This window comes from Octopus sinensis, linkage group LG10, assembly GCF_006345805.1.
Source record: "Octopus sinensis linkage group LG10, ASM634580v1, whole genome shotgun sequence".
Taxonomy (NCBI): domain Eukaryota; kingdom Metazoa; phylum Mollusca; class Cephalopoda; order Octopoda; family Octopodidae; genus Octopus; species Octopus sinensis.
The window spans coordinates 6,044,133-6,332,490 of record NC_043006.1 but is presented as its reverse complement, the minus strand read 5'-3'; the positions used below and the strand labels follow the sequence as shown (position 1 = coordinate 6,332,490).

General features: G+C 38.3%; 10 protein-coding genes, 3 long non-coding RNA genes and 1 other non-coding gene across 17 annotated transcripts; 10 read left to right on the top strand and 4 right to left on the bottom strand.

Moving 5' to 3' along the window:
* The first annotated feature begins 491 nt into the window (after positions 1–491).
* LOC115216799 (histone H3.3A) lies at positions 492–1,283 on the top strand. Its single transcript, XM_029786379.2, has one exon. It carries the CDS (start codon positions 513–515, stop codon positions 921–923), a length of 411 nt encoding a protein of 136 aa, XP_029642239.1. The 5' UTR covers positions 492–512; the 3' UTR covers positions 924–1,283.
* A 2,827-nt stretch (positions 1,284–4,110) lies between these two features.
* On the bottom strand, positions 4,111–5,018 carry LOC115216449 (histone H3.3A). Its single transcript, XM_029785791.2, has one exon. The coding sequence runs from the start codon at positions 4,995–4,997 to the stop codon at positions 4,587–4,589; it is 411 nt and encodes a 136-aa protein (XP_029641651.1). The 5' UTR covers positions 4,998–5,018; the 3' UTR covers positions 4,111–4,586.
* Positions 5,019–13,353: 8,335 nt separating this feature from the next.
* LOC115216443 (GATOR complex protein WDR24) lies at positions 13,354–49,708 on the top strand. Its single transcript, XM_029785782.2, has 18 exons — positions 13,354–13,579; positions 16,436–16,540; positions 18,903–19,019; positions 22,148–22,225; positions 22,872–22,978; positions 23,224–23,349; positions 24,405–24,536; positions 26,646–26,844; positions 27,596–27,820; positions 29,915–30,027; positions 32,247–32,363; positions 35,961–36,084; positions 39,496–39,573; positions 40,880–41,046; positions 43,803–44,060; positions 45,238–45,340; positions 47,606–47,798; positions 49,276–49,708. Exons 1-18 carry the CDS (start codon positions 13,531–13,533, stop codon positions 49,409–49,411), a joined length of 2,427 nt encoding a protein of 808 aa, XP_029641642.1. The 5' UTR covers positions 13,354–13,530; the 3' UTR covers positions 49,412–49,708.
* An 8,318-nt stretch (positions 49,709–58,026) lies between these two features.
* On the top strand, positions 58,027–81,031 carry LOC115216666 (cytochrome c). Its single transcript, XM_029786167.2, has 3 exons — positions 58,027–58,181; positions 78,178–78,359; positions 80,651–81,031. Exons 2-3 carry the CDS (start codon positions 78,179–78,181, stop codon positions 80,797–80,799), a joined length of 330 nt encoding a protein of 109 aa, XP_029642027.1. The 5' UTR covers positions 58,027–58,181; position 78,178; the 3' UTR covers positions 80,800–81,031.
* Positions 81,032–97,633: 16,602 nt separating this feature from the next.
* Positions 97,634–97,741, top strand: LOC115216852. The gene has a single exon (XR_003882112.1). It is a non-coding gene; the product is annotated as a U6 spliceosomal RNA (small nuclear RNA).
* Positions 97,742–102,335: 4,594 nt separating this feature from the next.
* LOC115216643 (cytochrome c) lies at positions 102,336–130,144 on the top strand. Of its 3 annotated transcripts, none has more exons than XM_036506273.1 (5): positions 102,336–102,581; positions 108,128–108,182; positions 113,470–113,524; positions 114,557–114,687; positions 121,934–122,187. In XM_036506273.1, exons 2-5 carry the CDS (start codon positions 108,134–108,136, stop codon positions 122,080–122,082), a joined length of 384 nt encoding a protein of 127 aa, XP_036362166.1. In that variant the 5' UTR covers positions 102,336–102,581; positions 108,128–108,133; the 3' UTR covers positions 122,083–122,187. The 3 variants fall into 3 exon arrangements, with proteins under 3 accessions (XP_036362166.1, XP_029641992.1, XP_036362165.1); XM_029786132.2 differs by lacking the exon at positions 121,934–122,187 and adding an exon at positions 129,693–130,144 and having other exon boundaries at positions 102,356–102,581; XM_036506272.1 differs by lacking the exons at positions 102,336–102,581; positions 121,934–122,187 and adding exons at positions 105,722–105,783; positions 129,693–130,144.
* Positions 130,145–134,295: 4,151 nt separating this feature from the next.
* LOC115216742 (CCR4-NOT transcription complex subunit 9) lies at positions 134,296–158,203 on the bottom strand. 2 transcript variants are annotated; one of them, XM_029786293.2, is made up of 9 exons: positions 158,051–158,203; positions 151,533–151,663; positions 148,805–148,925; positions 145,865–145,952; positions 144,665–144,771; positions 142,660–142,755; positions 140,261–140,359; positions 135,805–135,896; positions 134,296–134,623 (listed from the first exon to the last, which is right to left on the bottom strand). In XM_029786293.2, the coding sequence occupies exons 1-9, from the start codon at positions 158,072–158,074 to the stop codon at positions 134,455–134,457; spliced, it is 927 nt and encodes a 308-aa protein (XP_029642153.1). In that variant the 5' UTR covers positions 158,075–158,203; the 3' UTR covers positions 134,296–134,454. The 2 variants fall into 2 exon arrangements, with proteins under 2 accessions (XP_029642153.1, XP_029642152.1); XM_029786292.2 differs by lacking the exon at positions 158,051–158,203 and adding an exon at positions 157,642–157,829.
* Positions 158,204–160,643: 2,440 nt separating this feature from the next.
* LOC115216494 (autophagy-related protein 9A) lies at positions 160,644–215,244 on the top strand. Its single transcript, XM_029785916.2, has 21 exons — positions 160,644–161,187; positions 177,072–177,188; positions 178,525–178,633; positions 187,765–187,899; positions 189,142–189,277; positions 192,033–192,135; positions 193,594–193,693; positions 195,101–195,150; positions 196,430–196,511; positions 197,051–197,150; positions 198,539–198,579; positions 200,736–200,798; positions 201,860–201,934; positions 203,664–203,773; positions 205,997–206,037; positions 207,297–207,431; positions 209,086–209,265; positions 210,690–210,776; positions 211,263–211,329; positions 213,246–213,364; positions 213,734–215,244. The coding sequence occupies exons 2-21, from the start codon at positions 177,083–177,085 to the stop codon at positions 214,436–214,438; spliced, it is 2,544 nt and encodes an 847-aa protein (XP_029641776.1). The 5' UTR covers positions 160,644–161,187; positions 177,072–177,082; the 3' UTR covers positions 214,439–215,244.
* A 10,992-nt stretch (positions 215,245–226,236) lies between these two features.
* On the top strand, positions 226,237–229,104 carry LOC118765022. Its single transcript, XR_005000863.1, has 2 exons — positions 226,237–227,922; positions 228,156–229,104. It is a non-coding gene; the product is annotated as an uncharacterized LOC118765022 (long non-coding RNA).
* A 6,691-nt stretch (positions 229,105–235,795) lies between these two features.
* LOC115216629 (GTP-binding protein 10) lies at positions 235,796–250,619 on the bottom strand. The gene is made up of 9 exons (XM_029786113.2): positions 250,466–250,619; positions 248,100–248,299; positions 246,060–246,151; positions 244,006–244,150; positions 241,719–241,792; positions 240,752–240,804; positions 238,511–238,696; positions 238,284–238,407; positions 235,796–236,072 (listed from the first exon to the last, which is right to left on the bottom strand). The coding sequence occupies exons 1-9, from the start codon at positions 250,517–250,519 to the stop codon at positions 235,816–235,818; spliced, it is 1,185 nt and encodes a 394-aa protein (XP_029641973.1). The 5' UTR covers positions 250,520–250,619; the 3' UTR covers positions 235,796–235,815.
* LOC118765023 lies at positions 243,148–243,568 on the top strand. Its single transcript, XR_005000864.1, has 2 exons — positions 243,148–243,273; positions 243,497–243,568. It is a non-coding gene; the product is annotated as an uncharacterized LOC118765023 (long non-coding RNA).
* Positions 250,595–269,853, top strand: LOC115216630 (pre-mRNA-splicing factor ISY1 homolog). Its single transcript, XM_029786114.2, has 11 exons — positions 250,595–250,733; positions 253,298–253,320; positions 255,273–255,324; positions 257,416–257,524; positions 259,011–259,123; positions 259,769–259,830; positions 260,453–260,508; positions 262,223–262,345; positions 263,810–263,934; positions 266,331–266,420; positions 269,155–269,853. Exons 1-11 carry the CDS (start codon positions 250,731–250,733, stop codon positions 269,260–269,262), a joined length of 864 nt encoding a protein of 287 aa, XP_029641974.1. The 5' UTR covers positions 250,595–250,730; the 3' UTR covers positions 269,263–269,853.
* A 3,672-nt stretch (positions 269,854–273,525) lies between these two features.
* Positions 273,526–274,476, bottom strand: LOC115216558 (6-phosphogluconolactonase-like). The gene has a single exon (XM_029786022.2). It carries the CDS (start codon positions 274,465–274,467, stop codon positions 273,709–273,711), a length of 759 nt encoding a protein of 252 aa, XP_029641882.2. The 5' UTR covers positions 274,468–274,476; the 3' UTR covers positions 273,526–273,708.
* A 10,743-nt stretch (positions 274,477–285,219) lies between these two features.
* Positions 285,220–286,716, top strand: LOC118764947. Its single transcript, XR_005000787.1, has 3 exons — positions 285,220–285,355; positions 286,154–286,157; positions 286,670–286,716. It is a non-coding gene; the product is annotated as an uncharacterized LOC118764947 (long non-coding RNA).
* Positions 286,717–288,358: the final 1,642 nt, after the last annotated feature.

The window sequence follows — 288,358 nt, the reverse complement described above, 5'->3', positions numbered from 1 at the left end:
GAATAAGTAGAGCTTTATTTTGTTTCGTTGAAACAAATTTGAAGTCGTGTCAAGAACCAATAACGAAGTCAATGTAGACGGCTGTGAAAAGTTAGGAACAGAAATTAAAAAGTTGCTTTTTGATGGCGACAAAAGGAAAAGCTATGGGACTTGATTCCTATATTTCTTATAAGATTTGCTGAAAACGTCTGCAGAATAGCTGTTCATTTTACGAACTGATGGTTAATAAATGATAGTTCTCGTATTAAAATTGTGTTAATAAGCATAATTAGTGAAGGGATTGGAAATAATTTGGAGATAGCTAAATTTATTTATTAAAAATAGTTAGATCTGCGCACTTTGTTTTAATTATCAAAAACAATCAACGAGAAAGCAGCGTTTTGATTGGACAGAGAGAAATCTGATTATCCAATTGAAATGTGAAGACAGGTGCGCGCGAAACTGGAAAAATATAAATTCAGTAGTTCAGCTTCGGCGCCCATCAGATTCATTTTAATTGTGATTGTTTTATCATGGCTCGTACCAAGCAAACCGCTCGTAAATCTACCGGAGGAAAAGCTCCTCGTAAGCAACTTGCTACTAAAGCTGCCCGTAAGAGTGCCCCCTCCACCGGTGGTGTGAAAAAACCACATCGTTACAGACCAGGAACAGTAGCTCTGCGTGAAATCCGTCGTTACCAAAAATCCACCGAACTCCTCATCCGAAAACTGCCTTTCCAGCGTCTTGTTCGTGAAATTGCTCAGGATTTTAAAACCGATTTGCGATTCCAGAGTGCTGCCATTGGAGCTTTACAGGAAGCTAGCGAAGCCTACTTGGTTGGTCTTTTCGAAGATACTAACCTTTGTGCTATCCATGCTAAACGTGTTACCATCATGCCAAAAGATATCCAGTTGGCCCGTCGAATCCGTGGTGAAAGAGCATAAATTCTCTTGAATTTTACAAACGGTCCTTTTAAGGGCCAATCACAAAGTAACGGAAGTCTCTTCATCATCTCATGTATACTCTATTTTTTTTTTTAGGTTGTGATCTAAAAACCAGTCTAAGAAAAATGGTCATCAATTTTATTACTATGAAAATTTAAACGTGACTTGAATACGTATTGTCACACGAAACTTCACGTTTACAAATAATATATTAGTTCGTTGAAGTTAATTTCTATGGGTACTTTCAAGAAGTACAGGCTAACTTGTTATTAAATTTCTGGGAAAAAAACGTTTAATAAAGGTAACTGTATCGAAGAATAATGTGAACTATACGAACATGATATGGCCAAAATAAAATATTCTGACGCTTGTATTTGAAATAAACTGATTGCAGACGAGTATAGTCTTTTGTATTTCAATTGCTTTCAGCATCGAGAGTAAAAAGGCCAAAAAAAAGGAAATCAATGTCCAGTTTTATTTTCACTTTATTTTGAATAAACGAAGCTGTTACATGTGCTCATGGTTGTCGATTAAGTATTTTACAAGCCAGAACGTAGTTCCCTGTTGAAAGGATAAGTAATGGGGTACTAATATCAAGTAATGGAGGGACTAATGCCGTATCCCTAAGTTTTAGATGTCGGAGATTACGAATATGCAAAAAGAAAAAAAAAAACATTTAAAATTTAAAACTTTCGAAATTTTCTTCGTTATGCTTTGGATGATGAAGATTCCGAATATGCGAGAGACCATTTTCAAAATCCTAAATTGAATAAGCATATAAATGTGTATAAGAGATGTCTTCCTGGGAAACCCCGTCTTATATTAAGGACTGCCACATTTAGTTGACAAATTCTTTTCAGTTCAATATTTTTGTATTTAATTTCGATTTGCATACGTTCGTCAATTCGCTACGATCTCTTTTAAAGTAAATCATCATCGTTTAACGTCCGTTTTCCATGCTAGCATGGGTTGGACGGTTCGACCGGGGTATGGAAAGCCAGAAGGCTGCACCAGGCTCCAAACAAATTTTAATGGGGTCGGGATGAAATTAAATTTTTTTCTTTCTTCATATTCGTAATCGCCGACATCTAAAATGTAGGAATCCGGAAGATTTTCAAAAAAAGAAAATGCATTTTTCATGGAGAGGTGCGAAACTGCATTACCCTCGTAATGAAATAGTTCAACTACTGTTTTTTTGAAAATAAATTTTACAGGACTCCGGAATGTCCCCATTTACTTATATGCAAAGATTAAAAAAATAAATCACTACTGTGCAAATGACAACCTCATCAATGCCGAACACATAAATTCGAAGTACATTTCGTCATTTCAGGTTTTCCATTTTAATTTTTACTTTTCTCGAAACTCATACTAGGAAGCTGGAGGTTAGTGCTTGCTGCTGGGGAAGTTTGATCAGTTTAAATATTCTAACATGGGCTAAAGTAAAGAATACGTACACCCGGTGTTAGAGATTTTGTTACGCCGAAAACAGTGTACGTATTGTATGTACTTCTGCCCTAACGTTCATTATGGTTAACTAAAAACAATACAGTCAATGATAACGGCGAAACAAGATTTACAAATTTAGGTGAAGCAGTAAAGATAAAGGAAAATTCGGCAGAGTTTACACATGATCCGTCGATTTTTTAATAATCCTATCGTGGAATAGTATAATTCTAGGGTACTATTAGCGAACAGCTAGTCGTAAGTAGTCGATCCTACGACTTGTAAATAATTTTTTGAACTGAGTAAATAAATTATTTTTTAAAACAATGTATATATTTTTTTTTACACAAATACTGGGACCACTGTTTGCTTGGAATACCTCTAATTCTAGGCAGTAAATGGAAAACCCTAGCAAAATTAAAATCCAGCAAGTGTTTCCACGTACTCGCATTTCTCTAGATGTCCTTTGGTAAAAAGTAGGCTAACAGTTAGAAGCTTTCTTAGCTTCTTCATAAGAAAATCGGATACAGTGTTGTATAGCCAGTCAGTTTTCTAAGACTTTAAGATGAGCTGCTATTTTTAGTCGGTCTGGTGACCAGTTAATAGCTCCCCTTCTCCAGTTGGTTTGTGCTATAATTTTAAGAGACTGGCTTCCTTTTCAAAATCTATGCTGACAAGCAACGATTTCTGATTTCAAAAGTCGAACATGGATGGCTGAAGCTTAAATGCTCAATTAGCTTCAAATTAATTGGTGGTGTCACGTGATACACCAGTTATTCTTTCCAAACTATAAAACACCTTTCTACGAAATTAATTTCTCGCTAAAGACGGGCGGAGTTTCCTAAAAAAAGCACACATGCAGGCAATCCTTAACGAAATTGCTTCTGAGGGGGAAAAAAAATCTCTTCTCTCCATTATATCGACTATATTAAAAAAAAAAAAAGGAAATGAAAGCCCAGAATAGGCGGCAAAATGCATTTTACGGATTCTTTTTATCCAACATTTTATCGCTCGTTCAAATTTAAGGTTACCTTACATAAGGTATAAAGTATGTGGATTCTACGAAGGATTAGATATTTAGTCCTAAATTAGATAACGTCCTGTCTAATAATTATCTAAACTGCATCTTAACCGTTTACAATAAGAAACGTGTAGAAATTTTATTGTATAAAAAAAAAAATCCTGTAGTACTAAAACCAAGCTACGTGAACTGATTTTTTTTTTTTTTTTTTTTTCAAAGGGGTAAAAGTAAGTTACAAAAGCATCATTGAAATAATTAGATTTCCTATCTTCGAGGTAATGACCAAAACTTAACCTTGCTAACACTGGGTGGTTCGTGAAGTTGAGAAACTTAACATTACACTAGCAAAATGTTTACAAAAAAAAATTCATGCCCCTGCATGGCCACAGCTCGTGAGCTGAAACTAGATGAAATGAAATGATGTTTGAAAATATGTAATTTTTAAAAAAAAATGGACGTTGGAACCTTTAATCTTTGAGTAAATTTTTCAAATGATTATGTAGCAACCGGTTTTGAGAAAGCAAACTTTTGATCAAAAGGTACTCCAGCCACCATGTGAGGTTAATTCAATAGAGAATCGATCGTTCCTGACATCTCAAACACCTACATATAAATTTCATTAGACCTTAACTGTCCGACTATTCATTCTAGAATTTTAAAAACCTAGCACTACTTGAATGCAGAGGTCCCCACTCATCTACGTAACCAGATAGCCCAAATACTAACCCGAACGTGTGCACAGTAAAAATATCATTAAGTAGATGCATCGGGACCTCTTATTTAAGTAGTGCCGAAAACTTCGTTTTGTTTTAATAATGAAGGTCTTTGAATGCACAGCTAAGACGACTCCTTAAACTTTTGTCATACTTGACCAATGTTGGTATTTGGCTGATTCAGAAAAATAGATTTCATTAATATATAATTGGCAAGAAAACAATCCAAAATAAATTCCACCGAACCCTTTTTTTTGGTAAATGTGTTGTCTGGTTTAAAAAAAAATAAATGTTCGTTGCACTTCACTTAGTTTCTCGTAAAATGGATAAAAATTTCATATTCCAGCTAAGAGAAAAAAATTTCAAGATGGTTTATTTGCGTTTAAACTTAAAAAGGGTACACATCATATAAGAGATGATGAAGAGACTTCCGTTACTTTGTGATTGGCCCTTAAAAGGACCGTTTGTAAAATTCAAGAGAATTTATGCTCTTTCACCACGGATTCGACGGGCCAACTGGATATCTTTTGGCATGATGGTAACACGTTTAGCATGGATAGCACAAAGGTTAGTATCTTCGAAAAGACCAACCAAGTAGGCTTCGCTAGCTTCCTGTAAAGCTCCAATGGCAGCACTCTGGAATCGCAAATCGGTTTTAAAATCCTGAGCAATTTCACGAACAAGACGCTGGAAAGGCAGTTTTCGGATGAGGAGTTCGGTGGATTTTTGGTAACGACGGATTTCACGCAGAGCTACTGTTCCTGGTCTGTAACGATGTGGTTTTTTCACACCACCGGTGGAGGGGGCACTCTTACGGGCAGCTTTAGTAGCAAGTTGCTTACGAGGAGCTTTTCCTCCGGTAGATTTACGAGCGGTTTGCTTGGTACGAGCCATGATAAAACAATCACAATTAAAATGAATCTGATTGGCGCCGAAGCTGAACTACTGAATTTATATTTTTCCAGTTTCGCGCGCACCTGTCTTCACATTTCAATTGGATAATCAGATTTCTCTCTGTCCAATCAAAACGCTGCTTTCTCGTTGATTGTTTTTGATAATTAAAACAAAGTGCGCAGATCTAACTATTTTTAATAAATAAATTTAGCTATCTCCAAATTATTTCCAATCCCTTCACTAATTATGCTTATTAACACAATTTTTTTTCTGTTACGAAAATTATAAACAGTATTAAATCAAATGAAGAAATATTTTGTTGGGAACTGATTCGCTACCCCCAACATCTCAAACTAGTTATTAAAACATATTTCCGTCGTTAAAGTTTTCACTTGATTTCTACAACTTTTAATAAAAATTTTTCTTTGATTCTACATAGATTTTACAAGTTTCTTTTCTTTCCCCCGATTTTATGCCTAATTCCCAATATAAGAATTACTGGCAAAACTTGGTACTTCTCTTAAAAACAGATTTTAAGTTTATCAGAAATATTTGCTGTGGTATTTTCGTATGAGCTGGTTAAAATAAAGAAGGGACGATAGACGTCTTTTGATATCGTCTGTATTATAATGGCTCAGTAGTAGAGTTGCTTATATTTTTACATGAAGATTGTTGACAATATATTTATTAAATTGGGATCTTTTCGGTTTGAACGGCAGTTTTTTCTAGCGGTGTCATATGAAATTGTCACCCGTAATTATGACCCTAGTATCGATCTATTGCATTTCAATCTGTTCTAGGGTTAGGGGTGGGGGGAAGGATATCTTTTTTTTTCTTCACAAATGTAAATAAACCTAATCTGTTTCTTAAACGGGGGACATATTCATACGGCACAGAATGTTTTCACCTCAAGAGACGTCACTGATTGGTTGAAATTGAAGAAAAAAACAACAAATATCTTACAAACTATAGAACTTTCTCAATAAAGCCAAGAGAAAAAGATGTTTTATAAACACATTCTACCAGTATACGAAGTTTAAAAGTGTGTAGTTATGTGGAAATTATTTTAAAAATCTGCCGTTCAAACCAAAAAGATCCTTAAATTACTATTGATTGGGTGAAATTTTCAAATTTACTGTCCAAAATATGTAATAAGATTAGTTCACGTGGTAAACTGGAAGCAAAGTGGGGAACAAATTAACTTAGTTAATCGCTAGACTAGTATTTAATATAGTATATTGGTCTTATTTCAACTTCCCTTTCAGAAATCATAGTGGTTTTTCAACTGGTCTTTTTTTTTTTTTTTTTCAAAGTCTGAACAAATAAATTCAAGATGAAAGAGGTGTAACCAAAACACGAATGAACAAATCGATCCAAGATTAAAACTGACATTTCAACATTTCCTCCAAGTCTGAATCTTCCATTCTGCAGGACATCCAAATGATCCACAATACTCTCCGGTAACTCATCACTTTGACATCCTTAACCACTTGGTGTCTGCCACTCTTAAGATCATATTTCTTACCCATACTTTGCTACTGTCAGAACCAGTGAGATTTTAGAACTTTCAGCTTGATGCTTTTGCTGGGGGTACAGTCTCTCCCTACTGTATTAAGTGACTTCTTCCCTGGTTGCAGTCCACTATTTTGGTAAACAATGGAGCCCAGATGCACAAACTTGTCAAATGTGACTCTCTTACCTACCTCACCTCACCAACATCAAATGGTCAGCCACTCTGATTCTCAGGTGGTTGCCACCATGATCTTGGTCTTTTTAGTGCTAATCTCTGTGTGTTTATCTATCTATCTGTAATTATATGTGTGTTTGTGTGTGCACAAAAGAATCCTAATAATTCAACTGATTGAACTTTTAAACAGTCTTTTTTTTCTTTGTGCCCTTTCTTGCAGAAAATTATCTTCATTAATTAATTTTCAACGACTACACCAACATGTTGAAATAGCAGAACTGTTAGAATGCTGAAAAAAAATACCTATTTCTTTATTACCCCCCAAGGGGCTAAACACAGAGAGGACAAACAAGGACAGACAAACGGATTAAGTTGATTATATTGACCCCAGTCCGTAACTGGTACTTATTTAATCGACCCCGAAAGGATGAAAGGCAAAGTCGACCTCAGTGGAATTTCAACTCAGAAGGTAACGGCAGACGAAATACTGCTAAGCATTTTGCCTGGTGTGCTAACATTTCTGCCAGCTTGCCGCCTTATGCTGAAAAAGAATACCTTGTAGGATTTGTTACTATACTTAACATTTTGAATCTAAGTCCCAGAGAGGTTAACTTTTCCTTTCATCCTTTTGCAGGCAATAAAATAAAGCACCAATCAGGTACTAGGATCAATGATACTGGCTCATCTTATTCTCATAAAGCTGCTGGCCTTGTGCCGAAATTAGAAACAATAGTTGTCGATGTTAAGGCAGTGAGCTGGCAAAATCATTACCATGCCAGGCATAATTCTTAGCATGTGCTGAACTTATTCAGTGTTTTCCATGGTGGTGGCAGTTGCTGGACATCCAAAATTTGAGTCATTTCCAAGACTGTCTCTTCCACTCTTAAATTCAACTGCTCATCATTTTGGCACTGTTGATAAAGCTGTAGCATCATCCTCTAATGTAGTAACCATATCAGCATCAATGTTCTTGGGAACTAAACCCTTTTTCTGCAAGTACTTCACATCAAGATTCCAAGTTTTGTCCATTTTGAAGAGAAGTTGCTTCTCAAGTCTTCTTTGAGCAGTCTAATGTACGGTTAACTGATAAAAATCAATGCACAGTTGAAATTAATGCATGCAAGATTTCACAGCTCAAGCATCACTCCTTCATAGTCAGCCTATGAACTTTTCAGCCCACCCTTCATACAATTTTGCTTGTTTGTTTCATTTTCCAACACTAAACTCATACATTTTTGATGAAAAATATGAATTAATCACTGACAGAACACATAATTCAAAATGAGAAATGAACTTGGTATCCTAATTCACCAAATCTAGTTTTCTAGTGGAGGCCTGCCGTAATAGTGTGTAATATCTATCTTTCACTGTCACAGTTTTCACACCTTATTTTGTTGCTGTCCTGCTCTATTGCTGATTGATAACATTATATTTGATCTTTGTTTTAATTCCTTATTAGTTTATATCTGTTTTATTCATTAACAACTTAGGTATTTCATGAGATTAGTAATGATTTATAATACCATTAAATATTTTAATTCCCAACAAGTTCACACATGTTTCATTATTGATTTTCTACTTAAATGCATGGTTACAATTCTGTAAAAAAATGGGGAGTGATATTGCATTACAGCAATGTCTTTCTTGGGGATACTTGCAGAATAAGTGGAATCAAGTAGGGTTTGTCAGGTTAGTGGAATTGGATGGCTGACTGGGCTCAATGTAAACTTACCTTTTACCAGACAAAATGCTTAGCGGTATTTTGCCTGCCGTTACATTCTGAGTTCAAATTCTGCTGAGGTCGACTTTGCCTTTCATCCTTTCTGGGTGTCGATAAATTAAGTACCAGTTACGCACTGGGGTCGATGTAATCGACTTGATCCGTTTGTCTGTCCTTGTTTGTTCCCTCTGTGTTTAGCCCCTTGTGGGTAGTAAAGAAATAGGTATTTTGCCTGCCGCTACATTCTTAGTACAAATTCCGCCAAGGTCGACTTTGTCTTTCATCCTTTCGTGGTCGATTAAATAAGTACCAGTTATGCACTGGGTTCAATGTAATCGACTTAATCCGTTTGTCTGTCCTTGTTTGTCCCCTCTGTGTTTAGCCCCTTGTGGGTAGTAAAGAAATAGGTATTTCGTCTGCCGCTACATTCTGAGTTCAAATTCCGCCGAGGTCGACTTTGCCTTTCATCCTTTCTGGGTGTCGATAAATTAAGTACCAGTTGTGCACTGGGGTCAATGTAATTGACTTAATCCGTTTGTCTGTCCTTGTTTGTCCCCTTTGTGTTTAGCCCCTTGTGGGTAGTAAAGAAATAGGTATGAAAGTACAATATACAATGTCTAAACCAGCAGAGTATGCATCTGGTATCTTTTATCTTGGGACATAGTCTTCAAGGATTTTGTCAAACAAATTGCCCCCAGTACTAATTTTTAAGTCTGGTACTTATCCTTTTATTGTCTTTTGCTGAAGCGCCAAATTGCAAGAATGTAAATAAACAAATACTCGTTGTCAAGTGGTGAGAAGGACAAACACAAACACAAAGACACACACACATCATTTAACATCAGTCTTCCTTTCCTGGAATGGGTTGGGGCAGTTTGACAGGAGCAAGTAGACCAGAGGATTCTGGTAATCTCCACTGCCTGCTTCGATATGGTTTTACAACTGGACGCCTTCCTTAACGCCAACCACTTTACTGAGTGGACTGGGTGTTTTTTACCTAGTACTAGTACTGATGAGATTACCAAGTAACGTGCAAGACAAAAATCTCTCAGCTGAGGTGGGAGATCATCATCATTGTTCGACCATGGTCGAGACAATGGAATTTACTATGTTACGCCAGACTTCACGGTCCATCATAGCATTACAGAGGTCCTGTTGCTGGATGCCTGTATCCCTGGAGATTACATCAGGGTAGGAGAGTGTGCGCCCTCTTGTATCATGAGCAGATGGTTTCCAGGGGAGAAGAGTAGAAATTACCTCGTTTTCAGCTCTACAACAATGTCCAGCAAACTGGACTCTCCTACCTTTCACAAGAGATGATACAGGTGGTAATTTCCCATACATTTGTACTTTGGTTGGAAGATGCTTCCACAAGAGATTTTGAGGTGGGAGAAGTGGTATTGAGGGAGGTGGTTTTGTGCCAGATGAGGAGAGGTTAGAGTATGACAGAGGGACATATATTTATATATATAAAAAGATTCGAGCCAGTACCGCCTGACTGGCTCCCATGCTGGTGGCATGTAAAAAGCACCCACTACACTCTTGGAGTGGTTGGTGTTAGGAAGGGCATCCAGCTGTAGAAACTCTGCCAAATCAAGATTGGAGCCTGGTGCAGCCATCTGGTTCGCCAGCCCTCAGTCAAATCGTCCAACCCATGCTAGCATGGAAAGCAGACGTTAAACAATGATGATGATGATATGTATATGATAGACTTCCATCAACCAAATTCACTTACATTGTCAAACTAGGCTGTAGTAGAAGACACTTGCTGTGCAGTGGGACTGAACCCAAAATCACATGTTTGCAAAGCAAGTTTCTTAACCACCCAACCACACCTGCACCTATAACCGCACAGCTATGCCTTGTCTGTTTAAAGAATAAGTAAGGTAACAAGTCAAAAAGGAGCATCTATCTGATCATTTGACCTTTGAGAAATTGCAGCCAGATTGCCATCAGATCGCACCCTACCATCATAAAAAACAAACAGGATGGTCATGATTGGAACACCTAGGTCTGTTCAATCAGGACTGATGTGAGATAAACAACAACACAAGTAAGGTCGTATTTCCATGTTCAAAGTTAACAATAGATAATTCTGAGACGAGGGAAAAAATTATCTGAGTTTTAGTTTTATTCTGACCTCTCCATTGCATCCTTCAAAACTTCCATGCTTCCTGAGATTCACCAACACTACACCTGATTTTCTCCCCTCCGTACACACGCAAGCATCTATCTGACTCATACACTATTCACTTTCCAGACATTTGTACATTATTGCATATACTTTATATGCACTTTTGACAAGTTGTGGCGCACCTGAGCACTGTATACAATAATTTCAATGTAAGTACCTTGAGAGAAAAGTTGAACCTAAGAAGCATCAGTTGTTGTGTGCAAGAGAGACGTTTGCACTGGTATGGTCATGTGATGAGAATGGCTGAAGATAGTTGTGTGCGAAAGTGCCACACCCTGGCAGTTGAGGGGACCTGTGGAAGAGGTAGACTCAGGAAAACCTGGGTCGAGGTGGTGAAGCACGACCTTCGAACTTTAGGTCTCACCAAGGAAATGACCAGAGACCGAGACCTTTGGAAGTATGCTGTGCGTGAGAAAACCCGGCAAGACCAGTGAGAACGGTCAAAATCAAAATCAAACCAAATCAATACATATATCAGAAAGCAGAACCAAATTGAGGTCCATCCGTTCGTGGTCGTTTGTCAGCCCTGTCTGGCCCCCGTGTCGGTGGCACGTAAAAGCACCATCCGTTCGTGTTCATTGCCAGCCTCGCCTGGCCCCTGTGCCGGTGACACGTAAAAGCACCATCCGTTCGTGGCCGTTTGCCAACCCTGTCTGGCCCCCGTGTCGGTGGCACGTAAAAGCACCATCTGTTTCGTGTCCGTTGCCAGCCTCGCCTGGCCCCCGTGCCGGTGACACGTAAAAGCACCATCCGTTCGTGGCCGTTTGCCAGCTCTGTCTGGCACCTGTGCGGGTGGCACGTAAAAAGCACCCACTACACTCACGGAGTGGTTGGCGTTAGGAAGGGCATCCAGCCGTAGAAACACTGCCAGATCTGACTGGGCCTGATGAAGCCTTCCAGCTTCACAGACCCTAGTTGAACCGTCCAACCCATGCTAGCATGGAGAACGGATGCTAAATGATGATGATGATGATGATGATGATTAATGTAACTTTTACAGTACTTACCAAAGTACCAATGTCAGAATCATTAACCCTTTAGCATTTAATCCGGCCATATCCGGCTCAAATATTCTACCTGTTTTATGTTAAAACTGTCTGGATCCAACCTCTCACACCTACCCTACAATGTCATTTTAAAAATATACAAACACACCGTTTAAATTTTGAAGTGGCAAAATAATATGTGATTAATTCAAAACAGTATGAATAAATAAGCAATAAATCTGAATGCTAAAGGGTTAAATGCCTATACAAAGTTGTACTTTTATTGGTATAGACAAATAGAATTGTTTAGGGCATAGTTTGTTTTCAGAACAATTTACGGATTGCAGAAGACTGACCTAGGAGTACTGGGTTTCCTTCTGAAGTTAGTTTCTTGCTAAACTTATTATGGTAAAGATGGAGTATGATTACTGACAATTATAGATGTGGTGATCGAAAATTCTAATTTGACAAAATGTGGAGTTATATTTGAGGGCTAAGAAGTATTCAACTGAAGTTTTCTGGACGGAGAATGTTTATTTGTGAATGAATAAATCCTGTTGAAAAACAAAATATTTAATGTGGTAATGTGTTCTAAATGGAAGATCAATCACCTGTGATTGTTTTTTTCCATTTTCAGAATTGCAGCAAAAGAATATTTTGTAAATTTACTACCAAAAGAGATAATCTTGCTTACAAAAGAAGTGGTATATTTACTAGCATGGATGCTGTTTAAAGAGTTAACTTAAGAAGATGTCAAATTGAAACAAAATTAAAAAGGGTGTAATTCTTGAAACTAAATGTTTCCCATATATTCAAGAGTTCAACCTTTGTTCTCATAAACAAGCTATAAGAACATTTCCAAATAATCTTCTCAATAATTTCTTTCTTCTTTGCTATTTTTTGTGTATATCTGCATTTCAAAAATAAATATTTCAGAAATTTCTGCGTATAAAACGTATATAATGATTGACATATATTTAGGAGTTCACGTCCCCCTTAATTTTATTCATCAATTCTGTGCACGTTACTCGGGTCTTAATTTATAAAATTAAATATAATACAATTGCAAAACAATTTTCATTTCGGCAATCTTTCGTCTCTAGTAGACCTTTCCGTCGATTTCCGTAAAAAATTTTTTTTTTTACATATGGGCTTGCGGGAACTTTTGAAGTAATGAGAGCGAAAGAGACTAAGAGAAAACCATTTTATGACGAGGGAAGTTCTTTTGAAGTTACCGTGCATGGAAAGCATTGATGTACATGTGTGTGTGTTTGATGGGGTGTGGGAGACAGACAGTATGTTGTGTAAGTGAAGTGCTTCTGTTAGTGTGTGTGAAGAGACAGAGTAATGTGTGAAAGAAAGAGATAACTGAAATTTTTTACTCGGTGTATGTGTATATGTATGTATATTACTTCAAAAGTTCCCGCAAGCCCATATGTAAAAAAAAAATAAATTTTTTTACGGAAATCGACGGAAAGGTCTAATAGAGACGAAATATCGCCTTAATTTCATATAATTTTTTAAATAAACAGGGCGGGGTGTAACTATATCGTAAACAACACAATTAAGGTCGTATTTCCATATTCAAAGTTAACAAAAGATAATTATGAGACAAAGGAAAAAAATGGTCTGAGTTTTAGTTTTATTCCGACCTTCCCAGAGGTTGCTGTGGTGCACCTGAGCACTGTATACAATAATTTCATTATTAATTATTAAATTTCATCTCCTTTTCCCCGGACCAAATCGTATCCCGGTATTTTTATCGAAGGGGGAAATAAATAACGTCACACCGGTAAAAGGTCACATGTGTAAAGCAATTCTTGTTTTCGTTTAGAATCGAAAAAAAGGAAGAATTTTTGTTTCTCTTTTGCGAATCTCTGCCACAAAAGAAAGCAACCAAAAGGAAATATCCTTAACCTTCACGAAAGAACATTTGTTCCGGGTGGATGGATTTGGAGACTGTTGGCAGCTTTCGAAAGATGGAGACAGAGAAAGGTGAAACTTGTTTAACCATTTAACCTTTTGCTGTTTACCAGAATCTCTTCTAAAAGACTTCAGCCAAGCATCGACAGTTTGTCATTCTCTATTCTTTGGGGGTTTCTACTCCTCACCTAAATGTCTAACGATGCCTGGCTTCAAAGGGGTGTTTCCCTATTTCCATGTTCCTACCTGAAGCTTTCTCTTATCTTATATTATTCATTTAGGCTTTCCTCTGAGAAAGGAAGAATATAATGATTCAACATCACTTATACTCAAGTGTTATCATTATATCTTTAACCCTAACTGCAGTTATAACGTCATATATAGACATATACGCATGTATATACCATGTATGTTGAAGATTTTAATCGTGTCCTTTAAACCGCTATAATAATAATGAAATTATTGTATACAGTGTTCAGGTGCACCACAACTTGTCAGAAAGTGCATATAAAGTACATGCAGTAATGTAGAAATGTCTGGAAAGTGAACAATGTATGAGTCAGATACATGCTTGTGTGTGTATGGAGGGGAGAAAATCAGGTGTAGTGTTGGCGAATCTCAGGAAGCATGGAAGTTTTGAAGGAATCCAGTGCTCCGACAACTAACAACTGATGCCGGCAGTTTGTTCCACGCTTCAGCAACTCTTAGCGTGAAAAAATGTTTCCAAAACTCATGGGAGCTGCGCTGTTTTCTGACTTTGTAAACATGTCCATGGGTGTTGGACAGATGGAGTTTGAAAAGGTGCTCAGTGTTATTGTTTGTAAGATGGTTAATAATTTTGTGGGTGTCTGCCAAGTCAGCTGCCAGACGTCGGAGTTTCAATGTGTCCATGCCCAGGGAAGTAAGGCGTTCAGAATATGGCAAATGCCTGATGGAGGGTATTCTCTTGGTTGCACATCGCTGAACGGCTTCCAGACAATATCCTGGGCAAGATAGGGGCTCCAGACTGGTGATGCAAATTCCAGGTGAGGTTACACCATAGCTATATAAAGCTGCAGATAGATAGCCGGAGAGCGGCTCACAAAGGATTTGGTGAGTGATGCCAAGACACCCTCAGCCTTCTTGACAATTTATTTAGGCTTTTCTCTGAGAAAGGAAGAATATAATGATTCAACCTCACTTATACTCAAGTGTTATCATTATATCTAAAACCCTAACTGCAGTTATAACGTCATATATAGACATATACGCATGTACATACCATGTATGTTGAATATTTGAATCGTGTCCTTTGAACCGCTATAAGAAACATAAATCAAAGATTACAGAAATGCATATTTATCTATACTCAGTTGAAAAATTAACGTGAAGAGAAACATTTCTTTTTAATTGTTTTTATTATATAAATATAACATTTTATATTTATTTACAATAAGAAAGATACTTTAGTCGTGAAGAAAAACGACTTTAAATTCCTTGGCTAATTTCTTCTTTCTAATACGTTAACCAACAAATCAAAATAGATTTGTGATTAACTTGGACATGGCACAAACATTTACCGATGGGCTCCAAAAGATGAAACAATAGAAAAAAGACGAAAATGATGTTTCTTCGTCATTTTGCCAATTCGCGCCACATTTCAAAATGGCTAAAATGGCTATTGCTACATATTATCCATTATAGTAATATTTGTCTGTTGAAATCCGTTTTAAGGCGGTCAATAGTTTAATTAAAGATGTGTCTATACATGTGTATATATATATATATATATAATATATATATATACATGTGTATACATTACACACATATATATATGTATACACATGTATATATATATATATATATACACACATGTGTATACATTACACACATATATATATGTATACACATGTATGTATATATATATATACACATGTGTATACATTACACACATATATATATATATATGTATACACATATATATATATATATATATATATATATATATATATACATACATACATGTATAGACAGACACATCTTTAATTAAACTATTGACCGCCTTAAAACGGATTTCAACAGACAAATATATTTATTGTATGTGTGTATAAGTAGTTATATACTTATATTATCCATTATAATGGATAATATAAGTATATAACTACTTATACACACATACAATAAATATAGACACACACACACATTAGTCAGACATATACACACACTGCAAGAATATATTTATTTATAAAGTTCAAACAGAACATGGAATGAAATGTATTTATTTATAAACTTTAAACTGAACTTCAATTGTTTTATAAACCTAACAGCGTGGTGGTACGTAAATTAACGAAGGTATAAACCTGACGACGGAAATACACGAAGTTGACTACTTTCACTTCTGACAACTAAAAGCATGACAGTGCCTTTTTTTTTTCGTTATGTTATTAAGCTTTCAACAGCTCAAAATATTTTTATATTGCTAGAAAGTGCAGCTAAAATTTTCTTTCCTAAAGTTTCTTCTTCAGCGTTCTTCTTGTTTCAACTTTTAAATATTTGTTAATAATTCAACTATCAAGTTGCAGATAAAGAATTTTCTTAGTATAAAAATTCCAATTCAACTTCTTTAAAATTTAAAATGTTGCTGATCCATTCGTGTAATTCACATATTTGGTGTGATATTTCTACAGGTTTTTCGAGACCATTTGTGCCTGAAAAGCATAGAAAAAATGTTTTTTCTAGCTTACATAATTTATCTCATTCAGGTATAGAAGCTTCATTAAAGTTGATATCAAGTCGTTTTGTTTGGCCTGGTATGAATAAAGATATTCGTTCATGGGTCAAGTCATGTATGCAGTGTCAAAAATCAAAAGTACAGTGTCTTACAAAATGATATTCAAAGAAACAAATCTAATGTTAATGGAATGTGTAATTTTAATCTTTTTATTTCAGTGAGAGAGCATTCTGCCATATCCATCCAACATTGTGTTCAAGAACAAATTAATGCCATAGCCCTTAATAAAGATGCTAATCAGGTTGTTATTGCAGGACGTCAAGGTAGGAAAAATTCTTTCATTTCTATTTGGAGGATGATATTCTCATTGTATTACAAATATTTCACATGTTTTTCAATTAAGCTCACACTTCAGCTTTTGTACAGTGGAATGGCGTGATCGTTACCAGCATCGCCTTACTGGCACCTGCGCCGGTGGCATGTGTAAAAGATTCGAGCGAGGTCGTTGCCAGTACCGCCTGACAGGCCCCTGTGCCGGTGACAAGTAAAAGCACCCACTACACTCTCAGAGTGGTTGGCATTAGGAAGGGCATCCAGCTGTAGAAACTCTGCCAGATCAAAATTGAAGCCTGGTGCAGCCATCTGGTTCGCCGGTCCTCAGTCAAGATCGTCCAACCCATGCTAGCATGGAAAGCAGACATTAAACGATGATGATGATGAATACTATTAAATAAGAATTGGTTTGTTGGTTATAGGTGAAGGCATGTCTATATGGTTAAGAATTTCATTCCCCACACATAGCTTAATCCCACAGTACAGCATCTTGGGCAAGTATCTTCTGTAATTTTGGGCTGATCAAAGCCTTGAGAGTGGATTTCATAGATGAAAACTGAAAGAAATCTGTCCTGATCGATCAGTCATCACTATTATCCTTTTAGCATCTGCTTGTTCATGCTTACATGGGTCAGATAGAATGTGTTGGGGCAGATTTTTTTGCAACTAGATGTCCTTCCAATCACCAACTCTTACCTGTTTCAAAATAAGTTAATATTTCCCAATGGTTGGGCATGTTTTCATGGAATATTGTAAATGGAGGACAGCACTTGTATGACAGTGACACTCATTTCACAACTGTTACACAATGGGAAGACAAGGACGGACACACACGCGCGCGCGCGACAAGCTTCTTTCAGATTTTGTCTACTGTCCACCTGCACAGCTTTGGTTGATCCTGAAGAAGACATTTGCCCAAAATACTATACAATAGACTGAACTTGAAATCACGGAGTTTGTAAACAAATTTCTTAACCACACTGAAGATAGCTTTTGTGTGCCACAGATGCACAGGGGCAATAAACACTAGAGATGCTCAGAAAATGGATTCCATCACATGCCAGGGGGAGAAACTAGAAGTAGTTGATAGCTTCTGCTACCTTGGTGACCAAGTCTGTAGTTGGGGTGGATGCTCAGAGAGCATTGCCATGAGAATAGCCTGGGCAAAGTTCAGAAAGCTCCTGCCTCTACTGATGACAAAGGGTCTCTCGCTCAGAGTGAAAGGTAGATTGTACAATGCATGAGTGCAAACTGCCATGCTTCATGGCAGTGAAACATAGGCTGGGACTGCAGAGGATATGCATAGGCTCGAAAGAAAGGAAGCTAGCATGATCTGCTGGATGTGTAATGTCAGTGTGCACACACAGCAGTGTAAGCACTCTGAGAGAAATGTTGGACATAAGAAGCATCAGATGTGGCATGCAAGAGAGATAACTGCGCTGGTATGGTCATGTGCTGCATATGGATGAGGAGAGCTGTGTGAAGAAGTGTCACTCCCTAACAGTGGAAGGAACCTGTGAAAGAGGGGGACCCAGGAAGACATGGGTTGAGGTGGTGAAGCATGACTTTCGAACGTTGGGCCTCACCGAGGCAATGACGAAAGACCGAGACCTCTGGAGATATGCTGTGATTAAGAAGACCCGGTAAGTAAAGTGAGATCACAGCCGTAGTCTATACCAGTGTTGCATAACCAGCCCATTTAAAAACTACCTTTGAATTGTCGGGTGGCACGATGTGCTTGAGGAGACCTACTGACTCTAGTAAAATCAAAATCAAAAATCAAATCACAATCAAATGAAAATTCTAGTTGTGGCCGATGCCAGTGCTGCCTGACTGGCTCCCATACTAGTGGAAAGCAATAAGCACCATTCATGCGTTGGTTGTTGCCAGTGCCACCTGATTGGTTCCCTGTGCCGGTGACATGTAAAAAGCACCATCCAAACGTGGTTGATGTCCTCCACCACCCCAACTGGCTCCTGTGCCGGTAGCACATAAAAAGCATCATCCAAACATGACCGATGCCAGTGCCACCTACTGGCTCCTGTGCCAGTGGCACATAAAAAGCACCCACTACCCTCTTGGCATGGTTGGCGTTAGGAAGGGCGTCCAGCTGTAGAAACATTGCCAGATCAGATTGAAGCCTGGTGAGGCCTTCTAGCTTGCTAGTCCCCAGTCAAACAATCCAACCCATGCCAACATAGAAAATGGACGTTAAACGATGATGATGACTGACTTGATTAAGAAAATCTTTTATTGAAAACTTTCATTTCATAAAGAAGTTAATTTACTTATAGTTTCTGTCTTTTAATGTCTATTCATTTTATTTTGTAATTTTTTTTCTTTAAATTGAAGTATTCAAAATATTTTCAATTGGAGAAGAGAATTTTGAAGAAAAGGCCAACTTTCGAGTTGGTAAGAACATCACCTTAAACTACAGTGCTGCAGACGTTACCTGGAATCATAATGAAGGCAAGTATTTTGCAACTGTTTTGCTCAGAAACTTCAAATATTGCTAAAACACAATCAGTCAGTGACAACTAATATTGATTACTGGAAAAAATCATGTAATTTACGTACTTTTTTCGCAAAAATAAAAACAAACTTTAGGGGATGCGTAATTTACACGAGTGGATTGTTTTCAGAATTTTTTTAGAATTTAAAAATTTTTGTTGACAAAAGACGTACAAAATGTAAACATTTGTACCGGAAGTTGATTCATTTAATGGGCTTAAATATAAGGAAGTTGACTGCTATTTATGTTGGACGATATAATGCATGCTTTTTTTGTATAAATTTACTAAAACCATTAAATGGTTAACTACTTTTTGAAGTCTGACATATATGCTGGTAATCACGGTCTGGGCCATATTTTACATATTTTACTTGGTTGAGTAAAGTGTCATCCAAGCTGGTGTTTATTGGCAATTAAACTTAATTTGCAACCCCTGTGTGTACTTATCAGCTTTGTTTTTGTTGATAATTCTTAACTTTTCCTGTGTACGCACGTCTGTGAGTATATGTGAGAGAGAAAGGGAAGCACACATGGATATATGCATATATATGTAAATATGAAAATGGAACAAAACGGCAATAGAAAGCATTAAAACATTTGGACAGATAGGTGATACAAAAGTGGGCAAGAGAAACTACAATTAGGACAGGTAAAAATAAATGGGTCATTCTCGGCTTTCTTTCATCAGTCAAGTCCCAGAAGTCGACCATTTCGGGCAGTTACACATGAGATGGTTCGATCTGGTTGCCCCCCCCCCTCCCAAAGTCTAAGCTAAGAGCATTACACCTCTTTGTAAGAAAGCTAGTGAATGTATATGGCAAAAAAACAAAAAAAAAACCGAAGAACTTGGTACACAATTACGAATACAAACAACAAGAAATATAGACACGTGTATGTGTGTGTATATATAATGTTAAAAAATGTAAAAAGGCAAACAATGCAAATAGATTTTAAAAAGTAAGTTACCTGGTAATCTTTGGTCTTATATGTATCCAATATTTCGGGACATCAAGCTCTTTCTTCAGGGTTAAAAAGGAACTGTCCTTGGTTAGATGTTTTTTGTCAGAGATAAAATAATTCAATGATTATATTTGAATTTTCAAGCGTTTCTCTTCTTAGTTTTTGTTAGTGACGTCAATTATTAACTTATCGCTCCACAAATCAATTTTCATCACCTCTTTTCTAATGTGTAACAAATGTTCCTCTGTGTATGTCATGTTATGTATTGCATGCCTAGCTCCAATCTATTATTTATTTGTGGGTTTAATTTATAGATAATCAAAGCTTCCTTAATTCTTAAGCCTCCAAGATTTCTATCATTGGCTTCAATAGTAACTTTAATTTGTTTGTTGGTATTTTTACATTTATCAATGTGTTTATCAATGCGCGTGTCAAGGTGTTCTTTAATGTGAGATGCAAAGTTTGAGTTGTGCTGCCTATATAAAACGCCTTACATTTGTTGCATTCTATTCGATATACTACATTTGTCCACTTGCACATAACTATTGTGAATAGGACAGTTAATGAGCATTGATTGTAATATACCAAATAGAATGCAACAAATGTATGGCGTTTTATATAGGCAACACAACACGAACTTTGCATACTCGTTTATCATTGTTCTGGATTTACAAGTGCAGAGTTGTAGCATTCTTTATTTTCTTATATCTCTTAAAGTTATTTCTCTTGAACAGTTTAATTCTTACATTTATACACAGCCTTTGAATTGAAATGGTTGGATTATTTGATCAACATCCAAATACCTTCACCTTTCCTTCTTGAAATTTAGTCTTGAAGGCCTTCTCCATTATTACAAATTTAAGCAAGGCAATGGGTTGGCAGAATTGTCAGCATGCTGGGGAAAATTCTTAGCTGCATTTCGTTCATCCTTACATTCTGTCTTTAAATGTCACCCGAGGTCAACTATGCCTTTTGTTCCTCTTGAGGTTGATAAAATAAGCACCAGTTGAACACTGGTGTTGATATAATCGACTTACTCCCCTCCTCTGAGCTTGCTCGCCTTATACCAAAATTTGAAACCATTATTACAGATTTAAGCAGTATGTTGTATTCAAAGAACACCAATGTTTCTTGGATTCAGATTTTTGTTCATGGCCGATGCCGGTGGCACGTAAAAAGCACCATCCGAATCGTGGCCAATGCCAGTGCTGCCTCGACTGGCTTCCGTGCCGGTGGCACGTAAAATGCACCAATCTGACCGTAGCCAATGCTAGCCTCGCCTGGCACGTAAAAAGCACCCATTACACTCACGGAGTGGTTGGCATTAGGAAGGGCATCCAGCTGTAGAAACACTGCCAGATAAGACTAGAGCCTGGTGCAGCCTTCTGGCTTCCCAGATCCCTGTTGTACCGTCCAACCCATGCTAGCATGGAAAGCGGACGCTAAACGATGATGATGATGATGATGATTTCCCTTTGTGGATGTTCAAATTGAAATTTCATTGAAAATATTGGATTAGAACTCAAACAATTCTTTGTATGTTTGCAGCTTTTCTCAGTGTAACACAAGCAAGTCAAAAGCAAGTAACTATGCAATTGTTTTAAAGTATAATTTTTGCAATCATAGCTCCCCTCCTACACCAATAAACCAGTTCTGTTCTGGCCTTTTGTTTCTTATTTTAACCTCTAAAAACAAAGTGTTTCAAATATTTTTACAAAATGAAACAAATTCAGTTGAAATCCTACAACTATAAAGGAATTAAAACAGCTGCAATTTTTGATTATGTATGCTTCTAATTAATAGAAACTAACAGAAAATAGTTGAACTGTATAAGAATATTCTTAAGGCGGCGAGCTGACAGAAACGTTAGCACGCCGAGCGAAATGCGTAGCCATATCTCGTCTACTGTTACATTCTGAGTTCAAATTCCGCCGAGGTCGACTTTGCCTTTCATCCTCTCAGGGTCTATTAAATAAGTACCAGTTGCACACTGGGGTCGATATAATCGATTTAATCGTTTGTCCTTGTTTAGCCCCCTTGTGGGTAGTAAAGAAATAAATATTAGGTTTTTCCCAGTCTGTTTCTTGGTAATACAAGAATTGATCAATATATTCTCTTTTCTCAGAAAACAAGATAGCTTCCGCGGCAACCAATAGTTCTGTTGTAGTTTGGGATTTACAGAAATCCTCCCGTTCTAAGCTCTGTAAGTGTTGACTTTTTCCTTATTTTCTTATCTTACTTTCTTACAAAAGTTAATAATCTTAAGACTAAAGCATCACTAAAAATATTTCATGCAGTAAAAATCAGTTGGAAACAACATCAATCAGCTTTTTATCTCTTTATAATTAATTAATCTATATATATAAAGCTGAAGTTGTCCATGTATGGCAGGTTTGGTAGCCTTCAACTAACACTATCTCCCCCAAGTACACTTGCGGCGCAAGTTGACCAAAATTGAGAGTATGATAGAAGAAGGCTTGCTCTTCATTCCGTAAAAGAAAAAATTAAAATCGGACCATGTTAACACCAAAAATTATTTACATCACAAAAGTGCTTTTTTTCTATGAAAATCCTTATTTTTTGTGATTTTTTTTGACTGCTGTGTCGCCATTTTTCGGTGTATTTCAACCAGAAAAATGTTCACTTAAAGAGAATGACAAGCTATATAATGCAAAGTTTTTACTTTTCAAAAATTCTAATTCTAAAGTGTCGAAATGAACCTGGGCAACGCCAGGCGATACTGCTAGTAACAAATAAATTTCTATATATTCTTTTAATAAAATACATTAATATTTTCAAAAGAGTTTTATGTTGTATACATTCACCACGATTAATCGTTCTCCTTACAGATCATGTTTATATGTCACACAAGAGAACTGTTCACAGAGTTACTTTTCATAACAAAGAACCTTCCCTTCTCCTCAGTGGTTCTCAAGATGGAGATATGAAAATATTCGTAAGGCCATTACCGCTTCTTCACCTGTTTATCCGAATCATTTCACACACCATTGAAAATGCATGTAATATGATAATTGATTATAAAATTACATCCATGTAAATTCAATAATTTTCTATAATTATTTTAGAGGCCTTCTCCATGCAATAATCATTTCAGAACCTTTTTCCTTCATTCAACTGAATTTCATCTCTGATTATATATTTCTGCTTTATCTATACCAAGGATTTTTATTATCTTTATAGGACATCAGACGGAAAGATGTGAGCACAACATTTTCAGCCAAAGAAAGTGTTCGTGATGTTCAGTTTTGTCCACAGAGTTCGGGATATTTCCGCTTTGCTGCCGGATTGGAAAATGGCATTGTTCAGGTCATTAAAAGTTTTGTTTTTTTTTCTTACACTTTGCTTTGATTCTTGATTATTGCAAACAGTTGAGAAATTTACTTTTCCAATAGAATAGGTTACTAACTAGTCTATTATAGTCCATGGAAATCATGCTTGAAGCAGACATTAAGCACAACACTCCCACCCACCACTCATCAGATTCTCTCAAACCATTCACTCTGTACCAGCATAGAAAATAGATGCTAAATGATGATGATGGCAGCAGTGGCAATAATAACAATATTGTATTTTTAAAATGAGTTATTTATACTGAGAGCGGCCATCTGGCCTCCGTGCCAGTGGCACGTAAAAGGGCACCATTCGAGCGTGATCGTTACCAACGTCGCCTTACTGGCACCTGTGCCGGTGACATGTGTAAAAAGATTCAAGCGAGGTCGTCGCCAGTACCACTTGACTGGCCCCTGTGCCGGTGGCATGTAAAAAAGCACCCACTACACTCTCAGAGTGGTTGGCGTTAGGAAGGGCATCCAGCTGTAGAAACTCTGCCAGATCAAGATTGAAGCCTGGTGCAGCCATCTGGTTCACCAGCCCTCTGTCAAAATCGTCCAACCCATGCTAGCATGGAAAGCGGACGTTAAACGATGATGATGATTTGTTTGCTGACTGTTTTCCCTTATCTTAGATGTCTGTCGTCTCACATTGACAGCATTTCATTCAATTGTCTGCAATTATCTTCAGTTGACATTCTTGTCTATTTCTAAACTTGACTAAATTTTGATCTTTAATTCCTGACCACTGGATCTGTTGCTCAACATTTTTGTTACCAACCTCACTGAGACCACCCTCTTGTCCTTTGATACAAATTTCTTGTTTTGAAGTGAACTTTTGTTAAAAGTGTCCATCAAAAGATTATGTTAATTTATGTTCCAAACTGCAGCCTAATTGTGACAAAGTTGTCTTGCTAAATTCTCCATTATTTTCAAACTTAAATGAAGCAAAGACAATGTATTTCAGTATTTCAGCAGAAATTTGGTAACGGAAGCATTACAGTTTTTCTTTTTTTTCTTTCAAACAAATAGGAATGGGATATTCGACGTCCAGATCGTCCTGATAGAGAGATAACAGCTCATACAGGACCAGTGTTCACACTGGACTGGAACCCTATGGACAAAAACTGGCTTGCCACCGGTGGAAGAGATAGAGCTATAAAAGTAAGTAATGTTGTCTGATATTGTATGCTTTAAATGTTGGTTTTTCATCCTGTCAAAGGGTGGAGGAACTTGTATGAGTCAACTTTCAGCAGTGTGTATAAAGAGGGATTAACCTCAATGCTGAAAAATCCCAGAGTCAGTCATAGTGAAGTTATGGGGAGCAGTATGGAGGGTATGAAGTTGGGAATATTGATCTTCAGATTTTCATTTGACGAGTCAAGTACATCAACATCAAAAAATCAAATGGGAATTGTAGTTGTGATCCCTGTACCGGTGGCACGTAAAAAGCACCATCCGAACGTGGCCGATGCCAGCGCTGCCTTGACTGGCTTCCGTGCCGGTGGCACGTAAAAAGCACCAACTGATCGTGGCCGTTGCCAGCCTCCCCTGGCACCTGTGCCGGTGGCACGTAAAAAGCACCCACTACACTCAGTGGTTGGAGTTAGGAAGGGCATCCAGCTCTAGAAACACTGCCAGATCAGACTGGAGCCTGGTGCAGCCTCCTGGCTTTCCAGACCTCGGTTGAACTGTCCAATCCATGCTAGCATGGAAAACGGACGTTAAACAATGATGATGATGATATGATCTTCATTTGGTGAAACTACAAGACAGTGTGGACAGAAGACCCTCTTCAGTTAACATTCAATGCAATTAGTGAATTATTTCCAGTTGATGGAACTGGTGGTTCATTAAGTCACTTCAACTACTTGAAAATTAATATGGAGTTCTGGCACTTCATAGTTAGTTTTTCATCTTGTCAAAGGGTGGGGGAACCTGTACAAGTTAATGGCCTTTCAGTAGTGTGTATAAAGAGGAGTTAACCTCACTGATGAAAATTCCCGGAGCCAGAGTCATGGTGAGCAGCATGGCAATTTGAAGTTGGACATATTGATCTTCAGTTGAAGACCCAATTCAAGGTAAATAAGAACTTGTAAGTAAATGTTAGTTGGTTCAGTATTCAGGTCGACTTTTCTCTGCCTTGCTTTCATGTATCAAATATTGCATTTATTTTTCACTTTCTGAGCAGATTATTTATTGACCTGAAAAACCCCACCACTTAAAATCTCAGAGTACTTCTGGTTAACTTCTTCAGTGATGTTTTCTCTTGTAGCAAGATAATTAGATATTCTACCTGCATGCATTTACCTGGTGCTGTATGTCAGCACCAGGTAAATATATGTTATTCAAGTAACATCACTGCATCACAAAAGAAATTGTATTGAAGGCCTTGCAATGAGAGAGATTCTACACTGTTGTCATCCCTTGTATATCTCTATATATAAATGGCAAAATGTGTGTGTGTGTGTCCTTTATACAAATCCACAATTTTTCAGTTAGAGGGCTCGCACTTTCTATGGTCATTCAAAACCATCTAAGGGTGGTCATGCACATCTTTACATTTCCACAGTCACCCTGCAAAACCATTAAAATATCAATAGAAGTGACTTTTCTATCCAAAACCCAATCTAAATGCCCGAAACTTGATACGCCAATTGAATGCCAGCTGGCTGTATGTGATTGGTTGGAGATTTGGACAGTAGTTGCATGTATGTGCGCACGCACACAGCTGTATATGCATGCACTAGCACTATGATCTGGCAACGCCGGGTCATAGTGCTAGTAGTGTTTTAAAAGTCTACCTCTCAATTGTATTAAAAGTCACCAAGACTCAGTCTCATTTATGTTACTTCAGTACACATAGTCCGTTGTTTTGTACAGTGGCAATATGAACCATTGTTATTCCTTATCTTGAGAGCAACCTGGAGCCAAATATTTATGACATAAAGTTAGAATTGTTACTCTATAGAGAAAATATCTATTATAGAGAGAACATCTGAACCCATTTGCAGAATATATTAGACAGTAAGTATTGTTGTGAACATCTTTAAACATTTCATTATATAATTGTAGTTGAAAAAATTAGAGCAGATAGCTCAAAGATAAAAGTTGTGGCTATGAATGTGGTGTTGAGATGTATTGGAGTTGCAGATATCCATGCAACCTTTTTGATGATAAGGAAAGAACATCTTTCAATAAAAGTTTTTAAATTTGTTTTATGAGATGTTTTTTGTCTGATATATATATTTATGTGTTTGTTTTCCAAATCAGGTGTGGGATATGCCTACAAAGAAACTCGTTCACGTTGTACATACCATGGCCTCAGTAGCTAGGTGTAAGTGGCGACCTGACTACAAATATCTTATAGCTAGCAGTTCCCTCCTTGTGGATTTTGCTGTCAATATTTGGGACATTCGTCGACCGTACATTCCCCTGGCTGCCTTTAACAGACACAAAGATGTGGCTTCTGGTATGTAGATCAATACATTTTCACTATTATTTTCATTTCATTTTTTATAAATAATGTATTTATAAATGAAATTATTGTATACACTGCTCAGGTGCGCCACAACTTGTCAAAAGTGCATATAAAGCATATGCAGTAATGTACAAATGTCTGGAAAGCGAACAGTGTATGAGTCAGATACATGCTTGTGTGTGTGTATGGAGGGGAGAAAATCAGGTGTAGTAGTGTTGGCGAATCTCAGGAAGCATGGAAGTTTTGAAGGATGCAGTGCTCCAACACCTAACAACTGATGCCGGCAGTTTGTTCCATACTTCAGCAACACTTAACTTGAAAAAATGTTTCCGAAAGTCATGGGAGCTGACTTTGTAAACATGTCCACGGGTGTTAGACAGGTGGAGTTTGAAAAGGTGCTCAGAGTTATTGTTGCTAAGATGGTTAATAATTTTATGGGTGTCCGCCAAGTCAGCTGTCAGACGTCGGAGTTCCAGTGTATCCATGCCCAGGGAAGTAAGGTGTTCAGAATATGGCAAATGCCTGATGGAGGGTATTCTCTTGGTGTATGTGTTTCTAATAAAGAAATTTAAGAACAGTGTAATTTTAAAGTTATATCTTAAGAATAGATTTTAAAAAAAACAACACTTTCAGACATTTTGTATAAAAACTGTGTATAAAAATACAGTTGCTCACAAATGTATTTTTTTTTAATAGTTTTATTATGAATATTGAACTTACTCTTGTCGTCATTTGATTTCAGGTATTCAGTGGAGAAACAGTCCCAACATCCTCCTCAGCTGTGGTCGTGATGGCTATTTGTGCCAAAATATTTTTAAAGAGGCTCAACGCCCACTTGAACACATTAATCGTGTTGGAGTGAACATAAGTAAAAACGGTGATGTAGCTCAGGCTGTGTGTGAACATTTGTTGAAACCATATCGAGATCAAATGTCGGAAATACACGAACCTACCAATCAGTTCTACTGTAAGTATTCTATTAGTTCTTTTTAAAGTTTCCTGAGATAGGTGTCTCCAGTTTTGTTTAGTCGAAAACGAGTAATTATCAAACTGACGTAGAGCAGAGATCATCATCGTTTAACGTCCGCTTTCCAATGCTAGCATGGGCTGGACGATTTTGACTGAGGGCTGGCGAACCAGACGGCTGCACCAGGCTCCAGTCTTGATCTGGCAGAGTTTCTACAGCTGGATGCCCTTCCTAATGCCAACCACTCCGAGAGTGTAGTAGGTGCTTTTACATGCCACCGGCACAGGGGCCAGTCAGGCGGTACTGGCAATGACCTCGCTCGAATCTTTTTACACATGCCACCGGCACAGGTGCCAGTAAGGCGACGCTGGTAACGATCACGCTCGAATGGTGCCTTTTATGTGCCACTGGCACGGAAATCCATTGTAACAAACCATAAAATCAGTTTTGTAGATAAGAGTCTAACAGCCATATTAAGTTATTGATAGTGTTTTTATCAATCCACAATGAATTATAGCTAATTAGTTATCACTGCTGAAATTGTTTATTAGTTAATGATTCTTATAAAAAGAGAATCCTAACACCAACCACTTTGCAGACTGGAGTCGGTGCTTTTTACGTGGCACTAAGCACAGGCAAGGTTAGTTGTACCAACACTGGCAGGGTCACCAAGTAACTCACAAGACAAGGAATTATGAGAGGGGCAGGGGCATTTGAGGAGGGGAACTCATGTAAGAATGAAGGGTTAGAGGGTGATAAAGTGCACACCTGTTTCTCTCCCCTTTCTCTTGGCTGGGTAACCATATACCTCCTCTATAACAAGACACCTGTTTCTACATCTCTGTCTCTCGGTCACACTCTAATATCTTTCATCATCTGACCCAAGATCACCTCCTCTATTGCCCTGTCCCCTCTCAAAATTCCTTGTCTTGCAGGTTGTGCTGGTGCTATGTAAAAGGCATCCAGTTCACACTGTGAAATGGTTGGCATTTGGAAGGGCATCCAGCTATAAAAACTATGCCAAAACTGACCTCACCTGTGCTGGTGCCATGTAAAAGCACTCAGTGTGTGTGGAGGTACATGGCCTAGTGGTTAGAGCAGCAGACTCGTGGTCGAGGGATCGTGGGTTTGAATCCCAGACCGGGCAATGTGTGTGTTTATGAGCAAAACACCTAAGCTCAACGCAACTCCGGCAGAAGGTAATGGCGAAACTTCTGCTGACTCTTTCGCCACAACTTTCTCTCAATCTTTCCTCCTGCAACTTGCAGCTCACATGTGATGGACCGGCGTCCTGTCCAGGTGGGGAACCTATACATCACGGAGACCGGGAAGCCGGCCCTTATGAGCCAGGCATGGCTCAAGAAGGAACAAACGAAAGCACTCGGTCCACTCTACAGGGTGGTGTTAGGAAGGCCATCCAGCCATAAAAACGCTACCAAAGCGGGCACAGCAGCCTGGCATAGTCTTCTATCTGGCTGGCTCCTGTCAAAACGTCCAACCCATGCCAGCATGGAAGACAGACGTTAGATGATGATGAGGATGATGATACATATCAGGCGCAGGAGTGGCTGTGTGGTAAGTAGTTTGATTACCAACCACATGTTTCCGGGTTCAGTCCCACTGCGTGGCATCTTGGGCAAGTGTCTTCTGCTATAGCCCCGGGCAGACCAATGTCTTGTGAGTGGATTTGGTAGGCGGAAACTGAAAGCCTGTCGTATATATATATATATATATATATATATATATATATATATATTATATGTGTGTGTGTTTGTGTGTCTGTGTTTGTCCCCCTAGCATTGCTTGACAACCGATGCTGGTGTGTTCATGTCCCCGTCACTTAGCAGTTCGGCAAAAGAGACCGATAGAATAAGTACTGGGCTTACAAAGAATAAGTCCCGGGGTCGATTTGCTCGACTAAAGGCGGTGCTCCAGCATGGCCGCAGTCAAATGACTGAAACAAGTAAAAGAGTATATATAATATATTTATGGAAGCTCCGCTATAATGATGATGCACTCAACCATCTCAGTTTTTCAGATGAAATTGTTGCTGTTATTTCAATATTTAATGTAGGTATTTTTACTTTGTTTCAGTTGATGAAGCTTCTACCTCTTCGCCAAGTTCTGTCTGCCAAATTCTACAGACTGTTGAGCCTTACATGTGGGCCAAGAGCAACCTTTATTTATTTCTATCCGATTCTTCCCCAGTAAGTACTCTGACCATGTTTGCTCATTTCTGACACAATTACAAAGCTGTTGCTTTGTTGAAGTGCAGGTGTGGGCCGTGTGATTGGGAAACTAGCTGCCAACCACATGGTTTTGGGTTCAGTCCCACTGCATAGCACTTGTGCAAGTGTCTTCTACTATAGCCCTGCATTGACCAAAGCCATGTAAGTGGAATTGGTAGATGGAAACTGAAAGAAGCCTGTCATAATATATATATATAGATCCAGCATGGCCACAGCTTGTGAGCTGAAACTAGATAAAATATTAAAAATATATATATTAATATATATATACATATATATATATATATATGTACACACACACACACACATATATATTTCGTTTTGGGATTTGGCTTCCAAGATTCTTTATATTTTAAGGAAAAAAAAGAAAAAAGTGGAAATTTTACCGGTGAGTGTGTTATATTATAAGGCACAAAAAGAAAACGACTCTCCCCAGACACAACAGAATATATATATAGTATTCAATATGCAAAAAAGGGTGAAATATAATTAATTTAATAAAATTAATAAATTTCACCTAGTAGTTTTATCGGTATGGAGAAGACCATATTTGGTAAGGATTATATTAATTATAATAAAGGGTTAATTGCAACAAGTTGCTCAAAACCACATGCCGAAAATATTAGAAATAGCAGCCAAATTGATCACTATTTCTCCTACTAATAAAAAAGTCTCCACAAACAAACAGAATTTGTAACCTGTATATGGTAAAAAGAAAGAAAATAACGAAATCCCAGCCTATGGATTAATTATAGGCAAATCGTTTCTGGATTAGAACCAAAGGCTCATTTCCTTGTCAATATAATATTTTCTATAAGTCTAGAAATTTGGCTGCTATTTCTAATATTTTCGGCATGTGGTTTTGAGCAACTTGTTGCAATTAACCCTTTATTATAATTAATATATATATAGAAGTATGTGTGTGTATGTATGTGTGTACCCTTGTCATGTCAGTATGTGATGGTTGTGCATGAGCATCACCATCCTACAAGTGTCTCAACATGGGGGAAATATCATCTTGCTTGGAAGCAAGTAAGAAAATCTGCCTCAATAAATTCCATCCGACCCATGCAAGCTTGGAAAAGTGGATGTTAAAATGATAATGGCCACAACTATTATTATTGGTTTTATAAAAGAATTAAGGCAGTGAGCTGGCAGAACTGTTAGCACACTGGACAAAATGCCACTAAGCATTCTGAGTTCAAATTCTACCAGGGTCAGTTTTGTCTTTCATCTCTTTGGGGTCAGTTAAATAAGTTTTAGTTGAACACTTGGGTTGATGTAATCAATTTGTCCCCTCCCTGAAATTGCTGGCCTTGTGCCAAAATTTGAAACCATTGTTAAGGCAGGGAGCTGACACAATTTTAGCTCAGTCAAAATACCTAGTGACATTTCTTCCAAATCTTCCTGAATTCAAATTACCTCTGCTTTTCAACCTTTCAGGGTCAGTAAAATAAGACCCCATTTGAGCATTGGGGTTGATGTAATCAATTAGCCCCAAATTTCAGGGCTTCTACCTATAGCAGAAAGAATTATTATTCTTTATGATTGACTAGTTTTTGGTTTATTTCTATTATTTACTAAATTAAGTCCAGCTGAACATTGTATACAATAAGCTTATTATTAGTGTTATTATCTCACCTTTTCTCATTTTCATATTATCTCTTACTCTTTTACTTGTTTCAGTCATTTGACTGCGGCCATGCTGGAGCACCGCCTTTAGTCGAGCAAATCGACCCCAGGACTTATTCTTTGGAAGCCCAGTACTTATTCTATCGGCCTCTTTTGCCGAACCGCTAAGTGACAGGGACGTAAACACACCAGCATCGGTTGTCAAGCAATGCTAGGGGGACAAACACAGACACACATACATACATATATATATATATATACATATATACGACAGGCTTCTTTCAGTTTCCGTCTACCAAATCCACTCACAAGGCATTGGTTGGCCCGAGGCTATAGCAGAAGACACTTGCCCAAGATGCCATGCAGTGGGACTGAACCCGGAACCATGTGGTTGGTAAGCAAGCTACTTACCACACAGCCACTCCGTCTTACCATTCCCAGTTAATGAACAAAATTGAGCATTAACTCTCTGCCTTTCTTGTAATTATGTAATTATACTTTAACTCATTAATATTACTAATTAAGTGTACCCATATTCTTTTCAGGATCTTTCTATGGACTGGTTTATTAATACTGCTAATATGTACAAACTTAATGGTAAATCTTTTGAAGAAATCTGTGACCATAATGCTTCCGTTGCTCAAAGACTAAATAGAAAACAGGTAAATATCTTATTTCTAATTTTGATAAGAGTATTTTGTAGTTGTTGGTTGGTGAGAGTTGTTCCATATCATTCTTTATATTATTTCTATGAAATTGCTAACCCTGTCTCTGTATGTACACTATACACAGAAAACAAATAATCTTTATCCATTCTCGTGCCATGTGTACATCATCATCGTTTAACGTCCATTTTCCATGCTAGCATGGGTTCGACGACTTTGACTGAGGGCTGGCAAACCAGGTGGCTGCACCAGACTCCAATCTTGATATGGCAGAGTTTCTACAGCTGGATGCCCTTCCTAACGCCAACCACTCCGAGAGTGTTGTGGGTGCTTTTTACATGCCACGGCATGGGGGCCAGTCAGGCAGTACTGGCAATGACCTCGCTCGGATCTTTTTACACATGCCACCGGCACAGGTGCCAGTAAGGCGACATTGGTAACAATCACACTCGAATGATGCCCTTTTACGTGCCACAGCACGGAAGCTAGTTGGCTTCTCTGGCAACAATCACGCTTGGATGGTGCCCTTGGCACCCTACTAGCACAGGCACAAGTGCCAGTAAGGTAACGCTGGTAACGATCACACTCGAATGGTGCCCTTTTATGTACCACTGGCATGGAAGCCACTTAGCCGCTCTGTCAAACGATCACACTCATATGGTGCTCTTTGCATAGATAATCAGTACCTTAGCTTAGATCATGTTCGTAAAAGATCATCCCTGCCCTTATTTATAGCATGTGCCTAAATCATGTTGATGTCTTCTGTGTGTGTGTGTGTGTGTGTTTGTTTCGCTCCCATTTTTCCTAACAAGCATGGATTAGACAAATAATAGGCATTTTTTACAGCTGGATGCTTGCCCTTCCTGAAGCTAATTACTACCTGTTTTTCAAATAAAGAATCTCTTGTTCCTCATGGTTTTGAAGGCATCAAGTAAGCCAATGTTTTATTGGCAGAAGTGACAAGAGCAACACTTGAGTGTCAGAACATTTGCAAAAGCAACTGCTGATGTACACAAACACACACAATGTGCTTCTTTTCAGTTTCCATCTTCCAAATCCACTCACAAGGCTTTGATCTGCCTGAGGGGTGGGCCTCTAGCAGAAGTCACCTATCTATATCATACCCATATATATAAATGTGTGGGGAGAGTTCACAAAAAACACAAAAGACGAAGACAGGTGGTGTACAAAACAAACAGATGTATTAGTATAACACTCAGGAATAGGAAAAGTCTTTTACGTTTCGAGCCTACGCTCTTCTACAGAAAGGGACACAGAAAAAAACAAGGAGAGAAAAAAAATGTGTGTAGTGGCTAACGATCTATCATGGCAATATATGTATATATAGTGGGTTTGTGCCAGGGAAAAGTACTACTGATGCTATATTCCTGGTAAGGCAGCTGCAGGAGAAATACCTAGCCAAAGATAAGCCCCTGTACCTGGTTTTTGTTGACATGGAGAAAGCCTTCGACAGGGTCCCCCGATCCCTTATCTGGTGGGCAATGAGAAAACTAGGGATAGATGAATGGTTAGTGAGAGCTGTGCGGGCCATGTATAGGGAAGCCGCTAGTAGGGTGAGGGTTGGAAATGAGTACAGTGAAGAATTCCGGGTAGAGGTAGGGGTCCACCAGGGCTCAGTACTCAGCCCCCTCCTATTTATCATAGTCCTCCAGGCAATAACGGAGGAATTCAAGACAGGATGCCCTTGGGAGCTCCTCTATGCTGATGACCTTGCTCTAATTGCTGAGTCGCTATCAGAACTGGAGGAGAAGTTTCAGGTGTGGAAACAAGGATTAGAATCGAAGGGCCTCAGAGTCAATCTAGCTAAAACCAAAGTCGTAATCAGTAGGAAGGTAGACAAATCACAAACACCTTCAGGTAGATGGCCCTGCTCGATCTGTAGAAAAGGTGTAGGTAGAAACTCTATAAGATGCACCAAGTGTAAGCTATGGACACATAAGAGATGCAGCAATGTCAAAGGAAGGCTAACTAGGAAGATGGTTTTTGTATGTGGCAGATGCTCAGGAACAATAAACACTGAAAATGCTCTGAGACCAACTTCCGTCACTTTCCAGGGAGAAAAACTAGAAATAGTTGATAGTTTCCGTTACCTAGGTGACCAAGTCAGCAGCGGGGGTGGGTGTGCTGAAAGTGTAACTGCTAGAGTAAGAATAGCTTGGGCAAAGTTCAGAGAGCTCTTACCTCTGCTGGTGACAAAAGGCCTCTCGCACAGAGTGAAAGGCAGACTGTATGATGCGTGTGTACGAACAGCCATGCTACATGGCAGTGAAACATGGGCTGTGACTGCTGAGGATATGCGTAAGCTCGCTAGAAATGAAGCCAGTATGCTCCGATGGATGTGTAATGCTGGTACTCACACTCGGCAGAGTGTAAGTACCTTGAGAGAAAAGCTGGACCTAAGAAGCATCAGTTGTGGTGTGCAAGAGAGACGTTTGCGCTGGTATGGTCATGTGGCGAGAATGGATGAAGATAGTTGTGTGAAAAAGTGCCACACCCTAGCGGTTGAGGGAACCTGTGGAAGAGGCAGACCCAGGAAAACCTGGGACGAGGTGGTGAAGCACGACCTTCGAACTTTAGGTCTCACTGAGGAAATGACTAGAGACCGAGACCTCTGGAAGTGTGCTGTGCGCGAGAAGACCCGGCAGGACAAGTGAGTCCACAACCCGTGGCCTTCTACATGGGATGGAGCCAGCCTACGTATGCATACCTTCCCTTCTTGGGACACAAAACTCTACTTGTGAAGACGTGTTGAGGCAAGTGAGGATCAGAATCGAAATCGATCAATGGAAATTGCGGATGTGCTACCAGTGCCGGTGGCATGTCGAAACTCTTCTTGTGAAGACCCATTGAGGCAAGTGAGGATCAGAATCGAAATCGATCAATGGAAATCGATCAATGGAAATTGCAGATGTGTTACCAGTGCCGGTGGCATGTAAGAGAACTTTCCGTTTCGCGACCGTTGCCAGCACCGCCCCGTTTCGTGTCCGTTGCCAGCCTCGCCTGGCCCTCGTGCCGGTGGCACATAAAAAGCACCATCCGTTCGTGGCCGTTTGCCAGCTCTGTCTGGCACCAGTGCGGGTGGCACGTAAAAAGCACCCACTACACTCACGGAGTGGTTGGCGTTAGGAAGGGCATCCAGCCGTAGAAACACTGCCAGATTTGACTGGGCCTGATGAAGCCTTCTGGCTTCACAGACCCCAGTAGAACCGTCCAACCCATGCTGGCATGGAAAACGGACGCTAAATGATGATGATGATGATGATGTGTGTGTGTATGTATATATATATATATGGGGAGAGTTTACAAAAAAAAAACAAAGACGAAGACGGTTGTTGTAGAAAACAAACAGATGTATTAGTATAAAGCTCAGGAATAGAAAAAGTCTTTTACGTTTCGAGCCTACGCTCTTCTACAGAAAGGGACACAGAAAAAAACAAGGAGAGAAAAAAATGTGTGTAGTGGTGACACATATAAATGTGTGAGATGTCGATATTTCTGTGCTATATTAATATTCGTCTACTTGTAAATTATAAAGGTGCTAATAGTGATATTGAGTTATTTGGTCTTCTGCAGGTGTACCTTACTTGGATGATTTTAAAGACATTGTATTCCTGTACTTCTCCAAGTAACCTGACTCCACCATACCACTCCGGTCCAGGATATTCTGCCCTTAGTGATAAACCTGATATGGAGAAGAGTAAGTACTCATTAAATTCTTCCTAAATCTTCCTGAATTCAAATTACCTTTACCTTTCATCATTTCAGGGTCAGTAAAATAAGACCCCATTTGAGCATTGGGGTTGATGTAATCAATTAGCCCCAAATTTCAGGGCTTTTTACATTGTCTTTCATCACTATCATATTCGCTTTTCTATGCTTGCATGGGTTAGGTGGGTCTTTTCCAACATAGCATGCCAGCATTTGTCTTCTCTTTTGTCGGATTCAGCCTCCTAACATCAGCCATCACTATTCCTGCATCCATCCTGTTTGGTCTTTCTCTCCCCCAGTTTCCTTCATCATTGAGCTCCTGGTACCTTTTTTTTTTATCATCCATACACATCATTTATCCACACCAACAGTCATCTCTCACATCCTACCTTTGACCCCTCAGACACCCACTTTCTCTCTCTCAGCTCATTTATTTTATATAACATTTTATCCATGCACCCTAACATTACACATCCAGCAGCACATTGCTTGCTTCATTTATCTCCAGCCTTTGAACATCCTCAACATTCAGGACCCACATCTCATTGCCAGGCAGCATCACAGGTCATCCAAAAGCATCATACAATCTATCCTTCGCTGGTAACTTTCAGCTGTCCTCTCATATAGATTTGAAGTTTGAGGGCCTTCGTTAATCAGGTCTCCAAATATTGGAATTTTCTATATATAAACTAGGAAAAAAGGAGTATAAATATTTTCTAAGAAACTATGAAAATATACTGTCTCTAAAAGTGACAAACTAATACCATTCATTTGAAAAAGAACTTCCTACTTCATTGTTATATATTTATCATATATGTTATGTACATTTTCTTTCTCCCCCCCTCTCTCTCTCTCTCTATATATATATATATATATGTTGGCAAATGGAATAAGTATAAAAATGAACATTGTCAATTTAATTTTAAAAATTCCATATGTGGCTGAAGAGTGCTCTACATTTTAAAACTGATGTAATACTTACATTGTTTAATGAAATGAAGTAGCATGAAACGATTGTACTACACTACCTTTGGATATCCTTCTTGCTTATTTTAATTATAATCACCCCATTTGATTTATATGGATAATACCATACCAAATTCTGGTGCCTTTAACTTAAGTACCATATTCATCTGAATCGAAATTTTTGCTGAACTATCATCATCATCGTTTAACGTCCGTTTTCTGCGCTAGCACGGGTTGGACAGTTCGACCAGGAGCTGCACCAGGCTCCAGTCTGATCTAGCACTGTTTCTACAGCTGGATGCCCTTCCTAACGCCAACCACTCCACGAGTGTAGTGGGTGCTTTTTACGTGCCACCGGTACAGGTGCCAGGGGAATCTGGCATCGGCCACGATCAGTTGGTGCTTTTAACGTGCCACCGGCACGGAGCCAGTCAAGGCGGTGCTGGCATCGGCCACGTTCAGATGGTGCTTTTTATGTGTCACTGGCACAGAAGCCAGTCGAGGCGGTGCTGGTATCGGCCACGTTCGGAAGGGGCTTTTTATGTGCCACCAGCACAGGTATCACAACTACTATTTCCATTGATATTTATTTCAATGTTCATGTTCTTGCAGTCACAGCATATCTCCAGAGATCTCGGTCCTTCGTCATTGCCTCTGTGAAGCCCAACGCTTTGAGGTCATGCTTGACTACCTCATCCCATGTCTTCCTGGGTCTACCTCTCCCCCTGATACCTTCAACTGTTTGGGAGCGGCACTTCTTCACACATCTCTCCTCATCCATCAGCAGTACATGACCATACCATCGCAAGCGTTGCTCTTGCACACCACATCTGATGCTTCTTATGTCCAGCATTTCTCTCAGGGTGCTTACCCTCTGTCGTGTGCGCACACTGACATTACACATCCAGCGAATCATGCTAGCTTCATTTCTTTCAAGTCTACGCATGTCCTCTGCAGTCACAGCCTATGTTTCACTACCGTGAAGCATGGTGGTTCACCCGCATGCATCATACAATCTACTTTTCACTCTGAGCGAGAGACCCTTTGTCGCCAGTAGGGGTAGGAGCTTTCTAAACTTTGCCCAGGCTATTCGTATTCTAGTGGTGACACTCTCTGAGCATCCACCTCCACTACTAACTTGGTCACCTAGGTAGCAGAAACTATCAACTACTTCTAGTTTCTCCCCCTGGAGTGTGATGGAATCTGTTTTCTGAGTATCTGTGGTGTCTATTGTCCCTGTGCATCTGCCGCACATGAAAACTATCTTATCAGTTAATTTCCCTTTGATGTTGCTGCACCTCTTATGCGTCCATAGCTTATACTGGGTGCATCTTATGGAGTTTCTACCTACACCTTTCCTACAGATCGAGCAGGGCCACCTGCCCGAGGGTGTGTGTGCCGAGTTCGCCTTTCTGCTTACTATAACTTTGGTCTTTGCTACATTTACTCTAAGGCCCTTTGATTCTAACCCTTGCTTCCACACCCGAAATTTTTTTTTCTAGTTCCGGTAGTGATTCTGCTATGAGAGCCAGGTCATCAGCATGGAGGAGCTCCCAGGGAACATATATGATTGATTGATTGATTCTAGTTTCAGCTCATGAGCTGTGGCCATGCTGGGGCACCGCCATTTCATCATTATTTAGCGTCCGCTTTCCATGCTAGCATGGGTGAAGCCAGAAGGCTGCATCAGGTCCAGTCTGATCTGGCAGTGTTTCTACGGCTGGATGCCCTTCCTAACGCCAACCACTCCGAGAGTGTAGTGGGTGCTTTTTACGTGCCACCCGCACAGGTGCCAGATGGAGCTGGCAAACGGCCACAAACGGATGGTGCTTTTACATGCCACCGGCACGGGGGCCAGGCGAGGCTGGCAACAGACACGAATGGATGGTGCTTTTACGTGCCACCGGCACGGAGGCCAGTCGGGGCGGCGCTGGCAATGGCCACGATCGGATCATATATAATATATATATCTTTGACCTTTTTATTTTTCTCCTTAGTTGTTTTGGTCTCCCTCCAGCTTTTCTTAATTGACTATTTCTGATGTATAGTGTGTGTGTGTGTGTGTAAGCATGAAGAATTTTATGGCAAATGACTAAATTAATCATGAATTTTCCCTGAAGTTTTTAAAGTTTCTCACTATTTCAAATGCGTACCTCATGCCTGGCTCATTAAGCCACAGTTTCCTACTTTGTTATTGATATTAAATTTGCATTCTTAGACTAGTTTACATCATTTCACTTACCTTAGTTTAAAAAATAGATACTTCATTACATTTTGTGCACAGTAGTCTTTAAAGAAAGATTAAATACTCTTGATAATTGAACCTGTCTGAAAAGTGTTCTCAGTTTGCAAGAATTAGACAGAAAGTTTTGGTTAAAATGCACACGTACTCCCCTCCCCTCTCATTCTGATGTCTGTCTTTTATATTTTACAGTTGGGAAAATTGCTGATGCAACTCCTGAGAAAAGTTGCGAAGTGGAAAAAGATAATCCACTGGGAGAGAACACCTCAGGTACGTTGTTTATTTTTTATGAAGATGGCTTCGTATTGTGATGAATTATTCTGCATGCAGCATCAAGGTATGCAAGATCACATTAAGGACACGGTCTCTAACAAACGTGGTTGGGTTGCCGACGACGTGGTTGAGAATCAATAGTCATGGCTCAACCATGCACTGCTCTGTGTAAACAGCGTGTGACCATTGTGAGCACAACTCAGCTCCCAAACGAATGCAGTTCTGCATGCAGTATTCAGGCACTCAAGGTCACATTAAGGACACGATCTCTAACATGGTTAGGTCTTAGACACCATAATTTAGTAGGTTAAAGTACATGTGATATTTTGGTTTGTAATCAATAGATACTCTTTTACTTGTTTCAGTCATTTGACTGTGGCCATGCTGGAGCACCGCCTTTAATCGAGCAACTCGACACCGGGACTTATTCTTTTGTAAGCCCAGTACTTATTCTATCGGCCTCTTTTGTCGAACCGCTAAATAACGGGGACATAAACACACCAGCATCGGTCGTCAAGCAATGCTAGGGGGACAAACACAGACACAAACACACACATGCATATATATATATATATACATATATACGACGGGCTTCTTTCAGTTTCCGTCTACCAAATCCACTCACAAGGCGTTGGTTGGCCCGAGGCTATAGTAGAAGACACTTGCCCAAGGTGCCACGCAGTGGGACTGAACCCAGAACCATGTGGTTCGTAAACAAGCTACTTACCACACAGCCACTCCTACACCTAGATGAAGAATATTTGTATGAGCTTTGTCTATGCTTAGAAGAAAGACTTTGATACTGAAGCTAAAAGAAAATAGTTGAAAAGTTGCTCAGGATTTAACATATTTTAGCATACTTTCCATAATGAACATTGTGCATTTCAAATGGTTTTTATTCCAACAAATCGCTACCTATGGTACAACGAGAACAGGCTATTATTGCTACCACGTATACACTACCTGTTTGAAGTCTACATTGGTTCATCCATTTAATACAACCTACTTATATCATTTCAGTTGTTGTTTTTTCCAGTTTGAACAGAAGCAATGCATGGACCATGCAGGCAGTTGTATGTACCCCAGAAAAGGGAGTTTTCTGCCTGCAGGGGCCCCATTACACATTATATGACAAATTTTAAGAGTCTAAAACCATCTCTGGAACAAAAGTAGTGTATGTTCCCAGTTTAGAGAAAATCAGTTGCAAACTTGAGAAGTTCTGTGGGTTTACACAAACTCTCACACACACACACACACACATATCCTCAGTTTTATTTATAGAGATTATTTTGTTTTTCTACAGGATGCAGTGAAGAAGAATCTGACCCAGAAAATGAAGTTCAAGAAAAAAATTTAGCAAACATTGCCACTGGTTTAGCCAGTCAGACAGGAGACTTTTTCTTTGGTGAAGGGGACACAGATTTCTCTTATGACCTCGAAGATGCTGACAGTGTACTTCATGATAAACATGTTTGTATCAACTTTGATGGCATTTTCAGTAAAACTTTTGTTCTAACAAAAGCTTCTGTTTTATAAGATTTCTTTTACCTTTACTTTGCACTCTTTAAATATAAATCACTCCTTTCATTACTCTTCTTTTTCTTTAACCTTTTAGCATTTAAACCGGCCATATCCAGCCAAAAGTATTCTACCTGTTTTATGTTCAAACTAGTCAGATCTGGTCTCTCACACCAGCCCTACAATATCGTTTTAAAAATTAACAGCGACCTCATCAAAATCTCATAGCTACAAGATAATGCACGATTAGTTCAAAACAATCATCATCATCATCATCGTCGTTTAACGTCCGTTCTCCATGCTAGCATGGGTTGGACGGTTCGACCGGGGTCTGGGAAGCCAGAAGGCTGCACCAGGCTCCAGTCTAATTTGGCAATGTTTCTACAGCTGGATGCCCTTCCTAACGCCAACCACTCCGTGAGTGTAGTGGGTGCTTTTTACGTGCCACCTGCACAGGTGCCAGGCGGGGCTGGCAACAAAGCATTAATTTTGGCAGAATAATGCGAACACTAAAGGGTTGATGCTTTGTTTGGTTTTCATTTGGGGAGATATTTTCAACTTCATAGAAAACATCTTTGTCAAGATCATGGTGTCTTTAGTTTCTTTCATCATAGAAAGGAGTTTGGTCTGACAGTTATAGATTTAATAATTTTAACTTATGGGTACAGTAAATAACTGAAAAATATATTTGTTAGCCTCCTTTTCTGAGTACAGATCCTCTCATGGGTTAAGCTTGCTGTAAGGTGTTCCTTAATTGCTTTTATATCCTGATGTTGGATATATAACGAAGCAGGGGAAAGAAATATTTACATGACGCGATTACTATTAAACGAGACTCAACTCTCTCAATCAATGGCTCGTAATGGACTGCTTACTCCAATTACTCACAGTATTTTATAGCAATGGGTCAGTCCACTTTTAGTCACTTGGGTGCGGAGGATGGAATCCATCCACAACAATTACTACAATTACTCTATACTTACATTTACTACATCACACTTAATATATGCACAGGCTGTTAGGAGTGCTCAACATGCCAGAAATGGCAGCCAAATCTTCCTTGAAGTTAACCCTTCTATCTTAAAAAAACAGAAGGATACTTTGAATATGATGCATAAAAATGGCAGAACAGACACTGCTGAATGGCATTGGTCATAGGTCTACTCAGTCAAAGCTAACCTGGGGTTAAATAACAACACTACACTGCATCAAATGCACCCTTACTATTACTACTACGCTACTACATTGAATGCTTCTTTGGAGAAGTCAACCCCTCAACCAGAAATTAGTGTTAAAATATCCTGTACAAATTCAGTTTGATCAACTTTCAAACACAACAACAACATCAGTAGTTCAGCCACATAATCTATATATATAAAACTGTAGTTGTGTGAGTGTCTGTCCCCTTCGATTTAGATTCCTAACTACTCCCACATTTTGCGGTGCAGTTTAACCAAATTCGGGTATCTTATAGTCGTGATTAATATCGAGCCCGTCTGGCTATTAGCGCGTGTCTACGATGAGTCTACGATTTTAAAAATAATTTAACATCATTTTTTATTCCATTTTAATGCATAATTTTTTGTGTGTCGATGGCGGCGGAGTTGGCGTCCATGGTCACACCTGCACCTGTGTTGCTTCTCCCCCTTCTTCCCTCCCTCGTGAAGCTGTGGGGAAGGGAGTGTAAGGAAATCAACGTCGTAAAGCGTTGTCAAGGAGACCAGCGTTCTTTTAGAACAACGACTTCATGGCTTGAAGACACCAAAACAAAAATGGCTAAGAAAGCCCGAATTGTCATCTATAAGGGAAGTAACTCTCTAAAAATGCTTATATAGTTATTTCCCTTACAAACCCGAGCAACGCCAGGCGATACTGCTAGTATAATATAGAAATATCTAAATAAAAGGTCATAAGTAAACTGTATGGAGAGCACATCTTATCGTGTCTTATACTTATGAGTGGTTTCCTTCAGTTCATTTGCTTTCAGATCAATCATCATCATCGTTTAACGTCTGCTTTCCATGCTAGCATGGGTTGGACGGTTTGACTGAGGGCTGGTGAACCAGATGGCTGCACCAGGCTCCAGTCTTGATCTGGCAGTTTCTACAGCTAGATGCCCTTCCTAACACCAACCACTCCAAGAGTGTAGTGGGTGCTTATTACGTGCCACCGGCACGGGGGGCCAGTCAGGCGGTACTGGCAAGGACCTCGCTCGAATCTTTTTACACATGCTAACGGCACAGGTGCTGGTAACGAGCCCACTCGAATGGTGCCTCCTACATGCCACCGGCACGGAAGCCAGTTAGCCGCTCTGGCAACGACAGCTGCAAGATAAAGATGATGATTACGAATGATTTTAAAAGAATATTTTATGTGTCTTAGTTGTTAAAGATTCATCAAAAGAATTTGAATTAACCCTTTTGTTACTATATTTATTTTGAGATGCTCTGTGTTTCTTTCAATTATTTTAAATATAACAAAGAATTTAGTAAAATAACTTAGTTATCATTAAACAAGTGTTAGTAACATAAATTGCGACTCAGGTTTGGTGGGAGATTTTAATGCAAAACTTATGCAAACAAGACATTTGTACTACAAAGCCAGAGCTGGTTTTGGCCGGGTTGGTAACATAAGGGTTAAGACATTAGTTAGACATTTTAAAGTTCATCTTCCTTACATCCAGTATTTTTTTTTTCTTTTTCCAACAGGATTGGTCTCTTCCAGCAGAAGCCTTCCAACCTCGTCATGAGCTTGAGTTTAGCAACGCGCCACCAGTGCCTCCACCCCACTATTCACCCGCAAACGACAGTGATGGCAATTCATTTCAAGCCACAAGTTATAACCATAAAGAGACAATCAGTAATGGCGCCGCAGTGAACGATCTCTACATCAACGTGAAACTCCCCATTATACCACAGTGGGACTGTAGCTCCCTGGTTAAGGATATGCTTGTTGCTTATGCTGAAGTAAGTCAGTAACCATAATACTTTATAGCTTATATACAGTTACTTTCTTTTACTCTCTTTTACTTGTTTCAGTCATTTGACTGCGGCCATGCTGGAGCACCACCTTTAGTTGAGCAAATCGTCCCCAGGACTTATTCTTTGTAAGCCTAGTACTTATTCTATCGTTCTCTTTTGCTGAACTGCTAAGTTACAGGGACGTAAATACACCAGCATCGGTTGTCAAGCGATGTTGGTGGGACAAACACAGACACACAAACAAAAAAATCGTGTTTTTTTTACGTGTCACCTACACACTGGCACAAGTGCCAGTAAGGCGACGCTGGTGAGGATCCTGCTCAACTGGTGCTTTTTACATGCCACCAGCACGAACACCAGTCAGCTGCTCTGGCAACGATCACGCTCAGATGGTGCTCTTACCATTCCACTAGCACAGATGCCAGTCATCGAATTTGATTTCGATTCCGATTTCACTTGCCTCAACAGGTCTTCGCAAGCAGTGTCCAATGAAGGGAAGGTACTCATAAGTGGGCTGGTTACACCCCTAGCTTAGGCTACAAATAGAGGTTCTTTTGATTGGTAATATGCACTCTCAGTCCCAAAATGAATTGAGAATAAATTTTTAGAATGATTTTATCAAACATCAAGGTCTTCTTTAGCTCTCTTACATGACTGTTGTTTCTTGTATGCCACCTCATCAAGTGTAATGATTTAACCCTTTAGTGTTTAAACCAGCTATATCCGGCCCAAATATTCTACACATTTTATGCTCAAACTGGCCAGAACATGCATCTCACACCTACCCTGCAATGTCATTCTAAAAATAAGCAGTTACATCTTTCCTATCTTTAAACTACAAAATAATATCAGATAAATTTTTTTAAATGGGAATAAATAAGGATTATTTTTGACAAATTAATATGAACGCTAAAGGGTTAAGGTGCTAAAATGCTGATTGTATGTTCAAACTTTACTACAGCTGTAATGCTACTTGGTTGACAAACAATTTCCAAACTCTATATTTAAGTTGTTACAAAGTTGTTGAGTTGTAATAAGAAGTGATGTGTAAATGCAAGGCTTTGTTAAAACATTTTTATTCATTCTAGGACAGAAAATATAGAAATTTGTTTCTTAAAGTTAACAGTTGTATAAAACATTGCTATAATATCTCTTATTCAAGGAAGACATTCAGTCAACCGTTTCTATGTTGATTGTCCTGGGGGATCGCATCCAGTCAGAAATTGATCTGGAAGTGCGGACAAGTTGGTTCCTAGCCTATATTGGTATGTAAAGTTTCTTTTAATGTTGTTTTGCATGGGTTACTTTAAAAAGTTTTTTTCTGTTCAGCATAAATACATTGTCAATGAAAATATTATTTGTTTGTGATTAACTCTGATTAGCTCTATTTTAATCAGTTGATTATCTATCACTATCATCACTATCTATCACATTCACTATCATCATTACCATTATCCCTATATATATATATATAAATGGCAAAATGTCTGTCTGTGTGTGTGTGTATCCTTTATACAAACCCACAAATTTTCAGTTAGAGGGCTCACACTTTCTATGGTCATTCAAAACCGTCCAAGGGTGGTCGTGCACATCTTTCCATTTCCCCAGTCACCCCGCAAAGCCATTAAAAAATCAATAGAAGTGACTTTTTTGTGAATTTTCTATCCAAAACCCAATCAAAATGCCCGAAACTTGATACGCCAATTGAATGCCAGCTAGTTTTATGTCATTGGTCGGAGATTTGGAGAGTACTCGTATGTATGTGCGCACGCATGCAGCTATATATGCATGCACTAGCACTATGACCTGGCAACGCCGGGTCATAGTGCTAGTTCCTTTTATTTGTATTTCTATGCAAGTATAAGTTAGGTGAATCTCGTATCCTTTCATCACTTGTCATTCTCCCATTATCTTGGTACACGCACACACCAGTAATAAATATTAACCAATTCGATTGCTGTGTATGTCTTACAATATGGGCTGGGTGCATTTTATGTTGTCACTGGCTCTAAAGAGGTTGTCTACAACATAACCAAAGAAATTCCTTACCCTCTGTTATTTTTTTACTCAGAATTATTTCCCCCACAAGCTGTGGCTTGCAATCTCGTGTGCAGCATCTATGTCTTCTTCACACATTACGTTTTTGTCTTGGTTTCCATGGTTAGATGCTTTTCCTGTTGCCAACCACTCTATCACATGAACTGATGGCATTTTGTGCCGTTAATACCAGACAGGTTGTCAGGAGAAAGATCAAAGTGTCCTTTCTATAATAATAATAATAATAATGAATAATAATGAAATTATTGTATACAGTGTTCAGGTGCACCACAACTTGTCAAAAGTGTGTATAAAACATATGCAGTAATGTACAAATGTCTGGGAAGTGAACAGTGTATGAGTCAGATACCTGCTTGCTTGTGTGTATGGAGGGGAGAAAATCAAGTGTAGTGTTGGCGAATCTCAGGAAGCATGGAAGTTTTGAAGGATGCAGTGATCTGACAACTACCTGTACCAGTTCTTAATTGGAGTCACTGCCCTTCTAAACAGGTAACCCACAATGCAGCTTGTAAAGCTTACCTTCATCATACATCCCATTTTTGTCATGGTTTCTGTGGTTGGATGCCTTTTCTATGATCAACCACTTCTCAATATGGACTTGGCCTATTTTGAGAAGTACCAAAATAAGTTACACATCTTTTTAAACTATTAATGTTTTTTTTATCTCGAAAAAGGTTTATAAAAGCAATATTTTATGCTGCTATCAACATTCATGTTTTGATGTTCAATAAATAAAGCTTACTTATTAAACTACTACATGTGTTTAAATTTATCTTGAAGTTCAATGTCCCCCTCATTGCAAAAATGTTTTCAATTTGGCCCCTTTTATTTATATATATAATTTCTGTTGTTGCTGTTTGCTCATTTCAAAAAAATCAACACCAAATATCGTATGCAGTTGATCATTTCAACTTTATAGAACTCTCTACTATCCTTGTGTTTCACCCTCCAGCTCTTTGATATTTCTATACCACCACAAATTTTGAACCTTAGAAGCACAGTTGTCGGCCCTGATTCTTTTGAGTACTGCAAAGGGCAGTGGCCTCTATCCAATCATTAAATCATTTTAAAAGAATTTCTTTGTGGTATACTTTAAAGTCTATAAATTCTATATAAATTAAATGTTTACATTTAAAACAGAGTTCAAATATATGTGCAGTGCATGTACTTGAATTAAGAACAATCTTAAAACAATACAAAGATTTGAGTGTGAGGAAACAGCTTCTCTCGAAGACACCAACTATAGGGATCATTACTTCAAAGGGTCAATAAAAAGTCATTTATTCATATCTGTCAGATTTGCACGTTTGCTACGTTTAAAAAAGTAAAAGTTTATTCCTTTCAACCTTATAGTTCATTGTTAACCATCATCATCATCATCGTCGTCGTTTAACGTCCACTTAAAGATAAAACACAATCTAAATATATTAATTCTTTATATATCTTGAATGAAATTTTGCTTTGTTTTTCAGAATTATTAGGACAATTCAAACAATGGTCAGTTATTGCTGATGTGATTAAACTTAGTAAAATCCCTGAAGTTTCCATGTTAAACCAACAGTCTTCAAATATCCTCACCATGTGTCACAGATGTAACAAAACACTGACCAACTGCAGTTGGTTTTGTAGCAAATGTCGAACAATTGTTGGTGTGTGTGGTGTGTGGTGAGTATTTTATGCTTTGTTAATTCCCATGTCCATCGCTTTCCGTTTTTTTGTTTGTTTTTTTTTTCAAGATAGGTGTAGGAGTGTCTGTGGTAAGTAGCTTGCTTACGAACCGCATTGTTCCGGGTTCAGTCCCACTGCGTGGCACCTTGGGCGAGTGTCTTCTACTATAGCTTCAGGCCGACCAAAGCCCTGTGAGTGGATTTGGTTGACGGAAACTGAAAGAAGCCTGTTGTATATATGTATATGTATATAAGTGTGTTTGTGTGTCTGTTTGTCCCTCCAACATTGCTTGACAACAGAATTTGAATTCCAAATGTCAGGGCATGCTGCAAACTATTTTATAAGTTTAGTGCTTGATTGTTACTACTGCTAACTTAGTGGACGCACATGGCCTAGTGGTTAGAGCAGCGGACTCGCGGTCGAGGGATTAAGGGTTCGATTCTCAGACTGGGCAATGTGTGTGTGTTTATGAGCGAAACACCTAAGCTCCACACAACTCCGGCAGAAGGCAATGGTGAACTTTTGCTGATTCTTTTGCCACAACTTTCTCTCACTCTTTCCTCCTGCATCTTGCAGCTCACCTGCGATGGACCGGCGTCCCGTCCAGGTGGGGAACCTATACGCCAAGGAAACCGGGAGACCGGCCCTTATGAGCCAGGCATGGCTCGAGAAGGAACAAGCAACAACTGCTAACTTACTACTAAAAGTATTGCTCTTTATTGGTTTTGTGGTGAGTGACCATGTCTGTGATTAGTTTAAATTTCCAGTGAGAGCTATTTTGTTTCGTGTAAACTTCGTTAGATAAGTATGAATATTACAATTCCTATTCTGATGTAAGTAGCCGTATAGCTTCTCTAAAACAAGAATCCTATTTTTTTCTGGCCCCACTTCTTTCATACTCTAAGCCCTCTTCTCCTTGTACAAAGCCACCTCCTTCTCCCTTTCTATTGTAGCCCCCACTCAGTTGAAGGGAATCTTAGTCTTGAAAGCTGTACCTGATATGCTCTGTAAAGGGGTTAGAATTAAGGGATCTTTTCACTTTGACCGGCAGATTTAAAAAATAATTTTTTGTAACTAAACACTTTTAAACCCCGTATACTGGTAGAATGTGTCACATAAAACATGTTTTTCTCTTGGCGTTAAAGTGAAAAGATCCGAATTAAGAAAGGCATTCAAGTGCAGAAACCATTCCAAAGCAAACACTGTGGCATAATACGGTTCTTGGATCTGTTGTATCCTATTCAACCATCAAACTTAAGTGACAACAATAATGTTGATAGTGATGGCAGCAGTGGTGATGCTGGTGGCTCTCCTCCTTCTGCCTTCCTCAAAAGTTAATACTGGTAACCCATTTCTGAATTTTTCTGATGAAAATGTACAAGTAATTCATTTTATTTACTAAACTTGCATAAGATGAGTAATAAACAGAATAAATATTTCATCATTCATGATATTTCTTTCTCTTTTTTTTTAGCTATCAACCTGTCAAACGACTTTATGTTTGGTGCCAGGGCTGCTCCCATGGTGGCCACCTCCAACACATCATGGAGTGGTTTCAAAAGAATAAACAATGTCCCCGAGGCTGTGGACATTATTGTGAATATTCTTGAACTTTAAAAATTGAGGTTGAATTATTCCAGTTTCAAAACTATTGCTCTCACAATTTCTTCAAGAATTTACAGATTAATGATAAAAGCAAGCCAAAAATGTTCTTAAATGTTTTGAATATGTTTTAATATTCAGAAACAATATCAAAACTACTGTCTTACGTTAATTTCTTTTCTTAGATTAACTTTTAAAATTGTTTCAACTAAAATTTATTCTTTATTTCTTCTGTATTTATTTCACCCAGTTTGTCTTTGGATGGCTGAATGTTTTTCAATCAAGATAAATCAATTATTTTTGTAAAAAGAAAGAAAAATGAAAAAAAAGAAAGAATTAATAAAAACAAATTAAAATGTTAAAATAAAATTTCAAAAACACAATAAATCTGTTTTCTTAAACATTCCCTTGTTGAGCTTAAATTAACAGTGCAAATGTTTCGTTTGTTTCTGTTTTTTTTGCCTTTGGTTTTCTGCTTGTCTATCTCTTCCTCCTCCTCCTTCATTAAACATTTGTTGATTTTTACCAATTCCAAGATCAATTACGGAGGAAACAGATTGTTCCTCATTGCCCAGTAAAACTAGACAACTCCCATTCTATCAGTAAAACAATACAATCCAAGGAAACTAGGAATGAAATATATTAGCAAACTGTACATTATTTACATTTGATGGATCCAGCCTTCATCAGGTGTCTTGGGGAAATTTTGAACCTGGGTTCTCATTCCTAAGGTATTTTTCAATGTTGTAATTATTATTATTATTATTGCCTGGAATCAAACTCAGAATCTTGGGGTTAGTAGTCCGCACTCTTAGCCACTACGCCATATGCCTGTGGCGTAGTGGCTAAGAGTGCGGACTACTAACCCCCAGATTCTGAGTTTGATTCCAGGCAATGATCTGAGTAATAATAATAATAATAATTACAACATTGAAAAATACCTTAGGTATGAGAACCCAGGTTCGAAATTTCTCCAAGACACCTGATGAAGGCTGGAGGGTACATCAGCCGAAACGTTGTGTTAACAACTAACAAGATGAGGACAAATATCTGTCAATTGTACATAATTCCTCATCTCTTAAATATAGAACTGTATTTTCCAGTGGTGTTCCGTCTATTATTTTAACTTCATCCCAGAGGGGGAGGTGGTCTCCATTTTTCCATACATGATCAGCTTTACCCGATTTAGCAATATCTCTTTGTGTCACAGCTTTGCGATGTTCGTTTACCCTTATTTTGAGGGGTGGCATGTTTCACCTTTGTATAACCTACCACAGCTGCATGGGATGGAGTACACGCAGTCTTGGATTCTTATTCTATTGGTGGTTTTACTCAAAGGAGATATTTGCCAAGTGTTGTATTACTCTTGAATACTGTCCTGATGTCATATGGGCCACATATCTTTTGTAGATACAGAGACTCAAAGCTAATAGCACCTGGCTTGAATATATGGAAGCACTCCGTCGGTTACGACGATGAGTGTTACGGTTGATCTGAATCAATGGAACAGTCTGCTCATGAAATTAACGTGTAAGTAGCTGAGCACTCCACAGACACGTGCACCCTTAACGTAGTTCTCGGGGATATTCAGCGTGACACAGAGAGTGACAAGGCCAGCCCCTTGAAATACAGGTACAACAGAAACAAGAAGTAAGAGCGAGAGAAAGTTGTGGTGAAAGAGTACAGCAGGGATCACTACCATCCCCTGCCGGAGCCTCGTGGAGCTTTTAGGTGTTTTCGCTCAATAAACACTCACAACGCCCGGTGTGGGGATCGAAACCGCGAGTCCACTGCCCTAACCACTGGGCCATTGCGCCTCCACAGCTTGAATATAATGATACCAGTGGATTCATATTAAGCTTGAAGAGTATCAGAAAGGGCAGGACATGAGAGGATCCATTACAACTGTTGGAAAAAACAACATCAACTAAATAACGAGATTAGAAGTTATCTTGATTACACAGGAAAATAACCTGAGATGATGAAAGAAAGAGAATCCAACAAGATCTGGAAAAGTCGTACATGAAAGAATATGAAAAGGTGAAGGACACGCCAGATTAAGACGCTTATGAAACTGAAAGGTGAGAGGATGAAGACTGAAGTCCATCATCCACCCGTGAAAGCAGTAATTAACCCTTTAGCATTCAAACCGGCCATATCCGGCCAAAATATTTAACCTGTTTTATATTGAAACTGACCAGATCTAGCCTCTCACCTCAGCCCTACCATGTCATTCTAAAGCTAAAAAATCAAATCACCGAAATCTCTAAATTACAAGATAATGCAGGATTAATTCAAACCATTTTAAATAAACAAACATCACATTTGACAGAATAATCTGAACACTAAAGGGTTAAAGCAAGTTGCCGACATCTAGAAAGCCCTGAAGAAGCAGTATTAAACAAAGGTCTCAACTTTGCGGCGACCATCAAGCGCATTCCATACTTGGACATAATAGCCCCTAAGGTCACAAATGTGATAATTGATAGTGTGTTGTGTCCTTGAACAAGACTCTTCATTTCACGTTGCTCCAGTTCACTCAGCTGGCATAAATGAGTTGTACATGTATTTCAAAGGGCCATCCTCGTCACATTCTGTGGCATGCTGAATCTCCCTGAGAACTATGTTAAAGTTACGTGTGTCTGTGGAGTGCTCAGCCACTTGCACATTAATTTCACGAGCAGGCTCTTCCGTTGATCGGATCAGTTGGAACCCTTGTTGTTCTAACCAACGGAGTGCCACTCGACTATAGAAGTAGGCTTTCTTCACTACGGCAAATATCAGGAAAAATAGCATGCATTCTCTTACTCTTTTACTTGTTTCAGTCATTTGACTGCAGCCATGCTGGAGCACCGCCTTTAATCGAGCAACTCGACCCCGGGACTTATTCTTTTGTAAGCCCAGTACTTATTCTATTGGTCTCTTTTGCCGAACCGCTAAGTAACGGGGACATAAACACACCAGCATCGGTTGTCAAGCAATGCTAGGGGGACAAACACACACATGCATATATATATATATACATTTCAGTTTCCGTCTACCAAATCCACTCACAAGGCATTGGTCGGCCCGAGGCTATAGTAGAAGACACTTGCCCAAGGCGGCACGCAGTGGGACTGAACCCGGAACCGTGTGGTTGGTAAACAAGCTACTTACCACACAGTCACTCCTATACAAGAATTATAATTTAAGTTATATCAATCAAATTTCCTGTTGCATATACGAAAGGAAGAAATGAATACTAATTTTCAAGAGAAACATTTACGTTCAAATGAAATTGAACAAAAATAAATTTCTCCTCCCATGACCACCCTGTCATTTGCTCCCTCTCCTCACAAAGCCTTGAATGTGGACTCATTCTGCACTCCTTACATTAAGTCTCTCTCTCTCTTCCATATTCTGTAACCAACCAGCCAGTCGACATTTACATTGGCTATTATTACTAACAAGGCGAAGGCAACGAGCTGGCAGAGTCGTTAAGCATGCTGGCGAAATGCTTAGCGATATTTCGTCAGCCGCTACGTTCTGAGTTCAAATTCCGCCCAGGGTTCGATTAAATCAAGTACCAGTTACGCACTGGAGTCGATATAATCGACTTAATCCATTTGTCTGTCCTTGTTTGGCCTCTCTGTGTTTAGCTCCTTGTGGGTAGTAAAGAAATAGGTATTTCGTCAGCCGCTACGTTCTGAGTTCAAATTCCGCCGAGGTCGACTTTTCCTTTAATCCTTTCATGGTCGATTAAATTAAGTACCAGTTACGCACTGGAGTCGATATAATCAACTTAGTCCGTTTGTCTGTCCTTGTTTGTCCCCTCTGTGTTTAGCCCCTTGTGGGTAGTAAAGAAATAGGTATTTCGTCAGCCGCTACGTTCTGAGTTCAAATTCCGCCGAGGTCGACTTTGCCTTTCATCCTTTCGGGGTCGATAAATTAAGTACCAGTTACGCACTGGGGTCGATGTAATCGACTTAATCCGTTTGTCTGTCCCCCTTGTGGGCAATAAAGAAATAAGAGTCGTTAGCGAGCCGGGTTAAATGCTTAGTAGCATTTGGATCGTCTACACGTTCTGAGTAAAAAGTAAGTACCAATTGAGCACATAGATCGATGTAACTGACTTGATCCTTTCCGCGAAACTGCTGGCCTTGTGCTAAAATTTAAAACCATTATTACTAACAAGGCGGCATTGCTGGACAAAATGTTCGGCGGCATTTCGTTCGTCTTCACATCCTGAGTTCAAATTCCGCCGAGGCCGCCATTGCATTTCATTCTTTTGGGGGTCGATAAAATAAGTATGAGTACTGGGAGTTGATATAATTGATTTGCCCCCCCCCCCCAAAAAAAAATATATCAAGTTTTGTACCTATAATTGAAGGAATAATTACTAACAAAACGGTGAGCTGGCAAAATTCTTAGCGCGTCGGACAAAATGCTTAGCTGCCTTTCTTCTGTGTCTTTATGTTCTGAGTTCAAATCATGCCGTAGTCACTTTTGTCTTACATTCTTTAGGATTGATAAAAGAAAGTACCATTCAAGAATATGGAGATTGTAAATGAGTAAATTTCTTCCTCTTAAAAAAAAAAACGAAAAAAAAACACGTTGACCTTGTACCTAATTTTGATACAATTATACAGAGATTACCATCAGTAAAATTTAAAGATCCGGTACGTAGGTACTTGACTGCAGTGGAAACAGCTTAACGGTTTTTTCTACTTTTTTCTTTTCTTTTAATAAAAGAAGAAACAGTTTCATCTGTTGACAACCACTGAAGTGTGGATGGAATATGTGTCTTGAGTTTAGATAAAGATTACTTGAAGTTTTGTTGCGCAACAAAGCATATTCTTGTGCTATAAACGATTCTGGAATCTCTCCAACCCACCTACTCAAGGGCATTCCCGGAATGTTGTTTACGAATAATACTTTTTCACATTCTATAAGATTTTTATTCTGGAAATAAACAAACCCTGGATTAGGAGGAAATGAGGCAATGCGCATGGAAATAATGTTAAATTTTTCGCGATGTGAATTTCACCAAAGTTTTTTTCCTAACTTCATACATAACCTTGAAGGAAGGGAACCACACACAAGGTTAACCTTCTGAAATACGATGCTACACATGACATTAAACAAAGCATCTGCTGTGGGTATGTGAAGTGTTAATACACTACATGTCTATAACAAGCAAAGACAAACAAGTCAAAGTCAGTAACTCACTATTAAATATAGCATTTGCAGAACCCGTACTGTGAAGGAAAATCGTTATGTAATATCAGGCAGAACTATTTTGATGCTCACTGGCTTTGTTTCCTCATAACATTCTTTAAAAGACATATTCTTCAGAGAACGTTTTCGAAGATGTAGATTACGATTATGTTCGTAAAAATTTAAAAAAAAAACTTCTTGAAGAAGTTTCGGAATATTGCTTCGACTTTGTTTTCTCGTAACTCTCTTTAAAATTCATATTTATTTAATAAATTAATCTCTTCAAACATCTGTGTAAAGGCGGTAAACCGAAACTGAGAATGTTATTTCTTATATCAATTAAAAAACAGAAAGAAATAATACAAAAGAACAAAAACCAATCAAATATTTCTGTCCGGTGTTGGGGAACGGGTGCACTTACACTAAACTGTACTTATACTACCTACACATCGACCAAGCGACCATCGAATTGTATTGATTTTTGAACACTTGATCACATATTCAGCGAAGTTTTATCAGTTTTTTCTCCTCGACTATTTTTATTTACTACTGCATCTTCTTTCTATGATGATGTGTGTTTTTATGTAAATATTTATCAACATGCCCAAGTTGCGTAGTTTAAGGACCCTGTGGTAAGTTTCCTAATACCCAGGTGACATGTCTTTTGAAATTAACCCCAAGAGAATAAATTGTGTAGCCTCATAATAACTCTGATCGAGAAGGCCAGTGATCGAAGGTATTCCAACCCTGATCATCTCGTCAATATATGGCTACACAGTCCAATGTGTTCTTCCTTATATTAAATGCTACTAAGGTTTGTGATTACAGTCAAGCTTAGCGGCTATTTCTAGCAGATCAAATGACCATTTAGAGGCTTTCTTTTTCTCTTCTTAAAAAATTAAAATATACAAGAGAGTGTTGAACGTATCACCTGAACGCAGATTGTCCCATAGTCTCTGTTTCCATCTCTCCTCATCTGACAAACCCAGCTCTCTTTATTGCAGAGCTTCGTCCATCTCCCAGTTGGAGCTAGGCCATGTTAGGAAGGAGAGGATGTTGCCTACTGAAAGGGAGCAAGCGTGGATGAAGGAAAGAAAACGGAAGAGACAGAGACGAGCACTTACGCAAACCTAGACCCCCCAAACCGTTTGAGCAAAGCAGCCTGTTTGCGGGACTCTCTCGAGGGTCTGATATTGATGTATTGGAAAGACGACGAGAATCTTTAAGAAAGACTAACTCTGAGAAAATACAATAACCGAGGAATTGACAAGTAAATCCTAAGTATTAAAAAACCTTCGTGGGACACAGTTGCTTCAAGTTTTTTTATAGTTGCTCAAGGTTAACCACCTTCGATCGAAAGTTGAACTCGAAAGCTCGGTCAGTAATTGGGGAAGGAATCCGTAAACAGGTTTACAGTTTTCTGATGTGAAACTGAATGGCTGAGGAGCCAGAGCCCGCATTTAGAACTGATGATGCTAAGGCCCCTACGACCAGGTTCTTCAGTCATCGTCGTCACAGATGCAAAACCTTAGCAGGAGCCCCCACCTCAAACAAGCATCGTTAATCTGCTAGATATTCAAGTCCAGGTCAGCTCCCATCTTGGTAACGACATCGATATACCAAGTGCAAATAGAGCAGGGCCGAGTAGATCACCCTGTTGGGTTCCAGAGGCAGATGGGATGGAATGGTCACCAAAGAAGAGGTAGGAGGGCTCTTGATAAGTTTGCTAAGTAAAGTGGCAGAGCTGTGGGGCATTCTAGCTTACTACACGGAGCTTGGCATCCTGACTGATGGAACTGAAGGAATTCCTGAGATCTAGATTGACTTTTGGAGTCTCAGAAGGTAGGTTGGTGAAAGCTCTAGTGGTATGAATGGTAGCCTCATAACCTAGCTTGGTACCAACCCCTAGCTGGATAGGGAAAAATTCGGAAGACAGGCAGTTTCAAACCGAGCACAGACACACTTTCGCTGTGAACCGTCTATAGAGCAGAAATCGCCACTGGGCTTCGTGAGACCAAATAGTTTAACCCTCAAAGGACAGGGTACGGATGTATAGAAGGACACTCTCTGGCGAGAACATCTTAACAAATTGGGTTAGGTTCTCCAAGACCGGCTGGCAAGGTGATACCATATTTTCTTGCGTTGAGTGAATTGCTTCTACTTCTGTTATTCACGTATTGACGCAAGCTAATCTTAGTGTTTAGGACATCAATTACACTTGTGTGAATGGCTAGCTTCTGTGACACACACACACACACACACACAAATACGTACGTACACCTATTGCATACATGTTTATGGGAGGGAGGGAGAGAGAAGGTATGGTTTTTTGTTTGTTTGTGCTTGTTGTTTGCATGTATGTTGCCTCTCTGTGTCTCTTCACACACACACACTAACAAAACAACTTCACATACACACCACACTCTCTGTCTCGTACACCCCATCAACACACACACATTCACACATCAGTTGCTCTCTCGACTTCAAAATCCAAGTCCCCTGTTCCCCCACATGAGTAAAAAAATAAAATTGATCACCAATTTCTTTACGGAAAGCTACGATCTTTTTCAGAAACATAAACAGAAGCACCTGCTTTATAAGTGACATAAATTGTATTAAAAACGAAAGATTGCTTTTTTTATTTACCCTCTACAAGAGTAGGAACAGGTTTTCTTATGGACGAGATACGTTACGTAACGTTCACGACTTCCTCAATGACGCTAGGTGAGCTGCAATACTAGGCATAATTACAGATTAGTGCCCTCAATTTTTTTTCCATGACTTACTGGAAAATGTTTATTTCTAAATAAAATTTTACAGCGATACGTTTTCGAGAGGGCAGATTACGATTATAATCTTAATATTTAAGCAAAACAACACTTTTTTTTTTTTTTTTGAGAGAGAGAGAGAATTTCAGATTATTCTCGCAACTCTCAAACTTTGTTTCCTCATAACTGTCTTTAAAATGCTTAACTTTAAAAGGAAATTTTGCAAAAATATGTTTTCGAGTGTGTAGATTACGCAAAGATGATGTTTGAAACATAAATCTGAAAAAAAAAAGTGAAAAATGGCTAAGTTATGGAAACAAAGCCGACGTGGCAAGGAAGAATGATCCGAAACATCTTTAATAGATTTTTTCTTCTAAATTTTATCGATCTATTTGCAACGCACACCCTCGAAATCGTGTCTCTGCAAATTTTCATTTAAAAATACACATTTTTCAGGTTTTGAGGAAATGAGAATGTGGAGCACCATTCTGTAGTTATGTCAAATACTCTTACACGAAAAGACATGCGATGGCAGTTTCACATCGAATTGAATTAATGCCAGTATGGTTTTGCAATCAGTGTTGATGACTCGTAGGTTGTTAACTCCTCCTGTGATTCTTCCCTTTTCTTCGAAAAATCTCAATTAGGAAAGGACAAATTATATCGGTTCGTTGAGCGCTCGAGGTTTCGCCTCCTCCTCTCTGCCTTGACGTCACTTCCTCCGTGAATGACTTAGTCTTCTCCGAACGTCAGTCGTGTCGTGGTTCTTGCTTGTGTTTCGCTCGCTGTAGGAGTAAATAATTTAACATACAAGGTAAGATTTTAACAATCGATTTCACTCCATACTTTAACATCTTTCTCGCTTCACACATCTACATTTAACGGGAACATGCTGTGACTAACACGAAACAATAGATTAATTAAAAGCTATTCCACCCTCAAAGGTCACATTGAGATTGTGTCCTACTACCTTCACATTGCAGCTGGTAATATCTAACTTTCTTTCATCATCCGCTCCCGCTTAATACGCAAACCATGTTTCAATATTTTTCTCATCTTTTTCCTTGTCAAACCGTTATTATGAACGCTCTTCAAATGATCCTAATTCAAATTTACCAATTCTAATTCCAAACCTTCAATCATCTCACAAGACATTTAAATTGCCACTTTCAGCTTTCCTCGCTGCTTCTATCCAATTTTCTTTCCCCTCAACTACTCGCCTGTTATTTTTTTAAATATAATAAAAAAAAATTGAGGTTTTTGATTAGATTTTTGTTTTATCTAGAAATAACAGGTGTGTAGTTTGTATGAGAAAGGATTATAGTTGGAAATTAAAAGTTGGGGAGGGAAGAAAGTTGGAGCCGATTCTTTGCGTGTTCTTGTTTCTCTTTCATTTTAGAATTAAAGGCAAATCTCGATTGATTGATAGATTAGTTGCAGTGAAGTTATTCTAAATACTTTGTTTCAACCCCTCTCAGAATTAAATATTTTTTTAGATTCAACATAGGGAATTATCAATTGAATTAGTTGAACATTTTTCAATTAATTTATTTTATCGACCTCTGTCAGAATCGAACTTAGAAGTAATACCTTCTTAGCAGCAGAAAAATATCAAAAAATGACTAAGAGAAAGAAAAAAAAATCAATCTATTTAATTATCATGTTAATTCTTTTTGGATCCCGTAAGACAATATATTTCATTTGCCTCAACATTGACACAGATGCCACTAAGTCAAAGTTTGACATTTAAGGTCTTAACGTAATATACAAAAGTCACATTGTAGTTTACCCCTCGAATCCGTTTTATTCTACAAGAATAAATTGAATTCGCTCATCACTGGCGAGCATCTAAATTACCAAATTCCGCTCACAAACCATTTGTCAACCTATGGCTAATGTACTGTGCGTTCGATTCGAACACTGAACCACGTTGTTGCAAAGCGAATTTCTAACCTCCTAGCATGCCTGTACTTGTAGACCTACCTACCTACCTGCCTGCCTTTGTGCCGTCAGATCGCACCCATTTTTGTCATGACTAAGCCACTAATTAGGTGTTTAGGTGGGTAGGGCTGCCTCGATTCTTCCCTAGTTTAAATGTCTCTAAGGGACTCTGGCAATTTTAACCGTTTTCAGAAATCGGGGTCTAATGCTGTTTCGCCGTCTCCTTGAAATATTTTTTTTCGGCTTTCTGACATTTTAGATGTCAGAAAGTACGAATATGCCTCCCCACCCAAATTAAAAAAAAATTTCACCTCTCCCCCTCCTAATTCTTTTTTATATTATTACATCAGATTCATGATAAAAATAATATAAAATGACCAGAAGCTCTGTGTTCGACCTGCTAGAAATAGCAGCCACATTTGTGTTAAGCGATTCACAAGACAATTCTTTGTGTCGGGTTGGAAAATTAACCGAATTCATTAGAGTAACGAATAAAACACCTTATATTTCTTCCGGCTTTTAAGTTCTGATATCGAATCTCGCCGCGGTAATTTTGCTTTTTATCCTTTGTGAAGTACCAGTTGAGTTGAGGGTCTCGACTACTGCCCCTTCCCTCTAATCTTGAAGGCTTCGTTCTTAAATTAGGAATCAAAAAAAAAAAATGGATTGGCTCCGATTCAAGCTACATATATTTGAGGTATTGTGAATGTTGATATATATATATATATATATATATATATATATTATATTAAATTAGAGACAAAACCACTATTAGGCAAATCAAACAATGAAAAACTTAAGCCAATACATAAAATTAATTCATTTATATTATTTTAAATATATATAAAAAGTATTAAAAGTTTAATAAAAGATAATGAGTAAAACACTATTATCTTTTATTAAACTTTTAAATACTTTTGATATATATTTAAAATAATATAAATTAATTTTATGTATTGGCTTAAGTTTTTCATTGTTTGATTTGCCTAATAGTGGTTTTATCTCTAATTTAATATAATATAATATTTTACTATAAAATTGGATTCAATCCTAAATCTGATTTTTCCTTGTAAGTTTGGATTTATTCCCTAATATTTCATTATATATATATATATTGATTGATTCTAGTTTCAGCTCATGAGCTGTGGCCATGCTGGGGCACTGCCATATATATATAGGTTTATTTATTTTGAAAAATTGAATTTTGCAAATTTTTTTTTCTTTTCAGAATCATAATCATATTTTTCTGTGTATTTCGCTAAAAAAAATTTTTAAGTGAAAATTTAAGAAGTGGGGTGGAATTAAAATTTTGAAATCTAGATCCGGAATCTCCACACTCGATATAGTGGGTTCCTGTAAAAAAAAAAAAAATCCCATTGTCTTTACATCCGCTATATATATATAGATAGATTTTTTGTATTTGAGGATGGTCATGTTGCCAGTTTAGCCAATAAAAACACCCACTGTATATTAGGTGTTCATTTGCTTCAGATCTAGTTTATTTTACATATAAAGATCGATAGATATTCACACACACACGTATTGGGAAATTCCCAAACTTACATCATTCAGAACTAATTGTTCTTGAACTAGTCGACCGGAGGAAATTATTAAGGTCATTGTTATTTAAATATTTTCTCAGGTCAAGTCCTTTTGAAAACCAGTTTTTCAACCCGATACCAGCTGAGTTTTTGGAATAGCTGGTCTTTTTTCTTTTTCAGTAATCCCGTTTCATACAACGGGAATTACAATTCTGACTTCCCTACTACCAACCACCAAAAAAGTTTCAATTTTTTTTTACACATTTTGTTCCCTCTCCACCTCTGTCCTCTTCCCATGAGGTATGGGACTTAGAGGGGACAGCTTTTCACATTTCGTTTCCAATACGATTTCCGGCACTTTTCTGTTTCGGAATAGCTGTCCCTCTAAGTCCCATACCTCATGGGAAGAGTAGAGAAGTGGATGGAGAACAAAGCGTTAAAAAGATTGAAGTCAGAATTGTAATTTCCGGGTAAATATTTCGTAAAGGACCCTTTATCGCAAATAGCTGATACGTGGGAGCAAGGTGTGCTAGAAATAGCAGCCAAATTTTTCCTTTTCTGGGGAAAGGAATCGTTTACGTGTGATTTCGATGTCACATTCGTTGAAAGCATGAGAAATAACCTGGTAAAGGAAGAAAAAAACCGCGAAGCAAAATCCTGTGGGTGGGAAACTGCTTTCTTTTCCGGAAAAAAATTGGCTTTTGGTATGTTTGGAGGTCAGATACGTTAAATGCACTCGAAAATACTTGTAGAAAAATGACCTCATACCGAGGTACGAACGGGGGTCCTTTACGAAATATTTACTTTCATTGTTTAAAATAGAAGTTAAAATCTGTCCGCCTTGACCGCTCAATGACCTATGAGTCAGACACCATCTCTTTCGCCTTTTGTTCTTTTGAAGGTCAATAGAAATATCCTATTATTTCAGTCATAGCTGTTGCTTTGCTTCTTCACCTTTGGGTTAGTTCCGCCTAGGCGAAATGATGATGTTAGCACGTGCTAAACCCCCCTCATAACTTTTTTATTTTTACAAATTTTTTCAAAAAAAAAATTCGGTTCTGTCTTTTGCATAATAGAATTAATACGTTTATGCAAAAAAAAAAAAATTGTCCTTTTTGGCAGACTTCTGATGTGTTCTAAAAACCCCTTTCTTTTTTGATGTGTTCTAAAAACCCCTTTCTTTTTTTTACGAATTTTTACAAAATTCTTTCGCACATGTCTTCTACATAATAGAATTGATACGATTATGGAATGAAATTTAAAATTTCCCCTTTCCACTAGGCAAGACTCCCTCCCCCAACACCCTTTTTTAAAACTTTTTTCCGGCCCCCCCCCCTTTTCGGCTACGGGGAATACGAATCAGCAAAAAAAAAAAATTGGCAAAAATCGACATTTCTAAATTACCACCAGCCACCCCCATTTCATTCATTTTCCACTTTCTTCAGATTTTTGTTTCTCAAAATAAGCAGAAAAATACGAAGATTATGATTCTGGAAAAAATTTCCAAAAATCTTTGTAAAATTTTTTTTTTTTTTAAAGAATTTTTTTCTTTTCGAAATATGCGAAAAAATACGGACATCAGGATTTCAAAACATTTCCGAACTTACGGTTACGGTTTTAGGATTAGTGTTGCGGAAAAAGAGTCAAAATTGAAGAAGTTGGTGGGGAAAATTTCTCACAATGCCGATTTTCGGCAATTTTCTGGACCCTCCGTATCCAAAAAGGGGGGTGGGTGGCAAAAAAAAATAATAAATAAGCAAATTTGAGATAAAATGGGACGGGCGGAAGTCTTTCCCACTCTTTTTCTATCTTTATTTATTAAATCCTTGGTTTTAAAATTTCCAAATAATTTTTCAAATACTTGGAAATGAAAATCGAAAAAGTTCAAACAGTCGCGCATGCGCATGGCGACCAGTGCGCGTCTCCACAAGAATCACGTGGAAGAGGAAAATCATTGACTGACGGGAAATTATTATATAAGAGTTGACCCCTGGCGAGGTCACGATCAAATTGGAATTTGGATTCTGTGGCTCTAGTGGAGGTGTGCGCTGGTCGCATGTCGATGAGGTGGTCACCCACCTACAGGATGGCATGAAATGTAACACTACCTGAGAGATATACGTTCATAAAGTACTTGGCGGAATTTATTTTAAAAATCTGCCGGTCAAAGCGAAAAGATCCCCCCCCCCCCACCACTTTAAAAAATTTGTTTATTTTATTTATACATTTATTTATTTATTTAATTTTATAATTTATTTATTTTTTTTATACACAAACCCCATTTTCGGTTACGGAGAATACGAATCTGCAAAAAAAAAAAGGCAAAAATCGGCATTTTGAACTCCCTCTCCCCTATTTTTTTTTTTTTAAACTTTTTTCGGGGTTTTTTTCCCCCTCAAAATATGCGGTAAAATACAGAGATTATAATTATGAAAAAAAAAAATTTCCAAAAATTTTTGTAAAATTTTAATTTAAAAAAAAAAATTACTACTTTTTTTTTTCAGAATTTTTTTTCCCCCTAAAATATGCGGAAAAATACTGAGATTATGATTCCAAAAAATTTTGTAGTTCGGGTAAGAAAAGTTATGAGTGTGGCTGGTTTACTACTAGGTGCTTATATCAGAACTCCGCCTCTCCTGAAACGAAGATATCGATGCAGTTTATATTTAGTTCGAACTCTTGGCAATGTTTGCAAAGTGGAATAAGAAGACAGCTGGGATGATTAGAAGAGACACTGGTGGTTGGTTGGGTGTTACATGTAGGCCATTATGATAGAAGAAACTGTCAACGAGTGAATAGTTTACTAATCAGCCAAGCAAGTAGGTCTTTAGTTTAGAAGAGTTACCAGCTCAATATGAAAGTACTATCAGTTCTGAAAAAAAAAAAGAACTTTAGTATACAGTTCTATATATATTATATATTATGTGATATTATATATATATTACATAATATATTATATAACATGTGATTTTATATATTACGTAATATATTGTGATGGAGGACTGGGATAGCACACCCACACAAGTTGGATTTTCGGTACTACTTGAGAACAGTGGTCCCTGTGCGCGCATCCGCGCTAGCTAGTCGTGACTAGTCGATCCTTCAACGATCCTACTAGCAAAGTAAATAAAACACAAAATAAATAATTTTTTTTACACAAAGTAAATAAAACACAAAAATACAAAGTAAATAACACAAAAGCACAAAGTAAGAATCGACTAGTCATGACTAGCTAGCGTGGATGCGCGAGTATGCGAGTGCGCGCACCGGGACCACTGTTCTCAAATAGTACCTGGATTTTCTCCGTTTTGACAGGAATTTTTCAAATTTTTTTCTTCACCAACATTTTGGAAGTTTCTCCACCGCCACGTGCACACAATGAGAAAAATAACGTATTTTTCTTTGTAAAATCATGGGTGTTCGCACCTACCTAACTCTCGACCCAACCCTGGTATAAACGCCTTAACATTGTTATTACTGATATAATTCATTCGCTAAAACTCGGAGGGAAATTAAAAGTCTGAAAGAAAGTGAAAATCGTTTAATGATTAGAATGGTGATCAACACCTTTTCTTTTAACAAAATGGTTTTCAAGTACGTAGAGCAAAAAAATTTTTTTGAAGAAGTCTGATCTAAGGAAGGGGGTGAAGTAAAAAAAAAAAAAACATTTCAAAACATGTTTTTCGTAAAAAGCTTTCCCCTATCATTTTAAAATACTTGGTGAAAAAAACAAATTTGGAAAGTTCTTGTCAAAACGGAGTAACTCCAAATTATGTGGTGACCTATTCCAGATCTCCACCAAAATATTAGGTGTGGCTGTGTAGTAAGAAGTTTTGCTTTCCTACCACATGGTTCCAGGTTCAGTCCCACTTTGGCAAATGTCTTCTGTAACCTTGTGAGTGGATTGGTAGATGGAAACTGAAAAAAAGCCCATTATGTGTTTATATATATATGTGTTTGTCCTCCACTTAACATTTGATATTGGTGTGTTTATGTCCCCTGTAACTGAGCAGTTCTGCAAAAGAAACCGATAAAATAAATACCAGGCTTAAAAAAAAATATTGGAGTCACTTGGTTCAACTAAAATTCTTCAAGGCAGTGTTCCAGCATAATCAGTCGAATGACTCAAAAGTCTAGGCCCCACAAACTCATCTGTAATGATATCCTGGCAACAGGAGAAGAAACTGCGTCTGTGAGTGAATGTATACCAATTAGCCAAATTATGTTTAGACTCTTGACTAGAATATTTGTAGTAGTAAAGAGGATCTTGAATTTTGAAGAGTAAATAAGATGATACAGGTTTGCTTATATATACCTATTTCTTCACTACCCACAAAGGGCTAAACACAGAGAGGACAAACAAACGAATCAAGTCGATTACATCGACCCCAGTGCGTAACTGGTACTTATTTAATCGAGCCCAAAAGGATGAAAGGCAAAGTCGACCTCGGCAGAATTTGAACTCAGAACATAGCGGCAGACGAAATACGGCTATGCATTTCGCCCGGCGTGCTCATCCTTTCGGGGTCGATTAAATAAGTACCAGTTATGCACTGGGGTCGATGTAATCGACTTAATCCGTTTGTTTGTCCTCTCTGTGTTTAGCCCTTTGTGGGTAGTAAAGAAATAGGTATATATAAGCAAACCTGTATCATCTTATTTACTCTTCAAAATTCAAGATCCTCTTTACTACTACAAATATTCTAGTCAAGAGTCTAAACATAATTTGGCTAATTGGTATTAGTAGTTTCTTCTCCTGTTGCTAGGATATCATTACAGATTAGTTTGTGGGGCCCAGACTTTTGAGGATTTTTATTTTGCATTGTTCATGTTTAAGAAGTGTATAGTGCCAGACTGTTTTTCTAAGTGTTGGAATTGTTTTTCATCATCATCATCACTGTTTAACGTCCGTTTTCCATGCTAGCATGGGTTGGACGGTTCGACCAGGGTCTGGGAAGCCAGGAGGCTGCACCAGGCTCCAGTCTGATCTGGCAGTGTTTCTACTGCTCTTCCTAACGCCAACCACTACGTGAGTGTAGTGGGTGCTTTTTATGTGCCACCTGAGGCTGGCAGCGGCCCCGATTGGTTGGTGCTTTTTACATGCCGACACAGAAGCCAGTCAAGGCGGTGCTGGCATTGGCCACGTTCGGGTGGTGTTTTTTACGTACCACTGGCACAGGTATCACAACTACAATTTCCATTTGATATTTATTTTGATGTTGATGTACTTGACTCAATAGGTCTCCTCAAGCACTGCAGATCATGTGCCACTGGCACAGAAGCCAGTCAAGGCGGCATTGGCATCAGCCATGTTTGGATGGTGCTTTTTACGTGCCGCTGGCGAAACCAGTTTTTGTTTATGTATTGAAGATGTTTTGAAGTTTCAGTTTGTGGTGGCCTTTGATGTCTAGTCAGAGGTATCTAGATTGCATGCACATGATCCCAGCCCGCATTGCTTCTCTGTACTGCCCTTCTGGCAAATTTAATGAAATAAAGAAAGCATGATGGCTTTATCATTTTTGTTGGTGTGTGTAGTTTGTAGTAACAGTAACTTGGACATTAATGTAGAGAATGAGTAATGTGAGAAATATAACTAAGCCTTGAAGTGTACCGAGTTGGAATGTGGGCTGGAAGTGAAAGTTATGGAGTTGTAGTTAGCAGGTTGTCATTCTTTTGTTATGAGACAAACCACTGTATCTCTGTTTACAGGGACCTCTGTAATGAGAGAGAGAGAATATTGGTATTTGATTTGGATAGTGATGAAGCTCTGGCGCACACCAAGGATAATGTAATGGACATTCTTAGAACCAGTGAGGTTTGTGGGTGGAGTTGGAAGCAAATAATAATAATAATAATGAAATTATAGTATACAGTGCTCAGGTGCACCACAACTTGTCAAAAGTGCGTATAAAGCATATGCAGTAATGTACAAATGTCTGGGAAGTGAACAGTGTATGAGTCAGATACATGCATGTGTGTGTGTATGGAGGGGAGAAAATCAGGTGTAGTGTTGGCGAATCTCAGGAAGCATGGAAGTTTTGAAGGATGCAGTGCTCCAACAACTAACAACTGATGCTGGCAGTCTGTTCCATACTTCAGCAACTCTTAGCGTGAAAAAATGTTTCCGAAAGTCACGGGAGCTGTGCTGTTTTCTGACTTTGTAAACATGTCCACGGGTGTTAGATGGGTGGAGTTTGAAAAGGTGCTCAGAGTTATTATTTGTAAGATGGTTAATAATTTTATGGGTGTCTGCCGAGTCAGCTGCCAGACGTCGGAGTTTCAATGTATCCATGCCCAGGGAAGTAAGGCGTTCAGAATATGGCAAATGCCTGATGGAGGGTATTCTCTTGGTAGCTTTATCTGCAGGATTGTTATTTAGTGATGTTGGTGGAGGGATTCCCCAGAGTTAGAGATTCTCTTTAAAAGAGGGTGAGAGAGCTTGGTAGTGGCAGTTGGTACACTTTTCAGTTTAGAAGAATGTGTTACATTTTCTAAATATTTTAAGTAGTGATTGTTTACTCACTCAGAGGGTTGTGAGAAGGATGTGGTAATTAATACCTTGGACATTGGTATTGGCTACCTGAAATACAAAGTATTGAATGCAGAAGTGAGATAACGAAAGAGATATTAGTGTCAAAAACGAGGACAAGGTTTATTGTTAGTCATATGAAATAGTGAGTACAGTTAATGTTAGACTCCTCCAATCTGAATAATTTCTTTATTACCTACAGGAGGCTAGACATAGAGGGGACAAACAAAGACAGATAAAGGGATTAAGTCGATTATATCGACCCCAGTGCGTAACTGGTACTTATTTAATCGACCTCAAAAGGATGAAAGGTTAAGTAGAATTTGAACTCAGAACATAATGGCAGACGAAATACCTATTTCTTTACTACCCACAAGGGGCTACACACAGAGGCGACATACAATGACAAATGGATTAAGTCAGTTATATTGATTGACCCCGAAAGGATGAAAGACAAAGTCGACCTCGGCGGAATTTGAACTCAGAACGTATCGGCAGACAAAATACGGCTACGCATTTCACCCTGTGTGCTAACAATTCTGCCAGCTCACCACCCTACTCCAATCTGAATATCGATATAGAAAAAATGAGGATTATCTTGTGAATTGAGTTGGCTTTCATTCTTAGTTAGAACTATTCCATGTTACTTTCTGTATGTCAGTTAGGCTTAATTCCTTTCGCATTCAGATTACTCTGTCAAATGTGACGCTTATTACATTGTTTTCAATTAATTAGGTATTATCTGGTAACTTTGAGATTTCAAAGATGTGATTGCATATTTTTAGAATGACATTGTAGAGTAGGTGTGAGAAGCCAGATCCGGCTGGATTGAATTTAAAACAAGTCAAATATTTTGACTGGATATGGCCAGTTTAAATGCTAAAGGATTAACCCTTTTGTTACTAAACCGGCTCTGGCTCAAGTGTGTTGTTTTCGTAAGTTTTGAATTAAAATCTTCCACCAAACCTTAGTCACAATTTATGTTCCTAACACTAGCTGAATGATAACTAAGTTATTTTACTAAATTCTTTGTTATATTTAAAGTAATTGAAAGAAATACAGAGCATCTCAAAATAAATACAGTAACAAAAGTGTTAAATACATTGACTTTCTGTATCTTCTCCCCTAAAATTTTTAGGCTTTAAGAAGCATTAACTTTCAAATGAGTCCTTGAGAAGTTAATTGTTCAATGTCAATAAATTTAGTACAAAGTACAAATATCTTGTGATCGATGCCGAGTGACCTTTTATCAATAATCGTCTGTACAGATAGTCTTTAATCCTGTACTAATAGCTTTTTTGTTTTATCTACAACAAACAAATAGTTGTTAATTGACTTGTTATCTTAACTCATCATCGTTTATTTTATTTGAGTATGAAGGGCAATAACCATGATGGTCCATAGCCTCTCCCAGATAAGTGAGGTTCTATCAATTGATTTTCACTTGGATTTGAGAGAGGAGATAGGTGAACTTGGTTGGGGTGGTGGTGGTACTATCATATTCATTATATAACAACATGCCTTCGTTACTAGACTGAACACACAACAATAATTGCTTTTATCTATTCAACTAATTACTTCCCTCAAATTATTCCTCCATGTTTATATTTAATGCTTTCCTCTTTATCTGTTGTCTGATATGAATGGCTCCCACAAATTCCATTCAATTGTAATTAATTAATTCAAACAGTTGTTTTACCGTTGGCTGCTCTTATTGTAAAACAATCGTACATTAGTACAGATTAGGTAGCTTTACTGAAATATTGAAAAGAGGTTGTTGCCGGTGGCACGTAAAAGCACCCACTACACTCTCGGAGTGGTTGGCGTTAGGAAGGGCATCCAGCTGTACAAACTCTGCCAGATCAAGATTGGACCCTGGTGCAGCCATCTGGTTCACCAGTCCTCAGTCAAAATCGTCCAACCCATGCTAGCATGGAAAGCGGATGTTAAACGATGATGATGATGATGAACTTAAACAGCTCAATTGTTTTTTTACTATTGTTTTATCCTCTCCATGTGTTAATTTTGTTGTTGCTAAACCATTTTTTCCAGTCCTTAGAGCCAACCGTTCAATATCGAACTGAGGATGCCACATAATACAATTAACTGTAACGTTAATCATACAGTAATTAGACTTTAATCTGCTTCTCACTATTTACCTATAGTGTTGACTCTTGATCTTTAGTTTCATAATCGATGAACTAATCATTGTTATTGTTTCAGTGAACCCTTTGCCATGTTTGCACAAGGCGGATTTTCTATGGCCAGATGCAAACCCTTGCCTGTTTCCATGCAAGGTAATATTTCTCTTTAGCCAGGCATCCCTCTCTCTCTTTCGGAGAGGCACTGAGCACCTACATGGCAGTAACTTCTGCCTACCGAATTCAATCACAAAGCTTCGGTCGACTCGGGGCTATAGAACATGTCTCCACAAAATGCTGGAAATGAATGTCATTGATTTAGAACATTACACAATATCAAGACAAGGAGACCCAAATATACACAAACAGGATGTGCTTCTTTCAGTTTCCATCTACATGTCTTTAGGTTCAAATCATACCGGGATCAACTTTAATTTTCACATTAAATCAACAATACCCTTTTCTTTAAAAGCTTGTTGGCTAGATTTGCAAAGTGGTATTTCTGTCTCTTATTACTTTGTCTGAGGTCAAACTTTCCATAGTTTTACAGATCTATATTTAAGAGATGAGGAATTATGTACATTATTTACACTTGACAGATATTTGACACCACATTTCAGCTGATATACCCTCCAGCATTCATCAGGTATCTTGGGAAAATTTTGAACTTGGGTCCTCATTCCTAAGGAATTTTTCAATGTTATTATTCAGTTCACTGCCTGGTATCAAACTCAGAATCTTGGGGTTAGTAGCCCACACCCTTAACCACTACACCATATGCCTGTGGGCAATTATGGAGTGAATTTTAGGGCTTCTAAATCTAATATTTTCCTATCCTTCCTTAATACCAGTTTCCATATGCTGTTCATATCTGCACTCAATCTGCTTAGGAGGTTGTTTTGTCCTAGCATATGTGTTGCTTCTTTTAGATTTCGTATTTTCCAGTGGTGTTCTCTATCTATTATTTTAACTTCATCCCACGGGGGGGGGGGGGTGCTCCATTTTTCCATACATGATCCGCTATATCAATATCTCCTCATGTCACAGCTTTGTGATGTTCGTCTACCCTTATTTTGAGGGGTGGTATGTTTCTCCTTTGTATAACCTACCACAGCTGCATTGGAAGGAGTACACGCAGTCTTTGGTCATATTCTCTTCTATTGGTGGTTTTACTTGGAGATATTTGCAAAGTGTTGTATTACTCTTGAATACTGTCCTGATGTCATATGGGCCGCATATCTTTTGTATCTTCTCGGAGAGGCCTTTCATATAGGGTAGACAGACTGTGGACACTTTAATGGTTTCATACTCTCCTTTCATCATAACTGGATTGGCTGGTATGTTTTTGGGGCTAGTTGTTACTTAATAGATTGTTACTTGGCTGGATCATTTCTTCCAGAGTCTTGTTGTCTCATTGTGATCACAGTGACTATAGTTTTCTTTCACTTGTCTTATTGGGTAGTAATACACATTTCACACTACATACCAAAAGTATATGTATTCTTACATAAGTTATATTGTTATCTTATGTTATTCAGGTTGTATTTGAAGTACAAAACAGATCTTCATTACACATATGTTAATTTCTCAGAGAAAGATTTCGTTCATTAACCCTTTCGTTACCAACCCGGCTGAAACCGGCTGTGGATCTGTAGTACAAATGTTTTGTTTTCATAAGTTTTGAATTAAAATCTTCCATCAAAACTTAGTCCCAATTTATGTTCCCAACGCTAGCTTAATGATAACTAAGTTATGTTACTAAATTCTTTGTTATATTTAAAATAATTGAAAGGAACACAGAGAATCTCAAAATAAATACGGTAATGAAAGGGTTAACATGTTCATACTTTCTTGAACATTTTTCAATTCCTTCTGTACTGATCAACTGGAGAAATTTGCTTTGTATGGGATGAAATAATACTCCTAATTATTAATCACTTAATTACAAATGTCTGATTAGAAAAGTTAAAGCAGTTATAGATTAAAATTGGATGACATTAAGAGCAGTTAAAAGATCAGGTAAGAATGCAGTAGAATTGTTAACAAACATAGGGGATAAAATCGGGTTAAAGTAGATACTAGGGGTCAGATGAAAAGTAGTTAAAGATTTTTGATTAGGTATAAATATTTATTAGTAATAAATGTTTCCAATATTTGCTTTAATAAATCTAGTTGGATAAAATTAAAATTTCATGGCTTATGCCAGGGGTTCTCAACCGTTTTTTATCTATGGACCCCTTTGATTACTATTTTATTCTGGTGGACCCTATAGCCATTCAATCTTGAAAAACTAGTTTGATGGGAACTGCTTCCTAAATCTCTATTTTGTTTTTCACACATTAACTTGTGGAGGTTGAACTATGTAAAATGTTGGAGAAAGAAACCCAACTGTTTCTTGCCATACATACCAACACACATCAAATGCAAAATGTTTCCAAGGGCCCTTGAAATACTATTGTTTATCCCCAGTTTGCTATTTTGTTTCATGGACCCTGGTTGAGAACCTCTGGCTTACACCAAGTATTTCAGCACCCTTCTGTCTGGCAGTCGCCATGATAGATCGTTAGCCACTACACACATTTTTTTCTCTCCTTGTTTTTTTCTGTGTCCCTTTCTGTAGAAGAGCGTAGGCTCAAAATGTAAAAGACTTTTCTATTCCTGAGCATTATACTAATACATCTGTTTGTTGTGTACATTACCTGTCTTCGTCTTTTTTTTTGTGAGTTCTCCCTCTCTCTCTCTCACTATATATATATATATATATATATGTATGTATGTATGTATGTATATCATGGCGACTGCCATGATAGATCGTTAGCCACTACACACATTTTTTCTCTCCTTGTTTCTTTTTTTCTGTGTCCCTTTCTGTAGAAGAGCGTAGGCTCAAAACATAAAATACTTTTTTCTATTCCTGAGCGTTATACTAATACATCTGTTTGTTTTGTACACCACCTGTCTTCGTCTTTTGTTGTTTTTTTTTTCGTAAACTCTCCTTATATTCAGTCTAGTTCAATATTGCCTTGTATTTTTTTCACAAGTATTGACACGATAAAGATATTAAGGAAAATTGATAAACCATTAGTTTCGTAATATTCTACTACTATCTGTTTTGTCCTTATTCAACATTGGTTGTGTGTTGTTATTACCTAGGATGCTCTCAACATTCTAATTATTGAATCTGTCATTTAATAATGTATTGATTCAATGCTTTGTCATTTGATGATTTTTATTGTGTTAAAGAGTTTTAGTGCCTTCTCTAATGGTTTTATTGTATGATCTAATGACAGTAAATAATGATGATGGTAATCTCTATATATATAAACGGCAAAATGTCTGTGTGTGTGTATGTATATGTGTTTGTGTGTGTGTCCTTTATACAAATCCACAATTTTTCAGTTAGAGGGCTTGCACTTTCTATGGTCATTCAAAACCGTCCAAGGGTGGTCGTGCACATCGTTACATTTCCCCAGTCACCCCACAAAGCCATTAAAAAATCAGTAGAAAACCCAATCAAAATGCCCGAAACTTGATACAACAATTGAATGCCAGCTGGCTGTACGTGATTGGTCGTAGATTTGGACAGTACTCGCGTGTACGTGTGCATGCACTAGCACTAGGATCCGGCATTGCCAGGTCATAGTGTTAGTAATCTAATAATTTACAGTATATAATCAAGTTCAATTAAGATGAGAGTTACTGTCCTTACTTTTAAAACTGCCAAGTTATTTCATGAACCACATGTATACACCTCTCTCTCTCTCTCCATCTCTCTTTACTTGTTTCAGTCATTTGACTGCGGCCATGCTGGAGCACCGCTTTTAGTCGAGCAAATCGACTCCAGGACTTATTCTTCGTAAGCCCAGTACTTATTCTATCGGTCTGTTTTGCCGAACCGCTAAGTGACGGGGACGTAAACACATCAGCATCGGTTGTCAAGCAATGCTGGGGGGGACAAACACAGACACACAAACACACACACACACTTATATATATATACATATATACGACAGGCTTCTTTCAGTTTCCGTCTACCAAATCCACTCACAAGGCATTGGTCGGCCCGGGGCTATAGCAGAAGACGCTTGCCCAAGGTGCCGTGCAGTGGGACTGAACCCGGAACCATGTGGTTTGTTAGCAAGCTACTTACCACACAGCCACTCCTACACCTCCTTCGCAGTTTTCTATATAAAAATGAGTGAAATGGTGTTCATATTGTTGAAGCAAATATTTTACAGCTGAAAGAGAATATTTGAAACATTTAGATCCAGCTCCCTGTGACTTACAAGCTTCATGCGCCTCTAATGGAAGCTTGCCTCTTTCGGGCTTAAAGTTTGAAAATCTAAGCCTGAAAGAAGGGCTCAAGTCACATGGAACTGAATCAAACTGCTTTAAAGAATACATGGAACTCCTACTAAGTGTGTGGAGTGCCATCTTCTTTTGTTTGTCCAGTCATGTATGTGTGTGTATATATATATACACACACGGAGTGGTTGGCGTTAGGAAGGGCATCCAGCTGTAGAAACACTGCCAGATAAGACTGGAGCCTGGTGCAGCCTTCTGGCTTCCCAGATCCCCGGTCGAACCGTCCAACCCATGCTAGCATGGACAACGGACGTTAAACGATGATGATGATGATGATATATATATATATATATATATATATATTTCTTTACTACCCACAAGGGGCTAAACACAGAGGAGACAAACAAGGACAGACAAAGGGATTAAGTCAATTACATCGACCCCAGTGCGTAACTGGTACTTAATTTATCGACACCCAGAAAGGATGAAAGGCAAAGTCGACTTCGGTGGAATTTGAACTCGGAACATAACGGCAGACGAAATACGGTAACGCATTTCGCCCAGCGTGCTAACGTTTCTGCCAGCTCGCCGCCTATATATATATATATATATAGATTGGAGGCTCAATGGCCCAGTGGTTAGGGCAGTGGACTCGCGGTCGTAGAATCGCGGTTTCGATTCCCAGACCGGGTGTTGTGAGTGTTTATTGAGCGAAAACACCTAAAGCCCCTCGAGGCTCTGGCAGGGGGTGGTGGCAATCCCTGCTGTACTCTTTCGCCACAAGTTTCTCTTACACTTTCTTCTGTTGGCCTGCCCGCTTAGCCAATGGGGTGGCGTCATTTGAAGGCTAAGACAATGCGAAGTGCATTGTGACCAGCGATGTGTAGCAACATCTGATAGCCTGGTCGGTCACGGTGATCATATATATTAGCAAGAAGTTGAGGTTATAAGAGATAATGGTGTCATTGATACCCAAAGGTGTCAGGTAATGCAGAATAAGTGCTATAGACAGACCATAGTTAAGTTCCAGATTCAGTAATATTGCGAATAAAGGGTTCAACATTGGTTCTATGTCAGCGTGTGTATATATGAATTTTTTGCGTAATGAGATAAAAAACCAAGGCTGTATAGATATTAGAGCATTTATAGATAGAAGGTCTTACAGCTGTTTCTAGGATATTAATTAATAATATCCCTTCATCGGAGACGGTGTGAGAGGAAAAATTAGGTCTTAATTTTTCCTCTCACACCGTCTCAGGAAGGGAAGACGGAGGAAAAATATCACCAATGGTACACATGTGGTCACATATATATCTATATCTATATCTATATATATATATACTCTTTACTCTCTTTACTTGTTTCAGTCATTTGACTGCGGCCATGCTGGAGCACCGCCTTTAGTCGAGCAAATCGACCCCGGGACTTATTCTTTGTAAGCCCAGTACTTATTCTATCGGTCTCTTTTGCCGAACCGCTAAGTGACGGGGACGTAAACACACTAGCATCGGTTGTCAAGCAATGCTAGGGAGACAAAGACAGACACACAAACACACACACTCATATATATATATGTACATATATACGACAGGCTTCTTTCAGTTTCCGTCTACCAAATCCACTCACAAGGCATTGATCGGCCCGGGGCTATAGCAGAAGACACTTGCCCAAGGTGCCACTCAGTGGGACTGAACCCGGAACCATGTGGTTGGTAAGCAAGCTACTTACCACACAGCCACTCCTGCGCCTATATATATATATACATACAGCCATATTCATGGGAACAAATTGCCATGGACAGGACAGCCTGGAGAACTGCTATCCACAATGGAGGCAACTCCTTCAAGCAGAACAAACAACAGAATGAGGAGGCAAAACACAGGAGAAGTATATATGTGTGTGTGTGTATCTATATATATATATTTGTCACTTTGTTTTAATTGTGAACTTTTCTTCGTTAGTAATGTTTGGTTTGGAAAGTCTCAAAAAGTTTGCTATTAAAACCTAAGTAAAGAGAGGGATCGGTCAGTGCCTAAAGCATGGCCAAAGACGACTGTAAGTAGCGATCCTGACACACGCCACAAAGAAATGATCAGGCTAAGAAATAATCTCCTGTGCAACAACTATTCAGAAAGTATACTATCCACTCCTGTTAGGAAGAGGAGAGAGAATGAAACCCTATAAACTGAGCACAGTCTGTCTACCCTATGTCAAAGGCCTCTCACAAAAGATACAAAAGATATGCAAGCGCAGGAGTGGCTGTGTGGTAAGTAGCTTGTTTACCAACCTCATGGTTCCGGGTTCAGTCCCACTGCGTGGCACCTTGGGCAAGTGCCTTCTACTATAGCCTTGGGCCGACCAAAGCCTTGTGAGTGGATTTGGTAGACAGAAACTGAAAGAAGCCCGTCGTATATATGTATATATATATATATATATATATATATATATATATATATATATATATGCGTGTGTGTGTTTGTGTGTCTGTGTTTGTCCCCCTAGCATTGCTTGACAACCAATGCTGGTGTGTTTATGTCCCCGTTACTTAGCGGTTTGGCAAAAGAGACCGATAGAATAAGTACTGGGCTTACAAAAGAATAAGTCCCGGGGTCGATTTGCTCGATTAAAGGTGGTGCTCCAGCATGGCCACAGTCAAATGACTGAAACAAGTAAAAGAGTAAAGAGTCCATATGACATCAGGACAGTATTCAGAAGTAATACAACACTTTGCAAATATCTCCTTCGAGCAAAACTACACGTGGAAGAGAATATGTCCTAAAACTGCATCTACTCCATCCCATGCAGTTGTAGGTTATACGAAGGCGAGACATGCCACCTCCTTAAAGTAAGGGTAGAGGAACATCGTAAAACTGTGACACGAGTGGATGTTGAAAAATCAGGTACAGCTGATCATGTATGGAAAAGCGGAGCCCCACCTCCCACTGTGTGATGAAGTTTAAATACTGGACAGAGAACACCACTGGAAAAATACGAAAATTAAAAGAGTCTGCACATATTCTAGGACACAGTAACCTCCTAAGCAGACTTAGTGTAGATATGAATGTAATATGGGAACCAGTATTAAGAAAAGATAAAATGCTAGATCTATAAGCCCTAAAATTCACTCTATAATTGCCCACATGCATATAGCATGGTGGATAAGAGTGCGGGCTACTAACCCTCGGATTCTAAGTTCAGTCCCAGGTAGGGACTTGAAAAATAATATCAGAAAAATATAACATCAGCAACATACCTAAGGAATTAAACCAGTGTACCCTGTTAGTTAAATAAAGGGTTGGGTGTGAAATTCTACCAGAATACCTGATGAAGGCTGGAGAGTACATCAGCCGAAATGTTGTGATAACGAACAAGGTGAGGACACCTATCCATTCCTTGTAAATAATGTACATAATTCCTCGTCTCAAAAATATAGAATAAGATGTTTTCTGACATCCTAGTTGCATTTAGTGACATTTGGAATTCTTCTTTTGGTGAGACATTGCAAACTGCTGTTGATATTAATTTTTTATATATATACATATTTATATGCACACACAAACGAAAAAAAAATTTTTTTGGAGCTAGAAAAAACAAAGAAGATTTGTTTTTTCTAGCCTCGAGCTGCAAAAACTAATAAGGAGAGTACAGGAGGCGGTCGAAAAAGTCAGCTTCTATATATGGCTGAAGCGGGAAGACCAAAAATGGCTTGAAAGTCATAACATGCTGGCGGGAAATAACATCACTAGGTGAGACAAGCTGACACTGAATTAGCTTCGCTGACTGACAGGTGATGGTCGTTTAGAGAATGCGTGGGCTAAGACTATGTGTCTTCATTGGTCAGTTAAGGTGAGACAGTGTCACGTGACAACTTGCTGGGGCTGCCTGCTGGAGCCTATGCGGCAGGTATTTAAAGGGAAAATATTTGACAAGTCAGTCAGTCACCTGCTGACACTCACTGATGCTACATCGAAGGGGCCAGGCACAGAAGAAGAAAGAAGACATGCACCCAACACCAGAGCTGAAGATACCTCCGAAAGGGGGGGGTCCCGCCACGTCAAAACGGTAGAGGGGTAGGGACCGAAACCGGACGTGGTTCCTCCTGATGATGTCTTGAGCTAACTGGATCCTATAAAGGAGCTGTTGTGGTAGCAAACCACGAAACACGGTTGTAATTCCTCAGGTAAAATTCAATAAAACTATGGAATTCCAGTTAGATGCACAAAATCACAAACATTATTTGGTTTGAAGATATGCAAATTTCATTCAGTTTATTATATTTAAGTCTGATAAATTCATTAATGATTTTAAAGTTTATAACAATTTATACTGACTTGGCGTATTTCTTATTTCTAGGATGCCAATTCCTGCTGGAGATGCAGCTAAGGGTAAAAGCATTTTCCAAAAGAAGTGTGCTCAGTGCCATACAGTAGATCCTGGTGGAAAACACAAAACTGGACCAAATTTGTATTGTCTGATAGGACGTAAAACTGGCCAGGCACCTGGCTTTGCTTACACTGAGGCCAATAAAAACAAAGGTAAGTGTTACTGGAGAATTCTTGGCTCTTTACTAAATGCTTCCGACAGTTCTGTGAATATGTTATAGTCTTCCTAATTTGTTTATTGTATGTTTTAGCAAAATGAATTTTCCTTGGCCTCTATTTGTAAGTCGTGTTAAAATTTCACCGATCTGCTCCAGTCCTATGAAATGGTATAACCATATTTCAACAAATGAAATGAGAACTATTATATTCTTCCTTAGTACGCAAAATGTCACAGAATGTCGGGAAGCAGGAGGAATAAAATTAGAAAATAGGACGAACAATGAGAAATAACATAAGAATCTACATTTAGATTATGGGTTAGCATAACTGAAAGTTCTTTTAATATTTTCTTCAGATTGTTAAATGAACTGTTCAGTAAAGAATGGGTTTTTTTTCATAAATTACATTTCATTGTTGCTGTTGTAAAAATGTGTGGTAAAACAGCATGAATGGTACGGGATAGGTGGGTGAGCTTGCAGAAACGTTAGCACGTTGGGCAAAATGCTTAGCTGTATTTCGTCTGTCGCGACGTTGTGAGTTCAAATTCCGCTGAGGTTGACTTTGCCTTTCAACCTTTCGGGGTCGATAAATAAAGTACCAGTTGTGCACTGGGGGGGGGGTGATGTAATCTCTGGCTATTAACTCACAGTTTGTGTCCATATAGCATTTGCAAGGGAGGTCATCACTCCCATTTTTAGCCTTACATGATACAGACCTAGGTTTCTGGACGTTTCCCATCCTCAGTGTGAGACAACCACAAGTGATGAAAGCTCTCTCTCCACTTGCAAATACTATATATTCTTTAAGCGACACACAGTTAAGCTTGCTGTATGCAAAAAAAAAAAAAGGTTGGGATGAAATTTGAAGGGAAATTTAGTAATTGTTATAAACTTTCAAAGGAAGGGGACGTAATTGCTAGAAATGAATTAGTGACAGACCAACTGTTGCTTTTCCACTGAAACCAGTTGACTTATTACTCACTTTGTATGAAAAGTCTTGAACTAAATGGAACTTTGATGTTTGTTGACATTTTCTATCAAACAAAATAAAAAGGAAAGAAAGAAATCATCCTCTGGTTCTCTGCTTTCAGAGACATGGTATAAGGAACCATGTGAAGGTTAATGACAGGAAGAGAATCTAACTGTAAATACTCTGCGTACTCATTCGACTTCTGCTGGCATGGAAAAATGAATGTTAAAGGAGCAAATGTTAATCATCATCATCGTTTAACATCCGCTTTCCATGCTAGCATGGGTTGGACGATTTTGACTGAGGACTGGCAAACCAGATGGCTGCACCAGGCTCCAATCTTGATCTGGCAGAGTTTCTACAGCTGGATGCCCTTCCTAACGCCAACCACTCCGAGAGTGTAGTGGGTGCTTTTACATGCCACCGGCACGGGGCCAGTCAGGCGGCACTGGCAATGACCTCGCTCGAATCTTTTACACATGCCACTGGCACAGGTGCCAGTGAGGCGATGCTGGTAACGATCACGCTCGAATGGTGTTTTTTACGTGCCACCGGCACAGAGGCCAAATAGCCGCTCTAGCAACGATCACGCTCGGATGGTGCTCTTGATACCCTACTAGCACGGGGCTCGAGTGCCAGTAAGGTGACGCTGGCAACGATCATGCTCGAATGATGCCTTTTAAGTGCCACTGGCACTGAAGCCAGTTGGCCGCTCTGTCAATGATCACACTCGTATGGTGCTCTTTGTACCCCGCTAGCACAGACGCCAGTCATCGAATTTGATATACAATTTTAACCCCTTACCCAACAATTATTTTGAAAATGTATTTTTTCAGACATATTTTTTAATTGTTTTATTTTACTATGTTTTGAATGGTGATTTCGAGGTATATTTCAAACCTTATTTATTATGAATTTTAATTCAATAATATTGATTTTAAATTACCGCTTTGGGCAGAAACGAGTTAACCCGTTTTTAGACGAAGGAACTCGTTTGCTGTCGATTTTTGGCGAGTCTATCTTTTAACGAGTTAACTCGCCAGAGATAGAAAAAAACGATTTCGGTCAAAACGCATATATTCGTTTCTGCCGGGTAAGGAGTTAATGTCCATTTTTACCTGGCCTGCATTTCCAAGCACACCTGCTCCACACAGCAAGTTGCTAGTCATCTCTGCTAATTTATTCACTTTTACTCTTTTTAACATTTCATAATATTCTTTTTTTTTTTTTCTATTAGAAATATTCTGTTTAAGAATCTTAGAAAATGGTAACAAAATTGACTTTTTTTTTTTTTTTTTTTCATCTGTATTTTCCAGGTATTACTTGGACAAGGGAGACTCTTTTTATTTATCTAAAGAATCCCAAGGAATACATTCCTGGCACAAAGATGATATTTGCAGGTATTAAGAAAGAAAAAGAACGAGCCGATGTTATAGCCTATCTGGAAGAATGCTGTAAATCATAATGACAATTGACTTAGAGATCTCAAAATAATAGGATTAGATAATAAAATAGAGAAAAATATAATTTCGATTTTGTTCGGTTTGTATGTCTCATAAAATATTGTAAAAAAAATTACATTCTAAGAACATTGCAGGAAAATATCACAGACTATAATTAAAACCTTTTCTTTTTAAAACCATTGGAAAAAAAAAAAAAGATCTCAGAGTAACAGCATATATCAGTATTGTGAATAACGGTAATAATAAACAGAATATGTCACTCCTAGTTGATCCCTGTGTGTAGAATCAACAGAAACCAACTTTGAAAATTCGATTTACAAGATTAATAATAAACAGAATATGTCACTCCTAGTTGATCCCTGTGTGTAGAATCAACAGAAACCAACTTTGAAAATTCGATTTACAAGATTAAATTAAGCCTGAGTATAAATTAACCCGGCTCTCACTCAAGACCCTACTTTGTGATCATTTGATTATGAATGATACCCATTGTTGTTTAACCCCAGATTATCCCTGAACAAGCAGATTTGCTATGGAAAGCATTCCAGCCATGGCCATTGTCCTTGTAGGGGTATAAAAACTTCTTTCCTCAAAATCCTATCAGTTAAATATCTCTCAAATGTATCAGAAAAATATTTCTAAACAAATTACTGCTCTATCCTTGCGTGTATTTTTCATGTGAAGGCACATGGCGCAGGGGTTAGAGCGTCGAGCTTATGATCGTGAGGTTGTGAGCTCGAATCCCGGACCGGGTTGCGTGTTGTGTTCTTGAGCAAGACACTTTATTTCACGTTGCTCCAGTTCACTCAGCTGTAAAAATGAGTTGCAACATCACAGGTGCCAAGCTGTATCGGCTGTTGCCTTTCCCTTGGATAACATTGGTGGCGTGGAGAGGGGAGGCCGGTATGCATGGGCGACTGCTGGTCTTCCATAAACAACCTTGCCCAGACTTCCCATGGTCAGTGTCATGATCGAAGGGGGTCCCGATTTTTCCTCTACAGCTATCCATTATAATTTCATATTCCAGATGTGGAAGCAAAACTTGGAATCAAAAGGCCTTAACCTTTTAGTATTCTAACTGGTCATATCTGACCAATCTGAGAAAGTGGTATTTGTATGTAGAAGATGCACAGGAGCCATGAAGACTACAAATATTCGGGAAATGGATTTAACTCAAATGTCCCTGAGGCTCTTTAGAGATAGTGGATAATTTCTGCTACATAAGGGGCCTAATTAGCAGTGGGGGAGGATGTACTGAAACTATAGTTGCTGCAATAAGAATACGATGGAAAAAATTCAGTGTTTTTACCTTTGTTGGCAAGCAATGGTCTTTTTCTCCAGGTGAAAGGAAGATTGTATGAACAGCAATGCTACATGTTAGTGAGACATGAGCCCTGAATGCAGAGGACATGTGAATACTAGAGAGGAATGAAGCTAATATGCACTGGAATATGTTCATTGTCAGTGTATATGTACAACAGACTATGAGTGTATTGAGAGATAAGTTCGGCATGAGAAGAATTAGATGCAATTTGCAAGAGAGAAGACTGCACGGGTTTGTTCATGTGAAATCTAAATCGCTCAAAAATCAATAGAAATTGTAGTTGTGATACCAGTGCCGGTGGCATGTAAAAGAACCATCCGAACATGGCCGTTGCCAGCGCTGCCCCGACACGTAAGAAGCACCCACTACACTTCACGGAGTGGTTGACATTAAGAAGGGCATCCAGCTGATCAGACTGGGCCTGGTGCAGCCTCCTGGCTTCCCAGACCCCGGTCGAACCGTCCAACCCATGCTAGCATGGAAAGCGGACGTTAAACGATGATGATGATATGTATGAATAAAGAGGTACCGATCACTTAAAGTAGAGGGAATCCATGGAAGAAGGAGAGGCAAGGCATAAGACACAGTACTGAAGACCTGTCTCAAGATACTGAGCCTTACAAACAAGGTGACAAAAGGGCCGAAATATCTGTTTCCTTGCTGTACTCAAGAAGACCTGTTCACCACTGCAGAATTGATATCCCAAACCACCTTATGCTTGCCTGTGAGGGGCTCTGTCCCATGCACACCTGTAATTTATCTGCCCCATGCCCACCTGCATTCTCTCTGTTCTGTTAATATTTCCCCCTAACACCTATCACTTCTTTGTCACCTGAGAGCAGGACAGGTGTGTTCTACATCCCACTGCTCTCTCAGTTACCTCCTCCTCCTCCTCCCTGAACCACTTTCATTTCCCATTATCTTCCGAGCTGGCAGAAACGTTAGCACGCTGGGCAAAATGCTTAGCCGTATTTCATCTGCCGTTACGTTCTGGGTTCAAATTCTGCCAAGGTTGACTTTGCCTTTCATCCTTTCGGGGTTGATAAATTAAGTACCTATTTCTTTATTACCCACAAACACAGAGCGGACAAACAAGGACAGACATAGGTATTAAGTCGATTACATCGACCCCAGTGCGTAACTGGTATTTAATTTATCGACCCCAAAAGGATGAAAGGCAAAGTCGACCTCGGCGGAATTTGAACTCAACGTAACGCAGACGAAATACCGCTAAGCATTTCGCCCGGCATGCTAACGTTTCTGCCAGCTCGCCGCCTTTATAAATTAAGTACCAGTTACGCACTGGGGGTCGATGTAATCGACTTAATACCTTCGTCTGTCCTTGTTTGCCCACTCTATGTTTAGCCCCTTGTGGGTAGTACAGAAATAATTATCTTCCCTGCCTACTGTCTCTATCGGTCACCTTTCTGTGCCTTCTCTCCTTTATGCTGTTCCCCATCATTGACACCTTACTTATTTGCTATCACCCTCAGTGTCCTCACATGCCTACCACAATTCATTCCATCATTTGCTTCAGTCCCCTCTATCCTGCCTACCCGTCTTGTCTAAACTTCCGTATCACTATGCTTATTCTCACTATCCCCAATGTTCTTTGAGAGCATGTTCCAACACATCTTTGTCACCTTCCTTTCTTTTTCTACTGAAGTATTCAGGTATCTACTCAAAAACGACACCTGCCCCTGTCCCTCTATATTTCTTAATCTCCCATCAGCTGGTGCAATGTCACACCTCCACCTCACTGCTACTCTTCCACCTCCCACCTGAGGTGGTATTTGTCCTGCAGGTTACTTGGTGGCCTGGTTGTTTGATCCTTCTCGAGCCATTCCTGGCTCGTAAGGGCCGGTTTCCCAGTTTCCTTGGCGTATAGGTTCCCCAACTGGACAGGACGCCGGTCCATTGCAGGTGAGCTGCAAGATGCAGGAGGAAAGAGTGAGAGAAAGTTGTGGCAAAAGAGTCAGCAGAAGTTCGCCATTACCTTCTGCCAGAGCCGCGTGGAACTTAGGTGTTTCGCTCATAAACACACACATCACCCAGTCTGAGAGTCGAACCCTCGATCCCTAGACTGCGAAGCCATGTGGACTGGTTGGTGCTGGTGCCATGTAAAAAGCACTGAAATGGGTGTAATTTGGAAGGGCATCCAACCTTAGAAAACCTGTCAAAACAGACGTTAGTGACTGATGCTGCTTCTGGCCTTACCAACCTCTGTCAAACTTTTCAATCCATGGAAAACATGTCAGATGATGATATAAAAAGATTTCGTACCTACTCTGATATTGTATTTACAGATTGCTGTAAGGGCTAACTAATTTGTTTCAATAGTTCTAAGTTTATATTAGCTGTGTAATTGCTTTACTAAGCTTAAAAGTATTTCTTGTCCTTGCTGAATTTACAGGTTGTTTTATAAGGACATTTAAAAGTATTAAGACAGAAAGGTAAAAATACTTTGTTGTATTTAGGAATGGTCATTTTGCCAGTTTAGCCAATAAAAACACACGCACTATTATATTTGGTGTTACTTTGCTTCAGCGTTATGTATTTTTTACATTAATCCTAATCTTATATAAACAAAACTAAAAACAATAAAATACACAGATAAATAAACAAAGGGAAATAAATAACTATACATTAAAAAAAATAATAATAAAAAAAATTATAATAATAAGGTGTAAACATGAACAAAATAAAAATAAACAAAAACAAATTACACGAACGTATATAAATAGGAGATACAAATATTACAGGCACTCCCCCACACACTCACAAAACAGATATACATAGAGGTATACGCATGCGCAAATGAAGACATACAATAGGAATACAAGATACAAAATGGCTGACCGTTAGTAAGGAGAGACACAAATAAGAAAGAAGAAAGCAAAGGACCACTGATGAGGTCACAGAAGTGTGACGAAAGAACTCTGGCCGAAATAAGATTAAGATTAATATAAAAAGTTAATAAAGCTGAAGCAAAGTAACACCAAATATATAGTGCGCGTGCTTTTATTGGCTAAACTGGCAAAATGACCATTCCGAAATACAACACATGATTTCACATCAAAAATCTTGCAAAACAAATATATAAACGTAAAAATACTTATATTAAGTTCCACATGAAACTGGTGTAATCAGAAAACATTAAACCATAGCCACTGTGATGGATGCTGGTGTCAGGAGAAAGAATTTCAAGTTAAAAAGATTGATTAAGTCTTGAATTGGTTGTATTGCAGAGATGATAAGGATAACAAAAAGTCAAGAACCATCTCAAGTTCTTGTCTATATCATTGACATTCACTCTTGAAAAATCAGATTGTTACCATTAAATTTAAAGGTTGCAGATCAAGTATTTTAATATAACCTATCTTTATCCAACTGCAATTTAAAATTGAGCATTCTACAAATAGATTATGGGTTAGCATAACTGAAAGTTCTTTTAATATTTTCTTCAGATTGTTAAATGAACTGTTCAGTAAAGAATGGGCTTTTTTTCATAAATTTACATTTCATTGTTGCTGTTGTAAAAATGTGTGGTAAAACAGCATGAATGGTACAGGATAGGTGGGTGAGCTGGCAGAAACGTTGGCACGTCGGGCGAAATGCTTAGCTGTATTTCGTCTGTCGCGACGTTGTGAGTTCAAATTCCGCTGAGGTTGACTTTGCCTTTCAACCTTTCGGGGTCGATAAATAAAGTACCAGTTGCGCACTGGAGGGTCAATGTAATCGCTGGCTATTAACCCACAGTTTGTGTCCATATAGCATTTGCAAGGGAGGTCATCACTCCCATTTTTAGCCTTACATGATACAGACCTAGGTTTCTGGATGTTTCCCATCCTCAGTGTGAGACAACCACAAGTGATGAAAGCTCTCTCTCCACTTGCAAATACTATATATTCTTTAAGCGACACACAGTTGCTGATCTCATATAGAGAAAAACAACTTGTTTTAAATCTATGAGCAAGAGTAACAGTGCTGAATAGTATATGCCAACAGAATGTGGCAGTAGTATAAAGGACGATGTTACTGCTGTTTTAGCCCCAGGAAAACATCTTTTCTAGCTGGCTATCAACATAGTTTGTATCTGTATAGCATTTGTATCATCCTTGTCTCTAGCCTTACATGCTTACATGATACTCACAGATCTAGGTTTCTGAACACAATCCATCCTCAACGTGAAACAACCACAAGCTAGTGACAACAACAAAAAAAAGTAAAGTAATACACTACTAAATCAATGCTGAAGATTATGTCAGCAATTACTCTGGCAAAATAGTATTATCTGCTTAGCTGGCACCTTGAATTAAACTTTAGAATTGGAATCTAAAAAAAAATATGGAAGCGGAAAATTGTGGCAAGAGTCAAGATATACCCTGTGAGAAGAGACTTGGCACAAACGACTATAAATAGTAGCAATCTGAGAGACAGAGTCAGCATTTATCGCAGGAAGTCGTAAGGTGTTGTTTTGGTAATTTGTCGGAATATCATTTGCTGGTTTGTGGATTGTTATGTTGTTGTTCCCCTGCTTCGTTATGTTTTATTGTTACTACATGGTTATCGTGTAAAAAAGTTTTTATCATAACAATTGGCAATACGACAAAAATAAAGAATTATTAATAGAAAATAAACACTTTTACCATCTCTCTCTCTCTCTCCCATGCAGGCAGTGAAGGAGCTTCTGTATAGTAGCTCAGCTATAGAAATAACAGTTAAATTTCTTTCAAATAACACCACGATTTCAAAGGAAGGACCTCTGGATCATCAATATAGAATGTCTGAAAGAAAAAAAAAGCCAAATGGTCACAGCTGGAATACTTTTGTTCAGAGCTCAGCAGCCACTCTCTTGCTATCTTAACCAAAATTGAAAATGTCAATCTATATATATAAAGTCGAAGTTGTCTGTGTGTGTGTGTGGCAGTTTTGGTAGCCTTCAACTAACAATATCTCCTCCGAGACCCTGCGGCGCAAGTTGACCAAAATTGAGAGTATGATAGAAGAAGGCTTGCTCTTCATTCTGTAGAAGAAAAAATTCAAATCAGACCATGTTAACACCAAAAATTATTTACATCAAAAAGGTGCTTTTTTTTTTTAATGAAGATCCCTATTTTTTACGATCTTTTGACTGATATGTCACCATTTTGCGGAGTATTTCAATCAGAAAAATGTTCACTTAAAGAGAACATCAAGCTACATAATTCTTTTCAAAAATTCCAATTCTAAAGGGTCGAAACAAACCCGAGCAATGCCGGGCGATACTGCTAGTCTTAGAATACACAAATGTACTTATGGCGTTTGAAGATATGATATTAAACTATTGCTAACCACTCAATCTTCAAGTACCACTGAAACCTGTACTCTTTTCTCTCTTTTACTCTTTTACTTGTTTCATTCATTTGACTGCGGCCATGCTGGAGCATCGCCTTTAATCGAGCAACTCGACCCCGGGACTTATTCTTTTGTAAGCTCAGTACTTATTGTATCGGTCTCTTTTTTGCCGAACCGCTAAGTAACGGGGACATAAACACACCAGCATCGGTTGTCAAGCAATGCTAGAAGAACAAACACAGACACAAACACACACATACATCATCATCATCATCATCATCATCATTTAGCGTCCGTTTTCCATGCTAGCATGGGTTGGACGGTTCTACTGGGGTCTGTGAAGCCAGAAGGCTTCATCAGGCCCAGTCAAATCTGGCAGTGTTTCTACGGCTGGATGCCCTTCCTAACGCCAACCACTCCGTGAGTGTTGTGGGTGCTTTTTACGTGCCACCCGCACTGGTGCCAGACAGAGCTGGCAAACGGCCACGAACGGATGGTGCTTTTTATGTGCCACCGGCACAGGCTTCTTTCAGTTTCTGTCTACCAAATCCACTCACAAGGCTTTGGTCGGCCCGAGGCTATAGTAGAAGACACTTGCCCAAGGTGCCACGCAGTGGGACTGAACCCGGAACCATGTGGTTGGTAAGCAAGCTACTTACCACACAGCCACTCCTGCACCTGTATTGCTGTTTAGTTGTTGATCAGTCTTGAATCAACAGAATTGTTGATTAAAGGTTGAAATGCTTTTAATCCCAACGTCTTGAGTGTAGGGAGCCCAGGCCCTGTTATCCAGCATATCCCTTTTAAGACTGTTGGATATCATTTGAGGGAGATTTGGCTGTTTCTTCTAACAGGCAGAACAATTATATAGAGGCTCGCATGTTTTATGAAATTTATTTCTCAGGTGAACTGGAACAGAGTTATGCCCCTTGAATAACGACTAGCCAAGTCATTCTACCAGATTTCACTTCAGTCCTTTGAATTCTATCTCAAAACTTGAATTAAAATGTACAGGAGTGGCTGTGTGGTAAGTAGCTTGCTAACCAACCACATGGTTCCAGGTTCAGTCCCACTGCGTAGCACCTTGGCCAAGTGTCTTCTACTATAGCCTCGGGCCGACCAAAGCCTTGTGAGTGGATTTGGTAGACGGAAACTGAAAGAAGCCCGTCGTATATATGTATATATATATATATGAGTGTGTGTGTGTCTGTGTTTGTCCCCCTAGCATTGCTTGACAACCGATGCTGGTGTGTTTACGTCCCCGTCACTTAGCGGTTCGGCAAAAGAGACCGATAGAATAAGTACTGGACTTACAAAGAATAAGACCCGGGGTCGACTTGCTCGACTAAAGGCGGTGCTCCAGCATGGCCGCAGTCAAATGATTGAAACAAGTAAAAGAGTAAACCAGACACAAGGTAGAATATTTGTGGTTAAAAGACCTTGAGAGAAGCCAAATATCCTTTGTGGTTCTTATAACAGAAAGAACAACAAATAAAAAAAAAATGGTGGGCAATTTTTTAATCAGGGCTGAGTTTATGGTAAACAATGGAAAGTCTTAGTAAGCAGAAAAGCAGACGAATCACAGATCCCCTCAGATAGATGGCCCTGCTTGATCTGTAGGAAAGGCATAGGTAGAAATTCCATGACACGTACCTGGTATAAGCTATAGACACAAGAGCTGGGGTGGCTGTTGCAAGAGCATAGCTGCTAAAATAAGAATAAGTTGGGCAAAGCTCAGAGAGCTCCTACCTCTGTTGGTAACAAAGGGCTTCTCCCTAAGAGTGAAAGGTTGATTGTATGTTGCTTGAGCGTGAACAGCCATGTTGCATGGCAGTTTAACATCGGCTGTAACTGCTGAGGACAAACTCAGGCTTGAAAGAAATGAAGCTAGTATGCTTCACTGGATATGTGTAATGTCAGTACAGTGCATGTACAACAGAGTGTAAACGTCTTAAGAGTAAAGTCGGGCATAAGATGTGATGTGCAGGAGAGATGACTGCATTGATGTGATGGATATAGATGTGGACAGCTGTGTGAAGTGCCAATCTCTACCAGTGGAAGAGGGAGGCCCAGGAGGACATGGGACAATGTGGTGCATCATGATCTTCAAATGTTGGGTCTCATAGAGGCAATGACTAGTGATTGAGACCTTTGGTGATATATTGTGCTTTAGAAGACCCATCAAGTCATATGTATTCATAGCTGTGGTCGTTGTCAGTGTCATGTAATTAGCACCTGTGCTTTTACTCTTTACTCTTTCTCTTTTTTACTCTTTTACTTGTTTCAGTCATTTGACTGCGGCCATGCTGGAGCACCGCCTTTAGTCGAGCAAATCGACCCCGGGACTTATTCTTTGTAAGCCCAGTACTTATTCTATTGGTCTCTTTTGCCGAACCGCTAAGTGACGGGGACGTAAACACACCAGCATCGGTTGTCAAGCAATGTTAGGGGGACAAACACAGACACACACACACACACACACACACACATATATATATATATACATATATACGACAGGCTTCTTTCAGTTTCCGTCTACCAAATCCACTCACAAGGCATTGGTCGGCCCGGGGCTATAGCAAAAGACACTTGCCCAAGATGCCAAGCAGTGGGACTGAACCCGGAACCATGTGGTTGGTTAGCAAGCTACTTACCACACAGACACTCCTGCGCCTATATGTTAGCATGTAAAAAGCACTTTTCGAGTACTGGGCCTCACGGTGGCCAGTGTTAATGTTACATAACTAGCAATCATGTAAGTGATGCATAACAAGCATTTTTCGAGCACTGGGCCTCATGGAAGCAATGACAAATGACTGAGACCTTTCGCAATATGCTGTACTTGAGAAGAAAGATCCATCAAGCCAAGTGAATTCATAGTGATGGCAGATACTGGTGTAGTTTGGCATTTGGAAGGACATCCAGACATAGAAACCATGCCAAATCAAACTGGAGTTCGTTGCTGCCTGTCATTGCCAGCCCTTGTCAAACTGTCCAACCCATACCAGCATGGATAAGGGATGCTAAATGGTGATGATATATAGATCAAATACAGAAAATGGGATTCATGTGAGTCTTTATTCAAAACCACTACAATTGTTTCAACTCTAGAAAAACGACGACGCCGTGGTGATCTCATTCTCGCTCACAACATCATAAGTGTAACCTCTTGAAAGAGCTGTTCTTCACTCCTGCTCCAGAGCGTCGGCTGCGGGGTCATTCCGAAAAGCTCTACCTGCGACGATTTCATCTCAATCGAAGGAGAGGAGCTTTCTCCATCCGGGTTGCGGATCCGTGGAACAAGCTGCCAGACGAGATGGTGAAGATGCCGACGACCACTTTCTTCAAAGTCTCCCTTGACCTCAAGTGGCCTGAACTCTTTACACGAACACCACCCTGTACTTAACTCCATGTCCCCCTACATGGCTTTGCTTTCTGCTTTTGAGCCAAAAAATTAACTAACTAACTAACTCATCCTGCAGCTGAGATCCTGTACAATCAATTGTCTTGCATCACAGATGGAGATTGAAGCTCATCAGGTGACTTTTTAAACAATTACCTCATTTTTTCTTCTCTCCATTTCTTATTTTCATGCTAAAAATATTCTATTGGCAACGAAAAACATTCTATAGGCAACTAAAAATATTCTTTAGACAACTAAAAATATTCTATTGGCAACGAAAAACATTCTATAGGCAACTAAAAATATTCTTTAGACAACTAAAAATATTCTATTGGCAACGAAAAACATTCTATAGGCAACTAAAAACATTCTTTAGACAACTAAAAATATTCTATTGGCAACGAAAAACATTCTATAGGCAACTAAAAATATTCTTTAGACAACTAAAAATATTCTATTGGCAACGAAAAACATTCTATAGGCAACTAAAAACATTCTTTAGACAACTAAAAATATTCTATTGGCAACGAAAAACATTCTATAGGCAACTAAAACATTCTTTAGACAACTAAAAATATTCTATTGGTAACGAAAAACATTCTATAGGCAACTAAAAATATTCTTTAGACAACTAAAAATATTCTATTGGCAACGAAAAACATTCTATAGGCAACTAAAACATTCTTTAGACAACTAAAAATATTCTATTGGTAACGAAAAACATTCTATAGGCAACTAAAAATATTCTTTAGACAACTAACAATATTCTATTGGCAACGAAAAACATTCTATAGGAAACTAAAAACATTCTTTAGACAACTAAAAATAGACAACTAAAAATATTCTATTGGCAACGAAAAACATTCTATAGGCAACTAAAAACATTCTTTAGACAACTAAAAATATTCTATTGGCAACGAAAAACATTCTATAGGCAACTAAAAACATTCTTTAGACAACTAAAAATATTCTATTGGCAACGAAAAACATTTCTATAGGCAACTAAAAACATTCTTTAGACAACTAAAAATGTTCTATTGGCAACGAAAAACATTCTATAGGCAACTAAAAATATTCTTTAGACAACTAAAAATATTCTATTGGCAACGAAAAACATTTTATAGGCAACTAAAAATATTCTTTAGACAACTAAAAATATTCTATTGGCAACGAAAAACATTCTATAGGCAACTAAAAACATACTTTAGACAACTAAAAATATTCTATTGGCAACGAAAAACATTCTATAGGCAACTAAAAACATTCTTTAGACAATTAAAAATATTCTATTGTCAACGAAAAACATTTCTATAGGCAACTAAAAACATTCTTTAGACAACTAAAAATATTCTATTGCCAACGAAAAACATTCTATAGGCAACTAAAAACATTCTTTAGACAACTAAAAACATTCTATAGGCAACTAAAAATATTCTTTAGACAACTAAAAATATTCTTTAGACAACTAAAAATATTCTATTGGCAACGAAAAACATTCTATAGGCAATTAAAAATATTCTTTAGACAACTAAAAATATTTTATTGGCAACGAAAAACATTCTATAGGCAACTAAAAACATTCTTTAGACAACTAAAAATATTCTATTGGCAACGAAAAACATTTTATAGGCAACTAAAAATATTCTTTAGACAACTAAAAATATTCTATTGGCAACGAAAAACATTTTATAGGCAACTAAAAATATTCTTTAGACAACTAAAAATATTCTATTGGCAACGAAAAACATTTTATAGGCAACTAAAAACATTCTTTAGACAACTAAAAATATTCTATTGGCAACTAAAAATATTCTTTAGGCAACTGAAAATATTCTATTGGCAACGAAAAACATTTTATAGGCAACTAAAAATATTCTTTAGACAACTAAAAATATTCTATAGGCAACGAAAAACATTCTATAGTCAACTAAAAACATTCTTTAGACAACTAAAAATATTCTATTGGCAACGAAAAACATTCTATAGGCAACTAAAAATATTCTTTAGACAACTAAAAATATTCTATTGGCAACGAAAAACATTCTATTGGCAACTAAAAACATTCTTTAGACAACTAAAAATATTCTATTGGCAACGAAAAACATTCTATAGGCAACTAAAAACATTCTTTAGACAACTAAAAATATTCTATTGGCAACGAAAAACATTCTATAGGCAACTAAAAACATTCTTTAGACAACTAAAAATATTCTATTGGCAACGAAAAACATTCTATAGGCAACTAAAAACATTCTTTAGACAACTAAAAATATTCTATTGGCAACGAAAAACATTCTATAGGCAACTAAAAACATTCTTTAGACAACTAAAAATATTCTATTGGCAACGAAAAACATTCTATAGGCAACTAAAAACATTCTTTAGACAACTAAAAATATTCTATTGGCAACGAAAAACATTCTATAGGCAACTAAAAATATTCGATTTGCCAACGAAAAACATTCTATAGGCAACTAAAAATATTCTTTACACAACTAAAAATATTCTATTGGCAACGAAAAACATTCTATAGGCAACTAAAAACATTCTTTAGACAACTAAAAATATTCTATTGGCAACGAAAAACATATGAAGTATGGAACAAACTGCCAGCATCAGTTGTTAGTTGTCGGAGCACTGCATCCTTCAAAACTTCCATGCTTCCTGAGATTCACCAACACTACACCTGGTTTCCCCCCCCCTATATACACGCAAGCATGTATCTGACTCATACACTGATCATTTTCCAGACATTTGTACATTACTGCATATGCTTTATATGCACTTTTGACAAGTTGTGTTGCACCTGAGCACTGTATACAATAATTTCATTATTATCATTATTATTATTATTATTATTATGAAAACTGCTGCAATGTAGCAGACTACTTAAAAATATATCTTAATAAGTTGGAGATAAGAAAGAATGAGGTACTTGTTTAAAAAGTCACTTGAGGAGATGCAATATGCACCTATCATGCAAGACAATTGATTATACTACCTGTGAGGTACAGATGCAGGATGGGTTGAAACAATTGTAGTGGATTTAAATAAAGAATCTTGTGAATTCCATTTTTTATATCTGATCTATTTATATAAACGCCACAAACACCAAGAAATACCTCAAGTAAATCCAGTAGCATATGAATCATCAGATATTGACAAGAGGTCGCAAGTAAATATGGTTGGCACAGCATCCTTACAAGGTTTATATCCAAATATAATTTTAACTATATATGTGTGTGTTTACATGTATCATCATCATCATTTAATGTCCATTTTCCATGCTAGCATGGGTTGGATGGTTTCTACAGGTGGATGCCCTTCCTAACGTCAACCACTCCGTGAGTGTAGTGGGTGATTTTTACATGCCACTAGTACAAGTGCCAGGCGAGGCTGGCAATGGCCACAATCAGTTGGTGCTTTTTACGTGCCACCGGCACTGAAGTCAGTCAAGGCGGCACTGGCGTCGGCCATGTTCGGATGGTGCTTTTTACATGCCACCAGCACAGGGATCATATATACATATATACTCAAGTATTCAAAAGTCACTTAAGTGATGTTGTTGGCACTTTTATCAATAACTCATCCGCATAGAATAAAAAATCAAAGCTGCATAGAATAAAAAATTTCTTACTTGAAGAACAGGTAAGGCTCAAAACAACTGGAAGGACATAAGGCTGGGAACCAGTGTCTCAGTACCATATTCATCCACCCATACTAGCATAGAAAACAGATGTTAAAATGAACATATGACATTGCATATATTTTCTGTTTAATAAATCTGAAATTTTTGGGAACACAAATTTGTCAATAGCAGTTGGATCATGTGCATAGATATATTAAGTTCACGAGACAGGAATTCTGATCTTACTGCAGAGTTTCATTATTGTTCTGGTGGAGAGAAAATCATATTTGGCCATTCTTTCAACCCTTTCATTACCAACCCGGCTGAAACCACAACTGGCTCTGTAGTACAAATGTCTTGTTTTCATAAGTTCTGAATTAAAATCTTCCACCAAACCTTGGTCACAGTTTATGTTCCTAACACTAGCTGAACGATAACTAAGTTATTTTACTAAATTCTTTGTTATATTTAAAGTAATTCAAAGAAACACAGGGCATCACAAAATAAATGCGGTAACGAAAGGGTTAAATACACTACTGAAAGCAAAACAGAAGTTGAGAACTGCCTTAGAGAAAGGACTTTTTAGAGATATTTTTGTAACTAAGTTCTCTAATAATGGAATTTGATTATTCAAATAAACACCAGGTATTAAATGTGAAAACTGGAAAGAAATGAGGCAAGCACAATATGGTAGATATGTAATGCCATGAACAATGAAGTACATGAGCTGAGAGAAAAATATTTACAAATATATATAAATGTATACACACCAATCAGAATAGTAAAAAAGAGCTGAGTGACCCTTATGCATGAGAAAAAATGCAGGGGGTATTGTATTTATCACACTGTATATATGTAAACGTGTATTTTTTATGTAGATGCATTTACATGTTTATATTCATTATTATTATTTTAAACATATCACAAAAGTGTGTGTGTGATAGAAAGACAGACAGACAGATAGATAGATAGATTGATGGATGGATGGATAAAATAGATATATTGGTGGAAATCGATCAGAATGGAAATCCATCAATGGAAATTGCAGATGTGTTACCAGTGCCGGTGGCATGTAAGAGAACCTTCCGTTTCGCGACCGTTGCCAGCACCGCCCCGTTTCGTGTCCGTTGCCAGCCTCGCCTGGCCCTTGTGCCGGTGGCACATAAAAAGCACCATCCGTTCGTGGCCGTTTGCCAGCTCTGTCTGGCACCTGTGTGGGTGGCACGTAAAAAGCACCCACTACACTCACGGAGTGGTTGGCGTTAGGAAGGGCATCCAGCCGTAGAAACACTGCCAGATTTGACTGGGCCTGATGAAGCCTTCTGGCTTCACAGACCCCAGTAGAACCGTCCAACCCATGCTAGCATGGAAAACGGACGCTAAACGATGATGATGATGATATTATGCTTCCGACTGAGATGGGTGGGAGTTCTTGAGTATAACATATTGCCACTTATCACAGTCCTTTGTCTTCTGTGAAGTTTACAGTCCTAATATCCCACCTCACAACTTTGTCTCACACCAGTCATTTCATGATGATATAATTTAAACTTCAACAGTATTGATGAAGAAATCTTAGGAAATATCTTTCATCATCATCATCATCATCATCGTTTAACATCCGTTCTCCATGCTAGCATGAGTTGGACGGTTCGACCGGGGATCTGGGAAGCCAGAAGGCTGCACCAGGCTCCAGTCTGATCTGGCAGTGTTTCTACAGCTGGATGCCCTTCCTAATGCCAACCACTCTGTGAGTGTAGTGGGTGCTTCTTACGTGCCACCAGCACAGGTGCCAGGCGAGGCTGGCAGTGGCCACGATCAGATTGGTACTTTTTATGTGCCACCGGCACGGAAGCCAGTCAAGGGACAACAAATAAACGGTACCTCAACTGCCAATGACAACTAGTTGATTAGATTATCATCATCTTCCACTGACCGGAGCATCCAGTCATTGTAGTACTACTGCAGACTCCCTAGCAGTCAGCAATCACCAATTCATATTGGAGTACTACTCCAGACATCACTTCATATTGGGGTACCACCACTCCAGACATCACTTCATATTGGGGTACCACTCCAGACATCACTCACAAGATACCCAACAATAAATAAGTAGCCAATATACACCAGTTAACAGGTGGCACATGGTCTAGAGGTTAGAGCAGCGGACTCGCAGTCAAGGGATCATGGGTTCGAATCTCAGACCGGGCGGTGTGCGTGTTTATGAGCAAAACACCTAAGCTCCACGCAACTCTGGCAGAAGGTAATGGCAAACTTCTGTTGACTCTTTTGCCACAACTTTCTCTCGCTCTTTCCTCCTGCATCTTGCAGCTCACCTGCGATGGACTGGCGTCCCATCCAGGTGGGGAACCTATACACCACAGAGACCAGGAAGCCGGCCCTAATGAGCCAAGCGTGGCTCGAGAAGGAACAAACAACATACATAACAGGTGAGGGTTGGTAACAGGAAGAGCGTCGACTGGTAGAAAATCTGCCTCAACAAATTTCATCGGACCTACATAAGCATGAAAATCTGGATGTTAAAACGATGATGATGATGATGATGACGAGGACGACGATGATGATGATGATGATGATGATGATGATGATGATGATAATGATGACGATGACGAGGACGATGACGATGAAGATGATGATGATGATGATGATGACGAGGACGGTGAAGATGAAGATGATGATGGCGATGATGATGATGATAATGATGACGAGGACATTGACGATGAAGATGATGATGATGATGATGACGAGGACGATGACGATGATGGCGATGATGATGATGATGATGATGATGATGACGAGGACGATGAAGATGATGATGATGAAGATGAGGATGATGATGATGATGATGATCACAGCACAAAAAGGTAAACACAAAACAAAATTTACTGATTAAAAAAGGAACTTCAATACTCTCCAGGTATCATATCTGCTCTCTGCACACAGCCCATCCCAATAACAGCCAAACTCCCTTCCAATCACATTCCCATTATCAAAGCAGGTGCATTAACAAAGAAAACAAATTTCTGCAAAGCCAGGTGAAAATACCTTCGCGGAAATACAGAATTACTGCCATAAATGCTGCAAGATGACATTGATGTGTGGTTCTTAGTGTGTAGCACGAATGTCCTCTGTTTCGGCAATACATATAGTAAAATTGGAACGATACAGAAAAGATTAGCATGGCCCCTGCACAAGGATGACACGCAAACTCATGAAGCGTTCCATATAAAAAAAAAAAGAAAAAGAAAGGCGGCGAGCTGGCAGAAACGTTAGCACACCGGACGAAATGAGTAGCTGTATTTCGTCTGCCGTTATGTTCTGAGTTCAAATTCTGCCGAGGTCAACATTGCCTTTCATCCTTTCGGGGTTGATAAATTAAGTACCAGTTACGCACTGGGGTCGATGTAATTGACTTAATCCGTTTGTCTGTCCTTGTTTGTCCCCTCTATGTTTAGCCCCTTGTGGGCAGTAAAGAAATAACTAATGTCCTCTGCCCCTTGTGGAGGCACATGGCTTAGTGGTTAGAGTATTGGACTTATGATTTTAAGGTTGTGGTTTCAATCCCTGGACCAGGTGATGTGTTGTAGCCTGTTCTTGAGCAAAGCCCTTAATTTCACGTTGCTCCAGTCCACTCAGCTGGCAAAAACGAGTAACGCTGCGATGGACTGGCATCCGATCCAAGTGGGGAATTAATATGCCATGGAAACCAACCGTTATGAGTCAGATGAACTCGAGAAGGTAGCAAACTAATGGCACCCTGAAGATGGTGTGTTGTGATTTAAGGAAGAATATACTGCTGGGTTTAGTAGAACAAGATACAGTGCAGAGGGTTCTTTGTGACACACAACAAGAGTGCAGCAGGATTGTCTCTGAACACTTCTAAGATGCACACTGCCATGCCCTAAGCAACTTGACCTCAACCTTCTCGATTGAGGCCTTGAGCAGAGTGAGATCCACATAATATCCCAGGACAAAACCCCTTTAAGAAAGGTGTGAATGCAGTCAAAACAACCATGGTTATATTTTACGGATATTTTTCGTTTCCCTTCTATTTCTACTATAGAATGTTTTTCGTTGCCAATAGAATATTTTTAGTTGTCTAAAGAATGTTTTTAGTTGCCTATAGAATGTTTTTCGTTGCCAATAGAATATTTTTAGTTGTCTAAAGAATGTTTTTAGTTGCCTATAGAATGTTTTTCGTTGCCAATAGAATATTTTTAGTTGTCTAAAGAATGTTTTTAGTTGCCTATAGAATGTTTTTAGTTGCCTATAGAATGTTTTTCGTTGCCAATAGAATATTTTTAGTTGTCTAAAGAATATTTTTAGTTGCCTATAGAATGTTTTTCGTTGTCTAAAGAATGTTTTTAGTTTTCTATAGAATGTTTTTTGTTGCCAATAGAATATTTTTAGTTGTCTAAAGAATGTATTTAGTTGCATATAGAATGTTTTTCGTTGCCAATAGAATATTTTAAGTTGTCTAAAGAATGTTTTTAGTTGACTATAGAATGTTTTTAGTTGCCTATAGAATGTTTTTCGTTGCCAATAGAATACTTTTAGTTGTCTAAAGAATATTTCTAGTTGCCTATAGAATGTTTTTCGTTGCCAATAGAATATTTTTAGTTGTCTAAAGAATGTTTTTAGTTGCCTATAGAATGTTTTTACTTGCCTATAGAATGTTTTTCGTTGCCTATAGAATATTTTTAGTTGTCTAAAGAATGTTTTTAGTTGCCTATAGAATATATTTTGTTGCCTATAGAATATCTTATGTTGCCCCTAGAATGTTTTTAGTTGCTCATAGAATGCTTTTAGTTGCCAATAGAATGCTTTTATTTGTCTATAGAATGTTTTTAGTTGACCCTAGAATGTTTTTAGTTGCCCCTAGAATATTATAGTTGACCCCTGAATGTTTTTAGTTGACCCAAGAATGTTTTTAGTAGCCCCTAGAATATTTTTAGTTGCCTATAGAATGTTTTGAGTTGCTAAAGAATATTTTTAGTTGGCCCTAGAATGTTTTTATTTGCCTACAGCATGTTTTTCGTTGCCCATAGAATGTTTTTAGTTGACCCTAGAATGTTTTAGTTTCCCCTAGAATGTTTTTAGTTGACCTTATAATGTTTTTAGTTGACCCTAGAATATCTTTATTTGACACTAGAATGTTTTTAGTTGCCCCCAGAATGTTTTTAGGTGCCCCTAGAATGTTTTTATTTGCTTATATAATCTCTTCAGTTGCTCATACATTTTTTAGTTTCCCCTAGTATGTTTTTAGTTAACCCAAAATGTTTTTAGTTGACCCTAGAATGTTTTTAGCTGACCCTAGAATGTTTTTAGTTGACTCTAGAATGTTTGTAGTTGCACATAGAATGTTTTTTTGTTGACCCTAAAATATCTTTAGTTGACCCTAGAATGTTTCTTATTGACACTAGAATGTTTTTAGCTGACCCTAGAATGTTTTTAGTTGCCCCTAGAATGTTTTTAGTTGCCCATAGAATGCTTTTAGTTGCCCATAGAATGTTTTTAGTTGACTGTAGAATGTTTTTAGTTGAACCTAGAATGTTTTTAGTTGCCCCTAGAATATTATTGTTGCCCATTGAATGTTTTTAGTTGACCGTAGAATGTTTTTAGTTGACCCTAGAATGTTTTTAGTTGCCCCTAGAATGTTGTTAGTTGCCCATAGAATGCTTTTAGTTGCCCATAGAATGTTTTTAGTTGACTAGAATGTTTCTAGTTGACACTAGAATGTTTTTAGCTGACCCTAGAATGTTTTAAGTTGCCCTAGAATGTTTTTAGTTGCCCATAGAATGCTTTTAGTTGCCCATAGAATGTTTTTAGTTGACCCTAGAATGTTTTTAGTTGCCCATAGAATGCTTTTAGTTGCCCATAGAATATTATAGTTGCCCATTGAATGTTTTTAGTTGACATGTTTTTAGTTGCCCATAGAATGTTTTTAGTTGACCCTAGAATGTTTTTATTTTCTTACTTGTTTCAATCATTAGAATGTGGCCATGCTAGGGCACTGCCCCGAAGAATCTTTAGTCATAGAAAAATCAGCATTTTAGAATTTAGATTTAAAGTCTTTTGTTTTCTTCACTCTGCACATTATTGAGAATGAGCTGATCCTTTGAACTTTCTCTGGTTGTTGAAGGTCTAACAGAATTATGGCGCCGAAGGCTAGTCATTCAAGCATACATCTTATCATTCTTAAAATTTTTTGGAGTAAATGCTTTCCCTTTTGTTAGAATTCAGGCAATGTTTACATTGAGTAGTAAAGAATCTTGTGTTCTGTTATTTTATTCCACTTATTTTCAATTGAATATATTTTTGTTTCCTTAAAAATTGGAAAATAAAAGTTTTTTTACAACTACAATTTGTTGTTGTTTATGTGAAATTATAAAAAAATTCAAGAGATTTGTCTATTATTTCTAGCATGTGGAAAGACCACCTAGGCTTAACTTCATTTAATAGTTGAAAATTACGTAAAAAATATTCTTGGGTTGATACATTCAACTAAAATTTCTTCAAGGCGGTGCCTCAGCATGGCCGCAGTCTAATGATTGAAACAAGTATAAATAAATAAAAAAGAGAAATATATCAAATGGAAATTGTAGATGTGTACCCTGTGCCAGCGGAACGTAAAAAGCAACATCCAAACATGGCCGATGCCAGCGCTGCCTTGATTGGCTTCTGTGCCGGTGGCATGTAAAAAGCACCAACTGATCGTGGCTACTGGCACCTGTGCCAGTGGCATGTAAAAAGCTCCCACTATACTCATGGAGTGGTTGGTGTTAGGAAGAGCATCCAGCTGTAGAAACACAGCCAGATCAGACTGGAGCCTGGTGCAGCCTCCTGGCTTCCCAGACCCCTGTTGTACGGTCCAACCCGTGCTAGCATGGAAAACAGATGTTAAACGATGATGATGATGATGCTGATGATGATGATGATGATGATCACTGAGGTGGTTTTGATCGGGCTTAAAAAAAATTCTGGGTTCAATACAGTTGTCTAAAGATTCTTCAAGATAATGCCCCAACATCCCTGCAGTCTAATAACTGCAATAAGTAAAAAGGGAAAAACAATTCTGGGAGTTCAACAAAATATTCTTCAAAGCAATACTCTAGCATGGCCACAGTTTGATGACTGAAACAAGTAAACAGGGGAAAAAAACCTAAAAATATAACTGAAGTGGTTTTGTCCACTTTCACACTTTAACTATGGGGGTTGTCCTGGGGGGTGGAGGTCCTAGTGGGGGTTTTGTCATACACTCAAACAGAGCTTACAGAGAGAGCCTCTACAAGGTCATTCAACCTATCAGAAATAGCAGCAAAATCTCTCTCTCAAGTCACACAGTAGTTATTTGTTCCTTTTTACTTTGATAACAACACACTTCATATTTAAAGTAACATAAATAAACAACACATTATATGACATAGTTCTAAATACATCCAAAAGGACAGAATGGTCACAGCTGTGACTGACCGATCAGACTCGATGGGAAGTAAAAAATAAATAAATAAAAATCCAGTATGCTCTAATTTTATTCAATCCACTTATAATTAAAGGCCTTCCAACCTTGACCATCTCATCTTTTCTATATCCAAAAACTTCTTATCTTCTGTAATTTTCTTTTCCATTTTATTTTATAAAAATGTAAAAATTACAATATCACTGAAAATATAAAATTTGCCAATCCACTTATAATTAAAGGCCTTCCAACCTTGACCATCTCATCTTTTCTATATCCAAAAACTTCTTATCTTCTGTAATTTTCTTTTCCATTTTATTTTATAAAAATGTAAAAATTACAATGTCACTGAAAATATAAAATTTGCAATAACGTCATTGGAAGTATGATGTATATTCTTATCAAAGCAGACAGGAAATGAATAACCAATGAAACTAGGACAACAGAAGAAGACAAGTTAATGTAATTGGTAACAAAGAATTTTTCACACAAGTTACTTTAGAGTCTCTTTTGCTTTGCTTTCCTAAACTGCTGTAAAATACTGCAGCAGAAAGAAGTTTTAACATAAACTTCCAAGTTACTGGATAGCCTCTGCTCAGCTGACCTGTCAAAGTGAGTTTTTAATTTAGTTTACACATTCAGTGTTGACTTATTTTCTTTTATATTTGTCCTTTTCACACACACACACACACACACACATACACACACATTCTCTTGCTATTTTATTTAGTACTATGAGTGACCGAAAGAAACAATGTCCATAACCTACGTCCTTAGATTATTATATATCGAAATTTAAGCAGTGATTTTACAAACTAAATATATTACTTAAATTGGGTAATCTGGGGACTTAATCAGGAGATGAGATGGAGCAACAATGGCCCTTTTTTTTCAGGCCTTGGAAATTACTAATGTAAAGGGACATTGGTATGTCTTTAAACCTGGCCCCAATACTTGCAACACACTGAACTCCACTAAAGAAACTCAAAGGCCTAGTGGTGGCAAAATTGTTAGAATGCTGGGCAAGACACTTGGTGGAATTTTACCCATCTTTATATTCTAAGTTCAAATCCCACTGATGTTGACTTCACCTTTTATCTTTTTTGGGGGTCAATGAAATAAATACCAGTTGATCACTAGGGTTGATGCAACCAACTTACCCCTCCCCTAAAATTGCTGGCCTGGTGCCAAAATTTGAAACCAATATGATACTATGAGTTTGGCAAAACAAAAAGTTTCTGGTTTCTTTTTTAATATTGCAATTTATTAAAGATTTTGACAGAGCACTTTATATTAGGGAAACATAAAATATTCTTTATATATTTTCCTATGCCTCTTGCCATAGAGATTGAGGAGTGTTCTTGAAAGATTATTGAAATATATCAATTAACAAGGAATCAAAACGTCGATATTTTTGTAGATTAGAATTGGATTTTCCAAGTATGGGGGGGATCCCCAACCCACCACCTAAATGTAAGTTATCAATCAAGTTGGTTCAGTTACCTCAAAATTGTTGTCCCTTACAAGAGATCAATATGTTTGTACCATCAAGATCAGTGGTTCTCATCTCCTTTTGGCCTGTGAACCACTTTAATACCTATTTTATTCAGGTGGACCCTCATAGCGATTTGATGTTTAAAATGTCCTATTATATCTCTATGATTATATATTATCAGGTACCAAAATATTTTGTGTCAAAATATTTTGTGTATTGTAGAATTATAAGCAATTTCTTGCGCACAATTTTTAACAAACAAAATCTTCTATGGACCCCAGTTGAGAACCACTGATCTACATAGGTGGTTTATTTGAGAAAAGTACTTGAGTTAGAATTCATTTCCCCACAGCATTTTCCTAGGCTCTTATAAATGGTGCCATTTTCTCAATGTAACCGAGTATGAGCTTTTTTTTTTTTTTTTTTTGTTTGAGAGACTGAGAAATTTATTAATTTGCATAGAAACAGGAAAGGTTTGGCATAAAGAAGGGTTTCTGGCCTTAGAAAACTCTACCACAAGGTGGTCTCATGTGACTGAGCATGGAAGAGTAGATGTTAAAACAAGGGTGATGATGACAACGACAACGACGACAATGATGATGACAATAACAGTAATAACAATGACAATGATGATGATGAATTACTTGTATTTCATACAATTAGGAAGAAAATCAAATTATGAAACACTTAATTAAACAATCCCAACATTTAAAGGATGGTCTATTCATACTGTTTTTCTGCTAAGGAACCACAAATATAGGTCTCTCAAGATGTATGTTAAGATTAAACATTTGTACAGGATGTGACATTGATAGCAAAGAAGTATGGAACTATCACAGGACCACTAATAATGAGAAGAAGTGACCATATCATTCTCAGACTCTCTCTCAAAATGGAGAAGTTTATTCCATTTATAATGAGTCGTAGAAAAATGGCAAGAAGAAAGAATAAACATAATGATGATTTGAATTAAGGTTCATCATCATCATCATCATCATCATCGTTTAACGGCCGCTTTCCATGCTAGCACGGGTTGGATGGTTCAACTGGGATCTGGGAAGCCAGAAGGCTGCACCAGGCCAGTCAGATCTGGCGGTGTTTCTACAGCTGGATGCCCTTCCTAACGCCAACCACTCCATGAGTGTAGTGGGTGCTTTTTATGTGCCACCGACACAGGTGCCAGACGAGGCTGGCAAACGGCTATGCTCGGATGGTGTTTTTTTTTGTGCCACCGACACAGGTGCCACGCTCGGATGGTGTTTTTTTTTGTGCCACTGACACAGATGCCAGATGAGGCTGGTGAACAGCCACACTTGGATGGTGGTTTTTACGTGCCACCGGCACGGAGGCAAGGCAAGGCTAGCACGGCCACGATCGGATGGTGTTTGTTACGTGCCACCAGCACGGAGGCCAGTTGATGCGGTGCTGGCTAAGGCCACATTCGGATGGTTTTCTTATGTGCCACCGGCACTGGTACCACAAAAATACAAATTCCATTGATGTTCATCGATTTTGATTTGAAGGTTCAAGTTTAATATACTTGTGTCACCAATGACCAAGCCTTTAGATTCATTTGTATTGAATTCTTGGCAGGCGTAGGAGTGGCTGTGTGGTAAGTAGCTTGCTTATGAACCACATAGTTCCGGGTTCAGTCCCACTGCGTGGCAACTTGGGCAAGTGTCTTCTACTATGGCCCCAGGCCGACCAAAGGCTTGTGAGTGGATTTGGTAGATGGAAACTAAAAGAAGCCTGTCGTATATATGTATATACATATATATAAATATGTGTGTGCATGTGTGTGTGTATATGTTTGTGTGTCTGTGTTTGTCCCCCCCCCCACCACCACCACCACCACCAACATCACTTGACAACCGATGCTGGTGTGTTTACGTCCCTATAACTTAGCGGTTCGGCAAAAGACACCGATAGAATAAGTACTAGGCTTACAAAGAATAAGTCCTGAGGTCGATTTGCTCGACTAAAGGTGGTGCTCCAGCATGGCCACAGTCAAATGACTGAAACAAGTAAAAGAGAGTAACTGCCAGACGAGATGGTGAAGATGCCGACGACCGCTTTGTTCAAAGCCTCCCTGGACCTCAAGTGGCCTGAACTCTTTACATGAACACCACCCTGTATTTAACTCCATGTCCCCCTACATGGCCTTGCTATTTGCTTTTGAGCCAAATTAACTAACTAACTAACATCTATCTATTTATAATAAGAGGTCTAGTTTGGATTTGAAACCTGAACTCTTGGTTCACGGACTTTAAATCTCAGCACATTTGCAAGCTGGTGTTTTTAATTTAATTTCTTCTGTAGGTGAGTAACAAAACCAAACATATCCTTTTAATCCTCTTGACCCTGTTATTTGTGACTTTTTTCTAATGGACTGCCATAATGACAAAGGTTGGTAATTTAGTTGGTGCCTGGCATCAAATCACAGAAGCAGTGGTAGAAATGAGTCACTGCAACCGGTCAGCAATAGCAATGGAGGCACAATGGCCCAATGTTTAGGGCAGCGGACTCGCGGTTGGAGGATCGCGGTTTCGATTCCCAGACCGGGCGTTGCGTGTGTTTATTGAGCGAAAACCCCATGAGGCTCCAGCAGGGGGTGGTGGCAACCCCTGTTCTACTCTTTTGCTCCAACTTTCTCTCACTCTTTCTTCCTGTTTCTTGTCTCCGACTTCCTACGCAACCGCTGAGCCTGGATGCGCATTCGTCCATCCGTCGATGCTCTCGGTGTCGGGGGTTGACCTGCTTTCTCTTCTGCGGGTCTTACGAATAGCAAAGGATCACGTTTCGGACTTCTCCCACTCTGGGATGAAGACCGCTTCGCTCAACAAACAAACAAACAAATCAGCAATCGCAAACACCATTGCCATTGATGGCTGCTTTAGTTGGTCACTTATAAAGAGAGTTACAACCATTAAGTTGTTTAATGTAACACACATGCATACACACACACAGACACAAATACAGGGATGCATTTGTGTCCACCAACCGATTTCTTGTTATTGCTTAGACAATATTCCTGGAATTGTTACTGTTAAGCTGACAATTGTAGTTTTTATGAAGATAAACATATTTTGATATTTGAAAGGAAACTTTGGCAATGAGTTGACAATCATTAGCATGCTGGTTAAAGGTGGTGAGCTGGCAGAAACGTTAGCATGCCGGGCAAAATGCTTAGCGGTATTTCGTCTGCCACTACGTTCTGGGTTCGAATTCCGCCGAGGTCGACTTTGCCTTTCATCCTTTCGGGGTCGATAAATTAAGTACCAGTTATGCACTGGGGTCGATGTAATCGACTTAATACCAATGTCTGTCCTTGTTTGTCCCCTCTGTGTTTAGCCCCTTGTGGGTAGTAAAGAAATAGGTATTTCGTCTGCCGCTACATTCTGAGTTCAAATTCCACTGAGGTTGACTTTGCCTTTCATCCTTTCGGGGTCGATTAAATAAGTACCAGTTATGCACTGGGGTCGATATAATCGACTTAATCCGTTTGTCTGTCCTTGTTTGTCCCCTCTGTGTGTAGCCCCTTGTGGGTAGTAAAGAAATAGGTATTTTGTCTGTTGTTACGTTCTGAGTTCAAATTCCGCCAAGGTCAACTTTGCCTTTCATCCTTTCGGGGTCGATTAAATAAGTACCAGTTATGCACTGGGGTCGATATAATCGACTTAATCCGTTTGTCTGTCCTTGTTTGTCCCCTCCGTGTTTAACCCCATGTGGGTAGTAAAGAAATAGGTATTTTGTCTGCCGCTACTTTCTGAGTTCAAATTCCACTGAGGTTGACTTTGCCTTTCATCCATTTGGGGTCGATTAAATAAGTACCAGTTATGCACTGGGGTCGATGTAATCGACTTAATCCGTTTGTCTGTCCTTGTTTGTCCCCTCCGTGTTTAACCCCATGTGGGTAGTAAAGAAATAAGAATCATTAGCATGCTGGGCAAAATACTTAACATTTAGTCTGTCTTTTACACTCTGAATTCAAATTCCACCAAGGTCAACTCAGCCTTTAATCCCTCTGGGGCCGATAAAATAAGCACCAGTTGAGTACTGGGGGTCAACGTAATTGACTTCCTACCTCCCCTGAAACTGCTGGCCTTGTACCAAAGTTTGCAATCAATGTTTTAAAAGAAATTCATTGATTTATTCTTTCATAAGACATTTTTATTCTTTTTAGGTGTAGGAGTGGCTGTGTGGTAAGTAGCTTGCTTACCAACCATATGGTTCCGGGTTCAGTCCCACTGCATGGAACCTTGGGCAAGTGTCTTCTACTATAGCCTTGGGCCGACCAAAGCCTTGTGAATGGATTTGGTAGAGGGAAACTAAAAGAAGCCCGTCGTATGTATGTGTGTGTGTCTGTGTTTATCCCCCCAACATCGCTCGACAACCTATGCTCGTGTGTTTACGTCCCCGTAACTTAGTGGTTCGGCAAAAGAGACTGATAGAATAAGTTCTAGGCTTACAAAGAATAAGTCCTGGGGTCGATTTGCTCAACTAAAAGCGGTGCTCCAGCATGGCCACAGTCAAATGACTGAAACAAATAAAAGAGTAAAAGAGTAAAAAAAAGAGCAACAACAGTCAATATACCAATTCTTGATGTTTAGTTCAGTAACTGTAATGTGAAAAAAAAAAAGTATGTTTTTTTTTTCTGTTTTAGGACATCATGAAGCTCATTGTTTTGGCAGTATTTCTCTGCATGGTTATAAATTTTGGTAAGTAACTATAATACAAGTATTTAATAATAATAATAATGAAATTATTGTATACAGTGCTCAGGTGCACCACAACTTGTCAAAAGTGCGTATAAAACATATGCAGTAATGTACAAATGTCTGGGAAGTGAACAGTGTATGAGTCAGATACATGCTTGCGTGTGTATGGAAGGGAGAAAGATCAGGTGTAGTGTTGGCGAATCTCAGGAAGCATGGAAGTTTCGAAGGATGCAGTGCTCTGACAACTAACAACTGATGCCGGCAGTTTGTTCCATATTTCAGCAACTCTTAGCGTGAAAAAACTTTTTTCGAAATTAATAGGAGCTGTGCTGTTTTCTGACTTTGTAAACATCTCCACGAGTGTTAGACAGGTGGAGTTTGAAAAGGTACTCAGAGTTATTGTTAGTAATAATAATAATAATAATAATAATAATGAAATTATTGTATACAGTGCTCAGGTGCACCACAACTTGTCAAAAGTGCGTATAAAGCATATACAGTAATGTACAAATGTCTGGGAAGTGAACAGTGTATGAGTCAGATAGATGCTTGCGTGTGTATGGAAGGGAGAAAATCAGGTGTAGTGTGGGCAAATCTCAGGAAGCATGGAAGTTTTGAAGGATGCAGTGCTCCAACAACTAACAACTGATGCCGGCAGTTTGTTCCATGCTTCAGCAACTCTTAGCGTGAAAAAATGTTTCCGAAAGTCATGGAAGGAGCTGTGCTGTTTTCTGACTTTGTAAACATGTCCACGGGTGTTAGACAGGTGGAGTTTGTTTAGCAGTAGATAAAGTTTCTGTGATAGAGTTATTGAATGTTATATTCTCAGTTTTATTATAAACATTTACAAACTTGTTTTTTTTTTCAAAGACCAATGGTTTTGCTCAAAAAATCAATTATCTTGTCTCTCTATAGTAGACAAACTTGTCTAAATTTATAAAATTTATTGGTTGACATTATAATTTAACCCTTTAGTGTTCAAATTAATATGTCAGAAGTAATCCTTATTCATTTACATTTAAAAAAATTAATCTGGTATTATCTTGTAGCTTCAAGATTTGAAAGATGTAATTGTTTATTTTTAGAATGACATTGCAGGGTAGGTGTGAGATACTGGTTCTGGCCAGTTTGAGCATAAAATGAGTAGACTATTTGGGCCGGATATAGCCGGTTTAAACACTAAAGGGTTAAGTTGAATTGTTCAAGTGACAGCATCCATATGGAAGAGCAGTTGATAACTCTTTAATTGATAACTGTTTTATGCCACCAGGGCTTTCACCAACTTGCCCTCTGAGTCCCCAAAGGTCATCCTCAAGCTTGACCTTAAGTTGCTTTTAACTCCATCAGTCGAGACATCATCCTCCACACAGTAAGGGAAAATTCCCCACCACTTTATCACTTTGCTTGGCAAGCCTATCAGGAGCCCTGCTAGACTCCATCTGCTTCTGCAGTCTAACAGGGTGATCCACTTGGTCCTGCCCAATTCGCATTGGGTATTAATGATGTTACCTCGATGGGAGCCGACCTTGACCTAAATGTCTGGCACCTCGATGATGCTTCTTTGGGAGGCCCTCCTGACAAGGTACTTGCAACTGTGAGGACAATGATTGAGGAACTTGGTCATAGGGGTCTTAGTGTTAACAGCTCCAAATGCAAGCTCTGGTGCTTCAACCGCCCAGCTTTGCATGAGCAGACTACTAAACTATTTGTTGACTCTTTCCCCTCAATAGCAATTCCTTCTTCATCAGCATGGTGCTCCCTTAGAGCTCTAATTACTGACCTAGCTTTCAAGTCCATCTTTAAATCCAAAATGAAAAACCTTGAACAACTTTTAAAAGCCTTGAAGTAAGTGAGCCCCACCAAGATCTTTTGGTACTTAGGAATTACTTGTCAATTCCTAAGCTATTGTATTTTCTGAGAGTTGGACCCTCTTACAGATTCCTGTTGTCCCTTCAATACTTTGATGACCTAATCTTCAGGAAACTTGAATGCTTGGTCAATGTCAAACTCTCTCCAGACTCCCACAACCAAGCTGCTTTGCCCAAATGGTTTGGGGGTCTAGGTCTGCGCAAGTGCTCATCTTTATATCTTCCCTGTTGTCTTTCCTCCACCCACACTTGCTCCTCTTTAGAAGGCAACATCCTCACCTCTCCAGCATGGACTAATTCCAACAGAGAGATGGATTAAGCTCTATTACAGTGGAGAGAGCTGGGTTTGTCAGTTCTGGTTACAGTGGAGGATAGACAGAAACAGAGAGTATGGGACAGTCTGCATTCAAGTGCCACTTTCAGCTCTCTCCTTGTAATAGGGCAAAATTCTCAGGGGACTGGATTGACGACCTGCCAATGGCCAACATTGGAGGTCTACTCAGTCTGTCCAGATGATCTCTGCATCTCCATCACACTCAGAGTGGGAGCTGACGTCTGTAGGGGACTCGGATGCCGCTGTGGTAGGCCCCTCAACCCAACAGGTCTTTAAGGTCTGTCTTGCCACCTAAATGCTGGTCACTTCACTTGTCACACCAAGCTAAACCCTAATCCTTAAGCCGATCCTGGCTCGGATTAATATCCCCTCAGTTCTGGAGCTGTCAGGGTTATCCAGAAGTGATGGAAAGAGGCCAGATGGTCTTATCCTCTGTCCCTGGGTTAGAGGTAGATGCCTCATTTGGGATGCCACAGTCTGTGACTCCTTTTCTCCCTCCCACATCCTGGATGCTGCAGTTAATGGGAGGGTCACTGCTTCCATAGCCAAATGGAAGAAAATTCTGAAGTATCAGGATCTAACAGCGAACTATCTCTTCCAACCTGTGGCATTTGAGACGTTTGGAGGGACTGGGCCACTAACTGCAGAGTTCTTGTCAATATTGGTAGCTTGCCTCAGCGAGGTGCCAGGTGATGCCCATGAAGGTGCTTGGCTTTCTCAATGCCTAAGCCTCGCCATCACCTATGGTAATGCTGCAAGCATGCTGGGTTGCTTCAGTGGTTTCCATTAAACCTTGTGGTGTGTGACTAGTTGCTGTGATAAAAAAATTTGCGCACAAATGGTTTTGACGTAAATACATGCTTATGTTAATTTTAAAATTTGTCAGCAAAATCTTATAAAATGACAAAGTTCTAAAAGACGTACATGTTTATATGTTATATGCGAAAATAAAAATTTTCCATATATAGACATTAAAAAAGAAATTCCCAGAAGCAGTGCCAACTGCTACACCATTATAGAAAGGAGGATTGTGGTCTGCATTGATAAATATTAGTTCAATAAGTATTTTAAATAAGTTGGTGAGTTTGGCAGAATCGTTAACATGCCTGGCAAAATGCTTAGCGGTATTTCATCTGCCACTACGTTCTGAGTTCAAATTCTGCCAAGGTCGACTTTGCCTTTCATCCTTTCAGGATCGATTAAATAAGTACCAGTTACACACTGGGGTCGATATAATTGACTTAATCCATTTGTCCTTGTTTGTCCCCTCTGTGTTTAGCCCCCTGTGGGAAGTAAAGAAATAAGTATTTCGTCTGCCGCTACGTTCTGAGTTCAAATTCCACCAAGGTCGACTTTGCCTTTCATCCTTTCAGAAGCGATTAAATAAGTACCAGTGATGTAATGGAGGTTGATGTAATCAACTTAATCCCTTTGTCTGCCCTTGTTTGTCTCCTCTATGTTTAGCTCCCCTGTGGGTAATAAATAAATAAATAAAGTACTTTTAATAAAAAAAAAAGGGAAAAAAAAAATATAATGTTAGTGTAGTATAAGAAGAAAAGAATTCTATTATTGGGGTCAAGGTCATTTTTGAATTAAATCTTATGGTTCTGATGGATGAATTCTGGGTACATATGTTAAGGAGATGTGTGTAAGAATGGAGATGTTGAATCATCTGGAATACTGCAGGCCAACTTAGTTTTAAGCTTTGATAAGTTTTAATTTCTAATACATTTAAATAAAAGTTTCATGTATCATATCCATTTTTTAATGAAAAATAAATTTAGAGTAAAATTCAACAAAACCACTTTTTAGTTTTGTAGTGACACCATTTTGGAAGTCTTCAGCACACATGCACAGAGTTGGATTTCTTCCGGGCGGCTTGCCGGAAGTTCCCTCATGCACATGTGCAGAGAACTAGCAGCAGCAAAATTTCCCTTTCTCGAAGCTGACAGTCAAACGGAAAGGACATGTTTTAGCTGCCACCATGTGGCGATGCTACACTATGCTGGAACGAGACAGGATTTGGTTCGCTCCATTTGACCACTGCGACTAGTTCCTAGGCTACAGATTCAACCTGAAAGAAATGCATGCCAGCGCCGCCTTGACTGGCTTCCATGTTGGTGGCACGTAAAAAGCACCCACTACACACATGGAGTGGTTGGCATTAGGAAGGGCATCCAGCCGTAGAAACATTGCCAGATCAGACTGGAGCCTGGTGCAGCCTCCTGGCTTCCCAGACCCCTGTCAAATCGTCCAACCCATACTAGTATGGAAAACGGGCGTTAAACGATGATGATGATGATGATGATGATGACGATGATGATGATACTGCGAATTCAGAAATTAAAATATTTTATTCTGTTTGAAGATATTCGGAAGTCTTGGCTTTTCCTTCGATAAATAATTTAATGTAAGGGGATGAAAGCTGCCCCCCCCCAATGTTACAGACCTTTCATCTTGTTACAGTTTTAATTTGTTGTATTCTCATTGATTGAGCAGATTTATGATCAAAGATGACTCAACTGTAATCATCAATGGTATATTCAACCACAATGTATCTTGACCATGTCATCCAGTGTTTCCTTCCTTTTTAAAAAATAGTAGAATGTGATTTGGGAGGCATTTGGTTGTTATTTGCAGCAGGTTGAGTAATGACATAGTTACCACGTCAATGGTTCGAGTTTTTGACTCGTGACACTCAGTAACATATCTTATATGTATTTAACAAACAATTAATGTAACAATATCTTTCATGTTATTACATTTTCCAAAATATATGCATTTACATTATTTCAACAACAAAATGGAAAATATCTGTTTTAACATTAGAATACCGAGACTTTCTAATTATTATTTTGGTAACAAAAGTTAATTTGCTTTGCACCCTTAATATAACATCCTTCAGTGAATTGTCTCTGCTTCAATAAAAGATGGCTTTTTGTCTATTCAAAACAAAATGTTTTGCAAGAATTTCATCACCGTTAAATTCTACTAATCAATGATGCTACCATGATGTAATAAAAGAAAACATTCCTGTCTTTGATATGATAATAATTCAAATTTTCTCATCTTATTGCTACTTCAGATACCTGTTTGGGAACTGCAGATGGAAACACCATTTTTAAGAGAGCAATACGACCGTAAGAAATAAAATTTTTAAGCTCTGAAGATTACAATTTTATATTTGAACAATTGTATAATATACTAGCATTGCTCGGTTTTGTTTTGACCCTTTAGAATTGGAATTTTCGAAAAGTAAAAATTTGGCATTATGTAGCTTGTTATTCTCTTTAAGTGAACATTTTTCTGGTTGAAATACACTGAAAAATGGTGACACAGCAGTCAAAAAATCGTAAAAAATAGGGGTTTTCATAGAAAAAAAGCACCTTTTTGATGTAAGTAATTTTTGGTGTTAACATACTCTCAATTTTGGTCAACTTGCACTGCAGGGTCTCGGGGGAGATAGTGTTAGTTGAAGGCTACCAAAGTGCCATACACAGACAACTTCAGCTTTATATATAGAGAGATTTGAAGATGACAATAACTTTAATACGCTTTTAAAAAAAGGGAGATAATTTTCCAGATTTTTAACTTAATTTTTAGAAATGGACTTTTTTAAAAAAAGTACATTCAGCTATTCCTGACTTAAACGTTTCTCCTCTCATTAAGGCTTCCCATGTTTTTCTATTCTGACATTTAGGAATGTCCTAGTCTTTCCTACAGAAGACCTTTTACAAATGCTTGTGTAGGTTTAATTTTAGAAAGGATTCTTTAAAATGTGTTACTTTTGAATAACCTGACTGCCTTTCTATCTGTCTGTCTTGCTATCTATAGATGCTGTGTTTCTCTCTGTCTCCGTCTCTAGCCCACACCTACAAAAAAAAAAAACTAATTTCAGAATATTTGAATATAAAATATGAGATATAAAGTAAGTCATTTTTTATGTAGTAGAAAATTAAGATAAACCATCTTGCTTCACATTTATAAGAAGGGCTGCTGGAATAAATCACAAGTTATATGGAAATGCTGTTGAGAAATTACTCAATATTATATTCAATACAATTTTAATACAATTTCAGTTTGTTTTTATTTTGCAAATAGTTTTTAAAGATACTCTTTATTTTAAGTTTAATGTATGTCCTCACTTTTGTTATCCATTATCTACATTTTAGGAGAAATTTGAGAATCAATCTTAGAGCTGGTGAGAGAATATATAAACGTTTAGGCCGATATCTACTGATTATATGTAGTGAGAAGGATGAAGATGTTGGCTTGATGAATATCATAGATGAGGCACACATGGGTAATTATTCTTTAATTTGGAAATTTTAGTCAGAAGTTTGTATTTGTTTAGAACATTCTACTATTTTTCTATATCAATAATTTTTGACATCTATATATAAAAAACAAAGGACGTGTCTGTGTGCATATGTGTGTGTGTGTAATACGTATGCATTTCTACAGTTTTCAACCAATTTTTACCAAACTTTATACACATATTACTTATATGCCAAGGATAGTCATGGACTATATTTTGCCCTGAGCTCCCATGTAATGCGAGAAACTGACCTGGTTTTTCACATGGGTTTTTCTGTAAAAACTGCAGTTTTCAACCGATTCTCTCCCTTTGACTTCTGCAGTGATCAAATGATTCTTTCTCTGTTTCTCTTCTCTTTCTCACTTACATCCTCTGCAATTCTTCTTTCTCTGTCATGTGTAAATATCTTTGCCGTCATGCTGTTTGCATGTTCTCCCTACAACATTACTTATTAAAAATTTTTTGCACTCTGTCTATTTAAATACACTATTTACATTTCTCTCTCTATTGAAAACTGTTGTGATACAGCAGATAAGCCTTCATTACTAACCAATGGGAATTCAACCATGCCACTGAGTATTCATGCATTAGAAAAAGATATCCTAAAGTGGCTCAAGTTTGTTCACTCAGCCCATTTTCTTCTACAGTTAATTTGCTGAAATGGGGTTTGTAATTTCTGTCTACAAATTAACTTCTTCGTGTGAAATAATATTGTTGCACTTTATTCTTTCACTTTTAATTCTAATGTAATAAGACTTGTTTCACTTTATGTGTGTGTGCTTGCGTGTTCAATACGTATGAAATAGTAAAGGACGTTTTATATCACGACAACAATGTCACATATATGAGTGTGCATGTGTCCTGAATGTACGTGTGTGGGTGTATGAGTGTGTAAGTTTCTCTGACTGTGTGCGTGTTTCCGCATTAAGTACATTATTAAACACACACACACACATCTATACATAGATATACACATGTGACAACTGACATGCGTGAATGTATGTCTGTATGTGTCTCTCTTACTATATGTATATGAATGTGTGCCTGTGAGTGTGTTTGTGTGCCTGTTACGTATGTTACTAAACGCGCACATACATCACCACATATACAGCTGGAGAACAGCTGGAGGTGAAACTCTTGACAAAAAACAATTACGTGGAAGGCCCAAGTTATATACATCTCTAATGTTCATTCAACATTTCATAATTATTGCAGCAGTTGCAAAGTATTTACAATTTGCTTCTATTTCGTTAATTTACACTGCATGCAAACATATCGACATACAACATACAACTGCTAACAAAAATAGAGATCAATGTATATTATTATTATTACAATGACAGGACACGTGTTATCTTGTTTCTGAATTATAAGTTAGTTATTAAAGCCGGTTATTGACGAGAATTTGCCTGGCGGATAATATTGTTTTGCAAAATTACCTATTAAAGGATGGCAAATAATCCTATTTGCTAAAGAAATTTGAAACCATGGTATAACCGCTAATAAAAATAACAAGGTAAAAGTTTTTATTTTTCATTTACTTCGAAAATTGCTATTAAATCGGGGTTTTGGCCATGTTGGCTGCTATTTCTAGCATGTAAAAATTACCTGTTAAAGGGTAGTTTTCTTTTGTGTTTAAATGTACACTATTTTAAAATATGAATATGTCGTCTATTGACTATTTATACATGCTGGGCTACAGGTGGTGATATTTATAACGAATATTTGCTACCCTGTATATGTATATATATATATATATATAAATATATATATATATATATATATATATATATATATATATATATATATATATATATATACACATATATATATATAAATATATATATATAAATACAGGGTGCGGTGAATATACAGTCGTCTAAATTACATAAAAATGAAAATAACACTGACTGCCCCAGCATGACCACAGCTCATGAGCTTAAACTAGATCAAATCAATCAAATTATCTCATATTAACAGATATATTTACCAAAATTAGATAAAAGTATTTTGAAATACTAAAATGTAAATTTATTCAATAAAATTGCCATTGGCGTCAACCATAGCCTTCAGATGACTTCAGAATCTCCTGCAACTCTTCTGGATGGTGAATGCCACCATAATCCTTGCTTTCAGTTCATCTTCAGTATTATAAGGAGTTTTGTTGGTCTCTAGCTCAGCTGCGCTCCACACCTTATAATCAAGAGGGTTCCATTCAGGGGAGTTAAGTGGCCAGATCTTAAGGGTGATGTGGTCGCAGAAGTTGTCTGACAACCATCACTGGGTTCTCCTGCTTGTGTGGCATGGTGCAGAATCCTGTTGCCAGACATAGGGTCTTCCAGCAGCCACCCTCTTGACCCAGGGTAACACTACCTCCTCCAGGCACTTGATGAAGGCCTCCGTGTTAAGTGTGAGCCCATGTAGGAAGATGAATGGAGGCATAACATCGCCATCATGAGTGATCGCTCCAAACACCATGATGTTGACTGGTTGTTTGGTTTTTATCACTCTCAGTTCATGTTTTGAGGACATGGCAAACCAATGCTTGTACTGTGTGTGCACCATCTGTATGTATCGTTGCTTCTGGTGTGAACGCCAAACAGTACAGCATGTTGTTTCCAAATATCTAGTAGAGTGAATTGTGTCATGATGCTGTTTTTCTCACAGACAGTCCCCAACCAACCCTACAATACTGTGTAGTTGATAAAATCAAAAACAGACAATGCCCATGCATAAAATTAAAAATAGTAACAATTTACCCATCACACCCTGTATATATATATATATATATATATATTATATAATTAGGGCTTAGTAAAATAAATTACTTTGCCACATACTGAACTTAGTAGAAATATCAGCCAAAAAAAATTTTTTTAGCTATTTCTACTACTTAAAGAAAATTTCTCTCAGATAATGTTTACTCCAGACAGCTCACGAAGGTTTGGAGGTAAATACAGAAAAATATCACAAGTACATATATATATATATATACTACAAAATTAGAGAATGGAGAAACATACTTAAATCAATAAAACATCAACTATCCGATGATACCCAATCAATACTTTAATACACCATTACATGTGAGTAAAGGCATTATACAAAATGAGATATACAGTATGCATATTATATTTGAAATTTTTTACTTATATCTCTTTATCTTTTTACTATTACTGTATATCTCATTTTGTATAATGCCTTTACTCATATGTAATGGTGTATTAAAGTATTGATTGGGTATCATCGGATAGTTGATGTTTTATTGATTTAAGTATGTTTCTCCATTCTCTAATTTTGTAGTATTGATTTACGGTAATATTATTACCTTTACCCATATAATACAATAGATGTATTAATCTTGTTGGGTACCTATCTGGCAGTATATTGGATATATATTATCCCATGGTGGGTTGAATTTTCAACCCCTATCTCATTTTATATATATATATATATATATATATAAAATACAAAAATGGGACAAGAACACAAAACATCCAGACAGACGATACAAAGAACACAAGGACGGGTCATTCGGAGTTTTCTTTCCTCAGTTGAATTCCAGATTATCTTTGCAATTTTGGCTGGTTATACTTGAGATTGCTCCAATTTGGCCAGCCCCAAGAAAAAAAAAGGTAAGAGCATTAGATTCCTTGGAAGAAAGCAGCGAATGTATATGGAAACAAGGACAGAAAAAAAACTGGAGAAATGTTACACAAATACGAATGCATGTAACAGGACATAACAACAGGTGTCTTTCGACTAAGGACAAATTAAATTAAGCTGGTGTGTGGGTAAGTAAAGCCTTATGACAGGCACATAAGATTTGGCAGGCAGAGGGAGGAATATAGATGTTGCATGGATGGTAGTCGAACCAAGAAAGAAAGGTCAGGCTTGGCCAAACACTAGTTACGTGGGGAGAGTAGAGTGAGAGGTAGAGGTAGAGGGATAGAAGAATTAAGAGGGGTGAAAAAAATGAAAGGGACACAGTGAAATGAAAAGAGGAGGGAAAGTGAGCTTGAAGAGAAGGTCAGGAAATGTGAGAGAGGGGGAAACGAAAAATGAAGAGTGGAATGAATGAAGAAGGTCTGAAAGGGCTGACAGAAAGAATGAAAGAATAGAAAGAATAATAGAGTTGTACATAAATTAGACATATGTATATAATTACATATAAGAGACCAAAGTGTACGTACGCCGCAATGTTTTTATATATAAAAAATACAAAATGGGACAAGAACGCAAAACTTCCAGACAGTTAGGTGATACAAGAAAGGGGACAACAAAACATCCAGACAGGTGATACAAAGAAAACAAGGATGGGTCATTCGGAGTTTTCTTTCCTCAGTTGAGTTCCAGATTATCTTTGCAATTATATATCTATATATATAACGTGGCCGATGCCAGTGCCGCCTTGACTGGCTTCTATGCCGGTGGCACGTAAAAACCACCAACTGATCGTGACTGCTGCCAGACTCCCCTGGCACCTGAGCTGGTGGCATGTAAAAAGCACCCACTACACTCACGGAGTGGTTGGCGTTAGGAAGGGCATCCAGCTGTAGAAACTCTGCCAGATCAGATTGGAGCCTGGTGCAGCCTCCAGACAGTTAGGTGACATAAAAAAGGGACAACAAAACATCCAGATAGACGATACAAAGAAAACAAGGATGGGTCATTCGGAGTTTTCTTTCCTCAGTCGAGTTCCAGATTAGCTGCAGGGCTGTTTCAAGTTCCAGTATTTATTTTAGATTGGTTTCTGTGGCGGAATGCCTTTTTTAATCCCTACCACATTACAATGTGCATTAGGAGTTTTTCGTGTTTTTGTGTATAACACACTGGTACTTGTGAGGTCAGCAAGTAACTTAAAAAAAGTTTAAGACCCGTTACCTGAATGGGAGTGTATTGACAGTGGGACCAGTGGTTTTATGCCAGGTGTTAAAAGACTAAAGTATGATAGAGGGGCAAGCATAAGTAGTTTGCTTTAGGGGAGATTCATGGTAATTTTGCATTATATAAAGGTGTGGAAGGGACTAGCTGGGAAGAAATTAGAAATGGTGTCAATGACATGTCAGAGTGAACTGTCAGTGTACAAGAAGGTGAATATAGGAAAAAAAGGATCTTTTTACTTTGACTGGCAGATTTTAAAAATAATTTCTTTGTAACTAAACACTTTTTAACTTCGTATACTGGTAGAATGTGTTACATAAAACATCTTTTTCTCTTGGCTTTCTTGAGAAAATTCTGTAGTTTGTAAGCTATTTGTTGTTTAATTTCTTGCATTTCGGCAATTTTAACCAATCAATGACGTCTATTGAGGTGAATACAATATCTGCCGTATTTTGTACAAATGACGTTTTTGAAATGCCCAAAGTACAAATGAGGGATGAAATATGTGCAATTCTATTCTCATATAATTACAGCAACTAAGAAGATAATGCCATAGTTAGAAGTGTGATGGAGGAACGGAAGTCACAAAGATAAGTTATTGGGAAGGCTTAAAGACTTGGGTCCAAGGAGTAGGCATTGATATAAACAATATATTGGGTCATCCCATAAATAATGCATTTTTTTTTCAATTGCATGAACTAAGAGTTGAAGGGGACAGGATAAACTGTGTCAACTTCCTATAAAAGCAGGTAGTTACTTGCCTTGTACTTATTCTTAGTGCAAGTTTTGAAGAGTGCAGTTATGGTTATTTTTTCAAAGCTTTAATGGAAATGACAAAGGAGCATAATCAGCTTATTTTGCTTTATGAAAAGTGTGAAGAATATTAATGCAGTATATTAGGGGGGGGGGCTCTGAAAAGGGTCTCAGGGAGTAGGGTCCCTGCCTTGCTGAGCTAGTTTTCCACTACATTTTAAAAAAATTGTGGCAGAGGCCTTGGTCTCAAGACCACTCATGTCTAATAAACTGAGGTTAGGGGTAAGCAAGGGCATGATCCCTGTAGAAAATCCAGCTAAAAAAAAAGCCTCATGACAGCAAAGGAGAATGGGTACCAGCCAGCCCAAAGATTGGGGGTGGGCTGCACCTGCTTACCTCGGTTGCTACGGCATTGAGGTAGATCCGGTCACCCCTGTTAACGGGGGCAAACCCAGATTTAAAACACTGGATGATGATGATGATGATGATGATGATATACAAGGATGGGACAATAAGTGTAAACCAGTGTCAACAGTGGCGCAGGAGTGGCTGTGTGGTAAGTAGCTTGCTTACCAACCACATGGTTCCGGGTTCAGTCCCACTGCGTGGCACCTTGGGCAAGTGTCTTCTGCTATAGCCCCAGGCCGACCAATGCCTTGTGAGTGGATTTGGTAGATGGAAACTGAAAAAAGCCTGTCGTATATATGTATATATATGTATATATATGTGTGTGTGTGTGTGTGTGTTTGTCCCCCTAGCATTGCTTGACAACCGATGCTGGTGTGTTTACGTCCCCGTCACTTAGTGATTCGGCAAAAGAGACTGATAGAATACGTACTGGGCTTACAAAGAATAAGTCCCGGGGTCGATTTGCTTGACTAAAGGCGGTGCTCCAGCATGGCCGCAGTCAAATGACTGAAACAAGTAAAAGAGTAAAAGAGAAAGAGAGAGTGTTTTCAGAAATTCTGAGCCAGAAACTACAGCTTAGGAGACGAGCCATGTCCTGGAAGATCTGTAGAGCTCGGTGAGGATGTCCTGCAACCCATGGTGGAACAAAATCCTGTCGTATCTATTGAGGAACTAGCAAAGAAACTTGGATTTAGCCATTCAACCTTTCATTGATACCTGCATGCTATTGGAAAAATCATCAAATTGGCTCAATGGGTTCCAAGTCTAATCATGGGCAGAGAGCAAATGTGTGCTCTTCTTTGCTGTCAAGTCTCATGAATGAACTTATTTTGCCCCACCCACCATATTCACTGGACATTGCTCCATCTGATTAACATTTATTCTTCAGTCTTCAAAATTATTTGGACAGAAAAAGTATGAATTCCGTAGATGAGGTCAGAGCAGTACTGGAAGAGTATTTTTCATCACAGACAAGTGAATTTTGAAAGAGGGGCCTTGCAAGTCTACCAGATAGATGGAAGAGCATTGTAGAAAAGGAAGGAGAGTATATTTTAGATTATAAAAAGAACTTTGTTTATCTTAATTTTGAAAAATAAAATAAATATAAAAAACCCACATTATTTATGGGATGACCCAATATATGAGCACATATAATCTTTACATTTATATATAAATTCATTTTTAGGTCATGTTTACAAAAAGGATGAACTTAGGAAGTTTTTGAATCGCCCAAAGTCTGTTTTACCCTCTACAAAGATAAAAGTTGCTAGTATGGAGAAAGATAATGTTAATATGCTAATAGCTTATATGACCCATGCATGTAATGAGAATTAGTACAAAATGTTTGGTTTAAATTAACTTTTGAGGACTTTAAAGATGGTAAGTATCATATGATTTCATATTTGAGTAATTCTGAGGATCGGAAGAAAAAATAATTTTTCCATGGTATATTATAAGGTGGTATCAAAACATAAGGCGGCGAGCTGGCAGAAATGCTAGCACGCCAGGCGAAATGCTGAGCAGTATTTCGTCTGCCGTTACCTTCTGAGTTCAAATTCCGCCGAGGTCGACTTTGCCTTTCATCCTTTCGGGGTCGATAAATTAAGGACCAATCATGCACTGGGGTCGATGTAATCGACTTAATCCGTTTGTCTGTCCTTGTTTGTCCTCTCTGTGTTTAGCCCCTTGTGGGCAGTAAAGAAAAAGGTATCAAAACGTTCCTATCAAAACTAGTTATGTTTAATCAAACAAATGAGCTATTTATGTAAGTTTTAACATCATTTCCTTTTAAATAGACATCTTGTGCCACAGTACACCAGTCCCAGCATTCTTGCCACTTTTGGATTGTGGTCTGGAAGACGTTTTCCACAAGTGGGTTGAGGACCTTCTGCAATTCACTTGGATCTTGACAACAGCGACCTTTGAGCTGCATTATCATTTTCGAGAAGAGACGGAAGTCCACAGGTGCTAAATCTGGTGAATAGGGTGAGTGTGGAAGTGATACCCTGTTGTTTTGGGCGAGAAACTCATGAGTGAGGAGAACTCAGTGACAGGGTACATTGTTGACATGAAGAATCCAATTATTCATGTCCCACAGATCCAGTCGCTTTTGCCAAATGTTCTCCCTCAGATGCTTGGAACCATTGCAGTAGAACTCAGGATCGATGGTCTGGCCTTGGACAAATTCTTGATGCACAATACCACATTTCTGGGGTGACGCTTGTTGCATGTCTTCCAGATCGCTCATCATCTTCCCAGGATGTTCTTCTACTTTTGAATTTCTTGTACTTGTGGCGACATTCACCCTGGGCGGGTTGAATCGGCTTCTTCTTTGGAAGAAGTTTTGTGGGAATATGTGGATTTCACAAGTGGTCCCCAACAATCCCGCATGTAGAGACATCCTGTTTGCTGCAGATTGTCCACAGATGCAGTGACAGAACAACCGAGGAGCCGCCGGTTGCCGAAACAGACACTCCGAGGATTTCACCGAGGATTTGCCGGGTTGTGGCCCTAATACCACTCGGTGTCAGACCAATCCACCTTGGGTGGCCCTACCAGGAACTGAAGTTCCCGACGGCATAGCTCTGACACTACCCGTTGCCAGCATCCCCACCACGGTGAGGAGGGGATGGATTTTGGGGAGGCAAAGTGTCTTTTGAAGTACCCATGCCACTCTAAACATTGTGTACAACCCATTGCCTCATTGCCATAAGCTTGCTGAAGCATGCTCAATGTCTCCGTAGCACACTTCCCAAGTTTAACACAAACTTTCACATTGGCTCTTTGCTCCAGTCTTTGGCAAAATTGCAGAATACAGCCTACAGATGATCACAAAAATGCAAATTTCAGCTTGCGGAGTAAACACAGCAATGTCACATGGCACACTGCCTCATGAAGGTCACTTCTAGCTCTCACTGCACATGCAACTGTGTGCTGCCATCTGTTGGTGAACAACAAAACTTGTCTGTAAACATTATTTACATTTGACGGATATTTGTCCTCATCTTGTTTGTTAATACGTTTCGGCTGATATACCCTCCAGCCTTCATCATGTGTCTTGCAGAAATTTCAAACCTGGGTTCTCATTCCTATGGTATTTCTCGATTGGATTGCAAGACAGCATGTGAGAGAAAATTGTGATGTCACAGGATGTGTCATGCAAGAGAGACGTTTGCACTGGTATGGTCATGTACTACGGATGGATGAGGAGAGCTGTGTGAAGAAGTGCCATTCCCAAACAGTTGAAGGAATCTGGGGTAGAGGTAGACCCAGGAAGACATAGGATGAGGTAATGAAGCATAACCTTTAAACATTGGGCCTCACAGAGGCAATGACGAAAGACCAAGACCTCAGGAGATATGCTGTGACTGCGAAGACCCAGCAAATAAAGTGAGTTCATGACTGTATCCTACACCAGTTTTGCATATCCAGTCCCAGCTCATTCAAAGTACCTTGGATCGTTGGGCAACCTGCTGTGCTTGAGGAGACCTATTGAGTCAAGTACATCAACATCAACTTCAAAATGAAAATCAAATGGAAATTGCAGTTGTGACACCCGTGCTGGTGGCATGTAAAATGCACCAACCGATCGTGACCGTTGCCAGCCTTCTCTGGCCCCTGTGCCGCTGGCACATAAAAAGCTCCCATTACACTCACGGAGTGGTTGGCATTAGGGAGGGCACCCAGCTGTAGAAACCACTGCCAGATCAGACTAGAGCCTGGTGCAGTCTCCTGACTTCCCAGAACCATGCTAGCATGGAAAACGGACATTTTTACTGCCTGGAATTGAACTCGGAACCTTGGGGTTAGTAGCCCACACTTTTAACCACCATGCCATATGCCCATGGGCAATAATGGAGTGAATTTTAGGGTTTATAAATCTAATATTTTCCTATCCTTCCTGAATACCAGTTCCCATATGCTACTCATATCTGCACTCAGTCTGCTTAGAGGTTGTTGTCTCCTAGCATATGTATTTTCGTATTTTCCAGTGGTGTTCTCTATTATTTAAACTTCATCCCACAGGGGGAGCTGGTCTCCATTTTTTCATACATGATCAGCTATATTGATATCTCCTCGTGTCACAGCTTTGCGATATTCCTCTACCCTTATTTTGAGGGGTCGGCATGTTTCGCCTTTGTATAACCTACCACAGTTGCATGGGATGGAGTACATGCAGTCTTTGGTCATATTCTCTTCTATTGGTGGTTTTACTCGAAGGAGATATTTGTGAAGTGTTGTATTACTCTTGAATACTGTCCTGATGTCATATGGGCAACATAGCTTTTGCATCATTTTGGAGAGGCCTTTCACAAAGGTTAGACAGACTGTGGACAGTTTATTGGTTTCATCCTCTCTTTTCTTCATAATTGGATTGGAGAGTATGTTTTTGGGGTAGTTGTTGCTCAATAAGTTGTTAATGAGCCTGATCATTTCTTCATGGTGTATACAACTATCACTACTTATATTCTTTGCTCAATGTTTCAGGCACTGAGCAATCCTTCTCTTTACAATGTATGGATGGTGGGAATTGAAGTTAAAGTATCGTCCAGTGAAGGTCGGCTTGCGGTATACTGATGTCCTGAATCCATACTTGGTGTATGTTATTAATATGTCCAGGAATGCCAGCTGATTGTCTTTTGCCTTTTCCGTTGTGAACTCTATGAATGGCTTTATTGAGTATACATGATCTAACAGCACTTGGACATCTTCCTAGTGGGGCCAGAGTATAAAGGTGTTATCAACATATCCCAGCATAGGGTTGGTTTTAGTGGTGTTGATCCTAAAGCCAAATTCTCAAAGTATTCCGTTTAATACATTGGCTATTATTGATGATAATGCCGAACCTCTAGCTAAACCCTCTTCTTGTCGATATATATCAGTGTCCATACTGAAGTAGGTAGTTTCTACAGAGAAGGTCAACATTTCTATCAAGTTTCTTATTGGTATACTAGTGTGTTCTTTTAGATGGGTGTCTGTCACTAGTTTTCCTTGTATCACCGATAGTGCTTCACCAGTTGGGACTTTGGTGAACAGACTTATCACATCTAGACTCACCATCTGGTTCGATTCAATTCTGATCAATTCTGTGAAGTGGGTGGAATTCTTCACGTACGATGTTGACTTTCCTGCTAATGGACTGATTATATCCACAAGGAAGCGGCTCAGTTGATGACGTGCTGAACCTCTACAGCTCACTATAAGTCTTAATGGAATACCATCCTTGTGAATCTTAGGGAGACTGTACATGTGTGGTAGTTTACTGAAGTGTTGAATCAGTTGTCAGTACTTCATTGGTGTAAAGTGATCCTTGTTCTTGATCAAGATCTGTGACTTCCTCTCTGTTTTTGAGAGTTGGGTCTTTCTATTCTTTGCTGTAGCTACCATCACTTATGATACTTGCCAATTTTTCAGAGTAGTCAGACTTGTCCATCACCACTGTAGCATTTCCCTTGTCCGCTGGAAGTATTATGATGGAATTTTCACTCTGTAGTCTTTTGATAGCGAACTTTTCTTCCTTAGTGATGCTTTGTTCGGAAAGTTTCACTTTTTCTAGTACCTGTCTCATCTAGTTCATCTACCTGAGCTTTTGGCATCTTTATGGCTATCTCTTCAATAAGGGCTATTATATACATATACATAAATATATATATATACACACACTCACACATACTTATATACATACATATATATACACACATATACACACATATATACACATATATATATACACATATATATATACACACACATATATACACATATATATTCAACGAAGTCATGTCTTGTCCTTACCTTCGGAACGCGGAGTAGATGAAACAGGGACAACTGAAGAAGGGGAATATTCCTTGTGTTGTATGTCTTGTACTCTGTTTTGTCATTGTTTTAAAAAAATTCGTTATCATGTTTTCGTTTCTCATTGTGTTCAACGTTTTTTTGATGTCCGGTACCTATATATCCATATAGATGTAAGTATGTACATATATGTATGTATATATGCATATATTTATATATTATTTATATTATTATATGATCGAATGCCACGCATCCTTTTCCAAGTAAGTTTTATCTTCATAATTATGATGTGCACTCTTCAACTTTTACTATTTCTCCTCTGTCTATCTTTCTCCCCCTCTTGTTCTTCATCCTTTCTGGTTTTCTCTCCCACACTTGCCTATTCTTCTCCTCTCCCCTTCACCATTCCCTCTCTCTTACTCCTCCTCCTCGACTCTCTCATCACTGACACATGATTAGTGGGAAGCCATCTTTCCAACTGCTATCTTCACCAAGACAAGACCGCTTATCCTGTCTCCTCAAGCATCCAGAATAATTTTTCCACATCGTTTATTTTTTTTACTGTGCTATTCTCTTTGTTCTGTCTTTTACTGTTTTTACTGTCTTGTTTTGTTCTTACTGTCCTGTTCTTCTTACCACTTTTACCCCTCTGCAAAAAAATTCCAAATTTTATTTAATTTGCTTTGCGGGAAGGACTGTTTCAACGAAGTCGCATCTTGTCCTTACCTTCGAAGCACAGAGTAGACAAAACAGGGACAACTGAAGAAGGGGAATATTCCTTGAGTTGTATGTCTTGTACACTGTTTTTTTGTTGTTTGAAAAAAGTTCGTTTCCATGTTTTCGTTTTTCATTGTGTTCAACGTTTTTTTGATGTCCTGTAACCATATATGCATGTATATATATATACATATAGATGTAGGTATGTACATATATGTATGTATATATGCATATATTTATATTTTTTATATTATTATATACATATATATATATATACATATATATATATATATACATATATATATATACATACATACATATACATTCATACATAGACATACATACATATATATATACACATATATATACATACTAGCTTCATTTCTTTCGAGGCTACGCATGTCCTCTGCAGTCATGGCCCATGTTTCACTCCCGTGAAGCATGGTGGTTCACACACATGCATCATACAATCTACCTTTCACACTGAGCGAGAGGCCCTTTGTCACCAGTAGGGGTAGGAGCTTTCTAAACTTTGCCCAGGCTATTCTTATTCTAGTGGTAACGTTCTCAGAGCATCCACCCCCCACTACTAACTTGGTCAGCTAGGTAGCGGAAGCTATTATCTACTTCTAGTTTCTTCCCCTGGAGTGTCATGGAATCTGTTTTCTGAGCATCTGTGGTGTTTATTGTCCCTGTGCATCTGCCGCACACAAAAGCTGTCTTCTCAGTTAATCTTCCTTTGATGTTGCTGCACCTCTTATGTGTCCATAGCTTACACTGGGTACATCTTATGGAGTTTCTACCTACACCTTTTCTACAGATCAAGCAGGGCCACCTGCCTGAGGAGGTGTGTGATGAGTTCGCCTTCCTACTTACTAGAACTTTGGTCTTTGCTACACTGACACTGCATGGACCCTAAGTAAGGCATGTGTGAAATTTGAATTAAATCTGTTGGGTAGTTCTCCAGTTTTAGTGATGCACACCTACATACATATAGACAGGCACAAATTCTCAGTTTTATATATATATATGTGTCTGTGTGTGTATATATGTGTATGTGTGTGTGTCTCTATTTCTGTGGGATGACGTCAGCAGCTGGGGAGCTGACCGGAAGAGGAAGGGGCAGGAGTGACGCACTCACAGGCAGGGGAGCATTGGCCTTTCGATTGGGGTAAGCCGACAGAGTTAGACGTGTGAGCGCTTTATCAAGGTAGGGGAAAAGCAGCTGCTATTTCTAGCATTCGGGTCAGGCCACATGGAAGGGTGCATTACCACTGGAGATGTCTCGGTCGACGAAGAGGAGGGAGGTGTCCTTATTTCAAATTTCCCGCATGCACCACAGTTTCTTCCCCTGCTATCGCTTGACAACCAATGTTGCTGTGTTTGTGTCCCCGTAACTTAGCCGTTTGGCAAAACACACCAATAGAGTAAGTACTTACGAAGAATAAATCCTGAGGTTGATTTCTTTGACTAAAGGTGGTGCTCCAGCATGGCTGCAGTCACATGACCGAAACAAGTAAAACTATAAATAACTATACTATTTTAATCCTGAGTAACACCAGGTATCTCTGCTAATATGTGTGTGTGCATGCATGCATGTATGTATGTATGTATATATATAGACGCAGGAGTGGCTGTGTGGTAAGTAGCTTGTTTACCAACCACATGGTTCCGGGTTCAGTCCCACTGCGTGGCATCTTGGGCAAGTGTCTTCTGCTATAGCCCCAGGCCGACCAATACCTTGTGAGTGGATTTGGTAGACAGAAACTGAAAGAAGCCGGTTGTATATATGTATATATATATATATATATATGTTTGTGTGTGTGTGTTTGTCCCTCTAGCATTGCTTGACAACCGATGCTGGTGTGTTTACGTCCCCGTCACCTAGCGGTTCGGCAAAAGAGACCGATAGAATAAGTACTGGGCTTACAAAGAATGAGTCCCGGGGTCGATTCGCTCGACTAAAGGTGGTGTTCCAGCATGGCTGCAGTCAAATGACTGAAACAAGTAAAAGTGTGTAAAAGAGAGAGAGTATATATATATATATAGGTACTGTAAATTTAGGGTGAATACTTGATAAGTGTAAGCACCTGTATATGCCAGATAGTGGCAGAGGTGAAAGACAATATATGGTAATACTACATGTACTCTTTGGAATAACAATGTGTGTGGCTGAAGAGAGCTTTAAACCATATTTTATATCAATTATACACTGATGTAAGAACGGATTATTTATAAAGCTTGAAACACGTGTACCGCGATATCCTTTGTGTTCTGTTTTTAATTTTATTTGATGTACATATATATATACACACACACACATATATATATATATATATATATATATATATATACATACATGTATGTATATATATATATATATATATATATATACATACATGTATATATTCATATCATTTTAATTATTTTAGGTCGCATTCTCAATCAAGATGAAATCAGGAAGTTTTTGTACAATCCAAAGCAGTATTACCCAGGTACGAGGCTGGTATTTGCTGGTATTAAAAAAAAATCTGAACTTGAAGGCTTAATAGCATATATAATCCAATCATGCAAGCAGTATTAAATAAAAATTTGGATTAAATCAATTTTTGAAGTAGACAAGTATCAAATGATTTTACATCTGTTTTTCCTGTATTACCCTGGCCAGGGTAATTCTGAGCATCAAAGAAAAAGACAGTTTTTACCTGCTGCATTATAAAGTAACTATTCTCAATGATTTTCAACTTAAAAACCAGGAATCTAATTTACCTTATGTTTGAGTATACTGACATTTTCAGTGTTATTGTAAGCTATTCTTAGAGATAAAGTTTAAATATCTTTCTACCACTGTCTCTCTTTCTTAGAGATTAAAGAATATTTCTCACTCTGTTGTTTAGTTGCAGCCCAGACTGATTGAACAGATCGGTACTACTAGCGAACAGTGGTCCCAGTGCACGCACTTGCGTTGTCGCGCTAGCTAGTCGTGACTAGTCGATCCTACGACTACCTAGCAAAGTATATAAAACACAAAATAATTTTTGTTAAACTAAGTAAATAAAACACAAAAACACAAAGTAAGGATCGACTAGTCATGACTAGCTAGCGCGCACCGGGACCACTGTTCTCAAGTAGTAGCGAACAGATCTATAATCAAAGATATTTCACCTCTGAATATTGTATATTTTTGATAACTGACTGATTTAAAGCAGATTTGTTTTCTATTTCTAGCAGGTTGAATGACCACATGAAGGCTTCTCCTCAATCTGTTTACTATGGATATTTTTGAGGAATTTTGATAATCTTGTGAGACATTGGTTAGAGACTAATTCCTGTTCAACGTAATGATAGTTACAAAAGAAGAGTGTTATAGATGAGTGAATAAGTTTCTAAATTATTGTTTCTTATGTTGAGAGAGAGAGAGAGAGAGAGAGAGAGAGATTGGTATACACTCATCCTGATGAGAGAAGCGCCTGAGTGATGCAGCTGGTTTAGTATTACTAAGAACATGACGACCCCCATAATGTTTGTGCCATGATAAAGTGTTTACAATACACTATGTAATGTGGTTGGCAAATGGACAACAGATGTAAGATGGAGAGGATCTTGTAGTTTTACTGGGGACATGACAACCCCTTTAGTATAGGGGTCATGATAAAATGTACCTGTTACATTCTGTAAAATGGTTTGCGTTAAGAAGGGCATCCGACAGAATGGAATCATCATTGTTTAACGTCCGCTTTTAGGACCTTGATTTTGCTCAGATGGATGGGTTTTCTTGAGCACAGTAATCTGCTCATCATTATGGTTTTTGTCATTTCTGTGATGCTCAACTTCGAGAGTTTATTCCTTACTACTTCATGCCAGGTCTCCTAACACAGGTTCCATTCAGATTTAGTACATGGCACTTCTTTATGCAGCTGTCCTCGTCCATACATATATGACCTGGTAAACTCTTACCTGTACTTTAAAATTGCAGCAGAATTCATGGCTTGACCGTACCGATAGCACCTCTATACATGGGTTTGTATGGCTTCCACAAGCCATCTGTCTATCTCTAGCTTTCTCAGAGACCACCAGATCCCAGAGCAAGGATCCGGTCAAAGTCTTTCTCCAGGTCAACAAATGCCAAGTACAATGGCTTACTTTTAGCTAGCTACTTCTTACTAAGATGGCATCAGTAGTACTTCTCAGCACAAAACCAAGCTACATCTCATCTAGTTTCTGTTCCAAATTCTCCATGACCTAGTCCTGTAATTACATTGAAGGCATCTGCTTTACCTCGTAACAGCTGACTATAGTGCAGCTACACCAATCATTGGTTCCTGACACCATCTTGTACAAGCTGAGGCAGTGTCCTGCTCTGCCAGATATCTTAAGCATCACAACACTAATTTCTGATGACCAGGGCTTTTTCCTTGATTGCCTAGTCTATCACACTGCTATCAACCAAGATAGCTGGTCCCCTTGTGCAACAAGAAAACCCCTTTTCTCCCTGTCATTCTCTGTTTAGCACCATCCGATCATGGCCATTGCCAGCTTCGTCTGGTCTCCATGCCGGTGGCACATAAAAAGCACCATCCGATTGTGGCCGTTTGCTAGCCTCGTCTGGCATGTAAAAAGCACCCACTACACTCACGGAGTGGTTGGCATTATGAAGGGCACCCAACTGTAGAAACACTGCCAGATCAGACTGGGCCTGGTGCAGCCTTCTGGCTTCCCAGACCCCAGTTGAACCGTCCAACCCATGCTAGCATGGAAAGCGGACGCTAAATGATGATGATGATGGTGACTTCCATGGTTTTTTGTTTTCAGAATCACTAAGAGAAATCAAACCATCACATAAACACAGACGCATACACAAAAACACACTCCCAATAATCAATTTTTTTTTATTTCATTTAAAAAAAAAATAATAAATTTTCTTTTTCTATGGATAATATCAATAAAAACACATCTTCCTCAATTTACACAATTTTGATTTGAACGGTGGTTTGCAGATGCAAGCCAGTGTAAACTGAGAGGCAACCGGTGTTGGTTTGTTTACATCTTTGTAACTTAGCAGTTTGGTAAAATGATACTGACAAAATAAGTACCTGACTTAAAAACAAAAGTAGAGGATTCAACTGGAGTCCTTAAATTTTCAACGTGAAACTCCAGTCTGGTCGTAGTCCTATGACAAACAAGAATAAAAAAATGCACGTAGATCATTTTTGTTTTATACTTATAAACACACATCTATGTGTGTGTTGTGCTTATACTAACTCTAAAAATTAGTGTTGTGTAATTTAGTATAGCAGGTGATTCAACAAGTTGAGAATAAATAAAAATTGGGGTCAATATTAAAAGATAAAATCCCCAACACAAGTACCCCAGCATGGTTGCAGTCCACTGACCAAAACTAGTAACAAAACCAAAGAACAAACACCATGTGACGAACAAAATAGAGAAGAAACTATTTTGTTTGGTAGTTACATTTGTTCCAGGGTGACATAACTAATTTAATTTTCTAGTTAATTATAGACAAACTGAAACCTCTGGTAAGGTAAAAATAAATAATTTTTATCGATTGTGGATATATGGAAGCACTCCGTCGGTTACGACGATAAGGGTTCCGGTTGATACGAATCAATGGAACAGCCTGCTCGTGAAATTAACGTGTAAGTGGCTGAGCACTCCACAGACACGTGTACCGTTAACGTAGTTCTCGGGGATATTCAGCGTGACAAGGCCGGCCCTTTGAAATACAGGTACAACAGAAACAGGAAGCAAGAGTGAGAGAAAGTTGTGGTGAAAGAGTACAGCAGGGATCACCACCATCCCCTGCCGGAGCCTCGTGGAGCTTTTAGGTGTTTTCGCTGAGTAAACACTCACAACGCCCGGTCTGGGAATCGAAACCGCGAGTCCGCTGTCCTAACCACTGGGCCATTGCGCCTCCTATCTATTGTAGGTAGACAAGCAAAGCACATCTCTAAAATTTTCAAGAGGCTGTGGGTGTCTTGGCATCATGCAGCAAGACCTTTGTCAGCCACTCTCCAGCTATCTATTTAAGGCTGTATATGACTATGATGTGGCCACACATGGAATTTGCATCACCAGACTGGAACCACTATCTTGCTCAGGACATTGACCTCCTAGAAACTTCAGATACTTGAAAACAAGCAAATACCCCCCCCCCCCATCAGGCATCTCCCATACTCTGAATGCCTTGCTTTGCTAGCATAGATACACTGAAGCTCTGACATTGGCAACTGACATGGTAAACATCCACAAAATTATTAACCATCGTGCCAACAATCACCTTGTGCATCTTTTTGAGCTCCATGTGTCTAACACACATGTGGGCATGCCTACAAAGTGAGAAAACAACACAGCTCCCATGACTTTCGGAAACGTATTTTCACACTCAGAGTTGTTGAAGCATGGAACAAACTACCTGCATCAGCTGTTAGTTGCTGAGACATTGCATCTTTTAAAACCTCCAATGCTTCCTGAAATTTACCAACGCTACACCTGATATCCTCCACTCCATACGCATGCACACATGTATATCATGACTCATACAATGTTCACTTTCCTGACTTTTTTTTACATAATTCTATGTACTGTACACGCACCTTTGATGAGTTGTAGTGCACCTGAGCATTATACACAATAATTTCATTATTATTATATAAATAAGAGTGCAGCGACCTCATAATTCTAACAATATAAATTGCATAGAAATGTGTAAATATTTCAGGATTAAACTATACAAGTCAAAATTCAGATTTTTTCATTCAGAAAGCATTACATGATATTCCATCTACTAATTTGACAAATTTGATGAAATAAATAAATTTATTAATACTGTCTATATATATATATATATATATATATATATACACACACACACACATACACAAAATGTTTGATGATAACAGTAATTAAGGGAATATAACATCTTAACTAAAATAAACTTTGGCAATGCTCAGTAACACCACGGATTAGGAGAAATATTTCTGTAATTGGCACTGATAAATTGAGATCAAGGCCAAAGGATTTTGAAAAAGCATGCATACAAGTCTTTATTGATGTATGCACTAATGGCAATCAATGAAACGGAGATGATTAATGAATAATAGGGCTTTAAGAGTCAATTCAGCCGAAGTTCTCGTGTTGACTAGGTGTGGAAATAATCTCACTGTTCGGTAATAGTCATTGGGTATGCAAGGGCATCCCACGTGGGTCTGGGACGCTGGCAGTTTCGAGGTTAGACTGGAGATTCATTAACCAGCGCTTGGTATGTGCATCAGTACTGAGGATGTTTGCAAATGTGGAGTCTTTAAGTTGATCTGGAAGACACTGTCTAAGGGCTTCTCTGGCTCTACAGTATATAGAAAAAACAAAATTTTAATTGATTTTAAACATAAACACAATACAAATAATCATTGGGGGGGGGGGTATTTACAGTTATTCACATCTATAGCTAAACAACTTGGTTCTTATGCAGATGAAATATTTCCTATTCTGGAGTGAAACCTATTCACAATGAAATATGTTTCTTTATTAGCCACACGGGGCTGCATACAGACGGGACAGATTACAAAGTAGAGCTTTTCTTTTTAGGGGAAAGAAAAAAAAAAGTGGGGTAGGTTTTCGATCAAAAGGGATCTTAAAAGGGGAAGAAGAAAAAAAAAATGTATTCAACAGTAGATATCTAAATATTAAAACAGCAATAGCTAAACAATTAACTTGGTTCTTATGCAGATGAAAAATTTCCTATTCTGGAGTGAAACCTGTTCACAATGAAATAAATGTATTCTGTAATAAATAATCTCCAAGTTTTGATCTGAGACAAATAGAGAACTGCTATATCATTGCCTTACAATTACACAGAGAGTTAAATATGAGCTGGAATTTCCCCATATCTAATTTTGTCTACTTCTTACTACCTGTCCCAGCATTAATCTCAAGGTAAAGTTACTTGTGACAACTTTGTATGTATGTTAAGTGTGAATTGCAGAAGGTTAGCACCGTCCGAACATGGCCGATGCCAGCGCCGCCTGACTGGCGTCTGTGTCGGTGACACGTAAAAGCACCATCTGATTGTGGCCGTTTGCCAGCCTCCACTGGCCCGTTCGGTGGCACGTAAAAAGCACCCACTACACTCAGAGTGGTTGGTGTTAGGAAGGGCATCCAGCTGTAGAAACGCTGCCAGATCAGACTGGAGCCTGGTGCAGCCTTCATGGCTTACCAGACCCTATTCGAAAAGTCCAACCCATGCTAGCATGGGAAACAGACGTTAAACGATGATGATGATGTTTCATGTTCTGACATAGCTTGAGGAAATTTCTCTTCAAGAAGAAATAACTAAATAAATGTTCAAAACCCATAAAGATACAAATAAACTCCATAGCTAAGCAAACAAAAAAAAAAAACAATTAAGGATCTTAACCATGTATCAAGCCTATAAGGCAAATTCATTTTGATAAAGTACCATTGCAGAAAAGTTAGGAAATTAGTAGGGAAAAAAAGAAAAATCAGTATCTTAAAGTAAAACCTCACCGTGGATTGTCAGAAAGTCGTAGATAACAGCGAACAACATGCTTGAGCAGCCTTGCAGAAGGATCTTTTGATAAATGAAGGACCATCTTACCCTGAAAATAATTTATTTCACACTAAAATATCTGATAGGTACATATAGACATAAATACACAAACACACAGATATATATAGAGAGATGGCACGTAAAAAGCACCCACTACACTCTCAAAGTGGTTGACACTATGAAGGGCATCCAGCTGTAGAAACTCTGCCAGATCAAGATTGGAGCCTGGTGCAGCCGTCTGGTTCGCCAGCCCTCAATCAAAATCGTCCAACCCATGCTAGCATGGAAAGCGGACGTTAAATGATGATGATGGTCACCCACTTCTAACCATCTGTCACTCTCCTTTCACTCGTGCAAATATGCCCATCCCAGATCCAATTTTCCTATTCCCATTTATATCCATCTTCTTGTACCTTGAGGATACATCCTGATACCTCATCACCACCATTCTCCCTTTTTAGCAGGGGCACCCATGTATCCTCCACAGCAGGATACATATTCCTAACCCTGTATCACAGTTTAGCCTCTCAAAATTTGGTACAAAGTCACCTCTCACAATATGACACCTGACTCTGTCAAGGGGCCTTGTTTTGCGAGTTACTTGTACTCATCATCATTGTTCCACCGTGGTCGAGACAATGGAATTTACCATGCTACGCCAGACTTCATGGTCCATCATAGCATTATGGAGGTCCTGTTGCTGGATGCCTGTATCCCTGTAGATTACATCAGGGTAGGAGAGTGTGCGCCCTCTGGTATCGCAACCGTGGTCTAGACAATGGAATTTACCATGCTACGCCAGACTTCACGGTCCATCATAGCATTATGGAGGTCCTGTTGCTGGATGCCTGTATCCCTGGAGATTACATCAGGGTAGGAGAGTGTGCGCCCTCTGGTATCGCAACCGTGGTCGAGACAATGGAATTTACCATGCTATGCCAGACTTCACGGTCCATCATAGCATTATGGAGGTCCTGTTGCTGGATGCCTGTATCCCTGGAGATTACATCAGGGTAGGAGAGTGTGCGCACTCTGGTATCGCAACCGTGGTCGAGACAATGGAATTTACCATGCTACGCCAGACTTCACGGTCCATCATAGCATTATGGAGGTCCTGTTGCTGGATGCCTGTATCCCTGGAGATTACATCAGGGTAGGAGAGTGTGCGCCCTCTGGTATCGCAACCGTGGTCGAGACAATGGAATTTACCATGCTACGCCAGACTTCACGGTCCATCATAGCATTACGGAGGTCCTGTTGCTGGATGCCTGTATCCCTGGAGATTACATCAGGGTAGGAGAGTGTGCGCCCTCTGGTATCGCAACCGTGGTCGAGACAATGGAATTTACCATGCTACGCCAGACTTCACGGTCCATCATAGCATTATGGAGGTCCTGTTGCTGGATGCCTGTATCCCTGGAGATTACATCAGGGTAGGAGAGTGTGCGCCCTCTGGTATCGCAACCGTGGTCGAGACAATGGAATTTACCATGCTACGCCAGACTTCACGGTCCATCATAGCATTACGGAGGTCCTGTTGCTGGATGCCTGTATCCCTGGAGATTACATCAGGGTAGGAGAGTGTGCGCCCTCTGGTATCGCAACCGTGGTCGAGACAATGGAATTTACCATGCTACGCCAGACTTCACGGTCCATCATAGCATTACGGAGGTCCTGTTGCTGGATGCTGTATCCCTGGAGATTACATCAGGGTAGGAGAGTGTGCGCCCTCTGGTATCGCAACCGTGGTCGAGACAATGGAATTTACCATGCTACGCCAGACTTCACGGTCCATCATAGCATTATGGAGGTCCTGTTGCTGGATGCCTGTATCCCTGGAGATTACATCAGGGTAGGAGAGTGTGCGCCCTCTGGTATCGCAACCGTTGGTCGAGACAATGGAATTTACCATGCTACGCCAGACTTCACGGTCCATCATAGCATTATGGAGGTCCTGTTGCTGGATGCCTGTATCCCTGGAGATTACATCAGGGTAGGAGAGTGTGCGCCCTCTGTATCGCAACCGTGGTCGAGACAATGGAATTTACCATGCTATGCCAGACTTCACGGTCCATCATAGCATTATGGAGGTCCTGTTGCTGGATGCCTGTATCCCTGAGATTACATCAGGGTAGGAGAGTGTGCGCCCTCTGGTATCGCAACCGTGGTCGAGACAATGGAATTTACCATGCTACGCCAGACTTCACGGTCCATCATAGCATTACGGAGGTCCTGTTGCTGGATGCCTGTATCCCTGGAGATTACATCAGGGTAGGAGAGTGTGCGCCCTCTGGTATCGCAACCGTGGTCGAGACAATGGAATTTACCATGCTACGCCAGACTTCACGGTCCATCATAGCATTACGGAGGTCCTGTTGCTGGATGCCTGTATCCCTGGAGATTACATCAGGGTAGGAGAGTGTGCGCCCTCTGGTATCGCAACCGTGGTCGAGACAATGGAATTTACCATGCTACGCCAGACTTCACGGTCCATCATAGCATTATGGAGTCCTGTTGCTGGATGCCTGTATCCCTGGGATTACATCAGGGTAGGAGAGTGTGCGCCCTCTGGTATCGCAACCGTGGTCGAGACAATGGAATTTACCATGCTACGCCAGACTTCACGGTCCATCATAGCATTATGGAGGTCCTGTTGCTGGATGCCTGTATCCCTGGAGATTACATCAGGCTAGGAGAGTGTGCGCCCTCTGGTATCGCAACCGTGGTCGAGACAATGGAATTTACCATGCTACGCCAGACTTCACGGTCCATCATAGCATTATGGAGGTCCTGTTGCTGGATGCCTGTATCCTGGAGATTACATCAGGGTAGGAGAGTGTGCGCCCTCTGGTATCGCAACCGTGGTCGAGACAATGGAATTTACCATGCTACGCCAGACTTCACGGTCCATCATAGCATTACGGAGGTCCTGTTGCTGGATGCCTGTATCCCTGGAGATTACATCAGGGTAGGAGAGTGTGCGCCCTCTGGTATCGCAACCGTGGTCGAGACAATGGAATTTACCATGCTACGCCAGACTTCACGGTCCATCATAGCATTACGGAGGTCCTGTTGCTGGATGCCTGTATCCCTGGAGATTACATCAGGGTAGGAGAGTGTGCGCCCTCTGGTATTGCGAGTAGATGGCTTCCAGAGGAGAAGAGTAGAAATTACCTCGTTTTCAGCTCTACAACAATGTCCAGCAAACTGGACTCTCCTACCTTTCACAAGAGATGACACAGGTGGTAGTTTCCCATATATTTACATTTTGGTTGGATGGCGCTTCCACAAGAGATTTTGAGCTCTTATGCTGGTGTCACAAGAAAACTCAATATACTCTGTAAAATGGTTGTTTTTAGGAAGGGTATCCAGACATAGAAACCACACTGCAACAGACAGAGCTTGACGAAGTTCTATGGTTCACTGGAGCCTGTCAAATCATTCAGCCCATGACAGCACGAAAAAGAGATGATAAATTATGATGATTATGATGATACATATGTTAAAATGTAAATGAAAGTGTCATCATCATTGTCATCCTTTAACGTCTGCTTTCCCTGCTGGCATGGGTTGGACAGTACCGCCTGACTGGCTCCCGTGCCGGTGGCACATAAAAGCACCCACTACACTCTTGGAGTGGTTGGCGTTAGGAAAGGCATCCAGCTGTAGAAACTCTGCCAGATCAAGACTGGAGCCTGGTGCAGCCATCTGGTTCATCAGCCCAGTCAAACCATCCAACCCATGCTAGCATGGAAAGCGGACATTAAACGATGATGATGATGATGATGGTTTGATAGAGTAATCAGAATGCTAAAGAGTTGTAGCGGTAGATAGGTAGTTGAATGATCTCCCTTGCAAGAAAGATTATAGAGTAACCTTCTTTATTCTAAGTTTCTTGAAGCATCAAGGTCACAAAACCTAATTCTTAATTATTCAAGAAGCTTGGCATTTCTTTCGGAATTTTCTAGAATGTCTAGCATACCATTAATAAAAACAGTTTGCTAACCCAGCTTTTCCCTTCTCAGTCGATTAGACTTAGAGCCATTCACATCATTGCTATGTCCATCTATTTCTCTACGCTTCATAGCAGATATGACTGAAGGCCACAACTTCACTGTTGTTCTACACTTCCTATCTCTGCACTTTCTTGCACAAGATTATCTCGTTGAAGTAGCCACTACAATCTGATTCTATGAATTATCATCGAAAGAAGAATTAAATATATTTTTATGAAGGAAATGTATAGATCTTGTATTCAATCTTTCATCTCTGTGTGAACTCTTGTGATAACATGACACGCAGCCACATCAAACCCATTGTACTATCTACATAATTCACTGCAGAGTTAAAAGAATGGTCAAGAGCTTTCATGAAGCTGTAAATGCCAACACACTAAAGAAAAATGAATCTTACCAAGATCATGGCAACGTGTGAGAACCTTTCGTATGTTTGACAAATATAAGACAAACCCGTTTCATCTAGGAGAATTTTTTGTAGTATGAAAGTAGCAACCTGTAAAGAGAAAAAGAGAGGGAGAAAATATGCAATTTCAGCACCAGTTGGTAATCTTATTACCTGTGAATTCTTATTTGAAATAATACATTGGTAATAAAAAACGAATAGAAGTTTTTATAGAAAATTAATGACAGCACATTGTAAGTTATGGTTTTATAAAAAAGACCAACATAATTATATATATATATATATATATTTCTCACCATGACCGACCAGGCTATCAGATGTTGCTACACATCGCTGGCCACAATGCACTTCGCATTGTTTTAGCCTTCAAATGATGCCACCCTGCTGGCGAAGCGAGCAGGCCAACAGAAGAGTGAGAGAAAATTGTGGCGAAAGAGTACAGCAGGGATCGCCACCACCCCCTGCCAAAGCCTCGTGGAGCTTTAGGTATTTTTGATCAATAAACACTCACAACGCTCGGTCTGGGAATCGAAACTGCGATCCTACGACCACAAGTCCGCTGCCCTAACCACTGGGCCGTTGTGCCTCCATATATATATATATATTTCTCACCATGACCGACCAGGCTATCAGATGTTGCTACACATCGCTGGCCACAATGCACTTCGCATTGTTTTAGCCTTCAAATGATGCCACCCTGCTGGCGAAGCGAGCAGGCCAACAGAAGAGTGAGAGAAAATTGTGGCGAAAGAGTACAGCAGGGATTGCCACCACCCCCTGCCAAAGCCTCGTGGAGCTTTAGGTATTTTTGATCAATAAACACTCACAACGCTCGGTCTGGGAATTGAAACTGCGATCCTACGACCACAAGTCCGCTGCCCTAACCACTGGGCCGTTGTGCCTCCATATATATATATATATAGTTGTTTCTAAGATAATTTTCATGTGAGATATAGTTTGTTAGTGTAATGTAAAAAGATAATCCTGGAGCAACAAAAATATTAAAATTTATCACTAATTAATGTTAAAGAAAATTACTTTGATGAAATAATTTGATTTGGAATTCAATGAATTAATTTATATGCTAATTTTATGCAAAAAAAAAAGATAAAAATATTGGTTCCTGTGAGAAAGGAACACTAACAAAAGAGATAAGAGACAAACTAGAAAAAAGAAATTATAACAGAGAACGCTTGTTTATACCAGTTATCTGCCTGATGATGTTTCTTGGGATAATTAGAATGGTAATTCTTTAACTAAGTATAAAAATGACCAAATGAGCAACTATAAATCTTATAATAGTTGCTGTTAGGAATACTACAATAGCACTGTGTTTTAACAAAGATTTGCTGTGTTAGTTAACTCTGGTTGAGTCCAATAGAAGTTGATTGAAGTGGTCATTAGTGTTAAGGGCAGAGAACTACAGAATAAATGTTCTTGAACACAGCACAAACAACGATTTTTTATTAGTTGGCAAATATAAGCGCCTAACAGCAAGCAATTTGTTTAGGCTCAGAGTTCTCACTGCTTTTGTCTGATGAGATGCAACATGTTGAAACACCGGTGCCCAAAAATGCCATATGCTAATGAGCTGAGTAGGTTGAACACACTAGTAAAAGAGAGAAGTTATTCTCCTATCACACTACAGCAGCCAGCATATTTTGTGTCCAAACCTGCTTAGATGTGTTAAGAATAAATAAGTAAATAATCGCTGAATCTTATTGTTTCCCTATAAAGTAAGTTTTTTTCTCTCTTTCAAGTTTAATCAGAAAATTTGTTAGAAAGTCAAGAGAACGACAATATTGGTAGCTCAACCTTAAGAAAATAAGCCCTTTTGCAGGGCACAGTCATCATCATCATTTAACGTCCGCTTTCTATGCTAGCATGGGTTGGACGATTGGACTGAGGTCTGGCGAACCAGACTCCAATCTGATCTGGCAGAGTTTCTACAGCTGGATGCCCTTCCTAACGCCAACCACTCCGAGAGTGCAGTGGGTGCTTTTATGTGCCACCGGCACGAGGACCAGTTTGGTGGTACTGGCAACGGCCATGCCCAAATAGTGCTTTTTATGTGCCACCTGCACAGGAGCCAGTCCAGCGGCACATCATTTAATAGTTTTCTATGCTGGCATGAGTTGGGCAGTTTGACGGAATCCAATGATCCACATCATTGTCGAGTTCCAATGTTTGCTTTGGCATGGTCTCTACAGCTGGATGCTCTCCCTAATACCAATCTTACTATAGAGTTACTGGATGCATTTTTTTTTTTGACATTGATACTATTAAGGTGACCAAGTAACATACAAGACAAAAAAGAAGCTCCCTTCAGTTGAGTGGAGTTGTAGCAGAGGAGGAAATGGCTTTATTGATGAAAATGAAAAATTACTCACAGTCTTAGATAATTCGCTTCCTGACTCCATTATTCGCAAGCAGAGAGGGATTATTTCAGTTGTAAGAAGAAATGTAATTACTTCTTGTTCATCAGGCTAGAAATAACAAAACAAACAATTTCCCAATTTATAATTACAGGTGAAGTCATTTATACATAGGCATAACTATGGATTGAAGGAAGTTTTCTAGAGTGATAAAGTTAATTGTTGGTTCTGGTAGAAGTATTTGAAGCTACAGCAAGAATCACTATTACCTCTTTGTAGCCTTGTAGCAAAGGTCTAACTCATTTTCTTTTTAACACAGGAGAGCCACCATGAATACCTATCTTCCCCTACACTGATATTCTGAGAGAGTCACTGAGGCTACCACATCATTAACCCTTTTGTTATCAACCTGGCTGAAACCGGCTCTGGCTTTGAGTACAAATGTCTTGTTTTCATAAGTTTTGAATTAAAATCTTCCACCAAACTTTAGTCACAACTTATGTTCCTAATACTAGCTTAATGATAACTAGGCTAGTTTACTAAATTCCTTGTTATATTAAAAATAATTGAAAGAAACACAGAGCATCTCAAAATAAATACGGTAACGAAAGGGTTAAGTGTATTTCCAAAGAATTTTTGTTTCTAAAAAATAACTTTTCTCATCTGTGGCTTAATAGATAAAAGTTATATTATGTATGTTGATATTAAATAGATTAATATTTTCCATGCTGGAGTACACATTTATATTATCCACAAAAATCCTTGGCCAATGTGTTAGGGTTATTTGGGTAGTCTTTGAAGTAGTCTTTTAGGTTGCTGAAGGGACTAACACCAAGCTAGAAGATTATGTGTGTCCCTATAACTCACTGGTGTCATGGGTTACCATACGAAGACTATAAAATATATCTAGAGCAAATCAGCTTGGCAATGCCCATCTCTCTTTCCAACTTATACTCCTAAGAGGACTTGGACTGAGTACCTGTAACATTCATGAATTACATAGCATTAACTTCCAGTTAATTTCAACTCCCAGTACCATCTTTCTGTTGACATTCATCATCATCACTTAACGTCCGTTTTCCATGGTAGCATGGGTTGGATGGTTCGACCGGGGTCTGGTAAGCCATGGAGGCTGCACCAGGCTCCAGTCTGATCTGGCAGTGTTTCTACAGCTGGATGCCCTTCCTAACGCCAACCACTCCGTGAGTGTAGTGGGTGCTTCTTACATGCCACTGGCACAGGGGCCAGAGGAGGCAGGCAAACGGCCACGATCGGTTGGTGCTTTTACGTGTCACCGACACGGACACCAGTCAGGCAGCGCTGGCATCTGCTACATTCGGACGGTGCTTTTTATGTGTCACCAGTACGGGTGTCTTAACTACAATTTCCATTTGAATTTTTATTTTGGTTCTAAAAGTTAAAAAGGAAAGTGAATGTATACTCTTTACTCTTTTACTTGTTTCAGTCATTTGACTGCGGCCATGCTGGAGCACCACCTTTTAGTCGAGCAAATCGACCCCGGGACTTATTCTTTGTAAGCCCAGTACTTATTCTATCGGTCTCTTTTGCCAAACCTCTAAGTGACGGGGACGTAAACACACCAGCATCGGTTGTCAAGCAATGCTAGGGGGACAAACACAGACACACACACACATACATATATATATATATACATATACATATATGTTTCCGTCTACCAAATCCACTCACAAGGCATTGGTCGGCCCGAGGCTATCGCAGAAGACACTTGCCCAAGATGCCACACAGTGGGACTGAACCCGGAACCATGTGGTTGGTTAGCAAGCTACTTACCACACAGCCACTCCCGCGCCTATTATAAAATTTATTTCAGAAAATATCTTTTAAGTACGACACTTCAGATATTATAATCAAAAAAGAACACAGATGTCAACTAGAAATGACATCTCCTAATTAAGAACATGACTTGGCTCTCCATAACAAAATATCATTTTAGTGTTTTGAAATGAGAACAATTTTAAATTAGGAAGAGAAAAATTACCTTAACAAGAGCCCCTATAACACCAAGACTTGTTAAACGGAGATACTCAAATGGACGTGTTTTACTGACAGTGTGAAGAAATGGATAAAGAAACAGTGGGATGTGAGCTGTGAAAAACGAAAGAAATAAATCATAATAAAAGTTGTTTTCTTAAACAAAAATGTCATCTATTTAGAACAAAGAAGAGGCATATATCGAGTCTTAGTCTAGAAATTAAAAACCACACAACTTCCTGACAGAATAATGATGAAGAAGGTATTCATTTTCCAAATACCTTGATACAAACATATGCATCAATCTATGTCTGCATCCAAACCAGGTTGGGACTGAAAATTATGTCATTGTTGTCAGTGTTGTTTTACACCTACTTACCATACCATGTTGGTATTGGTTGGATGAATCGGTATGGCCCAAACCAGTTTGTATTTGAAGTTATTTTCTTCCTAGACATGTTGGGAGATCATGTGTTACAAGATTTTGTTTCAAGTTTGGTATGGTTTGTAAGCTGGATACTATTCTTAGCACCAACCACTTCACTAAGTGTATGGATGCAGCTTATCATGGCACCAGCACTAGAAAGGTTGTCCTATCTTCAGTAATACAAATTAAGAGTCTTCTCAACTCTACATCATCTCTGCTTGTTCACCAACTACTTTACAGTGTACAGGGAGCATTTTATTGTGGCTCCAGCACTAGTGCTTTTCATCCTCCAAAATAAAAAGGGGTTCTCAGGGCTCAGTACTGTCTCTGTTTGTAGGGGCCAATGTTGCTAAGAGTGGGAAGAAAAGAGAGGAAGATAGGATAACTGGAGTGTCAGTGTGTTAAAGAGAGAGAGAGAAATGGAGGGGATAGAGTGTAAGAGAACTTCAGGAAGAGAAAGTATTGGGAAAGGAAAAGAGCGAGTGAGAGATGGACAGTCATAAAATGGTCAGTGGTAAGAGTATTATTTAAGGCGGCGAGCTGGCAGAAACGTTAGCACGCTGGGCAAAATGCGTAGCTGTATTTCTTCTGCTGTTACGTTCTGAGTTCAAATTCTGCCGAGGTCGACTTTGCCTTTCGTGGTTGATAAATTAAGTACCAGTTACGCATTGGGGTTGATGTAATAGACTTTATCCATTTGTCTGTCCTTGTTTGTCCTCTCTGTGGACAATAAGGAAATAAGTAAGAGTATTATGGAAGTGAATAATGAGTGACATTTACCTTGTAAAAATGCTGATCTTGTTTCTGGGTGAGAAGCAACACATTGTAGAAGTGCTAAAGCATTGCAAACTCTGTTGGATTGATGAGCCTTGCAGGGGATAGAAATAGAAAAGTGTCATCATAACTTAATCAACAAAATGTATTTCATTCAACAATAAGCAGCAGTTAATTACATTTCTTAATTTGGAGAGACAAACATGTTTTTATGTTCTTAAGTTAATCTTGAACACAAAGCGTAGCCAATGTTGAAGCACACAAAATACAACGAAAATAGTTTGATAGTCTTCCATTTTTAAACAGTATAATATTGGTAGAACCATTTCATAAAAAAGATAAAACAAAGAGCTATTCTAGATTAAAATCCCATACTTCTTTGAATTATTAATGCCTTAGCATTGAAGCCAGCCATATCTGGCCCAAATATTCTACCAGTCTTATGTTCAAACTATCCAGATCTAACCTCTCACACCTACCCTGCAATGAGATTCTAAAAATATGCAATCAAATCACTGATATCTCGAAGTTATGAGATAACGCATGATTAATTCAAAACGGTCTGAGTAAATAAGCATTACATTCGACAGAGTAATCTGAATGCGGAAGAGTTGAGAGGGAGGAGACAGGAAGATGGTAAAGGAGTACTTGTGTTAAAGAATTCAATTAGAGGGAAGAGGGGCTAAAAACAGTTCTTTGAGGGTGTATGTGGAAGTTTTTCAAGTTTATGACAACAACAAGAATTATAATTAAACAGAAAACATGAATATTAGGAAAATAGTGGAGCATCAAGTGAGAATGATATGCAGTTTATTTAGAACTATGCAAGTTATTGTGGAAAGAGAGATCCTCAAGAAAATGCCAAGTTTGATAGTATTTCTGCAGTACAGAATTCATTAATTTTTAAGCTTAACTCAGTAAAGTAATCGACAAGTAAAAAAATAAAAAAGACCTTAGGAGTGGCTGTGTGGTAAGTAGCTTGCTTACGAACCACATGGTTCCGGGTTCAGTCCCACTGCGTGGCACCTTGAGCAAGTGTCTTCCACTTATAGCCTCAGGCCGATCAAAGCCTTGTGAGTGGATTTGGTAGACGGAAACTGAAAGAAGCCTGTCGTATATATGTGTGTATGTATATATATATATATATATATATATATATATATATATATATATATATATATATATATATGTATGTGTGTATGTTTATATGTCTGTGTTTGTCCCCACCCCCAACATCACTTGACAACCGATGCTGGTGTGTTTACGTCCCTGTAACTTAGCGGTTCGGCAAAAGAGACCGATAGAATTAGTACTAGGCTTACAAAGAATAAGTCCGGGGGGGGGGGGGGTGATTTGCTCAACTAAAAGGTGGTGCTCCAGCATGGCCACAGTCAAATGACTGAAACAAGTAAAAGAGTAAAGAGTACCTTTCTAAACCCAGTTGTTATTGCATGTCAGTTGAAATACACTGTTGTTATTTCAATTAATTTTTGAAAATAATAAAGAATTTACTAAAATGACTTGGTCCTTATTAAGGTGCTGTCTGGAAGATACATTAACATGAGATTTTGAGGGAAGGTTTTAATTTAGAACACTGTAAAATAGGAATTTTGAGTCAGAGACCCAAAGGCAGTCTTTAGTGAGTTGGTATTGAGGTAAGACAGGAATCGAAAGAAGCCTCTGTGGTGAGCGTTTCTCCCTGCATGATAGTTGTAAGCAGATGTCACCATAATGTAAGCATTGTCCTGCATTCCAAATCTTGCAAGGAGACGCACACAGAGGCTTCTTTCAGTTTCTGTCAACTAAATCCACCCAAGTCTTTGGTTGGCAGGGTCTATAGTAAGACACCTGCACAAAGTGTTATGCAGTGGGATTGAACCTGACCTGGAACTATGTGGTTGGGAAGCAAACTTCTTACCTCACAGTCATATATGCATCTACATGCACATGTATTTCACTAATGGTTCTATTATGAATGACACAATTTGTTAATAAAAAAATAAACTAATTACCTAATCAACTGATGACAATAAAAACTGGAGTGAAATACAGTTAGGGGTGTATGTGTATTACTGGCAGTTTGACCCCCTTAAAGTACAACATTTCACAATTTCACATTAAGAAATGTTAAAAAAAAAAAGGTAATTCCTTTAACTAAATCTCTTCTTCCAGAATATACACTTTCCTTTCACCTTGCAGATTATGAATTTATATTTTTCACTTTTTACAAACTTTTAAACAATAAACACTTATCAAGAATGTTGTCTTTAGTATAGGATCATTTGGTAGAGTTTATTTTCAGCATGGTATACACAATCAGGAAATAACTGAGGCAAGTGGGAGTCAGAAGAGGTGGCACAGGTAGGCAAAATGGGTTTGTTGTTATTCATTAATTTGTGTTGGAGACAAACACAAACACAAATTAATGAATAACAACAATTCAGTGTGACACCAGTGCAAAATCACCTCCCTCCAACAAGTCATCCTAACAAGACGTCTGCGTTGGCTGGGTCATGCCCTCTGTCGTCAACCAGGAGAATTCATCTACGAAGCAATTGTCCCAGCTCCCCTTCAGGGTTGGTGAAAGCAATGTGGTGGACAACGAAAAACCTGGCTGATGACAGTCAAGGCTGATCTGGAACCCAACCTAGGCCCCCTGTCTACGGCGTTCGCCGCTGGAATAGGGAGTGGTTGGAAATCACGTGGTTGTTAGCCTCAAATTGCCAGGCCTGGTCGGCATTTGTGAGAGATTCAGCATTGAGGATGAATGAAGCCAGCTCAACCCACCCCGGGTGAATGCTGTCTCAAGATAAGAAGACAAGATTAATTTGTGTGCTGACAATAGTATTTACTTTGTGTGAGACACCAATATAATAATGAAAATATTGCTTTAATAATAGAAGTATTATAAGGATTCAATAACGTAATATCTGTAATTATACTTACAGTTAATTGTGGAGGATTGATTGCAGGATAAATGTTGATAATTTCTTGAAGAAGAGCAGCTATGGTTCCAAATGAGTGCCATAGCATTGGAGCAAGATCTGGGACAACCTCCCTTTTTTTGCTAGAAACAGAAAAATGATAAAGAATACATAATATATAAACAGGAAGTAAATATGAAAGAAGGCTCATAGTAAACCATATACATCGTCATTTTTTTCACTTGTTTTCCATCTTGGTAAGGACTCAATAGGTCATCACAGTCTGAGTCATCTCCTCTTGGGAGCTGTTGCTTCCAACAGACTGATGCTCGGACATGACATCTGGTTTGGTTTTTTCTGTAGTTGGATGCCTTTCCTATCACCAGCCACACTACAGGGTGTACTGAGAGCATTTTTATGGCCCCCAACTAGAAACATTGAATAAAGTGACCTCTGACAGCTAAGCATTCTCTGCTTAGTTTGTCAACCACTTTACAGGGTATCCTGGGTATGGTTTTGTGCTACAAGAACCAGAAAGAGATTGTCTCACTCACTCACCAGTTTGAGGGAACACGAGTTGTTAGCTGGCACCACCACAGGAAGAGTAGTGTCTTGTACACAAGCAATGTAGGGCATATTCAGGGCTCAGACATATAATATATCAGGGAGGAGAAATAGGCAAGGTACGGTGTCAGTAGTGAGACTGGAAGTGGATGAGGGGAGTAATTGCTGAGAATAAACAATAACCTAGAGCATGTACGTTTGTTAAGTGACTAAGAAAGGGGTTAGAAGAAAGAGAAATGACAGAAGAGCCTGGATAGCTGGGTGGAAGAATGAAAGGAGCAGCAGTATGAGATAAGTGATAAGGTTATTTAGAACAATAAAGATGAGCAAAGGTGAAAAGTGATGGATAGTAAGGGAAGTGGCCCAGGGGATATGGGGGAGGGAGCATAAGGTGACGAGCTGGCAGAAACGTTAGCACGCCGGGCGAAATGCGTAACCATATTTCGTCTGCCGTTACGTTCTGAGTTCAAATTCCGCCGAGGTTCAACTTTGCCTTTCATCCTTTCGGGGTCGATAAATTAAGTACCAGTTATGCATTGGGGTCGATGTAATCGACTTAATCTGTCTGTCTGTCCTTGTTTGTCCCCTCTATGTTTAGCCCCTTGTGGGTAGTTAAAAATAAATAAAGGCTGGTACTTGCGAAGAGTCAAGAGAGTAAAGAAGATGCACAAAAGAAAAGGAATTATAGAGGCACAAGTATGGTCCAATATCGTCTCCTACACATCAGTCTAGTGAAGAGGTGAGAGTGGATTAGTGTGGTCTTCAGGCGAAGGGTTAAGGAGGACCGATACAGTCTTTTACCTATAGGCCTAGTGGAAGAATGAAGGTGAATTTATGGGAGAGTGTGCAACAGGGTGAGGGGGTGGTCAAAATAGTGAAAAGTGATGGGAAGCACACATTAGCATAGGAGAAATTCTAACCACATGCAGCAAAGTGAAATAGATTTTAATTTGTCACGTAGAAACTATTTCCAGTATTTCTCTTCAAAGACAAACACAGACTAATATAAATTGTCTTATGGCAACAGGTTATGGCCTCACAATTTTTACTGTCACACTGGAACTAATGTATAATGTTTCTTATATTAGTAATTTAAAAGAAAATTTTTGAGTCAAGTACATCAACATCAAAATAAATATCAAATGGAAATTGTAGTTGTGATACCTGTGCCAGTGGCACGTAAAAAACACCATCCGAACGTGGCCGATGCCAGCTCCGCCTTTACTGGCTTCTGTGCCGGTGGCACGTAAAAAGCACCAACCAATCGTGGCCAATGCTAGCTACGCCTTGACTGGCTTCTGTGCCGGTGGCACATAAAAAGCACCAACCGATCGTGGCCGCTGCCAGCCTCTCCTGGCACCTGTGTCGGTGGCATGTAAAAAGCACCCACTACACTCACGGAGTGTTTGGCATTAGGAAGGGCATCCAGCTGTAGAAACACTGCCAGATCAAGATTGGAGCCTGGTGCAGCCTCCTGGCTTCCCAGACTCTGGTCGAACCATCCAACCCATGCTGGCATGGAAAGCAGATGTTAAATGATGATGATGATGTATCACATTAACCAGACTGTACTATATCATAACAGAAATAAATAGAACCAGTGTTAAGTAGTATAGCACGAAACCATGTCAAATAATTTTACTTCAACCGTTAATATTTAGTTTTCCTATCATCTTGGAAACCAAATCAAACTGAAGGAATTTTGTAACAAGAATTGATTATTTAAAGTCAAAATTGCTGCTTTAAAGTGACATAAGCAGATTCAACATGCAAAGGTCAAGTATGGAGGTCATACCGATCTGAGATGGCAGAAGAAATCTAAGCCATTTTGGCCATCTTCAGTATATGCATGAATATAGGTAACCAAAAAAGATGTTTGGTTCCTAGGGCAATAGCACCAGAGTTTAAAGTTATTCAAAGACATTGACAACTGGAATCAATGTTAGAATAAGAAAAAAAATCAAGATTAGAGTAAGATGATAATGATTATATTGGGGTGATAGCATCCAAGAATTGTATTCTGAGATAAAGAGAGGAATAACTTTACAGTTGTAAAACTAGGGAAATAAAATTTTGGAGGCAATAGTCTCTATCAACCAACTGGTACACACGTGTAGCAAAGATAGATTTAAAATTTGAAGCATTAGCTTTAAGATATTCTACCAAACAAAGATGAAGAAACCTACCTTAATTCAAGAAGGGCGTTTTCTCGTGTGTCTGGATTAGTGAGTTCAATAATCCACTGATAGATTTTATCCCTATCAACGCTAATCATGCTAGGACAAGCGGCACCTTGTTGTGGATTCATCATGCGTGGCTAGAAAAGTAGGTTAAAAGAATTAAACACAATTATATGAAATATATATATGAAGTATAGAATTATTCCAAGTCCTACCCCTATCATTCCCCTCAACACCTTGCCCCAATTCTGTAAGAAGCCTGTTCTCTTCTGCTCACTTCTTTCATATTTTAATCCCATCATCTAGCATAAAGCTACCTCTCTTGGGGCTCAGAGCTTTGCAAGCTGCCTGGTGACCTCTTTGGTGCTGGCGACATGAAAAAAGCAGCCAGGACATGCAGTGATGTGTTTGGCCATAGAAAGGCCATCCGGCTGTAAAAACCATGTCTAACTAGACAATGGAGCACAAAGCAGTCCTTGGACTTCTCGGATCCTGCAAGGCCATCCAACTTATGCCAGCATTAAATAATGATGACATGTTGAATGTTAAAGGATGAGAAAATAACTAGCAGTAAACACACAAAGTGTCTCGGTGCAACACCAATGCAGAATCACCTCCCTCCGACAAGTCATCCTAATGAGATTTCTGTGTCATGCCCTCCATCGTCAACCAGGAGAATTCATCTACGAAGCAATTGCTCCAGCTCCCCTTCAGGGTTGGTGAAAGCAATGTGGTGGACAACGAAAAACCTGGCTGATGACAGTCAAGGCTGATCTGGAACCCAACCTAGGCCCCCATATCTACGGCGTTCGCTGCTGGAATAAGGAGCGGTTGGAGATCACGCGGTCGTTAGCTTCAAATTGTCAGGTCTGGTTGGCGTTTGTGAGATTCAGCATTCAGGATGAATGAAGCCAGTTCAACCCACCCTGGGTGAATGCTGTCTCAAGTCAAGTCAAACACATAAAACACAGTTACTTTTCTGTCAAATCTTGGCTTTCTCCACTGCAGATGACCTCGTCCTGATTGTGGTGCAGATATAAAGATAAGTGAAGATCTACATTGTGCACACTGATTTTTCTAGTTAGAATATGTCACTGGCCTCATATTTCAATGGTCATATGATATAATGAGAATTGGCCCTAGAAAGGGTGCACACATTTTTTTATGTAAAAAAAAAATGCTTATGAATTATAATCAGAAATAGTTAGTTAGTTAGTTAATTTTTTGGCTCAAAAGCAAATAGCAAGGCCATGTAGTGTGACACGGAGTTATGTACAGGGTGGTGCTCAAGTAAAGAGTTCAGGCCACTTAAGGTCAAGGGAGACTTTGAACCGAGCGGTCGTTGGCATCTTCACCATCTCGTCTGGCAGCTTGTTCCACGGATCCACAACCCAGATGGAGAAAGCCCCTCTCCTTCGATTGAGATGAAATCGTCGCAGATAGAGCTTTTTGGAATGACCCCGCAGCCGACGCTCTGGAGCAGGAGTGAAGAACAGCTCTTTCGAGAGGTTACACTTTCCGCTTATGATGAGACACACACTTGTGGATTCATATATATCCACATCTTTGTACACACACTCATACATATCACTATCTATATATGCATTCATAAAAATGTTTTGCTTGTTTGTAACCCATTGTCTTGTCAAGCATTCTTCACATCTCATTCCTCTAACATTCAGCGCTCCATCACTCTTCTAAGGTGCTACCTAGCAGCTGTAATCACTCTTGGGCAAGTTACACGTTACTCCTCCCCATTTACTCCGCACTACCAGTTACCTCCTCCCATCCCACCCACTCCATTTCACTGATTACTTCCTTCTGTGCCTTCAATTTTCACTCTTCTACCATATTCCATTTATGGGGTGCTGACATATCTGCTTTCAGTTTCAGCACCCTCTCAGACATACCTATTTCTTTGTGCGCGAGAAGACCCGGCAGGACAAGTGAGTCCATAACCCGTGGCCTTCTACATGGGATGGAGCCAGCCTACGTATGCATACCTTCCCTTCTTGGGACACAAAACTCTACTTGTGAAGACGTGATGAGGCAAGTGAGGATCAGAATCGAAATCGATCAATGGAAATTGCGGATGTGCTACCAGTGCCGGTGGCATGTCAAAACTCTGCTTGTGAAGACCCGTTGAGGCAAGTGACGATCAGAATCGAAATCGATCAATGGAAATCGATCAATGGAAATTGCAGATGTGTTACCAGTGCCGGTGGCATGTAAGAGAACTTTCCGTTTCGCGACCGTTGCCAGCACCGCCCCGTTTCGTGTCCGTTGCCAGCCTCGCCTGGCCCTCGTGCCGGTGGCACATAAAAAGCACCATCCGTTCGTGGCCGTTTGCCAGCTCGGTCTGGCACCAGTGCGGGTGGCACGTAAAAAGCACCCACTACACTCACGGAGTGGTTGGCGTTAGGAAGGGCATCCAGCCGTAGAAACACTGCCAGATTTGACTGGGCCTGATGAAGCCTTCTGGCTTCACAGACCCCAGTAGAACCGTCCAACCCATGCTAGCATGGAAAACGGACGCTAAACGATGATGATGATGATGATGAAGGGGCTAAACACAGAGAGGACAAACAAGGACAGACAAACGGATTAAGTCGATTATATCGACCCCAGTGTGTAACTGGTACTTATTTAAATGGCCCCGAACGGATGAAAGGCAAAGTCGACCTCAGCGGAATTTGAACTCAGAATGTAGCGGCAGACAAAATACTGCAAAGCATTTTGCCCAGCGTGCTAATGTTTCTGCCAGCTTGTTGCCTTCTCATACATACCATCATGCCCCGTCCACTATACCGACCTTTAAGTACCCCTCGATATCCCCTTCTTCACTGCTCCTACACTTTACTCACCATCCTTCTGATCTACCTCCTTGAGGCACCACTATCTCTCACCTGAACTCCACTCCATTCTGACATTTCCAATCAACCGTATCTCTTCTACCCCAAATTCTACCTTTTACTTCCCACTTACACTAATGAAAATATCTGCTCACTCTTCTCACGACCCACTGTCTAGATTCTCTTTTATGCTCACCTACCTGTACTCTGAGAGTTTGCTCTGGCACTCCCAAAAACTAAATTCTTTTCTCTCCCTGTCAACTATTCCCACCCACTTCTGAATGTGTGGTAGTTACGGATCCCCTCCATAGCAACAGACCCATCCTTGTCTCTCAGTCATATATTAGAGCCTTTCAACACTTACAAAGCCACCACGCTCATTTTGTCGTGGAAATTTTCCCCCTTTACCTTTCTCCCTATTTGTGCATGTTTACTTGGCAATCCCAAGAGAGACGGTGGCACAAAACAAAAAACACCCAGTACAGGATGTAAAGTGGTTGGCATCAGAAACCATAACAAAAGCTGACACTAGAACTCAGTGCAGGTCTGCTGTTAGCTGGATCCTGCCAAACCATCCAACCCAAGCCAGCAGGGAAAACGGATGATAAACGATGACAGTCATACATACCAATATCTATATGCAAGTACACTCATATACATCCCCATATATATATAAATTATTAAGGTGACTATTCACAATTTACAACTAAAAGGCAGAAGTCAGCACCAGCTAACACTCATATATATCTATCTATATATCAATGGAATTTGTATCTTTGTGGTACCAGTGCCGGTGGCACACAAGAAAACCATCCGAACGTGGCCGTAGCCAGTACCGCATCGACTGGCCTCCGTGCTGTGGGCACGCAACAAACACCATCCGATCGTGGCCGTTCGCCAGCCTCATCTGGCACCTGTGTCGGTGGCACATAAAAACACCATCCGAAGACCCGGCAAGACTAGTCAGGCCATAACCTGTGGCCCCTACCTGGGACGTAGTCAGTCCACCTGTGCATACCTTCCTTCTTGTGACACTTGTGAAGACCTGTTGAGGCAAGTGAAAATCAAATCAAATCAAAACAAATCAAAATAGATGAACATAAATGGAATTTGTATCTTTGTGGTACCAGTGCCGGTGGCACACAAGAAAATCATTCGAACGTGGCCGTAGCCAGTACCGCATAGACTGGCCTCCGTGCTTTGGGGACGTAACAAACACCATCCGATCGTGGCCGTCCGCCAGCCTCATCTGGCACCTGTGTCGGTGGCACATAAAAACACCATCCGAGCGTGGCCGTCTGCCAGCCTCGTCTGGCACCTGTGTCGGTGGCACATAAAAACACCATCCGAGCGTGGCCGTTCACCAGCCTCGTCTGGCACCTGTGTCGGTGGCACATAAAATCACCCACTACACTCTCGGAGTGGTTGGCGTTAGGAAGGGCATCCAGCTGTAGAAACACTGCCAGATCTGACTGGCCTGGTGCAGCCTTCGGGCTCTCCAGACCCCAGTTGAACCGTCCAACCCATGCTAGCATGGAAAACGGACGCTAAATGATGATGATGATGATATATATACATACACACACACCTATATATATATATACACACACATACCTATATATATACACACATACCTATATATATATATACACACATATATATATACACAAACACATACCTATATATATATATACACAAACACATACCTATATATATATATACACAAACACATACCTATATATATATACACACATACCTATATATATATACACACATACCTATATATATATACACACACACACATACCTATATATATATATATATATACACACACCTATATATATCTATATATATATACACACACCTATATATATATATATATATATACAAACACATACCTATATATATATATATACAGACACATACCTATATATATATATACAGACACATACCTATATATATACACACACACACGTACCTATATATATATATACACACACACACGCACACCTATATATATATACACAAACACATACCTATATATATATATATATATAGACAGACACATACCTATATATATATATATACACACACACACACCTATATATATATATATACACACACACACACCTATATATATATATATACACACACACACACCTATATATATATATACACACACACACACCTATATATATATATATACACACACACATACCTATATATATACACACACACACACATACCTATATATATATATACACACACGCACACGTATGTATATATATATATATATATATATATACACACACAGACATCCTTCCTACACAGACTCTTGCACCCATCCACACATGTACGTGGGAGGCACGGGGGAACTAAGAGAGGGTATGTCCTCTTTGTAGTTAAACTAACTAAACATGATTCAAGCGGGTATCTATTTCGTTAATATATGCAACAAAGAACAGGGGACAAACAACAAATCCTTGTAAGACACCAAGCATCATATCATTCGATGCAGAATGATGCCTTGGTACTGTGACTACCAATTTTCAATGGACAATGAAGATCTTCAACTAGTTACAAAGATTAGTCTACTGCAGAGAACTTTGGCATATTTCGCCTGTCTGGTATTTATTGAACCCAGTGTGTGTGTGTGTGTGTAAAGCATACACACAAAACCGAGTACAAGAACCATTCTTAGCAAATTGAGAATACTATTAGGTGCAGACAACTTCGTTTTAACTAATAGAAAACTGTGAAGAATTTCCAGTTTGGAAAATTGTTATAATAATAAAGTGAACTTGAAAAGATGGGATGGAATAGGGAAAACAAATAAAGGTGAACTTAATGTTTGTATTTTAATATTGAATATCCACAAGTGTATATAAAGTAGCAAACCGAGTTTTTAAAGGATGTCATTTTGACGAATTTTCTGGAATAACTAATTGACATTAGCAGCAAACAGTTAAATTTTTTTCATTAGAATCTCAAATGAAATAATGAACATAATAAATAGATTTAGATTGTTTTTTTATCTTTTATTAACAAATTACAAAAACACCAGTCTTTAGTATAGAACTATGACCCTTAATGAAGGACTGGGTGTGGTCACAGTATTTCTGAATGTACTGTCAAGGGTACGCGATGTAAAAAGAGAAAAAATAGCCCAATTTGTCAAGAGTTTTAAAAACATTTTAAGATGCAAGAATTTATGTAAAGTTTACCATTTTTAAATTCAGAATATATATAAACATATTTATTACCTGTGGATATACATTATCAGCTAAATAGGGTCGAGGAGGTAAGAAACGCATGTCCATAGGAATTGTTGAAAGACAGAATAATAAAAACAGGAAATTTTGCGGTGACAAACGAAGAATAAAGAATAAATCTGAGCCGAGGAGAGAGAGAGAAGTTGTGACACTCAGGAGGGAAGATTACGATCTGAGAACTTTCCAAACAGTTTCGCTTTTAAATACTTTCCTTTCTCCATAATTTATTCATTTTTCTTCTGAGGCAGAATTTATTGGTTCCCGCATTTCTACTTTGGATCCGTAAATTTTTACGCCGTTAATTTATGGATTGTAAATTTACGGATATTAAAATAAATCAGGTGAGTTTTTGAGCCGTTTTAAATAAACAAATAAAAGGAATAGAAGATATTATATTTACCTGCTGAGCACTGATTGTATGCATTCTATAGAAAGGGCAAAACAAGACTTGCCGGAAGTCCCAGCTCCGCAGTGAATCATTCCATTTCGTTCTATATTAAACAACTAAGCGTTACGGGAATTGCGAGGAACAGCAGGTCCGCAGTGAAGGTTCTCGTCTCTTATTAGAGTTTAACCTCTATTACGTCGTTCGCTATATAAAACAGGGCGCTACTAGAGAACAGTGGTCCCGGTGCGCGCACTCGCGTTAGCTAGTCACGACTAGTCGATCCTTACTTTGTGGTTTTGTGTTTTATTTACTTTGTTTCAAAAAATTATTTACTTTGTTTAAGAAAAAGGAAACTGGGCGATCTTTCGTCTCTAGTAGACCTTTCCGTCGATTTCCGTAAAATTTTTTTTTTTTTTTTACATATGGGCTTGCGGGAACTTTTGAAGTAATATACATACATATACACATACACCGAGTAAAAAATTTCAGTTATCTCTTTCTTTCACACATTACTCTGTCTCTTCACACACACTAACAGAAGCACTTCACTTACACAACATACTGTCTCCCACACCCCCATCAAACACACACACACATGTACATCAATGCTTCACATGCACGGTAACTTCAAAAGAACTTCCCTCGTCATACAATCGCTTTCTCTTAGTCTCTTTCGCTCTCATTACTTCAAAAGTTCCCGCAAGCCCATATGTAAAAAAAAAAATTTTTTACGGAAATCGACGGAAAGGTCTACTAGAGACGAAAGATTGCCATATCCTTTACTTTGTGTAAAAAAATTATTTATTTTGTGTTTTATTTACTTTGCTAGGTAGTCGTTTTAAGATCGACCAGTCACGACTAGCTAGCGCGGATGCGCACACAGGGACCACTGTTCGCTAGTAGTACCGGGTTACCTACTTGCAAACAAATGTGGTAACATGTAACAGTATTGACCGAGGTTACCGTGGTCTTTTCCGTAGGCTTTTCTTTCCACGGATAAACCTTATCTGCTTCCCCCTTTACACCATGACATTTCTGTGATACCCGATCCCTATTGATCGTTTCTTTTTCTTTTTTTCTTTCCCTTTTGATCGAAAACCTACCCCACTTTTTTTGTTTCTTTTCTCCCCCAAAACGAAAAGCTCTACCTTGTAATCTGTCCCGTCTGTGTGCAGCCCTGTGTGGCTAATAAAGAAACATATTACGTCTTTCACTCACTCATTTTGCTTGGGGAAATCATAAAATAATTACTAAAAATTACATAAGATACACTTCTATGTTGTTTTAATAATTATTATATTTTATGTCAATGTTTTATTTTGTAAATTTCTTGAGCGATATTCAATATTTATTATGCAGAAAGATGAATAAAATTAAGTTAAAGGTCAATTTTATTTTGTAAAAAGATATTTCAGTCTCTTTTAAATTAACACAGTTAAGATAATTACTAGACCTTTTTATTAATCGAGTTATTATATAACTTGAATTTCTGCTATAGCCCCGGGCCAACCATTGCCTTGTGAGTGGATTTGGTAGACGGAAACTGAAAGAAGCCTGTCGTATAAATATATATATATATATGTGTGTGTGTTTGTGTTTGTCCCCCTAGCATTGCTTGACAAGCGATGCTGATGTGTTTACGTCCCCGTCACCTAGCGGTTTGACAAAAGAGACCGATAGAATAAGTACTGGGCTTACAAAGAATAAGTCCCGGGGTCGAGTTGCTCGACTAAAGGCGGTGCTCCAGCATGGCCGCAGTCAAATGACTGAAACAAGTAAAAGAGTAACTAAGCTATTCAGGTCCGTAATGTATTATATTTATCTATACTCAGAAAAATTCCTCAAAATTAGTCCGAAGAATCTTGTTTCGGACTGCGTCGATAAGAAAAATGTAGAAGTATGTGTCGTGAGAATTACTTAATGCTTTCAGCAGTCTTTCGTAACAGCTGTCCTACGTAAGTTGGATTTCCTCGCGCGGGGTGGAGGCAACATTCAAAGAATTGTAGATTAAATATTTTCTCAAGGAAAACCTTTTTCACCAATATTCTGAAGTGCCAGAGTTAAAAAAAAAAAAAAGTTTAAAATCCTGGCTAAACGGAGAAAATTCAACTTGTGGGGACAGCTATTCCGAAAGTTTGCCCTTTCTTCGAGCAAAGAGTTTTGCCAAAAATATCAGAAATCATTTTCTATAATTTGAAGAAAATGAAGATGTTTTCGACCATTCTTTAAATAATTTTTTAAAATTTTAGTTAAGGGGAACATTTCCTTGGTTCATAATCTCAAGAAAAATAAAAATGAATGGTTTTTGAAGAATTATTTCTCAAGTATTCTAAGAAAGGTCGGAAGAATAAAATCTTTGAGAATGAATGACGGAGAATTCTTCAAAAGGAAAAGAACTAATTTGAGGTGAATACAACTTCCGGTTAATGAAGTAATAATTAGATAATAATATATTTTCTAAACAAATATTTCATGTAATAATTACTTAATTTTACCCACGATATTAATCAAAACCTGTATGAAATCACTAGGAAATAAATTATTTTTATATATATAAAGAAGCATTTAAATAATATTTTTTTTTTTTCTGGGTAGCAATTCAGCAGAAAAGTATTACGAATGAGGAAACAAACAAACAAAAAAAGAAATCAGAAATGTCAATATTCCATTATTATTCATAAGTCGATCCTCACTTGACGGGTAATTTCTCAAGAATCAGGGCATTACTCACACCCAATTGAGAGCTCAGTTTCTTAATTAGTACATCGCAAGTTGGCTGTTTTGCTATGAGGGCGCACTTGGAGCAAATAAAAGACTAATTAACACCATGTCGAAATTGGGAGAGAAAAATCTCTTTGCTTTTGCCTTGCACACACTTCATTCACAGAACTGACTCTCAAACTTTCACTAAAACCTCTTTTATTCCCATTAATTATGTTACCAAAATACCAGGCTGAAATACTCTTTTTATTATCAGAAAGTTGTTAGATATCTCTGTGGTTTTTATTGGGATGCTTGGATGAAGGGAACCAGTTTTCTTTTGATATTTTCTCCTCCCAAAACCATTTCCTATGGCCAAACTCAGTTGTGATCAACACTCGCAATAAAACCAACCTTATTATTTTATATTGTTATCCTTGAAATCAAAGGTAAGTGATCGAATTACCTGTTTTTAATGAGCAATGTCTGTGTAACAACAATAATCTAGACATAATGTTCCATTCTTTCTACTAAAATTATTGAGATTCTTGATTTTCATTTAATCAGTGGACGATTAATTACGCTTTGTTTAATAGATTTATTATTATTATGATTAATTTTTAAGTTGAATTCACCTGGAATTTGGTAGGGAAGTCTTTTTACCTGTTGTTTACTTGTATTACTGTTTACTAATAAGTCTTTTGTTTACTCCTTTGTTTTTTGTTATTAAAATTCTGGACAGAAATAAGAACATCTCATTTGTACCAGCTGCTGACACTATTTACTCATACTATTTAACCTTGTTTTGTTTTTCATACAAACTCTTCTGAAAGCCAGAGTTCTTTTAATTCTCATCATTCATGGCATAAACAGGAAAGAAAGCAAAACATTTCAATCCACAACACCTACATCATCATCATCATCATCACCATCATAATCTTCTCTAAAGCATCATTTCGTTTATTTTCTGTCCACTAGTACTACTACTACATGTTGATTTGTTTTCGATTTATACCAAAAGACTGGGTTGTGTTGGAATTACGTTGGAAGGCGTAGAATAGAAATAAATTTTAGATTAGTTTTAGATTATATAAGGACACCTTTTGTATGTATTTCGTCGACCTTAATCTAGAAGTACTCTAACTTTTATATTTCTGTGACCCCCAGTAATTTAGCATTTGGTAAAATTTGGCCCACTCCCCCAAAAATATCAAAGGTTAATATCCGGAATACGATCTCATTACCTGATGTCCTTCCTATATTATATTGAAACTGATTTACGTAGCTGTGCAATACGAAGAAATACAAATGAAAGGGGAAAATTTAAAGTAAATGAAAATAAACGAATACTAAATATATTTAGTCTCGATGTACGAAGATGTTGTGCTTCAGATTCGATTCACTAGAAGAAAAAAAAGTCATCTGATAATGGAAAAAGAAAAAGCATTAACAGGTAGATTGGAGAATGTTATGCCAAATTGAAAATTAACAAACAAAGCTTTTGATATTCGCATTTAAACGAAGGCATATTATATAATATTGACATTATCAAATTGCCAGGCATTCATTATTGCCCAATTAATTTAGGTGTTCTGTGTTTGATGGAAGGGCAGACATAGCAAAAGAGTTCTGAAGAAAGCATTATCATAACAAAGTCCAAGATATTATTATAGTGTGGGTTCATAACATTGGGAAAAGCTGGGTGCGTGGTGAGACGAAACTGACAAGTTGAGGGCCATTATAGTAGTGTACGTTTTTAATTGCTAGGTTCAAGAAAGAAGGCAACCACTTAAGAAGACTGCATAAGATCGTGGGAAGAAGTGTTTGGTTGGAAGTGGATAGCTGCTGTTTGTGGTGCAGTTAATGTTGAAGATTAGCGTATTGTAATAGTTTTAAAATTAGAAAGCTATGTTTTTTTTTCCTCTTTCATTCCTTAATGATTGAAGTGTCAGCCTCTACTTTTAAGTACAAAACTGAAATCTCTAACGAAATTCAAATCAAATGTTCCTTCGTCTTCACAGATTGTGTCTCTATATCTGAAGTGAATCACTGTTAATAAGTCCCTGTAGTATATAATATAAAAGATACACAGTCGAACACTTGTTAACATGGCCTCTTCACTAAAGTAATTATGTTTAATGATGTTGTAGTTAAGAATTGATCAGCTAGTATTTGCAAGAATCAGCTGAAATAATTACATAGTGAAAATAACTATGATTGAAAATTATCATCCAGTATTTTCGAAGAGTGCTCTTTGCAGTACAGGCTTTGATGACATCAACTATTATTTATAAATACTTTTAGATGCTTCTGTTTTTTTCTTCTTTCATTCTTTGCTACTAATTTATTGTTTGGATTTGAGATGAGCTTTTATCAAAGTATTCCCAAATTATTAAACTTCTCTTTTGTATGAATTAAAATTTTTTTTTGTTGTTATTTTTATTAGTCCAGTCTCCAGTTGTCTTAGGCTGGGCTCAAACTCAAATGCTTTTATTTATAATGCAGTTTTCTGCACTTTTGCCATTACTCATTAAACTCATTTCACTAATTATAACCATTTTGAAGTTAAATTGTTATCCTGATTTCCCCCTTGCAGTTGTCTGTCTGTGATACCAAACTTTATTTACTTGAAATGAACTCAACTCCCAGCTTCATGACTTGAAATTTCTCATACACGTCTTTAACAAGAATTAAATTAAGTGCATATAAAGATGAAATAAACATCGGAGATACTTTGTCCTATGCAAAAACTGCAGGAGCTATTCAGAGGTTTTGCAAGCTCTTCTAAATCCATTGCAATGCTCGAAACCCTTCCATATTGTCAGCAAATATCACAGGGTCACACGTGTTTCACTCCTTTGCCTGTATGCTTCATCTGAGTGTGACAGTGTGAACTGAACTAGTCTTCACCTGTGGAAGGCTTCCGTTTGTGGTCTTTTATCAACCATAACCACCCTGAGCTGCTGTGCCTGTCCCTTTGATGGCTCTCTCTCCTGTTGTCTGGGTTCCAGACCTATTCTCCACAAGAAATAGGGCATTTTCTTTGCTGGAAAGCCATGGTAGCTGACCAGTGGGGTATGAGGCTGCATGCCATCCTTTGACAAGGGCCTCTTTGACTAAGTCCCGATATTCTGTTTTTTGTTTACCTGGTGGGATATATCGAGTATGTTCTTCCCTGGCTCTGTGAGTTCAACCACAATGATTGTTTTTGTACTCCTGGAGAGTGGGGACATGTCTGGTCAGAGTGATATTAACACTATCACCTCTAAGAAGACAAATCAGCCCTTCAGGTCCACTTGCATCTCCCAGTTGGAGGTTGAATGCAAAATAGAAAATGGGTCCCTTGCCTTTGCTTTCACCTTTGAGCTTTGTTGCCTTCTTTAAGAATTGGATACCCTTTGGTGGTGGTGGTGGCTGGAGTTTATTAGTCTATACTCTTTGCAGATCGGTCCACTCACTGACTTTTGCAAGAATCCTGTCATAATTTATTTCTTTATTTCCCCTCAGGGGACTAAATATAGAGGGGACGAACAGGGACAGACAAAGGGGTTAAGTCGATTACATCGACCCCAGTGCGTAACTGGTACTTAATTTATCAACCCCGAAAGGATGAAAGGCAAAGTCGACCTCGGCAGAGTTTGAACTCAGAGCGTAACGGCAGACGAAATTCCTATTTCTTTACTATCCACAAGGGGCTAAACATAGAGGGGACAAAAAAGGACAGACAAAGGGATTAAGTCGATTACTTCGATCCCAGTGCATAACTGGTACTTTATTTATCGACCCCGAAAGAATGAAAGGCAAAGTCGGTTAAAATGTGGTTTAGGGCAGAAAGAGTGCTTGCAGGATGGGTTTTTTTCGTTTGCTCCATATTTGAAAGTTATTTGGGGTTGGCAGGAGATCAGTAATAGCACAAAGCATAGAGGACACTTTTCTCTAGTCAGTGTTTCAGAGTTCCTTCTAGGACATTGGGTGCTAGAGTGCTGGGTCCCACTGTATCCATTGACACTGGGGGGGAAAACCCTAATGTTTTCACCTAGTGATCCTTGTCTGTTGAATCATGGATCCGTTGCACTATGAGCTATGCACTATGCTCCTGGTATTGGTGTTTTTCCACCTCTTGGTGCTGTAGTTGCCAAGTCCAAGTTGTCCTTGGCTTACTACTCTGACAGTCTCCTGGTGTTTCCTGTTTGTCCCCACTTCTTTCACAGCTTCCTGGGGTTTTCATTTTCTGCTACATTTTGTTTCATAGTTTAACATCTGTTGATGGGCTCCCTGAATTAAGATAAAATTTGGACTAAGCACAAAATCTATAGTGCATTGAGATATAGTGGAATATATTAAAACTACTAGCACGAGCCCCGTGCTAGTAGGGTATTAAGAGCACCATCCGTGCGTGATCATTGCCAGAGCGGCTATCTGGCCTTCGTGCCGGTGGCACATAAAAAACACCATTCGAGCATGATCGTTACCAGCATCGCCTTACTGGCACCTGCGCCAGTGGCATGTGTAAAAGATTCAAGCGAGGTCGTTGCCAGTACTGCCTGACTGGCCCCGTGCCAGTAGCACGTAAAAAGCACCCACTACACTCTCGGAGTGGTTGGCGTTAGGAAGAGCATCCAGCTGTAGAAACTCTGCCAGATCAAGATTGAAGCCTGGTGCAGCCGTCTGGTTCGCCAGCCCTCAGTCATACGTCCAACCCATGCTAGCATGGAAAGCGGACGTTAAATGATGATGATGATGATGATAATATTAAAAGTTTTCTGGCTGTGCAATTGATGAGAGGTAAAGGTGAGTGAGTGATGAGTAATTGGGATATAGGTACTGGGAACAAAAGCAAGAAAGATAAAGGTATAAGCAAAAGGGGGCATGATTGATGACAGTGGTATGGATAATAGATAGATATGTAATAGAGATGTGTGATACAAGGGACATGAGAAAGAGTCTTGAGTGATATGGCTATCACTGAAGGGGTCGATGATGTACACGGACAGTAGGCAGACATGCATGCAATACATATGTGCTCACCAGTACAGGCATAAATCTAGCAATACATACCAGTGTTATCATCATCATCATCATCGTTTAACGTCCGCTTTCCGTGCTAGCATGGGTTGGACGGTTCGACCGGGGTCTGGGAAGCCAGGAGGCTGCACCAGGCCTAGTCTGATCTGGCAGTGTTTCTACAGCTGGATGCCCTTCCTAACGTCAACCACTCCGTGAGTGTAGTGGGTGCTTTTTACGTGCCACCGGCACAGGGGCCAGGCGAGGCTGGCAACGGCCACGATCGGTTGGTGCTTTTTACGTGCCACCGGCACAGGGGCCAGGTGAGGTTGGCAATGGCCATGATCGGTTGGTGCTTTTTATGTGCCACCGGCACGGAGGCCAGTTGAGGCGGCGCTGGCAACAGCCACATTCGGATGGTTCTTTTACGTGCTACTGGCACTGACAAATATACCAACAATTTTAAAGATCATTTTGTCATGCCTGAGTGGGTAAGTAGATCTTTTCCCACATAGCATACCACGAGTCATTGGAGCCCCTTGTCTCCCTCATGAAGTGTAACAGCACTTCAGATCTGATTTCACCGTTTTGTCCCAAGTTTTCCTCAGTCTCTCTCTTCCACAGATTTCATTTACTTTGAGTGCATGGCAAACCTTTATACAACATTTCCTCCATGTGTACCACATACCAATGCAGGCTTCTCTCTTGCACACCACAACTGGTTCCTCTTTGATTTAGTTTTTCTCTCAGCTTATTTATGCTCTATCATTCATACACACTTATATTATATCCAGTGATGCATGCTTACCTCATTTCTTTCTAGTGTTCCCAGACCCTTTGCTTTCAAGGTTCACATCTCATTACAATGTAGCATCACACTTTACACATAAGCTTCATAGAATCTTCCTTTTATTCTGAGGGAGAGGTTCCTTTGTTGCCAGTAGAGTTAATTGCACTCTAAACTTTAGCCAACCAGCTCTTATTCTGGCTATTCTATACTTTCAGAACACCCAACTCCACCATTAATTAGTTCTCCTACATAACAACCTGTCCCCTACTTCTAGAGAATCACCTGGGTACTGGTGGGAGTCTACATTGCAAGTGCTCTTAGTACTTACTGACTCTGTGCACTGCCACATGTGAAGTTTACTTTCTCTATTAGCCTGCTTGTGATCTCACTACACCTCTTCTGCACGCACATTTTACACTGGGTGTATCTTTTCAACGTATCAAGCATGGCCATTTTCCTGATGAAAGCAGGGTCCTGTCATTACTAGATTCACATTGTGGCTCCTTGATTCCTGATTTTGTCTCCATACTTGGAATTTCTTTCCTAATTCTAGTACATATTCAGTTATATGGTTATCAACATTAAGAAGCTCTTATAGGCAGCTGGTCATAAAACTCCTCTACTATGGCTTAGAACTCTATAATCAACAGAAAGGGGATGAATTCATTGCTATACTTATCACTAGTAGGAGCACTCTGTCGGTTACGATGATGAGGGTCCCAGCTGATATGATCAACGGAACAGCTTCCTTGTGAAATTAACGTGCAAGTGACTGAGCAATCCACAGACACGTGTACCCTTAACATAATTCTCAGAGAGATTCAGCGTGACACAGAATGTGACAAGGCTGGCCCTTTTTTGAAATACAGGTACTACTTCATTTTTGCCAGCTGAGTGGACTGGAGCAACATGAAATAAAGAGTCTTGCTCAAGGACACAACACACCGCCGGGAATTGAACTCACGACCTTACGATCATGAGCCAAATGCCCCTAACCACTAAGCCATGCACCTTATCACTAACCCTTACACTATTGACTACGTTTGTACATAGCCTGTACAGAGCTTTCATAGGCATTTCACCCATTCCAGGCTTCCTCAAAGACTACCAGATCACAATAGGGTTCTTTATTAAAGGCGTTCTCTAGATCAACAAAATCCAGGAATTGGGGTTTATTCATGGCTTGATACATCTGCAATTGTTTCACTAGGAAAATGGCATCAGTAGTACTTCTCCCTGGCTCAGAACCAACCTGCATAGCATTTGTGTTACCTCTCTCTGTAATCAATTCTGCTCTAGCGTTTTCTACAATTTTCATAACTTGTACCGACAATTTAATCTATATATCATCATCATCATCATCGTTTAACGTCTGTTTTCCATGCTAGCATGGGTTGGACGGTTCAGCTGGGGTCTGGGAAGCCAGGAGGCTGCACCAGACTCCGATCTGATCTGGCAGTGTTTCTACAGCTGGATGCCCTTCCTAACGCCAACCACTCCGTGAGTGTAATGGGTGCTTTTTACGTGCCACCGGCACAGGTGCCAGTCAAGGCGGCGCTGGCATCGGCCACATTCGGATGGTGCTTTTCATGTGCCACTGGCACAGGTATCACAACTACAATTTCCATTTGATATTTATTTTGATGTTGATGTACTTGACTCAATAGGTCTCAAGCACAGCAGGTCATGTGCACCAGCACAGAAGCCAATATATATGTACATATATATATACATCATTGGACCAGCTACCATTTACCTATGTTTGTATAACACAAACTTTGCTGATTTCAGATGTATAATATATGTGTGTGCACGCACATACACGCCGAGAGAGGCTGTGCAGTTTTCCTTTTGACTTTGTGATGTTTCAGAGGCATACTTCAATGTGACAGTGAAGAAAAGGGTGAGGGCAAGCAGGCAGCCCTGTTTCACTATCCTATTAATGTTGAAGGATTCCAAGGAAGAGTCATCAAACTGAATTATGCCTTTCACATCTGTGTTGCATGACTGAACAGTCCTGAATGATTTCGGAGGTACCCAGTTTGGTCAAAGATTTTGAACAGTTTGAAGACCTTTGCAAAGCAATGAAAGTGATGTAGAGTGGTGTCTTTGCTTTCTGCACTTTTCCTGTAGTTGTTGAGAAAGGCCGATTATGTTAAGTGTAGAGTGTTTTGGCCTGAAGTTGCAATGAGACCTTGGGTATATTCTTTCAGTGATTTTTCTGCAGCCTGTGTAGAACTACATGAGTGCAGAGTTTCCCCAGTGGTGCTCTGCAAGGAGATTCCTTTGTAACTGTTGCAGTTGCTTCTATCCTCTTTATTCTTGTAGAGAGGAACAATATTGCAGCCTCTCAAGTTCTGTAGCATTGCTCCTTCTTTCCAGCACTGGCACAGTAATTTGTATAAGTTTGGCAACCTGATTTCTCTGCACACATGATGACCTCTAATTTTGGTGCCTTGCCTATGTGAAGACAATGGATAGCCTTACTCAGTTCTTCAGCAGTTGGCAGCGTATCTATTTCATCCATCACTGCCGGTGGCACGTAAAAAGCACCTACTACACTTGTACCGGTGGCACGTAAAAAGCACTCACTACACTCTCGGTGTAGTTGGCATTAGGAAGGGCATCCAGCTGTAGAAACTCTGCCAGATCAAGATTGGAGCCTGGTGCAACCATCTGGTTCGCCAGCCCTCAATCAAAATCGTCCAACCCATGGAAAGCGGACGTTAAACGATGATGATGATGACTGCCAGTCATCCTACAGTACCTTGCACACTGCTCAAAATATTTTCCATGGAGTTCAGATTAATGCTCTATTGATCTTCCCATCTGCTTGCCTTTGTCTTTGATGGTCTCACCTGTTACATGTTTTCAGTGGTACTGTCTTGTTTATGGTTATGCTGAACCCCTCATACATTCCATAAATATCACCTGTGTCAGATGATGATTGTATACCTTTGCAAAGTTGTAGCCTTGCACTGCATCTGGCTGTTTTCTGGGCCTTGCATTTTGCTGTTCTTAGCGCTTGCCAGGTTGCTTGGGCTGGATACTTTACCTCAATAACAGCGGGGATAGCCTACTTGAACTTGCTTCAAATTGTTTCTAAGCAGAGATGTTCAATACATTACTGTGGATGGTGTCTCCGAGAGAGTTCAATCTCATCTATTTACCTCATCTGGTGGGTCTGCATGGAAGGCATCCTCCAGTAACCTTCTGAACTCTGCTGCTTTGTTTGGCTGTTGTGCCGTACTAACATCAATGGGTATAGCTGCAAAGCAGCAGAGATTTGAACTCAAGAGTTCTTCCTCTCTATTTGATGAACTATTTTCTCAGGTTGATGAGTTCTGGCAATTTGAAGCGCTAGCTTTAAGGTACCAGCACCCACCTTTAACCCTTCTCTTGTTGATACATGCACTTAGAGGCTAAGTTGTATGAAAAAAACTAGGATTGGACTTGGTTGTTAGAAGCTATTTCAGATGCTTATCACAAGAAACATTTCTTAGTAATGGAAACTTACCCTCTCCACTATCATTCCTTGACTTAACTGCCTTAGGAATGCCTATCTATACATAGATACTTACATTACACATAAATACATACATATACACACACACATATATATACACATATATACACACACGTATATATATATATATATATAGGGAGAGTTTACGAAAGAAACAAAAGACGAAGATAGGTGGTGTACAAAACAAACAGATGTATTAGTATAACGCTCAGGAATAGAAAAAGTCTTTTACATTTCGAGCCTACGCTCTTCAACAGAAAGGGACATAAAAAAAAAACAAGGAGAGAAAAAAATGTGTGTAGTGGCTAACGATCTATATAGTGGTTAACAATCTCTCTCTATATATATATACATATATATATATATGCTGGACTGACTCCTGTGCAGGTGGCACGTAAAAACACCATTTTCGAGTGTGGCTGTTGCCAGTACCACCAGTACCGCCAGACTGGCCCTCGTGCCAGTGGCACTTTAAAAGCACCTACTACACTCTTGGAGTGGTTGGCGTTAGGAAGGGCATCCATCTGTAGAAACTCTGCTAGATCAAGATTGGAGCCTGGTGCAGCCATCTGGTTCGCCAGTCTTCAGTCAAATCGTCCAACCCATGCTAGCATGGAAAGCGGACATTAAACTATGATGATGATATATATATATATATATATATATATATATATATATCAGTTAAGACACATGGCCTGGTGGTTAGTCTGTTGCACTCAGGACTGCCAGGTCATGGGTTCGATTCTCAACCTGGGCAGTGCATTGTATTCTTTAGCAAAGCACTTCATTTCACATTGCTCCAGTCCCCCTGCCTTTTGATCAGGGTGGGGGGATGTTGGCCTGCTTGCCTAGCCAGCAGGGTGGCGTGATTTGAAGGCTAAAACACTGCATAGCACATTGTGGCCAGCAATGTGCAACAGCATTTGATAATCTGGTGGGTCACGTGATCATGTGATACACACACACAAGAAATTCCAGGTATAGAAACAAAACCTGGAATCAATGGGCCTTAAAGTTAGTTAACCTAGCAAAGACCAAAGTTGTTGTTAGTAAGAAAGAAGACAAAATTCTTTTTTCCGTCAGGTAAATGGCCCTGCTCAATATGTAAGAAAGGAGTTGGAAGAAATTCCTTTCACTGCACCCAGTGTAAACTATGGACGCATAAGAAATGCAGTGCTTTTTACATGCCACCAGTACAGGTGGCATGTCTTTGTACCATGTACCATGTCTTAACTTGAGTCAACAGGTCTTTGCAAGTGCAGTTTATTGCCCAATGATTGAAGGGTACTCTTCTCAAGCACAGTATATCTCCGAAGGTCTCGGTCACCTCCGTGAGGCCCATTGTTCCAAGGTTGTGTTTCACCACCTCATCCCAGGTCTTCCTGGGTCTACCTCTTCCACAGGTTCCCTCTACTGCTAGGGTGTGATATTTTTTCACACAGCTGTCCTTATCCATATGCAACACATGACCATACCAGCACAATTGTTTCTCTTGCACACCACATCTGATGCTTCTTATGTCCATCTTTTCTCTCAGGGTGCTTACACTCTGTCGTGTACACATCCATCAGAGCATACTGGCTTCATTCCTTGCAAGCTTACGCATGTCCTCAGCAGTCACAGCCCATGTTTTACTGCCATGTAGCATGGCTGTTCGCACACATGCATCATACAGTTTTACTACCTTTTACTCTGAGTGAGAGGCCCTTTGTCACCAGCAGAGGTAGGAGCTCTCTGAACTTTGCCCAGGCTATTCTTATACCACAACAAACCAAACTACATCTCTACATCTCATCTCTTCCTTGCATTTCCACTTCATGCACCATGCTTACCTCCCACTCCCCAATTTTGTCCTCTTGGCCCTTTCTCACTGCGTCATATCATTGCTATCAGCAAGCCCTCGACCTGTTTGTTCCATCTACATGCCCTGTCTTACTGTATCATTGCTATCCACTAGCCCCCAACCTGTGTGTTCCACCCACATATAACAAAACTTTTCACACACCCTACCCCAACAAACCAATCTACATCTCTTTATTTCTTCTCTTCCTCACATTTCCTCCTTCTTACACTCTGCTTACCTTTCACTCCCCAATCCTTTCCTCATGGCTCTGTTTCTTTGTATCATTGTTATCTGGTAGCCCACCCCATTCTGTATATACCCAGGTTTTCACCACTTACTTCCCCACTCCTCTACACTCTCTAATCCTGCTTCTTTCGCAATATCCTGCCACTTATATTATGACCTTTGAACCTCAAGGGTATGCCCTGGCACTTACCACCATTTATATCACTCTCTTCCTTTACTCAACCATCCCATTTATATTCTGATCTCTGTCCTTCTGAGTTTGCCCGGCACTTTACCACCAATGCTATCCTGCTGTCTCCCACTCTCTTTCTCTCGCATTTCTCTCGGGTTGGGTAACCGTGTATCTTCTTTGCGGCAGCACACCTGTTTCTGTCTTCATTCTTGATCTCCCTCTTTCTGGCCAGGTAACCTTGTACCTCCTCTACTGCAAGACACCTGTTTCTGTCTCTCTGTCTCACTATAATCATTCACCATTTGACACAAGATCACCTCCTCCAATACCCTCTCCCCTCTCAAAATTCCTTGTCTTGCAAGTTACTTGGTGACCGTGTCAGTGCAGGTGCCACTTAAAATGCATCCAGTCCACACTGCAAAGTGGTTGGCATTCGGAAGGGCATCCAGCTGTAAAAACCTTGCCAAAACTGATCTTGCCTGTGCTTGTACCATGTAAAAAGTACTAAGTCCACTTTGCCGAGTGGTTGGTGTTAGGAAGGGCATCCAGCTGTAAAAATCCTGCCAAAACAGTCACAGAAGTCTGGTGCAGGCTTCTGCCAGGTCAGCTCCTGTCAAACCATCCCACCCATGCCAGCATGGAAGGCGGATGTTTGATGATGATGATACACACATGCACACACACGTACACGTGTGTATATATTTGTTAATTAAGCCCTAAGGTAGCATGTTTCTGGATAAATAGGCATAGGAGTGGCTGTGTGGTAAGTAGCTTGCTTACCAACCACATGGTTCCGGGTCCAGTCCCATTGCATGGCACCTTGGGCAAGTGTCTTCTACTATAGCCTTGGGCCAACCAAAGCCTTGTGAGTGGATTTGGTAGACGGAAACTGAAAGAAGCCCATTGTATATATGTATATGTATATATATATATATATATATATATATATATGTAGGTGTGTGTGCATATGTTTGTGTGTCTGTGTTTGTCCCCCCCCCCACCACCAACATCGCTTGACAACTGATGCTAGTGTGTTTACGTCCCTGTAACTTATTGGTTCGGCAAAAGAGACTGATAGAATAAGTACTAGGCTTACAAAGAATAAGTCCTGGGGTCGATTTGCTTGACTAAAGGCGGTGCTCCAGCATGGCCACAGTCAAATGACTGAAACAAGTAAAAGAGTAAAGAGTAAATAAATGTGCAGCATTGGTTGAAGGAGCTTAACCAGGTTCACCTCATTCCCAACTCCTCAAGAATTTTGAGTGTTAGTGTCGTTTCAGTGTTCATCTAGTGTTGTTTCAGTGTTCATCTAGTGTTGTTTGTTACTGTCTTGCCTTACTGCATCGTGTCTTTCAATAATTTATTTCAACTGTCTGTTGATCTAGTTCATATTGAAGTAAATAGTTGTTATTGGAGCACTGTGTAAGTTTTGACATTGAAAGCATCCGTTATACATTTTACATTAACAGATGTATATACGAAGAATGCAGTTATAGTCATTTGCATAGTCTGTTACCCGTACATGTTTGATACATATTTTATAAACCTGGTATTTTGATAATCTTCACTACTATGCCAGAGTGATCTTGTCATTGCTATTTTTAACTCTGTTTTGTACCTCACAGACCATTCCCTGTATCATGTTTATTACAGACAATTGTTAACCTCTAGGACATTAGGGTGTGCTCTGTATGATTAACAATTGTTTTGTTAATTTACTGTGCTGTAATTTAAGTCCTCTGTTGGAAACTCTTGAAGTTCCCAACAAAGAACAGCTTTAAGTTACTCTTCTCAAGAGATCCTGAAAGTTATAGAAATCACCCATCATTCATTCTCTCCACAATATTCGGGACTCAGATTGTACGTACTTGTGCTGCAGTTAGTCATTTCAAGTACCTAAGCTATCTACAGCTGATACGGTTTAACATTAGCAAGGTGGTTAATACCTGCTTAAGATTAGTTTATTTAGAGTTATCTAATATGTAGCTACCTGCCTGTATCACTATCTTAACTGCCCCCCCCCCCACCTTTCTTCTCTTTGCCATTTCATCCTTTCCTTTTTATTTCACTCAATGTTTTTGCATTGTTTTTTTTCTGTTTATTATTCTGCTTATTTTTCATCTTCTCTTTGTCTTTTTCTTTCCATTCTCTTTACTCACACTCTATTCATCTTGTTCTTCATACATGACTGTTGAAAAACAGAACTCTGCCCATTTGTTATAAAGTGTCCTATTATGAATCATTTCTGTGCAGTTGGTGAATGATTTGTCTATAAGTTCTAAACTTAGTTGAACTATTTGATTATACTATTTAGTTAACCCTTTCATTACCAACCTGGCTGAAACCGGCTCTGGATCTTTAATATACATGTCTTGTTTTCATAAGTTTTGAATTGAAATCTTCCACCAAATCTTATTCGCAATTTATGTTCCTAACACTAGCTTAATAATAATTTAAGTTATTTTACTAAATTCTTTGTTATATTTAAAATAATTGAAAGAAACACTGAGCATCTCAAAATAAATATGGTAACGAAAAGGTTAAGGTACTTTACTTTCCTTGGTCTGTGTGACTGAGTAATGTATAATTATTGTCATTTTAGCTGTCTGAACTTTTTCTGACCTTCCCTATACTCAGTTATACAGACAGGGACAAAATTTTTATCAAACAAATCTCAAAAAGGGATTGTGACAATAAGTAAAAGCTGATTGACTCAATATGTTTTGTCATTGATACCATACCATATTTCTGGAATAAGATAAACAACATAAACTGGCCCAGTACATCAGAGTGACTCAAAAACATGTCAGGCAATGACTCAGCTCTCTACTATTAGCAATAGTGATACTTTATACATGAAAAAAAAATCTTCCATTAATTTATAGACTCAGCTCAGCTATTCCTGTTTCCTATAGCACCAATGAAAAGCATCGTATCAGTAGTTCTGGTGTCCAAAACATGTCAATAACAATATTCTAATAATTTCACTTGAAGTTGTGGGGGTCTGTCAGTCAAACCTTTTAGCTATCACTAAAGCTACTAGCAATTAATGCAGTTTTTACTATTTATAAACAAGGCATGTGTAAAATATTCACATTACCCAAGAATTGGTGGATTAAGTCAGTGTCAGTTTCTTCAATTGTATGAAACAAAACCAATTGCTTTGAGTTTATTTCTATCCTGGAATCCCTGAGCCATTGCAGTCACCAGGGGAGGGGATTGGAAGGGGATGAAATCTGTGGTAAGAAGGTGGAAGTGTGTGTGTTGGGAGGTGTAGATTAAAAAGTATGTGTACATTAAGAAGTGTGTGTGTTGGGAGAAGTGTACATTAAAAAAACTGAACTGATAGCAGTTGTTAACTGGTTTCTGTTAATTCTAATATGACTTTATAAAAGCATCCTGTGTATTTATTTAATCAAGCCTACTTTATTAGCTTTATTTTCTGTTTTTCATCAGATATATCTTTTATCTGCTTTTATACAGTAACTAGCAGAGGTACCCCACATTGCTTGGTATAACTCTCAATGGAGCAGTCGTTCAAATGAACCAAAAGACTTCTGTCAAACATGACTATAGAAGTAACAATTTACAGGTGTTGGCCCTAAAGAGAGCCTTTGAACATTCACTATGCAATATCTCTGTGGCAGTGCTGCCATCAAAGATGAATCCGATGGTAGCAATTTAATCTTTCTGGACCTGAAAAGAGCCTTGAATCATTCATTCTTAAAAGTCTCAACTGTGGGGCTGTCAGCAAAGACAAATCCAGTGATAACAATTTATAGTTGGTGGCCCTGAAGAGGACCTTTTAAGGTTCACTTTGAATTATCTCAGTGGTAGTGCTGCCAGCAAAGATGAATCCAATGGTAACAATTAAAACTTGGTGGCCCTGAAGAGGGCCTTGCATTGTTCACTCGTTAAAGTCCTAATGGCTTAGCTGTCAGCAAAGACGACTCCGATTAGAGGTGGTGGTCCTTAAGAAGTCCTTCACACCACTTTGGTGTGTTGTATTTGCTTTGCTTGTTATTTGAGATTGTAACCTAGAAAAGCATGTAAAAGTCAATGGCCACAAAAATGGCCTTGGCAAGATTACGTGGGAATGTCAAAAAATGTGTAAATAAGATGTAGGGAAAAGTAGATAAAGTTAAAACCACAGAACATCGATAGCAAATTTTGAGTTTTGTATCATTTAAAGAACAATGTTGGTTTTGATTCATGGATATTATTATTGACTGTCGCCAAATGTAGTTTGTACTAAGAAATGAATACATCAACATCATCGTTTAACATCCGCTTTCCATGCTAGCATGGGTTGGACGATTTTGACTGAGGGCTGGCAAACCAGACGGCCGCACCAGGCTCCAATCTTGATCTGGCAGAGTTTCTACAGATGGATGCCCTTCTTAACACCAAACACTCCGAGAGTGTAGTGGGTGCTTTTTATGTGTCACCGGCACGGGGCCAGTCAGGCAATACTGGCAATGACCTCGCTCGAATCTTTTTACACATGCCACCGGCACAGGTGCTAGTAAGGCGACGCTGGTAACGACCACGCTCGAATGGTGCCCTTTTACAGAACTATTTTTTTCTTTTTCTCCTCTTCTTAATTATAATAAATAAAATCTTTTCTGTTTGAGGCATGCCAATCATTTTACTAACATTAAAATTGTTTTTTAATTCTTTAATTTATAGATCTCTGTATTGTTAGCAAGAATCTCACAATTACCCTTTTGTTTTTTGTATAATGTTTTTTAGAATCCACAGTGATGACCACTTATGAAACTGGCTATCAGGCTTTGGGATCCTTTCCTGAAGATGATAACGATGATGAATCATCGCCAGCAATCCAGATCTTACCTGAAGGAGGTGGCAGTAAGTTGCTTATTTCTTCTTTTTTATCTAAGAAAGTCTATTTAGAAAGACGTTTCAAAACACTGTTGCTATGCAACTGAGACACTGAAAAACCTAGAATTTTAAAGCAGTTAGTGTCTTAGTAAGGCTTAATTAAAACATGAAGACTATCTAATAAAATATTTTACAAGAATTTTCAATATAGTTTTAAAATGTTACCTTTTCTTCCTGTGATTTTTAACTGTTTAGCCTATTTAATTTCTATTCATCAATTTTGGAAGACTTTTGGAAATGTGCTGTGCTTGAGAAGACTCAGCAAGCCAAATGAGACCTTAACCTTGTGGCCTATGCCAAGTGCGTAACCAGCCCACTTATGCGTACCTTTCCTTCTTTGGACACTGAACTCTGCTTGCAAAGACCTGTTGAGGCAAGCGAAATTGAAATCAAATTCGGTGGCTGGCATCCGTGCTAGTGGGGTGCAAAGAGCACCATACAAGTGTGATCGTTGACAGAGCCGCTAACTGGCTTCCGTGCCAGTGGCACGTAAAAGGCACCATTCGAGTGTGATCGTTACCAGTGTTGCCTTACTGGCACTTGTGCCCCGTGCTAGTGGGGTGCTAAGAGCACTATTTGAGTGTGACCATTGTCAGAGTGGCTAACTGGCTTCCGTGCCAGTGGCACATAAAAGGCACCATTTGAGCGTGATCGTTACCAGCGTCGCCTTACTGGTACTTGTGCTGGTGACACGTGAAAAAACATTCAAACGAGGTCGTTGCCAGTACTACCTGACTGGCCCCCGTGCCGGTGGCACGTAAAAGCACCCACTACACTCTCGGAGTGGTTGGCGTTAGGAAGGGCATCCAGCTGTAGAAACTCTGCCAGATCAAGATTGAAGCCTGGTGCAGCCATCTGGTTCGCCAGCCCTCAGTCATTCGTCCAACCCATGCTAGCATTGGAAAGTGGACGTTAAACGATGATGATGATGATTAGTCTTGAAAGTACATCACATTAATCTAGTAATCATAGTTGTCGCTATACCATAAATTTTTAATAAAAACTCTTTTAATGAAGCCATGAATAAAAGCAAAATTACATATTTTTATCCATCACACTGAGTATTTTTCTTATCTAGCCAAATATATTTATAGTTCTTTTTTAAATTGCTTCGATTATGACATTGACTGTTTACGTACTTCTTTCACAAACCTTAACACATACTTACACGTGTTGACATGTCTTTTGCAATACCTTCATACCTTTAAAAATACTGAAAGGGATATAGATAAAGAAGGGAAGAAGTTCAAAAATTGTTATCTATTATAAATTTCTAATTATTTTCAACATATTTTTTTTTCAGACTCATGGAACCATATCCAAAATTTGGATGACTTCTTCACAAGAATTTATAACTATCATCAAAAAAATGGTTATAAATGTATGGTATTGGATAGCTTTTTACAGCTTCTGTAAGAACACTTTATGTTTCATTTTATTTTTCATATTTTAATTATATACACTGTTAAAATTTTATTGTTAAAATTTATTTGTAAAATTTTCTGCTGGTATAGCAGTATAAAACATATATTTTCAATATTTGTGTGGTGGGGAAAGTATAAAAAACAACTAGCTGCTGCAAAATTGGTAGTTTGTATTTCTTCACTCCAGTATTCATCCTTTGACCGTTTTCCAAGTGCACTGCAAGCTGTTGAATGGCGGGGTGTCGTTGGTGAAGCGGAAAGCCAATGATGCGCCAGAAAGCCTTGTTACTACTTATGTACTGTCCCACCTGATAGAGTTCACAAAAAAACAAAAGACGAAGACAGGTGGTGTACAAAACAAACAGATGTATTAGTATAACGCTCAGGAATTGAAAAAGTCTTTTATGTTTCGAGCCTACGCTCTTCTTCAGAAAAGGACACAGAAAAATCCACTGACATCGACAAGATAATCTCAGCAGAGCTTCCTGATCCAGCTTTAGACAAAGTACAATACAAAATAGTTAAGGCAAACATGGTCCATGTGGGCGTGGATTCAACATAAACTCACCATGCTTGAAAGACAGTATATGTTCAAAAAGGTTTCCAAGGAGGTTCCTACAAGAAATTCAAACAAGTGCTGATGGCTATCCATCATACAGATGGAGAGAACCAGAAGATGGCAGTTTCACAGCAACTATCAGACAGCACGAGGTTGATAATAGATGGATTGTTCCCTACTGCCCACTCCTGTCAAAGACTTTCAATGCCCACATCAATGTTGAGTTTTGCAACTCTGTTAAGTCTATAAAGTGCGTTTATAAGTATGTGAACAAGGGTTCTGACACTGCAATGTTTGGACTTCAACAAGAATACTGCCAGGATGAGTTGACGCACTATCACGTGGGACAGTACATAAGTAGCAACGAGGCCTTCTGGCACATCCTTGGCTTTCCGCTTCACCAACAACACCCTGACATTCACCAAATTGTAATTGCTGACCTGGAACAATCTGCCCATTACAAACCCATTACAGAAGATATAATGTAATTTACAAATGCACAGTCCTGGCATGTATACGCCCCCGTAACTTAGTGGTTCGGTAAAAGAGACCAATAGAATAAGTACTAGGCTTACAAAGAATAAGTCCTGGGGTCGATTTGTTCGACTAAAGGCGGTGCTCCAGCATGGCCACAGTAAGAAAACAAGAGTATGAGTGAGTGTATGCGTATATGTATGTATGTGGGTATGTATGAATGTGCGTATGCATGCAAGGTATATATACCTGCGTATGCAGGGGCGATAATACATGCAGATGCACATATGTGGGTGTGCATGTGCACGTATACATGTGAATATGGGTTGCACGTGTAGATATTGATATGTATAAACATCTATATAAATATAATTGTACATTGCCAGCCCGGCCTGGCCTCCGTGCTGGTGTCATGTAAAAGCACCATCCATTCGTGCCCGTTTGCCAGCTCTGTCTGGCACCTGTGCAGGTGGCACGTAAAAAGCACCCACTACACTCATGGAGTGGTTGGCGTTAGGAAGGGCATCCAGCTGTAGAAACACTGCCAGATCTGACTGGGCCTGATGAAGCCTTCCGGCTTCACAGACCCCAGTTGAACCGTCCAACCCATGCTAGCATGGAAAACGGACGCTGAATGATGATGATGTCTAATGTATACATATGTATGGCCTATGCTAGGGGTGTAACCAGTCCACTTATGCGTGCCTTTTCTTCATTGGACACAAAACTCTGCTTCCGAAGACCAGTTGAGGCAAGTGAAATTGAAGTCGAAATCAAACTCGGTGACCGACATCCGTTGCTAGTGGAGTGCTAAGAGTACCATACAAGAGGGATCGTTGCCAGAGCAACAAGCTGGCCTTTGTGCCAATGGCACATTAAACACACCATACGAGCATGACTGTTACCGTGTCGCCTTACTAGCACTTGTGCTGGTGGCACGGGAAACATTCAAGTGAGGTCGTCGCCAGTGCCGCTGGAATGGCTCCTGTGCAGGTGGCACGTAAAAAGCACCATTTGGGTGTTGCCGTTGCCAGTACCATCAAACTGGCACCAGTGCAGGTGGCACGTAAAAAGCACCCACTACACTCTCAGAGTGGTTGGCGTTAGGAAGGGCATCCAGCTTTAGAAATTCTGCCAGATCAGATTAGAGCCTGGTGCAGCCATCTGGTTCGCCAGACCTCAGTTAAATCATCCAACCCATGCTAGCATGGAAAGCGGACGTTTGATGATGATGATGTATCATCCTCAGGAATATATTTTCTTATATTACTAAGCACTGCCCTACCAAACCATACAAATTCCTAAATTCTTTTCTCATTACTACTAACCCCCTCTCTCTGCCCCCCCCCAATTAGACTGTACCACTACACATTTGTCACTCCTTTACCTTTTTATCACTCACCCCTCATCCCTTCTATCTTTAATACCTTTCTCTCTCAATCATCCCTTATCTCCTCACTCCTAATTTCAAATTATCTCCACTCACCATTAACTGACCATTAAAAGGTACTTTCACCTTATTTTTTCCTCTTCATTTTCTTTCCTCTATTCCTTTCCTGTTCTTTATTTCTTTATTATTTTATTATTATATTACTTTTCTTCTTACCCCCTTCTCCTTCTCTCTCTCCCTTCTTTTTCTCTTTCTTTATTCCTCTCTTCTTCTGCTTTCCATTTGACCAGACTAAATACACTCCCTATTTTTAAGCCACTTTAAATGTAATATTTTTTTACTCAAATTGCTTTTAATTAATCATGCATTATCTTATAGCTTTGAGGTTTCAATGAAGTGATTGTTCATTTTTAGAATGTCACTGTAGGTTAGGTGTGAGAGCCCTGATCTGGTCAGTTTAAACATAAAACAGGTAGAAAGCTTCGGCCGGATATGTCCAGTTTAAACACTAAAGGGTTAAAGTAAAACCTTTGATTCAAAAACACTATAGACCTGATATTTGGAATGACCATTTTAAATATTGTTGGATTTTACTCATAAAGTTCCAGATGCCGGGGCGGAAATCCATGCCATCATCTCTTCAGTTATCCGGTCATCAGAAAAAAAGAGCATTTTTTGCCGATGGCTGGAAAACTGAAGAGATGGTGGCATGGATTTCTGCCCTGGCATCCGAAACTTGGAGTTTTATCATGGCTACCAAATGATTGTCACATTTACATATATATATATATATATATATATATATATGCATATATATATATATATAATATATATATATATATATGCATATATATATATATATATGCATATATATGCATATATATATATGCATATATATGTGTATATATATAAATAGATGAGTGTATTTTTGCCTTGTTAACAATTAACACGGAAAAAATAAATAAATAGTTACCAGGGCAGCAAAAATTTATTCTTTTGAATAGTATCAGTGGAATTTTCAAAACATGTGTCAAAAGTAAAAATATTTGATTACACCTGCGTTAAACTCCATTTATTTATTCATATATATATATATATATATATAAGTACATAAATGGAGTTGAACGAAGATGTTATTTACTTATACTACACAAATTACTGCACATTAATCTGGAGTTTCTACCTTTGAATAGGTCACTTTATCCATGTTACTTGCGTGAATTTTGCTACCTGGTAACTGTTTATTGAATTTTCCATGTTAACGGTAAACAAAGGATAATTCATTCATACATTTATATATATATATATTGGACCCTAAACATCACTCCTAATTCTTACTACTAGCCTGCTAGCCAGTTGTTTGCCATACACACACACCGCACACACACACATGTGTCATCATTGCATACACACACGCGCACACGCTGACCTCCCCGCATGCACTACACCCACACACATTCCCCCTCTCACTTTCTTTACCATACAGTCTATGATATAGCTCTCCTGTCTTTTAAAAAACATTATTCTTCTACTTTTACTACTTCCGTCTTTTAGTATGTGACCTCGTCTGTATCACTAGCGATTTTTTTTCCTTGTCTTCCCTTCTCGGAATCTTTCCTTCTCCTATGTTTCCGACGAAGAGCTCCGCTCGAAACGTCAAACCCTCCTTCTTTCCTGAGCGTCCAATCATACTTTATTTGTTCCACGTCCTTGCGTTGTTTTTTTTTGTTTTTGTTTTCTTGTTTGGATTAACTATATATATATATATATGTATATATGTGTGTATGTATGTATATCCATATGTATATATGTATGTATATATGTATATCCATATGTATATACAAGTTAGTAGTGGAGGTGGAATACGAATAGCCTGGGCAAAGTTTAGAAAGCTCCTACCCCTACTGGTGACAAAGGGTCTCTCGCTCAGAGTGAAAGGTAGATTGTATGATGCATGTGTGCGAACTGCCATGCTTCAATGTAGTGAAACATGGGCTATGACCTTAGAGGACATGCGTAGACTTGAAAGAAATGAAGCTAGCATGATCTGCTGGATGTGTAATGTCAGTGTGCACACACGACAGTGTGTAAGCACCCTGAGAGAAATGCTGGACATAAGAAGCATCAGATGTCGTGTGCAAGAGAGACATTTGCGCTGGTATGGTCATGTACTGCAGATGGATGAGGAGAGATGTGTGAAGAAGTGCACTCCCAAACAGTTGAAGGTATCCGGGTGAGAGGTAGATCCAGGAAGACATGGGATGAGGTAGTCAAGCACGACCTCCGACCGTTGGGCCTCACAGAGGCAATGCTGAAAGACCGAGATCTCTGGAGATATGCTGTGACTGCAAAGATCCGACAAATAATGTGAGTTCATGGCTGCTTCCTGCAACAGTTTCACATAGCCCCAGCCCATCCGAAGTACCTTGGATTGCAGAACGACCTGCTGTGCTTGAGGAGACCTATTGAGTCAAGTACATCAATATCAAAATAAATATCAAATGGAAATTGTAGTTGTGATACCCGTGCCGGTAGCACGTAAAAGGCACCCACTACACTCACGGAGTGGTTGACGTTAGGAAGGGCATCCAGCTGTAGAAACACTGCAAGATCAGACTGGAGCCTGGTGCAGCCTCCAGGCTTCCCAGACCCCGGTCGAACCGTCCAACCCGTGCTGGCATGGAAAACAGACATTAAATGATGATGATGATATATGTATATATATATATATGTGTATATATATATACATATATATATATATATATATACTTTATTTTAAGCAGCAGAAAATTCAACAAAATCTGTTACTCTGAGTTTCTTGTTGCCGTTCATCAGACAGTTTTTGCTAGAATGGAACTGATATATCAATTCAATCTATACTCTTACAAACGCTACACCTTTAAATAGAAATGGACTTGTTTGATTGGCCCTTTAGAAAAAACGGTCAATCTTCGAGCGATAAACAAAAAGGTCAAAAATATATGTATATATATATAAAAAACTTATAAAAATTATAAAATCCGAGGAAAAAACCTATTGACGTTAATGAAGACAGTGCAAATTAATGCATAGAAATTAAACCTGTTATAAATACTGCAATACATATTATATTAAAATCTACATATATATATCAACATACACAAAAGGATGCGCGTAAACGCCATACATACATATACAGACGTATGAATATAAATCTAAATATACACATAAAAGCATGTGTACATATATTCATGCAAACCGTCTCGCACGCAAGCTAAAATTCATCTATGTAGCAATTCTCATATACTGAGCAAGGAGGGGGAACGAAAGAAAGGGAAAGAGAGAAAAAGGAACGAAGGAGGGGTGGGGAAAAAAACGAAATAAGAAAAAAGAAAAAAAAGAAAAAAATTTATGTATACAAGCAGTGTAACGATGCTATTGGCATCTATAGAGACCAGTATACATACACAAGTTTGAATGGATACATATACATACCGTCGTGTATATGTGTGCTTAAGCACAAACATACTTTCACTACACATACACAGATACGCATGCTTACAAATACATATGCTTTGCTATACACATACTTATATAAACATTCTAATTTTGACAACATTGCTTTTTTTAAAAAACATTGCTTTTAAAAATAGGTGCATTAATAAAAATATATACGAAAGACATATAAAATAAAATATAACATCCTATTTTGGGTCATTTATAAATAATCAAGGTAATATAAATAATCAAGGTAATCCTATGCAATACAATAACATGAAAACAAAGTTTGTAGGTTTTTCCTAATATATATGTAGAAACATAAGACTTTGCTATACGGATTAAGATCCGCATAGCTTGGAAGCAAAATCAAAATCCATCGTAGCGCTCAAGAGTCAAAATCAAATTCAAAAATCAAAAATACAAAATATATACTCTATCCATATGGTATATTTATATTCGACATCTTAAATTTAGCCGCGTGCCTACATAAGTTCATTAACTCACTTCTTTGATTCAAAAAATTATTGTCTTTGAATAAGATGTACATTTTTTCTAATAGACAAAGTCTGCACTTGAAATTATTTTTGTAAGCTCCATGCCTGTATGGTGCCGCCCTGTCCAGAATGCTCCATGTCACGTTGAAAGGTGGGGCTTCCTTTTCTTTTAGTTCCCAGACATATTTTGCTAGGCTGGTTTTCTTCCTATTCTCTGGGTATTTAAATGAATTTTTATGAGAATAAAATCTTGTTTTAAATGAATTTTCTGAAGCTCCTGTGTATGTCTTGTATTCCGATGAGCCTTCCACTTGCACCTTGGCTCTATAAACTACTCCTTTCACTAGACATTTCCCTTCTAACGGACAGGAGCTTTCGTTTTTGCAATTACATTTCTTAATGGGCTCGGCACCATGTCTAATCTCAATTAGCTTCCTATTATGTTGGCTAATGTAAGAGGCGAAATTTCTGCAACAAGAATAGCTAACCTTCAGGGTTCTTCTATTAAATATTCTGTAGAATTTATGACCCTGCTTAAAATGCTTAGAGACTAATCTCAAAAATTCCTTACCTATATTAGTCTTTACGGCCAAATTGAAAGCCGGGTTGAACCACAAAACTTTCCTGGTCCTAGTTCTTCGTGCAGCATTATTATCAGCATTAAGCTGGTTGAACTGGATCTTCTCCGAGAATCCACTATTCTTTAATGCGCTATCGTAATAAGGTGCAGCATTATGGAATGTTGCCTCGTCCGAAGAAATTGAAGATATTCTCCTACCTACATTGCTGACTAAGTTGCTAAGGATAACTGGTGGATGGTTCGAATCTTTGCTAATATACGATAGCTTTTCATTGGGCTTACGGAAAGGTTTAAATCTATCCGATCTTACATTAAAATTTACGTCTAAAAAATCTACACTATTCAGGTTAGCATCTATCGTAACCCGTAAGCCCATCCTTTGAAAGAAAGCTATAAGGTCCTTCCTAAGTCTATCTGATTCATGGCCGTTTAGATTATGCGTGGCTATAAGGCCTTCATCCCTATATAAACCCTATATATATATATATATATATATATATATATATATCTTCAGCCCATGCCAGCAAACAATATGGATATTAAATAATGGTGACTACGATGGCATTTATATATATATCATAATGATGATATATACATGTTTGTTCTGTATATATATCACTGTATCCTGATATCAAGAAATCAGATTCTGTAATACATCTCTGGTCACACTGCGCTTGGCATTGTTTTAGCTTTCAAATGATGCTACCCTGCTTGCTAGGTGAGCAGGCCAACATTCCCAACTGCTCGAAACCTTTGAAGGAATACAGTATTTTGTTTCCTCGTTATGTTTTAAGTTCAAATCCTGTTTTATGCTACAATCAGTATTGAACTTGATAAAGTTGAGGTTTGTATGTTGTAAGAATTTGTTAAAATGAAGTGACTTCTGTTGTGTCACAGTCCTTGGTATAGTTTATTGCTACTTATTACCTACCATTTTTTTGTTGGTTGTTCTCCAAACACCATTCACATATCAGTATATATATATATATATATGTCTTGTTTTTGTATTGTTTTGGGTTTTGTGTCGGTCCTTCATGTTAAGAAACCTTAGATCTTAGTTTCTGTGATGAGGGCTGATGCTATCCACTTGGAAACTGAGGTTGTTATTAATCCACCTTAATCTTTCACTCACGGCACCCATATCAGAATTTAGAAATTTTAAGATAGGAAAAAAATTATAAATTGAGAGATGACGTCAAAGACTAGAATTTAATTATATTATTTACTTACTTGTAATTGTGGTGACATTCCCCCTGGGCGGGTTGAGTCGGCTTCTTCCACCACCCTTGAGGCATCTCGAACCATGGCAGCCCACGCACGACGGTCCTGCGCCAGTTCACTGGAGATAGTGAGCCAGTCACGGTTCCATCGGCACAGGCCGACCACCTGCAGACCCGTGAGCACGGAGAGGTCCTCCTTGATCGTTGTAACCCAGGTCTTCAGCTGCCCGCCCGCCCGTTTCCGCCAGTTGGGAAGTGGAGTCGGGAGAAGGACATCATGGCTCAGTTCACCCACCGGACGCCTACATGCATGGCCAAACCACCGCAAGCGTCGTTGCAGAAGGTCAGATGGGAGCAGCCCCTTCCATCATCTTAATTATATTAGCAATAGGAAGACAAAACTCATACACAATACATCGGACATTTGTGCAGAGAGGAAGTGCACTATTCTGGATGTGAAAAAAATACCTCTTTCTTTACTACCCACAAGGGGCTAAACACAGAGAGGACAAACGGATTAAGTCGATTACATCGACCCCAGTGCATAACTGGTACTTAATTTATCAACCCCCGAAAGGATGAAAAGCAAAGTCGACCTCGGCGTAATTTGAACTCAGATTGTAGCGGCAGACGAAATACCGCTAAGCATTTCGCCCAGCGTGCTAACGTTTCTGCCAGCTCACCGCAGAATGTGAAAAAAATACCTTGTACTGAAACTTGCAATGGGTCAGATGCTTTCTTAATCTTACTTCTAAATGTGTGGATATTTAGCTTCTAAAAATGTAAAATGGAAACCATTAAATTTCGTCTTGGGATAAACTTGTAATAAAAAGATCATGTAAAATTCATATGTTGAAATATTGAAATTGAAATTGATTTCTTTATTCTTTATTCATAATTGAAATTGATTTCTTTATTTTAGATCTATCTTCATACTTGGGAGCTTGTTACTCTGTCTGCATTTTGTCAACTATCAATTATTGTTTAATTATCAACACACTGGACCAAAGTTAACCATTCCTGATCTGATGATATCATTTCATCTTTGGTCCTCATAGTAAGTTATATTTTTCAAAAGCATTGCTAGACTTTATTATTATTATTATTTTAATCCTCTCCAAGTCTTTGGAGATGGCCATTATAGTAGAAAGGCTGGGTTGATGATGGTATATAATTCTTTAATTAATGTTGGAATTGACTTTGTCTTTGATTTTTCTGGGAATGAGAAGATAAAATGAACTCCAGTTAAAGTTGTGAAGCCTTTTGTACCTCTTCACAAAATTACCCCCACTGACTCATCAAAAACAATTATTTTAAATTAACAGAAATAAAATAGTAATTTTTCTGAATATGTTATATATTTTCTTATTTATAATCATACAAGAATTTGAGTTTACTGTTTGTAACTAAAATTGATCCATCTGTGAGAATTATTGCACAGCTTTTGTCTATAATAATGAGTTCAAATTTTGATGCAAGGCCTGTAGATTTGAAGGAAGGGTGTTAATTGACACCATTGCCCCTAGCACGTGACTGGTATTTATTTTATAGACCCCAACAGGATGAAAAGCAAAGTTGATGTCAGTGAGATTTGAATGCACAGAGCTGGAACCAACAAATTCAAAGCATTCCAATGCTCCAACAATTCTGCCAGCTTACCATTTTGCTTTTCTCTTGTTTAATTATGTGATCTTTTAGATTGATATGATATAAAAAATGCAATCAGATGAAGTGGGTATATAGCAATTAAATTTACCTACATATTCTAGGTAGACTGAGCCAGTGTGAGCTATATCTTTTGACAGTGCTCATAACATCAGCCAAACTGGAAACTCTTTTATTCATAGGAAGCTTCCTTAGTAACTAAAATACTTCCCTATAAGTTTTCCTATAAAAACTTATGTGTCACTTATCTTAATCATTAGGTTCTTTAACAATGTTTATAAGATTACATAATGAAAAGACATTTTTAATTTCAATTTTTAATTAAGTAAAACTGAAAGTTTTTTTAAAGTTTCGTATATTAAATTGAATGGTCTTTTAAACTGTGTATAATAGAAAAATAAGTGAAAATATTTCACATTTTAAAATTTTAATCTTCCAACAACTAGAATGCACTAATGATTTGTAATGTTAAAAACATACTAATTTCTAACGTAATAGTAAACAATTAACACCTTTAGAAAAAGAAATACTACATAAGGAACTATTTTAGACTTTTAGAATTTGTATAAATTTATAATTTTTGTGAACTGCTTATTGTATGAAGAAACTAATTTGGCGATTTGTTTGATTTCAGCTTCAACTTTTGGCTGGTAGCATTGGTAATTCTCTTTGTTATAGTCTTTTTGGCTAATGTTTTCAAATTTTTATATAACATCCTCAAATCTTTGGAAACAAGGCGGTTCTTTATTGAAGCTCTCAAAATTCCTTCTGTAAGTATGATTAAAATATCTTGTAATATCTATAATCATATATCTATAAATATCTTCCAAAATATTTTAGATTTTTATTCACCAATCAGATTTAAAACTCTTTGAATAAAAATTGATTAGTTTCTGTTAAAATTTGGCTTATTGCCAATGTCACAAACCCATCAGCATTGGGACAAAGAAGTTGTAATTTAGTGTTCAGAGTTTCAAGCTCTGTAATGTTGTGTTTCTATATGACTATTTATCCATCCACAGTGTCTTGTCGACAGGTTTCACTGATTATTTGTGAAAATAAACTGGCATGAAATAAACTTTGATGACCGTTCTTAGCTGAGGATACAATAACCTGCATATGCTTTATTTGTACTGTTATTAGTGATGTGGACAGCTTGTCTATGCTGTTTATTAATAGTGTTGACAGCCTTTCTATGCTGTTATAGTGTTGACAGCCTTTCTATGCTGTTAATAGTGTTGTTGAAAGCCTGAATATGCTGTTACAAGAATTGTTGGTAGCCTGTCCAACGCTGTTGACAGTATATATATGCTGTTACTAGTACCGTTAACAGCTTATATATAATAATAATAATAATAATAAAATATTCTGTACAGTGCTCAGGTGCATTACAACTCATCTAAAGTGTATGTATAGTACATAGGGTAATGTACAAGCGTCAGGAAAAGAACAGTGCATGAGTCATGACATACACATATGTGTATGAGTATGGAAAGGGGGACAATCAGGTGTAGTTTCGGCAGATCTCGGAAAGCATGAGGGCCTTAAAGGATGCAGTGTCATGGCAGTCAACAACTGACGCAGGCAGTTTGTTCCATGCTTCAGCAACTCTTAGCGTGAAAAATGTTTCCGAAAGTCATGGGAGCTGTGCTGTTTTCTGACTTTGTAAGCATGTCCACGTGTGTTGGACACATGGAGATCAAAAAGGTGTTCAGTGTTGTTGTTGGTGAGGTGGTTGATAACTTTGTGGGTGTTTACCAAGTCCATCGCCAGACGCCAGAACTTCAGTGAATCCATGCCCAGGGAAACAAGGCGCTCAGAGTATGGTAGGTGTCTGATGGAGGGCATGCGTTTGGTTGCACGTCTCTGAACAGATTCCAGGAGGTCAATGTTCTGAGCAAGATAGGGGTTCCGAACTGATGATGCGAATTCCAAGTGTGGTCGTACCATAGCTGTATACAGCTTTAAATAGATGGCTGGAGAGCGGCTAACAAAAGTCTCGGCCTTCTTGACAATTTTAGAGATATGCTTTGTCCAACGCAAATCACTGCTGACAGTGATGCCTAGGTCACACTCGCAAGAGGATTTCTTGATATCAGTGTTGTGGAGGGAGTATGTGGACGCAGGGTTTTTTCTCCCAAAATGCATGGTGGTACACTTGTCCACAGCCAGTTTCAGTTGCCAGTCTGTGATCCATTGCTGCATTGTGTCCAGGTCTGATTGCAGGAAAGAGTTGTAGACATTAGTACTGTTGACATCCTGTATATGCTGTTATTAGTGTTGTGCTGTTTCTAGCATACTAAAGGAACTTTTAATGACTCAATTCACCTGATTGTAAATATATACTTTGAGAAGAATAGTGCTGCTGTTGATTTTTATTTTCAGGTCAACATTAATTGAATAGACCCTTGTTCAAGGGCATTCCAGCCATGTTCTGCCTTTTCTTTAGGGACATTTAGAACTACTCTAAGTGTTTCTCATTTTTTAAATGGTAGAGTGTGATTTCAGGGAGACCTGGCTGTTATTTCTATCAGCCTGAACTGCCATGTGTTAGTTGACTAGTGCTACTAAGGACAGTACTAAGAACAAGACTGGTGAATGTTTTCTTTAATTCTGTGACCAACTTTTAATCTTCCTCCACATAATATTTTGTGATAGGTTGATATGCTTATCCATGGAGTAACATTCTCTAAATTATTTAATATTTTGAAATGCCTGGGATTGAACATCAGCGCACCTTGTTTGTATGGTCCTTTCAGAAGCAGGCAAATAAATGAAGAAATCTGTGTTGCAAGATGTTGCTCAAATTAAGGTCTCTGAATGCTTCCTGTCAATGTTGTTGATCATTTTATTACTCTGGTTTGTATGGAGGAATGCCACAGAAAGTTTTACAAAATTTAACATTGTTTTCTACTATAAGCATAAGACCTGAAATGTTGGAGCGGGGATAGTTGATTGCATTGACCCCAGTGTTTGACTGGTACTTATTTTATCAGCCCCAAATGGATGAAAGACAAAAACTGACCTTGGCGGAATTTGAACTCAAAATGTAAAGACGGATGAAATGCCGCTAAGCATTTTGTCCAGTGTGCTAACCATCCTGCTGGCTTGCCACCTTTACAAAGTTTAATATTATAGAGTAAAATACCAAACTTTTATAATTGTGAATGTATTTAAAAGAACTGGAAGTCTATATTTCTCCAAAAAAAGGCGGCGAGCTGGCAGAAACGTTAGCACGCTGGGCGAAATGCGTAGCTGTATTTCGTCTGTCGTCACGTTCCGAGTTCAAATTCCGCCGAGGTCGACTTTGCCTTTCATCCTTTCGGGGTCGATAAATTAAGTACCAGTTACACACTGGGGTTGATATAATCGACTTAATCCGTTTGTCTGTCCTTGTTTGTCCCGTCTGTGTTTAGCCCCTTGTGGGTAGTAAAGAAATATATATTTCTCCAACTGTTTTGACATTTTATTTAGAATCTATTTGGCTTTGAATAAATAATCACGATCAATAACATTGTATTGTAGGCTGAGCTAGGTAATTATACTTGGCATGATGTTCTTTGTCGGCTTCTAGAAGTTCAGAAAGAGCAGCAAATGTGCATCCATAAACAGGAGTTGACTGAGCTCGGTGAGTATGACTCTAAAACTACACCTGTTGCATTACACCTGACTCTTACATTTATTACTAGCAGTATCGCCCGGCGTTGCTCGGGTTTGTAAGGGAAATAACTATATAAGCATTTTTAGAGAGTTATAGCCAAAAAATAGCAAAAAAATGCATTTAAAATGGAAAAAAAAATGATGGTAAATTTTTTTTTAAATCGTTGACTCATCGTAGACATTTTTAGAGAGTTACTTCCCTTATATAATAGCGAAAAAAATGCATTAAAATGGGAAAAAATGATGGTAAATTTTTTTTAAAATTGTAGACTCATCGTAGACGCGCTCTAATACCCAGAAGGGTATGAATCACGACTATAAGATACCCGGTTTTGGTTAAACTGCACTGCAAAATGTGGGAGTAGTTAGGAATCTAAATCGTAGGAGACAGACACACAACTTGACTTTTATATATAAAGACTAGGTGCTGGTGTGGCTGTATGGTTATGAAATTCTCTTCCTGGCCATATGGTTTCAGATTCAGTCCTATAGCATGGTACCTTGGGTGTCTTCTGCTCTAGTCTCATGGTTACCAAAGTTTTGTTGGTGAATATGGGAGATTGGGACTAAAAGAAACCCTTTGCTGACCACCAGCGGTCATAATCTTCTTTTGATGCTGTTTCAGTTTGAGAAAATGTTCACCTTGGTCCAGCCACTACATAGAACATTGTTCGTTATAAAAATTTTCATTTTCCATCATATCACACTACAATCAAGAAACAGACTGCATTTGTAAAGAAATGCAGAGCAGACATCATTACATCATCATCGTTTAATGTCCGTTCTCCATGCTAGCATGGGTTATTTCCATTCAGGTCATAACTGTGCTTATTTGTTGAGCTTCTTTGACTTTCCAATGTGATGAAGATGTTGAACAACTGTGGAACGGGCGATGTTTAGTGCTGCAAACTTTTGAGTTGTTTGGTGAAAATCTTCAACAATGGCCTCAGTTGATCCTTGTCAATTGTAACCTTCCTCATTTTGAAGGTTCTTGTCTCCAAAATTATGGAATCCATGCTGAACTATATATTCACTGATAATCCCTTGACTAAATGCTAGCAGTTTACACCAGTTTGCATTCCATTTTAAAGCCATACAATAAAATTGCTTGAATTTTTTTTTTAGACAGTCTAAGATAAAATAACAAAAATAAAGACTAAAAACAAAAGAGAAACAGCATAAATCGAACTGAAATCTGTGCTTCAGAACTGGTTTCTTACCTGAACATAGTTAAAAGTTTATTTTCTAAAAAGTTTATATCAAAATAAATATATAACAAATACACAATTATTTTTGCACCAGCAGTTTATGTTTTGAAAACCCCTCTACTCTGGCTGAACATCAAAGACTGAATTCTTTGTTAGTCATGAGTATAGGCCTCTTTGTATTCTTACCCTGTATATTGTGTTTTCATTCTCTCTTACAGACATCTATCATAGAATTTTGAGATTCAAAAACTACATGATAGCAATGATCAATAAATCACTGTTGCCTCTCAGATTCCGACTTCCGTTTGTTGGAGAGTGGTAAGTGTTGGTTTTATTACATATGCTTCCATCTTATTGTTAATAATAATAATAATAATAATATAAATAATAATAATAATAATAATAACAATAATAATGATAATAATAATAAGGTACATTAGGCATGATAAAAAAATATTCAGACAAATACATAACAAAAACACCAGGACTTACAAACACATATAACATACAGAAAATTGCACTACTAGGCACTGCACACATCCTACGCAGAACACTTTCCATACAATAACCATCAGAGCATCACAACAAATCACAGCACATACCCAAGGCACACAGAGCTGCGCTCGGTAGTGAAGTGAAAGCACGCTATAAAAATAAAACTACTGAATAATAATAATAATAATAATAATATAATTAATAATAATAATAATAATAATAATAATAATAATGGTGAAGATGATGGTTATAGATTTGGCTCAAGGCCAGCAGTTTTAGAGGAAGAGGGTTAGTGGATTATATTGACCCCAGTACTTGACTGGTACTTTGTGTTATTTACCCCTGAACTATAAAAAGCAAAGTTGACATTGGCATGATTTGAGCTTAGAACCTAAAGGCTTGGAACTAAATACCACATAGCTTTTAATTTGTCTCCCATTCTGTCATATCGGTTAATCATTTCTACCAGAAGCACAAGACGAGAAATATGAAGGGAGAGATTAGTCAATTAAATTGACCGCAGCATTTGACTGAGGTTTTATTTTATTGATTCCAGAAGGGTAAAAGGTAAGTTTGGCCTTAGTGTGATTTGACCTCAGAATCTAAGGAACTAGAGCAAATACTTCAATGCTCTGACAATACTGTCAATCTACTGCCCTTATATTAATAATTCATCATCGTTTAACGTCCGCTTTCCATGCTAGCATGGGCTGGATGATTTTGACTGAGGGCTGGCGAACCAGATGGCTGTGCCAGGCTCCAGTCTGATCTGGCAGAGTTTCTACAGCTGGATGCCCTTCCTAATTCCAATCATTCTGAGAGTGTAGTGGGTGCTTTTATGTGCCACTGGCACGGGGCCAGTCAGGCGGTACTGGCAACGACCTTGCTCGAATCTTTTCCTATATAAAAACATTTTGTCCTCAGTATCAAGTCCCTTGATAATATACACTCAAACACATCTGATGAATATACACCCAACTACTATGCGTGTGCACATGCACGCACACACACACACACACACACACACATTATATGTGAAGCAGTCTTTTATGGATGTAGTCTAGAATGTCAACAAATATTGCAGAAGTACTGTCCAGTTGTGGGGAAAGTTCTCTATTGTGAGTTTTATTTGAGTTTCATTAAGAATTAGCAATAGTCAGGAGCTGAAGCCTTTTTTAAGCTTTGTTTTCGATATTTACATTAACCTAATGTGTCTTTGTTTCGTTTCAGTGTATTTTTGAGTACTGCTCTAAAGACAAATATTGAAATCATATTATTCTGTAAGTATTTATGTATTTCTCTTCAAACAAAATAAATAGTTCTGTGGTAACTTAAGAATTGTTCTGTATACTCTACTGTTCTGTGTTTTGCTATGTTGGGTACAGTTTGGCAGCCAGGCCATATTGAGCCTATTTTGCCATACTATCTATATGTTTGGAAGCCAGGCTATATTGTTTCCATTTCACTATATTCTCTGTTTTTATATTGGAAAATAATGACTGTTTGGAAGACAAGCAATTGGAGATTATTTTGATGTCCATATAATGTCCATAATCACTTTGGCTGGTTGATTGTAAAGATAAACATTAAAAACCCCTAAAACCCTTACCTCTATCTCATCTGGCTGTGTTTTTATTTATTTATTTTTTTCCATTTTTTTTGCTTTCGAAGGAGTACCAGGGTCAGTTTGATCCCCTAAACCGCTGCTCTTGCATCATATGATGTTCCTTCCTTCTCAAGCCATGCCTGGCTCATAAGGGCCGGTTTTCTGGTTTCCTTGGCGTATAGGTTCCCCACTTGGACGGGACGCCGGTCCGTCGCAGGTGAGCTGCAAGATGCAGGAGGAAAGAGTGAGAGAAAGTTGTGGCAAAAGAGACAGTAGAAGTTCGCCATTACCTTCTGCTGGAGCCATGTGGAGCTTAGGTGTTTTGCTCATAAACACACACATCGCCCGGTCTGGGATTCGAACCCGCAACCCCTTGACTGAGAGTCTGCTGCTTTAACCACTAGGCCATGTGCCTCCACTATCATATGATGTACACTTTGTACAGTGAGAGAATTTCTTTTGGCATCAAGAAAATTGATGATTCTTGAAAATTCTTCCATATTCTTTGCAACCTAATTATTTTGCTGCTGCTAGTACTAATTAGATGATTTGTTGGTAAATTAGGTCACTTGCTTGGAAACTAATTAGGTCATTTACTTGGTAAAACAATTACACTAAATAACATTTAGAGTCCTGTTTACCTCTGTATATATTACTAAATTACTTTGATGCGTTTATAAATTTCAAACTGTTTTCCAATTAGTAATTTGTATTTTACAGTTTTTCAACCACTAATTACTAGTTTTGAAATTGCACTACCACACTAGTAGGCTTCTATCAACTTGAATCTATGCATTGGCTTTGATTTTTCTCTTTGAATGTCACTTAATTTATTGTGAATAACATAAATGTAATTTCACTTCCACTATAAAATGGAAGTCTTATCTTAAAAATCTTTTAATCCTTTATTAATAGAGGTTGAAAATTAGCATTTTTGTTCTTGAATATTCCAGACAGTCCTTGGGCACCATTTGACCATTGGCACCTTAAAAGTGAATATAAAAATATCCATAAACGAAAAGACTTAGCCAAAAGGTGAGTAGATAAAAAGATTGTTTCTATTACAGCTATAAAGACTTTTCTTCTTCATCATCACCACCACCACCACCACCATCATTATTTTACATCTACTTTCTATACTGGCATGGTCAGCATCAATGCTTCCTGTCAGCTTTGACACATTTCCTGTGTTTTCATGTGTACAAAGGGGAGACAAGCACCATCACCCAGCTAAGCCTACATCCAGAGACTAGTTTCTGAGTCTTGCTCGTCATCAGTCTGGAGTAGCATGGCCTGCTAGCTGAAGATACTTGTCTCCCCTTTGTAAACATAAGGACACACGAAATGTGTCAAAGCCGACAGGAAGCGTTCATGCTTCCTAGGGCTAAATAACGGTGGTGTGATTCCCTTTATGGGACTGTCACGTTAAGTTGACAATATACAACTGCTCTATCGTTCCACCACCGCTCATATCTCTCTGAGATATTTAGAAATTTAATATTCCTAATACAAATTATATGTTATAGATTTGCTGATGTTAAAAATGTTTTAATGTTGTTTTGATATCTTTACAGACTCAGTCGTCAGATCTTATGGATGGCCATTGGTAACTTTGTCCTATGTCCAATCATATTTGGACTACAGATTATGTACACCTTTTTTAGATACACAGAGGTTCGTTCAATTCATTGCTATTTTATTGCTGTTGTTCTGTTCTCTACGAATCAGTTAAATTTGAATCTCGCATCGTAATTATAGATTGTGATGAGAAATGATCAAAACTGAAATGAGTGAGACCTTTAGTATATGTCTTGCAAACAACTTGCACATGCAAGTGCTACCAGTCAAAAACTCCGCATACCGGAAGCCAGCAAGTGTATGGGGTCATCAGGAGAGAATGCACGCTGTTTCGGGGCCTACCTCTCGACGGCATCAATGCGCACCGGCCCCCCTCACTGATATGATGCCCCGCTTGCTAGATCAAATGGTTACTAAATATAGCTCAATATTCTTATAGCTATCGCTCATCATCTCTTTTTAGCCAAATCCAGTGGCCAGCCTTTTCCACTGTGGTTTGGATATCGGTCATGGTGGTATTGACTTTACGATGAGTTAGGCCTAGCGATAACAACAGTCATCTCACACTGTGTCCAATGAACCCTCTACATCCGACATCGATTGGAAAATGTTCTGCTTTCCAGCCTGCCTCTTCACATTCCTCTTTACCAAGTTGCCATTACTTCCAGAGTTTATGAACAATATACTAAAAACATGTGATGATCAATTCCTTTATATACACCCCATTAAATTTGACCTGATATCTTAAAATATAGCATTAGGGTTAATAATTAAATGCCAACTTTGAATTTACTTGGGGGAGTTTATGAAAAAAACAAAAGACGAAGACAGGTGGTGTACAAAACAAACAGATGTATTAGTATAACGCTCAGGAATTGAAAAAGTCTTTTATGTTTCGAGCCTACGCTCTTCTACAGAAAGGACACAGAAAAAAAACAAGGAGAGAAAAAATGTGTGTAGTGGCTAACGATCTATCATGGCAACTGACTTCGAACAGGAGGGTCACACACGAGAAGGAAGAAGTAGGGGAGATAACAAAGTCTATCTACCCTTTACGGATTCTCGTTTGGACATTTACCCTCCGGCTACACCTCTCCTACCTACGGATCACTGTGGACTCTACTTCTGAATTTACTTGCTTATTTTATTGAACAGTGAATAATAAGTAAATGTGACAGACTAAATATTTGTTGCTCTTTCAATGTTGATAAAACTGAATCAATACAATTAATAAATGAATTAAACAGCATTTTCGATCAACTATGGAATTCATTCTTATGGATCCGAACGTTGTCCTTTTATTATAATGCTGTTCATATGGTAGACTGTGGCAGGGTGTATTCCCAAAAGAATGACTTCATGGAGTCACATGCTTAAATGGTTCATTTAAAAGAATCACAGTTTTAAGGCTTTAATACACGAGATTTCTTTAGTGAGTTTCCCGAAAGTTAAATCTGTTCTTCATTTTCTGTTTAAAATTTCAGCTGGTGAAGCGGGACCCTGGTCAGTTGGGACTACGAAGATGGTAAGAATTGGCATTTATATCTTTTCTGTTTTTCTTAAATTCAATATATTCAGCATTTTTAGAAATATGTTAGGCTCTGTGTGTAGTTTATGCATCAATGGAGCTCAGTAAAGGTGTAGCTAGCAGTCAGAACACTCATGGAATAAATGATTTAAATACTCAAAGACTCCTTAAAAGTAGTTGGTAAATTTTCTTATCTAGGTAACTTAATTTGCAGGTGTTTACTAGCACTTGTGCTGGTGGCACATGAAACATTCGAGCGAGGTCGTCGCCAGTGCCGCTGGACTGGCTCCTGTGCAGATGGCACATAAAAAGCACTATTTGGGTGTGGCCGTTGCCAGTACCGCCAGACTGGCCCTCGTGCTGGTGGCACGTAAAAGCACCCACTACACTGTCGGAGTGGTTGGCGTTAGGAAGTGCATCCAGCTGTAGAAACTCTGCCAGATCAGATTGAAGTCTGGTTCGCCAGACCTCAGTCAAATCGTCCACCCATGCTAGCATGGAAAGCGGACATTCAAGTGTTCTGAAATCATTGTAGCCAGAGTAAAAATAGAGTGGAGAAACTTCAAGGAACGATGGCAACATGGGGATTCTCTCTTTGAGTGAAGAGTAGATTGTATGATAGATGTGTATGTAGTGCAATGTTGCATGTTGGTGAAACATGGGACTGAATGTAGAGCATGCATGCTCTGCAGGATGCGAAATGTTATTCTGTGTAAATGATAGGACCCAGATGAGTAGAAAGAAAAACGAGGTGTAAGAAGCATCAGATGCAAAGTGAGGAGACTGAGCTGGTATGGACAATGGGTTTGTAAGAGTGGGAAAGAGCAGTGGGTCACCATTTGGTCTAGAAATGCTGGGCATTTCAAATAGAAAGAATTTATGGAAGAGGAAGACTGAGACTTGGTAGATTGTGAAAAATAGTGAGATGCTGTGCTAGAGAAGACCTATGCCCCTCATACAAGCATGGAGAATAAGAGAAAAAAGAAAATGGTGTCAATGATGGTACCATCAATTGTCATAAACTGAACTTCCTGACTTCCTGAATGAAGATATTTTGGTTCATTATGGAAGAATATCACAAAATTTCAATTCTTCATATTCATCATCGTTTAACGTCCATTTTCCATGCTAGCATGGGTTGGATGGTTCAACTGGGGTCTGGGAAGCCAGAAGGCTGTGCCAGGCCCAGTCTGATCTGGCTGTGTTTCTATAGCTGGATGCCCTTCCTAACGCCAACCACTCTGTGAGTGTAGTGGGTGCTTTTTACTTCTTGTACTGTGTAAGAAATCAATGACCTTTATTGGACATAATTTGTGAAACACATCAATACTAACGTCATTGTTAACTCGTATCTGACTAATTGATCTCTAGCAAATGATTGAGCCTCTTCATTGCGATGGGTGCTGGTAGCTTTTCAGGCCAAGGGCAGCATAGAAGGACCAGATGCATTTATCACAGAAGAAGGTTGGTAGGGGACGAGGAAGTGCGAGCTACTCTTTGTGTCTTCAACATCTGATCTCTGCATCTTGACAACTGTTATTTTCCATCTGATCCGTTCCCTTGGCAATGACATGCCACCACTTTGGGTGGTCCTTGGTGATTGTCTCCCAGGTATTTGAGTCAGTAGAGCAGTGGAGGAGTGTGGCCTTGAGCTGATCTTGGAAATGGAATTTAAGGGCTCTGCATGGTCTGGTGCCTGAGGTCAACTCTGCAAAGAGGAGTTGACAATGGAGACACATTTGAAGCAACCGTATGGTGTTTCCCAACCAGCGGAGGTGGTATTGTTTCATGGTAGCTTCAATGCTGGGCAGTCCGGCCCAGTGCAGAACCTCTTCATTAGTAATATAGTCCTTCCATCAAATCCTCATGATTGTGTGAAGTTTGTGCTGTTGGAAATGTTCGGTTTTCTTCAAGTTACATCAATACACCACCCTGTACTAAAGTACGTAGATACCTAAACTGCATTTTGAACTACACTAACATGAGATTCAGTTAAAATATAAGAAACTACTTCATGAGCACAACATTAGCTTACAAATGACATGAGAATTTGAATTGTATGGTTTATACATAGAAGGTTAGTTATCTGATTTAGAGTTGTTTAATATCTGTTTTAGAATCACTGAATGTGTTAAATTTCCTTTCCTTTGTAGGTCTAATTATGCTCGGTTGTATTTGCGTCATTTTAATGAATTAGATCATGAATTCCAAGTTCGGTAAGTTCTAAAGATATTTGGTATCTTTCCGTTTGTTTCTGTTTTTAGCACAAATGTAGTTGGCCCTATTTTTGACTTGATTCTGTGTATCTTTTTGAAGGACCAATATCACCCATCAATATAGACTTTGTCTATTAAGTCATGATCTGAGATATTGGTTTCAAATCTTGGCACAAAGCCAGGAAGTTTGGGGGGGGGGGTAAATTGTTTACATTGACCCAAGTCCTCAACTGGTTCTTATTTTATTGACCTTGAGAGTATGGAAGGCAAAGTTGACCTCAGCAGCATTTAAACTCAAAAAGGCTGCTAAGCATTTTTGCCTGGCATCCCAATGATTCTGTCTGCTCACTGCCGCCTTAACGATCTGAGGATATTAATTATATTGAATGATACAAGGACATATTAAAGCAAGCATTCTTATTGATAACAACTACTGGTGTGGATGGCCTTAAACTGTGCCTGACAGAGTTAAGGGTGTGCAATGAGATCAGACTGAAACATATTAAACAAATGTCATGTGTTGCTGAGGACTTGATCAGCTCCGTGGGTCTGTTCATTCAGAACTGTCAAAGACTGCATAATGGCAGTGGCAACTATTCTTGCAGTTATCTAATGTTGCAAAACTGGTCATGCTCATATTGAAAAATTACCAGCTCAAGTTGAAATATTAAATAAATTAAAGTGTTATTTCATTTTGGGATTTGGTTTGCAAGATTCTTTATATGAGTTCGTGTGTTGAAGCATATTCTGTTGTGTCTGGGGAGAGTCATTTATTTTTGTGCCTTATAATGTAACACACTCACTAGTAAAATTTCCACTTTTTTCTTATTTTTATTTTCCTAAAATTTCCACTTTTTTCTTATTTTTATTGTCCTAAAATTTTAGGACAATAAAAATAACAAAAAAGTGGAAATTTTACTGGTGACTGTGTTACATTATAAGGCACAAAAAGAAAATGACTCTCTCCAGACACAATAAAGTGTTATTTTTTACCTAAAATCTCATTGAAATATCATAACTCTTGAAGAGTTTTTTTTAGTTTGTGTTGTTTTCTGCTGCAGGTTGAGCCGAGGATATAAGCCTGCTGTTGCTTACATGAGTATCTTCACTTCACCCATGTTTGTATTGTTTGCAAAGTAAGTTGAAGTTTTCACTCAGTTTTGTAAACTTGTTAGACTAGTTTTTGCTCAGTGAATGTATTTGTGTATGTATCTGTATATATATAAAGATGAGAATGTGTGTCTGTGTGTGTGAATCCCTAAAACTTGAGAATTACACAACCGATTTCAATTTCATTCAAATTTTACACATGCCTTACTTAGGGTGTCATGGGCCAAAAAAATTTTCAACTTCTTTCCTAATGCAAGCCTGGAGTAATCTCTTACCTCTTACACTATATCAGTATTACATCTCTGTTGTAATTTCAGTTTGGAAGAAGTCTGTCCAATATAAATATATATATACATATTCCTTATGCATTCCAAAACCGAGTTACCGATTTTGACATATGGGGTATTAAGAGATTCAGTACTATTTCGGCTACAAACTAAACTTGATTTTCATTCACATATTTGCATTTAAAAAATTTACCATTATAATTTTTTCCATAAATCAACTATTGTAAACATTTTATACGACGATGACAGTGACGTCACATTTTCTGTATGTGTATGTACCTTAAAAGACATCAATCATCACAACACACACCTTCACTCACTCACTCACTCTCTCTTTCTCTCTCTCACACATGCGCACACATGGCCACACACATCCATTTCATATACACGCACATACATCTTTCACTTTCTCATCTCCTTCACTTTCTGCTTTTCTCTCCCCTCTTTGCTTTCTCTTCTTTCAATTTTTGCTCTCTTCAAAGCATAAAGAAATAAATTTTTACAGAATGAGTGATAGAAACACAAAATGAGAAAAAGACAGAGAGACAAGAGGAAGAAACTGAGACAGAGAACACGTTTCTATAGGAGAAGATGAAAAATAGGGATAGCGGATGACAGAGAAATACTGATGTTTCATACCTTACGTATGTTCTAAAAGTGAGAGAGAGAAAGTGTGTGTGTGTGCGCGTATGTTCCTTGTGCATTCGAAAATTGGCTTGCCCATTTTGATGTATAGTGTATCAAAAGATTCAGTAATTTTTCCACTACCAAATATACTATGAGAGTGTGTGTGTGTGTGTGTATGCTGCTTGTATGACAGTGACACTCAGTTACAACTGTAGAGTCAAAAGAAGGGGACACTAACATACTCACACCCGTGCATATGTGTGTATATGTGTTTTTTTTCTCTCTTGTTTTTTCTGTGTCCCTTTCTGTAGAAGAGCGTAGGCTCGAAACGTAAAAGACTGTTTCTATTCCTGAGCGTTATACTAATACATCTGTTTGTTTTGTACACCACCTGTCTTCGTCTTTTGTTTTTTTCGTAAACTCTCCCCATATGTGTGTATACATATAAGACAGGTGTCTTTCAGTTTCCATGTATGCACTTATATTTGAGTAACTATAACATTAGAACCATATGTTTGTACCCTGAATTCTCTCTACTGATATCAGTAATCCTTACTGCATGGGTCCTCTGAAGTTTGTCAATATCCATGAGTTATTAACATAAAACAGCTGTGTGTCTACTGGTCTTGTTAGTTTTATGTTTGTTTTTTCTTTTGGTAATGTGGAGGGAATATATTTTACCAAGTGATGATGATGATGGTAGGGCCATTGCTTCTAAAGCTGGATGTTCTTTTCTATTTGCTAACAATTTGATCCTGTTATCAGCTGCAAAATAAAATCTTCTCTATATCTCTTGTCTCTGTATGATTTTGATTTTTGCTACCATCTTCATATATTTCAGGTATGGTTCTCTGTTGTGTGGTGCCTTTTTTGCGGTTCTCTTTGCTCTTACTCTCTGTGATTCAGATATTTTAGATGTTGAATATGTACTTGGTTTGTTAACGTTTTTTGGTAAGTATTTTTTTATCATCATTAATATCACTGCTACAGAGGTGGCGATCCAGTAGAATCATAAGAGCATTGGATAAAATCATCATCGTTTAGCATTTGTTTTCCATGCTGCTTGGCAGGAGCTGGTCAGCATGAGAGCTGTTCAGGCTCCAATTGCTTGTTTTGACATGGTTTCTGCAGCTGAATGCCCTTCATAGTTACGGAATGTGCTGGGTGCTTTTTACATGCTACCAGCATGGGGGTTACTATGTGGCACTGACATGAGTCCATTTTACATGGGACTGGCATGAGTTCACTTTACTTGGCACCAGCAGGAGTGCATCTTATGTGGTACAAGTGCATTTCATGTGGCACTGGTATGATGTCATACCAGGGCGGCGAGCTGGCAGACACGTTAGCACGCCGCACGAAATGCTTAGCAGTATTTCGTCTGCCGCTACGTTCTGAGTTCAAATTCCGCCAAGGTCAACTTTGCCTTTCATCCTTTCAGGGTCAATTAAATAAGTACCAGTTACGCACTGGGGTCAATGTAATCGACTTAATACCTATGTCTGTCCTTGTTTGTCCCCTCTATGTTTAGCCCCTTGTGGCCAATAAAGAAATAGAAATAGGTATGATGTTATTTTACTTGGCACCAGTAGGAGTGCATTTTAACACAGCACTGGCATCTGCAAGACAAGATGCCTTGTGATATTTGTTCTTGTTCTTTGTATTGCAGGTTCAATTCTTGCAAAGCCCAAGTTTGCCTTTTATCCTTCCAAGGTTGATAAAGTAACCATCATGTACTGGAGTCAATGGTATCGACTAGCCCCACCTCCCCCCAAATTACTGATCTATTACCTAAATCAGAAACAATTATTATTTCTACCACAAATATCATCATCCACATAACTTTTAAAATGCTGTTGTTTTATGTGGGATGGAATTGCACTGCAGTAATGTATCTCAATCACAGTATTTTTCAACCTAAAGAATTTCCAGTGAAATTAATCTGATTTTTCTCTGACATTTTATCTCCCAGTCCATATTCCATAATTTTTCAGCGTCCTATGATACTGCTTATGTCTTTGTTAGGAAATTAAAGAAATCGGTTTAACTACTTTTACTCTTTATAATTTATTTCTAAACTTTGTAACCTTTTTATAATGGTCATCATCATCATTGTTGTTGTTTAACGTCTGTGCTAGGATGGGTTGGATGATTTGACTGAGGGCTGGCGAACCAGATGGCCGCACCAGGCTTCAATCTTGATCTAGCAGAGTTTCTACAGCTGGATGCCCTTCCTAACGCCAGCCACTCCGAGAGTGTAGTGGGTGCTTTTTACGCGCCACCGGCATGGGGGCCAGTCAGGTGGAACTGGCAATGATCTCGCTCGAATCTTTTTACACATGCCACCAGCACAGGTGCCAGTAAGGTGATGCTGGTAACGATCATGCTCGAATGGTGCCCTTTTACATGCCACCGGCACGGAACTAGTTGGCTGCTCTGGCAACGAACACGCTCGGAGCAGAGCAGCCATAAAAGGATTAGCTGACCTGCTTGATACGTTTTACATGTAATATCTTCATATTTGAGAAGAACAATCTCTATTTTCGCCATACACACTCCAACTACAATTTGAAACTTTTTCCAAGGATGTGGTATAAGTGAATCCAAAATGCCAGGAACTGTGTTGAAATGATGACACTTACATATAATTGCAAAAAGCTTAAAATTGTTGATGCTTCTTGGGAAATTTAGAAATATCTTTGGTGCTAGCATGATTGCAATGGTAACTGTATGGAATTTACTGAGCAACATCTAGTATCCCAATTTTAGTCAATCCCTGACATATTACAGAGACTTGGAGACACTTGCTGCCGACCGCTCATCCTGGCACAGTGCAATCACCACAGGAGCAAAGACAGCCGAGGAGAGACGGATTCAGTCAGCAGAACAGAAACGCCAGATGCAGAAAGCCAGAGCCACCTGCACCAATAGCACAGTCCCTACCCACTTCTGCCTCACCTGTGCGAGGGGCTTTCTTGCCCGGATTGGCCTCACCAGCCACCTCCGGTCTCATAGCAGCAATTCCACCAAATGATGTCAATGGTCATCTTCGAACCCGAAGGACGAACATTATTATTATTATTATTATTACTGATATTTGTAAAGCGTGAAAAGTTAATTTCATTGTTGTAGGATTCAGATTGTCATTTCATTCTCTCCTTTTTCTTCCAACAGGTTTTCTCACTGCCACCTTACACAGCATGATTCCACCTGAGGTAATGTCTAAAATTATTCTATTTTGTTTTTCTTCTTGCCAATTTTATAATTTCAAAATTTCTACATTCTTAACCCTTTTGTTACCAACCCGGCTGAAACTGGCTCTGGCTCTTTAGTACAAATGTCTGGTTTTCAAAAGTTCTGAATTAAAACCTTCCACCAAACCTTAGTCACAATTTATGTCCCTAACTCTAGCTTAATGATAACGATGTTACTTAATTCTTTGTTATATTTAACATAATTGGAAGAAACACTGAGCATCTCAAAATAAATTCAGTAACGAAAGGGTTAATAATATTTAAGCCAACTGGAGTTTCCAGATTCCAATTGCCTGTTGTGGCGTGGTTTCTACAGCTAGATGCCCTTAACACCAACCACTTAAACGAGTGTGCTGGGTGCTTTTTACGTGCCACTGGCATGTGTGCACATGTGCAGCACCAGCATAGGTGCTTTTTATGTGGCCCCAGCACCTGAAGGGACAAGCCCGTATGTGTGGAAGACAGCAGTTTTACTTAGCATGCCCCATCTTATCAATTACAGAAAATCACCACATCTCTTGGTCCCTTGTCATTTCCTCAGTGAGGCCCAGCATCTGAAGATCCTTTCTCACCACCTTCCCCCACGACTTCATGGATCTGCCCCTTCCACAGGTACCCTCCACAATTAGAGCTCAACACTTCTTTTCGCTGCTGTCCTCATCCATATGCATCACATGACCAAACCAGCAAGGTCTCCTCTCTTGCACACAACATCTGATGCCTCTTAAACCCAGTTTTCCTCTTTTCCAACTTAGGTAAGGGGCTTAACTGTTGAAAATGTCCAATGTATTGATGGTAGCATCATAAGAACATAACAAGTCACGGACTTGGTAAACACCCACAAAGTTATCAACCACCTCACCAACAACACTGAACACCTTTTTGATCTCCATGTGTCTAACAGACGTGGACATGCCTACAAAGTCAGAAAACAACACAGCTCCCATGACTTTCGGAAACATTTTTTCACGCTCAGAGTTGCCGAAGCATGGAATAAACTGCCTGCGTCAGTTGTTGACTGCCATGACACTGCATCCTTTAAGGCCCTCATGCTTTCCGCAATCCGCCGAAACTACACCTGATTATATATACACTTTAGATGAGTTGTAGTGCACCTGAGCACTGTACACAATTATTATTATTATATTATTATATTATTTATTCCTGGAAGTGACAATGGACCTATGAATCTATTTCATGATATTTCCTATCTTTTACAGCATGAAGTATACAACCCAGAAGTGTTGATGCGAGCCATTCTTAGTCAGATCCATTATATGCCAGACAATTGGAAATGTAATGCTCATACCAACTGGGTCAGAGACGAATTTGCTCAGTTGTTCCAGTACCGATTTGTAAGTTTCTTTTTGATTTTCATATTATTATTATTATACATTTGCACTAATTATATGTGTCATAGGAATGTTATATTTTATTAATACGTGAGTGAATTGCTTCTGTATCAAAGTTATGGAATGGAATCCACAAAATGCATTTTGATATGTTTCATACTCAAATTATGCAAAAACAAAGAGAAAGAAGTGTTTTTGTGGGATTTCTTTAATACTTTGATCCTTGAGTGAACAATTTTGAGCAAAACATCAAATGGCGACTCCATGTGTAAACCAGAACAGCAAACTAAAACCACATTTGTGTGCTGAAAGATGTTTTTTATAATGAAATTAATGACATAGATAAAAAAAAAATTACTTTCTAAAATATAAAAAAAAAACTCCCAAAATAATCATTTATTTCTTTGTGAGAAACATTTTTCATCATGATAATGAAAAATGTTTTTCTATTTGTCATTAATTTCATTTATAAAAACACATCTTTTGAGTGTGTCATCTAAGTGTAATCTAATTGAGTGTGTAATCTAATTGCACTGAATTATCCATCATAAAGACTATCTGTCAGTACACTGCATTGTGAGAATGATAAAAAATCAACATTTTGTCAGTGGTACATTGAAGCTTGTGAAAAGTCTTTTAGTTTGGAGTATTGTGTTAATTATATACCTTGTGGAATACTGAGATATTTCATAGATGTGAATTTTTTACTGAGGGAGTTTAAGATTTGAAACCCTCAACTTCTTAGTGTATTTGCTGAATATTGGTCATATTTCATTTTGTGGGAAACTTAACAGCTTACATACGACCGTATATATTGGGTAAAGAAAAAATAACATTCTACATTTTGTAATAGTTTGACTTGTAATACTCCACCTTTTGGGTACATGCTTTATAAAGTTTAATGGAAGAAATTTTCATTAGCACTAATGAATTAAAATCAAAAGACTGTTGATATAAATGGTTACCACAAATTAATTAGTAACTATTCTAATACCTCTTGGCTAAGGAAAAGATTATCTAATTTTATTTATAACCTATAACCATCTCTAAACATTTGCTGTTAAAATTAAAATAAAGTGTGTCTGAAAATTAAAGATAAATATCTAATTTATAATTGGCCTAACATTTTAACGAGCCAACTTTGAAACTTTTGATTCCAGGTTGTAGCATTTATGCTCCTAATCCTTTGCAACTGGTGTCAACATGATACCATTCCCATTTCAAGCATACTTTGAATCTACAAAATATTTTTCAGTAAATTGATTATAACTCCCTTTTTATCTTTTCTTATAATCATATATAATGTATCAAATTAGTTGTTTCTTTAATATATTTAGGGCGGCGAGCTGGCAGAATCGTTAGCACGCGGAGCAAAATGCTTAGTGGTAGTTCGTCTGCTGTTACGTTCTGAGTTCAAATTCCGCCGAGGTCGACTTTGCCTTTCATCCTTTCAGGGTCGATTAAATAAGTACCAGTTACGCACTGGGGTCGATGTAATCGACTTAATCCGTTTGTCTGTCCTTGTCTGTCTCTATGTTTAGCCCCTTGTGGGCAATAAAGAAATAAATATATTCCAAATGATATTGGGGGATATGTTGTTTTGAGTAAATATCTGGTCAGTATGTATATTCTTCCCCATAATTCTTCCTTTTTTTAGGTTTATCTTATTGAAGAACTTCTCAGCCCGATTGTTACTCCCATCATCTTGTTTTTCTGGATACGACCAAAATCTCTTGAAATTGTTGACTTTATGCGTAACTTCACTGTTGATGTTGTTGGTGTTGGTGATGTCTGTTCATTTGCTCAAATGGATGTCAAGAAACATGGAAACACTCAGGTTCGGACAATTTCTCTCTCTCTCTCTGTCTTCGTAACGTTACTTCTTTTCATTGCATTACATACAGCAGAATGACCGATAATTTAAGATGTTTGCTTACTGACCATATATTACCATGTGTTCAAATTTTATTATAATCATTTTGTTCTGCTCTTGATGACGAAAAGGCACACACACATCCACTTGCTTCCATTTTGTTCCTAGTTTCCATTTTTACTTTTCAGGTGAGTGGTAAGAAAGGTATTCATCTGTAAAAACAATTGTTCCATCAATGTTAAAGTGCTAACATTCATGAAATTCATCTCACGGATGCTAGTATGGAAAAGTCACTTCCAAATATACTTAGATGAATAATTACTGTTCATTAGAAAGGAAAAGATTTCCTTTTTACTGGAAGTAGTGTGATGTGTCTCATCAGATCAGGGTTTATCAAGACATGAGGTCAAAGATTATGAATCTCTTCAGGTTCAATCACAGGTTTTTTAATAATTTTTTTTTTAACTAAACAGTTTGAAACTTCGTATACTGGTGTAATTTCTCATGGTGAACATGATTTACTTTCAACATTTTTGACAAAATTTCGTATTTTAGAAGTTATTTCATGTTGAAGTTGTCATATTTGGGTAGTTTTAACCAATCAACGACGTGTATTCAGCTGAAGAAAGCTACTGCTGTAATCAAAGAGCAACAACTTCCGGGTCATCTCTACTAAATGTCACCACTCTGTTCTATTTTATTTTTGTTTACTTATTGTGTAGCTTATTAAACACTTTGTTTTTTTGCTTTTCAATTGCCTCTTTGTACATTTGCATTTCAAAGAGGTGATCAAAAAGCAAAAAAAAAAAGCAAAAACAAGAACAGTGTTTAATATGCTACACAGTCAGTAAATAAAAATAGAATAGAACAGAATGGTGACATTTAGTTGTTGCTCTTTGATTACAGCAGTAGCTTTCTTCAGCTGAATACATGCCGTTGATTGGTTAAAATTACCCAAATATGACAACTTCAACATGAAATAACTTCTAAAATATGAAATTTTGTCAAAAATGTTGAAAGTAAACCATGTTCAGCATGAGAAATTACACCAGTATACGAAGTTTCAAACTGTTTACTTAAAAAAAAATAATTAAAAAATCTGTGAGCAAAACTGAAGAAATCTGAGATTATCAGTGTAATAGATCAGGGATTATCAGCTCATAGTTGTTTCAAGCATTTTGTTTTATCTTCAAATAGGATACTCTATTCAGTGTGAGTTACTCTACCTAGAATCATTGTCAGTTCTTGCAAGGTGGATTTGTGATTGAATAGCATGCAATATTCAAGAGTGCTCTTCATTTATTATTTTTATTCTTCTTCAATTTCTTTTTAATATTTAAAAGAATAATCATTTTTCTGAATATTTTGTCCATTTTTTTATTGTTCAGTTATTGAATACTGTCAAGAAAGTAGAAAGGACTCACTACCAACAAGCTGAAGATTCAAAGACAGAGCTGTCTCTCATTCATTTCAGGGTGAGTATTTCTTGATTGAAGGATTTGTAAGTCCTGTTGACATTGGTTCTCTTCTTTAGATTTCATGAATTTAAAAATAAAAAGAACAACAAAATCACTGCTGTTATCTTTTAACCCTTTAGTGTTTAAACCGGCCATATCTGGCCAAAATATTCTACTGGCTTTTTTGTTCAAACTAGTCAGATATGGTCATTCATAGCTACCTTATTGTGTCATTTTAAAAATAAAGAATCACATCATTGAAATCTCAAAGCCATGAAATGATGCAAGATTAATTTTACATGGTGTGAATACATAAGCTTTACATTTGACACAATAATCTGAATGCCAAAGGGTTAAAGAATCCTATTCCACTCATAATTCTGTCATCTTGAACCTAACGAAAATGCTATTAGTTTACCAACACTGTTCTTTCTTGTACTAAATATGTATTGACTGAGTTCACAGATATTTTCAATGTGTTGTTTCCTTACCAACTACTTTTAGATGACAAATCCTGGCTGGAAAATTCCAGAGAATGGTAATTCCTTTTTGACAGGCTTCAGAGAGCAAGGTAAGTTCTATAAATTTGCTGATCGTGTAGAGAGTCTTTGAGTACCTGTTTATGTAAATCTTCTTGCTGACCATTCTACTGTTGTGGTGCCGTCTTAACAAAGAGCCAACGTCACCTCTTACTCACCAAGTTGATTTCTTTTAACTATACACAAAGTTCTATTGTGTCTGGGGAGAGTCATTTTCTTTTTGTGCCTTATTATGTAACAGACTGACTGGTAAAATTTCCACGTTTTTCTTATTTTTATTGTCCTAAAATTTTTGTTGTGTCTTACAACCTTTTCAATAGTTTTGACTCTCTTTTAGGGCAATAAAAATAGGTAAAACGTGGAAATTTTACCGGTGAGTGTGTTATATTATAAGGCACAAAAAGAAAATGACTCTCCCCAGACACAATAGAATATGCTTCAACACACGAACTCATATAAAGAATCTTGCAAACCAAATCCCAAAACGAAATATACACGAAGTTACTTTTTAGGAAAAGTGGTATGGTTAAATGATTGAACCCTGGTACATAACTAGTACATATTTTATTGAGGCTTGTTTGAATTTGTGAACTAAAGAAAGATATATGCAAATACTGTAATACATTTAGCCTGGTACTCCATTTGTTTTTGTTAACCCCATCGCTCATTCCCTCATGGTTACTAATTATAAGACATCTTTCCTCAAATTGTTAGTACCTAATGTGGGTGATACTTTCTACTCTTGTGAGGTGTGAGATTACCTAGGAGGAAGTACTAAGAGATAAGATGATGTGTGGTGATATTATATTCAGAGGTATGTTTTGGTACACTAGTATATTTCAGGTGCAGCAATTAAAAAAAAATATCAAACAGTATATTAGTTTCAGTCAAAGTAATGTAAAATGTATTGTCAGATTATGGTAATGAGAAAAAATGCAAAACTTCTGGAAGCTGATGCAAATTATAGGAAGTAAAATATCTTCTGTTTTATTATGATAATAAAAATAATAATAATGAAATCATTGTATACAGTGCTCAGGTGCACCACAATTTGTCAAAAGTGCATATAAAGTATATGCAGTAATGCACAAATGTCTGGGAAGTGAACAGTGTATGAGTCAGATACATGCTTGCGTGTGTATGGAGGGGAGAAAATCAGGTGTAGCATTGGCGAATCTCATGAAGCATGGAAGTTTTGAAGGATGCAGTGCTCTGACAACTAACAACTGATGTTTGGTAAAGACCAGTTTTGTCTGATATTTTATATTAATTTCTTATATTGGCATAATTTCTTATATTTTATGTGCATGAAGATGTTGTGATATCTACAGTTTTTCCAAAGACATTAGCCACTTAAATTTATATTGTTTATATTGCCAATGTCTTTGTGAAAGGTGGTTCAGAACATTTTAATATACCACCCTCACAACTTCAGATAAGGACAAACAGTCATGTTCTGTTTGGAGTTTGCCTCATACTTCATCATCATTTAATGTCCACTTTCCATGCTAGCATGGGTTGGGACGATTTGACTGAGGGCTGGCGAACCAGACTCCAATCTGATCTGGCAGAGTTTCTACAGCTGGATGCCCTTCCTAACGCCAACCACTCCAAGAGTGTAGTGGGTGCTTTTACGTGCCACCGGCACGAGGGCCAGTTTTGTGGTACTGGCAATGGCCACACCCAAATGGTGCTTTTTCTGTGCCACCTGCACGGGAGCCAGTCCAGCGACACTGGCGACGACGGCGACTTATATATTTATATTCTGTTTGTTTGCTTCATAGTCACATTCTATTTGAAGTTTGCTGTTTGGCATTTACCTTATGCTCAATATTATATACCATTGCATCCTATAAATGATCTTGCCTCTTTGTATCTGATATTTCCTGTTGTTGTAGCTGTATCTTTATAATAATTTTTTTTTATGTGATATTTTCTCTTACTGCAGCGATACGTGATATTGCCTCCCTGAGCATGACGCCTCTAGATAATCCACCTTTGAATCCATTCCATTATTTAGCCGGCACTGGTATTAGTAAAGACAGTGTTTTAGGAGGACTAGGCTATGTAAGTAACAATTTTTTCACTATATATTTCACAATTTATGCAACATTAATATTCTAGCATATTGTTGTAGTCCTGTATGACCAAGTAAATTTCATATTATCACTAAAATATAAGTAATACATATTAGGAAAACATCTTAGAATATTGTCTCTTTTCCTTTATATTGTCATTTAATGTCTCTTTTCCATGCTGGCATGGATCGGATAGTTTGACAGGAGTTTGCAAGGCCAAGAGCTGCATTAGGTTCTAGTAATAAAAAAAAATTATTTAAAATACATACTTTTAGTAAGATATTCTTTATTCACAAATCAAAATTTATAAGATGCTCTTTGAAAATATATACTTAAAATATGTTTCTATTTTTTGCAGTATTCCAGTTTTGGACTAAACAGTATTCCATCTGGACAACCAGGACAGTCACTCGATCCTCTTCCTGGACAAGGAACTGGCCCCCAATTAGCCTTTCCTCCTGGCTCACAGTCTGGTTATTCCCCTGGTCCACAGTCTGGATTTCCCCCTGGTCCACAGTCTGGATTTTCCCCTGGTCCACAGTCTGGATTTTCCCCTGGTCCTCATGCTGGGTTTTCTCCTGGTCTGCAATCTGGCTTTTCTCTTGGACCTCTGTCTGGATTTTCACCTGGACTTCAACCTGCCCTTTCAGTTGGTTATCCAAGCCATTTAGGAAATGCAAGTTTATCAATTAATTCTCTACGAGCCCGAGTAAAAGGGGCTGTTGCAAGTTGTGAGGGTCCCCTTTTCCCATGGTCAAGTAATGTGACAGGTTTCGCAAGCTCAGGAGTTAATTCTGACACATCAGTGGTACCTCATCTGCAAACAAACGGATTGGAGCAGGGCCTGGAAGTGGCTTCAGTGGAGATGGGGCTAAGTGCCCTGTACATTCATGATTTGAACCATCGACAAAGTATTAGAGGAATTGATAATGTTGATGAAGCACAGTCTCGCAGAATATGGCAGTCGTCACCAGAAGAGATGCGAGCATTTATGACTGACCAAGAAATAAATAAGCAGAATGAAGAAATTTCTAAACAGAACAGTCAAAGCAAACCACTCTAGCAAGAAATGTGTGTAATAACTACTTTGCTCCATACACAGCTATGCATATTCTGAATACTGTCTGGCAATATTTACTTCCTATTTGAAACTGTTGATAGCTTGCTATCGTGATAAATGCTCTTTGAATCATCTCATGCTATCTTGAAAGAAAAACTTGTTAATTTTTTCCTCTCCCTATGGCATAGGATCTGTGCGTACATTATAACTGTTTTTATAACTTTATAACTGTACATTATTAAAACATGATTCTGACAGTGACGTCCTTAATTCGGATCCTATATCTACGATTTTATATATTTTTTTTTATTTGTTAGAAACAGTTTGAAGAAGGGGAAAAAAAAAAGAACAGAGAAAAAAACTGTACAAATATAATATTAATTGATCAAAGCGTAAATTTGTTAATTTTGAAATTGTTTTTTTTTATTTATTGTTTGCTTTTAATTTATGCTATGTTAACGTATGTTAATTTATGCTATGTTAACGTATGTTAATTTATGCTATGTTAACATATGTTAATTTGTGCTATGTTAACATATGCTAATTTGTGCTATGTTAACACCATATTGTTCAGAAACTGACACAAACATTCACTGGCTGATTTGTATATTTATTGAAATATTATGTAAACTTCAAATTATGTGTGTTTGTGTGTATGTGCATGTGCTTTTGTGTGTGTGTGTGTGTGTGTACATATTTATTTAAAAACGGTGACAGTGTCTTCAAAGTTTTGCCAAAATTGATTTAAAATAGATTTAGTGAAACTTCAAAGTCACTATCAATGTTTTTTTACAATAAATATTTAATTCGACCTCATGTATTGAGTTCTTTTTTATCATATTGTTTTGTTGATTATATATATATATATATATATATATATATATATATATATAATATATATATATATATATATATATATAATACAAATAAGAAAATGGAGAAACAAATTTGGTTTGTTCATCAACTTTCGGATATTAGAATGTTGAATTATTTATTCATTTAACAAAATGAGAACCTTAATAGCATACATATATATCTTATAATTCAATACATATAAGATAAGAATACAAATTATAAAAGTCATAATATATATATATATATATATATAGAGAGAGGTAGATAGAAAGGAAGAGAGGGAGCTTAGATATTATCTCTATTGTGAAAAGTGTGTATTAGGAAACTCAAGAGAACTACATTAAATTTATCTTAAATTTTCTGGTACACATTGTTTGTGAATGAAACTGTGTAATCATGTTGCCAACTAATGTCTAATATGCAAATTACTTCTAGCTGTTTCAGCTAAATACTAGTTTGTAACTGATATAAATAGTAACTGCTATGAAGTTCTCTTAGAAGGCAAAGACATGAGAAGTGCTTGTTTTCTGGACACATGTCAACCAACATTGAAATATGCCAGGACAATTTACTCAATTTACTGTGTGAGAAAAGAATAACAAGATGAATGCTCATTTTTTTTTTATTTTACACAGTGTTAATGTTACACACAATTTCATATCACTAGTTTTGAGTGTAGGTGTTACAGATTATAGTTTGTTTGTGTGTGTATGTATCATCATCATCATCATACATCCATTTCCCATGCTGGCATTAAATGATAATGGTCCTGTGCATGGATGCATCTCCTGTTAAAGTGCCCTATGATTTGAAGTTTGTGCTTTCACTTCTCACCAACGGATAACTTTTTGCATCTTCATCTTGTGTTTTATTCTTTTTTTTCTCTCTTTTATTTAAAAAAATATTTTCACAGTTACTAGGTCTTCATCAGATTTGTTGGATAAAATATCCTGTATATATACATGTGTCCATACATACATATGTATGTAAGTATGCATGTATGTATTGTTTATTTATATTATTAATACAAAAACCAGAAAAGTACTCAATACATGTTGGTGTTAGAGTTGTGTATAAAGTACTGCCGCATATGTATAACAGCTTTCTTTGCAAGCTGTCATAAATATGTGTCATGTATAGAATCTATTTATTCTCTTCCCATGTATGTTTTATGTGGTGCTGGCAATATTTGTGATTTATTTATTTTTCTAAACTGAATCTCTGTTTGATGATGTTGTGTGTGTGTGTGTGTGTGAGTTCTGTCTTTAAGTCTTCTCCCAGTGACCAGTTCTTCTCTAAACATCATCTGTACTACATGCTTAAAGCATTATTTCAATTAAACAAATCATTCTCTTATAATCATTTCTTATTTTTAAAACATTCAATTTATTTAATTAATTCTTTTTTTTTTCGTATGTGAAAAATAATAATGAACCATACAGATTCTAACACCAGTGTGGTTTCATACTGTAAACACTTACACATCTGATATTACTAACGCTTACCCTGAGGATGATGTGATTTCATGATAACATCAAATAACTGTTTTTTTGCTTCCTGGTACATTGGTTTGTGTTTGGAAGAGCATTTGGTTGGATATTTTTACTTAACACATCTCTCATTTTCTTGTTCCATCCATCATGTGTAAATATTATTGCAAAATGTTTTAAAATTTTGGTTTAAAGGAGACCAGAAAGCATTAAAATACAAAGGAAATGTAGAAGAAAAATTACCTCCAGAATGAATATCTTCTTTTGCTGCTTCCGTGGATTCCTATGACTGTTGCCATCCAATTCCATTATTATGAATTCGAATTGGGATCTTGACTCATAGTGAATTTTTCATTAGCTAGCTACACAACCATGGCCTCCACTCCTATGGATGCGTTGCAGTTACTCTCTTGATGGTGTTTGGTAATCCTGACCATTGATCTTGGAAGATTCCTCTGCTCAGCATCAATGGAAGAAGCACCATTGGCTCAGTTGAGCTCTTCTGCTACCTCTTCACAATCTGTCCATGCTGTAGTCCCATGACTTCGCTGTATCCCTGGCAAGGTGGCCGAACGGGTGCTGTGCCTTGCCAGAGGGCAGCCCATAACTATGCAGGGCACGGTTGTCACGGTTGTGAGGTATTTTCAAAATACTTGCACACCCGGGATAAAGGAAATGTTCTTGAAGGTATATTCTTGTAAAATGAAAATAAAGTTTTGGTTAATATCCTTGAACTGAAATACCAGAAACATGGTGTAAGAAGATAGTGTCTGCGGCAGAGAAAGCTGGGTCAGTAGATGACCGGATGCAGTGGTGTATGGTATCTAGTTCTAGTTCAGCATTCAAATATCGACTTAGCTAACTTTATTTTTCTTCCTAAAACTGGAAGAAACTCAGAGTAAGCAACTAATCCAAAGTCTACAACAGATACCCATTTGTAAAAATGCATATCATATATATATATATATATATATATATGTGTGTGTGTAGTTTAGGACAATCAGTATGTTGTCATGATAGTACTCAGAGTTTCAAATGCCGGGGCTATGAGTTATGATGCATTCTCATCAGATATTAATTGCATTAGATGTTATGAAAAAAACGTTGAATAAAAGGGAAGTTACTCTAATAGGTAGGAAAAAGTATAAAAGAAAAAATGCACGCAACCATATTCTCACAATACATAGACATATAACCTCCTGCATTCATAATGTCTACATACGTACGTACTCATTCATATATCCACACACACACATGTATATGTGCACGCAACTTCATCCTCATATACACATAGATCTATGCCTGCATACATATATATCTAGACATTTATACATACAAATATACATGTATATATATATATATATATATACATACAGTCTTACTCACCTTATATACGAATATATATCTATATATATATATATATATATATATATACACACACATATACATCCTCCTATCATACACAACCAGATATACAAGCATATGCATATACGTATAAAAGAAGTGGATGTGTGCTCGAAAGTCGCACTTATGCACCAGACACAGTCCTACACTCATATACATAGACGCATACACATATATACACACGCACACACATACACATTTAATACATATGTACATATACATATACTTACACATGTACACAATCACACAATTAAAAAGAAAAAAATGAAAAAAATACATATAAAACAGTAAAAAATGTTAAGACATATGGAAAGCTTGTGCAGGAACATAATAAAAGTGAAGATTCTATCCATGATCTTGGGGCACCCAAAACTGTAACTAGTATTTTGTCATGTGTGGACATGATCCGAAGAGTTCATTTCTTGAATTTAGACATGTACCAGTGTCCAAGGAACTTTCCAGATGAGCCATCTTTCCATATCACAAAGACCACACTTGCCACTACCGTTGGTATAAGGTTTACACTTGGCCAAGGTCTTCCAGTAAATCCTACAGCTGAGACCTTGTTCTTTTAAGAACCATATCTGACTGGATAATTTGGTAGTTTTCCGTTTATCCCAGTGTCTAAAGCTTAAGGTGAACTTTAAAATTTCCCTCCATGAGACCCACATGTCTAATTGATGAAACTGTGTTATTAACGTTTGTAGAATTTACAGTGGCTTCTTATGTACATACGTGTATATTCGTATACGCAGTGAGTGTGAATGTATGCCTGTATGTATGTATGTATGTATGTATATATACATATATATATAAATATGTATATATATAATTCCCAGTTCAACTACTTTCTTCTTCAATTTCAACTCCCGCTCGATGACCGCAGCAAGTTCTTAAAAAAAAATTTATCTTACTATATTTTTTTTATTCGTTGTTAATACGTTTATTCATACACTGTTACGAAAATTTAACCTTTTTTAAGATACTTTCAAGCCTTCGCCATAACTTGATTTATCTTCCTATCTCTCTCTCTACAATATTTAACCGCAGGCTGCCTCAAGCCGTAATCCCATCTTTTTCCCATCTTTCAGTCATTGGCGGTCTTCTTTTTTCTTTTTCCTCCTCTTCTTCTTCATATGCTAAAACTTGAAAACCGCCATTACTATTACTATTACGATTCTGCAATTTAAATTCCCAGTTCAACTACTTTCTTCTTCAATTTCAACTCCCGCTCGATGACCGCAGCAAGTTCTTAAAAAATTTATCTTACTATATTTTTTATTCGTTGTTAATACGTTTATTCATACACTGTTACGAAAATTTAACCTTTTTTAAGATACTTTCAAGCCTTCGCCATAACTTGATTTATCTTCCTATCTCTCTCTCTACAATATTTAACCGCAGGCTGCCTCAAGCCGTAATCCCATCTTTTTCCCATCTTTCAGTCATTGGCGGTCTTCTTTTTTTTTTTCCTCCTCTTCTTCTTCATATGCTAAAACTTGAAAACCGCCATTACTATTACTATTACGATTCTGCAATTTAAATTCCCAGTTCAACTACTTTCTTCTTCAATTTCAACTCCCGCTCGATGACCGCAGCAAGTTCTTAAAAAATTTATCTTACTATATTTTTTATTCGTTGTTAATACGTTTATTCATACACTGTTACGAAAATTTAACCTTTTTTAAGATACTTTCAAGCCTTCGCCATAACTTGATTTATCTTCCTATCTCTCTCTCTACAATATTTAACCGCAGGCTGCCTCAAGCCGTAATCCCATCTTTTTCCCATCTTTCAGTCATTGGCGGTCTTCTTTTTTCTTTTTCCTCCTCTTCTTCTTCATATGCTAAAACTTGAAAACCGCCATTACTATTACTATTACGATTCTGCAATTTAAATTCCCAGTTCAACTACTTTCTTCTTCAATTTCAACTCCCGCTCGATGACCGCAGCAAGTTCTAAAAAATTTATCTTACTATATTTTTTATTCGTTGTTAATACGTTTATTCATACACTGTTACGAAAATTTAACCTTTTTTAAGATACTTTCAAGCCTTCGCCATAACTTGATTTATCTTCCTATCTCTCTCTCTACAATATTTAACCGCAGGCTGCCTCAAGCCGTAATCCCATCTTTTTCCCATCTTTCAGTCATTGGCGGTCTTCTTTTTTTTTTTCCTCCTCTTCTTCTTCATATGCTAAAACTTGAAAACCGCCATTACTATTACTATTACGATTCTGCAATTTAAATTCCCAGTTCAACTACTTTCTTCTTCAATTTCAACTCCCGCTCGATGACCGCAGCAAGTTCTTAAAAAATTTATCTTACTATATTTTTTATTCGTTGTTAATACGTTTATTCATACACTGTTACGAAAATTTAACCTTTTTTAAGATACTTTCAAGCCTTCGCCATAACTTGATTTATCTTCCTATCTCTCTCTCTACAATATTTAACCGCAGGCTGCCTCAAGCCGTAATCCCATCTTTTTCCCATCTTTCAGTCATTGGCGGTCTTCTTTTTTCTTTTTCCTCCTCTTCTTCTTCATATGCTAAAACTTGAAAACCGCCATTACTATTACTATTACGATTCTGCAATTTAAATTCCCAGTTCAACTACTTTCTTCTTCAATTTCAACTCCGCTCGATGACCGCAGCAAGTTCTTAAAAAATTTATCTTACTATATTTTTATTCGTTGTTAATACGTTTATTCATACACTGTTACGAAAATTTAACCTTTTTTAAGATACTTTCAAGCCTTCGCCATAACTTGATTTATCTTCCTATCTCTCTCTCTACAATATTTAACCGCAGGCTGCCTCAAGCCGTAATCCCATCTTTTTCCCATCTTTCAGTCATTGGCGGTGCGCCCGCCCCCCCCCACCCCCACCACCAATACCGTTGAACACTGTTCTCACCCCCACCACCAATACCGTTGAACACTGTTCTCACCCCCCCCACCACCAATACCAGTATACCCCGTTCTCTCTATCTACACCGGATACACCTTACTCATCTACACTGGGTACGCCCTACTCCCTCCTCCTCCTCCCACTACCACTTCTCCTCATATGCTTAAGACAAGCTGCTAGCGCCATAGCTCATCAACTGCCCACCGATCTTACGCTTCCTCCTGACACTGCCTCAATCCGACCATCCCCTTTTAGTACCCTCCCGCCTCGTCACCTACCCATTCTAAGTACCCCCCTACCCATTCTAAGTACCCCCCTACCCATTCTAAGTACCCCGGATCCCACCCCCCTACCCATTCTAAGTACCCCCCTACCCATTCTAAGTACCCCGGATCCCCAAAGTACCCCGGATCCCCAAAATACCCCAGTCCCCAAAGTACCCCGGACCTCGTTGCCCCCGTGCCGCTGACACGTTAAAATGCTCGAATCCGATCGTGACGATGCCGGACCCTCCGGCCCCTGTGCAGGTGGCACGTAAAAAGCACCCAATCCACTCACGGAGTGGTTGGCGTTAGGAAGGGCATCCAGCCGTAGAAACTCTGCCAGATTCAGACTGGAGCCTGGAGCGGCCCCTGGCTTCCCAGACCCGGTCAAACCGTCCAACCCGTGCTAGCGCGGAAAGCGGACGTTAAACGATGATGATGATGATGATGATGATATATATATATATATATATGCACACATATATTTAGATGTAAAATGTCTAGATATATATGTATGCAGGCATACACCTATGTGTATATGCGAATGAAGTTGCATGCACATATACATACATATATGTATATATATACAAATATATGTATGTGTGTGTGTGGATATGTGTACGGGTACATGCATGCACATATGTTTGTGTGTGTATGTGCATGTACATATACATGTTTGTGTGAGTGTGTATGTATGTAAACGTTATGAACGCAGGAGGTTTTTATGTCTATGTATTGTGAGAATATGGTTGCATGCATTTTTTTAATCTTTTATACTTTTTCCTACCTATTATAGTAACTTTCCTTTTATTCAACGTTTTTTTATAGCTTCTATTGCCATTAATAACCAACGAGAATGCATCGAATGCTCTTAACTCCAGCATTTGAAACTCTCAGTACAATTATGACAACTCACTGATTGTCCTAAAATATATAAATATCCTCTATTTACCTAATATCGAGGTCTCATTCTTTTCTCGTCACTTTTTTATTATTATTGTTACCTATATATATATATATATATATATGTGTGTGTATGTATATATACATGCTAAAGCTCAACGTCTGTCTGTACGTTTATAGCCTGAAAGGGAGTAGAAGGAAAATAAAAACAAGGTATGTGTTCTCATCTAAAATTTTATGAGAAAGACAATGAGCTACATAAAATTTAGCTTCCGTTGTAATTAGGGGGCTTAAAGGGGCACAAACAACCCCTGTGAAATTAGAAATAACTCAGATTTCAATGAAAATAATAACATAACTACTAGGTACTACATAAAGATGATTTTCAAAATTTTACCATCATACAATATTGTTTAAACCCTCATCCTCCCAATGGGGTTTATAACATTGGGCAGAGCCCCATTGAAAGTGCAGATACATCCAATTTTCAAGGAAGATACATAAAATTTAAGTATTTATTCTTGGAATAAGTGTACTACAAAACTTCAACATTGCATATCTCATGTATATATGTATATTTACGTGTGCATATATATTTATATATATATATATATATATATATATATATAGTTGTAGGGGGTTTTTAAATCAAAGCTGAACCTCTTCCTGTCGATAGTCCCAGATGAACCTACCTCATGGCAAGAGGTGCAAATGAGAGTAGCTGTATCAAACTCCATTCTTCACCAAGTGCCACATATTAGAGGAGGCTCTTAGTAATAAGAGTGTAGCACAAAACGGCAGTGCATCAGCATGGCCGCAGCTCAGAACTGAAACTAGAAAAGAAAAAAAATATATATATATATATGTGTGTGTGTGTGTATCCATATATGTATATGTCTATACATATATGTATATATATTATATATATATAGATAGATATGTGCATAGACATATATGTAAGTATACATCTATATACACATATACATGTATATATATATGTATATATATATTATATATATATATATATATACACATATATGTGCATATATATATATGTATATATACATGTAAGTATACATATATATATATATATATATATATATATATATATATATACATCCATCTTGCCATTGTATACTCGCTTCCTTCTTCCAGCGTGTCTCGCACAGCCCTAACACGTCGCACCTGATCTTCTTCCTCTCCTCCATTAGGTGGTTCAGTTCTTGCCACCCTGCCATGGACCTGCAGTTGTAGGTGCACATGGCAAGTTTAGTCCTGTTCCATGACGGCTTTCGGGAACCTGTGATTCTTAGCAGCCTCTCGTCGCTCGAGTTGCACTCCGCTGTCATGGAGTGGCCCGATTGCCGTGCAGGGTACTGAGGCCCTTTTCCTTTTCTCTTCGTTCTTCGTGCTGTTTTAGCCATAAGATGACACCATCCCACTGGCTGGGCGGGCACGCCGGTATTTTGTTGGTATTTCATCAGATGGAACTACAGGAGTAGTTGAAAGCGCTAATATGAAATAATAATAATATATGATATATAAATAAATATATATTTTTACAACCAACCAGCATTCTGAGCATCTTTTTTCTTTCATATATATATATATATATGTATGTATGTATGTATATATATATTATATATACATATCATATATGTCTAATATGTATGTATGTATATATATATATATTATATATACATATCATATATGTCTAATATGTATGTATATATATATTATATATACATATCATATATGTCTAATATATATATATATAAATATATTGTATATATATTATGTATATAAATATATTGTATATATATTATGTATATATATATATTGTACATATATATATATAATGCCACAGAAACCGGGCCCATGAGCCTGTCTAGGCTTGAAAAGAGTGCATAAAAAAAAATAAACTCACACACACATATATATATATATTATAATTATTATATATATATTATATATTGTATATATATTATATTTATTATATGTATATATTATATTTATTATATATATATATTATATATATCATATTTATCATCATCATCATTGTCTAATGTCCATTTTCCATGCTAGCATGGTTTGGACGGTTCGACCGGGATCTGGGAAGCCAGAAGGCTGCACCAGGCCCAGTCTGATCTGACAATGTTTCTACAGCTGGATGCCCTTCCAAATGCCAACCACTCCCTGAGTGTAGTGGGTGTTCTTTAAGTGCCATCAGCACAGGGGCCAGGGGAGGCTGGCAAACGGCCACGATCTGTTGGTGCTTTTACGTGTCACCGACACGGACGCCAGTCAGGTGGCGCTGGCTTCTGCCATGTTTGGACAGTGCTTTTTACATGTCACCAACACGGGTACTTTAACTACAATTTCTATTTGATTTTTATTTTGATGTTGGTGTTGATGTACTTGACTCAATAGGTCTCCTCAAGAACAGCGGGTCACTCTACGATCCAAGGTTAGCACAGCAGGCCGTCCTACGAACCATGAACTCACTTCATTTGTTGGGTCTTCGAAGTCACAGCATATCTCATATATATATATATTATTCTTTTATTCTTTCAAATTGTTTCAGTCCAATGATGACTGTGGCCATGCTGGAGCACCTCCATTGTTGTCATCTTTCCACTTTCCACCTTTGTTGGAGTGGCTTTTGGTGAGGGATGGAGTTCAACGTTACTGCTCTCTTTTGAGCTTCTTGCCTAGATATTGGATCATATATATATATATATATATGTATATATAATATGTATATATTATTATTATATATTTATATATTCGATACTATTATTATTATTATTATTATTATTATTATTATTTTATATATATATAGAGAGAGATAGATAGATATATGTATGATATATTTTATCTTGAATTCCAACTGTTCAAGAAATATACATTGTTATTAAAATGTACAGAAATATTGAGAGTGGAAAGAGATTAAAATAAGTGCTAGATAGGATGAATGTTAGAATTGAGTTAATCAACTTGAGAGGAGTTTGCAAACTAGTTTACATTCTCTCCAGGGCAATATTTATCTCTCAGTAGTAATGTTTTGTGGAAGACACCATAGAATGCGATCTTGTTCTGTTATGTGGGACTGTATTTCTATGAGGAAAATGAATATTTTTAAACAACTTGGACACCAGTTCTGATAGCTAGTTGAAGCCTGCCACTATTGCAGACATTTTTTAACTGATTATTTCCTCCTTTTGTTAGCATACTTACACACTTTCAAAGATTTCAAGTATGTATTTTCTACCTATTATCTACGGTAGTGTGTAGGGTGTCCAAATGTGAAAATAATTGCACCAACGGAGCAGCATCATAGTCATGCAAACAGAAAACTTGATCATAAATGTTTGGTTTTTCTGGTGATGAAAATTTTTCTGTTTGACCAGAAACTTCAAAAATACCTTGTGGTTCATATGAATGGACATAGTTGTGGCAACGAGTCTTTAATGTGCTTCTGGGGGAGCCATGAAAGTGACATTAGTCAGGAACTGTTGAAGAGTAATTTGTTTTAGTAAAATAAAGTATTAATGGCAACTGGTATACCTATTGAGGGGTTATGGAGCTAGGTATCTTTCTAAACTTGTAGCCTTATAAGTAAAGAATTATGTGTTGGACATTACTCTAACCTGTTTGATGAGAAAATAGGTACTATATCACCTTATGATAGATGGCCTAAAGAAGTGCTTCCACTAATGAAATATAATTTTCAATGTGTCGTACAAATATCTGAATTGGCAGACCCATCCAATCCTTTATCAGTATAGCTATATGATTGTTAAATGACTGATTGGAATAGATGGATGGTCATATTTGGAAGGAAGGAAGCCAGGCAAGTCTATGAAGGGAATCAAATATTTCTTAAGTTTCATATTTTTATTCTCTTGAAATGTTTCTTACTGTGTGTTGGTTTTTTTATCCCATTCCGAATCCAACGCAAGTACCATTTTTCCATTCCAAATCCAACATACAAGTATTATGAACAAGTACTATTGTTCATAATACTTCTGTACAGAACTAGAGTCCAAGATGGTTAATACTGAAACCAAATGCTTTTCATTATTTAATTTTCTTTTTCTATTTCGTTTTTAAGTCATACCTAGACTGATCATGTTGTCATCTATCTGGATTTAAAATAAATACCTGTAATATACTGAGATTGATTTGGATGACCGTTACACATCTAGAAGAATAGGATCTTGTGACTTGCTACATGAAATCAGGAAGCTCAATGACGCAGAAGGCTAACAAAGTGCAATGTCAGAAAGCATATAATTTTTGTGACTTGTTTGTTCCAAACTTATTCTGTATCTGAACCTTGTCAGAATCTGCTTTCATTTCTGTACCTGACAATAAAAAATTTACCACGGAAACCAAAGGACTGTTTTCTTCTTGCCTAGTGGGATGAAATCAAGAATACTTTCTAGTATGGTGGTAGATATTGTGAAAACTGGGCTGTAGTATATGAAGGTCAATATCTCTGTTCTGAGTTCAAATCCTGGTGGTTTTCATATTGTCTTTTGTCTTCGGCAGCACCAGTGTCAGAAGGGAAGTGATTTGTTTTATTAAAACACAGTTCTTGCTAAAAAAAAAAAAAATTGTTATCAATCATTACTTCAAGTCTGATTTGTCTAGCATGGGCTGAACAGATCTGCAGTTATATTGCTACACCTGGAGTAAAAAGGAATGATTATGTTTCCCTGGAGACTAGTTATTATCATTGTAATTGAATGTAAATTAGTAAAATGCTCAGAACTCTGTCAGTGCCGTATGTTTGTCTGTTGGCAAAAACTCAGACATGTCATGGTGTATATATATATATTGTATGATATCAAAGACATCATATACTGTATCAGTGTATAAATGTCCAGTTGTGTCTACATCTACTTTATCAATTTATGTAGCAATTGGTCTGATATTAAAAGTTAGATCAGTTTTATAAGACGAATTAATTTATTTTTAGAAAATGATGATGATGATGATGTTCTAAAAATATCAACTTGATCCAGATTGTCGACATTTTCCAAATGCAGCAGAATCTTCTTTTTATTTCAGTAGAACTAAAAGAAAAGCACAAGAAAAGTCATTTCATGTTTACCTTGTGAACCTAACTGTGAATTGAAGAATGTCATAAAAATAACCAAACAAGTGAAAAGCTAGAATAAGCAAAAACAATATCTCAGAATTGGCACTTTGGTAATCAAAAAGTACTAATAAAAACAAAAATAATTCTAATTAATATTGAATTTTAATTAAGTTGGTTTTTTTACAACTTCTGGTGATGTTTTTCTTAGCAACAAAATTATTCAATTTTCTAAAAGTTTGTTGCTCTACTATTCTCTTCAAATATCCTTCTATTTTTCTGTAGCCTAACATGACTTTTTCAATGGTTATCTTCTTTCCTAGCTTCAGTGACCATTTTTTTTTTAATTAAGAAGAAAATTGGAGAATGTTACTATGCTTTCAGATACAGGAATATCTAAAAAAAAAACATAAATACCTTTGAAACTTTGTTTATTTTTCCATCATGGAAGTATCTACACTAATTTTTGCTTTTTACCAAACATTGCATAATATAATGTTAAATAGCAAATTGATAGAAATAATGCAGAAGTATATTTAGTAGCACACCTTGAAGGTATACCTCTGTTTAAGGCGGCGAGCTGGCAGAATCGTTAGCATGCTGGGTGATATTCTTAGCAGTATTTCGTCTGCCGCTATGTTCTGAGTTCAAATTCCGCCGAGGTCGACTTTGCCTTTCATCCTTTCGGGGTCGATAAATTAAGTACCAGTGAAACACTGGGGTCGATCTAATCGACTTAATCCCTTTGTCTGTCTGTGTTTAGCCCCTTGTGGGTAGTAAAGAAATAGGTATACCTCTGTTTCATTTCTCTTTAACCATTTTATTTCCATATTTCTGTTGAAATACTATGCCTTTATTACAATTCATTTTTTAAATGCAGAATTTTAGTAAAATAAGCTTGCCATTACATTTATGTATTTGTTTTGCAAGATTCCCCATGTGGGAACATGTTGAAACAGATATCGTTATACTTGGAAATGGTCACTTTTTGCCAATTAAGCATACATACTAATTATTTGATCTTCACTTTAGTTTTATTAGGCAGGGCAAGAGGAAACGCATGGGATTGAGAGTCTCTGAAGAGGTCACAGAATGTGTGACCAAAGAACATTGACGGACAAATAAACAAAAAATAAATAACACTAATAAAATTAAAATTAAGATCAAATAAATAGCACGTGTGTTTGATTGGCAAAAAATGACCATCTTCAAGTATAAAAAAAAATTTGTCATAATTGAACTGGTATTGAACATAAATTAACATGAAACTTTTATAGAAACATTTAATTTAGATTGCTTTAAAATAAGAATTAACCTAGAACAAGGGGTGGCCTTATATTGGGCGGGTATTAAAAGGATTAGAAGCATATTTATTAAGTAATTTAATCTATCAATCCTATTAATTATCATAAAATAAGAGATTAATGAGTTAGTAATTATAGTAAAATTTCCTAAAGTTTGCTCTATATTTTGGGTTTAATTTCTCTGTGTTTATTAAAATAACTTTTAATTACATAATGAGATAAGTTTAATTTATTATTGTTTCTTCTTTACAAAAACAGTTTTATGCTTAATTAAAAGAAATTATAATTAAAGTAAGGGTAATATTACCTGTTATTTCTGCTGTTTTAATTGCATCACTACATTCAAAGACAAAAATATCACCTTGTCTGCATCGTATAATTAAAGCATTTGATGGGAATTACTTTTTTAAATCTTAGTTTTGTTTATATTATATATAAAAAAAAATGTTAATTATTTTTCTGTTAATTTGTTTTGCTGTAATAATTACAAGTAACATTTGATTAATTTTAACTGAAATCCTTGCAGAATATGAAATAGTTCCTCACACACAATGAATATATATTTAGACAGAAAAGAAGAAATGTAATCCATGACCAACTGTGATGCAAAATCAGTTAATTTTATTTCTTTTTTAGATTTGTTACATTTAATCACATAAATGCTTCGTTTCCTACAGGGAATTTGTTTTAGTTTCATATAATTAATTAACGAAAGCATTGGATGCCTTCTTCATGGTTTGTAAATATGGCCCAGTGGTTAGGGCAGCAGACTCGCAGTCATAGGATCGCGGTTTCGATTCCCAGACCGGGCGTTGTGAGCGAAAGCACCTAAAAGCTCCACGAGGCTCCGGCAGGGGATGGTGGTGATCCCTGCTGTACTCTTTCACCACAACTTTCTCTCACTCTTACTTCCTGTTTCTGTTGTACCTGTATTTCAAAGGGCCGGCTTTGTCACTCTCTGTGTCATGCTGAATATCCCCGAGAACTGCGTTAAGGGTACACGTGTCTGTGGAGTGCTCAGCCACTTACACGTTAATTTCACGAGCAGGCTGTTCCGTTGATTCGGATCAACCGGAACACTCGTCGTCGTAACCGACGGAGTGCTTCCAGAAATATCTATCTTATCGCAGGCATTCTGGTCAAGATTCTTAATTCCGTATTTCCTCAGCACTTCTGAAGAAAGTTATCTCTAAAACACAAGTATTCTCTAGAGATATTCCACACATCTGCTTTAAGCATCATACTCATGAAAGGATTAACTTAATTTAAATCAGAAAGACCTTTCCTCATTATTTAAAACAATTTTAAGCCTGTTGGTTGGCAGCGAGATTGCTTGAACGCAGCCAATGTGGCTGTCAATCAGCTGGAATCCAACCAGCTTTCAATGGTCAAGGACCTCAAATCTAATTTGGCTGTGGAAAATTTTATGTGTGGCTGTGTTCAACTTCATTTTGGAGCCAAATAATTATTTTGCTTTTCTGCTATATACATATATATATGTATATATATATATATATTTATACATATAATTAGTGAAAACTTCGCTTTTCTAAGGTTCATGATTTGAGTCTTTTCATATTTATCTGCTGCTATTTCTGTGTTTATTGTCATTAATGAAAAACTTTTATATATTTTTTTTTTACATCTTTAAATCTTTGTATTAATGGACACCCTGTATGCTTGTGGGTTGTTCATCTGATATAATATTCAAACAACGTTTTGATGACACTGTAATCTATTTTAAACAAGATCCAAATAATTGTACAGAATTCACCAATTATTTTTTCCTGTTTGTGATATTTTATTTATTCCAGAACCACACACACACACATACAAAAGGTATTGGATTAGATGTCATTTTTTAGTTATCTTCAAGGATTGTTGATTTTAATTGATGTTTTTATTTCATTTCTTACTTAAATATTATTTGATATATTTATATATATATATATATATAATTGGTTAATTGGTACACAGTTTCTTATTGTTGATATTAGTATCACTTTTATTTAATTTAAAAAAAAAAATTAATTATCTGTTTTATCAAAAATCTGAGATTACTATAAAATAACTTCAAACTATTGTGAAGGAAAATCAAAATCCCATCCCAACAGGGAAACATCAACCTAAGGGTTTATGATGGTTATATTGGAATGATATAACTGAACTGGTTACTCCTTTTAAGCTTCCCTCTAAAAAAGCTGTTCTGTATAGGTGAAATCCGTTTCCTTTTTAAATGTAATATATGTACTGTGATTAATGGTAAACATCTATCTCACTGTCTGCAAATAATAGAATTTTCAAATATGTTTTCAATAAAGTTTGCTGTTTATGCACTAAAATTATAACCTGTTTTCTTGACTGTTTTTTCTCTTAACCCTTTAATGTTCTGATTATTGTATCAAACATAATGCTTATTGATTCACATTGATTTGAATTAATCCTGCATTATCTCATATCTTCAAGATCTTGATGGTGTAATTACTTAATGTAGAATAACATTGTAGGGTAGGTGTGAGGGCCTGGATCTGGTCAGTTTGAACATAAAACAGATTAAATATTTTGGCCGGATATGGCTGGTTTAAATGAAATGACTTTAGTTGGTGTTCACTGTTGGAGACATTATTGCTGTTTTCTCTCTTCATTTCTTTTGAGAGGTTATCATTTCACTCACCTTCCTCTCATCTAAATATGATAGGTTTTGAATTCAAGTCAAAAGTTAGATAGGCCCAAACTGTTTTGTAGCCCCACACCTTTTAATTCCTTCTATAAGTTAATGGTGTTTCTTCTAATTATTGAATTGCAGTTTCTTACTTCTTAAGTCAGCAAAGGGTATTTTTGTTCAAAGCAGTTACCTGTGAAAGTGAAGTTAGACATTTTTATAATCTGTAAGACTTTGTCTTCATTTAGGTTTTGAAGTTAAGCAGATACTAACAGCAGTCTTGATCAAGGATATATTTTTATATATGAACGTGCAAAACGCCCCCTGTCTAATGGATGGTGCTGAGTTGTCAAACATTTAAACCAAATTTTCTCAAAACAACTTGTCCGACCATCCCATAGGCCTCCCCTTTGAGAAACACTGATTTAACCTAAATTTGAGACACCAGCAAAAGAAGAAATAAAGATAGACTTTTTTTCTATTCCAAAGAAAAACGATTTTATTCACACAAATATGCAGTCAAAGAGTTTAAAGTACCAGTAATGATAAGGCTGTTGACTGGGAGAACACAAACATGGTTTAAACCGTAAACGTGGAAGGAAAGAAACGTGCCTTTAAGCAGTACAAAAACAACAAAAAATGGAAGGTGCAGTTATGTACAGGTTGGCGGAAGAAAAGCACGTTCCCACGGCTTTATCGATCGCATTCTCACCTGGAATCGATTTTTGTAATATTTTCAACTTATACACGCCCTGATACCGTTGGTATCTATATATCAAATTTGAGCACAATCGGATGGAGGATGCCCAAGATCCTAGAAGACACACACACCACACAGACAGACAGAACAAATTTTATATAATAGATGATGAATAAAACTGGCCCCTTCTTTGTTGTAACCCCACTGAGTCAAAGGGGATCTTAGTTTTGTGAACCACATGACAATTTCACAAGTGCTGATGCCATGAAAAAAAGCACCCAGTATACTGTAAAGTGGTTGGCACGAGGAATTTTATCCAACTGTAGAGACCATGCCAAAGCAGACATTGGAGTGTGCTGCAATCCTCAGACCTGTTGGATCTGGTCAAACCATCCACCCATGCCAGCATGGAAGAAAGATATAAAATGGTAATGATGATAATGCATGAGTCTGCTATTATATCTCAAGAGCCACTATTACTACAACATCTGCTGGACAGTAAAGTAAACATGACAATTCATGAAAATTATTGATGTGAATATTTTACAGCTTCCCTACTGATTACTAATTAGCAGTCATCTAATCTTCTTCTTGGTGTTAATTTTTTTCCTTTATAGCTTTAGAGTATAATCTCATTTAATGATTTTATTAAGTTCCAACATCAGATTTATATTTGTGAAATAAGATTCCAAGGTTAAATAACTCTTAAGACAATGGCAATTGGACACAGTTTGAAGTAAAGAAAAATTAAATAAACATTATTATAATGCACAACTTTTCTTCTTATAAAGTATTTGAATTTTTATTGGTATCATAATGATAATAATAATAATAATAATTTTTACTATTGGCACAAGGCCTGGAAATTTGTGGGTAGGAGCTAGTTGATTACATTGGCTCCACTGCTGAACTGTGACTTACTTTATTCACCCTGAAAGGATGAAAGGCAAAGCTGACCGTTGTAGGATTTGAACAAACACTACAAAGCATTTTCTGTCAGCTCACATCTTAATAATAATAATCATGATAATGATTTCTTTATTAATAAATGATCTGTCATGATTGTGTGATAATTTCAGTGATGACTGAACTCAATACTATTTACTCAGGCCAAAGGAGTACAAATTACCAGAGAGACAGGATATCAAATGTGATGGATGAGCAGAAACCTAATAGTAAGAGCAGCACTTAGGAAATGAAGTCCATAAACTGCCCAGAGGGCTTGTTATTTCTTAATGTTTAATTTAGGTTTATTTGGGTAAGAATGGGGTGAAAGAAGCTTGGAGTTATTATATTGGCACTAAAGTCGATAAGCCATTATGAAGTTGCTTCACTTGCTAGAAATAGAAACTAAGTCTTTAGCTTTAAACTGGCCAAAATAATCTACTTGTTTTATCATCAAACTGGCCAGATCCAGCCTCCTACTTATACCCTACAAAATAAACAATCACATCATTGATATCTCAAAGCTACAAGGTAATGTATGATTAGTTTATAACAATGTGAATAAATCAGCATTATCTTCTTGGATGGCCAGCTCTTATCAAACTGTCCAACCCATGCCAGCATGTAAAATGGATGTTAAATGATGATGATGATGATGATGATGATACATTTAATACAGCAATTTGAATGCTAAAGGGCTAAATGTCCCCCAAACCAGACACCGTCATCTTAAAAAAGTGAATGACACACATTAGATAAAGTAGTTCTAGATACTCCTAAAATTTCAGGAGGGTCATGGCTAGAGTGACTTTGATCAGAAGACTGAGATCAAAGTTACACTGCAACTAGCAACAATAATTTCTCTCTTTCTCCAAAAGGTGAGACTTGGGCATTGAATATCAATCTGTGAAAACTGTAAAAAGATGACACGATTCGTTGAGTAATAGGAACTTATATAAATTATAGAAAACATCACGAGAGGTGGAAAGGGCAGCTGGATTTTAAAGGTATCAACTGGTGTATGCAGAAGTGATGACTAGACTTGTATGGATATATTATGTTGTGAAGGGATATCATGTGTCATGTAATGACAGTCTAAGATGCTCAAGATGGGAAGAGGTGATGTGAATAGACTTCAGGATGTTTAGTCTTACAGGTGAAGTTACAAAAGACAGACAACTAGAGAGGAGACATACTGTACAGTAGACTCATTCAACTTAGGTAAGCAAAAAAGAAAAAAAACCCAATCTAGATAAAATTGGCTTTAGTATATTATTGGTATTTGGCCGATGCCAGCGCCGCCTAGACTGGCTTCTGTGCCGGTGGCACGTAAAAAGCACCCACTACACTCACGGAGTGGTTGGCGTTAGGAAGGGCATCCAGCTGTTGAAATACTGCCAGATCAGACTGGAGCCTGGTGCAGCCTCCTGGCTTCCCAGACCCCGGTTGAACTGTCCAACCTGTGCTAGCATAAAAACGGACGTTAAACGATGATGATGATGAGTAGCATAAAATAACTAAAGTAATCTCTGTGAAAGCTGAATAGTGATATTCATTTGATTGTGGGCAGAGATGATACTGAGTCATATCTAGGCTGATCATCTCTCTAGACTTAAAATAAATACCAGTAATATACTGGGATTGATTTAAACGACCATTACACCTCTCCTAGGAGAACAGGATCTTGTGACTTGCTACATGAAATCAAGAACATTATTCTAAAGAATAACATTTAATTGTCAAAATAAACAATCCCATGTCTCTACATAGCATGTTAAGGCAAGGTTTACAGACATCTAAAAACATCTAAATAATTAAATTCCTCCTCAGGAAATTTTTGTTTGGTCTCAGAAATTGTCAGAAGGAAGTAAATTATCTTGATTAATTACTTTACTTGTTAATGATCTTTAATCTTTGACTCATCTTAGAATCATTAAAACAACTGGAACTTTCTAGAATGAAACACAGATAGTGCTGTAAAGTCCTTGCTCTACTTACAGAATGGTAAAAATTGACACTGCTTAACAAAACCATTCACAGTAAAAGCACATGAAAAGTTTGTTTACAAAAACAACGAACTAATTGTAGATCTTAAATCTGACAGGAAAAAGCAAGTAGGTTCCCTGGTGTAATCGGTAGCACACTTAGTTGTGTAAACAAAGAGGTGTAGGTTTGAGTCCCATACATATGAAAAATGTACTTTTTCCTGTCGAGGGCCTATATGTCCCTTTATTAGACTATTTTCTTTAGTCATTGCGCAGTGATCACTATAAACTTTAAACTCATAAAATACTATTATTATTATTTAAAGAATTGTAGTCCTTGCTCTGTTCTGTTTAATGACAAAACTATTATTACAAATAACTTATAAATAAAATAAAATATTAAAACAATTGCAGCGTGGAAGGTGTTTATAAGCCATTTAAGAAAAACACAAAAAACCGTTAGATTCACTTCAACATTTAAATTTAATTTGTCAAAATATTTTCGTCGCTTTGAGACCGCGACCTGTTCAATGACAAAACTTCGTGCTGCATCTTTGTCAGTGAACAGGTCGCGGTCTTAAAGCGACGAAAATATTTTGACAAATTAAATTTAAATGTTGAAGTGAATCTAACGGTTTTTGTGTGTTTCTTAAATGGCTTATAAACACCTTCCACACTGCAATTGTTTTCGTTCCAGCACACGATCTCAGATCAGGTCACTCGCTATGCAAGTACATCTCCAAAATTTTAAAACATTGTTCAAAAATATTTTTATTCTTTTTATATTTTCATTAATTTTTTTTTTACAAAAGAAAAAGTTACAAAATAATTATACTAATTATACAAAATAAATTAAACTAATTTTCTCAATTTATTTTCAGTAGTGTGAGTCTGTATAGTCTTTTGGAATTTTACTACATCATCAAATATCTCCATAGTTTCTTGTTTTTCTTTGATCAGAATTTGTTCATTATAAATATCAAGAAATTCTCGTATTTTAAGCTTTAATTCTTCAGTGGCAATTCTCTTCTTTGCTGAGATTGTCATCACATGATCGAATGTAACATTCTCATTTGGTAACATATACTTTTCCATATTTGCTAAAGATTCTGCAATGGAAATACAAAAAAAGGTATCACAACTTATGAAGAACAACAAATTTCTGCCTGTCTGTCTGTCTCTGTACACACACCACACACACACATATATATATCTTTATCTTTTACTTGTTTCAGTCATTTGACTGCAGCCATGCTGGGGCACCGCCTTGAAGGGTTTTAGTCAAACAAATTGAGCCTAGGACTTATTTTTTTAAAGTCTGGTACTTATTCTATTGGTTTTCTTTGCCAAACTGCTATGTCACAGGGATATAAACACACCAACAATGGTTATCAAGAGGTGGTGGGGGAAAAACACAGACACACACACATAGATATATATGCATGTGCACACACACATTATGCACCATGTAATGCCAGCATAAACAAAGGACATTAAATAATGAAGCTTGGTGCCTCAATTTAAGTACCCAATTCAACTGAATCTCAATTATTTTTTAACTTGTCAACTATATATATATATATATATATATATGATGGGCTTCTTTCAGTTTCTGTCTGCCAAATCCACTCACCAGGCTTTGATTGGCACAAGGCTATAGTAGAAGACACTTGTCCAAAGTGCCAGGTAGTGGGACTGAACCTAGAACCATACGGTTGGGAAACAAGCTTCTTACCACACAGCCATGTCTGCACCTATATATATATATGTGTGTTTTATTAGGCTGAAAAGATTTTATAAACTGTTACTCAGAGTTTCATGTAGTTGACCTTCCATCAGTTGTGTGCATTTAGAACAGTACTATGGTTTATAAGTACTTATAAATAGTGGTGAGCTGGCAGAGTCGTTAGGATGCTGGGCGAAATGCTCTGAGTTCTGAGTTCAAATTCCGCCAAGGTCAATTTTTCCTTTCATCCTTTCAGGGTCGATTAAATAAGTACCAGTTATGTACTGGGTCGATGTAATCGACTTAATCCGTTTGTCTGTCCTTGTTTGTCCCCTCTATGTTTAGCCCCTTGTGGGCAATAAAGAAATAAATTATCATTTAGTAACTCATTGAATAAACAGTTAAAGCTGATGAGACAAAGCATTATAACTATTCAAAATAACAGAAAACTGTTGGATGAAAAACGACTGACCATAATGGAAAAACATAAACAGAGAATTAAAAACTGAATAATATAAATAGCTATCATCATCATCATCATCATCATTTAATGTCCATTTTCCATGCTAGCATGGGTTGGATGGTCTGACCGGGGTCTGGGAAGCTGCACCAGGCTCCAGTCTGATCTGGCAGTGTTTCTACAGCTGGATGCCCTTCCTAATGCCAACCACTCCATGAGTGTAGTGGGTGCTTTTTACGTGCCACCGGCACATGTACCAGGGGAGGCTGGCAGCGGCCACGATCGATTGGTGCTTTTTATGTGCCAGAGTGAACGAAAAAGGCCGTTTGGAAATCAGGAGTAAAAGATAAATAGGTTGTAAATGATAAAATGTAAAATTTATACAAGGGCAGATGAATACCACAAAAAAAATGAATAAGAAAAAGCTTAATATAAAGGAGGGTGAGTTGCAGTCAGGGATGGAAATAGAAGAGGAACACACAGGAGCTAAAAAGAAGACAGAGAGGAGGAAACAAAGGGAGAACATTAACTTCTCTCCCTTGTAATTAGTTCATTTAATTGTTTTTTTTTTATCGCCACGACATGCCGGTGGCATGTAAAAAGCACCATCTGTTTGTGGCCATTGCCAGCCTCGCCTGGCCCCCGTGCCGGTGGCACATAAAAAGCACTATCCGATTGTGGCTGTTTGCCAGACTCGTCTGGCACCTGTGCCGGTGGCACATAAAAAGCACCCACTACACTCACGGAGTGGTTGGCGTTAGGAATGGCATCCAGCCGTAGAAACATTGCCAGATCAGACTGGAGCCTGGTGCAGCCTTCTGGCTTCCCAGACCCCAGTTGAACCGTCCAACCCATGCTAGCATGGAAAGCGGACGCTTAACGATGATACATTCACCCTTGTATAAATTTCTAATTTTCATTTTTATCTCTTGCAGCATAATTTTAACTCTTGATTTCCAGTTTTAATTCAATTTCGACTCACTTTTAATGCTCGTATTTTTTTCTGTTACAGTCAGTCATTTTTCATTCAACAGATTTCTGGTATTTTGAATAATTAGTCAACTTTCAGAATAGCTGCACTAAACAAGTACAAATACATATATTCAGTTTTTCAATTTCTTGTATTTCTCTTACCTGGACGCTGTTGTACCAAGTCTAAGACTTCTTCTGCTATTTGTTTATCTCTTTCATTTTCCACTTTATTCAAAACAAGAATTGCAGGTTTTCTAATTAAATCTGGCTGATAAAGTTCTAACTCCTACAATTAAAAAGAAAGAAAGTTGTTCGGGAATTAAAAAAATATAATTCTGCTGGTTTTTGGTTGTAAAACAGAAAACAATGAACAAGTTTTATGAACCAACCTTATTCAGAAGTAAAATGGTTTCAAAAGCAGATCTTTCTTCTTTCTCCATTTGTAGTCGGAAGCCACGAACATCAACAACGAACAGCAACAATTTGGTTCTTTCAACGTGTCGGAGAAACTTGTGCCCCATGCCAAGGTTTAAATGGGCTCCTTCAATTAGCCCAGGTAAATCAGCAAGTTTTATCTGTTCAATAGTAACAAGAGAAATTGTATGGAACTGAAATAAATGATCTTGACCAAATTTAGTTTAAGAAGCACCTGGTGGTTAATAGAAGCATTCCACTATTCGTAGAACATGTAACATTTCTATTTTCTAGGACACCAGATGGATGGATTCATTCACTTACACCAGTGTGTTGAATCTGCTGATTAAATAACATCAAAGAGAATTTGCAGTGAAGCATGACCTTCAAACATTGGGCCTCACCGAGGCAATGACTAGTGACCGGGACCTCTGGAAATATGCTGTGCTGCGGAAGTCTTGGCAAGCGCGAGTGTGACCATAACCTTGTTGCCTATGCTTGGGGTGTAACCAGTCCACTTATGTGTGCCTTTTCTGCATTGGACACTAAACTCTGCTTGCGAAGACCAGTTGAGGCAAGTGAAATTGAAGTCGAAATCAAACTCAGTGACAGGCATCCGTTGCTAGTGGAGCGCTAAGAGTACCATACAAGGGGGATCGTTGCCAGAGCAACAAGCTGGCCTTCGTGCCAATGGCACATTAAACACTCCATTTGGGCATGGCCATTGCTAGTACCACCAAACTGGCCCTCGTGCCGGTGGCACGTAAAAGCACCCACTACACTCTTGGAGTGGTTGGCGTTAGGAAGGGCATCCAGCTGTAGAAACTCTGCCAGATCAGATTGGAGTCTGGTTTGCCAGACCTCAGTCAAATCGTTCAACCCATGCTAGCATGGAAAGCGGACGTTAAATGATGATGATGATGATGACAGACACTGTCCATTCCTCTAGACCAAACCAATAGAAAAAAAGAAAAAATATATTCTTAGCTAAATTGTTAAGCCAACATATATGAGCCCAGTTCACAACAACACTTGCCGTAACAATTTGTCTGTGCCATTTTCATCAGAAGATGGAACTATTTTGTGCAAGAATTATTTCTGATTCTTGAATTTATCATTGATAATAAAAAGGTTTTGTAATAATTTCTCCACTTGGCAGTGGTGTGATGCATTTAGATAATTGTAGTGTGTAAGTATCTTCACTGCTGCATGTACTGCTGACTGCATGTAATATTACCTGGCTTAGAGTTTATGCATGATTTAATCAGTGGCAATCTCACAGGTATTCTGCGAGCTGGCAAAAACGTTAGCATGCCGGGCAAAATGCATGCCGTATTTTGTCTGCCGTTACGTTCTGAGTTCAAATTCCGCCGAGGTCGACTTTGCCTTTCATCCTTTCGGGGTCGATAAATTAAGTACCAGTTACGCACTGGGGTCGATATAATCGACTTAATCCATTTGTCTGTCCTTTCTGTGTTTAACCCCTTGTGGGTAGTAAAGAAATAGGTATTGTATCATTTTAATGGCTACTTTCATAATTTTTTCATTTTAGTGATGTGGATTCTGAAGGTCATCATCATCAACATTCTTTAACGTCTGTTTTCCATGCTGGCATGGGTTGGACAGTTTGACCAGAGCTGGCAAGCAGGAGTGTTGGATCAGGTTCCAATTGGATTTGGTTTGGTTTCTACAGCTGGATGCTCTTCCTAATGTCAACCACTTTACAGAGGGTGCTGGGTGGTTTTAACATAGCACCAGCACAGGTGCCTTTACATGGTGCCAGCACGGGTGATTTTTACCTGGTGCTGGCTTGAGTGTCTTTCACATGGCACCAGTACGGATGCTTTTTAAGTGGCACTGGCACAGGGCTCTAGCAACCCAATTAGGAGAGTAGAAACTAGAAGAAAGACAGCAACTGGATAGAGGAGACACTTTAGTTCCAGCAAATAGACCCCAGGGCCAAAACACACGATGAAAATGCATGAAATTCAAGCTTAGAAGTGGTTAGTGATAAGAAGGGCATCCAACCATACAAACATGTATCAGCAGCACTCTACAGCCCACATCCAAAATAAACAAGCCATTCCCAAAACAAAAATTGTAGGGGGTTTCCTCTTGAGTATTACATGACAAATAACTGACAAATGTGTCCAACTTTGCCTGCAGGTAAATAGGGAAGACTGAGGATGATGTATAATTTAATGAGTGAAACTTACCTGTCTGTGATCTGAGAACTCAATCATGCCAATCTCTGGGCGAAGGGTAGTAACTGTAAAGTATAAGACATGGAAATTAAATCCAATTTCTCTGCTTTGAAAAGCTGGGACAGGAATTCTGATACAATTTTTTTTTGTTTTAGTTTAAAATCAAAATTGAAAAAGACAGAGATGGATTCATAAACCAAAAGCAAGAAAGTAGAAAATCTAAAATTAAAATCCAAATTAATGAAACTCAAGATGTTTTATAAAATCAAAGTTGAATTTCAGCTTTTATACTGAATTTCAAATCAAATTTGCATTTTAAATTTCAGTTTTTAAATTTTTAAAAATTGATTGTTTTCTTTTCAGTTCAATTTAATGAATATGAAATTGTTGACTTAAAAAAGATAACCACTGAGCCATACATCTGCTACATACATAAAAATATTCTGGACTGCATAACTAAAAGACTCTCTAAGATTGGCCTTCAACCACACTTTTGTCTACAACACACTTACAATATAATTTTGCAATGGTTACTGCAGAGGTTACAGCTCTTTTAAACTTGTTCAAAGTATACCACTTCTACCCAAGATGTACAGATTGTAGCTATGACCCCTGTTTCATTCTATTATAATCTCAATATATACATTTCCCAGGCTTCCTTCCCAAGCAACACATCCCTTTGAAACCCTGAGAATTAAATTTATATTTCTTTATTAGCAATGATTTTAGTAATTTTTACTTTCAACATAGTATGCTAATTAGCTTAACAGATGCGATTTCAAAACAAAATTAATTATGTATCACAATTATTACCGTCCAACCTGTGCTAGCGCGGAAAACGGACGTTAAACGATGATGATGATGATGATGAATTATGTAATTATACATTTAAAGTTCAGTTTAATGGAACAGATGTTGAACACAAAGCATCGACTACATGTGAAGCTTATGCTCTTCTGCTTCTATTTTAAATACTTACATGGTAATGGAGCAACAGTTGGCTTAGCTTTGGAGAGAGCTCGAAGAAGAGTTGACTTCCCTGCATTTGGAAAACTAAAACAAAAGAAAATAGGGGAAACTCTGTCACTTGGCTTTCTTTGATACATCCAACATGTACAACATAAATGAGCAATTTCAACCCTCGACCAAAGCATGGAGAAAACTTAGGTAAGATTCCTCATTGTATGATGATTAATTCATTAATAAAAATAGTAATTTAATTTCAATGCTCCGCAAGGAAATATTATTTTTGTTAGTACGTAAAGTGACAGCTATGGACATAGCTTGGTCTTATTAGGTGTCTTCACTAAAATATAGACTTCTTAAACTTTTATCCATACCGAGATATAAAAAATATGGCAACTTTTATCATCATCATCATTGTTTAATGTCCGCTTTTCATGCTAGCATGGGTTGGATGATTTGACTGAGGTCTGACAAACCAGATGGCTGCACCAGGCTCCAATCTTGATCTGGCAGTGTTTCTACAGTTGGATGCCCTTCCTAACACCAACCACTCCGAGAGTGTAGAGGGTGCTTTTACGTGCCACTGGCACGAAGGCCAGTCAGGCGGTACTGGCAATGGCCACACTCAAATGGTGCTTTTTATGTGCCACCTGCACAGGAGCCAGTCCAGCAGCACTAGCAATGACCTCACTCGAATGGTTTTCACGTGCCACCAGCACAAGTGCCAATAAGGCGACGCAGGTAACAATCACACTCGAATGGTGCTTTTTACAAGCCACCAGCATGGAAGCCAGTTTATATAGAACTTCAATTATATCTTTACATATATTTGAAACATAAGTCTGACACCATACTAAGTGGTGGTGTTCCATCACTATTGGAACCAAAAACTTCAAAGTCACCAGAACAGAAAAAGAAAAAAATCGAATGACAGGAGAGAAAGGCTTGACAAAATTAACCCCGTCCTCCACAGATATTACCATGCAGTCAATGCTATTGGCTCTTTTATCCCAGAATTGGTCTACAGAGTCATCAATACCATCACCATAAAGGAAGCATTCAGCAAAGAAGAAATCAATTTCACAGATAAGAGATAAATCCACTGCCACTGTCGACAATACACACAGGCATTTCATCAAACAAAAAAATGGACAAGATTGTTAACATTTTATCTGTTTTTCTCATTCTAGCATAGATTCGATGTATGTAATATCGAGGCATTGTTTTTACAGTTAGATACTCTTCCTGTTGCTATTTCCCAAGTAAGGAATCATCTATTTCAAATATGTTTGGAGGCAAAAATTGAGAGATGATTTGTTGATAGAAGTGACAAAACTGTAGTGAGCAATTTTCATAGACTGCAAATGTAAACACACACTTCCCATCTACCATATTCACTCACAAGGCTCGGTTGGCTTGGGATTATAGTGGAAGACACTTGGCCACAAGATCATTTTTACAAATGTCAAGCAATTACCGATACAGTTCTTACTATAGTTAACCATCACGAAGCATAAGTATTACTTGTTAGTCATATTGTGACTCACAAAGGAATAATTTGCCTATAGGTACTGTAGGTGAGCTGTCAGAAACATTAGCACGCCGGCTGAAATGCTTAGCGGTATTTCGTCTGCTGCTACGTTCTGAGTTCAAATTCTGCCGAGGTCGACTTTGCCTTTCATCTTTTCAGGGTCGATTAAATAAGTATCAGCTTCGCACTGGGGTCGATATAATCGACTTAATCTGTTTGTCCCCTCAGTGTTTAGCCCCTTGTGGGTAGTAAAGAAATAGGTACTCTACAACAGCAGTAGATAGGTTTGGATTTATGGTCAGTAGTTTAGCAATATAATTTTGTGATCAGTGAAAAAAACAAACAAACATTATAGGTGCAGGTGTAGCTGTGTGGTAAGAAGCTTGCATCCCAAACACATGGTTCTGGGTTCAGTCTCACTGCATGTCACCTTGGGTAAGAGTCTTCTGCTACAGCCTTGGGCTGACTGAGTGGATTTGGTAGATGGAAACTGAAAGAAGCTTGTTGCATACATATATATGTCTGTGTATGTCTTTATGTCTGTGTTTTACCCCTGCCACTGCTAGACAACTGCTGTTGGGGTGTTTACATTCCCTTGACTTAGCAGTTTGGTAAAAAGAGTCCAATAAATTAAGTACTAGGCTTTAAAAAATAAGTCCTGGGCTCGATTTGTTTGACTAAAACTCTTCAAGGTGGTGCTCCAGCATGGCCGCAGTCAATTGACTGAAACAAGTAAAAAAATAATAGATAATTTGGAGAAGATTGTTACCCAACGAATCCAACATCGGCAATTAGCTTCATGACAAGTTTCAAAGTCCTTATTTCACCTTGTTGGCCAAGAAATTTATTATTCACACTACCTCCAACACCTCCATGCGCCACGAGCAATTGTTGTCCAGTTTCATTAAGTTCACCTGTTCAAAGAGACAGAGAGGTTAATCACCTTAAGACTTTGTGGTTGGAAGTCATTCCTTTAGTTTTAAAAACCCTATTAATTTTTCAAAAGTGAAAATTTGAAATAAAAAAAAAAAATTTTAACTCGAAAAACTGAAAGTTTCAATTATCTCTATAATTAAAATAACTAATCAAGTAGGTAGCCATACTGGAAAAGATACATTTTGTAATCATATACATTGATATAATTAGGAAGTACATTTTCATAATTGGTATACATATTGGACCCCAAATCACAACCATTCCTCATTATCATCCCTGCCCACAACAATTCTATCAATTGCCTCCTTTCTGAGTCTTCAGCCACCCCTTTGCTATACCCCATTCTTAACACCTCTCTTATCTGATATCATTCTCAATGCCCCCTGACTATAGCCCCTTATGTACCTCTATATCTCCCTCTCTCTTGCTCCTACACCTTGCAGATCCTCCCACTGCTTTCTGATCTATTCCGCTTCTTGAGTCACTCCTATCACTTGCTTCATTCCCCTCTATACTGCACCCCCACCCTTGTTCATTACTATATTCACCTCTGTACCTGTCTTTAACCATTATGAAAGGGTCCACTCTATCCTCCCCTCCCACAACCCACTGTCCATACTCTCTCTTGTGCTTTGATGAGTTTGCTTTGACACTTCATCATAACCTTCCTTTTATCTCCTTCAGCCATGCATCCCTTCCAAAGCAAGACACCTGTGCTTGACCATCTGTCATACTTTAGCCTTTCAACACCTGGCACAAAGCCATCTTTCCTTCTCAGATACTCCTCACCTAGTAGTGGGAGCTTTTCCTTGTTCTTTTACTGTCTTACAAGTTATGCGGGAATCTCATTAGGGCTGGTGGCATGCAAAAAGCACTTAGTACACTCTATAAAGTGTTTAGCATTAGGAAGAAGATCCAGCTGCAGAAACATGCCAAAGCTTACATGGGCTTTGCAGCTTGCCAGGTTCAAACTATCCAACCCAGGCTGATGATGGAAGCCGAATCTTTGAATTCATCATCATCATCATTTAACATCCATTTTCCATGCTAGCATGGGTTGGACGGTTCGACCGGGGTCTGGTAAGCCATGGAGGCTGCACCAGGCTCCAGTCTGATCTGGTAGTGTTTCTACAGTTGGATGCCCTTCCTAACGCCAACCACTCCGTGAGTGTAGTGGGTGTTTTTTACGTGCCACCAGCACAGGGGCCAGAGCAGGCTGCCAAACGGCCATGATCGGTTGGTGCTTTTACGTGTCACCAACACAGACGCCAGCCAGGCGGCGCTATTTGAAAATATATGTGCACTTCCAAATATGCATGAAGATGCATTAAGACATACCCTAGAATTGAGAAACTGAATCTTCTTGCAACATAGAGGTAGGCAGTGAGCTGGTAGAATCATCAACATGCTGGGCAAAAATGCTAAGCAGTAATTCGTCTGTCTTTACATTCTGAGTTCAAATTCTGCCATGGTTGAATTTGCCTTTCATCCCTTCAGGGTTGATAAAAATAAGTATTAGTTGAGCACTGGGGTTGATGTAATTGACTTATTCCCCTCCCTGAATTTGTTGCTCTTGTGCCAAAATTTGAAATCAATATGTTTGTTCGTTTATCGTCTATTGTCCGCTTTCCATGCTAGCATGGGTTGGACGAATGACTGAGGGCTGGTGAACCAGATGGCTGCACCAGGCTTCAATCTTGATCTAGCAGAGTTTCTACAGCTGGATGCCCTTCCTAATGCCAAGGCAGAGAAAATGGTTTATAGATTTATAAAACTCTAGCACTAATTAGTAGAACATAATAATACTTTAACAAAACTTGGTTTATGAAAATGACTGATGGTAAAAGATTTACAAGGCTTATAAAAAATAGATTGGTTCATTCTTACCAATTAGTCTTCCATGATCAGATTCTACTGAAATACCAATTGGTACTTTTACTTTTAACTCAGAACCATTTCTTGCAATTATAACCCTTTTCCTGAATAATGAAATAACCAAAAAGCAAATTAAAAAAAAACAAATCATGCTAATATTTAAATAATTTCTTAATTTGATTAGACAATTAAGGGAAGTGTCAATAGGAATTATGGTCTGCATGTCTTTCTAAAGGTATAAACACAATAATAATTAATTCAAAACTTTTAAACTATCAAATTTATTTTATACATTATATTTATATTTTTATATTAATTTATTTATATATATTTTTAATACAATAAGTTCTTTCACATGGGTATATCTTCATGATGAGTTTGGATATTAATTTCCTTATATTAATAATAATAATATATTATTAAAAAATATATGTAAACACAATATGTGAGACTTTCACCTGTGAATTAACACATTAGTATTTAGACCAGCCATATTGGGTCCAAATATGCTAAAGGGTCAAGATGAGGTTGCAGATTACACTCACACAGTATATGCCATTATAACAAGTGTCTGCTACAGATATTATATAGCATGGATCCACATGTTATACTACATGACATTCTGGCATGTGAACATGTGGCCAATATTATGTTAAACAAGAAGGTGATGAGTTTGCAGAATCCTTAGCATGCTGGGCTGAATGCTTAGCAGCATTTCGTCTTTACGTTCTGAGTTCAAATTCTGCTGAGGTTGACTTTGCCTTTCATCCTTTCAAGGTTGACAAAATAAGTACCAGTTGAGCACTGGGGTCAATGTAGTCGACTTACCCCTACCCCAGAAATGTTGGTCTTGTTCCAAAATTTGAAACTAATACAGGGTGGACCAAAATGATCCGACACATTTGGAGGCTTAATAAAAGCACAAAATAAGAAATAATGAAAAGAAAAATTGTATTTTCTGAATGTACATATAATGCCATTTTATTTCATTAAGTTTCAAAAATTAAATCAGCTAAATGCTTCCCATCATTGTCAACACACTGTTGGAGACTCTTTTACTTGTTTCAGTCGTTTGACTGTAGCCATGCTGGAGCACCGCCTTTAGTCAACCAAATCAACCCGAGGACTTTGTAAGCCTGGTACTTATTCTATCGGGTTCTGTTTCCGAACCGCTAAGTTACGGGGACGTAAACACACCAGCATCGGTTGTCAAGCGATGTTGGGGAGACAAATACAGACACACACAAACATATACACGATGGGCTTCTTTCAGTTTCCATCTACCAAATCCACTCACAAGGCTTTGGTCGGCCCGAGGCTATAGTAGAAGGCACTTGCCCAAGGTGCCACGCAGTGGGACTGAACCCGGAACTATGTGGCTCGTAAGCAAGCAACTTACCACATAGCCACTCCTATGCCTACATTCATGAAAGTTATCGATAACTCTATGGATCATTTCTTCTGGAATGGTTGCTATTTCTACACAAATTGCACATTTTAATTCATCAATAAATCGCGGGCAATGAGTGAATACTTTTGATTTTAAATATCCCCACAAGAAGAAATCACACGGGTTCAAATCAGATCTTGCGGGCCAACCAAGATCACCGCGCAAAGAAATCAAATGATCAGGGAACAACTCCCTTAAAATTCCCAATGAATGTCTGGAAGTATGCGCTGCTGCTCCATCCCGTTGAAACCAAACATTATTTCTATCTTTAATTTCAACCAATTTGGTTCTTAAAAAAGTGTTTAGCAACACACAATATCGCTCAGAAGTAAGTCACTGTACCATTGTCGTTTTGAAAAAGGATGGGCCCTAAATGCCAAACTCTGATAAAGCACACATTTTGGTGTAAATAAAATAAAATGGCATTATATGTACATTCAGGAAATAAAATTTTTCTTTTTATAATTTCTTATTTTGTGCTTTTATTAAGCCTCCAAATGTGTCGGATCATTTTGGTCCACCCTGTGTTATGTTAAACAAGATTTTAATATCTCCTGTGTTATTTTACTTTTTCTGTAATATATCAAGTTGGACAAACTTACGTGCTATTTTTTCCATTGCCGGCAATAAACCGTTTTGAAGGATATTTCTGTTTTAGCTGTTTCAAGTTTTGTTGTTTATCTGCCTCCAGAATTACACTACCACCTGCACCGCCAACTCCTCCCAAACGAGGGAACCCTTGCCCTCCACCACCACCTTTCACATATACTCGGAGGGTGTCGATGAAGCCAGTTTTATTTATCTAGAATGAGGAAAATATATACAAAGTGTAAGTTTTGTTTCAAGTTTAAAAAAATGGTAAGCTGGAATAATGGTGATGATGATTTCTAAGAAAAGGCCACAAATTTGGGACAAAACAGTTGATTAAATCTGCATCGATGGTTGTTTATTTTATTTAGCTCAGAAAGATGAAAGACAAAGGCAGACTTGGTGATAATATACTGGTCCAATCCTTTACTGAAACTGCCATCAACATTTCAGTAGAAAGTCAAAATTTGATCAGGTTGACTGTAGCAGGATTCCAACAGAAAGTAACAAAATAACATTCTTCCTATGTCCAACTTCGAAGGGATTAGGGGAAGATTAACTTCTTTATATCAACCCACAAGAAACCAAAATATCCTTCATTTACATCAAACCTATTTTATCTCCTGTCATCCAATCTCCTAACATTACACTCATTTTTTTCTTCTGGATATGTTGCCAAGTATATGAACAACGAATATAATTTTAAGGTCACAAGGCAATCAAAATCAAACTCATATTCGATGACTGGCATCCGTACGAGCGGGGTGCAAAGAGAGCACCATACGAGTGTGATCGCTGACAGAGTGGCTAACCGGCTTCCATGCCAGTGGCACATGAAAGGCACCATTCGAGTGTGATCGTTACCAGCATCACTTTACTGGCACTTGTACCCGTGCTAGTAGGGTGCCAAGAGCACCATCTGAGTGTGATCGTTGCCAGAGCAGCCAACTGGCTTCCGTGCCGTTGGCACATAAAAGTGCACCATTTGAGCGTGACCGTTACCAGCATCACCTTACTGGCACCTGTGCGGATGGCATGTGTAAAAAGATTCGAGCGAGGTCACTGCCAGTACCATCTAACTGGCCCCCGTGCCGGTGGCACGTAAAAAGCACCCACTACACTCTCGGAGTGTTTGGCGTTAGGAAGGGCATCCAGCTGTAGAAACATTGCAAGATCAAGATTGGAGCCTGGTGCAGCCTTCTGGTTCGCCAGCCCTCAGTCAAAATCGTCCAACCTATGCTAGCATGGAAAGCGGACGTTAAACGATGATGATGAAGGCACAACAGACATAAAAAGATAAGCTGCAGACAGGTAGATAATCTCGTGGCTGACCTAAATTTGATTTTCTGTTGTAGTTTTATGCAAATGCCTAAATTTTCAAACCAGTATATACGACATTTAAGGCCCAACAAGAAAACATCTACGTATAGCTGACTGACTTAAATATCTGACGGAATTGTAGATTTCATCTCAGGATGAAACCCACTCCGATTCTATGTTTAGCTCTTTAGTATTCAAACCGGCCATATCCAGCATAAATATTCAGTTTTATGTTCGAACTGATCAAGCCTCTTACACATAACCTACAATGCCATTGTCATTCTAATTAACTCAAGCACAAACGTATCTCATTTTCGCTTTTACTTTAATAACAACTTTATATATTCAAAACATGCACAGTTGTGTTTAGAGGTATGCAGAATTTTGTCAGCTAATGAACATAAAAGTTAATCAAGCTAAAGGTTCCTCCAACTTCTCTTGGGATTTAATTCTATTTCTTTATTACCCACAAGGGGCTAAACACAGAGGGGACAAACAAGGACAGACAAGCGGATTAAGTCGATTACATCGACCCCAGTGCGTAATTGGTACTTAATTTATCGACCCCGAAGGGATCAAAGGCAAAGTCGACTTCGGCGGAATTTGAACCCAGAACGTAACGGCAGACGAAATACGGCTACGCATTTCGCCCGGCGTGCTAACGTTTTTGGGATTTAAGTCTTTGATAGACTAAGGTTGGAAAGTTAGCATCGACCTTCAGATTTCTGTAACATTAATGTATATGAAATAACAACAAAATAAAGTATTTGGCACTAAGAGTGACATAAATTAATTTTTCTTCTTGGTACTACTAGCGAACAGTGGTCCCCGTGCGCGCTAGCTAGACGTAAGTAGTCGATCCTAAATAATTTTTTAAACTAAGTAAATAAATTATTTTTATAAACAAACTAAGGTTAGGGTAGGATCGACTACTAACGTCTAGCTAACGCGGATGCGCGAGTGCGCGCACCGGGACCACTGTTCTCAAGTAGTACCAATTTTTCTTCTTTCGAGATTAAAGTTATTTGTATGATTCCGTAAATAATAAAGTCCATCTTACAAGTTTATTTCTGGATCCGACGAAATAACCCAAGACTCGCGTCAGTCGCACCATGCCCGACCTTTGTGGTTTCCTTTGACAGAAGACTCCTACCTTCCAGGGCAGGTAATCCCCCGGTGTCACCGGACACCGTTTCTTCCATCCAGAACTTGTGGGCCCCAAAATGAATTCTTTGAAACAAATCAACAAAGAAACTCTTTTAACGCAATGAAGACATTCTACATTTGATATAAGATAATCTTATAAAAAAAGAAACAAAAGAAAAATGGTTTGTACATTTCAATTGTTCATTTCTCTCTACGTTTTTTCTTTCTTTACTAAAATAGTTTTACTTGCTTTTCGGTGACGTGGTGGTGCTCATTATTTACCTTTGTACACGTTTTTAAGGGATTCTTTGTTAATCCTATAATTCCTGGTAGCAGATCTGGTGAGCTGGCAGAAACGTTAGCACGCCGGGCGAATTGTGTAACCGTATTTCATCTGCCGTTACGTTCTGAGTTCAAATTCCGCCGAGGTCGACTTTGCCTTTCATCCTTTAGGGGTCGATAAATTAAGTACCAGTTACGCACTGGGGTCGATGTAATCGACTTAATCCGTTTGTCTGTCCTTGTTTGTCCCCTCTCTGTGTTTAGCCCCTTGTGGGTAGTAAAGAAATAGATCTGTTTCAAATAGATACAACAACGGTGCTTACCATAATGTATCTCATAGTATTTTGAAAACTTCCACACACTTTGGCTGCATTAATGTTTTGTTTCAGTTCTGTCCTTTTCTTCGGAATATATCTACAGACAATAATAAATCTCTAAATGAGATTGAGATGGCAAATATACCTCACATATATCTTCAGATTTTAGCTGAAATTATATGTAATAGACACATGTTAATACCTTGCCTTCTCAATGAAATATTTTTGTCGGTAGAAAAAAAAAAAAAAAAAAAATCAGCCGGACCAGTTTCAATCTCGAGTTCGATTTTATAAACGACTGAGTTCCCCCTTTAACTGTCTTAAAAGACACTGCTACTATTACTAATGGCTTAGGTAAATTGAAACGATTTGCATATATGAGGCACCGTTAAACACTGGCTCCATCAGTCAATCACTTGCGTGTTGACGGATGGGGCAGTTAACATTACTTTCACCTCTCATCTGTCACCCTTTTTTCCATCCTATCATTCGACAATTTTTGATGTTTTGTGTCCCCAATGCGTTGTAATGTCCCATCTATGTATAGCCATTTATGGATAATAAAGAAATCCACTTGTGTGTTGACGGCTGTTTTGATTAAATCTTGTATATTATTGTGGTCACAGAATGTATCTATAGGTTTTAGCGTGTATGTAATAGACATATGTTGGCGCTGTGTATATCTTCGTGGACAGAAAAAGAAGGCCCCAATTTACATAAGTCCTTATTAAAATAATAGATAAATGCGCCCTTTTAAAGCCTTGTCAGGCTCATGGGGCCGGTTTCTATGGTGTATGTGTTCCCCCGCTGGATGAGATGCCAGTCCATCGCAGCGTAACTCATTTTTGCCAGCTGAGTGGACTGGATCAACGTGAAATGAAGTGTTTTGCTCAAGAATGCAACATGTCGCCTGGTCCAGGATTCGAAACCACAATCTTATACTCATGATGCCGACACCCTAATAACGGGCTTATAAGCAGTGTCTCAGTGTACAACTAACAGAAGGGCTTTACTGTACCGTAGAGTACTGGTAGTTACACTATAGTACAGTATAGCACTGACAGTGGCTTTACACCCATAAAACATGTTAATATCTTTGAGGTTCTTCTCAATTGTACCTAGAATGACTTTAGTTTTGGCCCTTTCTGCTATTGGTCTTGTGAAACTTTTGCAGAAAAATCTCTGAATGATATTAGGGACTGTAACATTTAATGCTCCATCGAAAGTTTTGCAAAAAACACATGAACAGTATTGTCAATTTCTGTTTTTGCATGTATTAAAGCAAGTGCTACACTACCAGCTGAAGCACTGGCTGTTGGACCCAACCACTATTTCTGCTCTGTGTTTATAGCTGAGCTCACCTAGGTACTGTAAAATTATAAGGTACCATGAGATTGTAAAGATTACAGCAGTAAACAGCAAAAGTACTGTAAGAGCTGAAAGAAGAAGAAAAAAAAAATCAGAAGATACTAGTATGAATCTATGTTGGCTACAGAAAAGTGAATATCATCATCATCATCGTTTAACGTCCGTTTTCCATGCTAGCATGGGTTGGATGGTTCAGCCGGGATCTGGGAAGCCAGAAGGCTGCACCAGGCTCCAGTCTGATCTGGCAGTGTTTCTACAGCTGGATGCCCTTCCTAACACCAACCACTCTGAGAGTGTAGCAGGTGCTTTTTACGTGCCACCGGCACAGGTGCCAGGTGAGGCTGGCAATGGCCATGATCGGATTGGGGCTTTTTATGTGCCACCGACACAGAATCCAGTCGAGGCAGCACTGGCATCGGCCACGTTCGGATGGTGCTTTTTACGTGCCACCGGCACAGGGATCACAACTACAATTTCCATTGATTTTTGATGTTGATGTACTTGACTCAATAGGTCTCCTCAAGCACAGGGTCGAAACGGCGTTTCTTTACTTGCCACCTGCACAGGAGTCAGTCCAGCAGCACTGGCAACTGCCGGGTGATCAGACGAGTTGAGTTCTGATGTCTTGGACACAGAACTTCCTGAGATATACACAAACTTATTTTCTAAAAAGTTGTGAAAATATTGTATGATTACTAAATGTTTTATTGGTTAAAATTCTAATATGGAAAGAGTTACAGAAACGTTTTAAGTGTTTTGTCTTTTTGCTTCTTTTACAGGCACGTAATAGCGAGAAGGCAATGTAAGTATTACCGAAATATTCCCTATCATGTTGCATCAAATACTGTTATTAATTCTAATAATTACTGCATCATACAGTTTTGGTTTGGGTCATAAGAGAAGTTTGGGATGTCATAAATTCAAATATTCACTTTCAGTTTCATTGTGCTTCAGTCCATAGAAATATATTGGCTTTCTCTTATACTTGGAATCAAATGATCACATTTACCTTTGGAATTTGCTTGGGCTTTATTCATTTTGTGAAGGCACATGGCCTAGTGGTTAGAGCAGCGGACTCACGGTCGAGGGATTGCGGGTTCGAATCTCAGACCGAGCAATGTGTGTGTTTATGAGTGAAATACCTAAGCTCCACGCGACTCTGGCAGAAGGTGATGGCGAACTTCTGCTGACTCTTTCGCCACAACTTTCTCTCACTCTTTCCTCCTGCATTTTGCAGCTCACCTGCGACGGACCGGTGTCGTGTCCAGGTGGGGAACCTATACACCAAGGAAACCGGGAAACCGGCCCTTATGAGCCAGGCATGGCTTAAGAAGGAACAAACATTTATTTATTTTGGTTTTGAGGAATGGCACATACATATTGTTTGCTTGGTCATTCAATGTCCGTTTTTTGATGCTGGTATTTCTTGAAAGAGAATTGATTTTCAAGCAGCATTTTTATGGCCAGATGCTCTTTCTGTCGACAAACCATACCTGGTTTCTTCAAGAAAGGGATTTTTATATTCCACAGGTTTTTAATGTAAACATCACCATTGTATAGCTCAAATAAAATATCAACATTCATACTTGCATGTTAGCACATACATATGTATGTGTATATATGTGTATATATATATATTATATATATATATATATATGTGTATATATATATGTGTATATATATGTGTATATATGTATATATATATATTATATATATATATATGTATATATATGTATATATATATATGTATATATATGTATATATATATATGTATATGTATGTATATATGTATATATATGTATATGTATGTATATATATGTATATATATGTATATATATGTATATGTATGTATATATACATATGTATATATATATGTATATATATATATAATATATATATATATATATATATATATATATATATATATATATATACATATTATTCATAGTTATTCAGTTGTGAAAATACTTTCTGTAACTTTTATGAAAACTATTGCATCCATTCTGCCTCTAAGAAAATATTAGTGAGCAACAGATTTTCAAAGAATAAGCATGTGTAGATAAACTGAATGTATATGTGTATAATGTGAAAATATATGTGTGTGTGTGTATAATGTGAATATATATGTGTGACTATAAAGTGATTATGTATGTGTATACAATGCAAATATGTATGTGTATATATTGTTAATATGTATGTATATGTAATGGGAGTATGTGAGAAAATGTGTGCAGTAAAGAGAAAGAAAGAGAATATTGTTTATAATCTAGATAAAGACCCCCCTTCGGTCATGAATGACCATGGGATTGCACCTAGAAAGTTACCCTCCTAGACACAAGTTCGGGCAAGGTTGTTTATGGAAGGCCAGCAGTCGCCCATGCATACCAGCCTCCCCTCTCCACGCCACCAGTGTTAACCAAGGGAAAGACAAAGGTCGATACAGCTTGGCACCTGTGACGTCGCAACTCATTTCTACAGCTGAGTGAACTGGAGCAACGTGAAATAAAGTGCCTTGCTCAAGAACACAACACCCAGCCCGGTCCGGGATTCGAGCTCACAACCTCACAATCGTAAGCTCGACGCTCTAACCACTGAGCCATGCGCCTTCACTTATATATAATCTAGATATATGTTGATAATTGGATTAAATTCTTTGTGTTTTTGCTATTGAACAGTTTCCTTGTATAACCTTATAAGTTCAAGGAACATGCTGTAAATGTGATGATGATTATGTCTTGTACTTTCTGTTCTAAGGACAACCCTTGCTCGGTGGAGGGCAGCACAGATGGGTTTAAATAAAGAAAAGGTAAGAAGACTTTGTGATATTCTGTTGAACCCCTAACTTTAGTTTTTCTATTTTTTATCAAATACTGTTAACTGTTACATCAAAGTTATTAAAATTTAAACTTAGAATGAGCTGTATAAAAAAAAAAAAGACAAACGTCGCTCTTTTCAAGCCTAGCCAGGCTCATGGGCCCAGTTTCCCGGTTTCTGTGGCATATGTGTTTTCCCCAGCTGAACAGGACTCCAGTCTATCGCAGTGTTACTCAAGAAACAGGAAGAGAGAGAGAGAAAGTTGGGGCAAAAGAGTAAAACAGGGGTCGCCACCACTCCCTGCCGGAGCCTCATGGAGCATTTAGGTATTTTTTGCTCAATAAACACACACAACACCCGGTCTGGGAATCGAAACCGTAATCTACCGACCGCGAGTCCGCTGCCCTAACCACTGGGCCTCCACGAATGAGCTGTATACAAAACACTTAATACTCAGTAGCACCAGTAAAAGTGCTCCTATGCAATTGTTGAACCTATTAGAAGAGCAGCTTTTATTGCATTAAAAAAAGGAGTGACACATTGAATAGTCCAGGATACATTTGTATTTTTGCATCCATTTTTGGATGAATATATTACAGAACCAATGTTTTACAGCCAGATGCCCTCCCAGTCACTGACTTTTGATTGTTTTTCGGTGTAAGACCAGTGGGCGATTTGTTACGGCAAGAAATAATGACAATACCTTGAACTTTCCAGAAAGGTGTGAATGTAAATAATCTCACACCTGCACATAGGTACACTGTGCATCTTTCGATTTTTCTCTACTAAATCCACTTATATGGCACTGGTTGGTCTAGAGCTATAGAAGACACTTTCTCAGGATGTCACACTGTGGCACTGAAACCAAAACTACCTAATTGGAAAGCAGACTTCTTAGTCACATAGCCATACCTATATTGTTTGAAAAAGAAATAAGAGGAAATAGTCATGGCTGGAAAGTCTTTGAACATAGGATTATTTGATTTGGGCTGACCCAAGTCTAAACAGTTGGGCTTTTAATATATTGAACGGCGGCGAGCTGGCAGAGTGGTTAGCACGCTGGGCGAAACGCTTAGCAGTATTTTGTCTGTCACTATGTTCTGAGTTCAAATTCCACCGAGGTCGACTTTGCCTTTCATCCTTTCGGGGTCGATAAATTAAGTACCAGTTACGCACTGGGGTCAGTGTAGTCGACTTCATCCGTTTGTCTGTCCTTGTTTGTCCCCTATGTGTTTAGCCCCTTGTGGGTAGTAAAGAAATAGGTATTTAGTCTGCCGTTATGTTCTGAGTTCAAATTCTGCCAAGGTCGACTTTGCCTTTCATCCTTTCGGGGTCAATTAAATAAGTACCAGTTACGCACTGGGGTCGGTATAAACGACTTCATCCATTTGTCTGTCCTTGTTTGTCCCCTCTGTGTGTAGCCCCTTGTGGGCAGTAAAAAATATATATATATATATATATATATATATATATATATATATATATATATATATTTTGAACATTTTGGAACATTTTTGCAGGACTTATTGAATGCCCAAACATTTTGTCATGGCTGTTTTGGTAATGAATGATTTGGCTTTGAAAGCACCTGTGCACAAACTCATACATACATACAAAGAGAGAAAGAGAGAGCGAGATGAAAATGAAATTTCTAAACCAGAGTTATCTCCTAATGCCAAATCCTTATTGTTTGTAAATGTAGAGATTATTTTTACTGATATGTCAATAAATATATCTTTTTGATTTGGTAATTGTGAACATCTCCAAATTTTGTTTAATTTCTGCTGTGGTGTATGTCCAATTATTAAAAATCAGTTGTAATGCAGAATAAAAAAACAATAGGATATTCTCTATCAAAATGTCTCACACTGATGATGTCTTGAGCTAACTGGATCCTATAAAGGAGCTGTTGTGGTAGCAGACCAGGAAACACGGTTGTAATTCCTGGATTTTGAGCAGAATCAGTGATCCTTAATTGCTAGTTCCCAATTACTGCCATCAAAAATACCCCTAACCCATATATTTGTGGGTGTTTTGTGTGTGTGTGTATTTAGTAATTCGTAATTCTCTTTTAAAATATCAGGAGCGTCGACCATATTTATCTTCTGAATGTTCCGACTTACCAAAGGCTGAAAAATGGAGACGTCAGATTATTGGAGAAATTTCCCGCAAAGTGGCGCAAATTCAGAATGGTAAACTATGAAATATTTTGTTCCATTTCATTTCTGTTTAAGTTCTGTTATTATTTATTGTTGTTATTTATTCCTTGATAAATTATAAACAACAATCAAAACCATTTCAGTCAGGCCCTACATGTCGTTTCTCCTCTGAATTACATTTCACTCCATGTTAGTAGGGCATGACTTTAAGGGAGATTGGTTGCTATTTTATGTAGGCTGAGTGTAGAGCCGACCCCTTTTCCCCATTGGTTTGTAATTATTACAGTTGTGTCAAGTACATCAATAAATATCAAATGGAAATTGTAGTTGTGATACCTGTGCCAGCGGCACGTAAAAAGCACCATCCGAACATGGCCCATGCCAGCGCCACCTTGACTGGCTTCTGTGCCGGTGGCACATAAAAAGCACCAACCGATCATGGCCGCTGCCAGCCTCCTCTGGCACCTGTGCCGGTGGCACGTAAAAAGTACCCACTACACTCACGGAGTGGTTGGCATTAGGAATGGCATCCAGCTGTAGAAACTCTGCCAGATCAGACTGGAGCCTGGTGTAGCCTCCTGGCTTCACAGACCCCAGTTGAACCGTCCAACCCATGCTAGCATGGGAAATGGATGATGTGTGGCCTGGTCAACTCTGCTTGGATATAAAGCTTTGAGCTTTGTAGTATTTTTGTAAGTTGAAAATATTAAAACCAGTCCCTGTTGGTCTTCCGGCTGCAGGTCGAATGGTTTCAGTCCATTTTAATGTAGCTGTGTATCATTGAGAAGTTCAACCTTTCACTTTAGGTAATGTAGTATTGTTTGTTTAATGGCAAATGTTTTGTTAGCTTGAGCTAAGCTTAAATCCTTCTTGAAGAAAACACTTGAAAAATCTGAAGGACATCTTTGATGCCTCCATTGTGTAATTCTGTAACAATGGAAGACATTTTTATCTTAGTTTCTGTTGTTTGTTTTATAACAGCAGTAGATGTGATCAATGAGGGATCCTCTACGTGGTAACCTAAGCTGCTAGAAATAACAGATCATACTCTATAGTCATAAGAAGGGAAGGAAGCAGTGACAATCTAACTAATTATTCTGTCTATTTAGAAATTTCATCAGGAAAAAAGAAGATAGTCATACTAGAATGCTAGCTCGGAGTTGATTTGGGATTTAGTCAACAACAACAGCAGCAGATTAAATAGAAATGAAGAAAGATTAATGTCAAATTGTCGATTATTGAATAATTTTTCCTTTCTAAGAACTCTCTAACCCTTTCGTTACCAACCCGGCTGAAACCGGCTCTGGCTCTTTAGTATAAATGCCTTGTTTTCATAAGTTTTGAATTAAAATCTTTCCCCAAACCTTACTCACAATTTATGTTCCTAACACTAGCTGAATGATAATTAAGTTATTTTACTAAATTCTTTATATTAAGATAATTGGAAGAAAGACAGAACATCTCAAAATAGATACAGTAACGAAAGGGCTAATGAAGTTTTGTTGTTTACTTTTTTTAGCTGGTCTGGGAGAGTTTAAACTGCGTGATGTCAATGATGAAATCAATAAACTGTTGCGGGAAAAGGGCCATTGGGAGGATCGGATTAGGGAACTCGGAGGCCCGGATTACAAGGTTAGTAGCTTTGCAAATATTTGGATACTTAATATTAAAGTAACATAGTTGTATGGAAATATTTAAATAACTTTCACACTTTTGATAGGGGATGTAAACACACCAGCATCGGTTGTCAAGCGGTGTTGGGGTAACAAACACAGATACACAAACATATACACATCTGCAAACATATATATATACATATATGCAGCAGGCTTCTTTCAGTTTCCGTCTACCAGATCCACTCATGGGGCTTTGGTCGGTCCAGGGCTGTAGTAGAGAACACTCGCCCAAGATGCCACACAGTGGGACTGAACCTGGAACCATGTGGTTGGTAAGCACATTATTTGATGTAAATAATTTTTGGTGTTAACATGGTCCGATTTGAATTTTATCTTCTACGGAAGGAAGAGCAAACCTTCTTCTATTATAATCTCAATTTTGGTCAACTTGCACCGCAGGGTCTCGGAGGAGATAGTGTTAGTTGAAGGCTACCAAACCTGCCACACACAGACAACTTCAGCTTTATATATATATAAATATTTATATAAAACTTCATATATCCTCATATATATTTATGTATCAATGGTAAATATCTCATATTAATGTTTGAAATAAATATTTGGAATGAAAGATATTCATTGTAATGAATTAAATTTTCAGAGAGTTGGTCCCAAGATGTTGGATCATGAAGGTAAAGAAGTACCTGGAAATAGGGGATATAAGTAAGTGTTTTTGCTATTTTATTGAAATTTTAAATATTGTGATTATTTAAAAGATTGTAATTAAAAAAAAAAGAAAATTACAGTTGTTATTGACAAAAGAAGGTTTTCGTTATAGTTTGACTCCAATTGAGGTCTATTTCTGACATAAAAGACACTCTTTTACTTGTTTCAGTCATTTGACTGCGTCCATGCTGGAGCAACGCCTTTAGCTGAGCAAATCGACCCCAGGACTTATTCTTTGTAAGCCTAGTACTTATTCTATCAGTCTCTTTTGCCAAACTGCTAAGTTACGGGGACGTAAACACAGCAGCATCGGTTGTCAAGTGATGTTGGGGAGACAAACACAGACACAGGAACACACACCCACACACCCACACAGATATATACAACAGGCTTCTTTCAGTTTCTGTCTACCAAATCCACTCACAAGGCTTTGGTCGGCTCGAGGCTATAGTAGAAGACACTTGCCCAAGGTGTCACACAGTGGGACTGAACCCAGAACCATGTGGTTGGTAAGCAAGCTAGTTACCACACAGCCACTCCTGCACCTGTTTATTTATTCTTGTTAGGTACTTATTTGTTTGTTTGTTTGTTTATTTATTTATTTATTTATCTTTCCTAGGTATTTTGGAGCTGCAAAAGAACTTCCTGGCGTGCGAGAACTCTTTGAACAAGAACGTAAGTTGTAATGAAAATTAGGCAAGCACTAACCCTTTTGATACCAACCTGCTTGAGACTATGATATAGATTCCTTGAGGTGGCGAGCTGGCAGAAACGTTAGCACGCCGGGTGAAATGTGTAGCCGTATTTCGTCTGTCGCTACGTTCTGAGTTCAAATTCCGCTGAGGTCAATTTTGCCTTTCATCCATTCGGGGTTCATAAATTAAGTACCAGTTATGCACTTGGATTGATGTAATTGACTTAATCCATTTGTCTGTCCTTGTTTGTCCTCTCTGTGTTTAGCCCCTTGTGGGCAATAAAGAAATAGATATAGATTTCTTCTCAACTGGGGTCCGTATGACCCCTGGGGGACCATACAAGCAAAATTGAGGATCCACAGTAGTATTTTAAGGGTCCATGGAAAAGTGTTAATTTGGATGTATTTATTGCAACAAATATCTAGGTTTCTTTCTCTTATGTTTTACATAGTTCAACCAACACAAGTTAATCTTTTAGCATTTAAACTGGCCATTGTCCAGCCAAAGTATTCTCTCTGTTTTATGTCCAAACCAACCAGATCAGGCCTCTTACGATTACCCTACTATGTCAATCTAAAAATAAACAATCAGGTGCCTGCCCTGGCACCTGTGCCGGTGGCACGTAAAAAGCACCTTCCGTATGTGGCCGATGCCAGCGCCGCCTTGACTGGCTTCCGTGTCAGTGGCATTTAAAAACCACCAGCTGATCGTGGACATTGCCAGCCTCCCCTGGCACCTGTAGTCGATGCCAGTGCCGCCTTGACTGGCTTCCGTGCCGGTGGCACGTAAAAAGCACCAACCGATCGTGGCCGTTGCCAGCCTCGCCTGGCACCTGTGCCGGTGGCACGTAAAAAGCACCCACTACACTCATGGAGTGGTTGGTGTTAGGCAGGGCATTCAACTGTAGAAACACTGCCAGATCAGACTGGAGCCTGGTGCAGCCTCCTGGCTTCACAGACCCCGGTCGAACCGTCCAACCTGTGCTAGCATGGAAAACAGACATTAAACGATGATAATAATGATGATTATATCAATCTTGAAGCTACAAGATGATATATGATTACTTCAAGACAATGTCAATAGAGAAGCATTACATTTGACAGAGCAATCTGAGTGCTTAAGGGTTGATGTATGGAAAACGAAATAGGAATTTTGAAAGCAGTATCTTTAAAATTAGTTTTGAACTTTGAGTGGTGATGAGGGTCCACAAGAAAAAAAATATTAGTCGAAGGGGTCCATAGGCAGAAAAATGGTGGGAAACTACTGAGCTATATTTAACCCTTTTGTTACCAACCCGGCTGAAACCGGCTCTGGTTTTGAGTATAAATGTCCTGTTTTCATAAGTTTTGAATTAAAATCTTCCACTAAACCTTAGTCACAATTTATGTTCCTAACACTAGCTGAATGATAACTAAGATATTTTACTGAATTCTTTGTTATATTTAAAGTAATTGAAAGAAATACAGAACATCTCAGCAGAAATATGGTAACGAAAGGGTTAAATCTTCCATTAAAATTTCCATTTAATTTATGCTCTAAACACCAGCTTACTAATGATGAAGCTATTTTATTAGATTCTTCGTTATTTTCTAAATTAACTGAAATAATGGGACAGTATTTCAGACAGGAATATGGTAACGAAAGGGTTGAATTCAAATCTTTCCAGATGAAGCAGTACTTCTTTCTTCTTGCAGCTCCATCGCAGCCTCGAAAGACCCGTGCAGATCTCATGAAAGATATCGATGCAGTGTACTATGGCTACAGAGATGATGATGATGGAGTTCTGATTCCTTTGGAATCCGAACAAGAAAAACTTGGTAAGAGATTAATGAAAAATTTTACGTGAAAAACTTACAGAATTGTAATCGTGTGTGTGTGTAAACACACACACTTATACATACGCATATGTATATATATTTGTATGTCTGTGTATATATATGTGTGTGTGTGTGTGTATATATATATATATATACATACACACACACATATATATATGAGTGTGTGTGTGTGTGTGTATGCAAATGGCACATGAGTGGTTGTATGGTAAGTAGCTCGCTTACTAACCACATGGTTCCGGGTTCAGTCCCACTGTATGGTTTCTGCTATAACCTCGGGCTGAACAAAGCCTTGTGAGTAGGTTCGGTAGACAGAAACTGAAAGAAGCCTGTCGTGTGTATATATATATATATGTGTGTGTGTGTTTGTGTGTCTGATTGTCCCCCCACCATTGCTTGACAACTGATGCTGGTGTGTTTATGTTCTCGTAACTTAGCGGTTTGGCAAAAGAGACCAGTAGAATAAGTACTACGCTTACAGAGAATAAGTCCTGGGGTTGATTTGTTCAACTAAAGGCGATGCTCCAGCATGGCTGCAGTCGAATGACTAAAACAAGTAAAAGAATATATATATATATATATATATGATTTATTGAAAAGCAGCACAAATACCACAAAACTGTTACTTAGAGTTTCACATTCCTGTTCTACGGACAGTAACATGAAACTCTGAGTAACAGTTTTTGTGATGGAGTTCTATATTTAACAGGTGAGGAATTACATAAATTATTTACATTCGACGGATATTTGTCCTCATCTTGTTAGTTGTTAACACAACGTTTCGGCTGATATACCCTCCAGCCTTCATTCATGAGGTATTTTTCGATGTTATTATTAATTAGGTCACTGCCTGGATTCGAACTCGGAATCTCGGGGTTAGTAGCCCGCACTCTTAACCACTATGCCTGTGGGCAATTATGGAGTGAATTTTAGGGCTTATAAATCTAATATTTTCCTATCCTTCCTTAATACCGGTTCCCATATGCTATGAAGATTGAACCAAACGATTTTATTGTTAAATCATCAGATTTTTCTCACCTCTCCTTCTCTCTCATGGGTCTTGGGACCAAACTCATTTGCATAATGGTGCAAAAGTTAATAGTCTGACACTAATTACTTGGGAGTAATATAGCATGGATTATAAATAAATAAATAAATTCACGAATCTGCATAACATGCATATTGAATCCAGTTGTGAAATAAGGTCCACAAAGGAGTGTTTTTTGGTAGCCTGAAATGAGAATTGAACCAGTTTCATTATTTCACAATTCCTCGAAATTCTTCATCTCTTTTGCTACTTTTATCAGAAGTTTGGGAAGTTTATCAGAAGTTTACTAAATTGGAATGTAGTAAGATGAAAGTCATACCGTAAAGTAGTACACACGAAAATTGTAGTCATTATTTGTGTTGTTTGGTGTTCTGTGATCTGATTGTTCTTCATTTTAGCTGTAGAGAAAAAGATTGAAGAATGGAAAGAGAAGAAAGAAGCTTTTTTAAGAGGAGAAATAAGTGAAGAACTGGAAAATAATGAAGAAGATGGCGAGACTAATATCTATGCTGTTGAGGAAGATGTAAGGAAACCTTTTATAAGTTTGAAATAGAAACTGTTTGATTTATATGTTGGTTTCAAATTTTGGCACAAGGCCGGCAAACTTGGGGGACCCAGTGCTCAACTGGTACTTATTTTTATTGATTCTGTAAGGATGAAAGGCAAAGTCATCCTTGGCAGCATTTGAACTCAGAATGTAAAGTCAGAAAAAGTGCTGTCCAGCTTAGTAATGTTTCTGTCAGTTTACTGCCTTAGTTTTTTGATTAATATATTATTACTGTATCGAGCTGTATTATTACTGTATAAGGCGTCGAGCTGGCAGAAACGTTAGCACGCCAGACGAAATGCTGAGCGGTATTTCGTCTGTCGTTACATTCTGAGTTCAAATTCCGCCGGGGTCAACTTTGCCTTTCATCCTCTTGGGGTCGATAAATAAAGTACCAGTTACGCACTGGGGTCTATGTAATCGACTTAATACCTATGTCTGTTCTTGTTTGTCCCCTCTATGTTTAGCCCCTTGTGGGCAGTAAAGAAATATATATTATTACTGTTTCGAGGCAGTGAATTGGCAGAATCACTGCTGCATTGGACAAAATGCCTTGTGGCATTTCTTGCTCTTTATGTTTTGAGTTCAAATGCTACAGAGGTTGACTTTACCTTTCATCCCCTTAGGGGACAATAAAATAAGTACCAGTGGAGTACTGGGGTCAGTTTTATTGACTTAATCCATCCCCCAAAATTTTTGGCCTTCTGCCAAAATTTAATTCCATTATTACTGTTTATATATCTTTGCTTCCTTTTGTTGTTTAGTTTATTGTTTTCTTTCTTTAGTATATTTTATTGTGTGTAAATAGTTTATTTCTGGTGTTCCTTGCAAATGCAGCCTGGATACATCAATAAATTCATATATTTCATAATGTATTAAAACAGAGTTTCTTCTAAGTCATCCATTCTGCTCCAGAATGGTCTGGAGCAGTTAGAAGTTTGAAACCAAGATTGAAACCTCTGACTACTACGTCTGCATCTATAACATGTAGCTTTCAGAACACATGTGGTTCCTGTGGGAATTTGTTTCCAGACTCCTCTGAATTGTATTTGAAAGCTCAGTGTTACATGAGAAAGAAAGAACGGTAGAACCAATTCCATGTTGTGCCAAAGTGTACATTAGATACTGGATATATAATTAATGCGTATTTAATGTAGGCATAGGAGTGGCTGTGTGGTAAGTAGCTTGCTTACCAACCACATGGTTCTGGGTTCAGTCCCACTGCATGGCACCTTGGGCAAGTGTCTTCTACTATAGCCTCAGGCCGACCAAAGCCTTGTGAGTGGATTTGGTAGACGGAGACTGAAAGAAGCCTGTTGTATATGTGTGTGTGTATGTTTGTATGTGTAAATGTTTGTGTGTCTGTGTTTGTCCCCCCCACCATCACTTGACAACCGATGCTGGTGTGTTTACGTCCCCGTAACTTAGCGGTTCGGTGAAAGAGACTGATAGAATAAGTACTAGGCTTACAAAGAATAAGTCCTGGGGTCAATCTGCTCGACTAAAAGGCTGTGCTCCAGCATGGCCACAGTCAAATGAAAGAAGTAAAAGAGTAAAAGAGTGATGCTATATAATTCCACTTGAATTTTTCTAATCTTTTTGTGATTCTTCATTCCAAAATGGTTCATGGTTTCTCCTTTTGCATCATAAGTTTTGCAATTTCTGTCATTCTTGAAATTACTTTTCCAATTAGAGCTTTTTGATGTTTTTATTCTGATCTTCAGATATTCCATTCAAACGGAATCTGGAATTATGTAGACATCTGACCCCCGATGACTTAAAAATTGAACCAATTGAAATATAGGATCATTTCGGTTTGAATGGCAGTATTTTCTAGCGGTCTCATATGAAATTGTCACCCATAATTATGACCCTTGTATCGATCTATTGCATTTCAATCTGTTTTAGGGTTAGGGGTGGGAGGAAGAGTATCTTTTTTTCTTCAGAAATGTAAATAAACCCAATCTGTTTCTTAAACGAGGGACATATTCATATGGCACAGAATGTTTTTTTTATCTCAATAGACGTCACTGATTGGTTGAAATTGCAGAAATTGAAGAAAAAAAAACAACAAATATCTTACAAACTATAGAATTTTCTCAATAAAGCCAAGAGAAAAAGATGTTTTATAAACACATTCTACCAGTGTCCGAAGTTTAAAATTTTTTAGTTACCTAGAAACTATGTTAAAAACTGCTGTTCAAACCAAAAAGATCCGAAATATATTTTGTAGCAGATACAAAGATTAAATTAATACAGAAGTAATGTGTCATCAGTTATTGTAATAGCATTGTATTCTTGCGTGTTGTTTGAATTAGCAAATCCATGTGTGAATACGAGTGAATTACTAAAAGAGATGTTTTATCTTGCAGTCTGATTCGGATGATGAACAGGAAAATACAGGAACAGAGAAAGAAAGCCAACATTTTATTGCTCATGTTCCGGTGCCGTCACAACAAGAGGTAAGGATATATTTCTATATCGGTGGCGAGCTGGCAGAATCGTTAGCATGCTGGGCGAAATGCTTAGCGGTATTTCGTCTGTCGCTATGTTCTGAGTTCAAATTCCGCCGAGGTCGACTTTGCCTTTCATCCTTTCGGGGGTCGATTAAATAAGTACCAGTTACGCACTGGGGGTCGATATAATTGACTTAATCTGTCTGTCTGTCCTTGTTTGTCCTCTCTGTGTTTAGCCACTTGTGGGTAGTAAAGAAATAAGTATTTCGTCTGCCGTTACGTTCTGAGTTCAAATTCTGCTGAGGTTGACTTTGCCTTTCATCCTTTAGGGGTCGATAAATTAAGTACCAGTTCCACACTGGGGGTCGATATAATTGACTTAATCTGTCTGTCTGTCCTTGTTTGTCCTCTCTGTGTTTAGCCACTTGTGGGTAATAAAGAAATAGGTATTTCGTCTGCCGTTACGTTCTGAGTTCAAATTCTGCTGAGGTTGACTTTGCCTTTCATCCTTTAGGGGTCGATAAATTAAGTACCAGTTCCACACTGGGGGTCGATATAATTGACTTAATCTGTCTGTCTGTCCTTGTTTGTCCCCTCTATGCTTAGCCCCTTGTGGGTAATGAAGAAATAGGTATTTCGTCTGTCGCTATGTTCTGGGTTCAAATTCCGCCAAGGTTGACTTTGCCTTTCATCCTTTCGTGGTCGATAAATTAAGTACCAGTTACGCACTGGGGTCGATATAATCGACTTAATCCCTTTGTCTGTCCTTGTTTGTCCCCTCTATGTTTAGCCCCTTGTGGGTAGTAAAGAAATAGATATATTTCTAACAATTTTTATTTTGTTATAAAATAATCGTTTTTTTTTATATTATTTATTTGAGAAGTATGATTAGAACATAGAAATTCTTCTAGAATACTTCAACATTCTCAGATACTTTGAAGCACACACAAACATGTGTCTCTTCTACAGGTGTCTTTTCCTTTTGTTATTAATGTTATCCTGATTTAATAAGGTTTTGTTCATCTAGTCAAACATGACTTGAATTGGTTTACCCCCTCACTGTTATTCTAAGTCAAGCATGACTTGCCACTTCTCTGACGTTCCTGAGGACTGAGTAGTTTTGTTCCAATGACGGATGGTTTTAATGCTGAGACGAGAGCAGAACTATTGCAATTTTGAACAAATTTATGACAATTTTAGCTACCGAAATATTTTGGTGACACTCCGTTAACTCAGCATACCTTCTATAGACTTATTTTTGGAATATTTATTCCACTGATATTTTGTTCCTCTGTTACATTTACTAGGTAATTGTAGTGGATTATCTAGAGCAGCTAGAGTTTGGAAAGAATTCAGAAAGCTGCTGCATCTTACAGCAACAAAGAATTATTCTGTTATAGTAACAGTGCACCTGATCACTGTATACAATAATTTCATTATTATTATTATTAAGTTTTCTCTCTAACGGGCAGACTGCATGAAACACATTTAAAAAGTTCCAATACTATTTGAGTGTTTGATAGAGAAAAGCTGTGAAGGATTGAGAAAAACAAGTTGATAGAATTGTTGGGCATTAAAAGCATTATTCAATGTTTGGAGGGTTAGGGTTAGTTGTGACATGATGTGATTGGACAATGAAAAAAATGCCTTGCTTGACTTGTAGAATATGCCTAAGGTAGAGAGAAGTGAAGCAAGAAATGGTTGTTAGATTTTGTAAATGATTGCATCAAGTAGAAAAATGTTGGAAAACACATCCGACCCATGGCAATCAGGAAAATGTATGTTAAATCATTGGGGATAATGTCTCTTATGCCATAGAAATTTGTTTCAAGAAAACATTTATACATTAACCATTTCATTACCATCTTTCTGTTGAAATGAACTGCCATTATTTCAATTAATTTTGAAAATAACGAAGAATTTAATAAACTATCTTTGATTATTAAACTAGTGTTTGAAACTTAAATTAAAACGAAATTTTGGAGGAAGGTTTTAGTTTAGATCAATTTAAAACAGGAAGTTTGCGTCATAGGACTTTGTATCATACAACTTTTATCATAGCCAGAGCTAGACTGAGTTCAGTGTTGAGAATCCTTTCTATTCTGATTTTAAATGAAGAACTACATTATCATCATCGTTTAACGTCCGTTTTCCATGCTAGCATGGGTTGGACGGTACAACAGGGATCTGGGAATCCAGGAGGCTGCGCCAGGCTCCAGTCTGATCTGGCAGTGTTTCTACAGCTGGATGCCCTTCCTAACGCCAACCACTCCGTGAGTGTAGTGGGTTTTTTTTATGTGCCACCAGCACAGGGGCAAGAGGGGGCTGGCAAACGGCCATGATCGGTTGGTGCTTTTTACATGCCACTGACACAGATGCCAGTGAGGCAGCTCTGGCATCAGCTACGTTTGGATGGTGCTTTTTACATGCCACCAGCACAGGTATCTTAACTACAATTCCCATTTGATTTTTATTTTGATGTTGGCGTTGATGTTGACGTACTTGACTCAAGAGGTCTCCTCAAGAACAGTGGGTCACTCTACGATCCAAGGTTAGCACAGCAGGCCGTCTTGCGTACAAAAAAAACTCTACACTAAAGTTCTAAATTTCATATTCTACTTTGGATTGTCATATTCTTTATGGAATTTTAAAAGACCTTTTTAGCAGATTAGTTCAGTAAATAAATAAAGTTCATAGCTAATATGGAATTACTCAGAACTCTTGGTATTTTTTATTTCAGATTGAAGAGGCTCTTGTGCAGCGAAAGAAATTGGAGCTTATGGAGAAATATGCCAGTGAGTCATTACAAGAAGAAGAAAATCAAGTGAAAGAAATGCTAGGAATGTAAGAACTTGGTTAAGAATGCAAGGAACTATTTTGGTTTCTGTCACAGTTATCATACTTGATCTTTATCAATAGAACATTTTTAAAGCTCCACTGATATTCTTTACTCTAAACCTCAGCAACAACTATTTTGTAAATAACCCATTCACATGTCAGCATCATGGCCAAAGTCTTTAGTTGGAGTTCCTGGATTTACAAATGATTCATATTTGTTGCTGTGTTATTGAAATACAGGGAAGTTTACATCTGTTAATGTCACCATTTTTGATATCTCTACAGCAACTGGACATAAACTCCATTGAAAATCATCCGTATCAAAATTCAAATTATGGAGAAAGGTTTAGAGTTTGGAGGGAAAAATTTCATCATATTGGAAACTTATGAAATTTTCCTGTGATTTGATTCATTTGAGTGAAGACTATTATACACCCGCCCCCCCATTCATCTATACATGTTGCTATGAAGTGTATTCATTTGGAATCTTCATTTGTACATAATCCAAGAAACTTGAAGAAAGTTTCATAAATGATAAACCTTTTATGTCAACAGAATATTTTTTTTAGAATTGTATATAATTTGGTAATAAAGCAACCAACATATATATATATATATATATATATATATATATATATATATATATATATATATATTATATATATATATATATATATCTTGGTAATAGAGCAACCAATACTGAGTTTATCAGTTTGTCTTCTTTTGAAAATAATTTTAAAATCATCATCATCATCATCATTGTTTAACGTCCGCTTTCCATGCTAGCATGGGTTGGACAATTTTGACTGAGGGCTGGCAAACCAGACGGCTGCACCAGGCTTCAATTTTGATCTGGCAGAGTTTCTACAGCTGGATGCCCTTCCTAACGCCAACCACTCCGAGAGTGTAGGGGTGCTTTTTATGTGCAACTGACACGGGGGCCTGTCAGGTGGTACTGGCAATGACCTCGCTCGAATGTTTTTACATGTGCCACCGGCACAGGTGCCAATGAAGCGACGTTGGTAACGATAACGCTCAAAATATTGGGTTTAAACCAAAAGAAAAAAAAAACATACTTTAATGTTAGAAATAGTTTCTATCAGAAACATGAATCTCTAGAGTTCTTGGTTAAAACATCTTTGCATAATTCAGCAAAACCATTTTTGGAGTCAGCCACAAATTTAGAACTTGAAAACAAGAAACTGCAAAGACTCAATAACTGCATCTTTATTAATTCCAATTTGTAGGAGCCACCAATTTTGTAGTGAATTTAGTTCACCATTTTTTTATATATATTTACAAACCCTTGGAAGCTGCTGCGTGGCCTACTTTGAAAAATACTGCCAAATGCCACTCTGGACACATGCTAGCATCTTAGAAAAAGGAAAGGTACTCTGGATAAAATAGTCCAAGATACATTATGGTTGAGTGGCTGTGTTGCTTCTCAACCACATGGTTCCAGGTTCAGTCCCACTGCGTAGCACCTTGGGCAAGTGTGTTCAACTATAACCTTAGGCCAACCAAAACCTTGTGAGTGGATTTGGTAGATGGAAACTGGAAGAAGCCTGTCATATATATGTATGTGTGTCTTTGTATCTGTGTTTCACCCTGCATCACTGCTTGACAGTTGGTGTTGGCGTGTTTACATCCCCTTAACTTAGCAGTTCGGCAAAATAGACAAATAGAAAAAGTACTAGGCTTAAAAAATAAGTCTTGGGTCCAATTTATTTGATTTAAACCTTTTAAGGTGGTGCTCCAGCATGGCCCTTATCAAATGGCAAACAAGTAAAAAAATACAAGATAACACCTTTTTTAACCTGTATATGACCTGAAGTGTAAGAAATCAGCTCTTCAACCACAGTCATATTTAGAATAGTAGCACTGAAACCTTTTGAGGTCATAAGTATTGAAAATAGACTTTCTACCAAGTTAGGTTTCCTTCTGTTTCTATACGGTTAGAGCCACACATGCTTTCTCTGTTATATATGTGTGTAGGTGTCTGTGAGTGTATGCATGCATGTTTGTGTGTTTGTAAGTAAATCATCATCGTTTAACGTCCACTTTCCATGCTAGCATGGGTTGGACGAGTCGACCAGGGTCTGGGAAGCCAGGAGGCTGCACCAGGCCCAGTCTGATCTGGCAGTGTTTCTACAGCTGGATGCCCTTTCTAACGCCAACCACTCCACTTAAAAACCTGGGAGAGCCTCGATGTAAGGTAAAGTACTTAATAACATAGCAGACTGAAGGTACACGTTCAATCAGATAATGGCATTTACAAAACTAGAAGTGTACTTTGTTTGAGTTTTGGAATCTTTAGATGATTTCAAAACTTGAGAGAAACGTGTAAATTTCTGGCTGTGTGGTTAAGCATCTTGTTTTGCAACCATGTGGTCTTGGGTTCAGTCCCATTGCATGGCACATGGGGCAAGTGCCTTAGAAGGTAACTGAATGACCATTGCGAATATGTATGTGTGTTTGCATGTATTTATATCTGTTTACATTTTCGTTTCTCCAAAAATTGCTGTGCTACAAGGTTGGGTACTGTCGTTGCCCAAAAACAAATCATCTGCTAACTCTGTGCTTTGAAAGTGATGAACCTAACACTCATCTTAGCTTAGGAAACCAGCTGGTTTCCTAAGCTAAGATGAGTGTTAGGTTCATCACTTTCAGCCAGAAACAAAGAATTAGTCCATGAAGTGGAAACGCCCCTCCTCATCTGCCCTAAAGTCTAATGTCATTTCATTTGCAGGGAAGGTGATGGCTTCAGTTTTCAAGGATGAAAATGGTATTGTGTTTATTGACTATTTTCAAAAGGGCCTCACCATAAATGGAGAATACTATGCCAACATGCTGAAGCAGTTATGAAAGGCTATCAAGACAAAACGCCTGGGAAAACTGACAAAAGGGGTCTTGTTCCATCAGGACAATGCTCCACCACACAAGTCATTGGTTACAGTGTTTGCTGTGCATGACTCTGGGTCTGAATTGGCTGATCATCCTCATTTTTCTGTTTTAGCCCCATCTGACGATTATCTGTTCCCCAACATGGAAAAACACTTGGCTGGGAATCAGTATCAGTGATGTTGACTTTTTTGCCCAAGAGGATGAAAGCTTCTTCATCAATGAGATCCAAGCATTGCAACAGTGAAGGAAGAAGTGTGTGGACCACAAAGGGTACTATGTTGAAAAATAAACCTCATTTGGTCACATTCCATGAGAGTATCTTGGTCAGCCTATGAACTTTACAGCTGACCCTCATACACACTAAATGTTAGACTAGCATCTTATCTAGAGGAAGGTTTTTCTCTCACCTGCATAATGTTAAAAAAATTATGGTGTGCATGTGTGTTGATACATGCACCATTCAGTTTTGTCTATTTCTTTCAAATGAAGAATCTACCATTCCACATCTTTCAAAGCACAGAGCCAGCAGATGATTTGTTTTTGGGAAACGACAGTACCCAACCTTGTAGCACAGCAATTTTTGGAGAAACGAAAATGTAAACAGATATAAATACATGCAAACACACATACATATTCGCAATGGTCATTCAGTTACCTTCTAAGGCACTTGCCCCATGTGCCATGCAATGGGACTGAACCCAAGACCACATGGTTGCAAAACAAGATGCTTAACCACACAGCCAGAAATTTACACGTTTCTCTCAAGTTTTGAAATCATCTAAAGATTCCAAAACTCAAACAAAGTACACTTCTAGTTTTGTAAATGCCATTATCTGATTGAACGTGTACCGTCAGTCTGCTATGTTATTGAGTACTTTACCTTATATCGAGGCTCTCCTAGGTTTTTAAGTGGAGTAGTTGGCGTTAGGAAGGGCATCCAGCTGTAGAAACACTGTCAGATCAGACTGGAGCCTGGTGCAGCCTTCTGGCTTCCTAGACCGCAGTCAAATCGTCCAACCCATGCTAGCATGGAAAGCGGACGTTAAACGATGATGATGATTTACAAACATGCATGCATACACTCACAGACACCTACACACATATATAACAGAGAAAGCATGTGTGGCTCTAACTGTATAGAAACAGAAGGAAACCTAAATAGGTAGAAAGTCTGTCCATCCAATTTGTAGTATAGTACCAACATGTGATTATGAAATATGGTCTTATAATTTGTAAGATTATAGGAACGATAAATGTTACGAAAAATATGGTCTATCAGTTTGAATCACAGTAAAAATAAATTTAAATAATTTCGTTGTAAACATTAATAAACCGATAAAGTGAGGAAAAAAAACTACGTAAACAGTGATTAATTTTTGTATTTATTATATCAAAAGTAGCAGAAAATGTTTGAATAATATTTCCTTAATATCGCTTTAAGAATGTAAAGTTTGCAAGTTTATACTGTCGATAGCAAATGATAAATTCTTTTTTGAACAGAAATAACACACCATGGCAACATACTCTTGTATAATTAAGTAAAGCTGTATTCTTAATGCTTCAGCTGTTTGGCAGAAGCGGCATCCAAAAACCAAATTAATTCTCCATCGACTGGGCTCACTCTGCCGGCAGGTATCATGTCTCCGTCGCTGTCAACAGGCTCCAAGGCTTTCCTCACCAATTCAGCTTTATTTTCACCGGTGGCCATGAAAACAGCACAAGCCGATCGGTTGAGGACAGGCAGAGTGAGAGTTACCCGACCGGGTGGAGGTTTCGGAGAATCAGAGATCGGACTGACTACAGCTACTTTCTCGTCCAACAAATGATGTCCCGGAAAAAGGGAGCAAGTGTGGCCGTCGGGTCCCATCCCAAGTAAGACAACATCAAAGCGTGGAAAAGTCCCTGGGGTTATGTCAAACACAGCAGCAATTTTATCCGAATAATTTTTAGCACATTCATCAATAGGAAGATCGGCTTTAATCGGATATATATGATCAGCAGACATATCTTTTACTTTGGATAAGAAATTTTCCTTGTAGTATTTATAAGTACATTCGGGATCTTCGTGAGGCACGTAACGTTCGTCGCAGAAGAAGATTCGCCATTTCGCCCAGTTTGTCGAGAGTTTGCAGAAAGTGTTACACAAATATTTCGATACACTACCTCCAGAAACACCAATTATAAACAGACGATCAGATTTGAGTGCTTGTTCGGATTTACTGGTGAGTAAATCAGCGAGTCTTTGCTCCAAATCTTCTCCGGACGAAGAAACAACACGTGTCGGCGCCATTTTTAAAGAACCAAAGAGCATAGAGTAGTCTCCCTTGATTTATACTGTCACCGGTGGAAAACAACCACACGCGAAGCCATTCACTAGAGAGGAAATAGTTTAGTATTTTAATTACATCGTAATTAATGCATAATTTAAATTTATAAATAAAATTTTCCACACCAAAGTTACAATCTTCGGATCTTTTCACTTTGACCGGCAGATTTTTAAAATAATTTCTTTGTAACTAAACACTTTTAAACTTCGTATACTGGTAGAATGTGTTACATAAAACATCTTTTTTCTCTTGGCTTTCTTGAGAAAATTCTGTAGTTTGTAAGAAATTTGTTGTTTAATTTCTTGCATTTCGGCAATTTCAACCAATCAATGACGTCTATTGAGGTGAATTCAATTTCTGTCGTAGTGTGTCAACAACAATTATTTGCCGGCCAAAGCGAAAAGATCCCAATCTTCCCGAACACGTTTTAATTAACCAACCAATACTTTAAATTAAGCTTTATCTTTTCTCTAATAAAGTGAACCTCATTAGGACATCGATTCTGGTGTTAATAAGTAATATTGGTTTCTCTGGACCAGAGATTTCCAAACACCGTATAATTACCCCTACTAGAGTACAGCGAGAGGTGTATGCAGTCCGATGTGAAGTTAATCACACTTCAGAAAAGGGATTGACTCCCAAAGGACACACACGAAGTATTCACCTCTACTGATAGACTTTTAAAAATCGAATCAGTTTTCTGTCGGTATCTCCCCAGAATCTGCAGTAAACGAGTGTATGCTATGTTGTGACTGGCCGTAATGAAGCATGGTTGAATTAATTGTAATTGTTTATTTTTCATGTAAGTAGCTCCAGTCGGCATCTTCAAATATTTCACACACGAGAATAGGTTGACATCTAAAAAGATGATGAAACCTGAGTAACTACATGGATTTCTTCATAACAGCCACGATGGGAGAACAACCTGGGAAGAATTTCTTAACTTTGAACGCACTTTGGAAGCTCAATCGCCGAATTCTAAGGGGCATCCTGCTGCGACGCAAGCTAAATGTAGTCTGTAGATATGAAGTTGCAAAATTCATGTCATGCAAAAGAAGCGCCATAGCAACAGTGGAATTTATCATGCCCGGAGGTGAGATTCTTGTGAGAGAAATATGAATGGCAAGCAGCAAATAAAAACAACCTATAAGGGTTTCTGTATCCAATAAAAGCATTCTTCAGCAAGTAGATGGCATGGTAGATGTTGCTAAGATATAAGTTGTTACCGAAAACATCGATGATAATATTATGAAGTGTTGAAGATGGTTGCTAAAAGAGATAAAGAATGAGAGATATGAAATGTTGGTAGTCGGTTTGAAATCAGGTTGCGTACAATGAATGCACACCCGTGAACAATTGACAGAATTTTATTTTACCATACAAATGATTTTCATGTTGGTCATGATTTAGAAATTGCGGCAACAAAGTTTACACACTGGAAAAACTATTACGTAGCTCTTACAGATAGTTGATTAAAGAGGCTCTGTAATCAAGCTGTCAAGACAGGAGAACCGTAGCGATATATCTAGGTTGAGTAAGAGCCGTAATAACAACTGTTAAAAACAATAAAATGAGGATGTGGTTAGCTTAGCAGCGGGCCTCCGAACACTTGGGTTTGGGGCTCAAAATCTGCTTATTTCCGCCTGTTTCAGGAAGTTTCTTGAATGATCTATCATGTGATGTCAGGTTGCTGATTGGTCCATAACTCGGACCACTCACATGAAAAAGCTGTTACTAAACCGTGATTTTAACATGGTAATTTATCGATTTGGTTTCGAATTTAGCTACAGTATCAAACTACATTATAAAACACGAATTTAATGGAAAAAAGATAAGAAGAGAGTGTGCCCAGATGAGTCCCTTGCAATTAAAACCGAAGAACATTGCATGGATAAAACAGTCATTTCTTGCTGTAAACGATGTTGATAACTGACTCCCAAGTCTACAAAAGACGGATCCCCGAAGCTGACAAATGATTATTGATCCACAACACATTTGCAATTGTCCAGAGTATTGTATTATTTTAGTTTCAGAAAGGAGTAATGGAATATCCGATGTTAATGAATCTAGCCCTCGGCGAACCTTTTCCATTTCCAAGGACCAATGTGTGTGAACTTGGATTCTCGACAATGTGCCTTAGCATGTTCAAGTCTATGGCCTTTTTGTTTCAGGCTCAGATATATTGGTAACTCATTCAGAAACCAAACCATAAATTCAAACTCGTGTATCACAACTTTAATCTTCTCACAAAAATAAGTCTACAACAATATTGTACATTATGTACTGAATTGTACTAGATTTATGCGCTTACTTAAATAAAACACGATTTTAATTTGGAGTACTTCGAATCTGTTTAACTTTGAATAGTAATGAAACTAGATAAATACTGCAGAACCACCGCTCTAGCGTAAGGTAGGAGAAAAGGGGTCTTGTGACGCTTGCAAGGATGAAAACAGTGTATATGAAGGGAATGAAATCGAAACGGAGTTACGAACTCTCGTTGCTTTACTCTCAACTTTCGTCCGACCGTTTTTGTCGAATATCTTTTATCTTCTGCTCGTTTCAGTCGTGAGACTGCGGCGGCCATACTGGGCCACCACTGTGAAGAATTTTTAGTAGAATGAATCGACCCCGGTACTTTTTTTCTTAAAAAGCCTGGAACGTATTTTATCGGTCTCTTATGCCGAACCACTTAATTGTCGGGATGTAAACACAGCCCCACTGGTTATCAAGCAGAGGCGGGAAATAAAAACACACACATATACCGCGGACTTCTTTCAGTTTCCGTCTATCAAATCCACTCACAAGGCTTTGGCCAATTCGAAGCTATTATTGATGATACGTGCCGAAAGTGTTACGCAGTGGGATTGAACGTGGAACCACGTGGTTGAGAAGCAAGCTTTTTACCTCACAGCCATGCCTAAAAATATATATTAAGTCTAAAATATCATCTTTAAATATAATGAATACCGTTACTGATTGATTTAACCTATCGACAAATCATATCAAATTCGTTGACAATAAATTTTTCATCTTGTTGACGGTGACTCCTGTAAAGAAAGAAGCAGAGGTTAGTATCATGTCATTGGTCATTAAGTAATTAAAATTCACTGTTAATTGTTATTTTTTCAGGTTGATAGAATATCCAGCGCGTGAAGAAGGACTCCACAGTAAGAGTAGACTATCGTCACGTGTCGATCATGTGGATGCAACGACACCTGCCAATATTATCGATCGAAAAGTTCGACGCGTTCTTATGATCTACTTCGACATGCTGTCAGAAGACAATGATGTGTGTGTGTATATGCATGTCTGTGCGAATGCGCGTGTGTGCATGTATGTGTTTGTACGCGTGCATGCGCACGAGTCTGTGTGCGCGTGATTTTCAGTCTTAGAGATTAGAATCCCGATCGACTATCATTTTGCCACTGTTTTATCTTATCTTCTTTCCTTGAGACTACAAGGTTGAAGGTAATGAAGAAATATATTTTGGGTTGGCCAAAAAGGTCCGTTGGTCTTTTTTTTTATCGAAAATAAGATGCAAGTTTTAAATACAAAGCGATTTATTCAATCAATGGTAAAATTATCGTTTCGTTCAAATATCTTCTGTTGTTTTGTGGGCAGATCCATTATTCCCCGCTCAAAGAATTTCCTTTCTTTACTAGCGAAAAACTCTTCCAGGTGAATTTTTACATTCCCTTCAAATTTAAGTTCTGATCATTCAATGAATTTTGAAGAGACCGAGGAAATCTGAAGGCGTAAGGCCGGGCGAATACAGAGGTCAATGCTCCAGCACATAAGTCGTTGCTTTCAAAGGCTTCTGTGCGTGACTGCGGCTTTTGATAGGTTGATCAACGTTCCTATTTAGATTTGGTCCCATATGACTATCATCTGTTCCCCAACATAAAAAGACACTTGGCAGGGAATCAGTATCGGCTGTCAATCAGTATCGATATATGTGTTGTTGAACAAGTTTCAGTTTCTGATTGTATTTAGTCATTTTATTATATTGACACCCATGGGAAAGAGATGAACAACATTATTTCCATCTACAGTTTTGAAGTTATTAAAGCTGTTGACCCAATAATGGATATTTTCAATGAAGAAGGTAACAATTTGGCCTTATTCACTGCATTAATAAATTGGATAAATACATACTAGGGTTACCCCAAAGAAACCGAATTTTGCAGTACTATTGTATTCACTTAGTTTTACATGTTTTCACTTTTATCGCGTTCAAAGTATTCTCCATTTGAAGCAATGCATCGACCCAGACGCGTTTTCCATTATTCGAAGCTTCCATTCGAAGCTTCCATTATTCGAAGTGATGTCTTTTAACGCCACCGTCGTCGTTTTTTTTTTCTTCGCCTCTTCCACATCTGCAAATTCCGTAGCATCAGCTTCCGTCACCAGTGATGACCTTCAAAATAAGGTCCGGATCAACTTCCAACTGTTCTTTCAGTTTTAAACAAGCATTCAGTCGTGACTGCTTTTGATCTTCTGTGAGCAAGAGAAGTACAAAAAATGCTGCAATTCCTTTCATTCCTCGTAATTCCTCGCTCAAAAATTCGTTGCCAGGAGCTCCAGGACACATAAGTTCAGTCATATCAATAAGTTCGTCAATTGTTCGGTGACGGTCCTTTAAGATCAGTTCATGTATTTTCATGATGTTTTCATTCGTTCAGGAGGTCGACGGTCGTCCTGAACGAGGCTGGTCTTCAAGCGACAAGTGACCATTCCTAAAATGGGAAAATCACTCGTAAACTTGTATTTTGGTCATGGCTGTGTCCTTGTAAGCTATTTGAAACATGACAACTGTTTCGACTGACGTTTTCCCCAGCAGAAAACAGAATTTCACGGAAGCACGCTGTTCCTTCGTTTCAGTCATAGCAAAAATCGAGGAACAGGGAAGAAGCACTGCAAAAAAAAGACGCACTAAGTGGCAGTAGGACCACACTCGATGACACCGGTCGGCAGACTGATACCTGAGGGTTGCATCAAGTAGTTTCTTGCGGTGGAAGCCTGAGCTACAGCAGGTTTCCAGTTACCTTTGGGTACTTCCTCGTATTTGCTATTTGCTTGATATCTCATTAGAAAACCGTTTTGTATACTTTGCATCTCTGGTAAATACTGCATGTTGATACATGCACGGAACCCAAGTGATTCGAATATAAGTCCACAAATTGGCAAACTGGCCTAAAATTATAATTCATGCCTTCTCCTTTAGGAATGGTCACTTGTCGTTTGAAGACCAGCCTCGTTCAGGACGACCGTCGACCTCCTGAACGAATGAAAACATCATGAAAATACATGAACTGATCTTAAAGGACCGTCACCGAACAATTGACGAACTTATTGATATGACTGGTGTGTCCTGGAGCTCCTGGCAACGAATTTTGAGCGAGGAATTACGAGGAATGAAAAGAATTGCAGCATTTTTTGTACTTCTCTTGCTCACAGAAGATCAAAAGCAGCCACGACAAAGTAGCATCAACAGCCGTTTACACCTAATCATCTTTCAGACCAATCAGCTTGTGCGCTTACTTAATCATCCGACGAGTCTACGTTGATACTTCCATCCTTTTAGCAATCTAGACTGAAACAGCGACATTGTCAAGAAGTGAAGTTTGCCGACTGCAATTGCTGGCATTGGTCGTTGATCATGCATTACCTTCCAGGGTCTAAGAGTATTCAGTAGGCACAACCCATTGAGACAGAGACAGGTCACAGTGAACTGGTTGACGCAGTGAATATGTCAGAAGTCACAGCATGTCTGGCAGTGCTCGTGCCTGGACTAGTCACAACGGTCATAGTAGTGAAGGATTGTCGCCCAAAGAAAGCATTTTAAAAACCAGCAAAGGACAGCATACCAACTATGAAATTGTCAACTCATAGGCGTAGGAGTGGCTGTGGGGTAAGTAGCTTGCTTACCAACCACATGGTTCTGGGTTCATTTCCACTGTGTGGTATCTTGGGCAAGTGTCTTCTACTATAGTCTTGGGCCGACCAAAGCCTTGTGAGTGGATTTAGTAGACGGAAACTGAAAGAAGCCTGTCGTATATATGTATATATATATAAGTGTGTATGTCTTTGTGTGTCTGTGTTTGTCCCCCTCCCCACCATCGCTTGACAACCGACGCTGGTGCGTTTACGTCCCCGTAACTTAGCGGTTCGGCAAAAGAGACCAATAGAATAAGTACTAGGCTTACAAAGAATAAGTCTTCTGGTCGATTTGCTCGACTAAAGGCGGTGCTCCAGCATGGCCACAGTCAAATGACTGAAACAAGTAAAAAAAGAAAGAAACTAAAACAAGTAAACACATAAAAGATAAAGACATGTGTGTGTGTGTATGTGTGTGTGTGTGTACGTGTCTGTGCGTGTGGGTGTGTGCGTGTGGGTGTGTGCGTGTGGGTGTGTGCGTGTGAGTGTGTAATTAGCTATGATCCTATTATCAATACTGTTGCATGTGTGACTATCCCGCCTTTTCTATATCAAGGACTACACTTTTCAGCATGTCCTTATTCTTTAAGACTATAAGGAGTGATTGATGTATATTTGCCTGCTATTTCTAGCAAACCGGATGACCTCGAAGAGGCTCCCTCATTGATCCCTGTTGCATGAGCTTATCTTGAAATATTCGGGTGTGGGAACCAAAGGAAGGATACCCTTGCTCTTAGGTTATATATAGTAGCTATGGAAACATTTGCTATTGCTGTTGCTGTTAAGCAGTCCGAACCGTGGTCCTTTGCTATTTGTAAGACCCGCAGAAGAGAGAGCAGGTCAACCCCCGACACCGAGAGCATCGACTGATGGATGAATGCGCATCCAGACTCAGCGGTTGCGTAGGAAGTCGGGGGACAAGAAGCAGGAAGAAAGAGTGAGAGAAAGTTGGGGCGAAAGAGTACAACAGGGGTCGCCCCCCCCCCTGCCGGAGCCTCGTGGAGCTTTAGGTGTTTTCGCTCAATAAACACACACAACGCCCTGTCTGGGAATCGAAACCGCGATCCTCCGACCGCGAGCCCGCTGCTCTAACCATTGGGCCATTGCGCCTCCACTGCTATTGCTGCTGATATTTAGCTCCAGCCCAGCTCTCCAGTCGTGACCAACTTGTCTTTCTTGGGTCTAGTTTATTCATGAATTTACTATCTAATTAAAAAAAAACAACAATAAAACATTAAGGCACGATTTGAGGGAAATTTTGCTGTTATTTCTAACACATTAAGCGACTATGTAGAAGCTCTCTTATTAGCTTGGAAGAAAGATTTTTCCCCCCGAGCTTATAAATATTAACAGCCAACTGAAGTGTGATATTAAAAAAAACAAAAACAAAATCAATATTGCACATTCAGTAAAAGAAACCGATAAAAATAAATTAAGAAAAGCTTAAAGAAACCAATATTCTTCATTCAGATATTCCATTCACATGGATAATTTATGTGTCTCAAGATGAAGCAGCTTCTCTTGTAAATAGGTTTAGTTAGAAACGAAAAAAGTTTGCAGAAGTCTGTTAACCGAAACACGAGTTCGGTAATGCATCCTATGAATGACGTTGTTAACACTGCGAAAAGGAAGGACAAAACGGCCGATTGTTAGGGAAATGATTTTCTGGTATTGGTGAAAATGATTAAATTATCAGAACAAAAGAGACAGGAACCACAGCGAGATTGATTACACTACTGAGTGATACAGGAAATGGGTTTGAAGCCAACCATAATGTTAACAGGGGGTCTTGACGAATCACCTATTTCTTTACTACCCACGGGGGGCTAAACACAGAGAGGACAAACAAGGACAGACAAAGGGATTAAGTCGATTACATCGACCCCAGTGCGTAACTGGTACTTATTTAATCGATCCCGAAAGGATGAAAGGCAAAGTCGACCTCGGCGGAATTTGAACTCTGAACGTAACGGCAGACGAAATATCGCTAAGCATTTCTCCCGGCGTGCTAACGTTTCTGCCATCTCGCCCGAATCACCGACCCGGGTCAGGATTTATATGAGTGGTCACTTGAGAAACTTAGGTGTCGAATGCAAATTTAAGCTGTGAAACAAGAAAGAGACCCATATGCGATCACACGAACTGCTAGTCGTAGTATCCAAAGCCCCTTCTATAAGGAAGGACGCATTGGTCAGTGTAGTCTTAGATAAAGAAAAGACGAGATAGTCAATTAGAACTGACACGAGGTTAAACAACGACATCAAAAGAAGGGTTTGAAATGTTGAATGAATTGAAAGGTGAGTAAAATAAGGATTTCAAATTTTGGCACAAGGCCAGCCGTTTCGGGGAAGGGGTTAAGTTGATTACATCGACCCCAGTACTCAACTGGTACTTGTTTTATCAACCCCGAAAAGATGAAAGGCAAAGACGACCCCGGCGAAATTTGAACTCAGAACGTAAAGACGGACGAAATGCCGCTAAGCATTTTGCTCGGCGTGGTAACGATTCTGCCAGCTCGCCGACTTTGACGACTACTACTACTACTACAACCACCACCACCACTACTGATAATAATAATGATAATAATAACAACAATAATAATCATGATGATGATGATGATGGTGACGATACTTCTTTTAGGACCACAAAACTTTTTTTGGACAATAAAATGACAAGAACAGTAGGAATTTAGGGAGTTACATAAACACGTGTAAACAAAAAAAAAAAAAACACTAAAAATTAAGCAGAAAATTATAAAATTCCTCGATAAGGGAAAATTCCACCCAGGGAGGATCAAGGATCCCTACAGATTCCGAGTCAATGTTTATACAAAGAGTACCTTGGCAAGTTCGCTAACCTCCGTGCTTTTCTGTCCAGAGACGGATGCTTTGAAGTCCCGTTTGTCTCGAGTCAGTTATTCTCGCTACATTCACCCACTTTTTCATAACTTAACTGCGGAGAAACATCTCCTTCTCCTGCTTCACTTTACTTTTCCGAAGTCTTCCTTCGCTGTTTTTCTCTCTTATATTTTTCAGCGATAGTTTGGTTCTTTTTAATCCTCCTGTATCTCCTTCTGCTTATCACAGGACGACAGAGATGGAATGGCTGCTAACTATGGCCTGCTCACTAGAATCGAACGCAAGGTAACATCCTCCATCATTTCTTAACTGTGACTGGAAAGTGGAACGTGCTGACCTTGTTGCTGCTACAGCTGCTTTCTGTTACTTTCTTTTCTTTCCCACTTTCCCAGCCTTTCTTGTTCTCCACGGCACTCAACTGGCCTTTAGTACTTCACATATAACAACCAGGTCTTTTGTCGAGCGCCCCTCCCTTTTGTCTCAGCTCACTGAACCTCCTGTATGTGACCTTCGAGGTCACTGAGATTTGTAAATCCATCATATCCCCTCTTGTCACCTATCGTCATCCCTGTGCTTACCACCTGCTCAACTTCGATATAATGAGGGCAACCATCAATAGATCCACATCGTTTTCCATGTACCCAATCGCTACCCTTGTATTTCTCTGCCACAAATACTGGGGCACAAGTGTATGGGTGGAGGTGGATGTGAATATATCAGCTTCTGTTTTGGTTGATTCTGCAGCCATTAGAATATAGCTGAGAGTACTATAAGCCTTGTCCTTCTTGATCAAGAAAACATTTACGATACTTCGTGTAGAAAACTACTGCTGCCTGGGTTTGGACAGGAAACGGAAACCACTGGTCTAAACGGAAACCGTTAATCTACATGCAAACCACTAAAATAAACGAAAACTATAAACTTCTAAATTTTCAGACATGTTATTTTTCTCTTCGTCTTGGATTTGATCCTGAGGCAAAAAGACAGTCTGGTTTTACCAAATTCTGCCATTTAATTCTTTTGCCAAGTTTACACAGATAGAGTAAAAACTCTATCCGTGTAATGACTGAGACAAAGCTAGCTTTTGTCTCAAGTCTCATTTCTGCTATTATATAACATGTTCGTCTTTGCGTGACTATTGTTGTTGTTACAACCATCATCCAAAATATTTAAGTTGTTCGACAAGACTATTTCTTTTCATTTTTTTTCCATATCAAACGTTTATTTAAATTTTCATTATTTTTCCTTTTTGCTGAAGTATTTGTTCTATGATATAATTTGTTTTTACGCTGTTTTTTTTATATTTGTTTTGCTCGGTGTATTATTATATTCGTTTTATAGGCGACGTGTCTAGCAGACATTTTGATGTGAAATATCGTCGAAATGAGAAAGCAAATAAAATATAGTCCATAGAGACAAACCAATTTTTGTCTATCCTCGTCCGTGGGGAGGAAGACAACCACAGGTAATATCTCTTTATTAGCAAAGACTGTAAATAAATTATTGTTTGGTAATTCTTGAACAGAGTCGCGTCTTGGCGTAATATTATTACCACCGCCTTAACGAAGGCGGAGGTATTGTTTTCAGTCGTGTTTGTTTGTCCGTCCGTGGACAAGATATCTCAAGAACTGCTGGATAGATTCGGATGAAACTATCAGGGATGTTTGGCCTTGTGACTGGCATGAACTGATTAGATTTTGGGATCGATCCAGTACCGGACAAGGATTCTGCATTATTTTTCCGGTTTTTGTTTTTACAAAATTTTTGAGAGCGGTCGGGTTCATCTTTAGTATTCTTGTTTGTGAGAGCAGTCAAGTTATTTTAGATATTCTCATTTTAAAAATCATCTCTGGCTAATCATTCAGAGGGCGTTGGTGTCGCGGACTGGCAACTTGTTTGTTTGAGTTTCGTCATTTTTGACCGCGGTTTTGGATTGTTGTTACATGTTGAAGGCTTTCTCTTTGAGACTGTCCGTTGTTGAAATTGTTGTATATCACTGTGGAAAATTATTGTTGAGTGACTCGCGCGTGATTGTTTTTTGCTGTTTTCTCCCCATTGTGGAGCTGAAAAGTTGGTTTCTCAAGACGGAGAGCTATGCAAAAGCCGCTGCAGTAGGAATAGCTACGCCGTTGAACGCGAGACAGATAACAATGAATAAGAAGTGAACGGTTTGTGCAAAGGGGATGGGAGACGCAATAAAAGCTGGTCCCTGCAGAAGAAACGGTCAAGGATAAGAGTGATGGGACGGTGGTGTACCGCACGCGAACGGCCTCCACCGATGGGATTGGGGTTCTGTCGGAGGACGGCGTGGTGGAGTGTTTGGGACCCCTGATGAAAGCGGAAACTTTCGTTGGCAAGGGAGGAAGGTGTTGGGGTGACACTACTGCCCACGTGTAGGGCCGGGCGAGATTGAAGGGATTCCCTATCAGAAAAAGATTCCAGGAGAGAGATCCCTCGAGGTGATTGTTGAGGGGCGCCGACCGAGTTGTTGCGAATGTGGAGTGGGAGGCCACATGAGGACGCGGTGCCCCGATCACGGGCCTCCTCAGAGTGTGAGGACTGTGGGGAGGGACCGGGAGGAGGTGGAGATTGGAATGCTATTTGAGACAATGAAAGACGGAGATGGCAAGAGCGATATAGAGTGCGCCAGGATGCGGAAGAGGGAGAGCCGAGAAAGGATGGAACGAGGGCTTCAAATGGTGGGAGTGATGGGTTTGTCGGCCCCAAAGAGAAGAGAGGGGCGACGTCATGAGAGTGCTCGGAAGGACCAGCGGCGGAACCGGATGGGACGCCCAAGGAGGGTGAGGAGCCGTCTATATTCAAGCATGCGTGGACAGTAGAGGAGGAGCCAGGAGAGAGAGGGTCGGTGGAGGAAAGTGTGCAGCGCAGTTTTGGAAATGAGACATTCATGGTCTGCTACCGGTGGAGTGTAGATGTGGAAGGGGAAGTTTCCAAATGGAAGGGATTGGTAGGGGTGAGGCTGCCCATGGAGGATTTCAGGGAGGAGGAGGAGGAGCGTGTGATGTTGAATGTCGGGCCTGTGTGGTTTGATACCCTACTAGCCGTAATTGAACGTAAAGAGTTGAAAAACTTAAAAAAGAAATGAATAATATATATTAAAAAAAATGATGAAGATGAGAACTTTTTAAATTATGAAAAAAGGAAAAAAAGAGGAAAAATCTGTCCAAAATAATGTCTAAATGTAACCACTTCGGGGGTCGAGTGGGCGTTGCGCCTCATTTTATCATTTTCATATTTTCATTCGTTTCTTTTTATTTTTTTCTTCCTTACTCGATTTCTTTCTGTATTTTTATTTCCCCGTTTATGTGTTTTGTATTGTTTTTGTCATGTATAACCTCCATTTTTAGCCACATGTGGGTAATAAAAGATTAAGGACGTTCGTGTGTTGCCTTGGCGGAGATTTACACTCTTTGAGGGCTCTTGTTTATTATAGTTTTGGTTTGTTTTTCTTTACCCCTGCAGTAATTTAAATCCACTTTAACTACCCCTTTCTTCCTTCCCCCACAAAATCTGAGACTTGCTGGAAATATTAGAAATTATTATTCACTAGAGTGCCAGGGAGTCGAGCAGTTAGAATCATTCACCCGCTGCACAAAATTCTTCGCAGAATTAATTCCGGTTCTTTACGTTCAGAGTTCAAATCCTACTGAGTTCGACTTTGTCTTTCATCTTTTCGGGGTCTGTAAAATAAGTATCAGTTGAGCGCAGGGGTCGGTGTAAGCAATTTGCCCCATATGTAAAAACTGAGGAATTATGTTTTTGCACCATACGCAATATCAGGAAATGCGGCATACATGCAACAATTATAATTTAATTTTTATCAGATTTCTTGAGGCTTATACGAAATGATGAATTCTAATTTCTAAAAGAAAAATATTTATTAGCTTAAAATAAAATTTAATAAAACAAATTTCTAGTTTGTACAACTCCTCCTGCTCCTCCTCCCCTTCTTCCTTCTCCTCCTCTTCTTCTTCATCCTCATCTTACTCCTCCTCCTCTTCCTCCTCGCCTCTATGATTCTTTCCTTCCACTGATCCTGCACCTTTTCGTATGTCAACTCTGTGTATATCTCCTTTACTCTTCCTTAACCCTCTCTCAATAATGTAAAGCGCGACTGGAGAAATCAGTTGACCAACCAGTCAACCAATATTTATACTGACTATTACTATATTGAGATTAATCATTAATTAGATTCATAAAAAAGGTTCAAAAGTGGAGATGTGAAATAAACACAATGTAATAATTACTTAATGTTATGACTATAACATTAAAGTAAGAAATAGTTATACAGAATTCTATTCTCTTAAACGCCCGTTTTTCCCGATTTTGTCGAAATTTCGAGAAATAAGATTCGAAGAAATCTAAATGTTCTCCGAAGCAGATCTGATTATATTCCAAAGGGGAAATAGCTCAACACCGTTTATTAATCGGATTTTCTCAATTCTGTTTCTCAAATTTTCAAATACTGGGACAAAGGCGTCCAATATAATTTTACTTTATTAAATTTTTAGTTAAACGACTTCCAGCACAATAAATTCGCTTGTAATGTTTCATTTTTCTTTTATAGAAAAATACAATAAAACAGCTGCGTGGGCCTTTTCTCCAACTTCACTAGAAAAATAATTATAATTGAAAAAGAAAACCTAAAATCCTTCTCTTTATGAATATTATTAAAGCATTTTTTTTCCAGGAAGGGAAGCTACGTCGGTGATTCGGGTTTAAGTAATGATTTGCCAATGCTTCTAAAATACTGGAACTGAATTGCAAATGAAAAATAATGGTTTCAAGATGTCGACAGATCATTCACTTGGAATATAAGGATGTTGCAAAAATCATTATGGCACTTCAAAGATGAAGCCTTTGTGTAAAAATAATAAAACAGAAAATAGAGAAATTCAGTAGGAGATGTCTTTGAAGTCTCGAGAATGATATTAAATTTGAACAGTGGAGAAAACCAGAGAATCCGTTAAAGTGAAACGAGATTCGCCGAGCAAGAATGCATTTTCGGAATTGCTAACATTACGTGATGTTATATTATTAACAACAGTTTTGATGT

Excerpts from the sequence above, each read along its gene's own strand:
- LOC115216799 (XM_029786379.2), top strand. The coding sequence starts at position 513 with ATGGCTCGTACCAAGCAAACCGCTCGTAAATCTACCGGAGGAAAAGCT.
- LOC115216449 (XM_029785791.2), bottom strand. The coding sequence starts at position 4,997 with ATGGCTCGTACCAAGCAAACCGCTCGTAAATCTACCGGAGGAAAAGCT.
- LOC115216443 (XM_029785782.2), top strand. The coding sequence starts at position 13,531 with ATGGATTTGGAGACTGTTGGCAGCTTTCGAAAGATGGAGACAGAGAAA. Across the intron at positions 24,537-26,645 it reads GAAGAGATAGAGCTATAAAA|GTGTGGGATATGCCTACAAA; the intron begins GTAAGTAATGTT and ends TTTCCAAATCAG. Across the intron at positions 45,341-47,605 it reads TTGGTTCCTAGCCTATATTG|AATTATTAGGACAATTCAAA; the intron begins GTATGTAAAGTT and ends TTTGTTTTTCAG.
- LOC115216666 (XM_029786167.2), top strand. The coding sequence starts at position 78,179 with ATGCCAATTCCTGCTGGAGATGCAGCTAAGGGTAAAAGCATTTTCCAA. Across the intron at positions 78,360-80,650 it reads TGAGGCCAATAAAAACAAAG|GTATTACTTGGACAAGGGAG; the intron begins GTAAGTGTTACT and ends TGTATTTTCCAG.
- LOC115216643 (XM_029786132.2), top strand. The coding sequence starts at position 108,134 with ATGAAGCTCATTGTTTTGGCAGTATTTCTCTGCATGGTTATAAATTTT. Across the intron at positions 113,525-114,556 it reads TTTAAGAGAGCAATACGACC|GAGAAATTTGAGAATCAATC; the intron begins GTAAGAAATAAA and ends TCTACATTTTAG. Across the intron at positions 114,688-129,692 it reads CATAGATGAGGCACACATGG|GTCGCATTCTCAATCAAGAT; the intron begins GTAATTATTCTT and ends TAATTATTTTAG.
- LOC115216742 (XM_029786292.2), bottom strand. The coding sequence starts at position 157,698 with ATGGACATGCGTTTCTTACCTCCTCGACCCTATTTAGCTGATAATGTA. Across the intron at positions 148,926-151,532 it reads AACGCCCTTCTTGAATTAAG|CAAAAAAAGGGAGGTTGTCC; the intron begins GTAGGTTTCTTC and ends TTCTGTTTCTAG. Across the intron at positions 134,624-135,804 it reads CGACTTTCTGACAATCCACG|AGCCAGAGAAGCCCTTAGAC; the intron begins GTGAGGTTTTAC and ends TATATACTGTAG.
- LOC115216494 (XM_029785916.2), top strand. The coding sequence starts at position 177,083 with ATGACCACTTATGAAACTGGCTATCAGGCTTTGGGATCCTTTCCTGAA. Across the intron at positions 195,151-196,429 it reads TATTGAAATCATATTATTCT|ACAGTCCTTGGGCACCATTT; the intron begins GTAAGTATTTAT and ends TGAATATTCCAG. Across the intron at positions 196,512-197,050 it reads CGAAAAGACTTAGCCAAAAG|ACTCAGTCGTCAGATCTTAT; the intron begins GTGAGTAGATAA and ends ATATCTTTACAG.
- LOC115216629 (XM_029786113.2), bottom strand. The coding sequence starts at position 250,519 with ATGGTGCGACTGACGCGAGTCTTGGGTTATTTCGTCGGATCCAGAAAT. Across the intron at positions 240,805-241,718 it reads AACTGTTGCTCCATTACCAT|TTACTACCCTTCGCCCAGAG; the intron begins GTAAGTATTTAA and ends TATACTTTACAG. Across the intron at positions 236,073-238,283 it reads CTTGGTACAACAGCGTCCAG|AATCTTTAGCAAATATGGAA; the intron begins GTAAGAGAAATA and ends TTTCCATTGCAG.
- LOC115216630 (XM_029786114.2), top strand. Across the intron at positions 253,321-255,272 it reads CGTAATAGCGAGAAGGCAAT|GACAACCCTTGCTCGGTGGA; the intron begins GTAAGTATTACC and ends TTCTGTTCTAAG. Across the intron at positions 257,525-259,010 it reads AGTGGCGCAAATTCAGAATG|CTGGTCTGGGAGAGTTTAAA; the intron begins GTAAACTATGAA and ends TACTTTTTTTAG.
- LOC115216558 (XM_029786022.2), bottom strand. The coding sequence starts at position 274,467 with ATGCTCTTTGGTTCTTTAAAAATGGCGCCGACACGTGTTGTTTCTTCG.